Source organism: Sphaerodactylus townsendi, linkage group LG03 (assembly GCF_021028975.2).
Source record: "Sphaerodactylus townsendi isolate TG3544 linkage group LG03, MPM_Stown_v2.3, whole genome shotgun sequence".
Lineage (NCBI taxonomy): Eukaryota > Metazoa > Chordata > Lepidosauria > Squamata > Sphaerodactylidae > Sphaerodactylus > Sphaerodactylus townsendi.
In genome coordinates this window covers 123,035,848-123,251,323 of record NC_059427.1, presented here as the reverse complement: position 1 = coordinate 123,251,323, position 215,476 = coordinate 123,035,848, and the positions used below count along the sequence as shown (strand labels likewise).

The following is a 215,476-nucleotide window of genomic DNA, read 5'->3' as shown; positions in this document are numbered from 1 at the left end:
TATAGGTCCAGTTCATGTAGGGCAGTGGTGGCAAACCTATGGCACGAGTGCCAGAGGCAGCACTCAGAGCCCTCTCTGTGGGCACATGTGCATAAAGTGCATCATGTGAGGGGGAAAAGCACTATTAAACCCCACTGATTTTCATGGGAAGAACTAAAGCGCAATCCTTTGCCTGAGAGTAAGCTCAGTTGCTGGCAATGGGGCTTGCTTCTGAGTAAACCCTCCTAGGGTCGTGATCCACCCATTTGAAGAGTTGCACGGGCAGAGGGGGTTTCCCTGCCCGGCGCCACTGCCTCCCACAGCACGGGAGGCGGCGGCACCAAGCAGGCCACAGACACCATCCCCCCTCTGCCCCGCAGAGCAGGCGGCTGCCTGCTCCATCGCGCAGAGGGGGTTTCCCTGTCAGGTGCTTCCGCCTCCCAGAGCTGGAAGGAAAGGTGAGTGGAGTGGCCGAACCAGAGGTCTCCAGCTCGGTAGATCTTCGGGGCCGTGGAAAATGGCTCCAAATGGCTCTTTGGGTGGTAAAGGTTGCTATACCAGGGGTCTGCAACCTGCGGCTCTCCAGATGTTCATGGACTACAAATCCCATCAGCCCCTGCCAGCATTGCCAATTGGCCATGCTGGCAGGGGCTGATGGGAATTGTGGTCCATGAACATCTGGAGAGCCGCAGGTTACAGACCCCTACTCACAGTGCTAAAATTTCAAACATTATATCAGCTTTGTGGTCTGAACTTTGAGCTAAGAGGCTCCCTCGTCACACTGCCCTACACACTGTCCTAACATTTTAAAAAGTCATTATATGAAGTCATTTTCCATCTCTCCATGTAATACATATCACTTGAATGAAAGTTTTAACCATTATCTGATTATTTTAGCTACAACATCTCGGGGTTTTTTTGGGGGGGGGGGAGGGTGCTCTTGTTTGGTATAAATCAAATCTCTATCCGAATCAAATTGTGTTAGCATAACTAATTTTAAACTAAGAAAGAAACATTTTTTCCGTAACTAAAATTCCACAATGTCACTGGCTCATGTCAACAGAACTGTGGATGTGAACTTCTGATAATACAAATAGTTTAGCTGCATGGCATATTATGCAAATCAGTGAGCTATGCCATAAAATGTTCTTAAGACTTAGAAGGAACAAACCCTAGAGGATTACGCTTCTTTTGGTTTGTCCTGAAATTACTGGAAATCAAAGGCTGCTTCCTTCCCAACTGTTTGGAGCCAGGGTCCTCTTTCATGGGAACATAATAACTGCTATAATATGGAAACCCAGCTTGAGCATGGAGTTGAAGCTGCAGCTGCATCTGACCCACTATTCTAATAGAATAAATTTGCTAGCCAAACCACAACAAAAACTACTACTGTGCTGGGATATCAGTTGGCTGCCGTGAGCCTCATGCTGCCATTAACTTTTAGCTCATGGTTTTCAAGCTAATTAATTTCAGCCAACTCCCGAAGTCTGTGGCACTCTCAACCCACAGAATTGCTTGTGCCATTTACATTGGGAATGGATAGCAGCCGGACAGTGGCATGTTCCTCCTTTTTCTTGTGGGAACTGCAGAAGTCAAATGCATCTCCATTTTATTCTAACAAAACAAAAGAGAGGGAGAGGTACAGACAAAGGGCTGCCATCATTTTTGATGACCCAACAGCATAAGAATCTGAATGGTTGACCCAAGGAATGTTATTGTTAGGCAGCCGTGTATAGAAGTACCAAGCAGAACCAAGGCGACCGCATCATCATCATAACATTGCAGGCTAGACATGGTTCTTGGAACCATTGACCTAGAAGCCATTCCAACACCATGGCAAAGTTCCTAAGGTTGTGGTGGATACTGGTCTGAATCAAACTACAGAAATGGAAGGGAATTGTTATTTTCACCCCGAAAGCCCATGTTTATAAGAAGGCAAAGCCTTAGAAGGGCTGAATGTTATTTAAAAAAAAGCATTCCAAGCAGGCCTGTGTAAACACTTTGCTGAGTGAACCAAAGCCAAGCCATGCCTGAGCAAAGGTCAGAGCAGGAAACAGGGTAATTCTTCTGTCACCGATACAGCCAAGAGCCACACGTTTGGCAGAGCCATGTGTCCACAAGCCAGGCATTTCCTTCCACTCCAGGACAGAGATTAAAGCAGATTATAAGCAGCATGTTGTAACGAAAGCATACACACACGCACATATACGAAGTGTGTGGCATGGGCAGTTCATGATCCTGCATAGCTCAGCTATCCAGATGACACCAAGTATGAGGACAACAGAGAATGGAGTCACAAGAAATCAAGAAGAGCTTTGTCCTGTTTTGTATTGGACAGAGCTTGTGTTTTATTAAAGGTTTTCCTCAAAGTGCTCAAAACTGACTAATGGGGACATGGGTTCAGATTAGGTATAGCTCCTATTTGCCCTGCTGTCTCAAGCAGCTGCACGACATAACTTAAGTGGAGCCCTGGATTTCTTGAAATAACACAACAATAACAACTAATGTATTGTCGAAGGTTTTCACGGCCAGATTCAACTGGCTCTGGTGGGTTTTCTGGGCTGTGTGGCCGTGGTCTGGTGGATCTTGTTCCTAACGTTCGCCTGCATCTGTGGCTGGCACCTGCAGAGGTGTATCACAGAGGGAAGTCTCTGTGTAACAGACTTCCCTCTCTTAGGAACATTAGGAACAAGATCCACCAGTCCACGACCACACAGCCTGGAAAACCCACGAGAACCAATAACAACTAAGTTATTGAGCTCACATGAAGTCTGCTGGGTGACTTTGGGCTAGTCACAGTTCTCTTAGAACTCTCTGAGCCCCACCTACCTCACAAGATCTCAGTTGTAAACTGCTTTGAGAAGCCATATGTTTGAGAAAAGTGGGGTATAAAGCCAAATTGCTGCTGCTGCTGCTGCTGCTGTTGCTACTACTACTACTACTTTTCACTGCTGCCCTGGATAATTTGGCCAGCTGTGAGGAGGTTGTGGCGAAATGGATGAAGCAGAGCCAGATGAAATTAAGTCTGGTGAGGACAGAGGTCTTGTGGCTGGGCCAGGGAGATTCAGATGTGGGATGCCAGCTCCTGGCTCTTGACAGAGTGCAATTGACACCTACGCTGTCAGTCAAGAGCCTGGGAGTGATCTTGGACACCTCCTTTCCTGTGCTGGCCCAGGTGGCCAGATTTGCATTTTTACATCTACGCTAGTCAAGCAACTGTTGATGTACCTGGTTTACTCATAGTGATTCATGCAATCATCACCTCCGGATTGGATTACTGTAACTCACTGTATGCAGGGCCACCCTTGAGACTGATCGGGATACTCCAACTGGTACAAAATGCAGCTACACAGATCTTATGTGGACCCTGTGGAGAATCTGTGTTTGACCATAATGGATTATGTATGGTTTCGCTGAAACAATGTTGGAAGCTGCTCTGAGCCTGCTGTGTCAAGGAGAGTGGGATAAAAATCTAAGTAATAAATGAATCATATGTTGCTTTGTTGATACCAATGAAATACTACTACACACAAGTTGCTTCTGCACTTAAGCTTTTCCAACTGCTCTGTGATTTTGTACACTGTGCCAAGAGATGAAGCTGTCTTGGTTTTGAAAATCTACGCTGTTTTGAGTGACTGGATATCATGGCATATGCTATGGTTTTCCCAGTTTCTTGAAAAAATCAGGTTATGAAAATTGATCTCAAGGCATGAATCTGCCCTAACCAAGCAAAACAGATTATGGAGCAGTGGGCAGAGCACACATGGCTGTGTTGCTGCCACCATCCCACTTGAATACCTATTTTTCTTCAATCAGCTATCAGCAAAGAAATAGGAACAGGCGGAATTAGTTTGTCAGCACAAGCCAAACACAATCAGCACAAAAATACTAAGAGCAATTGGCTGTAAACTCTCCGTTTCAGAGAGAAGTAAGATGTTATCCTCAATTCCTTGCTTGATTTCAGTACTTGATGTATGCAACTCTGGCTCTCTCTAGTCACCAGTTAACAAAGTCTGAATAGTGAAAACTGTTTGAAATATTCACGTTCCTTATCTGAATAGCTGGAAGAGCAGAATCTAACTATTAAGTCTTCTTCCTCAAGCCATGAGCTTGTTTTTCTTAAGAACATTCACTCGCAGTAGCAGTTGTCAGCCAATCTTTCCACCATGATTGGAGTAGAGACAGAAGTGTGAAATGGTTTTATTATACATAGCAGGGACTCATGCAGCTGCCAGGTTGTACGGGAGCCATCCAGTGGTATAAGGGAACAAAATGGTACCCGGGACAAAATGGCGCCCGGGCCCTGCCCCCATGGGCCTCAATGCCCCTCACCCATCCCCTCTCACTTACCTTAGTTCAGCTGGCTGCTCTTTGCAGCCGGCTGAACTCCAGGCTGCTCCAGGCTTCTACAGGGCCTGGCAGGGGAGGGGGGCGACTCCCCACCCCCAACCCATGGCAACTACGCCACTGCAGCCATCCATTTACACAACCATATGGCAGGATTCCTAGGGTAGTCAGTTCTTGCAGTGCTATAGGAGATAAATTAGGTGAGTGGGCTAAGAAATGGCAAATGCAGTTCAATGTAGCAAAATGCAAAGTGATGCACATAGGGGCAAAAAATCCAAACTTCACATACAAGCTACAAGGGTCAGTGCTATCAGTCACAGACCAGGAAAGGGATTTGGGCGCCTTAGTTGATAGTTCCATGGGAATGTCAACTCAACTCAATGCATGGCAGCTGTAAAAAAGGCAAACTCTATGCTGGGGATCATTAGGAAAGGAATTGAGAATAAAACTGCAAAGATTGTCATGCCTTTATATAAAGCAGTGGTGCGACCGCACTTGGAGTACTGTGTGTCCAGTTCTGGTCGCCGCATCTCAAAAAGGATATTGAGGAGATAGGAAAAGTGCAGAGAAGGGCAACGAGGATGATTGAGGGACTGGAGCACCTTCCCTATGAGGAAAGGGCTGCAGCGTTTGCAGGGACTCCTAGTTTGGAGGAGGAGACGGCATTGAGGGGGATAATAAGGATTGGAAGTCTATAAAATTATGCATGGGAGTAGAGGTAAAAATGTTGACAGAGAGAAATTTTTCTCTCTTTCTCTCACAATACTAGAACCAGGGGCACTCATTGAAAATGCTGGGGGGAAGAATTAGAACTAATAAAAGAAAACACTTCTTCACGCAACGCATTAGTGATTGGTGTTTGGAATATGCTGCCACAGGAGGTGGTGATGGCCACTCAACCTGGATAGCTTTAAAAGGGGCTTCTGGACAGGATTTATGGAGGAGAAGTCGATTTCATGGCTACCAATCTTGATCCCTCTTTGATCTGAGATTGCAAATGCCTTAACAGACCAGGTGCTCGGGAGCAACAGCCGCAGAAGGCCATTGCTTTCACCTCCTGCATGTGAGCTCCCAAAGGCACCTGGTGGGCCACTGCGAGTAGCAGAGAGCTGGACTAGATGGACTCTGGTCTGATCCAGCTGGCTTGTTCTTATGTTCTTATGTAGATCTAGGTAAGAAAAGGCCTATTTTTCCTATCAATCTTTTCTTGTTGTTCCTGCAGAAATAGATCCTAATATCTATCCTGATACAAAACGCCGACTGTGCTCAAGGGATGGGTTAGGCCACCAAGCCTCCAAAATTGGTAACTCAAAATAAGAAGCAACATTTCTACTTAAACCTACCACTGTTCTCCTCAACCTGCCCTGCATTTGGTGGTACATTTAAGATCTCCTCTGTGGTCTTATTGGAACTATAAGGATCAAGAAGAAATAGTATAACATTATTGTGAGGCTGAAGAATATGTCAGTTTCATCCATCACTTCCTAAGGAACAATTGCACTGCTGTCCTCTGGCTAACTCTTCAGCATTCTGTTCCAAAAGAGCAAAGAATTGTGGGAGAAGATTCTGACCCAGACTTCCACATTTATGTCAGAGATATTGATGAATGTATGCTGACAGTGCCTAATGAGATGACCCTAAATGTCAATAAATGAAATTTATGCAAACATAAAATAGCCCCTTGTCTAACCTTGAGTGTCGGGAGGGGGGCGGGGGGGTTGGTAGATTTTTTTGTAAAAAAACTTCTTCAAGCATATGTTATCTCTGTCAGCTTCTTTTTTTAATTGTTATGATTATTATTTGGAACATTTTGAAATAATTACCATGCATTGAACTGTATTGCTTTTAAAGCCAATTTATAGCAGTTATGATCATCATGTGTTTTGGGGGAGCATGAATATCCATGTTGCAACTTATCCTACTGTTCCTTTGGAGAAGTCAGAGCATCTATGGCCTGGGTATGGGGGCCCTTTACGGCCTGGGGCCCCCATACCTGCGAGATTGTCTTACCCCATATGTCCTAAGTCAACCTCTCCGTTCAGCAGAGGCGAATTTACTGGTGGTCCCTTGTCACTCTATGATGCGGCTAGCCTCCACCCGGGCCAGGGCTTTTATGGCCCTGGCCCCTGCCTGGTGGAATGCTCTTCCTCCAGCTGTCAGGGCCCTGCGGGACCTTGGGGAGTTCTGCAGGGCCTGTAAAACTGAGCTGTTCCACCGGGCTTTTGGGGAGGTTGGCCGCTGTGTCCGCCCTTCTCTGTTGCCCTATGTGTCATCTGCTTATCTGAACATCTGCCAGTCCCCTCCCGGGGTTTAGTACCGGACATCATCCATTTAATTAATTATGAAAAGGTTATTGCTGCTACTGTTTTTATTGTTCTAATTGGGATTACTCGATTGTTTTCTAGTTGTAATGTATTGTGTTTGGTTGGCTTGTAAACTGCCATGAGCCCTTCAGGGGTAGGGCGGTCTACTAAATCAAATAAATAAATTAAAAATTAAAAAATCTAGCTAGGGGGCTCCAAGGCACTCTCGTTCAGCCAATGTCCAGCCTAAGGCCTGCTTAGCTTTAACCATATAAGATTATTATGGATCCTCAGCTGACCAAGTATTCCTTTTTACAGATGCTCCCTTTAAAGCTGGGACACTGGACTCCGCCAAACAATCCTGAAGCCCAAGTATATCAGATGATTTAATTTATTGGGCTGTATGAAAAGTCCATGATTTATAAATAGGTCCTAAATGATGCAAAACAGCAGAAGGTTCTTGCCTTTTCCAGCTATCCCACATGGCACATCTGGGCCACTCTAGCGTAGAGTTGGTTTGGAAATGTGATAAGAAGAAGAGGAGGAGGAGGAGAAGTGTGGATTTATTCCCCGCTTTTCTCTCTGTAAGGAGTCTCAAAACAGTTTACAAATATCTTCCCTTCCTCTCCTCACAACAGACACCTTGTGAGGTGTTGGGGCTGAGAGAGTTCTGAGAGAACTGTGACTGGCCCAAGGTCAACAGGCTTCCTATGTAAGAGCATTGTAAACAAACCCAGTTCACCAGATTTGACTCTGCCACTCATATGTAGGGGTAGGGAATGAAACCCAGTTCCTTACCAGTTCAGAGTCCACAGCCCCTAACCACTAAACCACGCTGGTTCTCCGTTCAGGAGAGAAAGGAGAGCTCTCAGGAATGTGACTGGTGATGAGGAAGGGAATTCAAGTGCATGAAGACTTATGTAACCATGCTCCCCCGCCCCATCACGCACAGGCAGCTACTGACAGATTGGCTAAAGCTATTAAGGGACCAAAAGGATTGGGTTTTAATTCCATAATTATTTGCTCTGGGAGAGATTCTTGTAATCACTGTGACTGAATCTGAGGGTATTGGGGGAGGGAGTGAAAAAAAAGAAGCTTTAAGTAACTTCCTTTTGTGCTAAAAAGCTGCTTGATGTCAGTCAGTGAGGGATCTTGTGTGCGCACTGCCCAAACTTGGACAGCCAGTTGGCCTAGGGGCCTTCTCCCTCTCTTCAGTCATTAGCTTCTTCTCCCATGCCAGGTAAGGCTAAGGCAGGGTTTCCTCTACTTGAATAAGGGATTCCCTCTAAGCAGAGCAACTCTGTCAGATGCATCTTGATGAGAACAGGGAGGCTTTCCTTCCCTGTACAGTACATCACAGGCTTTCATATATATACACTGCAATGAGCATCACCATGGAAACAGGGTTTTGCGAACAAACAGTCTGCAGTGTTGCTGTTTTGTTTTGATTTTTAAAACAACATGCATGCCAAGGGAGGGACAGAAACCCCTCCCTTCTTCCCTCCAGATCCCTCCAGGGCACTGGAAGTAATTAACAAAAATGGAAGATGCCCATCCCACTAGGCCAAATCCGAGGTGTTTCCAGAAACAGCTAACCCAGACAGCAGCCAAACAGATCTGTGGAAAGCTAACTGAATTGAGTCAAGAGGAGATAATACACACAGTTCCCTCCCAGGAGGTCACTGATGGGGATTTTTTGGCCAGTGGCTGAAAAGATGTTACAAATGGGTAAAAAATGGGGTTACATAAGACAGCCTACATGGTGTGGTGATTACTATATCAGACTAAGGTTTACCACAAATTTTCCCAGTGGTAAAATCTTGTGTCTTGGGCTGTTTCCTCACTTTAAAAAAAAAGCAGAGGCAAAACGGTTTTGTAAGCTTTGGGTGTTTTTGAGCGCGCAGTCACACTCCCCACTGCAGGTAGTCACGCAAGGTTTCCCAAAAGGCGCTGTTCCGAACAGGAACAGAAATGACGCGCATTGAGGGGTCGCGAGGGCAGCAGAATCAGGGCGGCTGCGTTGTCGCCGCTCCAGTAGTGGGGAGTGCCGCTGGAACCCGCGTTACTTGGAGCGAGTAGGGCACAACAAAAGGTGAGTGGGGAAACGGCCTTGGAAACATTTGTTGTGAAATCATTCCACACACCTCTTTTCTCCTGTTGTTTTGGTGCCCCCCCCGCCTCTTCTATTGCATTTTTTCCACATGCTACTGCGTATTATTCCTGATGGGTGTGGGAAGTCATATGTAACACAGGTATTACATATACCTTGGGATGGGGAGATGAAACATTCCGGTTTGAGTATGACTTCCGCATGGCTTCCGGCCCTAAATCATGCCTGCCCTGCGAGATTTCCCTTATCCAGGGGTTTTCGAAAACCGCTAAATTGACGGTTCTTTTGAAAACCCCCACGTGGCTCCTGCTCCCATGCAAATACGGTGGGAGACAGACTAGTTTATTTTTTCTGCCTCGCTGTCTGCTCTCCCTGCCCCACAGCTGCAGCCAATCAGAACGTTGGAAAAACAGGAATGTCCTTGCATGCGCGGAGACATTGGCGTGGAAAATGGAAAAACCCAGGAGTTTGTGCATAATTACCTGGAGTTCTTCCTCCCAGTCTTAACGTGATAAGAGGCAGCTGTGTGAAGGGAGAAACCAAGATAGAAAAAACCCAGTTTGTATGATCTCGGTTTCCCCCCGGGATATTATGTCCATCCGGAAAACGACACAGAAGAACAACCCTCCCCCTTTTTTCTTTGCATAGGCGCTCTAGCATTATTGCTCAGTTACATTTTGAAGCAGCAGTTCAAAAATGCCTCAGCCTCCATTTCTGCTATTGAAAACTACCAGCCCAAAATGGAAGTCAGAAAAAACCTCCAGGAGCAGGCACCATTACCTGAAGGAACAGAAACTTGTACACCCCATCCCTCCCACACACAAAGAATCACATTTTTTTGGCCAAATTTGATCTGCAGTAATGCACGATCATTACTTCACAGTCGACAATTACATGCAAAAATATCTCCTAGTACTCCTCTCAATGGCCCCAGCATCTCAGCATTCTATCATTGAGGTAATCGCCCCCAGCTTCAAAATCACTCTGTGCTGCAACATTACATTGCAAGTTCTATGTGAAATTGACAAAACTGATCCAATCAATTCTGTTTCTTTGTATCACCACTTCAACATTTCATTGCCAGTTCAATTTGACAAACTGAAAAATAAAACAAATCCTTTTGAAAACACAGAAGGACAGGGAGGAGAAAATGACTGAAAGGGAGGTTGGGCAACTGTATGATATGTTGATAAGGGCCAGGTGTTATGATGGGGTGGAGAAATAAAGACCATTTCAACATGATCATATGCTCAAGGATATATGACTTGGAAACAGATAAAAAAAACTTTGTGGTTAAAGTGCTTAAAAAACAATGGAGGAAAAATGAAGGCAAAACATTTCTGGAACCAGAGGGGGAAAAACTTGTGGAATTAAACATTAAAAAGTAGCAATTGGCAACAAGATATGTTGTAAACAGCTTGGGCAGAAAAGGCCTAAGACTAGGGACATCTGAATTCAAATCCTCACTTAGCCCTGATCTTTCATCCATCACTCACTCACAGCCTGAACGACCTGACAAGGTTTTTGTGGGGATAAACTGAGAGTGTACACATGAATTATGATTCCCCTTCAGAAAATGGTGGATTTAAGACTTAGAACATTGTCCAGTTGCAGAAAAGTGACATTTTAGCACATTAGTACCCGATGAAGGGGGTGAAAGCTTGTACCCAAAATTTTTGTTGGTTTTAAAGGTGTGACTGAACTAGAGATTCCAGCCTCCAGACTGAATCTCTCAGAATTACAGTTCATCTCCAGACTAAAGAAATCAAATCAGAGAAAATGGATGCTTTGGATAGTGGACTCTATGGCATTGTACCCCACCGGGGTCCTTGTCCCACCTGGGCTCCATCACCAAATCTCCAGGAGTTTCCCAACTTGAATCTGGCATCAATATCACTCCCAAGCCCTGCTGGTGGCCAGAGGAGTCCCAACAATCCTAGACTGGATGCAAATCTAGCTAGTCCAATTAGACAATCTTTTTTCAACATAGAGAGTGTTTTGGAATTACCGAGTTGTGAGATTGCAATATAACAAGGTTGTCCGAAGGTGTTTCAAGGGCATGATTATTCCTACAGACTCTATGCATTAGAGAAGCTGCAGATCATATCCAACTTACTGAAAAAGTGATAATGATTAATTCCATTAGAACATAAGAACTGCATCAGTGGGGCAGACTGACGGTCCATTTGGCCTAGAACTCTTTCTCCAAGAGTGTATACGGCTGTAAGGCTCTCAGCACACACGGCATCATAATGAGCGCCAGCATCTGCTATTTGCCTCCAATATGGGGAAGGGGCAAACTGCCCATGTGTTGCTTTGTTAGGAAGATGCCATGTGCTTAGACACAGAAGGTTCCTAGTTCAATTCCTGGCCTGACCAGTGGATCAGATCATGTGGTTGGTGACATAATAGACCTCCACCTGCGAGTCAAAGTAGTCAGTGCTGACCTTGACAGATCAATCATCTTGACTCAGATGAAGCCGCTTCAGATGGTAATCAACAAATCTGAACACAGAGGTTCCACTTCCACCTATCGTTGCCAGCTAACCATAAAGAAGCACCTCTCCATGAATTGGCTTAGTTCTTTTACAAGCCATCCGAATAGACAGCTGCCAAAACACCCTGTTCCAATGCATTCCCTAACTTAATTCTGTGTTGCACAGAGAAACACTTCTTTGCTTCCTGAACTGAGAACTAATCATTGTCATTGGATAAATTCTAGTGTTTTGAGAGGGAATGGTTTGCTTCTGTTCCTCCCCTCCCCTCTCTATTCATACCATTCATAGATTTGCAACACTTGGCCACTGTAAATGTCACTGAGCACTGGGAAAAACTAATCCATACTTATACTCACCAAGGGAGTACTGAAGTAATAAAGCGATCCCGCCTGGAAACCTTGCGTCTTAGCTGGGTTGTGTCTCTGGACGGTGACAAGATGACTGCATTTCTTTTATCCCGACTATATATATATTTTAATGCACATACGCAAACATTACCTTTGAACGTCTGCCTCAAGTTACTGTGTCCAAATCTGCTTCCAATTTGCATTCCGGCTGCGAGATTTTGATCTAAATACTTTGATGAAATGAAGCCAATGCGTTGGAGTGCTTTAGTCAGCTTCTCATTGCTGCCATTGTTTTCATACCCAGCCCCAGTCACGCAAGCTCTCTCACTAGGGACAGACCGTAACCTCGTGCATTATCCCAACCACGAGGGAGCAGACAAGGCAGGCAACCGTAAAGTGAGTCTTTCAAGATCTCTGTGAAATGACAAATTGGTACAGCTCACATGCTATTCAAAATTAGGGTTGCCAAGAAGCCTAGAGAAAAATGCCCTGTCCTTTAATAAAGAAGAAGAAGAGTTTGGATTTATACCCACCCACCCTTTCTCTCCTGTAGGAGACTCAAAGGGGCTTACAGTCTCTTTTCCCTTCCCCTCCCCCCACAACAAACACCCTGTGAGGTGGGTGAGGCTGAGAGAGCTATGTACAGCTGTGACTAGCCCAAGGTCACCCAGTTGGTGTGTGTTGCAGTGCACAGGATAATCTAGTTCCCCAGATAAGCCTCCACAGCTCAAGTGGCAGAGCGGGAAATCAAACCCGGTTCTCCAGATTAGATTGCACCTGCTCTTAACCACGACGCCACTGCTTAAGGCTTAATAGGGTGCTGTTTCCCGGTTGATTTTATTTATTTTCATGCCCTGAAAAGCTTCAGATGCCTATTCCCACCCAGTAAGTCTTATTCTAAAGAGAGAAGGCCAGTTAGCAGCCCTTCCACAAATAGTCATCAGTTCCTAGCAACATATACATGAATGCTACACCGACATTCTGATGAGAGAGACGCTGTCCTACAAGTTCTCACAAATATATTTTATGTCTTGCTTATTTTACAGACAATCTGCCTTGCCATTAAATAATGTGTGTCTGTACACCTTATGGAGCTGTAATACTTAGAAACAAAAAACAGCTACTTGTCTGCCCCGTTCTTGCTTTTATGATTTAACACAAAATCTGGACTCTCAATGTTATGCATAGTTGCCTCTCTATAAAATTTCCTGTAGTGCCCTCTGCTGGTTGAAAAGCTAACTGTGTCTCCTGCATGGAACACTGGTCGTTCATCTACATCTATTTTATAAATTAATTAATTACATTTATTTATACTCTGCCTTTCTTGCTGAGACTCAAAGTGGATATATGGTGTGAAACAATCTAATCAAATAGCACGAGAGATCTAAAAAGCAATGCAATCATATACAGCATACACAGTGGCCTAGACTATGACCCCCAGCTACAAGCATGTCTGGACTCTGAAGTCTTGCCCTTGATGCTTGCATTGTTCTGCTACAAAGCAAGTATCCCCTGCTGTTGTAACCATGGGCGAGGAGGGAAATCCCAGCTCTCAGTTACACAAGGTCAACAGAGCAATTCTGGCAGACCTGAGAATGCAGTGCATGAGCTTTGTGAGATTGTGGACAGACAGAACCAGCCCCGTTCAAATCTAGCGCTGTGTATGAATGCCAGTTTTCATGAGCATCTCAGCCCATGCCGGCTGCTGAGTGGCAGCAGTGGGGGTGGGGGTAGTAGTATTTGTGGATTCCCGGTTGCTTCCAATATTTACCAAGCTGGCTGTATACACCTTAAGCAGGGTTGTCAACTCCAGGTTGGGAAATTCATGGGGAATTTCAGGGTGGACCTTTTGTACTGAAGGGTTTGGAAAGGGAGGAACCTCAGCAGAGTATAATGCCCTAGGATCCACCTCCCAACGCAGCCATTTTCTTCCAGGGAACTGATCTTTGTCATCTGGAAATCAGCAGTAATTCTAGGAGATCTTCAGAGCCTACCTGATTTGGTATGCCATTGTGCCAATCCATATTTGCAAGGATTTACACTAACATTAACTCAGTGAGTCATATACATAAGCTGCTTAGTATGTATCAGGCCTCAACTCAGACCCCTCTCTTTCCTAGAAGTCACCATGTCTAGAACGGTTGGTGAGTCTTGAGTAGTACCTTATTCTACTACAATTTTGCTATTCGGGCTCATTTCCTTCTAGCACACCCTGCTGGGTGGAAGAAGCTATTTACTCAGACAAACCAGGAAAGTAGAGAACACGTATATCAGTTCTGAACATATCTAAAAGTTTTCCCAGTATACACTAAAACAGTCCCACAGAAAGTGGGAAGCAGGTGGCTTCTTTCTTTTTGCTTCCAGCCATGCACAAAATTCATTACCCACTGAAGAGTGCAAGGATGTAGAATAAAAGTAGTATTTTTAATGAATTCTGGAATACCACAACACAGCATGGAAGGGGCACTGGACAACATATGGCCTATGGTTATGCTGACATATATGTAATTTTTGTTAACATAACTTGGTGGGAATATCTTATCTTGCCACTCAGAGTTGATTCCCATGATCCAAAAAAATGGTGGCATTTTCCCCCACATGACTCACTGGTGGACACTGAAATGTTTGAAGGGGAGATGCAAATCTGTCAGCATGCCAGTATGGATAAAAATATCCTCTCTCTTTAACAGAAACTTAATCTGTGGAAAGGGACAATTGAAGCTTTTATGGCATAGTGACAAATCCCATCACAAAATACATAATAATTTCCCATTAATCCACTGTTAAAGTGGCAGGACCTTTTTCTTTAGGCTTGCTGGCAACCTTACATACAGTAAATGTGCATATGGGAACCTCTGCCAATTGCAGTTTCAGGAATACAGTGTGGAAGTTTAAAATATCCAAAATAATAGAAGCTGCACCTGTCTCTTTAAGAAACAAATGCCCTCAGTGTACAATATTTACAGCTTTCATGCCTTGGTTTCCATCGGTAAAAGGAAGCTAGAGGGACCTTTTCCATCACTGTTCTGGCTTCTGAGGGAGGACCTATTTGAGGGCAGGGCAGGCAGTAACTACAAGGCAATTTGCTATCATGTCACTTGCATGACTCACTCAGGCCTGGATGCTTGTACTGTTCAACAGCAGCCACTCCTCAAAATCATTGTGGTAGTGGTTAGAGTTTCATATTAGGATGTGGGACACTCAGGTTTGAATCCTTACTCAGTTGTGGAAACTCACAGGATGGGCTTGGGACAGTCATTCTCTCAGCCTTATCTATCCTACAGGATTGTTGTGAGAATAAAATGGAGGACATAAGAATTATGTAAGCTGGTCTGTGTCCCCACTGAGGAGGAAGGTGGGGTATAAATGAAATAAACACTAAATATAGCTGAAGATGGGTGGGTAGGACGGAGAAAAGGAAGCGGGGAAAGATGAGGATATGGGGCTGCCAGGAGAAAGCTTGGAGAGAGAGCTGTTGTTTTTACTTGTTTGCAGGGTGGCATCTTCAAGAACCTACTGGAAGAGATGGTCATTCAGATATGTGGGCTTATTAGGGACGTTCGTTTTGGTAGAAGCACAAAACCAAAATTCCTTAATTTTTTGCTCTAGTATTAACCAATGAATGAAGTAGTATCCATTTGTTTATCTGGAGTCTTGCAGTCTGGTTTACAGAGTTCATCTCATAAGGAGAGGGAAGATATCAAATATGGAAGATATCTGATATCAGATATGGAAGTGACAGTGAAACTTCCTTGATATCAAAGTGTAACAGGACAGATCTCTCAACAGACTGGAATATAACAGATAGGTTTTTCTTTCCCCAGTGTTTTCAGCAATCAAGTTGCTAGCTCTTGGCTTGAGCAGCGATTTCTACAGAAGCCTCCCCTATTAACTCTTTGCCTGACCTAATTCTCTTCTCCTTCAGACTGAGTGTTTTTCAGCTTCATTTGGGTGCTTTTCTGTGTCTAATATGTTTTTTTCCAAAGTCCCCCTTTCTTATGACAAGAAGCTTCTTAGTTGTAAAGTAATCAATATTCTGGAAGTTCCATATCAGGATCTCCCAAACATGTTATGGTCTCTTACCAGGTATGCAGAGTCCTGATTCTAATTGAGACCACAGCAGAAGGGAGCGGGGCATGATTTTTCCTCTCAGTGCTGGGGAAATAGCATGGGGAGAAGGCTTAAAACCCTCCACCATGACATAGTGGTCCCCTTGTGGTGGCTAAGAGGCTTTCAGAAACCCCTGGAAGCCCTTGACATAGAGTTTAGTACGCCATGCCATTAGGCCCCTAGAAAACTATTTGTGTGAAGGTGTGACTGTCTGTTTTGAGAGTGATTGCAGTGCACACAAATAGTGAAACGAACCAGCACTTATTGAAGTGGCTTTCCAATGAGCAGTCACAAGTTATTTTTATCAAGTACTGGCATTTACTGTGACTTGTGTGCACAATGAGCAAAAGATGCGCAGCAGTGCCTGCCAGTGGGGCAGGAGCCAAACCAAAGGCAGGGATGTCTTCCTGTAGCTCCCAAATGTCTCCTCTGCACTATTCCCTGTCTTCCTTAAGGTGCCAGAAACTTCCCTCTGTGTGTTGCATTGTTATTCCAGCTCTCCTTAGAGTGCCAAATGACAGCCACTGCCCTCTCTAAAGTGCTGCCTTTCTTCCTTTGGATGCCACATGGTTTCCTGACTCCTTCATCAAGCCATTTGCCTTCTAGGAATCCCGAAGTTCTGCCAGTGCCACACAAGAACTTAAATGGTCTACTCTATGTGCTTAAAATTGTCTGAGAGCATTCTTGCATAAAAAGCACAGTCCCTTGACATTTCATCCAAATGTAATGCAAAACAAAGAGATTCCAGACTAACTATAATACCCATTGAAAGGGGAAACCCGTGAAAATGAATACAAATAACAAACAAATCAAAAGCAAATTTTGTTTGGAAACAAAAAATGGGGGGGGGGGATCCCTGTTGTTTATTGTGTTTGGTGGTGGAAAGAGCTGCAGCCAACTTATGGCGACCCCAAAGGGTTTTCAAGGCAAGGGTCATTCAGAGGGGGGTTGCCATTTGCATCTCAACTCTGGACCTTCTTGGGGGTTTCCCATCCAGCTCCTGACCAAATCCAACCTTGAGCTTAGCTTTTGAGATGCAGAGGTGTAGCTAGGAGAAATGGAGCCCCGTGCAAAATCAGAGTTTTGCTGCCCCTCCCCCCTCATGTTCGTTTGTGTTTTTTGTATTTTTAGTGTTTTTTCAGTTTTCGGCCTGCAGGGGGCATAGTTTTTAGGCTAGCAGCATCACAATTTCAGGGTATCTTTAGGAGACTCTACTGATGATACCTCCCATGTTTGGTGAAGTTTTGTTAAGGAGGTCCAAAGTTATGGACCCTCAAAAGGGTAGCCCCATCTACTATTAGCTCCCATTGGAAACAATGGGAGTTGGGGCACCTCCTTTGGGGATCCATAACTTGAACCAAACTTCACCAAACCTGGCTGGTATCAGCAGGAGTGTTGCCGGACGATATACTGAAATTTTGGTGCTGCTATCCTAAAAACTGCGCCCCCTGCCAGCTGACAAAGTAAAAACACTAAAAATATCAAAAATAAAATTTTCCTGCCCCCCTCCCCAGGTGCGTGCCTGGTGTGACGCACACACCCCTGCTCCATGGGAGCTACGTCACTGTTGATATGTGACAAGGTCAGGCTACCCTGGGCTATCCAGGTCAGTCTGTTTAGAGATTGCATGCTTATAGATGCACATCTCTTCTTTAGATGTTATGATATGACATCATGTGGCAGATATGCTGCAAACACATATTGTTCACACTGTATATATAAGTAGAATCAAATGACAATCAAGGCACCTATTTCCTCACCATTTTAGAACGGAAACCTGCTGTTTGGGAATCATCTTCACTTCTGTCCATCCAGGTTTGGGTTGTCATCTGAAATGAAAATATAAGAAAAGTGTGAAAATGTATGAAAATGAGGTTCTATGTGTTCCAGAACATTAAGTGTATTTTCTTAGAATATACCATCCTTGTAAAATAGTAACACTGCTTTTTTTTTGGCAGTTATGGGACATTTTCCCTGCATTTCCATCAATACCAAATAAAGAACCACTCCTTGAAATAAGGAACAGTGGCGAGCCTAAAGAGACAAAAGGGATCTTGGGCCCTTTCCCCACTTACCTTAAGCCCCACGCTACTCTCCTAAAGTAGCGCTGGGTCCAGCTGCACTCCCCACTTCAGGGGCGGCGAGAATGCAGCCGCCCCAACGCTGCCTCTCTCGTGCCCCCTCAGCGTGCGTAATTCCTGGCGCCTTTTCAAATGGCACCTTTTGATGACCCCCGCGCAGAGCGCGGGGTCGTGGGGAAGCCGGGGCATGCGCGCCAGGAATTGCGCAAGCTGGGAATTGCGCGCAGCAACCCACGGACAAAGGTAAGTGGGGAAAGGGCCTTGGATCTTCCTTTAGCCAAAACCTGATTATAAGTTTAAACATTATCTACATTCACAACTCTTTGAAAGCCAACTTCCCGGCCACCAACCAGGCCTTTTGGGCCTATCCATTGTATTCAGCCTTGAGGGATCCATCTCCAAGTGGCCTATTAATGAAAGCCCCTAATTCGGCCCTTTATTCGTGGCAGTAACAGACAGGTTCATTAAACTCTGAAAATGGGAGCTTCAAGTGACATGACAGAAAAAGATAAGGAACAGAAATCCAGAGAGAGAAAGGGAGAGGGAATTAAAGATTATTTTTCCTGGGCTCAGCCAGGAATCTGTAGTCCTCACAGAAGGAGACGTTTTATTGCCATCCTTGGAGACTTTCACCTTCAAACTCCCTCCAGTGCTCTTGTGCCTGCTGTCAGCTGAAGTAGGAGATTCAGCTGACAGTGAGAAAAGGGGGGAGTGGTATTTGGGGAAGGGAGAGGATAGGACAGCAGCCGTTTCAACCGCACTCCCAACTCCTTGGGGCATGAGGCAACTCAGCAGCAGCAACACCTTCAGACTTCGCTCGCTTTGACAAGGTGTTTCTTCCTCTGAAGCAGAATAACATAGTCTGGGAACTGAGCCAGGATCCCTGACAGCTAGGTAAGCAGGAATGCAGGTTCGCTGTGTTCTCTGTGTAGTAATCATGAGGTGCAGAGGTTTCCTGCAAATGCAGGATCAGGTTGTGCTTGTTGCTGAGGGGCAGGCAGCAGTGGGGGACAGGATCTGAGCTGATGCAGAAGACACTGTCAAGCAGGTCACAGTGACCAGAAGAGCGAGTGCTTTGAGATGAATATTAGTCATGTATAACTAATTTGAGTCTCTGGAACCAGCAGAGAAGAGGAGCAGTGGAGGACAGCAGTGGGCCAGAAAGGGCTGAGGAGCTTGACAGAGGGCTTTTCTCAAAGCCACATCTTTTAAACAGTGCATTTTAAACAGGGGGTTTCTCTTTTTTTCTCCTTGTCCTAGGGCTGCTGATTGGTGGAAGCTGAAGGGCAGTGGGGTTTCAACATTTGCTAGAATCTTTTTCTGTAGTTAGTGCTGAAGGGGTGGGGCTTCTCTACATGAATTTTAAATCTTTGTCTAGTTAGTCTCCTGGAATCCCAGCAGAGAAGAGGAGCAGTGGAGGACAGCAGTGGGCCAGAAAGGGCTGTCAAGGAGCTTTTGACAGAGGGCTTTCTCTCTCAAAAGCCAAGCATCTTTTAAAAAAAACAGTGCATTTTAAAACAGGGGGTTTCTCTTTTTTTCTCCTTGTCCTAGGGCTGCTGATTGGTGGAAGCTGCTGAAGGGTGGGGCTTCTCACATTTGTAAATCTTTTCAGTTAGTGCTGAAGGTGGGCTTCTCACATTTTTAAATCTTTTCTAGTTAGTCTCTTGGAACCAGCAGAGAAGAGGGAGCAGTGGAGGACCAAAGCAGTGGGGCCGTGAAAGGGCTGAGGAGCCAGTGACAGAGTGGGCTTCTTGTGTTACATCTTTTAAACAGTGCATTTTAAACCCAGGGGGTTTCTTTTTTTTTCTCCTCCTTTGTCCTATATTGCTGATTGGTGGGAAGCTGCTGAAGGGTGGGGCTTTCCCCTCTACATTTGTAAATCTTTTCAGTTAGTGCTGAAGGGGTGGGGCTTCTCACATTTTTAAATCTTTTGTAGTTAGTCTCTGGAACCAGCAGAGAAGAGGAGCAGTGGAGGACAGCAGTGGGCCAGAAAGGGCTGAGGTAGCTTTCAAATGACAGAGGGCTTTTCTCAAAGCCACATCTTTTAAATAAAGTGACATTTTAAACAGGGGGTTTCTCTTTTTTCTCCTTTGTCCTAGGGCTGCTGATTGGTGGAAGCTGCTGAAGGGTGGATTTGCTTCTCACATTTGTAAATCTTCTTTCAGTCTAGTGCTGAAGGGGTGGGGCTTCTCACATTTTTTAAATCTTTTCAGTTACAGGTCTCTGGAACCAGCAGAGAAGATGGAGCAGTGGGAGGACAGCAGTGGGCCAGAAAGGGCTGAGGAGCTTGACAGAGGGCTTCTTTCTCAAAAGCCACATCTTTAAACAGTGCATTTTAAACAGGGGGGGGTTTCTCTTTTTTTCTCCTTGTCCTAGGGCTGCTGATTGGGTGGAAGCTGCTGAAGGGTGGGGCTTCTCACATTTTGTAAATCTTTTTCAGTTAGGGTGCTGAAGGGGCTTCTCACATTTTTAAATCTTTTTCAGTTAGTCTCTGGGAAACCAGCAGAGTGTAAGAGGAGCAGTGGAGGACAGCAGTGGGCCAGGAAAGGGCTGAGGAGCTTGACAGAGGGCTTTCTTCTCAAAGCCACATCTTTTAAAACAGTGCATTTTAAACAGGGGTTTCTCTTTTTTTCTCCTTGTCCTCACAGGGCTGCTGGGATTGGTGGAAGCTGCTGCAAGGGTGGGCTTCTCACATTTGTAAATCTTTTCAGTTAGTGCTGAAGGGGTGGGGCTTCTCACATTTTATTAAATCTTTTTTCAGTTAGTCTCTGGAACCAGTAGAGAAGAGGAGCAGTGGAGGACAGCAGTGGGCCAGGATCAAAGGCCGCTGAGGGAGCTTTGACACCCAGGGCTTTTTTTTCAAAGCCACATCTTTTAAAACATCAGTGCATTTTAAACAGGGGGGGTTTCTTTTTTTTCTCCTTTAAGTCCTAGGGCTGCTTTGGGATTGGTGGAAGCTGCTGAAACAGGGTGGGGCTTCTCACATTTGTAAAATCTTTTTCAGTTAGTGCTGAAGGGTGGGGCTTCTCACATTTTTTAAATCTTTCAGTTAGGTCTCTCGGAACCAGCAGAGAAGAGGAGCGGTGGAGGACAGCAGTGGGCCAGAAAGGGCTGAGGAGCTTCTGACAGAGGGCTTCTTTCTCAAAGTTCCACATCTCTTTTTTTTAAACAACAGTGCATTTTAAACAGGGGTTTCTCTTTTTTTTCTCCCTTTGTCCTAGGGCTGCTGGATTGGTAGGAAGCTGCTGAAGGGTGGGGCTTCTCTACATTTGTGTAAATCTTTTCAAAGTTAGTGCTGAAGGGGTGGGGCTTCTCACATTTTGTAGAATCTTTCTCTGTAGTTAGTCTCTGGTGAACCAGCAGGAGAAGGAAGGAGCAGTGGAGGACAGCAGTGGGCCAGGAAAGGGCTGGAGGAGCTTTGACAGAGTGGCTTTTCTCAAAGCCACATCTTTTAAAACAGTGTATTTATAAACAGGGGTTTCTTCTTTTTTTCTCCTTTGTCCTAGGGCTGCCTGGATTGGTGGAAGCTGCTGAAGGTGGGGCTTCTCACATTTGTAAATCTTTTCAGTTAGTGCTGAAGGGGTGGGCTTCTCACATTTTTAAATCTTTGTGTTAGTCTCTGGGAACCAGCAGAGAAGAAGGAGCAGTGGAGGACAAAGCAGTGGGCCAGAAAGGGCTGAGGAAGCTTGACAGAGGGCTTTTCTCAAAGCCACATCTTTTAAACAGTGCATTTTAAACAGGGGGTTTCTTTTTTTTTTTCTCCCTTTGTCCTAGGGCTGCTGATTGGTGGAAGCTGCTGGGAAGGGTGGGGCTTCTCACATTTGTAAATCTTTTCAGTTAGTGCTGAAGGGGTGGGGCTTCTCACATTTTTAAATCTTTTGTAGTTAGTCTCTGGGAACCAGCAGAGAAGAGGAGCAGTGGAGGACAGCAGTGGGCCAGGAAAGGGCTGAGGGAGCTTGACAGAGGGCTTTCTCAAAGCCACACATCTTTTAAACAGTGCATTTTAAACATTGTGGGGTTTCTCTTTTTTTCTCCCTTGGTCCTAGGGCTGCTGGATTGGTGGAAGCTGCTGAAGGGTGGGCTTCACATTTGTAAATCTTTTTCAGTTAGTGCTGAAGGGGTGGGGCTTCTCACATTTTTTAAATCTTTTTCAGTTAGTCTCTGGATCCAGCAGAGAAGAGGAGCAGCGGCGGACAGGAGTGGGCAAGAAAGGGCTGAGGAGCTTCTGACAGGAGGGCTTTTCTCAAAGCCACATCTTTAAACAGTGCATTTTAAACAGGGGGTTTCTCTTTTTTTCTCCCTCCTTGTCCTAGGGCTGCTGATTGGTGGAAGCTGCTGAAGGGTGGGGCTTCTCACATTTGTAAATCTTTTCAGTTAGGTGCTGAAGGGGTGGGGCTTCTCACATTTTTTAAATCTTTTCATAGTTAGTCTCTGGAACCAGCAGAGAAGAGGCAGAGCAGTGGAGGACAGCAGTGGGCCAGAAAGGGCTGGAGGAGCTTGGATTACAGAGGGTTGTTCTCCAAGCCACATCTTTTAAACAGTGTATTTTAAACAGGGGGTTTCTTTTTTTCTCCTTGTCCTAGGGCTGCTTGGATTGGGTGGAAGCTGCTGAAGGGTGGGGCTTCTCACATTTGTAAATCTTTTTTTCTAGTTAGGTGCTGAAGGGGTGGGGCTTCTCAACATTTTTTTTAAATCTTTTCAGTGCTAGTCTCTGGAACCAGCAGAGAAGGAAGGAGCAGTGGAGGGACAGCAGTGGGCCAGTAAAGGGCTGAGGAGCTTGGACAGAGTGGCTTCTTCTCAAAGCCACATCTTTAAACAGTGCATTTTAAACAGGGGTCTTTTTTTCTCCCTTGTCCTAGGGCTGCTGATTGGTGGAAGGCTGCTGAAGGGTGGGGGCTTCTCACATTTGTAAATCTTCTTCTCAGTTAGTGCTGAAGGGGTGGGGCTTCTCACATTTTTTAAATCTTTTTTCAGTTAGTCTCTGGAACCAGCAGGAAGGAAGGAAGGAGCAGTGGAGGGACAGCAGTGGGCCAGAAAGGGCTGAGAGGAGGCTTTGGACAGAGTGGCTTTTCTCAAAGCCACATCTTTAAAACAAGTGCATTTTAAACAGGGGTTTCTCTTTTTTTCTCCTTGTAACCCAGGGCTGCTGATTGGTGGAAGCTGCTGAAGGGTGGGGCTTCTCACATTTGTAAATCTTTTCAGTTAGTGCTGAAGGGGTGGGCTTCTCACATTTTTAAATCTTTTTCAAAGTTAGGTCTCTGGAACCAGCAGAGAAGAGGGAGCAGGGAGGACAGCAGTGGCCAGAAAGGGCTGAGGAGTTTGACAGAGTGGCTTTTCCTCAAAAGCCACATCTTTAAACAGTTTTGCATTTTAAACAGGGGGTTTCTCTTTTTTCCCCTTGTCCGAGGGCTGCTGATTGGTGGGAAGCTGCTGAAGGGTGGGCTTCTACATTTGTAGTAAATCTTTTCAGTTAGTGCTGAAGGGTGGGCTTCTCACATTTTAAATCTTTTCAGTTAGTCTCTCTTGGATTAGTTAGGCTACTAATCGGCGCTACAAGAGGTGTTTTACTAAATAAAAACATATTTTAAGGGATAGTAGAAGGTATAGAAAACCTTTTTATGATAGGAGGTACTAATTAAAAATTAGTATTTGAATATTCAAACAAAATTAGATATGAAGACAGGAAGAAGCAGGGAGGATGGGGGCTTTCCAGTGTTTTGCACTGAGTGTCGTGATGTATGACTATCTGCCACTAGGGCAGAAGTCGTGGGTGTGCCCTCGTTGCAATGAGTTCCTGGCACCTGCTGAACATGTAAGGCTCTTGAAGCCAAGGTGGCAGACCTGGAGAAGCTGAGAGAGGCAGAGAGGGCAACAAATCGAGGCTGGGACCTAGCAAGCTCTGTCCCATCTCCCAAGGTGACATCTCTTCAGATTTCATGGAGAATGAGAGTCTGGGTGACGGAGGGTGCTAGTCTGAGGTGGTGGAAGTTGCTCCCTCAGATGGTACCCCTTCCTTAGCTGGTGGTCAGGTATCCTCCTCGCGACTGAGGATACCCCTCGAGGTGGGGCCTCCTTGCAGTGGGTGATTCGATCACAGGGATATAGAGAGTTGGGTCGCAGTGACAGGCATGATGATCAGCATGGTGACTTGGCTCTGCCTGCGCGGCTGGGTTGCGGGATGTCACGGGCTTCGGTTCCAGATAGGCGGTGCCAGGACAGTGCTGGGGTGGAGTCAGCAGTTGTGGTCCACATTGGTACCAATGACATTGGGAAACGTAATGGGAGGCAATTCTGGAAGCGAAGGAATTTAGGCTGCTAGGAAAAAGGTTAAAATCCAGGGACTTCTGCTGCGGCATTCTAAATGCTACCTGTTCCACGCGTTAGGAGAGCTTGGTGGGGTGCTGAGATACAGGGTCTCAATGGGATGAGAAGGTGGTGTAAGGCAGAGGGTTTCAGCTTTGTCAGGAACTGGGGAACTTTTTGGGATAAGGCAGGCCTGTACCAAAGGATTCGGTCATCATCTTAACCAAAGAGGAACCAGGCTGCTACGCCTCAACGTTAAAAAGGTGGCAGAACAGTTTTTAAACTGATCCTTGGGGGAAATGACAGGGAGCTGAGGTGACTTCGGTTCGGAATACAGGAGTCCATGGGGATGCAGACACAGAGAGAGTTTTTTCGTAATCACATACAAGCTGCAGGAGCATAGCAATGAGATAAGTGATAGTGTCTACAAAAGGCTAGGAGGGCAAAACACATAAATCCCAGGTTGCTGACAGAGACAGAGACAAGTGTCTCTAGGCGCTAATAGTAGAAGCATCTGACCTAAAATGGGGGGAGCTGGAGCACAGAGCGCCTTTGAAGGAGGACATTGATATAGTGGGCATCAGCAGAGACATGGTGGAATGAGGAGAACCAGTGGGATGTTATATATCCCAGGTTACAGGCCTCGTTGCAGGAAGCGATAGGACAGGGCGTATTGGGGGTGGGGTGGCTCCTTCATACATCAAAGAGAGCATAGTGTCACATAAAATAGGATACGCAGGGGGAGCTGATTCCTCTGGCTACAGAAGCTACCGTGGATATCAATACCAGGGGTGAAGCAAAGTTTAACATTAGGAATATATTATCGTCCCCCTGACCAAAGCGCACAAGAGGATTCTGAGATGGAAAAAGAAATTAGAGAGGCCAACAAAAGCAAAAATGTCATGGTAATGGGCGATTTTAACTATCCCCACATAAACTGGAAAAATGCATGTTCAGGTCATAGTAAGGAGAGAACATTCCTGGATATGCTAAATGACTGTGGCTTAGAGCAGATGGTTGTAGAACCAACCAGGGGAGATGTGATCCTAGATCTAATTCTATGTGGGACCCAGGACCTGGTGCGGGAAGTCAGTGTTGTTGAGCCGATAGGGAACAGCGACCACAATGCTGTCAGATTCAGTATCTCTGCATGCGAACAAGTGACAACTACTAATGTAGTTACATTTGCCTTCAGAAAGGGAGATTTCTCAAAGATGAAGGAAGATAGGGAAGGAAGGGAAAGGGAAAATCAAGAGAGTCAAAAATGTCCAAGTGGGGGGGTGGGGGGGGGGGGGGGTGGGGGGGGGGGGGGGTGGGGGGGGGGGGGGGTGGGGGGGGGGGGGGGTGGGGGGGGGGGGGGGTGGGGGGGGGGGGGGGTGGGGGGGGGGGGGGGTGGGGGGGGGGGGGGGTGGGGGGGGGGGGGGGTGGGGGGGGGGGGGGGTGGGGGGGGGGGGGGGTGGGGGGGGGGGGGGGTGGGGGGGGGGGGGGGTGGGGGGGGGGGGGGGTGGGGGGGGGGGGGGGTGGGGGGGGGGGGGGGTGGGGGGGGGGGGGGGTGGGGGGGGGGGGGGGTGGGGGGGGGGGGGGGTGGGGGGGGGGGGGGGTGGGGGGGGGGGGGGGTGGGGGGGGGGGGGGGTGGGGGGGGGGGGGGGTGGGGGGGGGGGGGGGTGGGGGGGGGGGGGGGTGGGGGGGGGGGGGGGTGGGGGGGGGGGGGGGTGGGGGGGGGGGGGGGTGGGGGGGGGGGGGGGTGGGGGGGGGGGGGGGTGGGGGGGGGGGGGGGTGGGGGGGGGGGGGGGTGGGGGGGGGGGGGGGTGGGGGGGGGGGGGGGTGGGGGGGGGGGGGGGTGGGGGGGGGGGGGGGTGGGGGGGGGGGGGGGTGGGGGGGGGGGGGGGTGGGGGGGGGGGGGGGTGGGGGGGGGGGGGGGTGGGGGGGGGGGGGGGTGGGGGGGGGGGGGGGTGGGGGGGGGGGGGGGTGGGGGGGGGGGGGGGTGGGGGGGGGGGGGGGTGGGGGGGGGGGGGGGTGGGGGGGGGGGGGGGTGGGGGGGGGGGGGGGTGGGGGGGGGGGGGGGTGGGGGGGGGGGGGGGTGGGGGGGGGGGGGGGTGGGGGGGGGGGGGGGTGGGGGGGGGGGGGGGTGGGGGGGGGGGGGGGTGGGGGGGGGGGGGGGTGGGGGGGGGGGGGGGTGGGGGGGGGGGGGGGTGGGGGGGGGGGGGGGTGGGGGGGGGGGGGGGTGGGGGGGGGGGGGGGTGGGGGGGGGGGGGGGTGGGGGGGGGGGGGGGTGGGGGGGGGGGGGGGTGGGGGGGGGGGGGGGTGGGGGGGGGGGGGGGTGGGGGGGGGGGGGGGTGGGGGGGGGGGGGGGTGGGGGGGGGGGGGGGTGGGGGGGGGGGGGGGTGGGGGGGGGGGGGGGTGGGGGGGGGGGGGGGTGGGGGGGGGGGGGGGTGGGGGGGGGGGGGGGTGGGGGGGGGGGGGGGTGGGGGGGGGGGGGGGTGGGGGGGGGGGGGGGTGGGGGGGGGGGGGGGTGGGGGGGGGGGGGGGTGGGGGGGGGGGGGGGTGGGGGGGGGGGGGGGTGGGGGGGGGGGGGGGTGGGGGGGGGGGGGGGTGGGGGGGGGGGGGGGTGGGGGGGGGGGGGGGTGGGGGGGGGGGGGGGTGGGGGGGGGGGGGGGTGGGGGGGGGGGGGGGTGGGGGGGGGGGGGGGTGGGGGGGGGGGGGGGTGGGGGGGGGGGGGGGTGGGGGGGGGGGGGGGTGGGGGGGGGGGGGGGTGGGGGGGGGGGGGGGTGGGGGGGGGGGGGGGTGGGGGGGGGGGGGGGTGGGGGGGGGGGGGGGTGGGGGGGGGGGGGGGTGGGGGGGGGGGGGGGTGGGGGGGGGGGGGGGTGGGGGGGGGGGGGGGTGGGGGGGGGGGGGGGTGGGGGGGGGGGGGGGTGGGGGGGGGGGGGGGTGGGGGGGGGGGGGGGTGGGGGGGGGGGGGGGTGGGGGGGGGGGGGGGTGGGGGGGGGGGGGGGTGGGGGGGGGGGGGGGTGGGGGGGGGGGGGGGTGGGGGGGGGGGGGGGTGGGGGGGGGGGGGGGTGGGGGGGGGGGGGGGTGGGGGGGGGGGGGGGTGGGGGGGGGGGGGGGTGGGGGGGGGGGGGGGTGGGGGGGGGGGGGGGTGGGGGGGGGGGGGGGTGGGGGGGGGGGGGGGTGGGGGGGGGGGGGGGTGGGGGGGGGGGGGGGTGGGGGGGGGGGGGGGTGGGGGGGGGGGGGGGTGGGGGGGGGGGGGGGTGGGGGGGGGGGGGGGTGGGGGGGGGGGGGGGTGGGGGGGGGGGGGGGTGGGGGGGGGGGGGGGTGGGGGGGGGGGGGGGTGGGGGGGGGGGGGGGTGGGGGGGGGGGGGGGTGGGGGGGGGGGGGGGTGGGGGGGGGGGGGGGTGGGGGGGGGGGGGGGTGGGGGGGGGGGGGGGTGGGGGGGGGGGGGGGTGGGGGGGGGGGGGGGTGGGGGGGGGGGGGGGTGGGGGGGGGGGGGGGTGGGGGGGGGGGGGGGTGGGGGGGGGGGGGGGTGGGGGGGGGGGGGGGTGGGGGGGGGGGGGGGTGGGGGGGGGGGGGGGTGGGGGGGGGGGGGGGTGGGGGGGGGGGGGGGTGGGGGGGGGGGGGGGTGGGGGGGGGGGGGGGTGGGGGGGGGGGGGGGTGGGGGGGGGGGGGGGTGGGGGGGGGGGGGGGTGGGGGGGGGGGGGGGTGGGGGGGGGGGGGGGTGGGGGGGGGGGGGGGTGGGGGGGGGGGGGGGTGGGGGGGGGGGGGGGTGGGGGGGGGGGGGGGTGGGGGGGGGGGGGGGTGGGGGGGGGGGGGGGTGGGGGGGGGGGGGGGTGGGGGGGGGGGGGGGTGGGGGGGGGGGGGGGTGGGGGGGGGGGGGGGTGGGGGGGGGGGGGGGTGGGGGGGGGGGGGGGTGGGGGGGGGGGGGGGTGGGGGGGGGGGGGGGTGGGGGGGGGGGGGGGTGGGGGGGGGGGGGGGTGGGGGGGGGGGGGGGTGGGGGGGGGGGGGGGTGGGGGGGGGGGGGGGTGGGGGGGGGGGGGGGTGGGGGGGGGGGGGGGTGGGGGGGGGGGGGGGTGGGGGGGGGGGGGGGTGGGGGGGGGGGGGGGTGGGGGGGGGGGGGGGTGGGGGGGGGGGGGGGTGGGGGGGGGGGGGGGTGGGGGGGGGGGGGGGTGGGGGGGGGGGGGGGTGGGGGGGGGGGGGGGTGGGGGGGGGGGGGGGTGGGGGGGGGGGGGGGTGGGGGGGGGGGGGGGTGGGGGGGGGGGGGGGTGGGGGGGGGGGGGGGTGGGGGGGGGGGGGGGTGGGGGGGGGGGGGGGTGGGGGGGGGGGGGGGTGGGGGGGGGGGGGGGTGGGGGGGGGGGGGGGTGGGGGGGGGGGGGGGTGGGGGGGGGGGGGGGTGGGGGGGGGGGGGGGTGGGGGGGGGGGGGGGTGGGGGGGGGGGGGGGTGGGGGGGGGGGGGGGTGGGGGGGGGGGGGGGTGGGGGGGGGGGGGGGTGGGGGGGGGGGGGGGTGGGGGGGGGGGGGGGTGGGGGGGGGGGGGGGTGGGGGGGGGGGGGGGTGGGGGGGGGGGGGGGTGGGGGGGGGGGGGGGTGGGGGGGGGGGGGGGTGGGGGGGGGGGGGGGTGGGGGGGGGGGGGGGTGGGGGGGGGGGGGGGTGGGGGGGGGGGGGGGTGGGGGGGGGGGGGGGTGGGGGGGGGGGGGGGTGGGGGGGGGGGGGGGTGGGGGGGGGGGGGGGTGGGGGGGGGGGGGGGTGGGGGGGGGGGGGGGTGGGGGGGGGGGGGGGTGGGGGGGGGGGGGGGTGGGGGGGGGGGGGGGTGGGGGGGGGGGGGGGTGGGGGGGGGGGGGGGTGGGGGGGGGGGGGGGTGGGGGGGGGGGGGGGTGGGGGGGGGGGGGGGTGGGGGGGGGGGGGGGTGGGGGGGGGGGGGGGTGGGGGGGGGGGGGGGTGGGGGGGGGGGGGGGTGGGGGGGGGGGGGGGTGGGGGGGGGGGGGGGTGGGGGGGGGGGGGGGTGGGGGGGGGGGGGGGTGGGGGGGGGGGGGGGTGGGGGGGGGGGGGGGTGGGGGGGGGGGGGGGTGGGGGGGGGGGGGGGTGGGGGGGGGGGGGGGTGGGGGGGGGGGGGGGTGGGGGGGGGGGGGGGTGGGGGGGGGGGGGGGTGGGGGGGGGGGGGGGTGGGGGGGGGGGGGGGTGGGGGGGGGGGGGGGTGGGGGGGGGGGGGGGTGGGGGGGGGGGGGGGTGGGGGGGGGGGGGGGTGGGGGGGGGGGGGGGTGGGGGGGGGGGGGGGTGGGGGGGGGGGGGGGTGGGGGGGGGGGGGGGTGGGGGGGGGGGGGGGTGGGGGGGGGGGGGGGTGGGGGGGGGGGGGGGTGGGGGGGGGGGGGGGTGGGGGGGGGGGGGGGTGGGGGGGGGGGGGGGTGGGGGGGGGGGGGGGTGGGGGGGGGGGGGGGTGGGGGGGGGGGGGGGTGGGGGGGGGGGGGGGTGGGGGGGGGGGGGGGTGGGGGGGGGGGGGGGTGGGGGGGGGGGGGGGTGGGGGGGGGGGGGGGTGGGGGGGGGGGGGGGTGGGGGGGGGGGGGGGTGGGGGGGGGGGGGGGTGGGGGGGGGGGGGGGTGGGGGGGGGGGGGGGTGGGGGGGGGGGGGGGTGGGGGGGGGGGGGGGTGGGGGGGGGGGGGGGTGGGGGGGGGGGGGGGTGGGGGGGGGGGGGGGTGGGGGGGGGGGGGGGTGGGGGGGGGGGGGGGTGGGGGGGGGGGGGGGTGGGGGGGGGGGGGGGTGGGGGGGGGGGGGGGTGGGGGGGGGGGGGGGTGGGGGGGGGGGGGGGTGGGGGGGGGGGGGGGTGGGGGGGGGGGGGGGTGGGGGGGGGGGGGGGTGGGGGGGGGGGGGGGTGGGGGGGGGGGGGGGTGGGGGGGGGGGGGGGGGGGGGGGGGGGGGGGTGGGGGGGGGGGGGGTTTGGGGGAGGGGGGGGTGGGGGGGGGGGGCGGGTGGGGGGGGGGGGGGGGGGGGGGGGGGGGGGGAGGGGGGGGGGGGGGGGGGGGGGGGGGGGGGGCGGGGGGGGGGGGGGTTGGGGGGGGGGGGGGGGGGGGGGGGGGGGGGTGTTGGGGGGGGTGGGGGAGGGGGGGGGGGGGGGAGGGGGGGGGGGGGGGGGGGGGGGGGGGGGGGGGGGGGGGGGGGGGGGGGGGGGGGGGGGGGGGGGGGGGGGGGGGGGGGGGGGGGGGGGGGGGGAAGGGAGGGAGGGAGGGAGGGAGGGAGGAAGGAGGGAGGGAGGGAGGGAGGGAGGGAGGAAGGGAGGAAGGGAGGGAGGGAGGAGGGAGGGAGGAAGGGAGGGAGGAAGGAAGGAAGGAAGGAAGGAAGGAAGGAAGGAAGGAAGGAAGGAAGGAAGGAAGGAAGGAAGGAAGGAAGGAAGGAAGGAAGGAAGGAAGGAAGGAAGGAAGGAAGGGATTAGCCCTTTCCTCCTGTGTCATTTCCTCAGATAAATCCTCATCCCACCCTTACACACATTCTGCAATCAACACAAGTAAGGAACAGAAACCGATGCAGGCACTGACCTCCTCTTCCTCAGTCAGTTGTAGTTTAAATGTAGGAGATCCTAAATGCAGCTAGCAATGTTGAATTCAACTCTGACAGTACATATGATATCCAGGCAAAAATAGCCATTACGAAGCTCCCCCCCCCCCCCCCCGGAAGCCCCCTGGTTTGCTCAACTATGCCCTTACAATCGGGACTCCATCTTGTTTTTCCTTCTAAACCATTGCTCATTTGCCATTTCACTAGCTGACAATGACCTGATTATTCAGCCTGTTGGGTTCATTATTCATTTCTCAAAGAGAGTGATCATTCCTAAAGTCCTTGTCCATCACAGCCTAAACTATCCTGTCTTTGATACTTGGCACATCAACAACCCACCAGCAATGCAGGCAATGACAAGGTCAGAGAATCACTTCAGAATGTGTCACTTTATTTGTTTTACTCACCAGTGAGCTAGCAAATCTTGTCAAGAGCTGTTTGTAGAGGCATAATGGTAGCTATCATATCTTGTTAGGGTTGATAATCTTCACCTTTCCTTTCCTTTTCTATTCTCCCCAGTTCATTTATCATAATTCTTCTCACGTGCATTGTTTCAAATGCCTCCCTTGTCCCTCAACATTCCGCATTATTCCAGAGAACCGGATTCACTCTCAGCAGATGATATTCTTCTTCACAATGTTGTCTGCAACTTAGAGAATTTTGCAGAATGTGCTACTTGTTATGACAGACAACTGACTTAGTATAGGTAAAATGAAAAAAAATGGTCCAGTTCCCACTGCCCACAAAGGGAAATCTGTTAACTGCATGGCAAAGATCATACTAAGAGGTCCACTTTAAAGAAGTGCAAAGCAGGATGGGATACCTAAGTGCTGAATAGGAAATTTTTTACAAGTATATGATTCAGGAGTGAGAGAAGCTGCATGTGCATAAATTCTCTTTTTCACATAAAACAGAAAGAATACAGAAGCAGTGTAACTATAAACCAAAGGCAAGGGTTATGCTGTTACATATGGCCCTTTGGTCAGTCCTTAGTGGACTACATAATGAACATAGTCTCTGCTATATTCTTCGTTATTGATAGGGAACCAGTAGAGTTATAAAGAATAACGCCTCATGCTGAAAAACCTTATTTCTGCCCAGCTTCCCAAGTACCAGTGATTTGTACAGAAATAGCCCCATTCCTCTTCAGTGCTTGTTGTGAAAAGAATAACCAGTTTCTGTGTCCAAAGAGACTCCATTTTGTTTTTTGGAAAAACTTATTTTAAAAAATCTTGTTTTCTATCTGTTGTTTTTCACATAGTTTAGTTCCATGTGTTTGTAGATAGAGATAGGCTGTATCATCACCAAGGTCAGGCTCCTCATTAGGGGTTGGAGTCATCTCCAATTACTTTCAGCTGGATTCAACCCGTCAGCAAGAGCCCTAATTGAAATTTTCAAAGGGTGGGGTGATTTGTTCATCTTCCAAAGAGTTCTCACTAGATTGATACCTGATTGGTTAATTGGTAATTATTTGGGGTGACCAGCCATAGATTTGCCATAAATTAACTCCATTAGAGTTAGTAGCCATGTTTCCTTTGTCTTTGACCTTTTTTTTTTTGCTTCTACTGTCCTTGAAGAACTGCATCTGTGGCTGGCATCTTCAGAGGTATATCACAGAGGGAAGTATGTTACACACTGTGTCCGCAATGTAAGGAACAAGATCCACCAGACCACAGCCACACAGCCTGAAAACCCCACTAGAACCAATTGAATCCGGCCGTGAAAGCCTTCGACAATACATTTTGCTTTGTGTTGTTGAGTACTGGTTCAGAACCTAGGGTTTGAAACTGCTACCACCCAAAAGGCCTGGACAGGTATTTGACACTTCGTTATGGGAGAATCGAGAGAAAAACAAAAAGCATATTGCAGTCATTCTATAGACTGATGTGTCCTGAAGTGCTATTCAACAAAGAAAGAGAGAAGCACAGAACTGGGCACAAGAGGGTGAAGAACATAAAGAGAAAATGCAGAGAAAGGATGCTACTATTGTGATTCACCTTGAGAAAAGAGTCAGTTCTAAGCCTCCTGCCCAGGAAAGAACGTAATACACCACTATGTATTGTGTGATAGCAATCCTTTGTGCTTCAACCTTGGACTTGTTTAAAGCATCAAATAAGAAACAAACTAGCATGTAAGGTAAAAAAAAGTCATCCGTTTCAATCTTATTTGGAAGTAAGTTGCACGAAGTACAATGGAAATTGCTTCCTATATTTGCTTAGGATTGCAGATAGGATTTCAGTTCTGGATGGTCTGCTTTAAAAAAAAACCCGAGCATCCTTGTGGTACTTTAAATTGACAAAGCAAGAGGGCATATGAAGAACTCTTAACCACTAAGGCATAACAAGCATGACAGGTCTCTGTTAACTGATCCTAAATTTTCATCCTCTATTAAAATTGATTCATGTCAGTGTTAAAGAGGGGGTGGGGGTGGGGTAAAGCGTTGTTAGTCATATATGTTTGTACTGATTTTCACCGAATCACCCATTAAGACACGGGAGAGCCTCCCTCCCCAGAAAGGTGCTGTACTCAGTACCAGTAAGTATTTTTATTTTATTTTATTTACATTATTTATAATCCACCTTTCTCACAGACTCAAGATGCCAGAGCGGCATCTAAACATAGTAAGCAAACATAGTGAGCCGGAAATAACTGATGAATTAGGATTTTAGAAGTCTGGAACCACCAGAAAGAACTGAAGCATAACACAAGTATCTGAATGACACATGAAGCAGTACAGAAATTACATAAATAGGATCGTACTCACAATAAGCCCAACAGAGGGACCACAGTCCTTAATCAATTATCCAGGCAAGTTTTGTGCAGTGCAACCCGAAACCGATGAAAACCGAGGCAAACTTTTCCATAGGAATGAATGTAAATCCAATTAATCCATCTAGGCACTCCAAAAAACATACCCAAAACACATTTTTTGGTGAATAAACATAGTGTTTAATGCTGAAAACAGTAACAAACAATAACACTAGAACCAGCTTCAGAGCCAGTGGACCAATGTCACACCAGAAAGCTGTACAAAGAGGTCTGTTTCTGACGCCTCTTTAAGATTTGTCTGAAATGGGGCAAGACATTGTCATTAAAAAAGCTGCAGACACGGCCTGCAACAGCTTTGTCCGGGTGATTTTTCTCCACAAACCCCTGCACCCTACTGCAAATTGATGAAAACCGAGACAAATTTTTCACTGAAAAAATCAATGAAAACCAAAACCAATGAAAACAGAAGGCAATGAAAACCGAGGTTCCACTGTATGGCCCATCTGGCTCAAACTGGCTAACAATACAAATTATTATCTTGCTGAATGCTGTCATGAGTGTTTTGACAGAATAGATCGAGGGCCTCACAGATCCAGCATTCTTTACAAGACCCCTGCTATTCATTCATTCTTCACATTTATATTGCATCATTCCTCCAAAGAGCTCAAGGTAAGCAACTTGGATAGAATATCCCATTTTTCCTCACAACAATCCTGTGAGGTAGGCTGGACTGAAAGAAAATGACTGGCCCAGGTTCTCCAAGTCCAACGCTCTACTACTAGTGCACGTGATGCTGGCTTGCTGCGCCTGTTCCCCCTAACCACCACGCAAGCCAGTCTTTGGTAATCTTACCATATGAGGCCATTCATTCAGACAACAATGAATTAAGCTGATATATAACAATAACAGAAATCCAGACTCCCACCTCCTGACGTGTCAACAGTGTCACTCTCATTATTCACTTTTACTGTGGATTCCCATCGTTCCTGATCTCTTCCCTCAAGAACTCTAATCAGAACATATTTTTTTAAAAGTAAGTGGCTGCGGTGCTCCAAAAGGAAGCATTTTTCATCTTTAAATATTTATACTTTATGTAAGAGGCTGTCAGGAGGCTCTGACTACAGCTCAGTTAGTAAAAGAATCTTCCCCTCATTTCCAGAGAACCTGTCCTAAGAGGGGGAAGAAAACAGGTCACAACCCGTACATCAGACAGGCTGACCCATCCAGAATGTGGACAGATTTCCTGGGCTGAATTTGCCCCATAGCTTACCATATTTACTTCCTAGATAATTTACAAACAAATAAATGTACAGCCATTAGGGCGACTACAGACAGGGAATGAGGGTGGAAGGAGGGAGATGGGGATGCTTTACTGGGGTCCAAGGGTCTAGGGAGGCTGGCTCTCACTTTAAGCCCATTACCATAGTGGTGTCCTATTTATTAGACACAGAATTGTATGTCTTACAAAAGCAGAGAAATTATGCTTGTGTAAATGGATCATGAAAGTCACACATGATACTTTGCATTTTGGATAATGTCTGAATATCATCATAGAGTTTAATGCTGCAGTTTTAAGCAGTATTACAAAAGAATGATTTATTTCTGCATAATGATGCATGGAATCACATTGCACATATTTGAATAATATAGTATTATCTGTATGAATACCATATACAGATTATTGTATCATAATTTACTTTAAACTTCATAAACATAAGTCACGTGTGAAAAATTAGGAAAAAGTGAAGTTGAAATGAAGGTGGAGTGTCTTGGTTGAAGACATATTACAGTCTCATGTTTGTTTCTCCAGGGCAATAACTTAGAAGAAAAGAATTGACATATGGGGGCTGATATAAAGCACTTAGGGCTGGGAAACACCTTCAAACGAGAGAAACAAAGACTTATGAGACAGGCAGCACTCAGATCACTTTATAGTTCTATAGTTTTCTGTTTTTTCAAAGAATTAGCATAATTCACAAGAAGCAAATTCCAGACCCTAACACGTGCTATGGTGCTGCATGAACTGGAATTTAAATGCAGTGCTGTGATGCCAGTTATGGTACATGCCTGTCTTCTTGAAATATTTATGATTATCACTCACCCATCCATCTATGCAACCTGTTGTGAAGTCATTCCTGTCCAAACAAGGTTTCCATCTTGTCAGGTTCAGTAACAGATTAGGTTACAGCCTTGATAAAGACTGTTACAGGTACCTAGAGGGTGTGAAAACTGCTGTCACAGTGGATTAGCATACAGTCCTCACCTCTTCCTTGACAGTTCTCATGGTTAGGAATTCTGTATGTGTGTGTGTGTGCATTTGTCAGAGAGAGAGAGAGATGTGTAAATGGAGGACATTTTAAAATATAGAAATCCTAACCAAAGAGAAAAGCCCAAGAATGATGAGGCTGTCAGAATGAGGACAGGCAGCAACTGGGCACCCCTCCCTGCCATTGTGCTGGGACCTAATTCCAGATGAGGACCAGCTCCTTTCAGCTTTTATTGTGTTTTTTTCTTTTTTTAAAAAAAGTGCTTTCATAGATAACCTGCATTTAAAAGCAGTATATTAATACAATCGAATAATAAAATGTGAGTTTTGGAGGAGCAAATGTTATGGTAGGAAGCAGGATTCACAGCGAATTATGTCGTGGGTTGATTTGCCCTGGCTCTCAACTTGATTCAAATATAGTGCCGGCTGAGGTGAAATCAGAGCAGCCAATCAGATGAGAGCAGCTGGCTGTTTTGTGAGACTTTGTGGAGACTGAAGGACAAGACCTACATTTTTGTGTACTATATTGATACTACTTAAGTGTCAGGGAACACTGAGAAACAACCCCCACATTTTTGTATACTATACTTATGCTATTTAAGTGTCACAGTGGAGACTGAAGAATAAGTGCCACTCAATTGTACACTGTGTTGAAACTTTGAATATTTGCCTTGTATATTATAGACAAGTGTATAGTATTTTTAAGTTTTTATAAGATATCCAGTCTTATGACCGCTCGCCTTTTTTGGTGCAAACTATCTGGAGGTTGGCAACCCCACTTTCAGCCCCAACTACAAAATTCAAAATTGATATTTTTAAACATGTATTAAACATGTATTTTGGTGATTAATTTCCAGGTTTCAGATCAATTTTTTCACACACAATTTTTTCACCTCACCCTGCAAAAGTTCTTTCCCCTCACCCAATATTTTGTTCCCCCAGAACCTCTTAGTAAGCTCACATTAAAAATGAGCATCCAAAGATGAGTTAGACCACTGATGAATGAATCTTTACCTCAGTCTTGTCAGCTTTGACAGCAAACATCTCTCCAGGTCCTCAAGCAGAGAGGAGTCCAGCCCCTCCTGTTTGAGATCCTTTAGATGGAGATTTAGGAACTGAACCTGGACCTTCTTCATGCAAAACAATGAACCTCAGGCCTTCTCCTGCTGGAGTTTGGAAAATAATTTATTTGCTCTTCTTCCATACACGTTATCCCATATCCACTGCAGCTTCTGATTCTGCAAAGGCCAGTCAGGACTTTCACTTTGAGCATCTGTCACTAGAGGTTAATTGCTTAGATAAAACAATTACTGCATAACTGAAGTAGGTTAAACAAACCCTCAGACCTGAACATTCTATTCACAAAACTGTTGTGCAGTGAATCAATCTGGCCATGTTCATGTCAGAGAAAGGCACAGAGAGGCTTGGCTTGGTACTCCGGGTAACAAAAACCCATGGAAGCATATTTAAAAATAAACAGCTCAGGCAGCAAGTTAGATGCTGATGAGAAAATAATTAAAATGCTCCCTCTTCCCCTGACCTTCTCTCACTTCTTCTTGCTCATACACAAACATATTCCTCAATTTTACAAGAGAAGTGGAGATGACAGCAGGTATGAAGTCCAAGGTCCAGCATACTTAAAAACCCCATTGTCCAATGATACATGTTGAATCTGAGAAACTTACAGGTGATTTATCTGACCAGATTTAAGGCAGCCCTGAGCTGGACCATGAATGACAACAGGGACACAAGTGGAATGTTTTCCCCATAGTATGAGAATTCTAACCCCCAAATCAAGAGTCTTAAGTCTCTTGAACAAGAAGTACAAACTGACAATCTAGCAACAACAATAGGTAAGTAGATATCTGGACTTCCTGTGGGAATTTTGCTGACTATGTTGGTGCTGTTAACAGACAAAGAACGAAACAAGTAGTCATGCTTCTGGGAATGGCAACAAATGCAAGTTTTAAAAATGTGAGCAGAGTGAAAGCATACTTTTCCTATGCCTTCAAAGTGAGAAATGTGAAGACAGTTATTGCCGTGCTTGATGTGGGGTTTCATACTATAATGCTACACCCATTTGCAGCAAACAGATCCTTTTCATTTTTATTTCTCTTCCACAGAAATGTGTAATTTTGAATGAGAATCTGAGACTACTTTTCACGAACAAGCTGCAGGGAGAAATACCTTTTGTAGGGAGTATTACTTTGTAATACATCTCATACCTCTCATTGTCGCCTCTCCCTGTATTTAGCTGAATTCTGGAAAAAACCCCTCCCAGGCTGCCATTGGCTCATGGGCTGTCAGTCAGCCCTACTGTGCCCTTTGCGGGTATTCCTTTATAGGACAGGCATATCTCTGTTTAACAATGTGTTTTTATTTATAAAAATTACCTGGGAGATTTAAGGCAAAAATTAGACTGGTATACATTATTCTAACTTCTCATGCAGGCCTAGCTTCTCCTGAGAGCCAGAGTGGTATAGTGATTAAAAACAGGTGGATTCTAATCTGAAGAACTGGATTTTATTCGCCATTCCTCCACCTGACTGAGGCTTATCTGGTGAACCAGATGTGTTTCTGTCAGAGGCGGAACGAGGGGGAACTGCGCCCGAGGCATGCCTGCATCCTCCGCCCCTGCCATGCACCCACCCACCCACCCACCCGCACCCCACAACGCCCCACCACACAATGCCCCCTCCACACCCCTGCACAGGTGAACATCCGGGGCATTACGCCCCACGCTGTTGGCACTGGTTTCCGCACTTCGACATTCCTGCTGGGTGACCTTGGGCTAGTCATAGTTCTTTGGAACTCTCTCAGCCCCACCTACCTCACAAGGTGTCTGTTGTGGGGAGAGGAAGGGAAAGGAGCTTGTAAACCTTCTTGAGTTTCCTTACAGGAGAGAAAGGTGGGGTATATATCCAAACTCCTCCTCCTCCTCTTCTGTGTCCTTTTGATGAAAAAACTAGATATTCTGTGTCCTTTTGATGAAAAAACTAGACAGGAAGTAGATATTGCCTGGAAGCTGCATGTATTGTGCTAAATCATGGTGCTATAAGGCTACCATAAAACTATCACGTATGCTAGAAATAAGCAGTAACACACAGTAGGAAAATGTTCAAACCTGGAGTTCCTGTACTTACTGTCTGAAGTAGTATAGCCCTTTAAGGCAGTGGTCCCCAACCTTTTTTCACTCGTATACTCCTTGGCAACCTATTTCCCTAACATTGTACCACCGTACTAGCAAACCTGTTATGTAAGGTTTTTTTTCACATACCCCCAAATGCTCTGGGACATATTCTAGGTTGGGAACCACTGCCCTAAAAGATTTACCATTTTTCATTCTACTGATTGGATACATTCTGTCCCCAAATTTGTTTGTAACTTTTCCATGGGAAAAAAGCTAGATACTTATTATGAATCTAGGGATCCAGATTTATTCTGGGGACTCTCCAGAATTGCAGCTCATCTCCAAACCACAGAGATGAGTTCCCCTGAAGAAAATGGATGTTCTGGAGAGTGGACTCCATGGCATTGTGCCCCGCTGACATCCTGTTCCTCCCCAAGCTCCACCCCCACATCTCTAGGAGCTAAATCCATCAACCCTCTATGAACCCCTCAGCAGAACTCCTCCAACACAATAAGAAATCCTTCCTCGCACTCATTTTCACAATTCTGTTTAGTTTCTCACTTTTTTTCTGTATCTATTACCCCTTGAGAAGGTTGAAAACTGCATCCCTCCCTTCCTTCTCTGAAACAATTTTGCTGTGCTCTGTTCAATACAGACCACGTCTTTTTTTAAAAGCCCGACATATAAATATGGATATATGTTTTGTCTGATGTTACTGTAAAGTGTGAAGGAGAAACATGCCCAGGCAAGATTCCCAGATCATTAAAACAATCATCAGTGTAATTTCAGCCTGGGGAACGAAGTTTGTCAATTCGCTGGTGCTATCCAGCAGCAGGGCAGAGAGCTGTCTTTGCAGGGGAACAATAATACTGCTTGGACGTGCAGCAAGCACAGGACCTGTTAGTTTCATTTATTTCTCAACAATGGAGCTGAAGGTTTTTAATGTAATAGAATAGATGGGAGGCAGGAGCAAAGAGATGGAAATATTTAAAGGGCACGGGGGATAGATTTAAACGCCTGCAGCTTCAGAATGATTAGATTCAATATCATGGCTGGACCGAGAAAACAATGTTCTGAATCAGCTCGGGTTTCCACTTGAGCTCAACGTTTGATTTAACAGTGCACAGCACATGCAAACTGTGAGGATGAAGCACAAACTGTTTGAAAGCTGGGATCCCACCTAAGAAGTAAAGACTACTTTGCTACCATGGGAGGGAGGGGTGAAACCAGTGGTGGGATCCAAAAATGTTAGTAACAGGTTCCCTCGCCAGCCCCCCCTCAGCAAAGGGGGCAGAGGCATCCCTAGGCAAACCTGAGCCCTGGGCAAAACCAGAGTTGGATGCCCCCCTCATGGGCAGCCACCCCACCATGACCCCAAAAAAATTTTTTGCACCAGGTTATTTCAAAATCATCATCACATTATAGAAAATGCCCCAACTCACAAATCTGAACACAGCAATGGTGAAACACACATGTTCTTTGATAGAGACTGGTGAGATAAAAGGTACGACAGGCTGAGAATCAATGAATTGCAGTACCTGAAAGGGATAAACCCAGTTCAGAGAGTAACATTATTAGTCACAATTGCTATATAGAACCTTCACGTTCAAAGGCAGTATGCCTCTCGGGGAGGCAAGGGCGTGGAGATGGAAAAGCGGACCCAATTAGTAACCCCCTCTCGTCACACACAAATAATTAGTAACCCACTCTCGGGAACTGTTGAGAACCTGCTGGATCCCACCTCTGGGTGAAACCTGTGTACAGACTGCAGGATATGAAACTACTGCTGTTCGATGTGTACAACCTGAAGCTCTCCTCCTACATACAGTGTCCCAAACCCCACATCCCCCACACGACAACTACCAGGATCAAGTAGCTGCAAACACAGTGGGTTCCTTTGTCATTAATCAGCTGAAGAGGCAGACCGGCACCTCTGCATTTGAACATCTTCCACATGGGATTACAGAATGCAGAAGGATATATGCTGGGCCAGCCTTTCCTTTCTTCTCCCTGCACAGCCAGTAATTTTGCCACAACAAGTGGCCAACCCAATAGCAGAGACATGGGTTGACCTAGGCAGTAGCAGAACAGGCGTGGGAAGTTACAACAAGTACAGGCCATACCTGTTGCTTTCCCCAAGGTGCTGTTGTCTACCAACTTGGCACCCCAAAAAACTGAACCAACCATGCCTACTGATACATGGGATGTCCACCAATTACACCGTTGAAAAGGCCAGTGGTAAGTGCTGGCATACCACTTTCAGCCTTGGCACAGCATTGTCCCAGAAAGTGGCAGCAGAAAACAGCTCAAGTGCCATTGTAAAAACTGCATTCTCAATCCATCATGATCTCCATGACTAATTCTCTATTGTAATGCCCATTTTTTAATATTCCTCTATAAATATTCATAAACTGTCAGCTATGAAAAAGGATCCTGGCTCTGGTTGCGATCCCCTTTCAGGAAACGAAGGAAAGAGGGATGGAGATAAGAAGAGAAAAATTCTGCTAACTGCGAAGGGAATTAAAGATGTTCTCTAATCAAATCAGTGCCATTTTTCCCCATTATATGAGTGGGGGAGAAGGTCATGATGATCTGAATCATATAAGTGAAGCACACAATTCACCCTCTGACCCTAAGCTCGACGTTGTACACACAGGCCCTTGGAATAGAAAACGTCGTTCTCCACTACTAGCCAAGGTTCACATTATTCAGAATGAGGTGGAAGAATACTAGACAATGATGCTTCAGAGAATAGGTGAAGGCTTTCTCACAAATATTTCATTTCATTTATAGGTTTTGTACTCCACCCTTCCCCTCACAGACTCAGGCCGGCTCCCAACATTTAAATAAAGATACATGCAGGAAACTTGGCGAGATTGGTGCAGATGAGATCGGCACAACTTTATTAGCCTTCCACATCAAATGGAAGACTTCCTTCTTCTAGAAATCCCCTTGGTGAACTGCGAGAGGACTGTAATGTGTTATGCTCCCTGAGGTTGTTTATGGATTGACTTGATGGTTTTTATGTCCCTTTTTACAATATAGTTTAAGTACATTTAATTTTGATTTGTTATGTTATAAATTAAATGTGTTATCCACCTTACTGGTACAGAACATCATAGCTTGATTTCTATCAGGAGCTAGGCAGAGTATGCACATTATTGCCTCAGTCACGCTATTGGTTACCAATTAGATTCTGGGTTCAATTAAAATTACCCTCAAAGCCCTTCATGGTGTTAGATTTCGTTTAGAGTCATGGATATGCCCAGTAGTGTGTGTGACTGCAGTTTATAGAAAGTTCTCCAGAGACATAAATGTAAAAGGTAAAACTTACATTTATTCAATCATCTTCAGTTCACAACTTTGTTCCAAGAAAAGGTAAATAGAAAGAACCCTAGTCTAAAGAGATTACTTTCCCTACAACAAGTGGGCACAACTAACGCGCCATCACGTGTGTGGAAGTGAGTGGATGCTGCAGTGGGAAAGGCCCCACTGAGCAGGCTGCCATTGACCATGCGCTCGGGTCAAAGGCTAGAGCAGAAGTGAAGCTAGCATGGGGAAGAAAGGAAGTTAGTGGGCGGTCTCCTGGCCCAGACAAGGAGGGCAAACAAGAGAGGCAACATCACAGTTAGAATGATATACAGCACCCCCCAGTGTCCAGGCATGCAGAAGTCGCTTATTCCAACACATGGTGTAGGACCAACACGTCTACAGGATCTCATATTTCAACATATAGTGCTGCAACCGCTTCACACATCTGAGCAAAGCCTTCTGAAGTTTACAGCGTGCAAATGGGTAAAATCAACAATTGCACATCTCCAGTTGCAGCAGCTAGGACCGATGGTTGCAAGGCAGTGGGGGCTCCCAGCACAGGGTGCTTTAGCATGGGGTCTGGGGCTACTGCCCCAGATAGCTAAGATTAGTACTACCCAAGTATGTTATGGCTTCCAGTGGGAATGGGCTGCAGAGGTCAGGAAGTCTCCCATTCGCTATTGATTTGCAGAATATATAAAACACAAAAGAGGGTATTTTCATGAGGTTTATGAAGTGAAAAGTGTATGAAGATTGGCCTGTATTACTAATTATATATTTTATGGTGTTTTGTTGTAACAGTCGCCATTTTTTAATGAAGCCTTATTGTACAGCTTGTTTCACATATTATACTATTTTTGTTGCCTAATTTTGTAAATGTGTCTTGAACTATAAATGAAGCAAGTAAATAAGTAAATATTGAGTTATTTATGTTATTTATTGTCCACTTTTCTCAATTGAACTCAAGGAGGATCACAGAGAGTCAATTCAATTGATCGATGGGACATTCAGTGAACAATACAGTAGGATTAGGTTTATAGAACCAAACAGAAGTCTAAAAATAGAACTCAATCAAAGCTATAAGTATTAAAATGGCACATGAGATGATGCAGAATTCCACAGCAGGATCCTAATTTCAACAAGCTATACACAGTAGTATTGACCACAGTCCCTAACAATTTTTCTAAGTAACTTTGTGAATCATTTAGTAAAGTGCAAGTCTGTTGCCTGCATAGAAAAGCCCTCTTGAATCATTCAGTTTTACATCGTTTGTGGAAATCCAGGAGAGTGGGAGCTTTCCTGACTTCAGGCAGGCCTTTCCATAAGGTGGAGGCCACCATGGAGAAGGCACATGAATGGGCAGTAGTTTATTTTCTCATTTCCAGGTTGCCATCACTCTGATGAGTGATGCTGTCGTGGCAGAACATAGGAGGAGAGGCAGTCTCACAGTTATGAGGGTCCAAGGCCATGAAGGACTTTGTCTATGACAGCTAGTACTTTAAACTGAACCTGGTAACCGTTGGGTAGCCAGTGAAGTGCCTGTAGGATGGGAGTAGAATGTGTGACCCGTGTAGTTCTTGATGATAGCTGAGCCGCTGCATTCTGCAAGCTGGAGATCCTGAACTGACATTGAGGGGAGACCAACATACAGTGCATTGCAATAGTCTAGTCTTGATGTTACTGTGACATGGATTCAAGTGGCCAGATCAGCTGTATCAGGATAAGGAGCCAAAATTTGAGCTAGGCTGTGTTGGAAGAAAGACTTCTTAGCAACTTCACTAAATTCTTTCTCCAGTACTGAAGTTAAATAAATAAATGAGATGTATACGGGTGGCAAGTTGGCTTTTAAGTTTCCTCGTGCATCAGAGAGACAGCTTTGTTGAACCCCTGTCTCTGACATACACATAACAGTTTACTATATGCAGGGTACATTTTATACAGGACAACATTAAAAATATGACATCTTCCTGCTTGCAGTCTGAAGTGGTCCAGAATCCAACTTTCTCTGTAACATGCAGACCAGCTTGAACACATTCAACACATGCTGGTTCATTTTTTACTGCAATCTTTAAGTATTAAATGCAGATTATATATTTCTGCTTTTTGCTGTAAGAATTTTTCACTGCTTACACAGAGGCATGCGAACAGGAGAGCAGGAGAGTGGGTTACTTTATCCTGCTTGCAACCCGCTCTCCCGGTGATGCGGAAAGGGCCTTGCAGTTTTCCAGAACATTTATCTAATAATATATGTACAGCTTCAGTATACATTTGTGCTGAAGACAAGTATAATCACCTCTTTTTCATCTCCACCAAATGCTAGAGGGCATGTTGCATGCATGTTCTGAGGGCACTCCAATGAAACTGTACATACTCCTGATGGATAATTGTGCTAGATAACAATGGAAGTGACCAAGACCTAAGGCATTTTCACCCATGAAACTTGTATTGACTTTTCCTCAAGAAAATCCATAAAGAGAATGTAAAACCTACTTTGGCAAAAATGTGCATTTACTTTCACCCCTCCCACATTCTGCTCTCTTTAAAAATATTTTCAGAGATGTAAGAAATAACAAAAAAGAAACCTCTTATAATAATGGTCTGCCCTTGCATACACCAACTACTTCTGGATCAAACAAGACTTTATTGCAGAACAATCTATATGCTATAAATCAGTTGTGCTAGTTTCTTGAGCAAAGTAAGGTGGGAAGATTTAAAACTCAGCAAAAGTGAACGGGAGAGAGTGCTGAAATCTTCCCTGTCCATTTCTTGTCACCCCCAAAACACTTTCCTTCAACCGTCTTCCTGACCCTGGAGATAACCCCATTAGGAAAAAAAGCCAACAAAGGAGAGAAAGTGTTCAGCACACACACATCCCTTTGTTCATGCTGCACTTTAAATGGTTCCCCATCCCCTGTTTTCTGGGAAATCATCAAGTTCCGGGTCTTCTTATCACCACAGCATTTTGCTTGGCTATTAGACATTTGGCAACAAGAGTGAAAGGAATGCATTATATTTGTCTGAGAAATGTTTGTCTATTTATACTTCCTCGGTACAAAACGGATAGCAAGATTAGGCAATCTATTCAATTGAAGGTCCATTTAGCTATTACGGTCACCATCATCTATATGCATGGCTGTTAAATGAAACCTCTGTGCTGAGAGACCATTTACTTTTGCATACTGGAGGCAGAACACAATATCTTGTAGTGACCCATCTTTTCTAGCTAAAACCCTTCGAATACATTCTAAACTGCAATGATCCTGCAGAATGACAATCCTCTTCGATAAGCCCTAGGGGAAGGCTCATACAATATAACGATAACATGGCACATATTTAAATTGCATTATTCAATTATAGACTTGATACATAATTTTTCATAATTTTCAGATTTCGAGTAACTCACCACTGCTGAAGTACATTAAATTGCAAGCAAACATATTTCAGCACAGGCAGCCCAGCCTGCCAGTAGAGGCTTCCCTGAAACTTAAAGAGATCAGAGGTTGGGGTGGGGGGCTGTTTTATTTCATCATCATTACTTGTCTGGTGTGATTTGTATTAAGCTTCCCCTTTGTTGCCACAGCTGAGAATTAACAGGGAAGACCTGGGGATGGGGAGGCCTCTGTGTCAGTCATGTCTTATGAGATCAGCTGTCAGAAAGGAGGAAAAGGGGCTGGGAATCCCAGCTTGGTCATCAGATGCCAATGATCAGCTGCTAGGTGGAAGTTTTTGAAGGTGAAAGATCCCTTCATCACACATGAGTTGACTTGTATGTGGTAAAGGAAGCTTTGACTCTCGAAAGTTCACATCCTGAAATTTTGAACTTTCAACTGTTCTACTGCAGACCAACACAGCTCTCCTTTGAGGTGGCTTTTTGCTTGCATCTAGGAGGAGCAATGTTTTGTAGGTTCTCTGTCGTGCATGCGTGCTTTAATTTTAATACAATATTTCATATTTATCTTTAATCTTATCAATCAGTCGATAAATCAGTCTATCAATAGATCTATCACTAGATCGATCTATCAACATAAAAAGGTATAAAAAGGCAAAAAGTCTTGAATTTGGCATCTTTGCCGGAACACGGAATATCTTTCATGGTGGGAAGTGAGGGGGAAGTAATGATGGTGTGCAAACTGCAAAACCGCAAAAGGACAACCTGAACTGCCATTTGCTAAGCTCCCCAGATTCATGATCATCTGTCTTCTGATGTTCTGTAAGCTCAAGTGTCGAGACCAACAGGCTTTTCCCGGTGAGGTCTGGAATCATTGATTGCTTGTGCATAAAACTACAAGGCTGGAGATGTCCCAGGTTGTTGATCAAATGCAGGGGAAAATCGGGTGTTTGAACTGTTGACTAGTCTTATTATCTTCACTTTTTTAGTATTAGTATTGATTTTTCTATTGATATGGTTATTTAATTTTAAAAAAAATCTAAAGAGATGCAGGAGTTGGAAGACGATGGGCAATAGACGTGATACAGCAGGACAAGAAGTGGAAAATCAGCAACAGGGAGAAGAGTGAAGGGAAAGCATGCAAAGCAGCACGAGGGAATGGGGGGGGTAAGACAAGTTGGACTGGCTGCAAATGGAGTAAGAGGCAAATCTGTCCCACTCTGGCAAACCTGTCCTGCACATGAAGCAAACTTTAAATTGTGCTATAAGGGGATTTGCTTGCCATGGAGAGAGTGGAAAGTGAAAGTGGAGCTAGAGGAAATATGTCCATACAAGAAATCTTTCTTGTATGTGGCGAACATTCACCTCCACCATGCAGTGAACACTTTGTGCATAACCAGCGTCAAAGTGGCTTTCAAACTCCTTCCCTTCATCTCAGTTCTCAGAGGACTGTGACTAGCCCAAGGTCACCGAGAAGGCTTCATGTGTAGGGAGTGGGGGAACAAATCCAGTTCACCAGATAAGAGGCTGCCACTCATGTGAAGGAGTAGGGAATCAAACTTGGAAAGGAAGGAGTTTGTAAGCCACTTTGAGACTCGTATGGTTGAGAGAAAGGCAGAGTATAAAACCAAACTCTTCTCTTCTTTGTAAGGCCGTTTCCGCACGGCCTCCCTGTCGCCTCCACACCGGCGAGAATTCCGCCAGCATGGAGGCGAAGGCCGTTCGCATGCACGCATGCGGACGGCCTCAGCAGAGGCCGGCAAACGGCAGGAGGTGCTTAAAGACTATCATAGCAGCCTCTTGACGCTACCACGCGTGCCCTCCCACCTTGTCCAGGGGGTCGCCTGAGGCGACGTGGGCGGGCTTCAACGGCCAGCAGGCTTATTACCGGGGACAAGGTGAGTGACCTGGGAGGGGAGGGTGGTTGTCGGCGCTGCTGCGCTGCAGCAGCACGCTTGTGTAACGTGGCGCCTGGGGCGGCGCTTTACCGGCCTCCCTCCCAGGTCGTCGCTTGGCCCATGAGCGCCTAAGCCACTTTGAGACTCCTTATGGTTAAGAAAGGTGGGGTATAAATCCAAAGTCTTCTTCTTGACTTTACTACATTAAATTGACTTTACTATATAATTCAGATTCTACATGCTGGTATCAGCCTACTAAAGTCAGGGAGTGATCCTCTCAGCCTTTTTTTGACTCTCTGTAAAACAGCACCATGTTTTCTAGAGCAAATCCTCCGTTACTTAAGTTTATCCCCTGAGATATTGCTTTTACAATATTCAGCCTCAAGTCTAAGGTGAAAGCAGAACACAGCAAACTTATATGTTTTAAAACTGCCCCACCGCTTCCTTAAATCTTATGAAATAATTTTAAGCAGCAATAGGAAGAAATAACTGAGGGATAGCAGTTGAACCATTAACCAATAAAATATGACATCAGTAATCCATGTGAAGAATGCTCAGGAAATGAATTTATTTATTCAGATAGCTATAGCCTACTTTAATTCCCAGCTGGGATCCAAAGTGACTTATAACATCTTTCTCTCCCCAATCAATTTTATCCTCCCAACAACCCTAGGAAGAAAACTGGGCTCAGCATATGCCCAAGGTCAGTGAGCTGCAAGGGCAGAGTGGGAACTGAAACCTGGGTTTCATGCTAGAGTATTGGACTAAGATCTGAGTATGGTTGCAGGCCTCCAGGGGGTGGCTGGAGATCTGCAATTATAACTGATCTTCAGGTGTACTCTACAACATTATACCGCATTGAAGTCTGTACCCCCCCAAACCCTGCCCTCCTCAGGCTCCACCCACCCACCCCCAAAAAATCAGAGCTCTCAACCCAGATTCGTGCGATCTGGGATTTGTGTCAAGCCCCAGGTCAGGGTTTTGGGCGAGAGAGTATAAATGGTCCCTCTTTCCTACTTTGAGTTCCTGTTGGGAAGAAAGACAATTTATAAATGAAGTAAATAGACAAATATTTCAAAAGACCTCTGAGAAGTAGGTTAGAAAGACTCATAGCGACTTGGTTAAGATTATATAGTGTGCCCAGATTAAGGGTGAGTGATAGATTTTTAAAAATATAGCCTCAAAGGTATGTTTGATCACACTACTATCAAGTGATTCTCATTAATCACTTTACAATTCCAGTATAGCATATGCTGTGGGTAAACCAGGTCAAAGGCTGGTAATTACTGGATAGCGTGTTATTATGACATAGAAAAGAAAGTGGATGCATGGTGTTTTGTTTACACATTAGAATGTAAAAATTAGATTTCTTGGGCTGTGCTAATTCATTAAAAAAATTAAACAGAAGCAATAGAAAAAAATTCTCAATCTATTAGGACCAGAAATCACAGCTAGATTTTCTCAGGATTTGATCATAGATCCACAATTTAAATGATCTCAGAATATCATCTTAGGTTTGGTAATCCAAAAAAGTACGATGTGTCAGAAAATCTCAGCCTTGTTTGTGTATACAAATCATGGTGTGTCACTAAGTAACACTAGAGGTGACTGGTAAACCCAAACCAGGAAAAAAACAACCTCAAAATACCTTGACAATATTTGGGGGGGGTGGGTTTCACCTGAAAAAGGTGGTAATAAAAGGGGAGCCAAAAAATTGCACCCTGGGAAAATACTATTTTTTAAAATTATTTTTAGGCCAATCAGCCCACTACCCTTTAAAAAACAGAAAACTCCTCTTCTCACCACCCCACCCCACCCCACCCTCATTCATTTATTTGCAACGTGGCTGAGTCCAGTGTTGAACTACATATGCCACCTCCAAAGTCCACATGGACTTTAAAGTCAGAACCCGCAGTTCCATTCTGGACCTGGTCAAGTCAAGTTCACGGTTTAATGATGGGTTCAGCCTGGCTGGGTTCAGCTTTAAACTGCAGGCTCTGTCTCCAAAGCTGGACCCAACCAGGGTGAGTCTACAATTGAACACCGAGCTTGGCATAGCCTGGCTGGGCCCAGCATTCAACTCTGAGCCTGCCTTTGGACTCCATGTGGGTCTCAGAGGCCCCAGGCAGTGTGGATTCAGCTCTGTGCCACCTGCTGCCTTCCAGACCTATGTGAAGTCTGGAAAAGGGCATATTTTGGGTGTCTGGGTTTAAAACCCCAAAACCCAAACATTTTCAGAAAAACCTGAAAAAGATGACATGTAATTATTTTGGGGAAGTTTTGGAAATGCCTGGGTCTAATAAAACCCAACCTGAAAAAGACTGATTTTTCCCCACCTCTAAGTAGCACTGAGCCATCTCACCTCTGTGTCAGACTTTCACTATCGAAGAAGAAGAAGAAGAAGAAGAAGAAGAAGAAGAAGAAGAGGAGGAGGAGGAGGAGGAGGAGGAGGAGGAGGAGGAGTTTGGATTTATACCCCACCTTTCTCTGCTGTAAGGAGACTCAAGGTGGCTTACAAGCTCCTTTCCCTTCAGAGTCACCTGAATTCCAGGTCAGAAATGTCAAATCCCAATAACAGTCCTTCCTCCAATGCAGGAACAGTGAGGGAAGGGGACCCAGCTCCCCTGCCAACATGGCCAATTGGCCATGCTGGCAGGGGCTGATGGGAATTGTAGTCCATAACATCTGGAGTGCCAAAGGTTCGCCACCACGGTATGTGAAGACAGCAGACTGGGAGGTTAAAGCTGGGGAGAAGAGAAGGAGGCAGGGTGGGTAGAGGGGAGCTTGGAAGGAGACAATCCCTCCCTTGCCTTCAGCTGATTCCTCCAACCTCCCTCCCTCACTTGGAGAAGCTGCCACTGTGAGTGGGCCTACCAACAGCATTCATTGATTAGTTGGTGCCCACCTAAGCCTCCCCATGATGCCAGCCCAGATCTAGGAGATCCAGGTTCAAATCCCCATATTAAAGACTGCTGGATGTTCTTGGGCCAGTGACTCTCTGTCAGTCTAGCCCAGGGGTAGGGAACCTGCGGCTCTCCAGATGTTCAGGAACTACAATTCCCATCAGCCTCTGTCAGCATGGCCAATTGGCCATGCTGGTAGGGGCTGATGGGAATTGTAGTTCCTGAACATCTGGAGAGCCGCAGGTTCCCTACCCCTGGTCTAGCCCACTTCACAGGATTGTCATGGCAATAAAATAGAGAGGAGAATTGTGTAAGCCAGTTGGGGTCTACATCGCTAAGGCAGGATATCAATAAAATGAAATGTTAAAATAGCCATTATACCACACTGTCTAATAAAACATTCCATTAATTAAAGACCTGTGTACAGGGTCATGGCGACAAAGTTGGGGACCCCACACTGTAACAGCAATGTTGCTATAACAGTTTGGAAACAGAATGTCAAGAATGCCCTGTGCAGATGTGCCTTAAAAGAATTCTTGGGTTGTAAGCATTTTCCCATCAGCTTATCTGTATTCCGAGGCATGGCATACCCAGCGGAAGCACTGTCACCAACCGCTGTTCTTCAGCCCAGCCATCAGCCAGAAATGAAAGCTAACTTATGACTAAATCTCTGCCCTTTCTTATTCACAGAAGAAACACTGAATGGCAAATGAGCAGGTAATCCAACTCGAGACTTCATAAATACTTGTAACATGAATCATGTGCTCGTCTTAGCTGATGCACGAGCATTCCGGAAACACAGGCATAGTTGATCATGTCAAAAAGAGTTTCCCTGAGCAACACTGGGGGGAAAAAGCTTTTTTGGTGTCCACACTTCATTCATTCACAGCTTCTCATTCCCAAACGACAATCAAGCTCTATTGTTATCACTCATCGTCTGCAATAATTCTTCAAGAGCACATCTAGTCAACTGGAGCCAATGAAATGAACTGTTTTTGAGTATTTGGCCATAACCCTCTACATTTCCACTGGCAATTGTTCACCAGCATCTATGTGTCTACTTTGGCCAGTCCTCCACAATTCTTGGCTGGCTGTTTGGTGACATTTTACATCCCTAAAGTGGTTGTCATCACTGTAAAGAATTATTTTTCAGAGGAACAATTCTCTGCATACCAGCATTTTTGGGGTGAAGCACACTATCTCTCAACAGTGCATGGCCTGTTCCTCACAAGCTCCTGAAAACATTTCCAAAACATTTTCAAAACATTTTCAAAAATGTATTGTCGAAGGCTTTCACGGCCGGAATCACTTGGGTGCTGTGTGGTTTCCGGGCTGTGTGGCCGTGTTCTAGCAGCATTCTCTCCTGACGTTTCGCCTGCATCTGTGGCTGGCATCTTCAGAGGATCTTCAGAAGATTTTCAAAAATCCCCGTTTGTCTACACTTACCCTCTCGAAAACGCTACCTGGCCACCATTTTGTGGTCATTCTGTTTTGGGGGTTTTTTTTACTTCTTAGATTCGTGGCTATGAAGTTTCAAAGCCTCACGCTGCGATTCTGTAGGGGTCATGTTTACATAGCTACATAGACACAACACCCTGATTTTTTTTTAAAAAAACTGAATTACAACGCAACACAGCCAGTGTGAGTTCAAAAAATGGCACTGACAAGGAAGTCCAGGGACTGCTGAGATGCACAGGAAACATTTTAAAGAAATCACATAGCAAGTGAAAATGTTTTCAAAATGTTTTCCGAAAAAATCACTAGGGAACAGCATGCAAATAAGCTGTTTTGAGGCAGGAAATAAAACGTTTTTGGTTAAAAACCATGTGGGACATCATGGAGGAAACATTTTATTTCTTGCCTCAAAATGTTTTATTTGGTTTGTGCGGAAAGAGCTCATATTTGATCATACAAGGAGGTGGGCAGTTGCTTACCGACTGCACTCTGGGGTAAATCAGAGTGCCCTAAAAGGTGACAGACAGGTAAGGAAGGCAGAACAACTTGCTGTCCTAGAAATGAGTTCCTTGGCTGATACTTCTCACCCAGACACCAAAGAGGGTGCAGAGCATGCCTTCACTTTCTGCATTTAGGGAGACTGTTTTATTCCAGAGGGCACTGTGTGGAGAGGAAAATGTTTTTATAGATTTGGTTATATTTTTTATCTGTGCACTGTTTTTATCTTGTTAATGAACTGTCATGTTGTTTGGTGACCATGTAATTTGTTGTGTTGTTAGCTGCCTTCCGTCTGAGATGGGCAGAATATTAAAATATTTAAAACAAATAAATGTCTTGCCTTCTTTTTCCGTGAAGGCCCTACAACCACAGCTACATAACTCCAATACAGCAGTTGGTTCACAGTACTTCTGTCAATCCTAGGACCTTAATAGTTTTCCCTACTTCTATCATCAGTAACATCATCACATGGTCAGAAGAATTTGAGAAATTATATGCTGTGTTCCCACAGCTCCAAGTCTAAACTCTTTAATGCAAGATATCCTAAATCGGCCCCATTAGTTTCACAATGTTACTCCCTTCTCCATAGATCTGCTAGAGCCTGCCAGGCATTTCTGCTCTTACACAGACAACTAAACATTTCTTATCCTTCTGCTTAACAATGAATGAACATTGGCCTTTGCCACACATTCATTGCCCAAAATATCTTTTAAAAGCCATTGATTTTGTTCTGATGTATTTCACTCCAACCTATCGATCTGATTAGTCTCTGTAATTCAAACTAAATTAGCTGTCATTTAATGGAGGCAATTTGTTACAAGTCAGCTTCTGGGTGGCCTACAATTATCAGTATGCCTTACTGACAGTAGGTCTTCAGGGTCAATGAGGGAAGGGAAAATATTGGACATGGACCTCTGTTTTTGGAAAAGTCTTCTTTTCATCTCGGCTGCATTCACAGGCACGTTGTTAGAGACAAAAACAGTTCAAAATTTCTTAAGGCTGTTGTGGGTTTTCCCAGCAGGGCAAAGTCTGGTAGTTTATGCTCCTAACATTTTGCCCACATTTATGACTCCAGCTGATTCTGCTCATGAAAGCCTTCAACAATGCTTTGTGCATTCCCTCAGGCTGGTTCTCCTTCCATTTCTTATGGAGAATGGTGAAAGACTGAAGATTTCTCAGGTAGGTACAAACAACAGTTTAGTGCCATAGTGGCAAACCTATGGCACTCCAGATGTTCATGGACTACAATTGGCTATGCTGGCAGGGGCTGATGGGAACTGTAGTCCATGAACATCTGGAGTGACATAGGTTCACCACCACTGGTTTAGTGGATGAATTGGATGAAATTATTCAGGTGGATTCTGGTTTTAGAACCCTGTTACGCAGGCAAAAACAAACAAACCATGGTTTGTTTTTTGGTCCAATTGCGATGTCTCAACAAATAGCAGTTTATTTCAAACAGTGAAATCTTTTATCTCTATACGTGAAGGGAGGTGGGAGAGGAGAAGGAGTATACAAGTCCAAGGGCATTCTGGTTAGTTCTCCTTATGGCTGTTGGTCGTGATGTATTAATGGAGCTACACACAGCCACAGCTTTGCTCAAAGGTTTTAGTGTTGAAATCTCTTTCTGTGATTCCTTGTCCGTTGAATAACAATGCTATTACCTCCTACTTAAACAGATTTTGTCCTTGCAAGGATGTGCATGTTGAGTCCGTTTCTCATGTTTCACTTCATTGTCCATTTTATGAAGAAATTCAGGTCAAATTTTTACTTCTACTTTTAAGGAGAAGGAACAAGTCATCCGATAAGTGAAATGTACTGTTTTTATTGAATAGTCAGAATCCAGTCCAAAATAATAAGGTTGCAAAATTTTTACAATATGCTATAAGGCTACAGGAGTGCCTATGTTGAAGATCCAATTATATGACCACACCACTAATGAAGAGGTGCTCTGAACGAGTGGCATGTGCAAACTCCATACTATCATTGCATACAGAAGACTTTGACAGACTGGCCCAGTCCTTTGCATGGAGAACAGTCGGATCCCAAAGACAACAATGAGGTGGGTACTTCCTGATGCCAAATGACAGAGAGGATGCCCCCAAAACACCTGGAGGAGGAGGAGGAGGAGGAGGAGAGTTGGATTTATATACCCCCTTTCTCTCCAGTAAGGAGACTCAAAGGGGCTGACAATCTCCTTTCCCTTCCCCCCCCTTTCCCACAACAACACCCTGTGAGGTAGGTGGGGCTAAGAGAACTCAGAAGGTCACCCAGCTGGCATGTGTTGGAGTGCACAGGCTAATCTGAATTCCCCAGATAAGCCTCCACTGCTCAAGCGGCAGAGTGGGGGATCAAACCCGGTACCTCCAGATTAGAGTGTACCTGCTCTTAACCACTATGCCACATTCGAGCAAGAACATTCGAGCAAGACCTGAAGGCACTGAACATTCGAGCAAGACCCAAACTGCTGGAGCGCACTTGTTGCCCGATATGCTACTTAGCATGGGAGGAACTAACTAACTAACTAACTAACTAACTAACTAACTAACTAACTAACTAACTAACTAACTAACTAACTAACTAATAAGACTACAGGAGCTTAACCAACTTCAAAATTTTGCATTGCCATTGATCTTCAAATTTTGTATTCTTTTATTAGCTGTTATGTATACTCGTTGCTTATGCCAGTAAAGGACTGTTTCACGGTATATGAATAACAATGCTGAGCTGGTTGTTCAAGACTGTATGTGCATTATGGCACTTGATGATTCAAGTTTGGATGTGTGGATCAACCTTCATGAAGGCATGATGTTTGAGATGACACATGGTGATACAAAAAGTTCTGTCCATATTGTTAGATGTGAGATAGTAGATGGCCCCTGTACACATGACAATGTACAAGTCCAAAGTGAGTACAAGGGGGGGGGTTAACATGCTGTATCCACACATAGTTGAGACTCCTAGTATGGTCACAACATGCAGACAAAACCCTAGATGTCTACATGTTAAATAGAAATAGGCTTGGTCCCTATGATAAGGAATTTGGCAGGAAGGAACACTGTTGATAATAGGGATGGAGTCTATAGGCGTAAATGCACATACATCCAGTGAGCATAGGAGGGTACAGGGCGAACACAGCCAGTCACAGGTAAGGGGCAGAGCCAGCATGCTCACTTCCTCTCACCATCTGTGCAAGTACAGCAGTATATTGTGTATACAGCATTGTGCATACACACACAAGTCATCACTGATGTTGGGAATTCAGGGAAATGGTATAAAGGGAACTGGAACCCTCCTCCCAGAGCCTGGCTCTCTCTCCGATTCAGATTCCTTCCTACAGCTGCTTCAAACTTTTTTTTTTTTAAAAAGGAAGCAAGTTAACCTGATTCTAGATCTGCCACATCACTTCTCTCTGTAGCTCTGTAATCCTATCTAGCATGGGGTGACACTAAGGCCCTTTCCACACGGGCAGAATACAGCGCCCCCAGGGATGGCAAAAACACCGTCCCTAAGGAAGCGTTCGCACAGGAGGCACCCCGGAGCAGCATGAAGTTGCCTCTTTATACCTCGCTTTTCCTGTCACCTCCACTGACCTGCCTGTCCAGCATCGCTCTGGGGGGCTGCAGAGACCCACCCACGCTGCCCTCCAACCCGGTGGAGGTGCATTTCTGTTGCCATGCAGAAATGGCCTTAGAGAGCTGGACTAGAAAGCCTAGGTTCAAATGCCCACTCTGCCATGGAAACACGTTTGATAAGAATTGGTGGTTTCCACCCGGCTTGGGACCTCTGGTGTGAGCTCCACATTCATTCTGACAAATTGCTGTCGTTCAAAATAATCCAGAGAATAAAAATGCCAGCCGCACACCCAAGAAAGAACCCAATCATCTCTGACTTCCCCTGTCAAAAAGTGTTCTTAATCAGGTTTTACCCTATCCTCATTTCGGCCTTGCGAAAAACACCCAGATATTACCAAACTGCTTCTGCTACAAAATCACCCTGAACTTACATTGATCTCGCTCATTCCTGAGCCGCACCATCTCTCACATATTGCAGATGCTTTGAAACAGTCACATGTGAGCCGCTCATTTCAAAGTGTTGCGCCCTCAGAAAGTCCTGCACAAAGAACTTGAAAAACCACAGCACATCAAACAGCCCTCTTCAAGGAAAGCTGGCCCAGATTCCCTTGCTGAAGTGCGCCCATACTGTTACGTCAGTTTAATGCACTTTTAATGCCACCACATTTGTCTGCTTCTGGGTGTCTCCCCCCTCCCACCCCCCAGCCCTTTAATGCATGGGTGCTGCAGAAAGACACAACATTGATGAGCAGTATCTACAGAAGCAGTCAGCACTGTGAGCCAATGTCAAAGGGGTTAAGCCCCCTCCTTCTGAAAGCACAAAAGCCATCCAAAGCAGCAGGGCTTTGGACTAGATATTCTGTAAAGCATTCCCCTCCTCCTTTCCCATTCTTGGCAGCCTCGACGCATGCAGTAGCCTTTCAGGTTCTTAAATGAAAAAGAAGGAGCCTTTTCTGTTTTGATTAACAAGAGAGTCTTCCTAGGAGACTTTAGTGCCTGCTTCTTCCCGGCGACAGGCTTGGTTAATTTAGTCCCATCATAATAGCCACTAAGATAAAGAAGTCTCCTCCGGCAGCTCAGCTTCCTTCACCCCCCTCAGCACACACCTGAGCACCAGACAATACCAGCAGCCAAAGCAAAGGTGGTTTATTGAATTCTTCAGGTTGTGACACCTTGGAATATTGGGCTGTCGGAGGCATTTGTGTAAAACCCCATTCTCTGCCGCCGCTGTCACAAGTAGGGAAAGAATTGGCCTTCAGAGTAATAAGGGACACACCTGCTAGTCCTTCTATTTGCAGCTTCCTTTTTATCCCCGGTTCTGGGGAAAATGGATTGTGCGGCTCATTGTTATGGGCAAAAATACAAAACAGCAGTGTTCACTGTCTTGGTCTCATACTCCCACGCACGATTTGACTGACGTACCTCCCTCTGGGGCTGTGGGGGCAGAGGCAGGCGTATACGATGCTTTGGATCCCACAGGCCTGTCCTCATGGAACACATCATTTGTGTTACAACACTTTTAAGCATCGAGTGTCTAAATATCTGAAATCCAAGTTTACAGCACAACTATACACACACCAGCTGCAACTATACTGCACACATCGCCTTCAAAGTCTGGGGATGTACTTCCCGATTTTCGACAAGCCGGAAACAATTGAGAATGTGTGCTGTGGGGAATTCTGTCAGGCAGAAAGGTACAGCTGAGAGTGGAACGGTTAAAATGACAATTGCAGCCGTAAACGTTCCCAAGGCTGAAAGCTTGTGAAAAACATCCATCATCCCTCAGTCAGCTGTCTGAAATACAGATGTTGGGGGCTCCACAAATGATGATGATTCAAAGACAAATCCCCCATATTTCACAACTGTCTGAGGTGAGGGGTCAGAGAAGAAGAAGAGGAGGAGGAGGAGGAGGAGGAAGAGTTTGGATTTATACTTCTTTTCTCTCCTTTTCTCTCCCTCTCCTCAAAAAGGCTCACAATCTCCTTTCCCTCCCCCACCCCCCCAACAAACACCCTGTGCGGGGGGTAGGGCTGAGAGAGTTCCAAAGAGCTGTGACAAACCCAAGGTCACCCAGCTGGCATGTGTTGGAGAGAACCCCAGCCAAGGGCCCAAACATGGAGCAACTCCAGATATTCATCCCATTCAGCTACTCCCTTGAATTAGAAAACCACCACTATGGAAAAGTCTTGATTACAGGCAGAGAGCAGAATGAACCCCTTCAGAATCCCAAAGGGTCTCTCAGTACATTCCCCAACCCAAGGAACTGGGCAACTTTAATCCCTGCTCTGTGCAGTGCTTATTTCTCACACCCTTTTATTTGGTGCTGCTTTAAAGTGGAAGGAGGGAGAAGGGGGAGAGACCTGGTATGAATTTACAATAATCTTAAGAGGAACTGAAAATTTCTGTTTTCTTATATTTCCTCGGTAGACAGAGAATCATGAGCTGCAAACAGGAGGAGCTGTCTGTTTTTTATATATGTATATATGCATATATATTAACAATATGTTAAAATATACTATATATACATATGCACACAGATACATACATACACACACACACACACACACACACACACACATATATATATATATATGAATAATATATTTTAACATACTGTTACTATTTAACAAACTGTAATTTATTGTAATAGTTACAATAAGAGTCGACCTGTTGAGGACCAGAGTGTAGATCCATAAAACTGATCTTAACTTCAGAAAACCAGCTTGATTTAGGAATCAATTGTGCTCCTTAGAAAGTTCAAATTTGCTTTAGATTTTAATGCTTCTGAAGTAAGAAAATGTAGGGCAAAGACGCAACTCATACAGTTCTAAGGAGATATGTATGTAGATGCAACTACACATGTGTATCAAATGCAATTTCTGGGACTGAAAGAATGACACTAAGTGAACTATGGTGCACTTAGCCCATTCTCCCCCTTTGTTCGAAAGAGATTCAAGTGTCGCCATCAGCCTGAACATGAAACATTTCCCCTTTTTCATACCTAGGCCTGATTTTAAAAAACATATAACCTTCATGCAGACTTCTTCTGTTCAGTGGCGTAGCGCCAAGGGGACAGGGGAGCATGAGCTATTGGGGGAGGGGGATGTTCTTGCTAAATTTATGTAATACTAGAAGGTTTGTGGTTGGGTGCAAAAGAGGTGGTTTGGCTGCCATTGGGTGGGGGGAAGGTGATTGGTTGCAGCTGTAGTTGGCATCTTGTGCTCTGCCTGGGGTTATGGGCAGGACCATGCCTGGCTGAGGAGTGCATGTCTTATCTAGATACCTATGAGCTAAGCTGTGGTTTTTGATGGTGTAATACTCCACTCTACTCTGGAAAGTGCGGTTCTTGGGTTGGGTCAGTTTAAGGAGCTGAGGCCGTTTCCGCAGCCGACCCGACGACGCTGGGACAGTCCGCACGGACGGTCCTGGGAACAGCCGGGCAGCCGGCGCCATTTACTCGGTGATGCCATCCTCGGGTTTGAGATGGCGCGTCGCCGAGGTTTCGGGACATCGCTTCTGGTCCTGCGCGCCTGCTCCAGTGGCGCAGGGCAGGGGGGCGTGTCCCCAGGCCTCGGCGACGCGCTGGAGGCCCAGGGACAAGGTAAGTGCCTGGTGGGGGAGGCGCCGTGAAGCTGCTGCCGTTCGCTCGGCAGCGCCTTCACGGCGGCGTTTCCCCAAAAAGAGCGCTGGGAAGTGCTCTGGGGAAACGCCGCTTCAGGCCGGGCGGAGTGGCGGCGCGGCTTGCCATGCAGCTGCTCTTCGAATGGCAGCCTGGAGACGGCGTTTTTACCGTCTCCAGGCCGCCATTTAATGCCCGTGCGGAAACGGCCTGAGTAACTTCTGCCATGCCCCATATTTTCCCCTTTCCCTGCCTGCACAGTGCTTTGTGCTGGTGTTGCTCTGTGACATGCCCATGCTGGCATCTGGCTAAGGCTCAGCACCTCTGGGTCACTTCACCAATGCATCTTGGAGATAACATTGGCAGAATGGCTTATTGGCTCCCTATATGCTTTCAGATAAGTAGTGGCTAAGCCAGTGTGCTGTTGTGTTAAGAGTGGAGGGACTCTAATCTGGAGAATCAAGTTCGATTCCCCACTTCTCCACATAAGCAGTGGACTCTAGTGAACTGGATTTGTTCCCCCACTTCTACAGATAAAGTCTGCTGGGTGACATGATTAAGTCCTTCTGGGTGTAGTTCGCTCCCTGCTTTTAGCTTCTGCTTTTTCTTTCTGCTCACCTGAAGCCAGGTCTTCTCTTCCTTCCTCCATTCTATGACACAGTTGTTGTATTAGCAGCTTTTCAGATGCCATTTTGTTTCTCTTGAGTCATGGCCAAGACCAACAGTCCCATAATAAATTCATGAGACCTCTGTGGCACTTCCCAGTCAGAAGGTGCAAGTTTTAAAGTTATTAAAAGCATCAGCTTTCCATCCGAACAACAATTAGTATCAAATTTACTCTTGCAAAGGGAAGGACATACATATGAGTACAAGGGCTGTTGAATTCTGCATGTTGCAGGGTTCCTAGTTTTTTCCTGCCACCAGCATCAGGTTAGTGACGGAACAATGAGCTCAGCAGGAGACTTCTTGCCAACAAACTCCTAGAAAGTTCATCTCCCCAGAAAAGAGCATTTTAAGCCACTCAAGCCTTTGTGTTTACCAGCAGAAAGAATTTTCTACTGGTTGGAGGCATGTGCTATTTTCCTAGTCTACTGAGAGAGAGTGACAGAGAGCAAGAGAGGATGTGTGTGGATGCCCTTGGGTAGTTGCCTGTGGTAAGCTTCAAGAGCAGAGGAATGTACTTAAGCAAAGCAGGCCAAGTATAAACAGTTGATCATGAAAGTCTGTCTTTGTTCCAAGTTTTCTACTACAAAATCCCATACAGAGATTTAGCTTGTTACCAGATTTTCATTTTAATTTGTTGGCTCTCTGACTACTGGATCCAGTGACCAGATCCAACAGGAACCTCCTTACCTTACTACACCCATATTTCATTATCTTCAACAGCATCCATTGTTGACAGCCTAGCAATTCACCCTTGCTATATGGTATGCCTTGTTCCATTTGTGAGGTTGCTGGCTGACAAGAGTCTGACATGTTTCCCAACATCAAAGGGCCTACTGAGTTCCGGCCCTCTTGGGGTGATGGGTTAGCAGTAACTTGCTTTGTTAGGTGTTTGAACCATTAACCAAATCTGTGATGACACACTTTGAACATCTCAGTATCAATTCCCTAGCTGTGCCTTGAAAAGAACAATTTTTCATCTTACCAGCAGCGTGCATACTGAAGTCTGGAGAGATATTCCTATCCTCCTAAAAGATCCTTAGATCTTGTCCTCATAAGTTGCAGAAACAAGTTTCAGCAAAGCAAAATTTTGTAATCTCTTCTTGCTGCAAAGCTCTTGAAAGTGAAACAACCTCCCTTCAGAAGGGAAGTTCCTTGAATCAGGAATAGCAACAAAAGGAAGATCAGCCTAGGCCCATTCAACTGTCAGAGATGGAGAGTTGCCATATCCAGGTTTCTCCACAGCTGACCTTTACTTGCTTAAAGATGGCCTACCCAAAACTACTTCTCCCCAACAATGGACTACCGAACAGAGGTACAAGCTCAGGAACTGAAACCGCAAGAAACCTAGATGCCAATTTTGTCCTCATAGGAGCCTGATAATAGGATTTAATAAGTTCAGTGATATCATCTCGATCTCATCCTCCATATATGCAGAGGTGGGATCCAGCAGGTTCTCACAGGTTCCCAAGAGTAGGTTACTAATTATTTGTGTGTGCCGAGAGGGGGTTACTAATTGGTGATTTTGCCACGTGATTTTTGCCTTAGTTACGCCCCTCCTCTCAGCAGTAGTGCGCAGAACTTGAAGCAGTCTAGCAGGAGGTGCACCGGGCGCAGGTGGCAGCCTACCATGCCTGCATTCAAGCTGCTTCCTGCCTATAGGACCTCCGCAGTGGCTGGCGCCCTTGCCGCCACAGCAGGAATGCTCCCCACTCCCGGAATGCCCGCCATCGCCTCACACACATGTCTTCCAGCCCCATTGGCGCTACACCACAGTTTGAATCCCACCACCATGGGAACCTGTTACTAAAATTTTTGGATCCCACCACTGCATATATGCATCATGTGTCCACAATGCTATTCTATTTTCTTTAATGGACAAACAAGTCTGTCTCTTAGGAAATAATACATAGACTCAAAACTGGCATCAACAGTGCAGTCCTAAATGGAGATGCACCTTTCTAAGTCCACAGTTCTCAACTGAGTTATAACTGACTTGTAACAGTGTAAAAATCATAATGTTCAACAACCAATGAGTGAACGTTTTTATCTTCCGTGGCACTCTTCTCCGACATGAGAACTTCAAAGAATCCAATGTAAATTGCTGAATTAGGGCTGATTAATGAGTTCAGGACTATTTACTTTAGAATTTCCATATGCCTGCTGGGATCAATGGTCCCATCCTGCTGCCACTTAGCTGGGTAATGTGAGGAAATGTGTGGGTGGAATGGGGGCATGGCAGCATCCTGCCACACTGAGGTCACTTCTGACTGACATCAGTGTGTCATCAGCAATGCTCCAGTAATTAGTCAAAACTCTATGACTAAACCATAGAATTTTAACTGAAACCGGTTCACTGATGGTGGCATCATTACATCACTTGTGAGGCCACACTTAGTTTCCTGCTGGTTACCAACCTCATGCTGGCAAAATTAATTTACTCCCCAGATTTTAACAAAGACCTGGAATTACTCATTCACTAAGGGGAAGGTTTATAGTTCAAAATGAACCTAGACCCCAAAAACCTTAGGAGGCTGTGTATATCCCCTCAGTAGAAAAAGAAGGCTTGTCACAAATACCCTTCAGGAATTAAGATAACTATGAATATTTATGCAGCCTATCAACTTTCCTAGGGTTGCCAGGTGGGGGTGGGGGGGTCAGGATGCTAGCTGTTGGTCACATCCCTTCTGGCAACAAATAAAATAGAATCAACACAGGTAACTCTTTCAGAATTGCCAGAAACTCTATGCTTTGACAAATCCTAGAGCATCTCAAGACATCACTTCCAATTTTCATGGATCAGACATCAGCACATTGTGTGATGCTGGTACAAGCCCTATCTCACACACACACAAACACTTTTTCCTTCTGCCAGTGCTTCAGGAGCCGGAAGACAATGAATAAGATTATCACCGGGTCTCCCGCTATGTGACCTGGCAACCCTGTGAAGTGACTTCACTTGGTAACCAGGAACTTGCCTAGTTGGGGTTTTCATGAACAACAATCATCCCTGGAATTGTTCAACCCCCCTGAGAAAATCAGTGCACTTAAAGCTGTGATGGAAGGACATGAGAGGCAGTGTCAGGGTAGTGCGCACTCAGAGAGAGAGAAGCAAGAACCACCCCTCCCCCCAATGCTGCTGATTGTCTGGGGAAGCAGCAAAAACTGACATGACATAGCACAGAGCAGAAAATGAAAATTAAGAGATCTCTTGCACAATACAAAAGATCCAAACAACAGTCTGATAATGTTAATCCCAGGATCCCTCACAATCTTGGTTTGGGACACGCTGACTCAGATTGCAACTGGATCTTTAAAATTCTAAGGCAAAGGAGCAGCTCATCTGTTCTCCCCCCTGCTTCCTCTCTAGTCCTCCTGCCTTTTTTACTTTGCTGCACAAAACAGGATTTCGGTTCTGTCCTCCAGCCGATGAGAGAGGGGTCTGGTCCTCTTGTGATTTGTAACACAGCTGCCCCAGGGATTCTCAACCTGCAACTGCTTCAGCTGGGAAGAAGCTTTAAATTGTCACTTAATCTCTAGGGCTGCTAGCTGCTGCCTTTGCCTTGTCAGGGAAGGGTATTTCCCAGGGGCTGCTGCAACCCTAGAAAAGCAGCTGAGACAACCAGGTGAAGAGTGGGTTAGTTTCTCTTCTTTATTACATTTTTCTTGTAGATGGCTTTAAAGGAGGATTAAGCAGATTCACGGAGGACAAATTCATCATGGGTACTAACAATGTTGACTATGGCCCCTTCCACACATGCAAAATAATGCACTTTCAATCCACTTTCACAGGTGTTTGCAAGTGGATTTTGCTATTCTGCACAGTAAAATCCAGCTGCAAAGTGAATTGAAAGTGGATTGAGAGTGTGTTATCCTGCATGTGTGGAAGGGACCTATAAGAAACCTCCATGTCCAGAGGAAATAAACCTCTGAACACACCAGTCCTAGGAGGGAGTATTGAGGAAGGACATGTCCTCTGCACTGGTATTCTTCTTGTAGGAAACTTTTTAAGCATAGTGGAACATTCAGAAATGCCATGTCATCTCAAGTAGCATTATTCACTTTACTACCTCAGCATTCTATCCCTTTAAAATGCTATGTGAACGTATTGGACCATTTAGGATAGTAGGGGAAGTGACTGGTGGGCAGGAGCTACAGCAACTTCCCTTCCTTTCGCTGCCTTGCTTAAAAAAACTCAAAGACCTAGCAATCTTAATATAGTCTAGATTTGTCTCAATCAAGAGTCAATTCAAGATGCCAAAAAGGAAGCACCTTCTTTGTAAATGGCACAGAATAATAGTAGAGCATTCCATTTGCAGTCTGAGGAGGGGAGAATGAGCGCGAGGGTGTGGAAATACAACACAGACAGCCACCTAGTGTGGAATAAAATTTGGCCACAGCCTGTTTATTGGTATGCTGATTGAAGGAAGCAGAGGTGCAGCATAGGGGCTGGATCTGGCAATGGGCAGCATGTGTGCTGTCCCCCAGTTATAACCTTCCCCAACCCAGTGCAGGGGGGAAAAACCAACACCTGGAGCAGCAAGATAATGGGAGCCATCTAAGTGCTGGCCTCTGGATGAACTCCCCTTGCTGCCAGGGAGCATGAGCCACCCACAGCGCCCACCTGGGCACGTGGTACACATGCTCACTTCCACCCCCCAGGCCTCTTATGAAGCCCCCACCAAAAGGGGAGGCCCAGCACGCAGGCTCTTCCTCCCCTGAACGGATCAGTCCCCATGTGCAACCCTCTAGGCTGTGATGGATGGATGTAAATAACAAAGCCCAACAAACAACAGGGCAACACTACAAGGTCGAAAAATGAGGGAGGGTGGTTAGGAGAAGCCATCGTAGCCCAAGTGGAAGAGAGTCTCGGGAAGGCCTGGCTTGCCCTTATAAGGCCATAGCCCCCTCCACCTACATCATGTGCTTGCGCCAACAGTAGAATGGCCCCGCCCGCCTCCTGAGTAAGACGCCGGCTCCTAGCCCACCCCTTTCCCTGCCCGCTCCCAGGCAGAAACGGCGGCCAAGGTAGTTCTCAGTCACGCTGTCTTCTTGTCCACTCTTTCACCCCCCCCCCCCCCGCTGTAGGGCAAAATTATGGTAGTAAAGTGGACAAGTGAAAAAATTGCAGAAATTTGTAAAGAAATGATATTTGAAGAGGAGTGACTGCACATTGCCCGTCATTGCCTGAGACCATTTCAAAGCATAGGGGCAATCTCCAGGTGAGGACCAGGCAATTCCTTGCCGATCAAAAATCAGGTTCACAAGCCACTCTCGAACTGATTAGCTTGTAAGTTACTTTTGTATGACAGTTTTCAACTCTGACTGTGTGTGGCACTTGGGTTCCTGTAGGGGTCACAAGTACTGCTGGGTTTGTTAACCCCTGCACCTAAGCTGGGCATCTTGTGTGAAATAGGTGTGAGGAAGAGCAGCCTGCCAATTTGCCAGCTTCGGATTTGCATTTTCCAGCTTTGTCAGTATTTTAGCTCTGCCTGGCTGATAATGATTGCCGCTCCCTCATGTGGCGCATTAGAGAGCAACCCCCCTGTGTCTGTTACTTTCTGCACAGCTGGGCAATTTGATGCAGAGCATGTAAGAAAGGGAAAGCATCCTTGCTTGTCTGTTAATGGTTCCCTTGTTCCCCCAGACCTGAGAAAGTTGTCTGCAGATATATTATCGTACACAGCATCTTCAGACTTGAAAAGGTGCCCTGCACCAAGAGGGACCACCTCAGACAAAAATGAAAGGCAAGATATAAATGTCTGAATAAATAAACTGCTCCTTCTAATGAAACTGGATACCTGTATTGTAGCTGCACACCACAGACAATTCCAGATAAGCCACTCCTTATTGTGAACCTATAAAAGCATTGAAATGTGCTTGATTATGTATTGTATGCGCATGTACACGCATTTCCCAGAAATGCAAAAAATGTACAGAATGTAGTACTAGGCACAGAAATCTACCACCTGAGAATCTTAGGCCGTTTCCGCATGGTCAAAACATCCTAGGTTGAGCAAGAAAAATATTCCTGTACAGCTGAGAATTCCCGGTGCTAAAGCGGGTCTGCCCCGTTGTTGCTCCGTGATATTTCCCTTAGCCTGGGATTTTCAAAAATCGCCAGTTTGTAAGATCTTTTAAAAAAATTCAGGGTGACCTTGTTATTGCCTGGTACTGTGCAAACATCAATCGTGAGCAGAATCAGTTTATTTTTCCCGCCCAGCTGCCTGATCTCCCCATCTGATGTTCATTCAAGCTGCCACCCAAAATCAACAGGCAAATAGAAGGTGGGACACCAGGCATGGTCAGATCTGCTTGCTGCTGCCACTCAAAAACAACAGCCAATCAGAATGTGGGACACCGGGCATGCTCAGAGCTGGTTGCAATTTAAATACAGAAGTCCCAGGCTCGTGCTGAACAAACTGGAGCATTTCCTCCCGGGACTTCACTGGATCCCTTAAAAAAAAACCATGGTGGTACACAAGTATGATTTTGCCATGCGGAAACAGCCTTGGAGGGCTGTTTCCCCAAAGTTAGTTTCTAGCTGCAAAAATATGCTTGGGAGGAGAATCTTTTGCCAAGTAAGCTTTTGCCACGTCTTTCCTTTTCCTTTCCTGTTGCAAATATGTAAATTTGGGCATGGTCAGAAATAGAAGCCAGAGGACTCCTCCCAGCCCTTTGGCTGTCAGCCCATGCCTTTGGCTGAGCCAATCATTGAAACTACAGCCGACCCAAAAGATATTTGATATGTTGCTTTTGAGTTGATTTATACTGTGAGGGGTTTTTTTTATTTATGTAAGACGCTTTGTGTTCTTTCAGGGATAAAAGCAGGGTACAAGTATTTGAATAAATAAATTACAGGCGGATCCTCCTTTTTGATGAGGAGGATGAGGATGATATATCATGCATCCCAAGGGCTGGAAGGTACAAGGTATCTAGCTGATTCTGCATTACCTTGGTGGGTATTTGTGTACTAGTTCATATGACTAGCTTTTGATTATTATACTTCCTTGTAATAATCCTGTAAGTGAGCATGATCCCATCACTGTTCATGAACAAAGCCACTTCCCCCCACCCCCAGGGAATGCACAATTTCATGCACATTGAAATGTATAATTCAAAGTTCTTGAAAACCCCTCTAAGTTGAAAGCCCTAATTATACTCTAGAGACTGCACTAGGCATAATATTTGCAATGAGCAGAATTATTGAAGGGACTTAACCTCATCTTGTGGCTGAGTGAATTATTTAACCTTGCCACTCATCCTCCCAAAGAAACCTAGGAGGATAGATTTAAACTGGATGCACAGGGGAAGGAGAGCAGCTGAGCAGCATCCTGACTGTCCCTGGCTTCTAATTTCAGAATTCTCTTCCCTCCGACCATCCCACGGCCGCCACTTGTGAATGTGCCCTGGGGAACTCGCCTGGTTAAACTATGAAATAAGCTCAGCAGTGCAGCAACATGCCTCCCTTCCTCCTCCTGCAAAAGAGCCACATCACGTCCCCCAAGGCAGGCAGTGAACCATCCAGTGAACTGTAGCAGATTGCTACAGTCATTTCTGCTTCTGTTGGCTGAGATTTCCGTTTGGTGAATGAACAAGGGACAAGAAGATGGCAGAGGCCTGAAGTATCTGCTCTAAGAGGTCCTTTGTGCAATGACCACCCTGAAACATTTCTTGCAGATGCTAGGGTTGCCTTCTCTGGGTTGGGAAATACCTGGAGATTTTGGAGGTGGGGAGGGGTAAGAATTCACTAGGGTCTAGTGCCACAGAGTCCACTTTCCAAGGAGGCCATTTTTCTCCAAGTGACCTAATCTTTGTCACCTGGAGATCAGTTGTAATAGCAGGAGATCTCCAGCCACCACCTGGAGGTTGGCACCCCTAGCTTTGTCAGCTGCTGGCACTCAGGGCCTAGTTGCAGCATACTTTGGACAGAATTCGTTGCTGCTGAATTGGAACCCAGATTTCCAGCCAGAGATGGAGGCTTCAGCTTGCCTCATTGGTCTGACTTTGAAGACAAAAGGTACACTGGGAGAGAGGACAACTGTGTAAAAAAAGACCCACTGTATGTCACTGGCAGTAATGTCCTAAGCAACACTACCCCAAAGTCCATTTTATTCAATGGTTCTTAGGCCTGTAGCCATTACATACCAAACCTACCCTTTCAAATTAAATTACCGTATATACTCGTGTATAAGTCGATCCACATATAAGTCGAGGCACCTAATTTTACCACAAAAAACTGGGAAACCTTATTGACTCGCGTATAAGTCGAGGGTGGGAAATGCAGCAGCTACTGGTAAATTTCAAAAATAAAAATAGATAACAATAAAATTACATTAATTGAGGCATCAGTAGGTTAAATGTTTTTGAATATTTATTTCAAAGAATAACAGTAAACTAGCTCTGTAAGTGGAAAAGAGTGTCAACAAGAACAATATGGTATCAACAATAACTTTAAAAGTACAAAAACCTAAGCTTTTTGTAAAGAAGGGTTTTAAACAATGGATCTTACAATAAAAACTGGAATGAACATGCCTGTTCACTGTGACTCAAAACTACCCTGCTTTTTTAAAGAATAGTTCATTATTTTTAGTGTACATTTTTTAAAATTGCACATGGCAGGTGTCATTTTAGAAGGAACATTCACACAACCTGTCAGGGGAGGAATGTTTATGTTAGCAGTACCAAAATTTCAGAGTATCTTTAGGAGACCTTCCTGATGATTCCATCCAGGTTTAGTGAAGTTTGGTTCAAGGGGTCCAAAGTTATGGACCCTCAAAATGTAGCCCCATCTACTCTTAGCTCCCATTGGAAACAATGGGGGATGGGGCACCCACTTTGGGGGCCCATACTTTTGGACCCCCTGAACCAAACTTTACCAAACCTGGCTGGTATGATTAGGAGTGTCACCTGATGATACCCTGAAATTTTGGTGCTGCTAGCTTACAAACTGCGCCCCCTGGCGGCTGACAAAGTAAAAACCCTAAAATATTTTTTAAAATACACCTGACTCGTGTATAAGTTGAGGGGGGCTTTTTCAGCACAAAAAATGTGCTGAAAAACTCGACTTATACACGAGTATATACGGTATATAAAACTGTAAGGAAGTGCAAGCTATTAAGTGGTTGTAAGGTGTGGCCCTCCAGGAAAGGTGAGTGGAGGGGCCAAACTGGAGACAGCTCCGTACAGAGCCGCCTCTCCAGCTCGGTAGATCTTTGGGGCCATGGAAAACGGGTCCAAATGGCTCTTTGGGTGGTAAAGGTTGCTGACCCCTGGCCTAGAAACACTTTGCAGGGGGAGAATCCCTGTGTAAGCAAAAAAAAGTGGGAAAAACCCACCGCAAAGCAAATAGCCATGGGGTAAGTAGCGCATGCATAAATGGTCAGGGAGTGTACTTATAACAGAATTAGTTGATGTAGTTGCATTGCTATGCTCATTAATGTAGGACACAATACAAGATGAATATCAATGCGTTGGAAAGAATTTAGAGGAGGGCAGTGAAAAATATCATAAAAGGAACTGATAACAGTTAGCCAGTATGGGTGGAAGAATTAAAAAGAAATGGATTAGCTGGGTTTTTTAAGAAATAACTTTTCCTTCTGAAATATTTTAGAGGTTTAATATCTCCTCTGAGAAAGGAACAAAAGGCTATGCACATGCAGCCGTGGGCTGCCTTTTCACTGCTGTGTACAGCTGAATATTCAAGGATACCCAACAAATGATTAGTTTTCTGAACAGGCTCTGTTAATCACTTGTTTGTTAAGAGGTGAGTAGACTGGAAAAGTAGCCAAGGAAGGGTAAACAGATCCAAGAAACAGTCAGAGAGGTAGGTGCTCAGCAGAGTCCACATCTAAGCTTGCTACGCAATGCCAGATAGCTGAGCAAGGCAAGCTAAGAAAATGATGCAAACTGCCACAATTGCTCATAAGTGCCCTCTCTCATGTCCAAGAGTCGAGGCAGCCTCTTGGTTTACTGAGAAGCTACAGGTAATTAAAAGTCAGGGGAGACAGCTAGAGCAACAGTGGGGAAAAGAATCATGATAAATCTGACATGGCATGGCCTGGAGCTCATTTTAAAGCCTACTCCATGGCAGCAACTGAGGTGAACAAACAGTATTTCTCTACCATCATTGTGTTCCACAGTGTAGACTTGCAAAACTTTTCCAGGTTGTCACAGACTTATTGGATTCTATGGGAGGAAGTGGACTGCTGTGAAGACTGCTGTGATCATTTCACTCAATATTGCAGATTAAATCTCTCACATACTGACATCTTGGACTCTACAGTAGCACTGGTGGGATCATATGGCCCCTGGGTTCAACTTGTACAGTCGTGTGGGATACTCAGCTTGCTCGTTCTGAGGATGTGGACAGGATTCTTGGAAGTTTGAGGCCTACCACTTGACCTTGCACCTCCTGGCTTCTTCAATCTGTTGGTAAAGGCTAAAGAACTGGGTCCGGGAGACAGTAAATGCCACTCTGAGAGTAAGAATGAGCACCTCTGCTCCATTCAACCTACACTGGGCCCAGCAGAGTTGAATAACTATTGGCTAGAGTTGCCAACCTCCAGGTGGTAGCTGAAGATCTCCTGATCTCCAAGCGAGAGCGATCAGATCACCTGGAGAAAATGGCTGCTTTGGAAGTTGGACTCCATGGCATTATACCTCATTGACATCCTTCCCTTCTTCAAACCAGCCCTCCCCAGACTCCACCCCCAGATCTCCAGGTGTTCTCCAACACAGAGCTGGCAACCTTACTATTGCCTATTCTCAAATTATCATTCTTGAGCAAGGGAATAGTTTGAGTGGTGGCTGTGTAACTTTGGGGAGCCCGGAATGAAGTGGATGGTTTGGATTTATTTCAGTCTGGTTTCAAGCCTGGTTATGGGACTGATCCAGCCTTGATCACTTTGGTGGATGACTTGCAGTAGGAAATGGACAAGAGGGGAGGGTGGTATGAGTCTATTAATCCTCACAGATATTTCAGTGGCTTTCAATGCCATCTATCCTGGTATCCTTCTGGTCTGTCTTTTGGAGTTGGAACTGGGAGGCACCATTTTGTAGCAGTTTTGATCCTACCGCAAAGGTAGTTTCAGTGTGAAGTACTGGGGGACTTCCATCTTGCCACCCATGCTTTCTAACATCTACATGAAGCCATTGGGAAAGGCCATCCACAGATTTGGGCAGAGTTGCCACCAATATGCAGATGACACCTCTATCTTGTACTTCCAGCAGATCCCAGGGAGGTGGTAGAAAACATGAACAGGTATAAGGGGAAGGGGTGTTTTATAGTCCATTTTTCTCTACCTTAAGGAGTCTCAAAGCGACTTTGAATCCCATTCCCTTCCTCTCACTAAAACATGCACCTTGAGTAGGCAGTTTTGGAATAAATGAGGGCTAACTGAAACTTAATCCCAAGAAAACAGCTGTTACTGGTGGGAGAAGGTCTAACCCAGGAACTGGGGTGTCACGTGTTCTGGAGAAGGGTGCATTCCTCCTAGAGTTGCAGATTCATAGTTTGGGGGTGCTTCTGAACCTGGGTCTCTATGCTACTAAATGATTCAGTCTTTTAAAAAATGTCACTGATTACTGTTGTGTAATATTTTGAGTAACATGCAATGAATCAACCAGTAATAATAAAATATATAAAGAAAAGGCAATCTTTGTACATTACCTGACACTCCTGGCTTGGCCTGTTTTCTGGATGTACGTGTCAGATTTATTCACAAAAATTATCTTTTGCCACTTTCTTTAAAGCTTGCCCATAACGGCTACTCCGGTTTTGAATCTGAGCCATGTTACGTAGTTGCTAGCTAGCAAGCCTTTATTGGCATAAAGATGTTACGTAGTTGCAATTAGACACAGAAAACACATGCTGTTGTTTTGCTTGTCACGGCTTGCTACAAATTCCCATGGAAAGTGGAATTGCCACAAGCACCTGCTTTTGAGGAGCACTTAATCATTGAAATGTAGTCAGATGACTATTTCTTGAGAAGGACAGGAATGCAGCCAAAGTCATTTTATTTACCAATCCAATGAGATAGTCAGGGGTATTAGTTTTGCAGCATGTATCCAGTTCCAGTCATTAGCCTCAGAGAAACAAGTGCTCAGTTGCACAGGAGTCTGGTCACTCACAAAAATGTTCAGAAAGTTGTCAGATTGACAGGTTGGACAGTTAATGGTTGGGGGCTGGGGGGAAATCACACCTTCCACTTTGAATTACAGAAATATCAGGCTGGAATAAATATTAAGGTAATGGACTTCTATATGCAATGGACCAAGCCACCACTCTCCACATCCGTCAACCCACTATAAAAGCCCATATACAAGAAAGAAAACAGCTATTTTTGCACCCATCAGAAACCATTATGCAGATCATGGGCTGTTATTGTTCTCTCTTCCCTTCAGATTCAGATCCTGACTGAGAAAAATTATCAAAATTTAAAAAGCACCCTGACCCCACACAGTAAGCAGAGGTTATCTAATTCTCCTAAGACTTTCCTAAGCTTCCTATTAAAACAAGAAGGAAGCGCAACCAGGGTGAAAGAACAATAATTACTCTGGATTGAGGTTAAAATCTGTTCTTTGGCAGCAGAATTCCTCAAGGGTCTCTTAAAATGCTAAAAAAAACAACAACAGTAAAATGCAGGGGTTGGTATTTTAAAGTTCAGGAGACATGGGGCGAATTAGACAACCCTTTTAAAAACTAGCAAATGGTCTTTCAGTGGAGCAGAATCTATTTTTACAACGGGGGGAAAACTCACAGAGTCCTGGTCTTCTAACTATGACAAAGTAAAGTAAAAGATTAAACTATTTCTTTGATCTAGTATTGCTTGAGCTTACACACTCAACTTATGCTGTGAAATTGCAAATGGGTATACTTTCGGGGCTCCAGCAACAAATCTGAAACAGAGACCTCTGATCTATAGCTTCCATTGCTGGAAACTGACAGAGCCTCCTCTGTGGACAGGAACAGCCCAAAAGGCAGAAGATACAGTTGGTGTTAAGCAAGTTCCAAGATCAACATGATCCTTGATTCCAACTAGCCTACTTCCCATAATCGCTGTGTTTTAAAAGACAGCTTTGAAACAGCAAATGCTGGGTTCAGATGGGTAATAACGTTCATTTTTCTCATGAGATAAAACCGAGTCATTAGGAGGTTTGAGGCAAACAGTATCTCCCAATTTCCTTTCAAAGGAGTGAACTCGTGCACAGATGAAGCTGCCTTATACGGAGCCATATCATCCCCATGAAGGTCAGTACTGTCTAGTCTAAACTGACTGGCAGTAACTCCCCATGAGTCTCAAACAGAGGGGGTTTTTTTCACATCACCTGTGATCTGGTCCTTTTAGAAGTACCAGGGATCATACCTGAAGTACGGCCATAAGGGAAAATGATAGGAAGAAGTAAGGAAAATGGCACCTATTTTCCAGCTTCTTTGATATTCAGCTACCCCTGCTTGGAGGCTCCCCCAAAGTGTTTCTCTGGCCACTACAGGAAATAACAAGATGGATCCAACCATCCTCCAAGGAGCCATCCTTTGGGTTAAAGGGTTCATCTTTCAACAGAGAAATCATTTAAATTGCAGGAAGATTTTTCAGGTAGAAGGGAAGATCCAAACCTTGTTTACTGGAGTGGTAGATTAGAGATAGGATCCACTCCAATAAGATGCAGGATCACAGAAACCTTTGGTCTCACCTAGCAAAACTTTCCTTATGTTCTTAATAGTATGCAGGCTCCCGCCAAGGTTGGTCAGTCTCCTAGTAGGGCTGGGAGATCTCCCAAAATTACAACTGCTCTCCAGACTACAGGGATCAGTTGTCCTGGTGGAAAATGCAGCTTTGGAGGGTGGATTTTATGGTTTTATACCTAGCTGAGATCCCACTACTCCCCTACCTCCAGAATCTCCAGGAATTTCCCAACTAGGGCCGGCAATCCTACCCACACCTATCATAGCCAAAACCCGCTGCAAAAAGTACAAAAGAATTTGACCATTCTGTCTTCACTGTCGGGCAGTTTGATATGATTTTCTTCATTCTAGTTTCCTTGACAAAGAATGAAGGGATAGCAATCTCTTTCTTTATTGTGGAGCACTTCAAAATAGTACAGAACTGAGGAGAGGAACAGAAATAATGCATTCATCTGAGATGTCCCAATTAACCACATCATCATAAGAAGCCTAATTTATGTAAAACTCCACATCCTGAAATAGTAAGTAAATAGTAACTCTATTTAGGATGACTCTACGGGTCTTGATCAGGTTGCTAACTTCAGCTTGGGAAATACCTAGACCAGGGGTCTGCAACCTGCGGCTCTCCAGATGTACACGGACTGCAAATCCCATCAGCCCCTGCCAGCATGGCCTATTGGACATCTGGAGAGACGAAGGTTGCAGACCCCTGGTCTAGACATTTCAAAGTGGTACCTGGGGAGGGGAAGGAGCTCATTGGGGAAATGACACCATAAATGCCACCTTTGAAGCTGCAGCCAGGGAAACTGATCACTGTAGTATAGAGGCCAGTTGTAGTTCTGGGAGAACTCCAAGCCCTTCCAGGCTTTTGGAAACCCTAGGTCTTGTGGCTTTCTCCCCATAATCAGTTTGTTGTACATTAAGTTTGCACTTTTTCATCTTCCAGGGTGTCCTGATGATCATCCCACCCCACTAACCCATGTCATCGTCACTCCAAGATCCTTTGGCTCTTAGCTGTCAGAGGTATGAGAAGAGAATCCAGTCTGATATTAAAAGCTGGGTCTCACAATGAAGACAGGAATCCCTCCCTCTATCCCAGATACTCTCAACAGGGCCCAAATGCCTGAAAATGTTAATCTAGGCTTCTTTTTCTAACTGTCCTGAGTTCTTCAAACCAATAGTTATGGACAATTATGGTAATCCAGGTTTGTGGGACAATAGTCAAAACTCTCAGGATTCCTTTGATAATGTGCTGTTCTTTGATAAATCAATAATGATCCCATGGACGACTATCAAGCCACCTCCTGAACTTTGTCAAATAGACCCTAACTAGCCTGCCACTCAGGTGTTTCAATCATCCCATCCCTGTCTCTTGTTGCAGCACCTGGTGCCCATCCTCTTCCTACCATATCTGGGCTCTGGGTAGCACTTTTTGTAGCCAGGTCAGGGCTGATCATGTTACCCCGGCATCTTGGTTGGCCTCTTGCTTCTTGGCTTGATAGACCTAGCCCCATGTCTCCTTCCCCTGCCTGGTTAGTTTCAGCTCATGACACTGCTACCTCAAGATTTCAGCCCAGGAATGCCCTCTCCCTGGTCTCAGATTTACTCCATGGGAAGTTGTGGCATAAATCGTTTTCCCAATAAGATTTTTCCAAGAGGCACTCTGTGTGCGTGCGTGCGTGCGTGCGTGCGTGCGTGTGTGTCCATTCCCTGTACCACCAAAGCCCTTTTGGTGGCATTCTAGCACTGCCTTTGCCGCACTGCCTCCAGTTGCTGCAGATCCCCCCACCCCCAGGATTGAACTGCTAAAATATTATAACTGAACGTGAATACTATAACTGAAATCAAATGTTTTAATTAGATTACCAGATTTAAATTACTGCTGTGGTTTTGCAGACTTGTGTTACTGTCTTGTTCCCCCTCATTTTGTTAGGGTTATAAGGTTACTTGCTGATCAACTGCTGGTTTCTCTCCTACTGTTTCTCTCTTACTGTCAGAGATTTATTGTGCCAGCCTCGGATCCATGTGTACCATATACCGGTACTGAAATGATCTCTTTTTGCTTCAGAACTTGTATTCTGGTTCTATATGTGTAGACACTTTGCACATGACAGGGCTCACACGGGAACAAATTTGGGTCCCAATTATTTCTCATTTTGTAAACACAGCCAGCATGCGTTCATTCAGAATTGCACATTGGTTACAGGCGATTCTATTTCCCCAGCATTCAAATCTTAATGTGGCATACAGGTCCCTTAGATTGGACATTTCTTACAGTTACTGTATAGAATACAGCTACAGCTACCTGAGTGGGTATGATGTAATTAATTGCACCCAAAATGATTTAATCATTAGCAAGTAACATTAGCCCTTTTTCCATTTTTTCTGAGTTTAAAAAAATATTTTCTGTAAAATTGAGGGAAAAAGCTGTGCTTCTAATTTATGGATTTTTAAATGTGTATGTGTGTATGTTCATTGTTCACAGATTTTGCACTCTTCTGTCATTTGGTAACAACAATAAATGATATCATACCTCTTTGGGAATCACCAAGAATTCTATGACAATACATGCAATCAGCCGGATTGTCATTTTTTTAATCTCTTGCTTTTGACTCCTAGAAAGCAAGAGCTGGGATCTGGGTATGCCTCACTGTTAGTGGGTTCTAGAAACCCAGCACATATCTAGCCCTACAGCATATTGTTTTATTGAAAGTGGACTTTTGTTGTTGTAATGTTCCCTGAAGGCCAACTTGCATAAATACAATACATAAAACAAAGGCATAAATGAAACTGAGACACACTTTGTGTAAGTATGTGGACAGGTTTTTGATCCTCAAGTAGTTTGGTCCCAAAATGCATCTGGAGCCCTGGGGCAATGGTTGTAGGGTAATCACTCAAACAGGAGAAGTAATGGGCAGAAGGAGTGTTAAGTATCTACCTCCTACTTGTTGACTCCCCACTGCACGTTGCATCTTGCAAACATCGTGACGGAAGTTATGACCCAAAATATTCTCAAATTTGAAGAAATTGCTTAAACACACATTATTTCACCTAGTCCTGATTGAATCACACTGGTCTTGGTTTTTTTTAATTTAAATGAAATTTTTTGAGGGAAAAAGAATCTTTGTATACATTATTTGCCTTGTAGTATATATGTTGTAAACATTTTGGTGCATGCCATTAAAGGTTACTTACTTACTTTACTTACATCCTGCTATTGTGGATTGGCAGCACAGAATCAGGGGCTGGCATTTGAAAACTCAAGTTGGGCTAGTAAAGTGTCATTCCAGACACAGTTTGTTGCCTGTACTATGGCAAATGCACTTAGTAATGCATCATGAAGACTGCCTATTAGCAGCACCAGGAGAATGCTAAGTAACTGCAGTGGTAGCCAAAAAACAAGCCACAACTTTCGCCTTCTGTACTGTAGTATAACTGCTTTGTCCTGTGCGTAGGATGGCGGTGATTGCAGAAATTTTAAGTAAAAAACTATTCCACTGTTCTATATCATAAAAGCTACAATTGATCCTTTTGCTCATGTTTAGAAGTTCAATCGTTTAGTGGGTCAGTAGTCTAGCCCTAAATATTAGACTTCCCAAGATTTTCAGGGGAAAGTGGAAGGAGAATAAAGAAGAGGGAGGATCAGCAGGGTCTACAAGAAGAGAGTTGATTTTTTTTAAAAAATTCCCCCAGTGTTTCCTGTTTACCAGGAACCAGCTACAGAACCTGTGCAAGATGATATTTAGGCAGCGGGTGGCTAAGTAAGCTCTGAATTTGTCCATATACTCATCTACTCACCCACTACACAAATGGCATAAGAATATTTGATTTGCCTTGCTGAATCAGACCATCATCCATTAAGTCCAACACTCTCTGTTCTAGTAGCAGCCGACAAGATGATCCTCAGAGGGTCATAAGCAGAACACCATGGACAGCATTCCTCTTGTTTGCTTCAAATGTCTAGTGTAGTGGTATACTTTCTCTATTAGGTGTCATAGCTAATAGTTCATCTTGCCATTTTAACGTATCACAAGGTGCACCCTACATTTCCACGTACTGTACCATTGTGAATTTCTATTGTGACATGCAGCAGGAAGACACGTTATGAGGTACTTGAGAAATCCACAGTGGAAAGGAAGTTAAATGCAGGTCACCAGCCATCACAGCTAATGTTATCCCACTTCTGATCTTTCTTCTGGTCAGTTCTTCATTATACCAAGTTAAATTCCTCTCTGGTACCAATAAAAGTCTCTCCATTGCAGTTTAAACCATGGCTGATAAACCAGGGGGGACTGCTGTGGTGACTCTACAAATTATTATCACTGTGAGACAGATTTTCCCACCTTTTCCTTTTCTGGGTCCCTCAGGACTGAGTAGCCTTTTCGGTAGAGTGTGATGGTTTCAGGCTATAGTTCTAATTTTGTCCCACCCTAAGGTGTAGAATGGCTTTTCTTTTCAAATTAATTCCCTTAAAAATGGCACTGGAGAACTGAGACAGGGTGAAACAAATTAAAAGGAAAGTGTATTAAACCAAGATGGAATTATGAAGAAAATCCACAGATGGAAATTAGGCAGGATTTTTCTTATGAAGGTGCAGTTTTTTCTTCAGTTACTCTTAGATGTTACTGACTTGTGGATTTAAAAAAAAGACTCTGGGTTCTAACAGGCTGGTACTCTTTCTGTTAGTACACAAGTTCCCCCACTGTTAGACACCCACAGAAATCTTCCTCATGAGGTAATTTAAGCAGATTACTAATACACCAGACAAGGAATTCTCCTTTGAGTATAACTCTCTTCTTAACTCACTTAGGAATTATTCTTCTATCTTCCAGAAAATATATGCCCCTCACGCATTATTTATGGTCACTGTAGAAAGTATCTCTCTACTATCCCACTTCTGCCTTGACCAATAAATAATCTTTTAGTTCTTGTGTTTATGTGTTTCTGTCTCAGCATATGCTGCCACACACCATATTTCAGGTCAGAGTCGCTCTCTGACTGAAATCTCCTCAGGGTAGATTTTCACACACAGCTAAGGGACTTGATATTGACATGCAGGAATCCAAATGTGTTTCCCTCTCAGAGAGATAGCACTTCCCTCAGTTAGTCATTGGCTGCTTCACCAATCAGAGCACAGGTCAGCTTGCCCAATCAAAGTGCTGTCCAATTCCTGGGAAGTTTTTTCCCTTGCACTGCATTTGTGACTCCACTTTGCTTTGGGCTGCACTTCTAAACCTTATTTACCTGTGCAATCTGTCACACCCACACTGCTCAATTTGAATGAAGGCATTGTTTCAGTGGGGTCTTGGCTCCATTCAGAGGCATACCAGCCTAGGGACATGGGAATACCCATGTCCTGGGCTCATGCCTTCCAGTCACGTGGGGGGGGCCTCCAGCAGACCCCACGTAACTGAAAGGTTGGTGTCGGTGCCCCACCCCAGCCTCCACAGATGAGGGGGACCTTTTATCTGTGCCACCTGCCCCCCGCCCCCCCACTCCCCTCCACCAAGCTTCCTGGAGCCCAGCTGCTGCTCTCCCCAGAACCTGGGGAGAGAGCACTTGCTGGCCTCCAGGACATGCTTTTATAAGCATGGAGACCGGGGTGGAGCTTGGGGTGTGGCCATGCCCCCAAGGGTGGAGTTTGGGCAGGGCCACACACCTGAAGCCCCCCTTGCCCCCCAGGCTCCCCAGAGCCCGGCAAGTGCTCTCTCCCCAGGCTCTGGGGAGAGCAGCAGCCGGTCTCTTGGGAGCCCGGTGGGGGAGGCAGCCTGGGGCATGGCCCTGCCCCTGAGCCATGTCCCTAAGCCACGCCCTGAGCCACACCTCCGGGGAGCACCCAGACCGCTAGTTGTCTCCGGGCACCATTTTCCCTCGGTAGACCTCTGGCTCCATGGCTAAGCATCTGCTTTGCATTCAGAGGATTCATCGGTTCCATCCACGCCATCGTTGGTTAAACGGATCAGGCAGTAGGTGATGTACAAGACTTCTGCCTGAGAGCTGCTGACAGTCAGGGCAAACAATGCTGGCCTTGGTAGAACAATGATCTGACTCAGTAAAAGCAGCTTCATGTGTGTTCACAAAAGTCCATTAAAAGTGCTAATTAAGGTATCAGCAGTGTACCAATGAACAGAGATGAGACATAAAAACATGCATATCCACAAGTTGCAAAATGCCAATGTACTAGCTGGCTGCAAAATAGCAGCAGCAGCAACAACAACAACAACAACAACAACCAACATTCTTTACAACATTCATGTATAATTTTACTTGATTTACCTATTAATGCAGGATCTGGCCACAAATAGCAAAATGTTGTGCAGCGTAGCAAAAGCTTTAGAACACAGCATAAACATACAACTCTATGGGGTGGCCTCATTTGGAATACTGTGTGCAATTCTGCTCACCATTATCTCGAAAAGGATGGTGCAGAGCTAGAAAAGAAGTAGAGAAAAGGGCAACCAAGACAATAAATGGTTTGAAGCATCTTTTCTATGAGGAAAGGCTGAATAGTTTTGGACTTTTCAGTTTAGGCAAGAGATAACTAAGAGATGACATGATTGAGGTTTATAAAATTATGCACGGGGGGGAAAGAGTGGACAAAATTATGCACGGGGTGGAAAGAGTGGACAAAAACAAACTTTTTCTCCCTGTCCCAAAATGCTAGAATTGAAACTGATGGACAGTAGATCCAGGATATATAAAAGCAAATACTTCTTTACTGAACAAGTGATTAAAATGTACCAGAAGATGTTGTGATGACCATGGGCATGAATGGCCTTAAAAGGAGATTAGACAGATTCATGGAGGAAAAATCCTTTAGTGGCTACTAGCTAAGGTGACTAAGGGGAACCTGCACATTCAAAGGCAGTAAACCTCTGAATACCAGTGCCAAAAGGCAACATCAAAGGAAGGCCTCTGCCTGTGTGGCCTGTTGTTAGTCTGCCAGAGTAACTGGCTGGCCTCTGTGTGAAACAGGATGCTGGATTTGATGGACCACTAGCCTGATCCAGCTTGGCTCTTCTTATGTTCAGCTCCAAAAGAAATGCAACAAGGAGTTTTGTGTACGGATGGGGAAGGACTAGGCAGTATGGCTGAAAAACAAATGCAGCTAGCACTCTTGCTTTGGAACTGTCATCACTACATAAGCACAGAGTGCAACAAAAGAGTCAGCAGAGAAATATACTTTGCTACAGTTCAACTTCCTGCCTTGCCAGGCAACCCTTGCCAGCTCTCACAGAAGGCTCCTGAGACCCACTCAGTTCTATTTTCTGTTGCATGGCAATGACAGCCACTCGGGGAGGGAGAAGGCAAAAGAAAGAGCTCATTAGGTGACGGGCTTCCTTCCGCAGATACAGTGTTTCACTTCTGCTTCATGGCTTCAGGCCTGTGCTTCCCTCATCCCACGCTCCTGAAGGCAAAGACTGAACATTCTCAGATGCTGTGTGGAAGGAGTGTTTCATAGACCGCACATGGAGAGACCAAGGCACAGGTACACCAGCTGCTGCGTTCTCTTGAACAAAGAGTGTTGTTGCTTTGCAACAACACGAAGCTATGGTGAACAAGGTATGTTTTAGTGCCAACAATGAGGAATTTGGGAGTAAACAAATCCTGACAGCTCAGGCAAACACAAGGAGAAGGCAAAAAAGAAATTCCCTGGGTTGCCATCCCTCCATCTCATCTGTGAGGTAATGCCTTCCTGGTCCCTAGAATGAGCGATTGCATCGTATATCCTGGCCCCGCACCGGCATTTATTCCCTCGTGCGCAGGCTTGAAATGGCGGAACTTCACCCTTCTGATTCTCACTGCGCTCTTTTCCAAAACCCTGCTTCATCTTCTGTGACAATCTATCTTACCCCAAGCCAGACAATTCTGACGTTTTATAGGAACTTTACCCCTTCCAAAACCGTCCATCTTAAACCACCATTCTATTCGGACAGCTACAAAAAATACACTCGGCCCTTTCCGCACGGGGATAAAAACAGCAGCCCAGGGATGGAAAAACATGGGTCCCTGGGGTGCTGTGCCATCCTGTGTGGCCCCGAGTGGTGCAAAGGCACCGCTTTCCACCTTCCTTCCCAAGGGAGGTTTTTGGAAAGCGCCGCCATTGCGTTGGCGCGGTGCGAACAGCACTGCGCCGAAAAGCGTCCCTCCACTCACCTCATCCTCCAGCGTCAGCCTGGAGGGCTGCTGAGACCCACCCATGCTTCCCTCCGACCCCTGGAGGTCGGAGGGCAGCGTGGGCGGGTCCCTGCAGCCCTCCAGACTGACGCTGGAGGACGAGTTGAGGGGGGGACGCGCTTCTGCGCCGGCCTCTGTGGGGGCCATTCACATGCTCCCGTGCGAATGGTGGCATTTGATTGTCATATAAATACAAGCTCAACAACAGTCTCAGCTATTTGCATTAGTTGTGACTCCAACCACTGATAGTACCCTAGATTAGAATGAACTTGATAGCAAGAAGCTAAAGAGTTCAACTTCTGCGTCAAACCTTTAGTGATCTAGAATTAGTTAGAGCTGATTTTAAGAGCTGCAGTCTCTGTTGTTTTCAGATGCCATAATTACTCACTGAGAAAGTGAAGTAAATTATCTGCATAATATTCTATTGGGTCAGGCACTTTGCTAGTAGTAATCATTGGTAATAATATTGTGCTGCTTTGCTGTTGAAACTTTGCCAGTAATCTCACATATATCAGATTCTTCATGCACACTGTTACAGGGAGCAGATGCCAAGCGGTTACCAGAACAGCAGTAACGGTCTTCAGGCAGTCCATTAATTGTGCTAAAGAGGTCAACATCACAGTGTCTGAACATTTCCACTCTGCCACATATGGGTTTTCCATGGTATTTCAACTGATGTCCCCACTAGTCTGTTCCCTTGCTTATTGTGTTTTTTCCTCCTGCTTTGTTAGCTGTCCTTTGCGGTTTGCATATTGCAAACAGATTTCAAAGCCCCGCTCTCCTATTGATATAACATCAATGCAAGCCGAGATAAAAAGCCAAGATTCCCAGAACCAGATGCTGATCAGACAGTGGGAATATTAATTGGAGTATTAGAAGTAAAGTTTCATTGATGCAAACACCCCAAAAGACAAGACAATATCATGGCAAACAAAAGCCACCTTTTAAATATGACTAGTTCAAACACCATATTTGATTACTCTTACCCCCCGCAACTGCCTATGCATGAGCCACCTGTCAAGCCTTTATTCACCTGTATCTGAAGTAGAACAGTTTGGATTTGTATCCCACCTTTCTCTACTGTAAGAAGGCCCAAGGTGGCTTACAAGCTCCTTTCCCTTCTTCTCCCCACAACAGACACCTTGTGAGGTAGGTGGGGCTGAGAGAGTTCCATGACTAGCCCAAGGTCACCCAGCAGGAATGTAGGAGTGCGGAAACACATCTGGTACACCAGATAAGCCTTCACCACTCAGGTGGAGGAGTGGGGAATCAAACCCTTTCTCCAGATTAGAATCCACCTGCTCTTAGTGGCTGCACCATGCTGGCTCTCGAGCATAAAAATTATTTTGGAGTCAGTGGGACAAACACATTTTGATGATCATTGTAATTTAGGGTTGCATCCTGGTAAGGAACATAAGAGAATGGAAGTTTATAGAGGACTCTTCTGGTTGAGAAGCGGAGGAGCTGGACCCAACATAGTGATTTCAATGGAGAGCAAGTAGCCGAGACCCACCCGAGGAGGCCAGGCCAAATGGAGCCAAAGTTGCAAGGTTCTTGGAGCCAATGTACCAATGCCCAAAGCTTGGGCAATAAGAAGGAAGAGTTGGAGATTCTAATACAGAATCTGATTGACATGGCCAGAGAGGTTGTTGTTTGGGCAAACACCAAAATAAAAAATCTGGAATGATTTTTGTAATATGATTAATATTGTAGATATCAAGCTCAGTGTAAAGGATTCAATGGTGTTGATGAGTAAGCAAATGCGCTTCATTCAGACATGGCTCAGACCGGTTCCTTGCCACACCCCCTCCTACTTTGACAATGGAGAAGAGCCCAAAAGTGTCACATTTGCTGGCAGCTTGCAGGCCTCTTGCACTGTGTGCCAGGCACTTGGACAGTGCAGCCACATCTCCCAAAAGGAGGAACTAGAAGCCCCGTTAAACATAGAACCCAATCAGCAGGTGAGTCACCGAGCGGAAACTTTTCACATGGCTGCCTCTTGTCATGTCCGTGCAGTGTGGCTGTCAACAAAACTTTAATTTAATTGTGCAGACAAGCAAGGGGTGGAAAACAACAGTTTCAGCAAATCAACGTAATTTGCAAGGAAATTGGTGAGTTACTGGCAGGAAATGTAATGAGGACAGAAGGAGCTTTTTAATAGCTTATAACTTGCTTCTCGGGTCAGGGCTCTCTGGGGCCATCATCGCAGTCATTCATGCCACTAATTCCAAGACCTGACAGGGATGTTTGACAACAGGACAGTTTGACACCTAGTTTGCCACAGAGGGCATACAGGCTAGGCTGCTAGCAGAATCAGCAGCTGCCAAACTAAGCCTAGGCGATGTCCTTTTTACTTGCCGTTCCCCCATCCTTTGCACTCAAGCAACATGAGCTTCCCCATAATATGAATGACAGGTTGCACTTCTTTGGCACAGCACTCTACGGGTGCACTCGCAGCAGCGCCCTGGACAGGCGCGGCTTCTGCAGCAGTGACACGCCTCATCTCACTGCAGAACCCAGAAGAGGGCCCTTGGGAAGCCACGCTCTCCAGCACTAGGATCGACTCTCAGCTTCCCATGACAGCATGACTGTGGAAACTGCTGCCGTAGGATCCAACTCCAAGGTTAATGTTGCTGTTGCCAACACTGATGTCTTTACTTCTGTTTGGGAGAGGAGGGGGGGAAGCAACCAAGCGTGTTATACAATTGAGTTACAGCAACGTGTTATATCCCCCTGGGCTAAAGCAGATTAATTCCTTTCTTTGGTGATTTTGTAGCTAGGCCATCCATTTCCTACGCTGGATGGATTTTCTCCTTAGTTCCACTTCCCCCTCTGCAAATCCTGCCCTATTCAGCTTTTGCTCTGTTAAGTAGAGACTTTGCTTCATTGCAAGGAGAGGGAGGGAGGACGACCTAGGAACTGTCTGTCTTCACCTACCTTTCTTTCCTTTCCAATCTGCAAAGGCAATTAAAATTTAACTGGAAGCCTCTGCACTGCAGTTGGAGGGGAGGGGAGGGGGGGTCGAGAAAGAAGGAGTCCATCCGGTCACTGAGGCATGTGCTCCATAATTCAGTTGCTGAGCCCTGAGGTGAAAATGTTTTCCATTTTGAGATGCGGCTAAAGACTATGTGAGTAAAGTGCCATCAAGTCGCAGCCAGCTTATGGCATCCCCTTATGGGGATTCAAGGCAAGAGACTGACAGGGGTGGTTTGCCTTCCTCTGCATAGCAGACTAGCACTTTGCAAATCTTCAGAGGACTGTGGAGGCACACTGTACATGTGCAATTCTGGGCGTGATGGGCCAGCCGCTTGCCCTGAAAGCTCTAACGTTCTGTCAGCTTTCACCCAAGGGTCATTACAAAAAAAGCCAGCAGAGCACAGGGGACTGGTGGGCATGAAAGGCTTTCTGGAACTGTCAAGGCCCATTTCCACCTCTGTTGTTATGCAAGGGAGGCATAGCAGGCTGAGGGAAGTGACAAGAGCCATTTAATGACTGGATAGTGCTGGGACTCCCCAGAAGAATTTTTGCCAGGAACCGGCTCAATGCACATTTACACAGAACATCCCCATGTGGCGCCAGAGGTTTTGGATGGGTGTGCTATCACCAAGCTATTTCCCTCAGGAAATTAGGTTTGGGGTTTCTGAACTCTCAGATTTTCTCCCTTAAATTTCAAACTGAGCTCATTTTTTAATTGTTGGGGGACATGTTATTCACATATCCCCGGGTTCTTGGTCCATCGGGTAAGAAATTCCTGCCCTTAGTGAAGGAATGCTCTGAGCTTGTTGCATGAATAGGGTTTGCCCTGTATCCATTTCCAGGGTAACAGAGATTTGCCCTGAAAAGCCAGTTGAGGTAATCTTTTCATCTGCCTAATCTGGAAGCATCATGAACACAAGCTACGAGGATAATGTCGAAAAATGGGTTAAGTTTGAAAATGAAATAAACGAAGGAGTTGGTGTCCATGGTATCTGTAATAAAGAGTTGAAGAAAGGAAATCAAACAGCAATAGGACCAAGAAAGGTCTTGCTAGATATATGGGGAAAATGGAGAGGTAAATGGATGCCTGGCACCCTGGATGAGGCACCAGGGTGGCTGGAAAAGAAGGGAAAAAAGTAATAAAAATATTGAAAAGAAAAGGAATTCAAAATGTGGCAAATTTGATTAGGGAAGGAGGAGAAATTATGACAGTACAAAATTTTATAGAGATAGGAGGTAATGAAAACTGGTTGGTTTTGAGAGGCATTTGGGAAAGGATAAAGGTTTCACGGATAAAAGGAAAATGTATAATGTCAAAATGTCTGGAACTATATGAAAAATGTAAAGGGAAAATTCTAGGGCATATATACAAATATATGGTAGATGATAAGGAATTCCTGATAAGAACATTGAATCAAAAATGGGAGAAGGAAGGATTTCTAGACATTGGTAATACTGAAAAATTAATAGAGTTGGAAAAATATAAAGATCGAGAAATATATGGAGTTAGGAAGAAAAGTGATATTAAAATGGTACAGAACACCAAAACAACTAGCATATATGATAAAAGGACTTAGTTCTAAATGCTGGCACTGTGGAGACCAAGAGGCATATTATAGCCATATGTGGATAGAATGTGCAGAAGTGAAATTTTTTTGGACAATTGTATTGTTATATATCAAGAAACTGGTGAAGATTAATATTGATTTAAATAATGACTCAATGTTCATGGGTGTAAAGGAGGACAGAAGGGTGGATAAAAATATAGTTATATGTATAAAATAATGATTAAAGCAGATCATGCAACAATAGCCTTGGGCTGGAAAGAAAAGAAAAAATGGACATTTCAGAAATGGCTAGAATATATCTGGGAACAAGTGACACTTGATATTTTCGATATATTAACCAAAAATAAGACATGGCGAGATAAACAGAATGAAATTTTGAAGATATGGATAATATATGTGGACTGGGTGAAAGAAGCTCGAGTCAATGAAGAAATATGGGAGAAGAGGCTACAGAGAATGAACATATGGGAATGAACTTATGGGAACTTACAGAGAATGAAATATGGGAGAAGAGTCTACAGAGAATGAACAGAGAATGTGACAAAACTATGAGGAAGATGAAACAGGGCGAGGGAGAAAAGGGGGGAAATGTATTGTTTGAAAATGTATGAAGAAGGAATTATTATAAACTGTAAAATTCAAATGATACAATAAATTTTTTTAAAAAATGAAAACAAGCTATAACTGTGCTCACCGCCACATCCCCACAACAGTGTGCAAAATCATAATTTTGGATTGTAATGAATTGCTCATATAATTTAGTTTAACACCTGTGTGCTTGGAGACCTGGCTGAAAATAAGCAACATCCGAATCATACTTAGGCATGCTCTGCTGACGACCAGATCCAGCAGTGGAAGGGTGCACATGTCCATGAACAGGGATGAGTGCCACTGTGAGGTTAGTCATGAATGGAAATAAGAAAAATTAAAATTCTATAGCTGAAGAAAGAGGTGAAGAGTCAGGTAGAGTCACTAGAATTTACCTTCGCTTACGTAAATAAAAGTACTGAACCATGCCTATGCATGAGGACTCTTAAAGGGAAAGGTACAAGCACCGGGTCATTATTCACCTGTGGGGTGATGTCACATCACAACGTTTACTAGGCAGACTATGTTTAAGTGGTGGTTTGCCACTGCCTTCCCTAGCAGTCTACACTTTACCCTTCCAGCAAGCTGAATACTCATTTTACCAACTTCAGAAAGATGGAAGGCTGAGTCAACCTTGGGCCAGCTATTTTCTGACTTCTGTCAGAGCTGTTTGAAACTAAAGTGGCTTGTTTGCTTAATATTCCAGGATACTTTTGTCTCTCCAAGGTTGAGAATGGTGAGGAATAAGTTAGGCTTTTATGGTTTTTGTGAAAAGAACGCGATTTCAATAGCATTAAAAATATTATATTTGACACAACCTTCCTTCACAAGGTAACTATGATGTTATATTAAACAGTGGGATAAGTACAGAAGAACGTTTACCTTGTTGAGAAATAATTAACTCCCTTCTGCTAACTTTGAGGGTAGGTACATGAAGAGACCGCTAGAAGAATGTGCATGTCCGTGTGGAGATGGGCAGGTGAAATCTCTGGAACATGTTCTTTTGGACTGTGAAATATATAAACTTCTTAGAGAAGTCTTGATTGTTCCTGTAATTGAAGGCATTCCAGGGAGAAACAGAAGGGTTTCACTTTATTTTATAACAGACAAAAATCAGGAGGTAGCTTTTAAGGTGGCAAAATTTGTCTGGCTTGTCTCGAAGGTAAGGAAATCATGGAATAGCCAGCACTACGATGTGTTGTAGTTGTAATATTTTATTATTGTAATTACATTTTAAAACCACTGTATAGGACTATTTTAATGTGGGTGATAATACATTTTACGTTTTAATATAGCTATGAAATTATGTGATGCTCTTGGACGGTATTAAAGTACTGATAGATTGACTTCTGTTGGGATCAAACTCAGGTCGTGAGTAGAGTTTTGACTGCAGTACTGCAGCTGATCGCACTGCCCCATATGGCTCCTCGACAGCCCTTTAAGACTTGGGCCAGTTGCGGGGGGTAAGAGTAATCAAATATGGTGTTTGAACTAGTCATATTTAAAAGTACAGGTCTACAGCATTTTTTTGACCATTTTTGAAACCTAAAAATTATGGATGAATCAGGATGTGCACCTTTTTTTTCTTTCTTTCATGTTTCTTACATGTGGATGAGGGCAGCGTGCAGGTTGGACTTCCCAAACATTTCATATTCTAAGACAGAAATGTAAGGATCTATGGCCTTTCTGTGCAAATGGATTTAAAAAGAGGCCTGCCTCCATTCTAGTCTGCAAACTCTTGAGAACTGGCTCTGAGAATAAGCTGCAGAGTCTTACAAGGACGTAAGCACCACCAGCCCTTTTATTTCTTTATCAAAGAATTTTTCACCTCGGCTCAACTCAATTAAAACTGACAGCTTGTTTACAGTGGCAGTGCAAGGAAGTACTGAGTACAAAAGGACAAAGGGGAGAGAAAGGGAGAGAATTCAACAGCCCATAAAACTCGAGGAAACTCTACCACCAGTTTTGCACCTGTTGTTGCATTCCTGGGGAGGGAAGGTGGCATGATCTAGCCCTATCTTGTTAGATCATGGCAGCTATGCCGGGTTGGTATTTGAATGGGCGACCACCAATGAAGTATTTGCAGAGGAAGGCAATGGCAAACCACCTCAGCTTCTCACTGGCCTTAAAAGCCCCATGCTAGGGTCACCATCAGTTGGCTGCGACTTGATGGTGCTTACATAGGTGTTGCATTCCTAACTCTACCCATATTGCCATCAAGCTATCAGGGACTTGCAGATTCTCTCACAGCTTTAAAAATTGTTCTTATTGAACATGTGCATATCAGATGATAATTCACAGACATGCACTGGCATGAGGAGGCTAGGGCCCTAGGCACCACTTCCTGGGAGGATGCATTGCAGTACCCTCACCCTCCCCCCGGCAACTGGCCCAAGTCCCATTTGGTGCCAGAGCACAGTTAAAAGCCGGCTACTCTCAAACTCCACTTGGAGTTCAAGGATGGCCCTGCCCCAATCTCCATGTGGACTTCAGAATGACCATTTGCTACTGGCCTCTGCTGGCCTGGGGTCAGCTTTAAACTTCAGGTTTCAAGCCTGACTGAGGCCAGGCTCAGACCAAGCACACAGCTCGTCCTCCTCGACTTTTATATTGTTGGCTCTAGCCCCAAGCTCTACCTCCAGTCAGCTGGAGCTTGGGGACAGAGCCAACAGTATAAATATAGAGGAGGACTAGCTATGTGCTCGGTCTGAGCCTGGCCTTAGTCAGGCTTTGATCCAGCTCTAAGTGCCAGGCTTCCAGAGTGGATCCAGGCTTGGCTTATGCCAGGCTTAAACACTCCGGTCTCGATGTGGAGAGCAGGCATGGTTGGCCTCACACCCAACCTCCATGTGGAGATGGAGGTGGCACTCAGATCATGATGTGCTCTCCATTGGGGTGTGGCATAGCTGTGGGGGGAGGGGGGCTGCAGACATGGGCTTCAAAGGAGGCTTTCACGGGGCCACCTCAAGCTGAGCTATGTACTTCTCAGCTCAGTGGCTTCAACAGGCTCAGAATACCTGTACCTTTACTTAGGATGGCACTATCAGCCATTGCTGTTGATTATTGGGGTGGGGTGGGTGGAATTACTGATGTTTTCCATCAATGTATTTGACACTCCAATGGATAGATGGCAGCCACATCTACTGAGTAAGGCTTTGGGTTAGAGCTCAATGGTAGAGCATCTGCTGTGCAAATCAGGTCAACCGCCCTGGCATCTCTAATTAAACAAATTAGGTAGCAGGTAATGTGCAAGAGCACTGCCAGGGAGACAGTAGTGACCTTGATAGACCAATGGTCTCACTCAGTATAAGGAAGAGTTCATGGGACCTTAATCCTGCTTGCCTTTCACCACTGGTCAGTATCTCATGTGTGCCAACATTTAGTTCTTTTACATGCTGTCATTTAACAGCTTTTTCTTTCCTTGCCCTTCCTTCCTGAGGAGGTTGCTCTTTGCCTTCTTTGCAAGTACCAGGGCTTCTACAGTGACTGCAATGCCTACCTGATTTTAACCAACCTGTGAGGGCTTCTAAATCATGAAAAAGACTGGATAGACCTCATCCTTCAAAGAGCCACTGCCAATGAAGATATAAGTTCGGGGAGGGAGCAAAATCAACAATAATTGCCATGCAGCTTCATTTTACTATCCAGAGTCTATCTATCAAGTAAAATTTGTTTGATGCCTATTTCAACTAATTGGCTTAAGCACAGGGGTATTCTTTTTTTTCTAATTCTGACAGCACGGGAAAAAAATACTTCACTCACATCTTCGATTTTCATCCCTTGAAGTTGTAACAATATTTAGAACCATCGTGCAATTAAAAAACTCATTGTTCTTTAATGATACATGCTTTAGTCAATTGATTGATGAAGTAATCAATTAAAACTCCATTCATTTGCATATCGGGAAACAATATTGTTTATGAAAAGGAGCAAACTTCATTTTTTATATAACATACGCACGTGCTGCAGTTTTTAGATGACACTTGCCTCTAAAAAGAGCCATTACCCTTAATCTTATACACCATTTATTTATGTTATTTATACTCTGCTGTTCTCACTGAGAGTCTGTGTGGATTCTACAGTGTAAGTTAATGCAATGAATAGGATGAGACATCTAATAAGCAACGTAATAGTAACAGAATTGCAGAAATCTAAAATAAGGCAGGCATCGGAACAAAGCATAAATATTAAACATGAAATGTTTTAAAAAGTAGTAAGTAGTATTACGTAAGTGGAAATGCAGTGCACTGAGAACACGATAATGCATTCAGAAATACATAACACATGCCATACACAGTAGTGAAGTCACTGACCTGTTCTCTTTCTTGAACATCTCCTGAACTATTCTGCTGTAATTTATCTATTTTACCTTTATAAAAACTGTTCCATATAATCTGTGGGATGTCAGAAGCAGGGGAGCCTTCTGGATGTCCTTAGGCAGGGTATGGCAGAAAGTGGGAGCTACTATGGACAACTGACACGAAAGGACGGTTGTTGATCTTGCCCACTTGCAAGGTGGTACCTGCAGAGGGCCCTGCTCATATGAGAGAAGATGTCATGATGGAGCTCAGGAGGAGAGATTGTACTGCAGATATGCAAGTCCAAGGCCATGAAGGATATGACTGAAGTCTATAAAATTATGCATGGAGTAGAAAATGTTGACAGAGAGAAATTTTTCTCTCTTTCTCACAATACTAGAACCAGGGGGCATCCATTGAAAATGCTGGGGGGAAGAATTAGGACTAATAAAAGGAAACATTTCTTCACGCAACATGTGATTGGTGTTTGGAATATGCTGCCACAGGAGGTGGTGATGGTCACTAACCTGGATAGCTTTAAAAGGGGCTTGGACAGATTTATGGAGGAGAAGTTGATCTATGGCTACCAATCTTGATCCTCCTTGATCTCAGATTGCAAATGCCTTAGCAGAACAGGTGCTCGGGAGCAGCAGCAGCAGAAGGCCATTGCTTTCGCCTCCTGCATGTGAGCTCCCAAAGGCACCTGGTGGGCCACTGCAAGTAACAGAGTGCTGGACTAGATGGACTCTGGTCTGATCCAGCAGGCTCTTTCTTATGTTTTATGTTCTTTATATGTGATAGTCAGTACCTTGACCTGAGCCCAGTCACTGATGGGAAGCCAATGGAGTAACTGCAGAATGGAGGCAATGTGCATGCTTCAGCTTGCTAATGATAATAACCAAGCTGCAGCATTCTGCACCAACTGAAGACTTGACTTCAAGGGGAGACTTGTGGAGAAGTGGTCTTTACTTCAGGAGTGCATCTCAATATCTCAAGGTCTGGGGCCTGCAAAAGGTCCCACACTTGCTTTCAAAATCCCACCCCCCTTAGCAGGCAAGAAAGAGGAAGTCCGTTTCTTCCCAAGTGTTTCTTCCCAGGCAGTCAAAACTTTATAAACGCAAATGCCTCTCACAGAAGAAGAACAATGAAACAGCCAGCTCAGACCTTAGCTGGAATCTTACACTCCTTGTGAGGGAGGGGATTGAGATGGGAGGGGAATGAGATCCATCACTATTTATGATATTTATAGACCCATTTTCTACTTGAGTCTCAAGGTGGATTACCTGGTGTAAAACAATGCAATCAAATCGCATGCGAGATCACTAATGCAACGCAGCAGGACTGGGGGTCACAAAAATTCAAAAAGTGCAAAAAAGTATCAAAAATACTATGTCAAGTCATGCAGAAAATGAAATCACAAAATGAAAACAATGCTGTAAGATCATGATGGAATAGCATACACTGTGGCATAGACTGCAGTCGTATTCTCTATTAGCATTATAAAAATGTTGTCAAACAACTATTTTACATAAGTTTGCAGAATGAAAGAAGTGTGGGAGCCTTTGTTCCAGTTATTGACGCCTGAAACTGCAAATACAACTTTCTTTTTCCCATAAATTTTCTGCAAAGGAAACAGAAAGCTCTCTTACTCAAAACAGTTTTCAAACCAAAAACGCCTATCATGCCATCTGAAGCTTACTGGTCAGAGTTCTTATCTTGTTTTGGGGTAAACAAGCTGAGGTTGTAATTTTCTGTACCTAAATCTAGAGAACAAATTGATTTAGTTTTCTAAAAACTCTTGGTATCTGCTGCAGTTCTATCCTTGAAACTTAACTACTGTTTGCTTATAGTTAGGAACCTGTCTATTTTCTTACAAGTTTATTAAACTGATGCCAAGTGAGAATCCCAGTATTCAAAAACCACAACCCTCCCCTGTGAATACAATTCCTTTGCTAAACATTCATTAGCAAAAGACTTGTGCTCACTTATCTCAAGGCCTAAATGCCTTATTAATTGTCTCATGTCCTGTCAAAATAATTTCCCCAGCAATAAGAATTCTTCATGACTAGTGTGGAACACTGTTCTCTCTGTGTCTTTTTCTTTTCTTTCTTCAGATTTTTACCCCTTCATTTCTTAATCTACCTCTCTAGATTAAGTGGCGTAGGAGGTTAAGAGCTCGTGTATCTAATCTGGAGGAACCGGGTTTGATTCTCCGCTCTGCTGCCTGAGCTGTGGTGGCTTATCTGGGGAATTCAGATTAGCCTGTACACTCCCACACACGCCAGCTGGGTGACCTTGGGCTAGTCACAGCTTCTCGGAGCTCTCTCAGCCCCACCTACCTCACAGGGTGTTTGTTGTGAGGGGGGAAGGGCAAGGAGATTGTAAGCCCCTTTGAGTCTCCTACAGGAGAGAGAGGGGGGATATAAATCCAAACTTTTCTTCTTCTTTACTTCAACATATTTTTACTTCACATTTGCAGGCTTTTAAAATCAGGACTCTTCAGCCTTGCTAACTATCCTTCCTGTTTTCACCAATTGCACATAGAATTCACACTTGGAAAGACTTATGATCCTCTTTTTGCCTCACTCTTTTAAGTTTTCCCCTTGACATAGAGATTGAAAGGCTTGTGTCAGATTTCATAGCACCCTAGTGCTGACTGGAGGGGCATGACAAAATTATTGATGGGGCAACACCCCCCCCCCTTTTGCCCCATTGTGGCTATGGGCCTGTGGCAGAGACTTGGAATAAGTGGATTGTAATCTGAAGACCTCAAGAAGGCAAGATTCAACCCCGTTGGCGGAGGAAATACATTTCCTTGGCATAGAGGGAGGAGGTCCATCTTAGCTGATTATATCTGGAGAAAGGAGCTCTCTCACCTGGGCTCCATTCTGATGACCACCATTGCCACATGGAGCTAACGAAAGGCTGGCAGCCCAGACAAAGACCCCCAAGGTGATGGGAAGCTTTTAGAGTGCCGTAACTTTTAAGTTTGAAGAGTCTGCCTTTAAATAAGACCAGCAAAAAATCAACAATAACCTACCACACAAATGACTACAAGAAAAATATATTAAATCAATACATAGGCCAGGAAGAACAGAGAAAAACCAGTCATTGGATAGCAGGAGATGAAGCCACTAGATAGAGCCTTTAAACAGCAATGCAGAAGGGAAGCTAGAAGCCGTGGCCTCTTGGTGAGAATTTCCAAAATTGACCAGCTGGTGGCAGTGTACCAAAGAAGAAGAGTGAGAAAACCCCTCTGAGAGTTGGGCAGACTTTGGAGAATGGCATGTCATTGGGCAGAGGCTCAGGATGGCCGCAAAAATGCCTGGAAGGCCTTAAAAAAATGGAATGTAGCTCATTCCATTGTTCAGGGTTATTCCGCAACAACGTACAATACAGTAGTTCAGTTACTATGGAATGCACCCAGGTGGCCAGCTGAGTCAAGGTAGGGAGCCACCTTCTAGGGCAAACTAAGTTAAAAGAAAGCATTTTTTTGCAGCTGCATTAACGTGCTTCTCCAGCAGCAATGCTGGGTCCAGCATAATCCCTAGGCTCTTACCTGCCTCAGAAAGAGCCAGCTGAACCTCATCAAAAGTGGGAAACACAATGTTCTTCAAGACCTCAGGCTTCCCAACCATTACCTCTGTCTTCTCAGTGTACAGCTTTAATGTATTAATTCTCAGTCATTTAACCATGGCAGGCAGGACCTATATCACATTGCCATGAGATTTAGATACAGAAATGATGAGGTGGGTGTCATCACTCAGCATATTGATGGCATTCAGTTCCAAAACTATTAATGGTTTCTTCTAAGGGGATACTGAATAGCACGGGGGACAAGACTCCAGAAGATAAATCCCACACTGATGATAACTAATCTCCAATAGCAACGTGTTGAGTCCTGTTCATAAGGAATTATTTAAGCTAGTTGAAAACACATTTCCTGATATCTACTTCTGCCTCCAAACGTTTCAACCAGATAGCATGCTCTACTGTATCAAAGGCAGCAGATAAATCCAGTAGGAGCAGCAAAGGGGCAAGGCCTTTACATTCAGATGGGAGATGATCAGCTAAAGCCACCAGTGCCATCTCTGTCCCATAGCTTGGCCTGAAATCAAACTAAAAAAGGGTCCAGAGTGTAAGAGCTATCAAAGAGGGCCTGGAGTTGGTCCTCTGCCACTGTCTTACAGCCCCATCCAAGAGTTGGGCGCCCTGCCACGACTGTGCCCAGCCGCCATCCCCAAAGAGGCTTCCTGGTGATGTGGAATTAATTGGAACTCCTTTATTATCAGTCAAATGTTTTAAATTGATTCATTACCTAAACGGTGTAGCCCTAATAATATTATAATATTCATATAGCATTGTGAGGGGGCAAAGCAGTCACCTACATTTTTAAAACATTATTTACCATAACCCAATACATTATGCAAATACTATAATACATACAAGTAGGGTATTGAAAAGGGTGGGGATTGCTAAAGGTTCCCAATGAAATTTTATCTGCCATAATCTATTCAATCTGCTATAATATGCAGACCCCCAAAAGCTTTTTACAATAAAATACATATGAATAACTCCTTTTAAAAACAATCCCTCAACAATATATTTTTTTTTAAAGCTTTTATCTGAGGTGAAATTTGAATCTGGGATTTTTCTTGTCAGGAATCACAGTTTCATTCTAAGCTGAATGATACAGAATGGAACTGTCAGGGACCTGTGGTTTTTTTTAACTGTTCAGCCCTTTTCAAGACCAGGCCTATAGCTGTCTTCAACATATAAGCCTTTTGCTATTAAAGATCTGCAGTGGTAGTAACAGTTGTTTTAATTTGGCTACAGTTACCCTTCTCCATCTTCTCTCAGTAGCTCTGGCTTCACTGAGTTCTCTCACACAAATAAAGGAATTGGGTCGCTGCTCAAAATGCTAAGTCTCATGTGAAGTGCTTTTCGAGTGCATTAAGGGAAAGCAAAGAATACAAGATGGGAAATGAGGTTCTCTAGCTAATCCCTTTCCTTAAAAAAGGTGCCAAAAGATCCTTTTTGATAAACCACCTTGTCATTTCAAATACCTTACAGTCTGAAATTCTGAAATACCGCAGTATGTTAGGTCCCAAAGGATAAAATTGGGATGGGGAGGAGGGGGAAGCGAAGACTTCTCCCCTTCTTCCTTAGTAGCCAGAAAAACATTCACAAAGATGAGGTGCAAAATTCCTTTCTGACTTCAAAGACATTTATCCTGGCTGCCTCTCCTTGATTCCTGGAATAGCCCCTTGGAAAGCTCTGGACCCAACCAGCTGGCAACCCGCTCTGCAAAATGCTCACTTCTTCCTTCAACACACGCTTCCAGATTGCAGCAGACACTTGTTCAAGCTGGGAATGGTGTGTTTGGCATAGGCAGCACTGCCTGCTTCAAAGTAGAGTCCAAGAATATCCGAGAGATAACAAAGAAACAGAAAGGTTTGCAGACGATAAGGGAGATCTTTATTTTCTGTCAATGGACCATTCCTGTTGTTCGGGGTGTTTTCTGTTGCCCAGATTGAGAGGAAGCTGTATGAAATGAATCCACTTCCTAATCTTTCTGAAGTAAAAATAGCTTGAATGTTAATGCAGCAAGATTGTCAACTCTCCCCTTGTCAGGCGAGGGAGCTGCCCTTTCCGTGGACTGTCCTGCTGAGATACATCACTTTGCTAAGTGGTCTCACTGCCCCCAAGATATGAGTTAGATCCCAGTGCTGAAATTCTAAAACTGATTTAGAATATCATCAACTTTTGAGGCTTAGATCTACATCTGCATTTTATTTCCCTTTCACTTTTTCATGGTGTAGAAACATGATTGTCCAGAAAGCCCTCGTCAGTTCTCAGTTGCATTGTCATGTTATTATTAGAGACTGTACAATCCTGTTGATAAACCAAAGAAAACTAGCTACTGTATATACTCGTGTATAAGTCGACCCGAATATAAGTCGAGGCACCTAATTTTACCACAAAAAACTGGGAAAACTTATTGACAAGTATAAGTCTAGGGTGGGAAATGCAGCAGCCACTAGTAAAATTTGAAAATAAAAGTAGATACGGTCGGGCGCTATTTGGGGGTCTCTGCCACTGACCCTCTATCTCACCAATCCCAAGGTCTCTGCCACCGGCCTCTCCACCCCACAGCTTGTCCAGCTCACCCAGGTCAACTGGCTGTCACCCGCCGAGAGCCAGGAGCCGGCCACCACCGAGAAGAAGGCAGAGGCAGAGAAAACAGCTGAAAGGGGGAAGGCAGAGAAGGCAGGAGAGAGCGAAGACGGGACAGGGGGAACACCACACAAGAATTACCGGTAAGTGGGACCGTCACTCGCTTATACGTCGAGGGGGGCTTTTTCAGCACAAAAAATGTGCTGAAAAAGTAGACTTATACGCGAGTATATAAGGTATGTGTTCATTGTGCCCACATGCACACAAACCTGCCTTATATTGAATCTGACTCAGTCAATCAGGGTCAGTATTGTCTCAAGAAGAGGCCTTTCACATCACTTGCTACTTGATCTGTTTAACTGGAGATGCCAGGGACTGAACCTGGGACCTTCTGCATACAAAACAGATCCTCTAACTAGTCCCTGCTGTGCACCCCCCCAAGGGCAACAGCACTCTGAGATTACTGTGTTAGCTAGGCCATAATGTTTCATAGCATCTGGACTTCTCAAGTGCTGCATTATTCCCATTTTATCACAGCATCTGTCCAATCCACACACTAACATAAAACAAGGTTATTGCATCAGCAGCTCAGCAAGATACTATGACTGTCAAACTGCCAGGACTGTCTTTCTGGTTCCACATCCAATTAGCCTCCCCAAAATATGTAACCGTGTTCCTCCTCCTCCTCCTCCTCCTGCATAGGACTGTACTATTAGAAATTGAATTTGGTAAAATGTATTCCCCTGACCTAGATAGCCTAGGCTAGCCTGATCATCAGATTTCAGAAGGTGAATAGGGTTGATCCTGTTTGCACTTGAATGAGAGTCCACCAGGGCTGCTATGCAGAGGAAGGCAATGGCAAACCACCTCTGAACTTCTCATGCCTTGAAAACCCTACAGGATTGTCGTCAGTCAGTATGATGGACAGGAAACTGCCCTGTCCCTGAAAGGAAAAATGGCCACTCAGTTGAGCCTATAGGAGTGCTGCCCCAGCATCCAATCACCTTTCAAAGGAGGGTGGGTGGAACATTTACATGAGGAGTTCATATCTGCCTCAGAGAGAGTGCAGTTTCGAAGTTTTAGGGGTCTACCTCAGTAAAATGAAAGACAGTTAGAAGGGTAGCCCTTCCTGATGGCATGGCAGAGTGGTTTAACTCTATGTCTGGGAGAGAATAGAGTATCTTGTTGTTAGGCCTGTCTCTGGTAATGAATAGATCTTGGACCATCTGGTCTGATTCTTGGGAAAGGGCAGGCTGGTACAAGTAGTATTCTGTGTTTGTGAGAGGATCTAACCTAGAGGCTAGGGATTTTCCACGTACTCATTTCCCTTGCTTGTAAATTTCTTTTTCTTCAGGATTTTTCCCTGTTCTGCACATGTTTTGATTCCTATAGTGATTGAATCAATATTACACAGGGTTATGTCCATTAAAAGAACCTGCAGTTTAAATCTGCAGGGCGATATGCCAGACATAAATCTGTGTGATATCGAATTGACCACTAGAGAGAGCAAAACATAGAGAGAACAGGGAGGGGAAACCTTGAAGAAACAGGAACTGACAAGCATGGAAAATGAAAACATAGAAAAACCTCTAGTTAGTAAAAGCCGATTTGTACCTGAAAGCATTAAAGAAAGTCAAACCATGCTCTAAAGCCATAAGTAGCTTAAATTTATGTGCCTCTTAGCTAGGTTTCTCTTTTGACTACCTGGATATCTGTGCTGCTGGTCTGGTCTTTGGAACCAGCCTGCAAGTAAATAAAGAAATACATCTTTTTGGTTATTTATGTACACCTCTTTCCTCAGGGCTCCCATCACAAAACTTACCTCATAGCAACAAACTCAAAGCCTGATAACTGAAGGGAAGGTTCACAGTTTAAAACAAACCTAGTCCTCCAAAATTATGGGAGGGTATGTGGGTCTCCCCAGTTGGAAGAGAAGGCATGACACTGTTGGTTGTGACTTGATGACACTTTCTACCACCATATGTATATTAGAACTGAAGCACTTCAGAGTTCCTTGATGAATTGGCTATATTACATTGATAAGCACCAATAGAATCACTAAGAGCCTTTGGTAGTGAGAGTGCCCCTCATTGCTTCCAGCTGAACAAGTAAAGTTTCTCATCCTGTAGAGGAAAATTCTGCAATACCTTTCAAGCAGTCGGCAGTATTAGAAATCATTTCCCCGAAACCCTGTCTATGTAGCCTTTTTACCTAGAAAGTAGGTCCGTTAAGTAAATGGTTCCTCGTGCAATCATAGGCCGTTTCCACATGGCAGCGGAAATGGCTGGGTTGGCGCTTCTCGCGCCGACCCGAAGACGCTGGGACCGTCCGCACGGATGGTCCCGGGAAGAGGCGGGCAGCTGGCGCCGCGGAGCGCCGGCGCCCGCACGACCCGGCTTGTCCCTGGGCCTCCGGCGCGTCGCGGAGGTTGGGGATACGCCCTCTTGGCGCCTGCTCGCCTGCATGGGCAGGGGCGTCTGGAAGCATCCTTGGCAACGCCGGAGGCAAGAGGTTAGAGTGAGTGCCGAGTGAAGTCGGCAGAGAAACCGCCGTTCGGCTTCGGCAGAGCTTCCTCTTGGCGTTTCCCCAAAGAGCACTAGGAAGCGTCTGGGGAAGCGCCGGCTCGCTTTGGTAGCGGCCTTGGTGGCTGGCTGCGCTGCAGCTGCGCCCCTCATGCGAATGGCGGCCTGGAGACGGTGTTTTTACCGTCTCCAGGCCGTCATTTTCTGCCTGTGCGGAAACGGCCATATATAATTGCAAAGCAGGGCACATAAACAAACTGTGACCATCACACTCCCAGCCATTTTGCCTACAAGCATTTTTATCACTGGTTGTTTGAGTTTTCCAGGCTCTGTGGCCATGGTCTGGCAGTTTTTGCTCCTGACATTTTGCCTGCATTTGTGATTGGCATCTTCAGAGGCACGTCACGGTAAGATATGCTATGGAGAGAAGCCAGTCTTACAACGGCATGCCTATGAAGAGGCCAGCCATAGATGCAGGCAAAATGTTAGGAGCAAAAACTACCAGACCAGAGCTGTTGGAAGCGGTGGCTAAATTTTTAAATGGTGTTATTTTAACTCGTCAGAAATTGTAAAGTTGTAAAGGCTGTTATTATCTTGCTAAGCTAATCTTAAACAATCTATATGCCATTAAAGGTATTCGAAATCGAAATCGAACTACCAGACCACAACCACGCAGCCTGGAAAACCCATAACAGCCAGTTGATTCCAGCTGTGAACAATACATTTTTATCGCTCCCTGCTTTTGCATGTACAGGCACATCTCTTGGTTCTACCTTTGAGCTCATAGAGATTTACCCAATATAAAAGCCCTGCTGTATACCACAAGATCCTAGCAAATAAGGGAGGGAGATTGCTCCTTGAGAATTTAAAAATGATAGGTACTTCTACAATCCAGAGAAAATCTGAAACACAAAACCATAGATTTCAAATAATTCAGGAAAGGATATGGAAACAGAAATGGGGAATAGAAGTAAAAACAAATAACAGAATTAGGCTTCAATGTTTTGTTTTGTTTTTGCTCGTTCTGACCTGTGTGACCCAGGCTAGCCTGATCTCCTTAGGTCTTGGAAACTAAACATGGTCAGCTCTAGTTAATACTCAGATGGAAAACCATCGAGAAAATCAAAGCTTGCTATTGTTAGGTCTTGGAACCTTAAGCCAATAAATGGACTCTGAAGTGCTGATCAGTAGCATTTATTGAAGAGGTATCGAGGCACCGTACTTGGCAAAGCCCACCTCCCATTTTCCCAAGAGGTTGTGAAAAACAGGCTTTGGAGCTGAGGCTCCCCAAGGTCGGCAGCAGATAGCAAGAGAAAGCCTTCCCTTGCAAGATAGCGGATGTAATACAGTTCTCATGGGACAGAGGTACCAGGGGAAGCCTAGTTGTCTACAAAGTGTGTGAAGCCACAAAATAAAGTTCGAAAGAATGCACAGATGGCAGTGGATACATATAGCAGGCTAGCTACATATATCTTTCTTGCAACATTAATTTGTTATTTCAAGGCTAAATAAGCAAATAAATTCTTCACGACTCAGTTACATATCCCTTTTCATGGGAACAGTATGTCTGCAAAACCCTCATTTGCTTTCCTGGTCTTTTGTGATTGGTGTCTGCTAGCAGGCCTATAGGGCAAAAACAATGGGCATCAGATTGCGACCCAGAGAATGGGCATTTCCTTCTGAATGCCCTGGTCCAGGCAGAGGCAATGTCTCTTTGCCCCACAGTCCTTTCATTTGCTTCACAGCCTTTCAGTCTATGTGGGGTGGGGGGAAGGATGTGGATTCCTGCCAGTAGGATTACATGAACCCTCCCCTCAAGACTCTCCCTCATTTCACCAAGATCCAGCCCAAAGACTGTAGAAAATCACATGACTTTCTGAGCTCCATGAAACCCTGTGTTGAGCAGAGTCCTCTGGAGTTTTGTTCCCCATTTCCCCTATTGAATGTCCTGCCTCCCCCCTACTACAAGCAAAAGAAAAGAGCCGTTTTGAGCCAGCAGGGTTGGAAAAGAAGGGACCAAGAGCAACGGGAGCTCCGGATTGCAACTGGCATCCCAAGCCAGTCTCATTTTTCCACGAGAATATGTTGGGTGGGTTGTTTTTTTAAATGGGTAACACAGCATAACACAATCATGATGTAATATTAAAAATTTTACAGCAATATCTTTTTTCTTTATGGACTTGGCCATGCAAAACCTTCCTGGTTGTAGTAATGCACTGCTGACCCAGCAGCACCGTGGGTAGAGAGCGTTGGACGACATGTACGGACCTCCACGACCTTCTGAGGTGCACCGCACCCCCCACTCCTCATCCCCTATGAGTCCGCGGGTCATGAACTGTCTGGCTCAGTCACGAGGCTGTAGGGACAATGGTCTTGCCCCCAAGGGTGAGGATTGGAGGCTCCAGGCAGCTTCGCTCCTCTCCGCACATAGCCAGGTGAGATCATGCATCACATGATGATCTCCAGGTCTCCCTGCCCCCGCTCATCTCCCTACCCACCTCCTCTTTACGCCCACAATGAAACCCTAATAAAAGGTGCCAGAGACCAGCACGGGGCAGAGTTGTCCAGGATCGCAGAAATCAGCGGCTTCCTGTTGCTGGCAGCTCTCAGCCAGATTTGAAACTCTCCTCCGGCGTCTCGCCCTATTCCTTAGCGGCGACCCTGCGGGGGGTTGACTACAAGCTGGTGCCTAAAACCGGGGGCGTCGCCAGGGCTCCCACCCTGCTCGCCGTCGCCTGGGAAGGGGCAGCGATACGAAGTCCGCTGGATCGGCGATCCAGGGACCACCGTTTGATGTCGCCTCGTCCCTCTGGATCAGTAGCGATCCAGAGACCGCGATCCTAGGACACTCTCCGTCCGGCGGAACACCGGTGAGTATGGGAGCTTGCAAAGAGCAGGGCTTATGACAAGCATCGTTGGCGAACTGGAAAGCGTTAGCGAGAAAATGCGGCAGGGTCCCCGTGAAAGAGAAGGAGCTGCGCCAAATTGGTTGAGGAGATTGAAGCTCAGTGTCCATGGTACCCAGAGGGGGGACGTTGAATCATAGCTGACTGGGAAAACATCGAGCGCACTCTTCAGCGACAGGGAGCCTCAGCGCCCGATGTCACTCGCTACTGGCGTCGGAGACAATGTTATGTGGCCCATCAGCCTGCAGACCTATGGCTCCCTTGCTGGCAGGCGCCTCGCTGCGACCTTGCACCTTCAATTCTCAACCCGAATTTTCTCTATCCGCGGTGGGCGCCTGTCCTCCTTCTGCCCCCCCTTGTCTCCTTAGCCCATTTCAAACTCTCCAGCGGCTCAGCCTCCCCACTGCTCGCCTTCTCATTTTCCGAAGCCACTGCACTCCTCAATCAAGCCATCGGTAATGGCCCCGGGTTTCTTAAAAAACTCTCGCCGAAACGTATTAGCCCGCGATCTGCAGAAGAAAGAAGCACAATGGGAGAGAGAGCGATGCCGATATTCTCGCGATTGTGCCCGTCCATTTCTACAGGCTCACCGAGGGGAGGATGGCATTGTTGGCCCGGGTTGGCAGTACCGCGCAAACACCTCTTTAAGCCATAATATCCTTCACTGAGCTCCGCCAAAGCAATGCGGGCGTGAAAATCACCAGCTCCCCTATGTGAGAGGCATGTTGGAAGCGGTAGTCGCCAGGAACCACCTAATACGGTTCGGAGGACTGGAAAAGCCGCCTCTTCGCATGCTTTTAAAACCCCCAAGCAAGAGTATGTGATCTGGGAAAGCGAGTACCGCCAGCAGCAGTGCATAAGCAGAGGAGCGGCCTTACGCGAAGCCTTACACCACATGCTGGCTGCGGCTCTATGAAGCTGCTTTCGCTAGCCCCAATGCACAAATTAAGTCGCCTCTGCGGTGGCCACCCCTTCTGATGCCGGCCGCTTTCTGAATGCGCTCTACAAGGCGTTTTTGAAGATCCCCAATACCCGGACAGCCAACCCAAAGTTTTTTCTAGCACCCGGCAGAAGCCTCAAGAGCCCTATGCTGAGTTTGTGAACAGGCTCCAGGAGGCCCTCAAGAGGCAGGTTGACAACGAGGGAGGCCCAGGGGCGGCGAACTCATTTAAGCCGCTGCCCAGCGAGAGCGCCTCCGCCCGAGTGCCGCCAAAAGCGTCACTGAGCCCAGGGAAGGAACCCCGAGGAGCTGGCCCGACATGCTCAAAGCTTGCCAGGACCGCCGGGTCTTTAGCCCATCAAGCCAGCCTTTCTAGTCAGCTGCCCTCTCCGCTGCCATGAGACAGCCCCGAGGCGAAGTGTCTCCAATTCGCTATGCCAAGCCAGGACATTTTCGGAGGAATTGTAGGCTGCCCGGGCGGGAGCCTACAGCTCCTGGCGGGGAGGAGGGTCTCTCCCCAGAGGGCGGAGCCCACAGGAAAGGTCTAGGGCGAGGCTCCCAATGCCGCTGGGAGGCCAGCCCGAGACATCTCCCCAGCCCGAGACAAGATCAGCGACCTCAAACCCTTCCCCCGGAGCTCCCCATGAGATCTTAGCTGCCCCAGCTCGGTATAGTGATCCCATCCCCACGGGAGCACTTTCATGGGGCTGAGATGCGCAGCTTGCTCCCCCCTCGTCTACTTCCTGCTCTGCTAACCCCTTTCTACTTCCAAAGTCCACCCATGCACTCCGTAGTGCTCCTTAGAATGGCACGTGCAGATTTCAAAAAAAAAAAAATCTCTGCAGAGTCCACAGTCACTGAATTGCAACAGAAAGAAATGCTGACGGAAGAGGACTGCCGTTTTGAACCCTCCTGCAGAATGCCCCATAGCCACAATCTACAGGACAATGAGGCATGGAAAGGGGAAGATGCTCACACAATGGCCTTAAAGCCAAAGTCCTTCGTGAAGAAGAAGCCCCCTTGGCCCTCTCCAGCTGTAAGGTTCAAACCAGATCTCATAGCCTCTCTGCTTCTGTGCAAAACCCTAGCTCAAAGCTCCCAGTGGCAGCAAAATGAAGCCAGTACCTCAGAGAGAGCAAGATCTCAAATCAGAGTCTGTAATCCCTCCTTGTTACTTTATATGTGCTCTGGTGATGCCTATGTATGTTCTGTATGTCTTGCCCCTTTCAAGAGAGAGACCCCCTAAAGTTTTCCCCTCACTTAAGAGGGATTTTTTCCATTAGCTTCTAAGCTATGCTCTTGTAAGCTTCAATTAAAGTCTCTCTCCTTTTGACTATGTGTGCCAATGCCTTGAAAGGCTTCACCCATTACAGCATCAACCTTCCAAACAGGACGCAGCTCGTGCATGCTCCCTAGGAGGCCGATGGGACCTGCTTCAGGCAGCCTCCATCTTAGTTTAAACCCTCAAAACTCTTTCTTCAAACCTTTCCTTGGAGAACCTTTTCCTTCGGCCCATCTGGAGCCCTACACTGCCACATTGGAGTGGCGCAAGTTTACATATGAAGCCGAAATCATTTTCATGCTCCCACACTTCTCTGCTGAGCTTCCCCTGGCTAGGTCACAGTGCCAAGGAGGTCTCTCAGCCACACCCCCCATCTTACACAGCCTCCGCCAGAAGGTAGGGGAAGCGAGCTCAAACCGGCCAAAAGTCCCCTTACAGGGAGGAAGGTAGAGCTGGCTTCCAAACCCTTTCCCCCCCCCCTGCCTTCCCCTTTCTGCACACCCTCCTCTTTCTTTCTAATGGGCTGACCTTTACTCCCACCTCTAGATCTAGGATCTGGATAAAAGTTTTACCAGAAGCCCTGCCTCAATTTGCTCCTGTGATCGCAAAACCTCAAGCCCAGGAACTGTTTTCTTTGCATCTTCTCTACATCTTTCCTATAGATGTGCTATTTTTCACGATATGACTATAATTGTGAATTGTTTAAAGTTGCTTTGCAAAAACCCACACCTTAGACGGTGATTGGGATTGTTTTGCAAACAAAACATCCGGACCTGGATATGACCTCTCCCTTTCTCCTAAGCCTTGAGGGCAATTCCCTCGCCTTTGTATCTCTTAAAGCCTTGAATGTTGCAAGTGATGGTTGTCGAATGGGGCCAACTCAGCCCTAACTGAAAGCTTGGCCAAAACAAAGCGAGAAAGAAAGGGAGTAGTCCTCCCCCCATTAGGCCCAATCAAGGTCTCCATCCAGCAGACCATATCCAAAGTACTCTTCTCTATTCTCTATCAAAAAATTGCCCGCCTTCACCTCCAGGGGTCTTCCTCGGGCTTTCCATTGTCATCTATAAGAATCCAACTCCAGCCAGCACATAAAAACCCCTGGGGGAAAAGCTGCCGCTTGTTTTCTCTCTTCTATACAGGAGTCCAGCTTCGGCCATGCCAGGCCAGCCCCATCCCGAGATGGAGCTGGGGCGCTTCCCTGGGAGGATCCGACCCCGCCCAGCCTCTGTTGGAGAGAGCCCGATCACCCCCCCAGCCTGGGCCAAGATGGGAGGGACCTCTCTGGAACCAGTACTTATTCTTTTTCCACGCGAGATCGCAACCCTCGGGCTGCCTCCCCCCCCCCCCCCCCAGGGGAATGTCGGCAGCCTGGGCCAGCTTATGGCTCAAAGGTTGACGCTTTGTGTGTCGCTGCTCCTCATCTACAGCATGCATTCTCTCTCTCCCTCTCTGCACCCCTCCGGCTGGAAACTTGGAATTGCAGCCAGGAACATTCCTGATAGATTAACCCTCTTGGAACTCTCCGCTGTTTTCAGTCAGCTTGAATAATTGTTGGAACACTTTCTCACACAACCTTGCTCGTGAGAGTCACTGGACCTGCAATGCTAAAGACTATCAGTAATCTCCCTACCTCACGCTTCTTGAGAAACCCATATGGACTCTTAACGCCATCGCTCTGCTGTAGCTTTGGTAGTCAAACAGCAAGAGCCATGCATTGGACAATTAATGCAACCACGGGGTTTGCCTTCGCTTCCTTACATCTATAGCCTATGTACTGTTTAGCTATGTTTATTGTTTTCATTTATATGATGTAAGCTCTGCATCTACACAAACATGCATGTCTTCTGTATATATTGTTGTCGACAGCAATGCGTCTGATGCCTTGCTCCCTTTATGCCCATTGGGAGCCGACCTCCAAGGGAATTTTGTTGTTGAGTACTATGACCGACTGATTATTGGAAGCTACCAAACGCCTTAATTTTTAGAAGTTATCGTGATTTTGGCTGTTGTTGCATTCCTCTGGCCTATCTGCCACCGGGGACTCTCTTTACTGCCGTCTCACCATTGTTTTGCATCAGGCTTCACCTCAGGGAGCCTCCAGGCACCGTGCGGCTCCGCCCCTCCTCTCGACCCCCCCTTTGCCGAGGCCGGCATGACGAGCGGCTCTGGTAGCCAAGGCCGAGGAGTATGTTTCCCTTGCGACTCCCCTTGTGGGAGTCCCGGACTTGTTTCCCATGTAACACTAAGACTATCGGCCGTTCTGGCCTGTGTCCTTCTTGAGATCTACTTCAATCTTCTACTTCCACCGCTCAGCCTGATGCCCTGGCCTCCGAAAGCAGCAGGAACTTCATCAAAATGACCTTAGATAATGCGTGGCCGCTATTGGATTACTTGCTGTTGCTGTTGCATCACCAAGGTTGTGAGAATATACATAATATGTGTTGCTTTAACCTCTCTGGACAATTCCCAATTGATTCATATGAAAGTCGTGAGCTGCAAGAAGTTGTATCTAATCTGAAATATGATGTTTTGCTCCCATTGGTGGTCAGCCCTCTGGAGCTGGCTGTCGTGGGAGGATGGTTGAGTGCTATTGTACAGCTCTGCATTGGTTTAATCTGTATGCCCTCATTATCGGATCTTGTTTACGTTCAGTGTGTGTCTAATATTTGCCTGTAACGTGTGTAAGAAGCTCCCTCGAATTTCCCCTGCCCGCCCAACCAAGTTCTAATGCTACACAAGCAGCTCGGTCAGCTTGACCAGACGCAAGTGAGGAGGAGACGAAGCCAGCCCCTTTAAATCACCCCCCTAGCATTTCGGTCCCCTTCTAAAATGTAAAAAAAGGAGGGAGATGTAGGTAATGCACTGCTGACCCAGCAGCACCGCGGTGCAGAAACGTTGGGGACGCCTTGGGACTCCACGTGCCTTCTGAGGTCGCACTCGCACTCCCCCACCCTCATCCCCCCTATGAGTCACGGGTCATGAACTGTCTGGCTCAGTCACCGGGCGCAGGGAACAATGGTCTTGCCCCAGGTGAGGATTAGAAGCTCGAGACGCTTTGACGCTCCCTCTCCGCGATCGTAGCCAGGGTGAGAGATCATGCATCACATGATGATCTCCAGGCTCTCCCCGGTGTCTCCCCGCTCATCTCCCTACCCACCTCCTTTGCACGCCTGGCACAATGAAACCCACAATAAAAGGTGCCAGGGACCAGCGGGGGCAGAGTTTGCCAGATCAATGGGGTCCGTAAATCCCGCTGGCCTCGTTGCTGACGCCTCCGCCAGATGAGAAACCTCCTCCGCCTCTGCAGCTATTCCTTAGCGGCATTTAATACCCTCGCGCGGGTTGATTCACACTGGTAAAATGGTTCTGCTCAAACCGCAGGAGCTCCACGCAGGGTTGTCTCTTTCAGTTGATTACAATTGCTTATTTCATCATAAATGTTGCACATTCCTAATCTGCTCTTGAGGAAATGTGATATCTCACAATTAAAGTTCATAATCGTTATTAAAACAGGGGGAGGGAAAGCGTCGTGACTTTCAGTACCTTGTGTGGCGACCAATCATGACCACTGAATAAAACTGCCTCCACCACAAAGAAAATTTAGGATTGAGAATAAAATTGGGGAGAAGAAGTAGAGCAGTGATGGCAAACCTATGGCACAGGTGCCAGAGGTGGCACTCGGAGCCCTCTCTGTGGGCACGCGCACACAGAGTTTGTCATGTGGGGGGCGGAAAATCACCCACCACACACACACATCTAGGCTGGCCTGGGCCACTGAGCACGACTTATCACGGCTCACCGGTGAGCAGGGAGGACTCGGCTGGCAGGCCTGGTGCCTGTGCTCGAGGGGGGGGGCAGAGGAGGCAGAGATGCTAGAGAGGCACAGAGCGGTGTGTCCAGGACTTGCTGGAGCCTAGAGCAGGCTGGCCCCTTTTCAAGCGAGTGGGGCGGAGGAAGAGGAAGCCAACCGTTTTTTTTTCTAAACTAAAAGCTCAGCATTCAGGTTAAATTGCCAGGTTGGCACTTTGCGATAAATAAGTGGGGTTTGGGTTGCAATTTGGGCACTCAGTCTCGAAAAGATTCGCCACCACTGAAGTAGAGCTTTTAAAATAAATGGTAAAAGACATATCTTTAATGACTCACAAATAACTGGACTGAGCATCGGAGGGAAAACAAGACAGCTTCTAATCAAACGAGATCCAGCCTGGTCCACCTCCTGTCATGTTCTTTGAAACAAACAACAAACACCAAAACAAGAGGTGCCAAATCAAAACTTCACCAAGCAAGGCGTACTTGGGGGCTAAGACGACTGAAATGAACCCATGGAGCTGCCTCATACCGAATCAGACCAGTGCAGCGCAGGCCTAATGATATCTTTCTGGTGACTGTGTATACTTCAGTAGGATTCCTAGATCTGTTTAGGAATGTTTAGAGCAGCAGTGGCGTAGGAGGTTAAGAGCTCGTGTATCTAATCTGGAGGAACCGGGTTTGATTCTCCGCTCTGCCGCCTGAGCTGTGGTGGCTTATCTGGGGAATTCAGATTACCCTGTTCACTCCCACACATGCCAGCTGAGTGACCTTGGGCTAGTCACAGCTTCTCGGAGCTCTCTCAGCCCCACCTACCTCACAGGGTGTTTGTTGTGAGGGGGGAAGGACAAGGAGATTGTAAGCCCCTTTGAGTCTCCTACATGAGAGATAGGGGGGATATAAATCCAAACTCTTCTTCTTCTGTTTAGGATTGCTCTTTTGATCTATCAAGAGAGCAATGTTTTATGCTTCAGAGCAGTGTTTCCCAACCTTTTCAACATCACAGTGCCCTTGACCTCACTCTTCATATCTCACTGTACCTCTGCCACCCCCCCTTCCCCTCCCAGTGCCCCTGCTTGCCACCCCCACCACCTTCTCCTCCCAGGGTGAAGAGAAGCACTGTGGGGAGGGAAGTGGCTGCTGACCTTTCGGCAGGTCCTGCCCCCTGGGCCAGCTCCATGTCTTTGCTGACACCGGCAAGAGATGTCACAAAAGTGAGGGGGGCTGGTAGCATTGCCACGGTACCCACGGGACATGCTCATGGCACCCCAGGGTACCACGGAACCCTGGTTGGGAATCACTGCTTCGGAGTCATATGAAAATCATTCACATCAGCTACTACCTAGTCCTTTTACCTGGGGGTGCCAGGGATTGAACCAGGAACCTTCTGAATGAAAAGTAGATGCTCTGCCATTGAGCCACAGCCCCTCCTTCATGAATGGCAGCAACGAAGTCCTCTGGGGCTGAGATGCTTTAATAAGGAACGTGTGGACATTCTTTGTGGTTGTGATATTCTAGATAAAAAGAAAATCTATTGAAATGCATTCTTGCATTTCCAGAATGGATAACCACAGGAGTACTCACGGCTGAGCTAAGCTGACTCTGCAAAAGGGCCACCAACCCATCACATTCAGAGGCGTATCTAGGGAAAATGTAGAACAGTGCAAAATCCGCCCCCCTCCCCCTTATGGGCGGCCGCCCTCCCCCACCACGACCAAGCAACTTTTTTTTTGCACCAGGTCATCTCTTCCAGGGGAAAGGAGGAGGGGCGTGGGGTGTGATTTTCCGTCCCCATGTGACTAAATGACCGCATCTGGGGGACACTGGACCCCATATGTCCCCCTAGGTGGTATGACCCTGATTATGTTACTGACCACACCCACTCTCTGTGCAACCACACACAAAGTTCAATTCATGGATTATCTACATTAAATTTTCATATTGAATCCGGTGACTACTGTTTGGGCCTCTATTGTCTGCCCTGACTGACTGGGGGAGTCACTAAAGTCCTCTCAGGACTCTTCCCATTCTTGATTTCCAATGTCTGGTGGCAGGCGAGCAGAGCTTGGACCTGTTACTTCAGACTATGCAGTCTGCCACAAAGCAAAGGGCCTTCTCCTAACTATGCACTCGATTATGCATTCAGCGGAGAGGATGCCTTGGGAGTTTCTATTAGCATCCCGGCTTAATGATGTCGTCTTGTGACCTTCTTGATCTCCATTAGCCCGATTGGTGACAAAGACTGCATAACTAGTCCATAATCAGGTAGCTGTTTAATAAGTCTGCAAGAGCAAGACTAATCACTCATTTCTAACCATGCTTAGAATTACATGGCGGAAGCAGATCTGGAAGCACAGTAGTTGGTTCCATGTGACAGAAAGCACATTGTCATAGTTCTCTGGCTTTCAGGCTAACCATGTACTCCTGAGCAGTGTTAACCCTCCCAAAAGAATGCTCACTGATGCCAAGAGACTAGCAGAGAAATCCTGAACAAGTCCATTGAAGTCAGTGGGCTTAGACGACTGTAAATCTGTTTAGGATTATTGCACTGATGGGCATAACATTGTTTAGGATTGCATGGTAAGCCTGCAACCCTATGTTTAACATCCGCATTTCTCCCATTCAATTACACATCTGAATAGTTCTCTTTCTACTTTGGTTAATAACCATTTACAGAAGACTGTTATGAAGAGCCTATGGAAGACAGTAGACCTGTAACCCTCTGACTTTCTGTTTGCGCATGTAAAAACTTTAATAAGTAATTTGAATCTATCACACTAGGAGATCCCTTGAACAACTATTGCAAACAGTGCAGTTGCCACAGGAGCAAGAGAATGCCAAGTTTCTTTCTTCAAGAGCCATTCCATGCTTGGAGCATCCCAGTGCTAGCCCCAGCCTCACCAATGAAGCAGACTACACCCCGTACCCGTGGTGGCACTTCATTAAGCCGCAGGCAGCAACGAGCCAGATCCCCTGGGTGTGGCTTGATCCTCTTGTCACACAGCAAAACTAACGAGGGAGCAAGCACCGTGCAGGGAACGAGACTGTTCCTTTCAGGTCTGGAAGTGCCATTATCTAATTTACAGCTGGGAACAGCAGAAGGGTCAGGAGACCCCATAACTAAATCTATCCATCACTGTCGGTGTGCAGCCAGCGCTTCTGCCACACAGAATCGCACCTTCCTCATTCTCCGGGACCTTTCTGTCCTGTGCGTAAGCTTCTCAGGTACTGCTTGGCAAAAAGCCCAGTACCTGCGGATACTGGCTGAGTTGAACGCGCTGGCAGGATTACAAGCTGGCAGTGCTCCACTTGGATAGCCACATCAGATCCCACACCAAATCCAAACCGTGGCTGTAAATCTCACCCCCAATTTCTAATGTACTGAGTGGCAGGAACAGGTCAGCTATCATTCACTACTCTGGGTAAAACTGAAATGTTGTGCTTAAGTCATCTCCCTGGGATCTACTTTCATCTGAGGACTTTTGTTTGGCAGTGATTCTGCAGCAGCTACCAACAAACATCTATAAACCAAACAGTCCTGAATGCATGCAGTGCTTCATTCCAGAAGGAGTCTAACCATTCTGGCCTTGCTTAAAACAAGACATCATTTTGCACCGTGTATCCTACGCTCTACTGAACAAAATGTGAACCCTTCCTTCAGCTAAGGACCCTTCCTCTAACTTGACTTGTGTCTGAGAGGAAGCAATCCTACACAGGTCCACTTGGCAGTAAGTCTAATTTCTTCAATGAGACTTAACTGCTGAAAAATGCCCTCAGGAGTGCAGTCCCATCCTACTTACGATGGAGAAATGTTCCTTAGGCTGGAGAGGACCCTTTTCTGGTTAAAGGCAGGATAAATGCCCCTAAGTCTGACAATGACTTAGAAAACATCAGCGCCAAGTCTGATGCCAAAATTGAATGCAGATTTGAAATTTGCCCTGTTTAGCTCCTTTACATTAGGTATCTAGGCCCTGTTGTGTTTACTTTCTTGGACAGTTATTTCCCCCCAGATACAGAGAAATGAGCTGATGAGCCTAGATACCTAATGTAATGATGTTCAAAGAGAGAATGCTCCAACCAGAGGCAAGCAGCCCAGACAAGTTCCTTGTTCACAAAGATAGTTAAGATGGGCCACTTCTGCAACGCTTGAAAGTATCCAGAAATAGCCTCCCTTCCACTACCAAATATGACATTCAGGGGTCCCCATTTTCCTCCTGGCTCTTTGCACTTGGCACAGGCAGAGAGAGAGAGACGGACTCCTGGCAACTCCTGCATACTTGACATAGGAAAATTAAAGAAAGCAGGAGTGCTCTGCTGAAGGGCAGATCCCGCTCGACAGTGGAAAGTGTGAGTGTTGAATAATTCAGCTTGTGCTGCTCTGACTCGGCGACGGGGAGCAGAGAGAGAAAACAGCAAATGCTGCCCTGCTCAAGAGCAAAGCATCTTGGCTTCACAAGCCAGCCTGTTCTGCCTCTATTTCGGGGTTTCTGGTTGAAACGGCTCCTGCGAGCAGTGGGGAGCCAAGAAGCTTGCGTGGGCTTCAGAAGCACTTAAGAGAATTACTCGTCCAAATGTGTAACTTGGCTTTTCATTTCAGTGAATTATCATGTTCCTCTGAAAACGCCACCACCGCTCCTGAGGCTGTACGGTGGGACTCCCTGACATTGGGAGGCATCCTCCCAGTCCTACGATGGATTCCACGTTGAACCATCAGAGTTTAATGTTTGCACAGAGGCAAGGAAATGCAAAAGTGGAAGGGCTCCATTTACAGTTAATGATGATACTTTGCAGTGCTATCAAAAAAAAAGAAGAAGAGAGAGAGTTATACCTTTTAAGGCCCCTTACAGACGTGGCTTGTTCTTATGTTCTTATGATGCATGTCCTTAAATTCAGATTGGGGACGTCACCATTTTAAAAAGTGAGTTCCCAGCCAGAACCTCCTTCAGGCTCTGATTCTGGAACACCATGGCACAGGAGGAGGAGAGAATACCTCCCTATAATGGCATGGGGGTGTTAGTTGCCCTCACACATACATACCCAACTTCCAGCCACAAGCATTTTGGGAAGAGAGGGGAAACTCCACATACAGGGGGGCAGGAGCGGGGCGGGGATGTTGACTGCCCTTTACCTTCAATGGTTTACAACAGAACTGTTACCATTTCTTCTTGGTTTCCCTGCTTATTCCAACTGTTGTTACTACTCAGCAGCTATGATCTGGTGGTAGCAACCCCCACACTCCGAGGAGGACTGTTGTCTTTCAGCTCATGACTACAGGTTAGAGTTATCTAAAATGGTATTCAAATTAAGAAAACCTGGACCAATGTATTTTGTAATGGTTAAACAGCTATAACACATACTTACAATGCATTAGGGAGATTTTTGGCACATTCTAGATGTTGTGGGATAAAGAAAGTATGGGCAGTGGGGAAAAAGCATGCCATGCCTGGGGATCCATGGGGAAAGCGAGGGAGGCCAGCTGCACTGCCTGATTGGGAATAGTTTCTACAGCCTGTTTCACAGCAGCATGAACTACCTAGATGTATTCTACTTGGAAAGGACACTGTAGCCTACTGAAAATCTGTGATTTGGAGGGTTGCTAGGGCAAATTTCCTTTCAGCCACAAACTCATAATAAGCTCTCCAAGCTTCACTTCCCTATCTACAAGGAGGGGACAATAGTACTAGTCCACATTACAGAGCTGTTCAAATATTTTAATAGTGCTTTGAACACACTGAAAACACTATTTAATAATTTAATAAATATCCCCTCTGAACTTTTGGTTTTCTCATACGTTGGTTGAACTCAAAACTTCATGCTAGCTTTACAGTATACACTCTGACCATTTATGCATGCACTACTTACACCGCAACTGTTTGCTTCACAGTGGGATTTTCCTGTGGGATTTTTTGTTTACATAGGGATTACCCTCCTGTGAAATGTCCCTAGCCGAGCCAATCTGCCTTTTTGCCCGCCCACAGCTTCCTTGTTTCTGTGCAACCTTCATTTGGGAGATTGCCTGTCCTTTTTTGCTGCCATCTTTGGTTTAGTGTTAGTGTGCTAGAACATGTCAATGTCACTGGATAAACTCTCGGGGGGGGTGGGGGAGCCCTTCTGATTCTAAACTGTTGCCCTGGAGAGCAAAGAGGTCAAAACCTTCCTCTCATATTGCTCTCCCAGCACTGGTATTCAAAAGTTTATTACCTCTGGATGTAGAGATTCCTTTTAGTCACCATGGCTAGCAAACATTAATGGGTCTCTTCAAAATAAATTTGTTTTTGGGAACACAAGAAATTGTCACATGAAAGAAACCAGCCAGACACTTCTGGAAAGCTCATATGCAGAGAGCAGTGGAGACCTCAATCTTTGTTTTTTGTTCCTTGCACCTGGTAGTGAAAGGGATACATCCCTTGAACGCAGATGTTGTTTTTAGCTGTTACAATCAAATGCCATAGACCTATAAAACATGTCATCCTCGCATGTAAAGACCAAGTCTCCACCAGTCACTTGATACATTTAAAAAGTCCAACAGATCTATTAAAGGCCTGGCCTAATACATCTTCAATCAGTAGGACCAAAAAGACTGGGACACACACTCCAGGCCTAGATTACAGGCAGCCCATAATCCCCACTGCAGAAAATGCTTCTGCTCACTTCCACGGTCTGGCCCAATGCAAGGAATTATTGATGGACTGTGGCTGTTTCCGCACAGCCCAATAACAGCGCCCCAGGGATGGTGAAAACTGTCTTGAGATTTTAATACTGTTGCGTTATTTACGTTTTTATTTTTGTGGGCTTTATTTTACTTTTTTATTTATGGTTGGTCACCTTGGGCATTTATTTTGACAAAAAGGCAGCCTATAAATAAATTCCTCTCAGCAATAGAACCAGGACAAAGACCAGGACAGGAAATAATAGAAGGCCTGAATCAATTTTCTAGGCAAGCCTAAAGCAAACTCTAAAGGATCTTAGGCCCAACTGGAGAGAAATGCAGCTTGTGTTGGAGGGGGGGGGGGGGGGGGGCCTAAAAACCCCTGACTTCTGTAAAATGATACAATGACGCTCTGCTGCCAGAAGCAGAGCAACAGTGCTAACATGCCGGTGATTATTCATGTGGACAGACCCAACTTGAGCAAGCCATTCTCTTTCTGAATAAGACCTCAATGAAATTTCACAAAATTTCACTAACCCACTTTAGGTCTGACTTTAACTGCCAGTAACCAGACCCCTTAAAGTAATAACTTGTCCCAGGTGCAAATAAGCTTGAGAACTGCAGGGCATACACCTTCCCAGAGAAAGAAGGGAAGAACAAGAAATGGCGGAACTGCAATGAAGTAGGGGGAGAAAATCTAGCAAGATACAACAGCTTTATTATTACGTCCAAGTGAGCTAGTGCCGTCTCCTCAAATTTTTGGATCTTTCTTCTCATGCCCATTGAAACTCGAGGCCAATGGATGGGAGGGAACGGGGATGTCAGCTCAGGGCAACAGCACGCGTCGCAGTTCCTGGCTAGAAGTGACGGGCAATGAGCAAGTGAAGTTTTCACAGAGATAGCAAGTGGCTTTTCCACCTTTCTTCTCCAGAGAAGAGAGGAAGGGAAGGTGATGGTACAGAAATCCTGTGCTGTCCCCATCTGCAAGAATCAGTACCTGAAACAAAAACAAAAAAACAACAAATGGAAAAACAGGTTACAGACAAGGAAGAGGTAAGTTCCAAACTGCTCCCTTTTCAAAACTCTACGGATCAGACTGTGATGTCCAGGTAAGTACTGCAGACACAAGGCCAAGCTGGCTGCTGATTTTTGTTTCCCACTTTCCCCTGCTGCCTGTGCCATGACTTGCTTCCTTGGACCATCTGAGATAACTTTCTGAAGCATTTTCCAACTTCTCACTGGTCACTTCTGAAATAGCACATCTTAGTCCCCATGATCTCCACCTGTGGCACACTGTAAGCGCATCCATTACCCTGTTAAGAATGTTTGGGAATGAAGGGCCGTGCCACTCTGCGGGCATTTCAACGGGACAATTTTCAGATCCTTTCCACTCTTAAGTCCTGAAAACACGTGAAAAGAGACTCTTTGAACAATCAGCAGCTCTTCCCTCCTCTGCTGTCAGCGCTGGGAAACTCATAATGTAAACAGCACAACAGTCTCCGTCAGCATGCTGGGCTAGCATTGGGGCAGCGCATCTCGTTTCTCCCACAGAAAAATCCACTGTGTCACTTGTCCCCTGCGTAAGGTCCTCAGGGCTGTTAAGCCCAGATCCAAGGTGACACCCTTGATATATGCAAGGGAACCTGAGGGGAGAGACTGCTGTTCAGGAGGACAAACTGGAAATCGGCCTCTGGAATAACCAGCAGACCTGGTAGTGTAAACAAGCCCACAGTGCCCCCTAGTTCAGCATCTGTGGAGGGGAAGTTTTGAGTGTGAGGAGAGGAGCAGACCGTGACTCAGTCAAGCAAAAAGCTCTTTGCGTCAAATCTCTGCCTCTCATGATTTGGGACTGAACGCCGTGGAGCAATTTTGGGGACGGGAGTCCATTCCCCCCCTCCCACCTACTCCATCCTCTTACCTCCTTCTCCCCTTCAGCCCCATCTGTGCCACAACTAAGCTGTGATCAACAGAATCATGCTGTTGCCACCCCCGCTTGCCCAGCAGGCTTCAAGCACGCTGCTCTAATTGAACTCAAGCTGCATTAATCACTTTTACAGCATTCCAGCTTCCTACAGGCTGGACTCAAGGGCCGAAGCTCAGGCGAGCCCCAAGTTCTAGCCAGCACTGATGGCAGATTGCCACAAGATCAGGCCACGAGTGGGGTGCCGAGCTGGGGTCAGGGGTTAAAGAGCCTTCCTCAGACAGCGGGGCAAGTTTGACCTAGGATGTGTTTCTCTCTCCTACTGCAGACATGGAGGCTCCCAAGGAGAGAGCAGCTTCACTACACAGCGGGAATGGAGGTGGTACAAAACAAGGGACACAGGAGCCAAACCAGACTCTAAGGCTGCCAAGAACTCAGTCCTCCAAGGGAATTCTCCAGAGGGAAACAAAACAACTGTAATGTGTGTGTGTGTTTTTGTCCTCCACCTCTATGGAATGTCTGGGCACAAAACTTTTTCCACGAGATTTTTCTCATTCACTCAAAATGCCCTTGTTACTTCTCATACTGCTTCGCCTGCAGAAGAAACAGTAGCAAAATATCAGTGGCTATTCACGCAGACAGTCAAGGGCCAGGCAGACGCTTGCGTGTGAAGACATTATACAGCTGGACACAGTAAATGACCAACAGGGACTTAAACACTGTATTAATGTTCTGGACTGTTCACACATTTCTTTAAGGCATCCAGATTGACAGATGTCAGAGAGAGGATATCAGGCTAACTAGCTTAGCAAAGATAAGAAGAACGCAAGGCAGACCAATACAGCATCTAGTCCAGACGCTCCCCCCCACACACACACAGTCTTACAAAATTGATATCCGGCCCTCACAAGGGTCACCAAGGCAGCTAACATATTAAAACATACATGATTTTAAAATTAACCCCCTAAAACCACGCACATCGTTAAAACAATTTAAAACAGAGCAAAAAGAGACACAAAGACATACCAACAGAAATTAATGGTATTGGTCAGGAAGATCACTGAGGAAAGGCCAAACAAAACCAAGAAGTGTGCAGCTGCTAGCACATGAGGACAACAGAACTGGACAGGTGAATCTTTCTGGGGAAAGTGTTACAGAGTTTTGGTGCCATGACCAAGAAGGCCCTCTCCCAGCTTGCTGCTTACTTAAGGTGACACCCTTCAGAAGATGGGGGCACTGGAAACAGGACCTCCAAAGATAACTGCAGGGGTTGGGCAGGTTCATCTTGTTTCCAGAAGACGTCAGTCAGGAAATGTCTCTCGGAAACCCACAAGCAGGCAGAAGGCAAGGGACTACCCTCCACTGCATGCCGCCAGCACCTGCATGCCGCCTTTGAACCTGAAGATTCAATTTAGCTATTAAAGCTAAAAGAATGATTCCCCAGCAGCAAAGGTTTTTATTTAAAAATGTGTTGTCTCACTCTCAGGATCTGCCCTGTGCCAATTCTCCCAGTCCCTCCAAAATGCACTCAGTATTTCATGGAGAGACTAAGGATAACCAAGAGCAACAGCCTGTTTCCACCGGTAGATGGCAAATGCCTTTCCACGCTGTCTGTGGCGCAGCATCCCGTTCCCAGGATCTACGGCCACGTGACTGTGTCACTATTTTACAAAGATGGTTTTAAATAAGCTCCGATGTGACTCTAACATGGAGGTCTTCACAGTGGCCAATGGGTGAGCCACAAACCTAGATGGGAATGGTGGAAGCTTTCAGGGCATGTGTGCACCAGGACTGCCCGTGCCTCACCACTACTGTCTAAATAAGAGCAAAACTCTTATCATTGTACTGCTCCCCGGTGAGCAACGGAGAAGAGCATGCCCTCGGAGTCTGTGTCCTACCCTGCTTTTAGAGTGGAACTGGTCAGCACCCCTGCTGAACACTCACTTCCATCTGCCATCCACGTGCTTCGGTAAACAGCTCCCCATCTGTTCCCTTCCCTCTGAAGCATCCTGCCCCCACACACATTCTCAGTCTGCTCAACCCTTGCCTGTTTCTCTACTGGCACCGTTAACTTTGAACGTTCCCTCCCTTCCCCTTCATCCTGTCCCTTCAGTTCTGCATGCACTGGAACTGAGTGACGCCTGGCTGCATCTCTAAACATCCTTCCCCTTGCGCGAGCCTATCCGTGGCAGGACAGCCTCCTTTTTGATATGTTGACAGACTCACCCCACCTGGGGAAACATCTGACCCCCTCCGCTCCACTCCACTCCACTCCCCCCCCCGCCCCACTCCATACACAGTCCCTATCAGGGCCTTGGAGGTGTTTTCCAGGGCAGATCCAAAGGTGCTGTGATTTCTTATGCAGAGGCACTGGGTCACCCCCATTAGCAATGCTCTAATCGTGGCTGAGAAATGAATGGCTGCAGCCCTAATTAATTTTTACAATGCAGAGATTATTATTAGCTCCCCTGAGTTCTGGGCATTAAGGGAAAGCGCGCAGGGAGGAAGTCTGTCAAAAGCAAGGATCATCTACCTTCATCCAGGGTGTAAAAGAGGAAAGGCAAAACTAAAATCAGAGCGGATAGAAAATACAAGTGCTCCTGTCAGCACAGAACAAAGGGCAGCTCTCTGGCTGGTTTACAGGAGAAGGGGGAAAGGGGACCAGAACCGGTGGCACCGTCCTTATCACTCACCGCCTACAAAAACAAGACCACCAGCTCTGTAAAGGTGCCTGTGTAAGAGTGCGAGATAAATGTCTCGTTCATTGCCATGCAATGCGTTATAGAAAAAGCGGGCACCCATAAGGCCCATCATGCAGTGAAACAGCATTCTTTCCTTCTCTATACTAATAGCCTGGGAAAAAGTTGACGGGTCTAGAACTGGGATGCCTGCATATCAACCGTTGGTTCCCTTTCCTACTGAGGCTGATCAGGGGAGCGTTTTCCAGAGGCAGCATTCCTATCACAAGCCACAATCTTCCTTCCTGGAAGTCAGGTGATACCAGAGGACTAGTCTGATTCTACTGGCTAATACGGACCTTCCAGAGCTTCTGCCTTCCTTCCCTCTGGACACCCCCAACACCTTCAATTTTGCGCTTGCGAATTCCTTCATGCCTGCCATGCCTGCTCACCAGAGCCACCTGACCATGCAAATCCCCTTCTCATTCAACCACAAGTGCCATATAGCACACAAATCTGTTCATGAGTATCAACACTGTCTGCACATCATCTTTTGATCCCCACAAATCAATCACTGCTCACCTAAACAAGCAGCTTTGCTCTGTCCCAGTAAACAGCAGCTGCATAAATCAGTTTCGCTCAATATTTAACAGCTCAATGAAGCTGTTCAGGAAAGCAAAAATCAGTTGATGTAACTCCAACACTCGTCAATGACGCACCCAGAAAATGTGCCGCAAACACCATCCCCCGTTGTTGATTTCTACTACTTCCCTCAAAAAAAAATCCTTCCCCACCCTCGTCCATACACTGACACTGCCATCCTAAGCAGAATTACTCCCTTCTAAACCCACTGATTTCAATGGGTCGATTCTGGTCAGGATAGTTGTATTGTATTGTATTATTCTATTTGTATACCGCCCTCTCCCGAAGGGCTTAGGGTGGTGAACAACAACAGTATAATACCAAACATCAGTAATCATAACATCAAGCAAAAATCAATAAACATAGCATCAATAAACATAGGACCCCACCCCCTGCAGGTGTTTCCAATGGGGTGGGTGGGGAAGGTCTCTCACTCCTTCCCATGGGCAGCAAGGAGCAGCTCATCAGGTGGACTTCTGCTTTATTCTGGTCAGGATATAGTTCTACTGGTTTTCTCCTTTTCCCCTAGGTTGTGCTGTTACTAACATCATCAACATTTTTGTTAGAGCCAGTTCCCCGTTCCTCCTCGATCCCGGCCTTCAGGGTCCTTCTCAAGGCACAAGCGACTTAACTCACTCCAACACCAAAGTCAACACGAGGAGCCTACAATAGCCAGAAAGACTTTCAGTAGGACTCTCAGCATCCTTTAAAGCAGAGGTGGCCAACCTATGGTGCTCCAGAAGTTCATGGACTACAATTCCCATCAGCCCCTGCCAACAATTGGCCATGCTGGCAGTGGCTGACAGGAATTGTAGTCCATGAACATCTGGAGCACCATAGGTTGGCCACCCCTGCTTTAAAGAGACTCCTGATAATGCATGTACACACAGCTGCCAATCTCCAAGTGGGGCCTGGTTGCCTCTCAGAGCTTCAGCTGGACTCCAGATTACAGAGATCACTTCCCTTGGAGAAAATGGCTGTTTTGGAGGGTGGGATCTAAGGCACTATATGCAGATGACATCCTCCCCCTCTCCAAATCCAGCCTCCCCAGGCTCCATCCCCAACCTCCAGGAATTTCCTAAAGGGCAGTTAGCAATACTTGTACGTGGCCTCATTAGGACAGATAACCAGCCCCTTGTCTATACGTCCATTTTTCTTCCTTGCCTCGCTTTCTGCCAGACTCTCTCGCTGGCTTTATCTAGAATTCCAGGAGTGATTAATTACCAATTCATGTCCAATCCGAACTTCATTAATTCATTTTTTGCAGCCTCCCTAAGGTCCTCTTGGTCAGGCTGAATAAAGGCAAGTCTTTAACACTCAGCGGACAAAGGAGATCATGAAATCCTTCATAATCACCCTGTGGCTATTAGCAGGGCAGGGAGTAATACACCAGAAAGCAAACTCTCCTTTTTACCAGAGCCGGAAGAAAGAGCAACACGAGAGAGAACCCTTTAAGTTTGTGGCAGAGTGCGAAGAGAGAGGGAAGAGGAAACCCACTACTTCACTGCCACAAATCATGCTCTCCCAGCAGCATTGGACAAATGTGAAGCAGCAGCTGTATTCTGGAGACATGAAACTGAGCGGGGGACCAGTCCAAGATGGCCGTCTGGCAAATGAGCGGTTAACAAAAATACCGGGGGAGGGGGGGGGGGATTATCTGCAACATGAAGTCAGTTCTGCAGAGACCAGACTGGTGCAATGGTTAAGAACAATGGACTCTAAACTGGAGAACAGGAATTCATTCCCCACTCCTCCACAAGAACAGTGGACTCTTATTTGTGAACTGGATTTGTTTCCCTACTCCTCCACATGAAGCCTGCTGGGTGGCCTTGGGCTAGTTAGAGTTCTTTCAGAACACTTTCAGCCCCACCTACCTCACAAGATGTGTATTGTGGGAAGAAGAACGGAAGGAGTTTGTAAGCAACTTTGAGTCTCCTTGCAGGAGAGAAAGGTGGGGTATAAATGCAGTATAAATCCAAACTCTTCTTCAAACATAGGGCTGGGATTGTGATGTGTGAAAATAACCTGGAAACCTTTTCTGAGGCAAGCCTTTAGAAATAGTTTCCTCTGTCCCTGATGGAATCTGTGGCCTGGTTTTATTGTTCCTTCAGCCATTACCTAGTGCTGGCTTTTCTGACACGGGACACCAAGTTACGTGCACAGACTAGAAAATGGCGTTCCTGGTCTTTGTAGTTTATGTGGTCATCTTCCACCTCTGAGGAGATCTGCGGGAAAGCAACCAAACAGAACTTTGTGTATCTTGCTCATGTTTGCAACCTTCACAAGGGTTCCTGCCTCAATAGACCTTATTATACTATTTTTCAGGCCATGACAACAGATGCTGGGGCAGAGATTTACCGTGCAGCTTTGTTGAAAGGCAGTCGCTTCTTATCTAAACCTACCAGCTTGGCACCCTCCTCAAGACCATCGGCAGTCATCTTTAGTGTGAGTGCAGGACTTTACTGGTGGTAGTATGAAACATACCTCACATGGAAACCTTCCTTTAACCATCTTTACCCCTTAGACTCTTTAAAAACAAAACTCTAGCCATCCACTGATTCTAAGGACTACTAGGTTAATATCTACACCAGTCTGCTGGCCCTGGATGACCAAGAGAAGCCTGGAGGCTATCAGGTTTGCATCACACAGACCCTACTTATGGCACAGATCTAGGAAGTGACATAACTCTAAGAAGAGCTTTAGGAACAGAAGTGTGTAAATTACTTATAGTAGTCCAAATCTCGAATGCTGACTACATCCCATATATAATCCTGTTTTATGCAGGTGAATTTTATTGATGTCAGGGGTGTCAAACTCACGGCCCTCCAAACGTTCATGACTACAACTACAATTCCCATCAGTTCCTCTCAACATGAGCATTGGCTATACTGGCAAGGGCTGATGGGAATTGTAGTTCATGAACAACTGGAGGGCTGCGAGTTTGACACCTGTGCGGTATGTGATTTAGTAGGTTCTCAAGGATCCTGGAAACAATATGAATCTGCTAACTGAAACTTTTGCTTTGTTTTTCCTTTCCTGAAGGAATGGCATGGAAGGAACCAATCCTTTATGCAGAGATTCTGGGGTTCAGTTTGGGGGGAGGGGGTTGCTGCAAAGCTGCTGCTCCTATAAATGTCCAGCAGGTGGTGACACTATGTCACAGATGCATTCAGCCAAAGGAAGAGTTGATCCCAGTGGCGCAGTTATGGGTTTCCAAAAGCTCCTGGGATTCACAGAATACCCTGAAAAGGAACTGATGTTCTGTTAGCTCCCTTTCCTTTCTTATTTCATGGAAGGCAAACTGACAAGGAGCTGCTGCCATCTGCCCAGCATCCCCGCCCTTCCCCCCTTCAGAACGCCTAACCACTGCTGTGACGCTTCAGCAAACAACCCTCTCTTTTAAAAAACAAACAAACCCAAAACATTCGCTGCTTTTCCTTCCAAAGCTCTTTGCTGCAGTTAGAAGAAATTGAATTAAACTGCGAGAATGGAATTTAATTTCCATGCTGTTTGATTTGATCATGCTCTCGTCTTCGTGCTTTCTCTGCTGCTGCATCATCTATCTGGGGTCCCTCCTGGAACGTGGAGAAGCTGCAAAGAACAAAAGCTGATACAGCTGTTGGAAAGAGAGTAATTTATTAACGCTGGCTCCCTGCTGCCAATGAGGGCTGCAAAGTGGGTCACTGCCTTTAATCCTTCCACAAGAAGGCAACGGGGAAGAGATGGAGCCAGAGCTGACAAGGGGGAGGCCGGAGTGCGAGCAGCAGCAGCAGCAGCAGCTCCAGCCTACAGAGCAGGGCACCGCAGGAACAAGACAGGGAAGGTGTCAGATGATTTAGCTCCTTGAAGCAAGCTGAGGAGATTTGCCACAAGGAGGGAGCAGCTGCTCCAGCCTCCACTTTCCTTACAGCCAAGCTCCTGAGGAGTGGTTTACATTACTCCCAGAAGGCCAGCTCAATTCACTCTCCTTCACTTTCCGGTCTTTCTCTTCCTGTACAGAACTCAAGGCGAGGAGACTTGGGGACTCTCCCATGACACTCTCAACAATCTCCTGAGGTAAATTAGGCTGAAGCAGCAAGGGAAATAATATAGGACTGGCCCAATATTCATAGGACCAGCTTGAATCTTTCATTAGGAATCAATTTGACCTGTCTGCAGGCTCTCAGGAGCTGGGGGCCAGATGTTGAGAAATGAAGCCCAATTCCAAGATCTGTGCCTTGAGGCAACCATCAAATTCCCATCCACACACTCTGAAAAGATATATGAAAAGCCTTTGGAACAGAGCACGGGCCTGTATAAGAATACCAGGACACTTAGATTTTGAGCCAAAGAGCCAGTTTAAATTCTACACCTGCTATGGGGAGGCCTCTGCACATTGCTTCAGTTGGGGGTACGATTACCCCGACAGCATCAATATATGTGGCTCTTAGTGACAAGCTTTTCAAGATGTGTTCATTTTTCCACAACAATCCATTTATGGGCAGGCCAGAAATCCTTCGGAATAGAATGCAACGCTCCTCGTCTTTTGGCTGCATGTTGCCCTCCTCAGAGATAACACCTCAGTCCAGATAATCACAACTTTCTCTCTCTCCCTCTCCTCCCCGCCCCCAGGATACATTTTGTCACATTTCCAAAGAAGCATGATATCAATCACAGGGAGGTTGGAGGAAGCCTAACAAATGTGACAGCTGCCAAGAGAGCCGGCTGTCACCCTGTTAGCTGGAGCGGTTGTGTCTGGGTGCTGCACTCAGATGGCCCCTGACTCTCCAGCCACATCGCTGCCCTGTGGGCAGAGATGTCAGAGGACCAAAGCTGTTCCCCAGCTCCACTCATTGTGGGACATGCAGCACTCTGCTGCCATCAAAAGTTGGAGACATTGATAGCAGCACCACGAGTCACCACAAACAGGACAAAAGAGAGAAAAGAACAGACCTGAGTCAAATTTTCAGCCTTCTCTCCTCAGAGAGCAATTAGAACTCATTGATCAGTAAACTCTAGGGCAGGGGTGGGCAATTATTTTTTTCCATGGGGCCGCATAAGAAACAGAAAATATTGTGGAGGGCCAGCCCAAAAGGCAGGGGGGCGAGGCGCTTTTGAAAGCCCCGCAGAAGCCGGCAGCCAAGGCAACTGGCTTCTGCGGGGCTTTCAAAGGCGCCTCGCTCCCCAGCACGGCAGGGGGGCCAGTCAGGGTCATCCGGCGGGCCGGATGTGGCCCGCGGGCCGTATAATGCCTAGGTCTGCTCTAGGGACTGGTTAAATACTCAAGGGGGCAGGAAAGGTCACCAGAGCACAGCAAGAAAGAGCCCCTCGCACCGAAGGTGTATGCCTACCAAAGACACGACAGTGACCCCCAAGAAGAATTGTACATGCAGGATTCCACGGTCTGAAGAATTTAGTAGCACTTACAGTTTGTTTAACTATTCCTCCTTAGCAGCAACCAAGTATGAGAGAACATCTTCAAAACAGTGGCAGTCTTTTAAAAAAAATAATAAAATGGCAGGCCAGGCTAAGTAAAACATCACAGGCAGAAAACGTACACTCAGATCAATCAAGCCAACAGATAATAACCACAAGAGGATGGGGGAGAAGAAGACAATCTGCCCCGAGCAGGTCTCTGGAGAGGCGGCATACCATTTTTTTCAAATGAAACAAGAAATAAATCAGTCACCCAGATGCAATTCTGCATGGTCAGGGTTCAATATCCACAGGGGGAAGACAAGAAGAGCACGTCCAAGGGCTTCAGTTCCCATCACTACTTTCCAGGTGGCTGCCAATCCGCAGACTGACCCCTGCTTGCCTGGGCCATTAGAGGCTGGTTCTCCTCCTGCAGGTGGGCAAAAAGCTCCAAGCATGGCCAAGCTCCCTAACCTCACAACCCACCCACTAACAGCCTCAAACTGGCACCCAGCCAGCTTTGCCAGAGCTGGCTCTACATCAAAAGCTATCATTCTTCATCGCTGTTGCATTCCAACCGTCTCCAACTGAACGCAGTGTGAAGGGCTGCCCTGTAGCTCTGCTGGGAAATGAAAACAGAAGCTTGTGCATTTTGTCCTTGGAGGTGACACGAACGGCCTAGAACCACACAACATGCAAAGGTTTCAGAAACATGAATTTCCAGTTCAAATACAGAGGCTCAAGTAGTGGGTGCCCTGACCTGGATGGTCCAGGCTAGCCTGATCTCATCATATACTGTAAGCTACACAGAGGGGTTGACCCTGGTTGGACTAGAGTCTTCCAGGGTCACTATGCAGAGTCTGGCAGTGACAAACCACCACTGTTCTGGGAGCAGCAGTGGCGTAGGAGGTTAAGAGCTCGTGTATCTAATCTGGAGGAACCGGGTTTGATTCTCCGCTCTGCCGCCTGAGCTGTGGAGGCTTATCTGGGGAATTCAGATTAGCCTGCACGCTCCCACACACGCCAGCTGGGTGACCTTGGGCTAGTCACAGCTTCTCGGAGCTCTCTCAGCCCCACCTATCTCACAGGGTGTTTGTTGTGAGGGGGGAAGGGAAAGGAGATTGTAAGCCCCTTTGAGTCTCATTACAGGAGAGGAAGGCGGGATATAAATCCAAACTCTTCTCCAAACTCTCTTCTTCTGACCTATCCATAAAATCAAGCAAAATCTTCCCTAGATCTAGCTTCCCTAGATGCCCAGCTTTCATTCAAACAAAATAAAGTTATAAATCCTGCAGGCAGAGTGAAGGACAGTTCCCTTTGAAGGCTAACAAATGAGAGTGCTACCTTGCTCCTCCCCACCCCCACCCCCCACCTGTCAAGAGCTCTCGCCTTCCTGCTTCCTTTGGCCTCCTACCACTTGCTACTGGGAAGTTAAAGAGAATGCTGAGAAATTCCAAATACCGCATTCAAAACAGATGAAATGACATGCAGATTTCATTCTGAATTGCTGGAATGAAGCTTTCTACAAGAAGAATCTGAATCTTGTTTTGTTTTGTGAGGCTGCATTTTATTTTCAGGTTTTGGCACAGAGAGATCACATGCTGGTAAAACTGAAGCATGGAGAGACAAACGGACGCTAAAACTGATATCAGATGGAGGAGCCTATAAGATCTACCTAGCCCTACGCTTGTAAACCACAGCTCACACCCATTCTATCTCTGGGGGAGTTAAATACACGCTGCAATCCACATTCTCCCTGCTGTCATCCAATCCGTTCACACTGCTAAGAAAAACAGGACAGTTCCACACAGAGTCTGTGTCAATTTTTGAATCCAGATGCATGTGCAGCCAAAGGATGACAGCTGAGCTAGGTGTCTGCTACTGTCACAAGTGGTTGCCCCCGGAGAGGGTGTGCCAGGGCCCAGTGCTGAAACATATGGGGTCCCAAATTGCAACTGCTGGAACATTATGTCTCCCAGGAAGAGGGCAAGGAAAAATCAACTGCTGTTTCCAAGGCTATAAAAGCAGAGCCTCGCCAAATAAGATTTTGCAGCTTTCACCCTGAGCACAAGGGAGTCAGGAAGAAGCAAACTGCAAGGCATGCCGTCTCAAAAAAAACAAATGGAAGTGAGGAAGAGCATGCGGAGTTCAAAAAGTAGAAACTACAGCAGGGCCCGTCTGCTTCAAGGCAGGCTCCTTGGTTCGGAGCATACAGATCAACAAGGGTAAGAGAATGATTCCCACTGGCCACTTGCTAGCAAAGGCAGGTCAGTTTTGACTTTTCTGTAGACTCCTCTTCTAGTTTAAAGCCCTGTGGGATTGCACAGATTCTCTGAGTACGAAATCTTTCACCAGGTTACTTGTCTTTTACGCATTTGTCAGTTTTCAGGGCATCTCTGCAGAATTCTGCCAGGAACCGTAAGCAATCAAGCAGGCTAGAATTTGGCAGCACCCGGTTGGTAGAGACTGGGTGTCTCTAATCCAACATTCCCCACCATTTCGTAGCCTGCTGGAAATCAAAAAGAAAACTAAACTCCATAACTAACAAATTCTATCATTAGTACGACATCAAAGTCAGTCTGAGCACCTGCCTAATTTTTTACTCTGATATCTTGGTCACACTCCATGGCTTTCCTTGTTGAAGAATATCAAATACTGGTGCAGATTTTACTGGGTGAAGGCAGCTGCTCTAAACCACAGGTGTCAAACTCAGGCCTCCCGGGTGTTCATGGACTACGATTCCCATCAGCCCCTGCCAGCAGGGCCAATTGGCCATGCTAGCAGGGGCTGCTGGGAATCATAGTCCATGAACATCTGGAGGGCCTGAGTTTGAACAATCTCTGTTGGCAAACAAGATCAGGCAAGAACAGCCCTCACAGTGATGAAGAGACTCCCACTCTGAGGAGAGATTTCAAACCTCACACATGAATTTGCAAGGGCCCAGACGACAGCCTAATTGAGGAGCCATCTTCAGCACAACGGCTTAGCTGCTCACTCTTCTTGGGCCCAACTAACTGAACTTCCTTGGGACAGGCCATCAACAACTTCCTCAGCCACTGAACCCTAAATGTGATTGTCCTGCTGCGCTTTTTTTAAACCAGCCTAACAGAGTGCTATGCCTGCAATCTTGATCCCTGGGATCTCTTCCTGGTCTTCAGCCTGCCCCTTGCTCTTGTTTTACCTGCCGTGTCTCTTTACCACTACCCCCCCTCCCACACCAAAAACAGTCCTTTGGGAAATAACCCTTGAGTAAAACTCAGCATCTTGACTACCACCTGTTTCCTGTAATGAATCCTCTTGGATTGCCTGGCACTGACTCTACACCACCTGCCCCTCAGCATAAATCACTCGCTGGTGCCTTCTGGCTCGTCAAATCTGAATTAGGTAGGATGAGTCCTGCTGTTTGATGGGCCTTGCCCTTCTGGGCTAGTCCTTCAGTTTACCCTGACTTTGTGAGGACCACCTCTCCCTCATTCCCCAGTTCCCTGTATCTTGGGAAGGAAACATCAAGGCTGAAGAAAAAGAAAGCAACCGTTCACAGATGGCTCACCCTGTTTGGAGTGTAGGTAGAGTAAACACAGTGCAGCAGCTCTTTAGTGTCTTCTTTAGATGGATCACCACAAACAACAACCTGTCCAGAGAAGAAAACAGAATAAAGATGTGCTTTGAATCTTTCTTACAAAGCAAAACATGCTTAGAAAAATCCTTAGCTGAAAGACATCGGCAAAATGCAATCATCTTGGGATTTCAAGGAGTGCAGCAAAAATGATCACATTCATTCCACATCCTTTCCAAGTCCTCGGAAAAGGATTCTCAAAATAGAGGCTTAAGGGCCTGCAACATTTCTGGGAAGAACTTTTCAGCTGATGGAATTAGACGCACGAGGAATCTCACGCACTCTTTGTTAGGAAAAGCCAGACCTAAAGACAAGGACACAGGTTCTTGTCCTCCTTTCTCCTTCATATTATACTCTCTGTAGGCTGAAAAGAAGTACATTACCTTAATGCAAATTACCCTTCTCCTACCACGTATTACCGTTGATCTACAAAATTAGGTCAGGACCAGATTTTTAAGTCGGGACTAATCTCAGCCTGGGTGTGCAGTCCAGCTCAAGATCTTGTATGGCTCAGACAGCACAAGGATGGTGTAGCTGGGGGGGGGTTCTGTCACTGACTAGCGACCAGGCTGTCCGCAATCAAAAGGAGGAAATCACAACCAGGAAAAAAAGGCATAACCACACACTAAGGAAAACCAACAAACAAAAGAAGTAACAGTAATCAATAAAGCTGAAACCACTGCCAAGTACACACCTTACATACTTCACTCGCAACAGATTAGGCACAATGTCTATTCCGAAGAATCAAGGGAAGGTCTGGTAGCCAAATGTAGAGATTTTTTTTTCCTGTCCTGCCATGTTCTTTTTCTTTCTTTCACATGGCTGCCAAACTGTGGGTTGCCACTTGGCAGAAAGGCAGTAAGGGGAGTATCAAGGGCAGTGAACAGGCTCCCTAATTAGATCTTGGAGCAGAAAGCTGAGGATGAAGGGCTCTTGGCAATCCCATCTGCTGCTAGGCAGGCAGGAACTCCCTTGCCTCTCCATCGGCTGTGCCTGGAACAGGGTACAGAACCTTGGCAGCTGATGCCAGGAAAAGCAGAATTCTCACAGGCTGCAAGAAGGCAGCAGAGGAACCTCAGCTCTGAAATCTGCTGAGGAAGTGACAGGTGGATGCAGTGTCAGTTTACAGATGGCCCTTAGCAAAATCTCAGGCCCTTAAGAAGTGGACTCCAGTGCCCCAGGATCAAGTCAAGACGAGCATTAAAGAAAACTTTGTATCAGGACGCTTATCCACGACTGCTTGTAGCAAGGCCATCCATGTCCAAAGCACTGATAAGAAAGCAAAATGCTGCAAGAAATTAATCAAAGAGAGAATTGTGGGAACCTAAAACTTCAAAGGGGCCTGCAGGCCATCCATGTCAGGCTCTTAGGGAGACTTAGGGAGCTGGGTAAGTGCAGTTTGGTGAGGAGAAGGTTAAGAGGTGACATGACAGCCATGTTTAGATATTTGAAGTGATGTCGTGTTGGAGAGGGAGCAAGCTTGTATTCTGCTGCTCCAGAGACTAGGACCAGGAGTAATGGGTTCAAGGTGAAGGAAAAGAGATTCCACCTAAACATCAGGAAAAACTTCCTGACAGTAAGCTGTTCGACAGTGGAATGCACTACCTTGGAGTGTGGTGGAGTTTCCTTCTTTGGAGGTTTTTTATGAGAAGTTGGATGGCCATCTGTCAGGAATGCTTTGATTGTGTGTTCCTGCATTGCATGGGGTTGGACTTGATGGCCCTTGGGGTCTCTTCTAACTCTATGATTCTTGCCACGAAAGGCCACACGCATTCCTGGCAGATTATAGACACTAAAAGCTGCCTTATACTGACCAAGCCCTTTAACCTTTTAATCATCTATTCTTTCCAGCAACAGGGTCACAAGTAAAGGAGGTTACTACCTGATCCTTCCAACTGGAGATGCAGAAGACTGAATCTACTTTAGGGCAATACATATGCCTATGAAAGCTCAATCCCCAGGATTTAAAAGGCAATCTGAAAGACCTCCACCAGACACTACTGCAAATCATAGTAGTCAATAATGATCTGATTAAGGAGAAAGCAGCTTCCTGTGTTTCCGTGACCAATCTGTATGCAAAGCAGATGTTCTACCACTGAGCCACAGCCCCTTCTCTCGAACTGAAGGAATAGCAAAGGCTGATAGAAACAAACAGAGAAGTGGAGGGACCCACCCAAGTGTACCATGCTGGAGATGCTCATAAGATGGCAGAAAGACTTCAGAAAGTAATCCTTGGTTGAGTCCAACACACTGTCAATTAGACAGGACACAGGCCCAAGGAACACAACGGAAGCTTCCATCTCTCCACTCCTTGTTGTGATGGGCTAGCTGTCAATGTTTCAAATAAAGGCTAGGAAGGGAGCTGTTCTACTAGTGTTAATCGTCTAGGGATGATGACTTCCAGCGAGGGGTGTTATGACTTTCCCACCCACAGTACCTGTTTGAGAGTCAGATGGCAGGCTGCAGTGGCTCGGGCCATCTCCGGGAGGACAACAGGGATTTTCAGGAGTCTCTCTGAGAAGGCAGCCAAGATCTGCCCAGCTTTTTTAGCCCACTCCTTGTAGCCCGTGTAGCTGGCTGCCCGGAGTAGATTGGTGACAGCAACAGAATTGGGGCTGGGCTCCGCGCCATCTTGGTCTAAAGGAGAAGATACGACGACAGTCAACCAGCTATTTAAGAAGCGCTTCTTTATCTCAGCCAATTCCCATTAACTCAAGCGTTAAGCATGTCCTGTTTGCAGCCAAAGGCTTTCTAGTAAAAGAGTTTGAAATCTTCCAACCGGGTTGCACCTAGAAGGTGTTTCTTAAAACCCCAGAACATCTAGATGACATTTTATCTGGCCTAATTTCAAAATTAAAAACAAACAAACAGTTGCTTGTAGAGCTTGGATTTCAGGTGGTGGATTCTCCCAGACTCCTCTAGTTCTCAGTCATGGGCCCCCTCATGCAGCCTGCCTCCGTGGCATCAGAGCAGCTCAGTCAACATCCAGAGGCACTCTGCTCTTGGCATACATGCAAGGCCACTTACAGTCAAATGGCACTGACAGCATGGAGCCTGTGAACACGACAATGGCCTCAGCAGAAGTGAGGCCATCTGGCAAATCTACAAGTTAAGGCTGAACAATTAGGCACACCTGCACCCTAAGACGGATACACTCAGCCCAAAGAGAGGCTTGTCTAATTCATTTCTCAATGCTTTGCTCACAGCCAAAGCTCAAAATTCAAATGTTTGTCTCTTTCAAGACTGGAAACGGGAGCATGGGTAGGGGCTGTGGATTCAGCAAATATCTCCCTGAGGAGAGGCACCATGCAGAAGTCTCGGGAGATGGCCATGTAGCGATACCAAGCACAAAAATTGATTTTTTTCCCCCACTTTAGTACAGGCACTGGGAATACGGTGACGGGGCCTGTTGGCATTTTCACACTAGTACCAATCTTGCCCCCACAATACAGACACATCTTGTCAAAGCCAAGCATGAGCTTGTGGCAGACGACCAAGGTCCTTTTGGGGAAAGGGACGCTCATGATCAGTCAATGACAATCTCAAAAATTGAAAGGATGCATGAAATCCTCCCTCTCTTCCCACTTTGTATGGATCCACATAACAAGTATTTCCAACTAGACTTTGACCATTCCATTCAGCTTATGATGGATCCTTCAAGCAAAGGCTTCTCTCATGAATGGCTCAACACATGCTCAAATCCCAGGCTGACCAATGATGGGCTGTTGTAAAAGACCAAAAGAGAGAACCTCAGCAGGTCTACTCAGCAGTAAACTATTTTATTTCATTTGGCTTACTCCCAAGGAAGTATTCTTAAGACTGCAGCTCAAGGCCAGTCCTTGTCCTGGTCAAACAGGTCAAAACACCGGCAAAGTGACTGCAGATCTTCCATGTAACTGAGGCTCCTTCCGCACATGCAGAATAATGAGTTTTCAAACCACTTTCACAACTGTTTGCAAGTGGATTTTGCTATTCCGGACAGCTTCAAAGAGCACTGAAAGAAGTTTGAAAGTGCATTATTCTGCATGTGCGGAATGAGCCTGAGACAGCTACCTTCCACTGAGTGAATCCACCCACAAATGCCTTTGTTCAACATTATTTTCCTCTGTGAAATCAGGAGGGGAAACCCTCTTCTTGTCATTTTCCCCTTGTAGATATCCTAAATATGTAATTGCAGAAAAACTAAAGAGGATGAGATGGAATCATAGAATTGCTCCTTTCAAATGTATCTGGCAACAGCTGTCAGCTGAAAGGAACGAGTGTACACTGGGACCCAGTTCTAGAGATTTGCACACGAGAGAACGGTGTGGCAGCGGCAGCGGCAGCTTGCACGTTCCTCCCTCCCTCCCTCTCTGATTTTTGTTCTTTGCAATTTCCAAACTAGCCCAACATCTGCCTTTATGCTCCGCACTCTAATGCTGTTAATCTCTGCACAGATTGTTGTGGACACTGACATTCTGAAATAAAGGTAAAGGCAAATTCAGAACATTAGATGCTCTTGCCTTGGCAGGCATCCAACAAGCGACAGACTTCGTGGAGCAGAACTTCTGCCTCCCGCTGCAGCCTGCTCAACCACCCCAAATTCTGTTCCTGCTTGTCAGTGGATCCTCAGGAACAGCACAGTGGGGTCAGAAGTCTGCAAGGGTTGGCTCAAGTGATCCATCAGTCGAAGGGACTGCCAGCTGCAGGGCCTCCTGGCATTCCCTTTTTCCCAGCTGCCATTTTCAGCCTTATTCCTGGGGCCACACAACGAAGGTTCTTGCTCAAGAAAGCTATTTCTCTACTGCAGAACTAGACATGTGAATCCCTGTTTACATGGCCTGCATATACAGAAAACCATTTCTTGTTGGTTTTCCACTCCACAGTCAATGTTTGGAAAAAGAATTTTTGTCTTTGCCCAGATCAGTCACACCACTGCAGCACAATAGAAGATTTTGCTAAAGGTTTCTTCAACCGGGATAGGGTGCTCCATTGTCTGATCGCTGATAGACACTTACCATCCTTTATGCGGAGGAGCAAGGAAGGATCTGCAGCCTCAGTGGAGAAATAAGCAAAGCCCTTTGGGTCCCAGAAAAGCTCATCTTGCTTGTGCTGAAGCTGCGCAGCCCACTCCAGCCACTTTGGGTCCAGCAGGGCTTCATAAAGATCAAAGAGGCCTTGGATGACAAAGACATAATCCTCCAGAAAACCATGGATGGGGACAGAACTGCAGAGAACCAATAGGAGACACAACATGAGAACAACATGAGAAACGCCATCCAGAAAGAAGGCTATAGTCAACAGCTTTGGATGCCAATCAATACGATCTGCACAGGGGCGTACTTAGGCGAACTTGAGCCCTGGGCAAAACCTGAGTTTGATGCCCCCCCCATGGGTGGCCACCCTCCCCCACCATGACCAAACAATGATTTTTTCCACCAGGTCGTTTCAAAGTCACCATCACATTATAGAACATCCCCCAACTCACAAATCTGAACATAGCAATGGGCCATGCCACACAGCTGAAATAATATTTGGAAAACATTTTCAAAATGCTTTCAAAATGTTTTATTACTGCTATGAAAACATTTTATGGTGTTGTATCCAGTCCCCCAAATTGGGGGAAACAGCATCACTTTCAATGTTATTTAAACTGGGGGGGCCCAGATTCTCCCTTTAAGGTGGATTTAAAAGGAGAATCTGGGCTCCCTAGTTTAAACAAGTGATGCTGGAATCCACCCCCAAACAGCATCATTTTAAATGGTGTTTAAACTGGGGACCTCAGATTCTCCCTTTAAATCCATGCCGAAGGGGGTAGATTTAATAACAACAACAACAACAACAACAACAACAACCTTTATTAGGCACTGAGAGAATAAAAGAAAGAAAGAAAACAAGCATTGGTGGGAAGGGAGTGAATTTAAAAAGAGAATCTGGGGAAATTTAGGGGGTGCCTGTTGTCAGGGGTGCAATTATTAAGATAGCAGCACCAAAATTTCAGAGTATCTTCATGAGACCCTACTGATGATACCACTCAGATTTGGTGAAGTCTGGTTCAGGGGGTCCAAAGTTATGGACCCTCAAAGGTGTAGCCCCCATCTCCTATTAGCTCCTATTGGAAACAATGGGGGATGGGGGCACTCCCTTTGGGAGTCCATAACTTTGGACTCCCTAAACCAAACCTCACCAAACCTGGGTGATATCATCAGGAGAGTCTCCCAAAAAAACCCTGAAATTTTGGTGCTGCTAGCCTAAAATCTGCGCCCCCTGCAGGCCAAAAACGGAAAAACACTGAAAATACAAAATCCCTCACAAACCTGCAATTTTGTCACCCACCACAAGGTGGCGCCCAGGGCAGCTGCCCACTTTGCCCAATGGGAGGTACGCCTCTGGATCTGCATCACAGATAAGATCCACCCCTGGCATAGGACTGAAGAGGAAGAAGGGGGAAGAACACTGGCAAAATGATTACTTGTTCTTTGGCTCCTGTCGCATGAGGATGGGGAGAGAATGGGATATTGGAGTGCACAGAATGGGAGATATTGCCCGTCCATATCAGAAACAATTACTGAAGGTGCCGGAGTCTGGTGTTAAATTAACACTAGCAGCAGTATTTTATTGCTGTTTCCCCTGGGTTGCCTGGAAGAGACAATATGGGCACTTCTGGAAAAAACAACGCAAGGACTTCTGCCTTCCCAGGTGGAACAATGGCTGGAGAACAAATCCATTTCAAAGGATGCAAGAAGCAGCAGTGGCGTAGTGGTTAAGAGCAGGTGCATTCTAATCTGGAGGAACCAGGTTTGATTCCCTGCTCTGCTGCTTGAGCTGTGGAGGCTTATCTGGGGAATTCAGATTAGCCTGTGCACTCCCACACATGCCAGCTGGGTGCTCTTGGGCTAGTCACATCTTTTCAGAGCCCTCTCTCAGCCCCACCCACCTCACAGGGTATTTATTGTGAGGGGGGAAGGGCAAGGAGATTGTAAACCCCTTTGAGTCTCCTGTAGGAGAGAAAGGGGGGATATAAATCCAAACTCTTCTTCTACTTCTTCTTAATTTATTCCCTGACTCAAGGCAAACAAATGACTGATAGGCGACATATTCCTCCTGGCAGGGAGGCAAAAAGGAAAAAACAGCCGCACTCCATTCCCTGCTGAAGTCACCATGCACGCATGATGGACGTGAAATCTTGCTTTTGTGGAGCTAAACCAGGAAAAGGCCACTGCTGCTTGGAAAACCAAATGTAAACCAAGTTTTAAAATTAAGCCCCCATTCCCATTCTCCTTTGTGTCCTCTCCTCAACCTTTCACCCACCCTCTTCATGGGGTAGCCCTTAACCACGGGAGGTGAACAGAGCTCCTGTCTGCATTCAGTAGCCAAGCAAACTCCCCTTTTTCCCCCAGTCAGTTGGCACACACCCAATTTATGTTCAGCTTGAGAGAAGAGCTGCCTTGGGAAGGAATGAGAGGCAAGCCACAGGGAGAGTTGTCCATCTGGATGTTTCCACCAGCCAGACATCACTTGATCAGCAAAATCGGCCACTGCAAGCCAAGCGTCTGCTGTGGTGCCCTGAAGAGAAACTGCAGTCGTGGGCAACATGAGAGAGAGCTTGTGTTCCCGCTGCGCCTGCCCACTTTTCTATTCCGGTGTGTCCCACTCGTGTGGCAGCACAGCTTGCAGTACACAGACACACACTGGCTGTTTCAGGAGATAACTTCCTTCCACTTTGATGCTCATTCTCTGCTCGATGGAATTTGTTCGCCTCCACCCTAGGGCTGCTTCCATTATGTACAAAGTAGCACTCTTGGGTGACTCGGCTGTGAGCCAGGAAGGCTCTGTTCAAGCACTCGGCTATGAAGCTCACGGATGACCTTGAGGAAGCCTCGGTAATTCAGCCTTAGCCTGCCACAATGTAATATGGCCCCAGCCCACTCTTCAAGGCTGTTGTGAAGGAGCATGGAGGTAATATAACTGAAACACTTTGGGAAACACACTATGCTTATTATTATGAGGCATGGATCATTGCTACCATTACTCAAATTCCACAGTGGTTCAAAAGAGGTGGGCTTCTCCGCAGCCCAAAGGCTGGTAGCTCACTCATCTCTCATGAGGTCACACCCTTCACTATTAATTCAGGACGCAATCTAAGGCTAAGAACATCATTATTTTGGAATGGGGGAGAGAGAGAGTGTGCGTGTGTGTGTGTGTGAGAGAGAGAGTTTTGCCACAGCGTTCCAAAGAACGAGTAAGGTTGAACTAGCCAGGATTGATTAGCCATGAAAGTTAAGCAAATATTGCCTAGCTTTATTTGGGGGGGAAATCTTATTGTTCAAATTGCAGAATTTAGAATTATAAAGTAGGAAGTGGGTGAGAGATGAGAGCAGAGACTGAGAGACTGGTGGAACGGGACACAGTAGGATAAAAGAATAAGCTGGAAGAGAACACTGTAGCCCAGAAGACTCATCCAAAGTCTCTGCTGGCTTCTAAATCCTTACTAGACTCTGCTTGGGGGGAGCAACATGGGTCCAGTCCTGGTGCTTTCCAATTTTCAGTTGCCTTCTCTGATAAACAGATCAGCTAGAAAAATGGCATCACAAAGAGGCAAGTGCCGTGCCACCTATCACAACTCACCTCTGGTGCACTGAGTTATCCTTGCCCAGGTAGCAGCTCCTAAGAAGTTTTCCAGAGTCAGCATTAAACATGTGCTTCTGCAAGAAACTAGCCGCAGAAGCAGCCCGGTCAACATACTCCTTCTTGCCCAAGATGGCTCCACTTTGAGCAAAACCAGAAATCATTAACCCTGGGAGGGAGAAAAGGGCACACGGTCAGATGCCAAGAATAGCACCGGCCAGTGCTCAGTTTGACACCCTCAAGTACGCTGTGAGAAACTCATTTCTCCTGACATTTCAGCACAGTCAGAAAACAGGTCAGATGCCATTCACAGCTTCCAACAGGGTCGGAATGATGCCCAGCCAATTCGCACTAAAATGGCTGCTTGGAGAGGTGGATCGCAATGTGGACTGAATGAAAGATGAATATAGACCACCGCTTACCAAATGATAATTTACCACAAAGAAGGATTGGCTGGGGAAACTCTTGGGAGATTTGGGGGTGGGTGAGGGGAGGGAGCTCAGAGTGTGTTGGACTCCACATAGTCTACCCTCCAAAACTGTCTTTTCCCCCCAGGAGAAGTGATCTCTGTAATCTGGTGATCAGATATAATTCTGGGAGAGCTCTAGGCCTCACCTGGAGGGTGGCAATCCTACCACAATATGCAGGAAATCTTTTGGTAAGAAGGTTATCTAGGCCACAGTACTCTGTGGTCAGAGGAATTCTGCCACAGTTCCACCCAGAGATTGGGGTAAACCGAAGGAGACTTCTAAAATTTTCCTCTTCACTTGGCAGAACAATGCAGACCAAATGGGTACAGGTGTGGAAATTGCCCCTAGGCAATCATCAGCATTTAGCCATAGCAAAATAGACTTTACAGTTTCAATCATTACTTCACCCGGTACTTTTAAAAAGACGAGTGTGCTCTTGTGAGCCAAGCTCATTGCTGAAAGAAGACCTTGTGAATTCTGGAATGATTTGCTGAACACAGGCATTCTCTCAGGGGACAGGCACTTGTCAACAGTTTCTCCCATTATATTTCTGTGTATCTTCATTTTACAAGGGACAGTAGTGCCCCCATGTGTTTAAATAATCTGAAAAAACACAGTAACATAAACGTTTATCAGATAAGGAAGACTTTCCCAAGGCCTCTGTGAGGAAAATGATAATGATTCTGCTGCCCCCTGATGGTGGATAGGAGAACATTTGCAGAAAATAGCTATCTTGTGGGTCTTGGAAAGGTCAAGTGTAGCGTTGGGGAAGACAGCAACCATCAGACTATTTTGGTCATACCCAAGGTTGTTTCCTCCAGAATTAGAGATGACTCCCCACAGCTTCATAACCTTTACAACAGCTACCTCAGGGCAGAAACAGAAAACCGGAATTTGATAAGATAGTACAGCCTGATTGCCTGCCAGTTATCACTTCCCCTATTATGGAGGAAACCTACTAGAATACCATCTTCCCACAGAGTTACACGTTACACTATCAGCGGCACTGACACACAAGCGCATCAACTGTCAGTGAACTCAGCACAGAAAGACCCAAAAAGAATGCTTACCATTCCAGGATGCAAGCATCTTGGTGTCGAGATGGGGTCGCGGCCTCTGCCTGCGTGCCATGTAGAGTTTCTCCCTGCTCTTGGTGAGCAATGCCTTCAGCTCCTCTAACCCCAGTCCAAACCTAGCCGCTGTAAGCTCCAAGGAATACTGGATCATGAGGACATTTTTCCCTTTTAGTTCATTATGAGGGTCCTAAAATAAAACCCCAACATCAGAGAGTAAGATCGGAACAGACATGTGCTAACACCCTCCTCCCTCTCTAAGGACCCACTGCAGGAATTCCACCAAATCTAGGCTGAGATCCACAACTGGGGCTCACCCAAACCTCAAGTGGGGTGCATGGCCAAAGGGGTGCTTCTAAGATCTCCACAACACTGTTGTGAGGTTATCACCAGAGAATTCTCCTATCACAGACCCCTTTTTCCCTCTGAAAACCCAGTCTCATGTGAAATCTACCCCAGTCTTATCCAACTCTTTTCACTTAGGGCTGTTAGTCAGTTCTGAAGTCCAGTCTCAACTAGTTTTCCTCAGCAGATGTTTCCTTCCACTTACTAGGGACCTATGCTGGCTCAGCAGGAAAGTCTCGGCTCTGTCCAAAAAAACCCTCTCTTTCCAAAAACCTTTTCTTTTAGCACAACAAAGGAACACACAATGACTCTCACAGTATCCCAGAATCTTCCCTGAAAGGACGGCTTCTGTTTGAGGGACACCGTGTGGTCCTACCACTCAAAATTGCTACTGAGGAAAATCTGATTCTTCCTCTGGTAACTGAGCGTTCTGGGAGTATAACTAGATTTGGATTCTTTTTTGCCATGCAGCTTTCCCAATATCTGTAATAATCTTAACCTTAGAATTCAAAGTGCCTCCCGTGTATTACTTTCTCATCATCACAGCAGCCCTGTAAGGTAGGTCGGTATTACAGATGGCTACGTGGCAGTGGTGAGATATGAATCAAGAATCTCCAGCCACAGGGCTGGCTTTCTTAGCCGTTGTGTGACACCTGTTCTCCCTTTTCATTCTGACAGCTCCTTCTTCTCACTCTGACAGCTCATTCCTTCTCTGAGTTTACATTCAAAGGAAGGAAGGATGTTGAAACAATGAAAACTACTGTCTCTGACACAAGTCTCTTTCCTATGGGCAGAATACCATTAGACTTTGCAGTATATCATTTTTGCCAGGCTGACGTAAATGATCCTGTCTTTCAAAACATTCCTCTGCGTTCCAGGACAAGGAGGAGGATGTCTTACAGATAATCGTCCGCATATTTACCTTCAAACTCTTTATGTCACTGTTAGAAGCAAAACAGGATGAAAGCAGCTTGGCAGAATTGGGAGGCAGACTAAGGACAAACTGACAGGAAACAAGTCAGCAGGCAAGGCAGAAATTGGGAAGAACTAGGACAGACAAGGCAAAGGATCCAGCTGCAGGTTCTATACGCAGCCAAGGAGCTTGAAGTGTCGACTGACCACCGGTTTGCCAGCAGCCACATCCTGCTTCCATGTATCGAAGCTGCCGGAGGACCAGAGCCAAAGAAAGCAGGGACGTTCCAGGGGCCTCAAGTGAGCTTGCATGCCAAGGCAAGGCAGAGAAAGGCAGGCCAAAGGAAGACCAATTTCTGACAGTTATGTCTCCTTATGGATTGCTGTGACTAGTGAATGATTGTTTATCAGAAAGGTAACTAGTGTTGCCTATGCAATGCATAGTAACACAATAGGATGGAGGAACAGCACCTGACAGCTAAAATCAGGGGGGAGGGGGATAATTGGAACTGGAGAAACCAAATATATTTTCCTGCTGAGAATGTCTGGTATCCCACACACAAAAATTAAAGTAGTTTGGTTTCAGACCATAAAGGAAAGGGAAGTGGTCTAAAAACAGTTGGCAAATGTGAGTTCTATGGTTTGCACGCTGGCTCACTTGGGGAACTATTTCAACAGCCAATCACTCTACAGCAGTGGTTCTCAACCTGGGGGTCGGGACCCCTTTGGGGGTCGAACGACCCTTTCACAGGGGTCACCTACGACTCTCTGCATCAGTATTCTCCATCTGTAAAATGGATAAATGTTAGGGTTGGGGGTCACCACAACATGAGGAACTGTATTAAAGGGTCGCGGCATTAGGAAGGTTGAGAACCACTGCTCTACAGTAAGTGAACACTGTTTTCTCAGCAGTAAGGCAACTAAGTTCTGGAGCCTGGAATAAGTCTATACAGAATGTCACCAGCACCTAATGGTTAGCACCTGTGACATCACTGACCATGTGGCCCACATTTAGGTTACACTTCTCCTCCCATTTCACCTTCATTGGATTCACATTGCCATCCTCCTTAACCCCAAAGTGATGCATAAAGACGTCTGCTGTAGTCTTTCTCTCTGGGATTCCTTCAACTGGGTCTGAGAGAAGCTGCCGGATCTCCTCAGCTGTCCAAACACAAAATGCCCCTTCTTGCTTCTCTTTTGACTGGATGGTGGGGTAGGAATCAGCATCTTCAGCACTGTAGAACCCCCCTGACTGAAAATAAAACAAGCAGCATTAGTGTGTACTTCAACCCAAGTGCCCTGATCCATTTCCCAGGTGCGTAAGTCACATTGACAAAGGAGCAAGAGTTTGACTGGGAAGTGAGCTGATCAGGAAACCTAAGTCACATATGTGGTCATGACCATGCCCTACAATATGGAATCTGATCTTGTCGTTCACAAGCCAAATTTCTGATTTAAGAAATACAGTTGGAAGTTTAAAACAGGGGTGTCAAATTCATTTGTTACAAGGCAGAGGCGTAGCTCTAAGGGGACGAGGCGCATGCGTGATGCACCGGGCACGTGCCCCTGTGGGGATGTGACGAGGGTGTTCCGGGGCAGGGTAGGGTGGGGCGGGGCAGGGGTGGAGGTCTGACTGGTGCACCTCTTGCTATGCCTCTTGCTATGCCTCTGTTACAAGGCCCCTCTTGCTATGCCTCTGTTACAAGGCCAGAAATGACAAAAATGTAATTGGTCAGGCCAGGCCCGGGGGGGTGGCTCCCTCGGCTGGCAAGCCCCCAGCAGGCTCGCCAGCTCAAATCAGCATGGGGGGAGGGGCAGTGGAGGCTCACCAGCCCAAATTGGCACTGGAGTGCAGGGGGAGGGATGGCTTGCAAGATCAGATCTAGGGTGACTGCCTGAACTGGAAAGCTCACAGCAGCCTCTCCAGCCCAGACTGAGAGTGGGGTGCCGAATAAGCCCTCTGAAGGGACCGAATCCGGTCCCTGGCCTGCTTGTTTGACACCCCAGGTTTAAAAATTCCTCACCTAGGCCTCAAAGTTGCCCAGGAAAACTTCAAAATGTTTGCTACTGTCTACTGAACACACAGTAAACCAAGAGGTGGGGGGAGTGGGGAGTCTGCTCTGTATAAGCTTAACATATCCCCTGACCTTCAACAGAACCTTAGAATTGGGTGTGGCCAAAAGGCATCTAACCCAACATTCTGCAAGACACTGCCATTTCACCCACCTCAGAACCATTTTAACCACATCAACTGACACTATCATGCCTTTGTGTACCCCAATGAACTGCAAAGGTTCCCTGAAGTCGCTGTCCAGAAAACAAGAGTTGTGCTATCTTCCTGAAAGGCCACCAAAGCAGGGCCTCCTAGACAGGATAGCAACCATTTTTAAAGTGGTTTTTTTGCAGCTTAAAAGTTTGGTTTTAGTTGAAAAGCAACTAATAAATGCATTAAATAATGTGTTAACTAAATCAGTCTTGCCTTGGACCAATCTCATCCGTCTCCTAGTTCACATATTTATCTTTTTCTTCCTAATTCTCTTTTGACCTTGCCAAAAAAATCTCCAAAGAACTCTAGAACATTCATTATTCCTGTCTTCTGAAATACTTTGAAGCGATGTCAAGTCGTTTTATGGTAGAACTGGCTACACAACTTGCATCTGACCCAGGTCAAAGGAGCCTCCCAAACAGGAATTGTGGCTCCCCTACCAGGGCCTTGACACCTTCCTGTTTTCCCAGGCCCAGGCAGGCAGCAAAAAACAGAGATGTTTCTTTGAGTAGAGAGTAGACCATAGTCACTCACAACTGGTGGACTGCATTCAGCCTGGTATGTCAAAAGTTGAATAGTGCCAGAGTTTAGAAACACCTGTGAATGTTTCAAGTGTTCCAAAATGAAAAAGCTGACAGACTGAGCCATTGCCATGGTGAAAGAGTCAGGACACCTTCGGAAAATGGAGCAAGGAGCTTTAACCACCCTCACAGCATGCTGACTTTGGTAAGGTGCAAAAATTTTCACCCTCAAGCAATATTCCCCTCTTGATTCTGTAGGACTGGGGTCTGGACCACAGAAAGATTATGCCACAACATACCTGACAGTCTTTAAGGTGCTAAAGGACTATGGGTTTTTTTTTCTGCCACTGGCACTTTCCACACAAACCGTTTAAAAACATTTTGAGGCAGGAAATAAAACATTTAATCCATGGAATTCCACATTGTTTTTACCCCAAAATGTTTTAGTACCAGCCTCAAAATGTTTTAAATAAATCCCCTTTCAAAACAATTCTCTGGCTGAAATGTTTTGAAAACACCTTCAGGTGCTGTGCGATCTATTTACAGTGTTTCCCATTCTTCTCTGCTTCCCTGAACTTCTTCATCGGCACCATTTTCTAAGTTCACAGTTTCCCTTTGCCTGTTTATTTGCAGTATTTCTCTGTTTGCTCTTTTATTTGAGGGGGGGGTCTTCAAAACATCAAGTATACACAGAGTACAGAATGCAGCACAAGGCTGTGAAACATTGAAGTATCACTTCAACACAGAACTCCACCAAAAAAAAAAAAAGAGGGGAAAAATCACGTAATGGCGACCTGGAATCATTTCGAGGGGATGAGTGCAGATATACATCTTTGTAAAAAGGTGGACTGAAAACGTTTCAGAAACAGTTTAGGGGATTTGTGTGGAAAGGGTCACTAAGATGGCTGGAATCTCTGTTAGGCCAGTGGTTTGGAGTCTGTGCCTCTACAGCTGAATGTGTCTCAGTACAGAACCAAATATGACTAGTTAAGGAAGAAAATCAATGTTTAAATTTAGGTACACTGGCAGGGTGGGGGAGTGGTAGGATAACCAGTGTCTGAAGGGAATGGTCTCTTTCCACCCTTTTAAGCTGTCACAAGGCCCCCTCTGCTACTTGGAGGTAATTCCCGAAAACCCTGGAAATACCTTTGATGGATTTTAGTCACGTATCCCGTGAAAAAAAATCTATTTTAAAAAATACCATTTAAAATGTCCTCAAGGCCAAACTGCACATGATATACAAAAACACATGATAGTGGCGGCTGGTAGGAAAGTGTGTCTGAAACCTCCTGGGGAAAAGGACACAACTTGAGATGGGGTGGCGATAGCAAAGCAGTGGGTATGGGGTTGCATAAGCACTTCTGGTACCTGTTGTTTCTCTGTTTCAAATTGCTGCCTCCTAGAGCTACTCGGCTTAGGAGAAGCAGCCGCTGGGGTTTTCTTATGTATGCCTGCAGCTGATGTACTTTTCATCCCCAAGACAGCGTTCCCTAGGGCAGGGGTCAAGCAACCTTTTCTAATTAGACATCAAAATTCAGAGCAACAGATCAGCAGACAGCCGGTATGAGAAAACCCATTTGCACAATTGAAACAATGCAGCCTAACATACTGATAATGGGCATGTTGATTAATAATCCATAACATTTCCACAGCCTGTGACTGACTGTTAGGACTGGTGAGTCCTTTGTTACGAAGTGGAATGCACAAGGTCTCACAATAAGTAATAACCATACCCAGGAGTACCCTTTGCAGTTGTGTTAGTGCTCCGGCATAAAGCTGTGCAGGGTTTGCACTTGGATTATGGACAGCTGTTCACTTCTATCACTTCCCCTTCTGTAACGCTATCCCTAAGAAGTTCTTCAGTCCCATAAAAATCTTGCCTGCCATTTCTCACCCATAAGACTGGAGAATTCAGCACAGTACAGGACTCAACCCGCTGTAGTTGCATCAGTTCCTCAGGGATGCTGAGACTCAAGACACACTTAGCATCTGATAGTAAATTCCCAATGGGGTGACTTACGCTGTCACTCAAGTCCCGGGAGACGTAAAGCAGAATGTCTGTGGCGACGTCTGCAAAGAATTCATCGCCAGAAATCTGTTTTAAGATACAAAATAAATTTTATTCCAATTTTAATGAAACGGCATACAAGGGGGAAGGAAAGTAGGCCAATAAGGTGTGTTTGGGGGATATTATTTAAAATGTGGGCAGGGTGGGGGGTTGTTAAGTCCACAGTGGGAAAAGAGAGAGCATAATTTCTACACCAAAATCTCCAATGCACACAGCTGCAACAAGCAACATAAATCGTTCTGACATACACCAGCAGACTACTTGAATGTAGGAGGATCACACGCAGGATCACACGCAGGCCCACTCAACCTCCAACGTACTGCTAAGCTTAATGAATAGGTGTCAAACTCGCGGCCCTCCAGATGTTGTGGACTACAGTTCCCATCATCCCCTGCCAGCATCATGCTGGCAGGGGATGATGGGAACTGTAGTCCATAACATCCGGAGGGCCGCGAGTTTGACACCTGTGAAAGATAGCACTGGGTTAGAAGGGACTATAGTCCTGAGCCTGGTTCTGCCATGACCTATTGAGTGAGGTCATTTCCTAATCACTTCCAGCCAATGGCCATGCATGCACGGCTTGGGGGTGGGGCTTACACAGAACAGGTGAAAAACAACACAAACAAACAGTAGAATGTGACCACTGCTCTCTTGGGCGTAGGAGGTTAAGAGCTCGTGTATCTAATCTGGAGGAACCGGGTTTGATTCCCAGCTCTGCCACCTGAGCTGTGGAGGCTTACCTGGGGAATTCAGATTAGCCTGTACACTCCCACACACGCCAGCTGGGTGACCTTGGGCTGGTCACAGCTTCTCGGAGCTCTCTCAGCCCCACCTACCTCACAGGGTGTTTGTTGTGAGGGGGGAAGGGCAAGGAGATTGTAAACCCCTTTGAGTCTCCTGCAGGAGAGAAAGGGGGGATATAAATCCAAACTTTTCTTCTTCTTCTTCTTCCCCTGCTGCTGAATAATTATACTGCTGAATAATTTCCCCCACTGCTGAATAATTATAATCACTGTACCATCTGCAGTCAGAGGAGGACACTAAGGGGAAGAAGAAAGGTAGGAGGGTTCACCCCCCCCCCCCCTTGGTGGCTGATATTAAGCCTCTGGGGGGAGGAGGACAAGGAGGGAGCTGGTGATGCGGGGCCAAGGGGGCAGGAAAGGCAGGAGGGGTTGGCCATCTTGGTGGGCACCGTTGACCCGCCAACAATTTTCTAGAGCCCGTTGTATTTGTTCATACACCATGCTTTACTGCTAGTCCCCACCCCAGCCTGAGCTTTCCTTTCTTTTTTTGCGGCAGGCACATCTCGGAAGCTCAATCTGATTTATCTGATCTGCACAATCTGTTCTCATGAAACTTAGTCACGCTGTTTGAGGAAGAGCTATGAGCACAGAACGTGGATAAATGACCAGAATTCTCACCCGTGGGCAAACTTCTCTTGAGGCCATTTAATAAGGTTAACAAGCTGTGACCACGATAGTGCCAACAGGAGGAGATGAAATTGAGGCAACCAGGATCATCACAGGATAAGGAGGAGGCCAACACAGGCAGAAGGTGGCTTTGGGTCTTGGCTTTCATCTCTAATACTGAGAGCCGAACCGCATCTGGGCAGCTAGGTAACGGGCAATTAAAATTCGCATGGAGGAGGAGAGTAGCTTACCTTCAAAGCTCTCGTCTCCCAATGTGGCCAGCAGAACCTCTTGCAGAGAATTCAGCATGCTAGTACTGGCTTTTAAAAAAAAATTAACTGGATTCCTATCCATACTCCAGTCCTTCTTTAAATATTTTAACTCCATGCTTTTGTCAAAGGTAAACAGGGGCAGAATTCATGCCCAGAAATCTATTCCACCTGCCCAGGCTCCAACTTGAATCAGCCTGAACCACTTACAAAATGGTTCTCCCAGAAAGAAAGGTCCTGATGCCGACAGGAGCCATAAGTTTTAAACTCATGCTAAGCTTTGTTCCCTTCATCATTTTAAAATGGTCTAATTAAAGCGAATATTCACCTTCTTCAGCACTGCCATCTTGATCTATGTGCTGCACCTCCACCATAATTTCTATTCCTACTCAGGACTTCCTCCCAGAATGATCTTAGACATCACGTGCAGCATTTAGAAGCTACAGTTACATTCAGTCCAATGTTCACTTCCTACACTGGCCAAACCAGGGTCTCCAAGAGAGGCCTCCTCCTGTAATCAGTTTTTACAGGCATGATACCTTTGAATATGGAAGGTCCCTTTAGCCACTATGGCCAATAGCCAGTAAAGATCTGTCCAATCTTTTTCTAAAGCAACCTAAAGTAGCTTCCTCTGTCAAAAAACAGATTGGTTCATGCAAGGATGTCTAAAAACAAGGAATTGCATCTAGCTCTTGGTCAAATCATAAAACCTGAACAAACATCCTACTGGATGAGGATGTGCTCTACAATGTCTACCTCAGCATACCAACATCCTGACCAAATGAGAAGGAAGGGGGAGCCATTTCTATAATATAGGCAGAGTGAACAAAGGAGCCAGCTTTTGCTCAGTGTGCACTCACACACATGAGGAAACCAGGGAAGGTGGAACCTCCTGAGACTTGTACTTACCTTCATGCATGTGAGTATTAGTAATTAGAAGTTATTGTTTTTACTGCACCCACTTACTTGAATTATGCTTGTACCTGGACCTTTTCATACTATACTGAAATAAAGCCTAAAGCTTTTACAGGAGTTTGCAAGAATCCTACCCAGACTTGGCCTATGTGTCTACCTCAAAGGGAGATTGATTCCAGGGTTCCAGGCATGGGACAGGGGAATTAAATCACACAGCCTGATTAGGTAAAACCAGCAAGGACCAGGCACCCTCACAAACATTCTAGCAGCAAACTTCATAAATGAACCACCTGAAAGGACAGAACACAGAGACGCAGCAGGGAAACCTAACCTGCTCTTACCAGAATCCCCTTGGAGTCTAAAAAAAACCCCTTTTGGATATGCCACTGACATAAAAACAAAGTTGAACAATATTATTTAACTCTGCACCAGATTCCCCTCAGATAATATTTTTTCCCATCTTTGTGAAATGTTCTCAGGCACACTTGCTGAACAACACAGGGAGGCAGCTGGATGTTCTCAGGGAATTGGGAAACTTTGTAGTACAACAGGAGGCAGACAGTACAAGCGGCCCACACCCAACACTTCCCAGGGCAAACAGCTATGCTGACGTCCCAATCAAGTGCATTCTGCCTCAAAGCACACGTGCCGCAGGGGGGGACGTAATACTCATTGCTCCACTGAACCATTTCTTGTTTCTCTCTCCTCTCTGAACAAACCTTGCACACTCGACAGCGCACAAAACGACAGGCCTACGTGTTGCTCTCAGCTTTCATTACGCTCCCAAGGTGCCACATTACTGCCAAGAATAATTTCTAGATGAAAGAAGAAACCCCCAGTGTGCACTTTGTTGCCACTGCCCTGTATGAACACAGTCAGCCTCACAGGAACGAGGAAGCCATTTCTTCTCCTTTACACTGGATTAATCCTGGAACTGGGTTCAAGAAGCTTACTTTCTGTTTACACTTCCATGCCTCAAAGCTCATTAACTCACAAATTGCCTCAATGATGAGAGGGGGGAAAAGTGAGAGCTTCCAAATAGTTCTCCCAGCTGGCTGCTGATTTGAGTCCTACCTCACATCCTGGACTCACCGAATCTCAATGGAGGATTCAGGTAATGGAGGATATAAACAACTCAGACTTGTTTTGTTCTTCCGGCCTGAAAAAGCTGTGATGGGGACGGTACTGATGAACCATAGGGATAGTGTTGTTCCCAACGTCACCCCATGTGTGCCTGACTGGGGTCATGGATAAACAACATGAATGCAGAAAACTTAGAAGGAGAGAGTGGTCATTATACTGTTCAGAGAACTGCAGTATTTCCCTTCCCTGTTATGTGGCATAATTGTGACTGAAGCAAGCCAATGCAGCTCTGTCCTTCAAAGAACAATATAGAATTCCTCTGTTGGGAAAATGCACCTAATCACTCCTTTCTCCCCAAGGTACGTCTGCATAATGTCTTGCTTTTGCTGGCATGCATCCAGCCATGTATTTCCTGTGACAGCAGCATTTCTAGTCATGAAAGTAGAAGTAATTCCCATTGATTCTTCCTTCCTGCTGCAAATCCCCCCTCTGTCCCCAAAAATGAGGGTCTGCTGACTTTCTAGGAATAAAATTTTGGAAGGCTCAGTGATCTGCAGCAGGACAAGGATGTATGGAAGTCCTGCTCTGCAAAGTCCACAAATGGTCAGATTCATGCTACCAGTTCTTTCTGGCCCTCTTCTAGAAAGCCCTGGGTATTGCTTAGGCGGATTCCGCATGGGCCAAAAACAGTGGTGTGAAAGTGGTGTAAAAGGGTTTACACCGTTTTCACACCACTGTTTTTGGCCCACGCAGAATCCGCCTTAGAGAATCTGTGAAGGAATACCTGAAATGCTTTGGCATAGACAGCTGCCAGCTGCCCCTGATCATACAGCATCTTCTCAAAGTGAGGGACGTGCCAGCGCTGGTCAGTGGAATAACGATGGAACCCCTGCGGAAGAGTAGATGGAAACAGCTTTGTTAACATTTTGCCTTCCCAAGACTGTGGTTAGATCTTGTTTTTGGCATAATGTTCTCTTGCATCTTAAAAGAAACCCTCTGAGGATCTAACTACATATTAATTTTTTTTTCTCCAGAGATATCCCTGAATCAGGTGGAGAGGCGTGTTCTGAAGTATTGTGATTTGAATCAGGACTATGGCACAAAGCAAGAGAAGAATAGAACCCCCCCCGCCCAATGCAACTGAACTTGAAACAACCATGAGGAGTGCTCAGTAGCAAAGTGCCAAGGGGGCGTGGGGGGCATTCCAGGGGCATTCCGAGGCAGGCGGGGGCATGGCAGAGGTGCAAGGTGTACGCTCTGCCCCTGAGAGTGCTATTTACCCTACTGTGGACATGTAACATCAGCACGTGTTTAGCCCCCAGCAGGCCTGATAAAATGGCACAGAGGGACAGCTAATGTGTAATTTGTTCCTCAGAACTCACAGACAAGCCCCACCTAACACAGTGATTTCAAAGTGGTCAGGGTCCCCTGGAGATGAGCAATCTAATGATGAAGTGAAGCCACTGGTGTGAATAAGATGCACTCAAGTCTGCAGTGGTGTGATGCTCAAGCACAAAAGAATTGCCATAATGCCCACCAGCAAAGCTGGGAACAGAATTACAGAAGAACAGCAACTGTGGGATCTTACATACCACACGGTGCTTTCTGCAGAGGCAAGACAGGAGACCATATATACTGATTTTTGTTGTTGCCATTCGCTTTAGAAGACCCTAAGAAAAGTCACAGTGCAATCCTAAACACAATTATAACCTTCTAAGCGAATGGACTTAGAACACTGTTAATTCTGTTAAGGATTATACAGACTTTCCCTCCCTCTGGGCAGGCAGAATGTACTCATTAGAGAATCTGGTCCCAGTCTATGTGAACATGGGTTAGCATGGGAGTATCTGGGGCTGGCAACCAAGCCATTTTCAGATTATTACTTTTAGAACAGGGTATCTGTAATAATCCTGACACACGATAGATGAGATTTTCTTATAGTGAACCAGCTAGACCAGGGGTAGGGAACCTGCGGCTCTCCAGATGTTCAGGAAGTACAATTCCCATCAGCCCCTACCAGCATAGCCAATTGGCCATGCTGACAGAGGCTGATGGGAATTGTACTTCCTGAACAACTGGAGAGCCGCAGGTTCCCTACCCCTGAGCTAGACCAATAAAAATACAGTAAACCAGCTAGTCCAATAAACAACCCGGACCACGACCACACAGCCCATAAAATCCACAACAACCAGTACACTAACATTCTCCTCCTCCTTACCTGGGCAATATGATCATGGATCCCTCCATATGCCATCATCTTGAGGGTGTGCAGTGCCATCTGCAGTGCCTGGGCCCCTTCTGAGGTTGACCGATGAAGGGCCCAGTAAGAAAACAGGAAATTCAAATTGACTGAAATGCAAGAAGGCAAAAAATCTGGATCAGCTGCTTACACCACGCTACTCTCTCCTTCTAGGTTTGCTGGACTATAAGATCTTCAACTAACCTGAAGTAGGAAATTTAGGAGACTCTGAAAATCCACCATATTCTTCGTCATAAGACTCTAGCAGTTGTTGGAAACATCTGGTTGTCACCTCTTGAGAGGAGGGGGGCACCTCCTCCCCTCGCACACCCACGTCAGTCCTGGCTAATAGCGCAGACATAATTTTCTGGCTGTTTTCCAAAAGGGAAGCTCTGTTCCGTTTCCACTGGGGAAGGTAGGGGAGAAACAATTTAAAGCTACTGTTTTTCTAGCAGTTACTCATGACCTCTGTTTCATCCAACTATCCCTCTCCTCAAAAAAACCTGTAATCCTTTTCTGCCCAGGTATTGAGGCAGACCATGTGTGAATCTCCACAAAGGTTTTGCCCTGCAGGGGGTCATTTACACACAAGAATGCAGAAAGGAGGTTGCAGAATGCATTCCCCGAGAAATACAAACAAAAGACCAGAAGTGTATGCATGTTTTGTCTGTTCAGCTTCTTCTCAGTGAAGCATGGATAACCAGAGTTCGAAAGAAGAATTCATCCAGATATATATGACTCCAATGTTTTCCACAGTGCAAATGACATATACAGGGAAGTGGCAGCTTAATTTGACACCTTCACTGCTTTAAATGAAGCATCTCTCCCTGCAGTTTAAATCAGCAGCATTTTGCACTTGATAAACATTGTGTGAGAAAATCAACCATTAGAAAGAGCAAAACACCTGCAGAACTGAATCCCACCCACCCAAAGACACAGGAAGTTAAGATGCGAGGAAACTGAGAATATGTAAAAGACTGTAGTTTCACATGGTATCTTAACAGAGCCAGTGAGCTGCTCTTGGGTATTACAGCTGCTGCTGAAGCCACAATCACACCGAAAGCATTTCCTTCAGTTTTCACACAGAAATTATAAAGTCAAAATCAGTCCCAATATAATTAACTGAAACACTAGACTTTGAGAAGTTTCCAGGATTGCACACCGAGATGTAAATGGGAAGAAGGGGCAGTGGTGACTCATTCAGCTCTCCTAAATTCTTTGTGCACCAAAACTAATCCATCATAGCCCTTCAAAGATCAGATTAGCAACACTAGCAATTTAATTTGATCTCTACTGTGTTATTCAAATGAGAATGCCAGCCTCTTGCACAAGCCTGAACTCCATACCTGTTCTAGGATGCGAAGCAAAACCGACCGAAAGCCGACCTGGTAAATTCCGTCCTCAGGAGGAAAGTAAGTCCCCCCTACAAATGGTTTGAGATCAGGTGTCAACCACACACTCATTGGCCAACCCCCTCCGCTGCTGGTTGCCTGAAGAAAAAGGTAATGGATGTGTTAGGTTCCCTTCTCCCCCACAACTGTGAAGAGAGGCCCCACAACTGGTTGTGCTACCTTTCCAAATTCCAGCTCCCCACCTGCACAAAGGTCATGTACACTTTATCAACATCTGGCCTCTCTTCCCGATCCACCTTGATGCACACAAAGTTCTCGTTCAGAATCTGACCGATTTCGACATTCTGGAAGGATTCTTGTTCCATGACGTGGCACCAGTGGCAGGTTGAATACCCAACTGAAAACAAATATTGTCTGTTAAAGAAGTTTTAATGATGAACGAAGCAACAGAGAACTGGAGTTATGATACCTATTCATTGGGGAGAGGGACAAGAGAGATGATAGAATTCTGCATCGACACATGCATAACTTAAAGGGCTTCAAACAAATGCAGGAGGAACAGGTTGAAAGAGATCATATACACAATGGGGAGAAGCTACAAACGACAAGGTGTCTAAGTAAAACTGTGGACTGGTTTCCTAACAGCCACGCAGGGAACAAAATAACAGCACAGTTCTAAAAATGAACTGAACAAATAGATGAAAAGTGACTGGAAATTCTCCATAAATTGTATTGTCGAAGTCTGACTTCCCTCTATGGGCCACTCCCCACTTACCTCGTCTGAGTGCAACCCCACAGCGACCCCTCGTAGAAAAGCCTCCGTGGCTTTTGACAACGGAGACATTTGTTCCCCACTCATTTTCCATTCAGGAAATAGCGTGGGGTTCCACATCAAGAGTCAAAGAGGCAATCGAGCGTTCTGATTGGCTGGCACACGTGTGCATCATTTACACATGGGAGTTGCAGCCAGCCAAAGGCGGGGCTCCATTTTGATTGGCTGACCCGAAAAGTTCGTTTGGATAAGCTGAACGCACTGTTTTAAGACGTCTGCACATGCTGACGTCACTACCTGTTGTACATTGCTTGGGCAGAAAAATGAAAGTAAATATCGGTTTCGGTTTACACCGCCAACAACCCTGTGCTCAGCAGCACTTTGCCAAGCTGCAAAACAGTGGAGCTCGAGCAAAAAAAGAGCAAAAAAGAGCAATGTTGGCACGTCTTGTTGTGCACACGTCTCAATTTCCAAGCACTTTCTGACGGGAATACCCTCCCTAAACAAAATGACGGTTCCTGTTTCCTGATTGGCCGGAAGCTGCGCGTCAGAGCGAATCAGCCACGTGTAAACAGCCGAGGTTCCCCACCCCCCTGCGGCACCTGCGGGGTTTTTGAAAATGTTGCTCTTTTCAGAGGAGCTAATTTGCCACGCAACAAGGAGGTGGGAGAGCGGCAAATTAAGGGCAGCTGCGCAGTGGGCGCTGGTGACGTGGGGAACGTCCATCCTCCTCGTGTCTTTTAAAGAGGTGACCCCGCGGCTTATGGTGAGTGGGGAGTGGCCCTATGATACACCTCTGAAGATGCTAGCCACAGATGCAGGCGAAACGTTAGGAACAAGATCCACCACACCACGGCCACGCAGCCTGGAAAACCCACCAGAACCATTCTCCATAAACTGTTTTTACAGTGAAGTACACCAGTCAGGTTATTTTAAAAAGTGTTGAAGCATTAATTCTTGGGCCTTTCCCCACTTACCGTTTGCTGCGCGCTACTGTCCCCAAATAGCGCGTGGTCCAGCGGTGCTCCCCACGAGTCCGGGCGGTGACAACGCAGCCACCCCGACTCTGCGCTCTCACGTCCCCTCGGCGCGCGTCATTTCTGACGCTGAAGAAACGGCACCTTCTGACTGCCCCGTGCAGACCGCAGAGCGCGGGGCAGTGGGGAACACAACCCCACGCCGGAAATCGCTCGTGATGGGAGCAGCGTGCCGCAAATCGTAAGTGGGGAAAGGCCCCTTTTTATAAACCCATAGAAACTTTTTAGAAGCAATTTCTTAAACTGTTTTTAAAGTATCTAAAGAATCTAAGTGTATCTTTATCTTCTTCCAAATCCCCACCTGCTTGAAATAGCAAATTAAGAGCTCTTTCCAGACAGGAGGTCTGCTATTGATGACAGGCTGCATATCCCTGTGCTAGATAATCTACTTGTGATCCTCTGACTGCTTATGAGTAAGTAATCTTTGCAGCATTGTTTGCTGATGCCAACTGAACACCCTAAAAAAAGTGCATAAGAACATTTCAAAAGGAAGAGGGAACGGATTGCCAGAAAGCAGCAAGGTAGAAACAGGCACATCCACTGGAGGAGGACCTAATTAGACCCATCCAAGCACAAGCTTATCTTTTCAGAAGCTTTAATGCAACCATTAACCATTAAACTGGTATGATTACTTGTGCTGCACGGTTTTGAAATCTCATGTGCGCAACGTTAAGTATCCATAATTATGCACATAAAAGTCACATAAAGCAAAAAGATTCTTTTATTACCTGATAGAAATATCAACTTATCCTCCATCTTTGCTTTGTCAAATGCCTCCTGACCCCATGGATACCTGAGTGGGGTAAAAGGGAGACAGATACTGGGATGTGCATCTACAGCTCACCAATGTAATATGCCTGAGTTAAATCAGATAGCATGGTTTAAACAGACACATTTCTCCAATCACTGACAGCACTAATTGAATATAATTATATCTGAGACTCTGTCAAACAGTCCAGTACCTGGAACAGATGCCCAGCAGTAGGACACAAGGCAGAAGACACATTGGGCAGGCATCACTGGCATAGCTTCAGCCTCATGGTACTGCTTAGTGCTCCCAGACATGAATAAGCTGCTTGAAGGTGCAAAAGTACACCTAGGCTAATTATGAACAAAGTGTCTGCCATGATCCAGAGGTAAATGTCTGCTGCGGCAAGATTTCATATACAAATTTATTTCCTTCAGCCTCGCTTTCATTTTCCATTCTCTCCGTGGCATGTGACACCATTTTTCTAGAATGATGTTAATTTGCTTTGCTGCCAGAGTGGGGCAGATTAGCCGCTAAGCACAGCTTTGCCCCAGACACCTTCCCTCCAACCACAGCCAGCCTACCTAGCTTCACCCTTCCCACTCCCTCACACTGCCATTCATGTCTTCCCCCTCAACCCCGCTTCCAAGTTGTCAGATCCTTCCTGCTTCCCACTTTCCTGCCAGCATCTTTCAATAGCCAGCAAGTGGAAGTCAAAGAAAGAAATTCAACTGCACAGGCTTAGCCAAAGTAACAATATAATCACAGAGAGTGTTTGGTCCTGCTATATACCCAATGTTCCTGTGCACTCAGTCTTGCCCCCCAATTTTCCAGGGATGGTGTGAATCCCCCCCATCTCGAATGACAGTAGTGTCAATGAGTGGATGTGGACAGGAGTGTACTGTCATAAAACAGCACCCAGGGCAAGCTCCGGGCGCTGCACCCACCCCACAGTTCACCCCTGTGACGGTTTTGCTTTTGCCAGGACCCCGTGGAGGGAGAGGGAAAGCCTCTGCTGGGCCCTCAAGGGCCTGCCTGGCCTTTTGGGGTGGGGAAGAGAGAGGGAAGGCCTCTGCCAGGGTGGAGCTGGTTGTTTGGGGTGGATGAGGAGGGAATGCCAGGCTCCCAAAGGCTCAGCTGGCTTTTTCAGTGGGGGGGGGGGAGAGGGAAAGCCTCTGTCGGCCTCCCCAAGGGCCCAGGAGCCCAATTAGCCTTTTGGGGTGAGGGGAGAGGGAAAACCTCTGCCGGGCCTCCAGGGGCCCACCTGGCCTTTTGGGGTGGGGGGTGGAGGGAAAGCAAGGACTTCTTGCTTTCATTTGAACAATAACAGGAAGCAGCCCAACTATATTCTACAGCACTTACAGTCCCTTCTGATGGCAGAGGGGAAGATAAAAGGGTTCCAGGGAGCAGAGCAGCCTTGCTGTGGCATGTTTGCCTTCCCCACAGGTCTGCTGCTGCAGAACCCAGAAGTGCAGACTACAGTGAGGCTGTGCTGGCATCTCACTCAGATACCAGTGTGGGAAGTGACAGACCAGGGCATTCTCGGGGCATAACTGTTGGCTCCCTACCAGGATTGAGGGCGAGTAGCACAGCGCACTGGTTCTTGGACGTAAGCCTGCCTTTCAGCAATGTACATCCATGAAGGCCTTTGGGGCTTTTCAGTGGTGGGGAGGACCAGGGCTCTTCCCTGCTTCCCATGCCACCAAAAAGCCCTTTTGGAGGAGTTGGGGTGGTGCTGCATTGGCACCACGGCCTGCTGCCTCCAGGTTTGGATGTGGTTACCCATTGGAGGGATGAATTACAAAAATACAGATATAGGCATTCTGGTTCTATAGTCAGAATAATATGAGAGTCAAGCTTTTAAGTAGAATCCTTTGAAATAAGATGTGGTTCCCTGGTGTCACAATAAACTTGTGTCTTCAGCTCATGACATGGAGTCAGTTGTGGTTAAATAAAAGACCCAAATCAGAGATATCTGCCTCATACACTTCCTTCTTTATATAGCAACACCACTGTACATATAGCACTATATATGTTTTTGTATATTTGACATTTGTTTTTGCATTCGTGGTATAATCCATTTGGAGTTCCCAGATATGGGAGAAAAGTAGGATATACGTGCTTAAACACATAAACAAATAGTTGCCTTGATGTTTTACAAGGCAAAAAGATATGTCCCTGCTCCCAGCAGCTGATAATAAAGGTGCAGACAAATGAGAGGAAGAATGGAAAGGGAGAGGCAATGTTTACAAGAATTTTGAGCATGTGGTTACACATTCTCAGATTTCATTTTCAGTTGGGGATGAAAAAGAGGCACTAAAGAACAGGCTCCATGGTAAAGCTCGGTTGTGTGGAGAGATTTGTGAGAGAGAGGCGGCCCCACATACAGAAGGAGTTGTAGCTGTAGGAGGCAGCTTAGAAGTGGGAGAGGAGGCTCTGAAGAGAACAGGGGACTTTTGACCAGTTGACAGTTGAAAAGGAAAATGTGTGTCCCCTTAAAAATGTCCACTATAGTCCAAAGCTATTTTCCCCAAGACCTTTTGTCCTGCCCACCCCTTCGCTTACTGAAAGAAACTGCTCTTACCAGTTCACAGGATTATGGGCATGTTGAAGAAGGTAAGGAGACTTCTCATGAATCAGACGGTTAGTGTACTGAGGCCTGCCGGAATGGCTGTCCTTACCTCCTGTGGCCATGGCTAAGGCTGTTCTCAGAAATACGGTTCTGCAACAAGAAACATGAGACAGACAGCTTTTAGTCTGGCTAATCTCCAAAGCCCTAGGGGCTAAATAAACTCCCTTGCCTGGTCTCTTCTGAGAGCTCCTGGTGAGATCAGCAATTAGACAGGTTCAGTCTGAATTATCAGGAAATGCTACTGGCTTGTTTCATGAAAGGTCTGAGAGGGAGAGCAGTGAACTAGCCGTGGAGGGTGTGCTGACAGGCCTACAGAACTCCAGTGGCATAGGCTGGTTTCAGGCTTCCTCAGGGCAGAACTCACCACGTTGGCCAATTAAAACATACCTTGTTATGTTTCAGCAAAGCCCAGCTGAAAGAACAGTTGCTCTCCCAAGCCAAGAGTCAGCTGCCCAACGGAGGCCCTTTCCTCACGGGGTGGGGGACGTGAGGTGCAGCTGGGATAACTGATCCCGGTGTAGCCCTGGGGCTGTTTGCATGCTCCTGTGGCTTGCAGATGCACCTGCACACAGAGGCACGTCCTTTTTTAAATATCACCTTCTTCCCTGTGCAGCCTTGCAGGGACGGGCCCCCACAGCCATGGCTGATGCCTAGGGGGCTGGAGGGCTGGTCACCCTCTCCCGCAGTGCTGTGCAGGAGAGAAGGTACGTTTTTTTAAAAAAAACTGCGTGTAAAAGCGGCGGCTGCCACCCAGGGCCCTTTGCACAGGTGCAGCAGCAACCTGGGATATTAAAAAAGAATCGCGCATGGCACCATTCTCCAATATCCCAGGTTCTGCCATTTAACCCAGGGCAGGGCCGATTTAGGGGTGGGAGCCGTGCAAAGTTCCCGCCCCAAACAGTTTTAATTCTGGCCCTGACCTGGGTTAAATGGCTCGTGCGGAAAGGACTGGAGGTAGTCTGTTGGGTTTATTTTCAATGAGTATGGATTGATTATAGCAGTTTTAGCATTCAGAGTTCTTTACCAAAGCAGGTAAGAAGCTCAGCAGGCTGGTACTTGGAAGTGAGACCACCATGGAAGATATTGTAGACGAGGAAGTCGATGGCAAAACATCTCTGCTGAATCACTTGCCTTGAAAGTCCTTTGCAGGGGCTGCTGTAAGAGTGTTGTGATGTGAGGGCACTTATGTACTTATGTGTAAGGTAGGCCACTTACTAATATTCTACATATGAATTAATGACATTTTCAAGGCCATTCAGAACATCATAGATGTGGCACGTACTCTCAAAAAGGTCTTGTGCTGAAAACTCATGCCATTCTGTTCTCACAGTCCCAGTCAGGCATGCAAGATAGTAAAGTGAGCTACAGCTCCTGCTGAGTGCAGAATATTCAAGAGCAGGGGCATACTGCCCAGGGAGACATATGGGGTCAAATGTCAGTTGGCTGTGGCCATTTAGTCACATGGGAGGGCGGAAAATTGCCCCCCACACCCCTCCTCCTCCTCCTCCACGGGTCAATACACTGACCTCAAGACCTGGTGCAAAAAAAGTTGTTTGGTTGTGGTGAGGGAGGGCAGCCACCCATACAGGAGGGGGGAGGCATAAAACTCAGATGTTGCACCGGGCTACATTTCCCCTAAATACTCCTCTGTTCAAGAGTATCCAGTACCCCAAATTAGATGCAAGAATGTGTGCCCTCAAAGATCCAACAGCTGAACAAGAACTTAAGAACCTAGATTTAAGAAATCCAGTGTTGGCATTCTGTCTATCCACACTACTTCACTGGCTGTGACCATGTTCCTGAGAATTACACAGTACACATCTCAGATAATACTTGCTACAAAATATTTATTGCTGCTTCCACAGGAAGAGTTTCTCTTGCATGGGCACCGGGAAGCCCCACACTATTTGTCAGCATCCAGGTGATGTTGTTCCAATGTAGGCATAACTCACGTGGCTTCCATCTTTCCCCTGTTCATCCAAATTAAAAATAAACCCACATTAATCCTACTCAAAGGGAGAACAGATGGGGGGGGGCGACAAGCAGACTGTCCAGCTGGTACTCAGCCTCCCCCTTTAGCCCTTTAAAGGGATTTTCCTTTCCCAGCATTACAACACAAGTGGCCAGGAAAGGAAGGGGAGAAAAAAAGATTTTTCCAGGCCCTGGGGATGGGACACCAAGTCACTGGTGCTTTTATGATTTCGCATTGATGCAACGGGAAAAAAGGGGAAGAAGTTGAGATGGGGGCAGCACCACCAGATAATTCAATGGATATGTGCAGATATAATTTCTAATCCTTCCTACCCCGTGTGTTACTGCTGCTGTGGCAGGGGCATGTTTTCACACACTCTTGTGGAAGGAGTCTATGCCAGATGCACAAACACAAAAATCTGCTTTTAACCAGTATTATCACCACCAGGAACAAAAACCTTGCTAGCTCTTGGCAACTGCCCTTTGGCATCCCTGGCCCAGGAAAGATACAGCTGGCTCTCTCCCTCCCTCCTTGTGTTTCAAAGGCTAATCAAGAGTTTTCTTTCAGAAAAAAACTATATGACTTGACTGCTCCTACAATCCACACAGCTCTATTACTCCAGTCTATTACTTCACCCTATTTGATTATAAGCTTCTTCTTCCTCCTCTTGCTGTCAAGTTACAGCTGACTTAGGGTGACCCTGTAGCGTTTTCAAGGCAAGAGAGGTGGTTTGCTATTGCCTGCCTCCACGTCATGACTCTGGTCTAATTTCTTGGCGATCTCCCATCCAAATACTACCCAGGGTCGACCCTGCTTAGCTTCTGAGATCTGATGAGATCAGGTTAGCCAGGGCTATCCAGGTCAGGGCATAAGCCAGTTCCAGAAAAGAAGCAAATGTAAATAATAAAAGAAAAGACACATCAATACTATTAATATTATCACAAAATTATCACATCAATACCGGAAGACACCACTGGAAATAATTTTGCTTTATGATGCAGCATCTAACTGAAGTGCAACCTTCTCTTAATTATGTATTTCTTCATTTACACTGCCATTCCCAAATCCCCCCTGTGTCTCCTAATTCTTCCTTTACTAGTCTCAGTCTTTCTACTAATGTTCATTTTCCAGCTGTTTGCAACACAAATCATTCCAACTGATGTAGGTGGGTTCCCACAATATGCTCCTCACACTCTTTGTGATCCCATAACTCTCACCACTTCATTTGAACATTCAGCATCCAAGTCCCAAGACTTTACAAGAGTTCGCATAATAAAAACGCATAACAGAAACAGGTGGTAACATATCAGTCCAGACCTTTCTTGTTTTCAGACAAATCCCTTTTTTCTGAGCCTCGCCTTTTGCTTAAGATAATTAATCCTCTTATTTCAGAACAGCCACAGAATCACTTGGCTAAATAGAAAACACCTATAGTGGTGCTTCTGTTTCAAATGTTGAGTTAGCGGCCTCTCTTACCTCCTTAGAGCACCTTTACTGTTCCTGCCATCCCAATGAAAATACGTCACAGCTGTGGATTTTCAAAATGGTGTTGACTCCACCCCCATTCCAGAAGGTGATTTGTAACTGGCCAATCAGAATGCACATTTCTAACAGACAGTTAGTAGAGTCAGCATTGTTGAGGTTAGCGCAATGAACTGGGAGAGCTGAACTGGAAGCCAACAAAGGTGTTTTGCTCTGGTTTTGTGTCTAAACTGGAGTGACAGGGGCATTGAGTATCCACATGACACTATATCTTTAGTCATCCATTTTCCATGTCCCATCCCCCTCGCACCCAGCGCCTTGGCTGCTTGAAATATACTCAAAGGCAGTCTGGGAAAACCTCCCCTTGATTCTTCTGAATTAATATAATGGGATAGATACGGGAATGCATTAAAAGTATTTGGGGACATGCTGCAGTAGACTGTCTTTCAAACACAGTATCTTAGGGCTGCTACAGATCAGACATTTTACATGTACTGTATGCAGTTATATGTAAAACTGGGCTTTATGCACTTGACCTATGTATGTTTTCAACTGAACGTATGCTACGAAGTCAGTATTTGTTCAATGGCTCCCTGTCCATATACATTAAAATAACAAACATCTCCCTTGACATAAGAATGTGAGCCAGGGGGCATACATTGAAAATGCTGGGGGGAAGAATTAGGACTAATAAAAGGAAACACTTCTTCACGCAACGTGTGATTGGTGTTTGGAATATGCTGCCACAGGAGGTGGTGATGGCCACTAACCTGGATAGCTTTAAAAGGGGCTTGGATAGATTTATGGAGGAGAAGTCGATGTATGGGTACCAATCTTGATCCTCTTTGATCTGAGATTGCAAATGCCTTAACAGACCAGGTGCACAGGAGCAACAGCCACAGAAGGCCATTGTTTTCACATCCTGCATGTGAACTCCCAAAGGCACCTGGTGGGCCACTGCGAGTAGCAGAGAGCTGGACTAGATGGACTCTGGTCTGATCCAGCTGGCTGTTCTTATGTTCAGGTTATCACATTTCTTATCTATCGTAACGATCTGAAAAGATACAAGGGTTGTTTTTTAAATCCCAAATAACGTGGATACCCATTACCTCTTCTTTATATGACGATTCCGAGGGAAAATGTTGCGACATTTGATTTCACAGATGAAATGTACTGGACTTATGATCGGGCCATGAGCATCCTCACCACCCTAAAGAGTCTCCTTCAAGTGGCTCTTTCATTGGAGGAATAGCCACTCAAATTAGAGGATTTTTTTCTCAGGCCAAGGGAAGGCTTCATACTATGCTTAGTGGAGTGGTAGGATACAGTATTGTTTCCCCCAAGGTCTGAGAAATTTGGCTGATCACTGACACTGATGCTCTGGTTTCAGTTCTCCAGAGCAAAATACCTTAGTGTTGTGGAATCCAGCATGGAAGCAGTTAAATAGAATCCACAAAGCATGGGAGTGGATACAACACTCATTGAAGATCACAAAGGCTGTTCCATATTTAGGATGGTGCAAATCCCAATGGAATCATAACAAATATATGGGGTGGGGCTGGAAACAAAACCCTGAACTAGAACGTCTTGTCTAGCAAGCCAGGAGATCACGAGAACTTTAAGCGGCACAGATCTGGGGTAAACCACCAAAAAAAAAGGGGGGGGGGACAGTAGTAATAATAGCCATGAAAAATAATTAGCAAAAGAAGCAATAGGGATGGAACAGCAGATTTCTACAGTTTTGAAAGAGCCTGTGCTGGGTAAACAGAAAACTGCACCAGTAAACAGAAAACTGCACCAGTAGCAGAGACAGGCAGGAAACCAGTCATGCAGCCAGAAAGAGAATCACAGGAGATTTTAAACTGTAATGGTGGGCAGATCACCAGTGCAAAGAGAAAACGCAGCCGTCCATCGAGAGCCCCAGAGAAGGGATCAGAACAAGAAAACCAGATCAGTCTTCACCACTCCGGTCCAGCCAGCCAGCCAGCCTCCCCACCCCCCTTGTTTTCGCTTCGCATTTCTGCTTCCTGGCAGGGGTTGTTTCTCTGCATGTAAACAGCGGCACGTGACCCATCTGGGCGCCCACCGTCACCAGGGCAAGGAGGGCGAGCCACGTTTTTGCTGCCCTGCGCGGCCGGGCATGATCCGGTACCTGCGAGCCCAGGAACCTCGGTTCGGCCCAAGCCGGTGGAGCAGCGGGCGGCACCTACTACGGCACAGCAGCCGGACGGGGGCGGAGATCATCGCCACCCGCGGGCAGTGCTGCCGGCGGCAAAGGGAGGCGCTGAGGTTGCCCCCGGGAGTGAATTTGGGTGCCAGAGAAAGGCCCACCGAAGCGCAGGAGGCGGCACCGGGCACGGTGGGGCGGGGAATCTTCCCCGGGCTGCGATTCAGGCGTCAGGGGGTGTGACTCCGGTGGGAGGGCGCGTTGCAAAGGGGAGGAGGGTCGCTGCAGGGACTCGATCTAATATGGAGCCTTTCGTGCAGTTCTGCAACACTTGTAAACCTGTACTACGTAGTTTTTTTTTTTCTTTCCTGGAATAAAAGGTCTTCCGTGGTAGTTGATTTGGGGGGTTTGCTCCGGCCCAAAGCAACTTCTTGCCGTCTCTTGCACGTTAGTGACAAGCGGGTGGAGACACTCATCCCAGAGAACAGGGTCACATTATAATGAGCAGACCCATTGATTAGGTACCGACCAGTATAATAGCCATTTGTTACATGTTTATGAGCACGTATACCTGAGGTTATAAAATTAACTTGGTTTCTTTGTTCTGTACCCAGTTGGACTATGTGCCAGCATATAGCACTATGCAGTATGTAACAGTATAATGTAGCGTTTATTGTTTTTCTCCATGTTACCCTATATCTCATTAGCTAGTAAAGTTTTTGTTAAGGAACTCACTAATATCTGGATCTTTATTGGCATCTGCTAAACACTACTCCTTCTGCTTCCCCACCCCAGATACGCCCTTGCAAAAATGATTGCCTTTTCAATTCCCCGTAGTGCTACAAAAGAGGAAAGCTGGGGTCAGTATGCCGAAAGCTTCCAGGGCCAAAGTTACATGTAACAAGTGGTACAGTCAGTGCTTCCAGCTCACTTTCCCCGCAGCCACGCAGCAGCTGCGGAGGGTGGCATTTGAAAGGTCTGCAAGGTTTGGGATATGGGGGAATTGGGGTATGTTCCCTTTCCTGAACATTTTTTTTAAAGCCAGACCTGTTTCAGGGCAGTTATGTGCATGAAATACTGCCCACGCAGCTCCAAAATGTGGTAAACAACTCCCCTGGGGCCATTTGAGCTTCGGAAAAAAGTGCAGGAGGAAGGCAGTAGGGATGGCCTGGCCATTTAATTTACAGTGAAACTTCTCAGAGGGCCACCAGTGGCCAGGAGCAAGCAGAGCCACGTTGTGACCAGCACCTCAGAGGTCAAATGGTCCATAGGTGTCAAACTCGCGTCCTCCAGATGTTATGGACTACAGATCCCAGTATTCTAGCTCTCTGTTCTTCTAGGTCAGGGGTAGGGAACCTGCGGCTCGAGAGCCACAGGTTCTCTTCTGCCCTTGCACAGAACTCTTCTGCCCTTGCACTGCGACTCCACGAGCCGAGCCACCGGCTTCATCCTTGCCTGCCCTGCAGGCAGCAGGAAGGGCGCACCAACTGCCTGCGGCTGGCTGGGCCGCACCGCGGGCTTCCCCTCTCGCTCGCCCCATTCAAGCGGGGCGGGTGCTTTCCCAGCGGCCGGCGAGGCCGAGCCGCTGGCCCCATCCTTGCCCGCCCTGCAGGCAGCAGGGCGGACGCATCCATGCGCTTCTCAGAATGAGTGGAGTAAAAGGTTAAAAAAACCCAATATATATAGTGTTATCTTTATTTTAAATGTCAAAAATTATTTGCGGCTCCAAGTGTTTTCTTTTCCCGTGGAAAACGGGTCCAAATGGCTCTTTGAGTGTTAAAGGTTCCCTACCCCTGTTCTAGGTTGTCTGAGCATCATTGGCCACACTAGGAACTGCTACTGTTCCTGTGCTGTCTTTTCAAAGCTATTATGGAGCATCTAGATATTTGTTTGCATAAAAGACTTCTCCTAATCACTCAAGAGAATAGAAGAGGCCAAGCCTGCAATCATAAGAACACTTTCCTGGGAGTAAGCTCCATTAAATAAAACTGGATTTACTTCTGCGTAGATCTACTAGGTTGCACTCTCAGGTTGTCAAAGATCGGCTGGGTCATCTGTATAGTGGTAAATGAGCAACAAACAAGCCAAAATTACTCCCAGCTACCTCGCTGTGCTTTTTTACTATAGTGGCAGACAGCACGTGTATTATTCTGCTCATTGCATAGCATTCAAAACATGTATTTGTTTTGCACTATAAATGCAACCACTATTCAGCAGTGTATTCATGCATATGTCCTGGATTTTGTTCTGGCATTGAACACATGTCTTCCCTCACCCCCAGGCCATTAATTGGAGTTGCCAGGGACCAGACTTAGAATCAAGTGTATGCAAAAGCATGTCTTGTTTTACTCAGCTATAACTCCTCATCTTTAAAACTGAAAAATGCTTTTTCCCTATCCTGTCCTGCAGGGAGAGCCAACTGGGACTCAAACCAGTTGCTGCGGAAGCAGAAGGCACTGCGTTGCCTTCCAGCTGGCTCCATCAAATTCGAGTTCCTGATTGGTTTCCATTTAAGTAAATACATTTAGGATTGAAGTTAGTCAGCTTAGTGGGCAAGAAAGTGTACCCACAGATCACAGCCATCGTTTCTTTGTACCGTAAACCATTATCTGTCTGTTTGAAAATGCGTGCACTGGAAAATGATTTTGCAGAATGAAATATTTATTGTGCAAGAGATGACGGAATGAAAAGCACTCTAGCTATCATCTGCTAGCCAGAATTGTCTCATTTGGCTGCTCTGTATGGTGGGGGATGCTTTGCACCAAACAGAGGCATTGTTACCACTGATAGAGAAAAATAATAAACCTTGGCAGACAACAGAATCATCCCTTCTCATTTTCAGAAAGCCTGTTAAACCAGGAGGTTCATTCCATTCCAGTCTTGCTCTGAAGCAACCTTAATAGTCAATTAACAGCTCACTATTCTGTACCTTTGATACCTTTTATACTCAGCCATCCTACTAGGCTCTTCAGCTGGCATTAAGAGCTCTTTCAAATTAACCTCCTCCTGTGCCTTGCTGACTTTTGATCATTGATTCTCCACTTGTGCAGCTGAGAAAAGGAGGGAAATATTCCCATGAAAGTAAACAAGATAATTTTAAGAGAGTACATTGTTAGTGAGGCACCTGCAGAGGGAAGGTTGCCTGTATAGACATGCTTGTTTTCTTGTATGTAGACATTTGCCATGGAAGGGAAGGGTAATGATATAAGCTTAGTCTTAATTAGGGCTTTTGAGTACTCTGCAAGAAAAGGAAAAGACCCCTGAGTTTAAGAAAAATGTGTTTAAGCAAATTGCAAAGAGAGGCCTGAGCTGGGATGCTGAGACAGGTAGAAGCAGGAAGCTGTTTAAGAAATCAAAGCCCCATTCCAACAGCTGTTTTTATTAAACTGTGTTGCTCAAATTACAGATTTATACCCAAGGCTTAGTTAGAAGTATAATTGCCTTACATTTGAGATTCCAGTTTTTAACAACTAGATTTCATGTCATTTCAAAGATGTTAATTGGACCTGTACTTTTCCTCACATTCATGTCCATGATATTCTAATTTTTGCAGGCAATACTTTAATGCTTGATAGCTAGGATATGAATGACTTCAGTGCAATCCACAGAGGGCGGGGGGGGGGGGTTGTGAAGCCAGCATGACCCCGATGTAGGCATCATTGCTGGTCCATGTGGCATAAGTGGCACTTATACTGCTGCAGGACAACCTGCTGGCCTTGGGGAGCTAAACAACTCTGCATCTTCTGGGTACCATCGCAGCTAGTGTGCCAGCACTCCTCCATTGCAGGAAAGAGCACTGGTGGCAATGGCATTGTTCCCAGGGACAAAACCAATTTTCTCAAGGCTTCTAGCCAAGAAATGTCCTCTTTTGCTGATGGTGACTTATGCCAGCAAAAATGCAGATGTAGGCCATTGGGGTGGATAGGGCCCTTGCAGAGGTAGGTTTCTGTTTATTTTACCTTTCCGCACTGCCAAGAACTTTCGTGGAGATGGCGGCTGGTTCTGTGGCCCTCTGCTGCCCAACTACCCCCATCGAGTGGACTGCCTGTGTATGGATGGTGGCTGGGAAGATTATCCTTAGCCTTAATTTCTCATCTATCCATCTCAGGCCATCCTCTGCAAAGTGAGAATATTATGTTGGCCTTTGGTATAACACTCTTGGAAGGGTCACTGAGATTATATGTGAAGCATTCTGAACACCCGAAATGTGGCATCAAATGCTAGAGATTATTATGTGGGATACGATCTGATTCCCCTTCTTTGGCTACTTTCACGTTCACACCACCCTGGACTGAAACAAATGGGAGGGATGGCTGGCTGGCTGGCTGGCTGAACTTAAGCCATATGGAGAGTTTTAGGTTATCTTTTAAACGGTTTTTTGCAAGTTTTTGAGGGAATTGTATTTATTGTGGCTTTGTTGGTTTGATTAGACCTGTTATCTTCAGAAGACCAGAATTTTGTTTTTGTTTGTGTATTATACAAGATGAAATAAACACTTTACGACAGAGTTGGTGGCAAAATAGCCAAGACAATGTTTGCATTGTTTTGGCCACAAAGCTTTACTGGAAAAACTTCCATTGGTACAAAACTCTCTGGAGCCTTCTGTGGGTCACGAACTGACAATGTGACTTAGCACAGGCATCCTCCAGCAAGTTGTTTACACACATGAAAGCTAGAACCCTCTTTAAAAAAAAAGAAAAGCAAAAACTCCAAATTCTGCATCATGTTCTGAAGCTTCCAGTTGGAAGCACATCATTCTAATTCATACCTCTAAATGCATTCAGATAATAAGAGGCAAGCCGTAGGGGCTAAAGAGTCCCCAGATAAGAGTTAATTTCCTAAAGTGGGTTTAAATTCTCATACACTTGGAACTGCACAGTGAGGGTATATGTGCTGGTGCCTGGACTAAAGGGGATCTAATTAGAAAGTCTGATTTAATACATCCAGTAGATGCATTTTTATGTTATTTAGTTTTTGACAAGCTTCTACTGGTTAAAAATTCATAGCAGACTGGCATTGGACAAACAATATTTTTAATATAGGCTTTCAGGAAGCTACATCAAAATAGTATCCAGGTCACAAAGACTCATAGCGACCTAGGTTAGCAGAAGTGTATTCAGTTTCACACCCTGACCCTTTTTGCTTTGGGTTGATTATTACACATCAATCGAATGTAACCTGCATCACTGTGACCTTTGATGCTTGGATGCAAAAGCAGATTCTCTTTTCAGCCTTCCTTCTTGGTCTGTTGTTACCTGCTGTAGCTTCAAGCCACTTTACTGACAGCTAGATAAAGAGGACTTCTCAAATCTAAAATGATACATGTCGTTGAATGTATCAGATGATATGATAACCATCTTCAAATACTTGAAGGTTGTCATATAGAGGATGGTGCAAAGTTGTTTTCTGTCGTCCCAGAAGGTCGGACCAGAACCAACAGGTTGAAATCTTTTTTTAAAAATGTTTGTGGCTAAATCTTAGGATGAACTGCTGAGCAGTTCAAATGTTTTCTCAAGTGGAACAGGCCTCCTTGGGAGATGGTGGGCTCTTCTTTGAAGGTTTTTAAGCAGAGTCCAGATAGCCATCTGACAGCAATACTGATTCTGTGAATTTAGGCAGATCTGAGAGACAGGGCTGGAACAATTATGTCAGTGCTTGGCTCTTGTAGCCCTTTCTTATGTGCCAAAGGCTGGGGTGGTGGTGGGGGGAAATGGTGCCCGGGGGGAAATGGTGCCCCCCCCAGTGGCGCTCCACCCCCCTGGCACCCTTCCACTTACCTTAGTACTTTATATGTCCTAGCAATTCATGAGTTTGCTAAGAGTTTGCTGCTACCTTAGAAAAAGCAGCCTGGTGGGAACTACACTTCCCAGGAGACCTTGCAAGCCCAAACTCCTGCAGCGAGCCCAAACTTCCGTGGGGCTCGCAAGGTCTCCTGGGAAGTGTAGTTCCCAGCAGGCTGCTTTTTCAGCCAGCTGGTATTTGCAGCCAGCTGAACTAACGTAAGTGGGGGCATGGGAGCGATTTTCTGCCTCCCATGTGACCACAATGCTGTGCGCCTGGGGCATGTCCCCACACTCTGTTGTAGCTCCGCCTATGACCCAAGGTAATGCTGATCGTCACTTTTGGATCAGGAAGGAATTTTCTCCAGGCCAAGAATCACTTTTCCTTCCATCTTCAGTGTATGGAGCAGGTGTCACTGGGGATGTGGCGGGGAGGGAGTAGCTATGAATTTCCTTCATTGTTCAGAAGGTTGGACTAGCTGACCCTGGAGGTCCCTTCCAACTCTTTGTTTGTTTCTTCTGTGTTTCTATTTGACACCTTGATGTGATGTACAAACTTTTATTGTAAATCTATACTGCATTGCTATGAATGTCAGAGGTTCAGAATTTCATGAGTCCGCATGTGCTGTCAATACCATGTCATGATAGAGCACGTTTGAAACAGTTTTCTAGTATCTGAAAACTTGTATTGGTTTTCCTCTTATTTTAATTGGAAGATTACTCCATGGGGGTACTAAAGGGAATTGGCTTCTTTAGACCTCTCTGATAACACTGGATGCTAGAGGAAAAGACTTGGACTACATAAATTTGTACATGGTTTTATAGTCGCACAGTAAGTATATCATTTAGCTATTTGTTTGCTAAGAATATGTTTTAAAGAGAGAAGAAGAGTTTGGATTTACACCCACCTTTCTCTCCTGTAAGGAGACTCAAGGTGGCTTACAAGCTTCTTTCCCTTCCTTTCCTCACAACAGACACCTTGTGAGGTACATGGGACTGAGAGAGTTCTGAAGAACCGAGACTAGCCCAAGGTCACCCAGCAGGAATGTAGGAATGCGGAAACACATCTGGTTCACCAGATAAGTCTTCCACTCAGGTGGAGGAGTGGGGAATCAAACCCGACTCTCCAGATTAGAATCCACCTGCTCCTAACCACTACACCACACTGGCTCATTTACTGGATCGAACACTTAATCCAGTTATTACAGCACTCTTACTCCCACAATGGCCAATCAAAGTTCATAAGCCAGGGACTGCAGTATATTATCTTTGAGCATGGAAGTTCCATTTATAATCTTTAATCTTTTTAAAGGAAGAAGCACACACTTACGCAAATTGGTATCCCAGCTTTCAGCTTCCAGACTCAAATGAACAAGCAAAAACATGTTTCTGTCTCTCATTGTTAGAGTTGCCAACTGGCTACAAAAAAAATTTTTTTACAGGATGGAGTTAAACATCACCTATTAATTGCTGCTAATCAAATTGCTGTTAAAAAGACAGCTGCTAGGGCAGCTTCAAAAGCCACCAGCCCTCTTTGTGATTGCCCAAGTTGGAGCATCTACGAAAGGCACAGAAAAAGAGTTACTGTATATACTCACATATAAGTCGAATTTTTCAGCACATTTTTTGTGCTGAAAAAGCCCCCTTCGACTTACACTTGAGTGAGTTGTATTTTAAAAAAATATTTTAGGGTTCTTACTTTGTCAGTCACCAGGGGGCACAGTTTTTAGGCTAGCGGCACCAAAATTTCAGGGTATCATCAGGCTGATGATACCAGCCAGGTTTGGTGAAGTTTGGTTCAGGGGATCCAAAGTTATGGCCCAACCAAGGGGGTGCCCCCATTGTTTCCAATGGGAGCTAATAGTAGATGGGGCTACATTTTGAGGGTCCATAACTTTGGACCCCTTGAACCAAACTTCACTAAACCTGGGTGGCATTATCAGGATAATCTCTTGCTGATACCAGCCAGGTTTGGTGATGTTTGGTTTAGGGGATCCAAAGTCATGGATCCCCAAAATGGGTGCTCCCATCCCCCATTGTTTCCAGTGGAAGCTAATAGTAGATGGGGCTACCCTTTTGAGGGTCCATAACTTTGGACCCCCTGAACCAAACTTCACCAAACCTGGGTGGTATCATCAGGAGGGTCTCCTAAAGATACTCTGAAATGTTGGTACTGCTAACATAAACATTCCTCCCCTGACAGGCATCCTCAAATTTTCCCCAGATTCTCCCTTTAAATCATCCCCCCCTTCTGAGTGGATTTAAAGGGAGAATCAGGGCTTACAGAGCTAGTTTACTGTTTTTCTTTGAAATAAATATTCAAAAACATTTAACCTACTGATGCCTCAATTAATGTAATTTTATTGGTATCTATTTTTATTTTTGAAATTTACCAGTAGCTGCTGCATTTCCCACCCTCGACTTATACGCAATAAGTTTTCCCAGTTTTTTTGTGGTAAAATTAGGTGCCTCAACCTATATGCAGGTCGACTTATACACAAGTATATTCGATAAGTCTAGTGTGTGAAGACTCAACAAGCATTGGCTGCAGGATCTGAATTTTTGTTGTTGCCAAATTTAGGATGGTTCTGCATTAGCTCTGAAATCCAGGAGAAAGTTCCCCTGATTTTGTTCTACTGCAGCAGATGTAGCAATGCAGTCAGTGGCTCAGGACCGGTTGTTAAATTATTTGAATCCCACCACTGCATAAGCCACTATAGTTCCAGTGGATAAGCATCCTAGTAATGCCATCTTAAGGAGAGCTACTCAGTAGGGATTACTCCCAGGAAACCGTTCTTACAATAGTATTGTGTATGTGTCTCATAAAGGAAGCAGAAAGTCAACAGGGCCGAGCTCTAAAGTTGAAAACTGGCATGGAGAAAAAATGTCTTGTATGGAATGTGTGGAAATGAAAAAAATGTCTTGTATGGAATGTGTGGAAATGATTAGTTGAAGCTTTTCATAGCATGGAGATAAATCACATCCCATTAAGCCTTGGTTAAAGGACTGTTTTCTTTAGGTCAGCTGGCAACTCTAAGCACCATCCAAAATGGTGAAGATATGTTCTGGGCCTGAGTGTAGTGCCTCAAACTTCTAGTGCTGGGAGTAAATAAAGGTAGTCCCCTGTGCAAACCCCAGGTCTTTACTGACCCACAGAATGACAACACATCACATTTACTACGCAAACTTTGTTTACAGCTTGGTTTGCCATTGCCTTCCCCAGTCATCTACACTTTATCTTCAACAAGCTGGGTACTCATTTTACCAGCCTTGGAAGGATGGAAAGGTGAGTCAACTTTGAGCCAGCTACCAGAAACCAACTTCTGTCAGGATTGAACTCAAGTCATGAGCAGAGTTTTGACTGCAGTACTGTAGCTTAGAACTCTGCGCCGTGGAGCACTGGCGAAGCTACCAGGTGCCGGGGGGGGGGGGTGCCGCACACTGGGCGCACGGTTTTGGGTCACGTGGGGGGGCGGAAAATTCCCCCCAGACCCATCCCCCTTCCCCCACGGTGCCCCCCACACATTACAAGCAGTCTCTAGTGGGAACTACATTTCTCAGGGTCTCCTGGGAAATGCAGTTCCCACCAGGGCCTTTGAAGCCTGGAAGGGAACAGGCCTGTTCTCCAGCCTGCATGGTTTCTAAAGTAAGTGGGGGGGGGGTGCCGCGGGGGTCAGGCGCCGTGCCGCGGGGGGGGGGGGAGCCAGAGTGTGCACCAGGCGCACTCTGGCCCAGCTATGCCTCTGCCGTGGTGTTCTTGAAACTACGTTTGACCTGAAATAGAGAATGGTGTTTTTTACAAACACTTTTGACCCTGTAAAAAACATCTACCCTCATGATATTTCAGGGGGCTGCACGCAGGAATATAGCTATGGTCCATTGCAAAGGAAAAGGAGATTTGATGCACACAAGGTCATGAAGGATGAAACCTCAAGCACATTTGAACACTTTATTGACAGTGTATTAGTTTTCCTACGTTCCATTATAGCCAGAAAGTCTGTTATTTGTACGATAACTGATGTGATAGTGCTTATGCATTGGCAATAAAGCCACAGTGATTGTATCACATACCAACTCTGAACTGGACCTGGTGGATCAGTGTTCCAGAGTCCTGCAGTTGCAACTTGTACTGGCATGCTGAAACTTGAAGTTAAGAGACAGCTGGTAACTGGGATATTAACTTCATGCTGTACATACTCTCCTTCTATTCCAGTGTATTGGTCTCCAACACATATTTTAATATCTTGAAAGAACCTGGGTGGGAGTAGCTGATTGAAAAACGAAAGCCAGTAAATGAAATATCTATCTGGGTCCTTCCAAGATGTTGAAGCATGTCTGAGAATTGCCCCAAGACCACTGAGCACAATAAAACAGTTCCTTGCAGATCAAGTTGCTTGAAGCCTTTATTCAATAAAGGCCTCCATTATTTGCCTCCTTAAATGGAGTCCACATTTTTCTCATGAGCTTCACAAAGCCTGGTTTGCTTATTCCAGTGGTTCTGCACTGTGTGATCAGTTCTTGCTGGGACATTGCTTAGTTCCTGGGATTACATCCCAAATTTTGGAGTTAAGGAGCAAAAGCAATCTAGGGAGAGGTGACTGGAAAAGAGACTTTGGTCAAGCACGTAGCTAAGAGGTCATCCGTGGAGCCAGCAAGGTGGAAACAAGATTCCACAAACAAGTAGTGCAATTTTAAAAAGTCATTTGACTCAAAGTAGGCAAAGAGACATTGGATTCCAAACAAAAGAACACCAAGTAGAAAGCTGTGTGACTCCAGGAACTGGGAACTTCTAAGTATGAAGTGTGATTGCTTCTTCAGAATCCTGAGCATCTCAGTCTTGGGTTTTTATAAAAGCAAGTTCATTATTCAATGGACATTTAGTCATTTCTTTCTATTAATTCTATTTAAAAAATTAGAATTTGGTGAAACTTTTAGTGATCAGGTGGTTGGAGATGAGTTGTTCTTGCTACCTGATTCTGTTTCCCATAATGATCATGTTATCACCCACCCCGTTACGAGTCATACAAATGTTTCCATAGATTTTCCAGTCTTTATAATCTTGCTTTGCACATAATTTTGAAACATAGCCTCTCTCTCCTCCTTACTGGTGCCCAACAGTACATTTCAAAACCTTGCCTATACTTTGCAACCAGCACAAAGAATGCACAAGAGGAATATTTATGCAAGCTTTTTTATGGCCATAAAATCTGGGTTTCCTAGTTGCAGACTTCCCCGTAGTGGTACTGTGTAACTGAAGCTGAGAAAAAAACTTTTTCTTAGTCAAGCAATCCAATGACGGTTTAATTGGCAAAAGAAACGTGATTTCTTCTCTTGTACGTAGCACCGCTATACTTGCTGAGCTGTCCTGATCTCCAGAAGTGAGACTTTACCTTTGTCATGCATGCCACAGAACTGCAAGCTTTGGGAAAAGTGTTTGTCTTTTCCATGCAACTTACAAAAAAACCTCTTTTCACTACAGGGGCAATTGTGAGTTAATTAATGCTTTATCTCAGTTTATGTGTGTACCAGGATATAAACAGCAGTGAAGAACAAAGGCCCTCAAAAATTAAAGCCCTTCTTAAGGGGGCTTTATGCCAATCAACGCAGTGCCAGCTGGTGACCAGAATGTCCCTAATACCACCAGAAGCAGCGTTCAACATGAAGGAGCAGCTGGTTCTTCAGTTAACTCTTCAACCAAAGAGGTTCATGCTAGTTTGTCTCTGTCCTGAGCAGGACCTAGGAGAAGAGCATCCAGGGAAAAATGTCCTCCATCCCAGTCTATGAGCCAGTGCCTTTGAAGCTTTGGCATGGGAGGATTTCCATCGCAGCTGGGGAGGACAAGCAAGTTGACACAATGCTGAGCATCTTCTTAAAGAAAAGGGTTCAAACTGCCTTGAGAAGGTAGTGGTGGGGGACCTGAGCCAGACAGTGGTAAAAGAGGTTGAGGCAAGTTGGTGGGTATTTCTGGGAAAGGCCTTGCTCCAGTCTGAGGGAAGGCACTCATGGAGGCGGGGAGTGTCATTGCTGGTGGGATGCTGCTGAGCGGAAGGGGGAGGGAAGCACTGTAGGTCATGGAGTTCACGGTCATTCCCATAGCTACACTGGGCACTGGGGAGTTGGTTCGCATCTGGTTGAGAGTTGGTTTGGGCTGGTCCATGTTGTTGAATGGATTGGTAGGAGAGGGAGTGCTGAGACCTGGGAAAAGGAAAAAGAGACACCATCACAATCTCCAATACAGATGTAGCATTCTAGGTCAGAGGTTTAGGCCCTCAGATTTCTGCACAAGAAGACAGCAAGTTTCACTGGAAAAAAAAAATAGTCGCAAGCAGAGTTATACCCTTTTGAGCATGGTAACTTTCAATTATATAACTTTGCTTGGAATTGCTCTGAAAGAAACCTGTATACTCTTTCAAGGTCTGAAGTACCTAGTCATTAGCGGAGTTATTTAGAATCACAAACACAGACTCCACAAGTGATCTTCTCTAAAGGTCAGATGAAAGAAAGCACTCCTTCCCACAATGAACAATTTTCAAGACTCAGTGGCACACCATGTAATGATGGTCACTAGCTCAGATGGCTTTAAAAAATGATTCCACAAATTCATAAAAGACAAGCCCATCACTGTCTAATAGCCATAATTATTAAATGGATCCTCAGTGCTCAGAAGTTCTGAACAGAAATTGATGTAAGTGGGGCATTAGGGGGAGGTTTTGGAATCAGTTTGTTTGTACATCTTCAGGGCATCTGGCTAGTCACTGTGAGAAACAGGGCTGGACCAGATGGACCTTTACTCTGATATAATAGTGCACTTTTTATTCAAATAGCAGATATTGCCTAGGCCCTCCAGTAAATCTCTGCTTGCAGAAGATATTTCTGTCAGTTTAATGGGACTTCCTTGCTGCCTCTATTCTGTTGCAATGCAAAATATAGGATAGGGAACCCACAGAAATAGAATGAGGCGTGAGTTGGAAGGAGAAACCAGCAGCAGGAAGGAGGAACCAGTAAAAATCTTCCTCTTCTTTCCATTAGCACAACTTTTCAACCCACCAACTCCTAGTACGTGACCAGGACTGATGCTGGGGATTAAAAGGACCAACAAAATGAGGAAGAGTGGAAATTCTGTGGTGGAGGAGACTGCACAGTGGATAGTTGTTGCTCTAGGCTGAGGGCTCAATGCACACAAGTGTAGGTATAAAATGATGGCCAGTAGGCTTCAGTAAGACAGCAGGCCTCAAGTAAGCCCATATGGAATCTCCCATGGATTTTCTCTTCCTATGACCTACCTGACAAGAATGGATTACGAGCTTTCAAGCTTTGAGGAGCTGAGATCAAAGAGTCTAAATTAACCAAGGAAGAAGCATTTGGGCCAAGAAAACTTTCTGGAGTTTTGCAATCCTTTTTGTCCTTGGAATCTGGAAGAGAGTCTCCTAAACCTGTAACATCAAAAATGTCTGTATTCTTGACTCCATTCTCCTTGGTGCTTGGAATAAGTTCCCCAAACAAGTCCATATCTATCAACAAAAGCAAAGGGAGAGAGAGAGATGGGTATTATATAATGGAAACAATCCATGTTTTCCTTCAGATTCTCATTTCCCCACTAAACTTTTAGTCAGAATTTCGAAACTTCAGCCTTTACTCTTATCATTCCACCATTTTCCCTTGTGGCTGCAAGTAATTTTTGCTTCTTCTTCCATGTGTGTGAGTGCATGTAAATGAGAGCGAGAGAGAATGATGTACCTCTGCACATATTTGGCATGTAGAAGATTCCTGGTTCAATCCCCAGCATTTCCACTGAAAGGAATTTTATTATTATGACTGGAACAGAGCTCTACCTGATGCCTTTGATAGCCGCTGTCACTAATAACAGACAACATTGCACTAAATATTCCACTCCTTGGATTCTGTATAAGGCATTTTTCACATAATTTTCCTTATGCTTGGAACTGTTTTTTTAAACTCACACTCATACATTCACAGTGTATTGTCACTCAATCTGTACTTCAAGGTGTTCTCATTTACAGACAGTTTGACTGCAAAAATTAAGTTGCTCCTAAAACAAGTTTCATGGATAACCTACTCTGAGCTAACTCTTGCAACGTGAATACGCACAGACTCGTATTTATTTAAAACAGGGCCAGTCCCCAGCACACATGAAGGGCTGATTGCAAATTCTGGACTCTAATGATAAAACTGATGATGAATATGTGAGCAACTAGCCATGACTAAGGTAGATATTTTAGGATGAATGCAATGAAATAAACACAGTCATAGGACTGTGGTAGGTACAGAATCACTCCCCCCACATACACACAAACACACAAACATTGCCAATATTATAGGAATATGCCTAAAAATGCCACAGGAAGGCAGAAATTAGTCTCCATGGCAGGGCCGGAGTGAGGGGGGAACTGCGCCCGGGGCATGCATGTGCCTGGCGCCCCTGCCACACCCATGCCCCGGAACGCCCCTGCCACGCCACGCCCCCACACCAGCGTGCACCCGGTGCATTTCACCCCACCCCCACAACGCTACACCACTGCTTCATGGCCACCTTCACACTTCTCATAACCATCTCCCTCTTTCCTGGTTCCTAGAATGTGTTAGAGGTTCGCTTACCTACGGGGCTGTTAGATTTCACAGATGATGGAGCCTGGTTGTTGTCATGCTCTGGATGATCCACTTGCTCTGGTAGTTTTGCAAACAAGTCAAAAGTATTGCTGCCTATGAACATGCAAAGATAGAAAGAAAACTCAGCATCTCTCTCATCTGACCCTTGGCATCTTCTTTCCCCACTACAACTTCTCTTGGATTCAGGAGTACAGGGGAAGTGGGGGTAATGATCAATCTGTGTACTTGTCTTTGTTTTAGAAAACCAAGATGAACAAATTTCCTCCAGACATTTTGGGAGCACTGGAGAGATAGTAGTAGAGATGTGCTCATTCTTTCTTTCCATCATCAGTGCATCACTTGGACTTGGGAGCCTAACAGTGCAATCCTAAACAGAGCTACATCCTTCTCAATCCAAAAAGGTGTAACTTTGCTTAGGATGGTACCATAAACCTAGCAGTGGCAAAGGTACATGCTTAAGTCCACTTGCAATTCTCTGTCTTACTATTTGTATCCTCAACAGCGAGAAGCCTCAAAGACAGAAAGGAGCCAGAGAGAGCTGAAGAATCAGTGTCACAAATGAAATGATCTCATTTCTGCCTCTTGAGCCAATAATTCAAGCAGAGATTACCCTTAACACAAGAGAACAAACCCAGGTACAAGTCATCCTAGGTAAGTAGGCAAGCAGTACATTTGTAAAGCTGACCAAAAGCATTAGAGGAAATGTTGGGTGATAGTCATAAAAATAAAACCATAGATCTACCACCTTATGAAGCCTTGAAAAGGGCAGACAAAAGCAAGATTCTCTTACTAGTTGTGGAAGGCTTATCAGTAGTGCCTCCCCAGGGATCAGCAGCAGAAGTAGGGCCTGCAGCAGCAGAAGCAGGCGGTGAGGACTTTCCCCAGGGATCTGAAGATGAGACACTTGAAGACAGGGACTTCATTCCCCATGGATCAGAGGATGAGGCAGAAGAGGAAACAGGCGGAAGATTCCAGGGCCCTGAAGAGGCTTGACTAGTAGATGTTATCACCTGACTGAGAGGATCCACAGAAGACACTGGAACCCAGGGGTCTGCAGTGGGACCCCAGGATGTTCCTGTTGCTTCCACAGTGGATTTGGTGTCTGAAAGAAGAGTCACAGATTTTACAGGAGAAAGTGCAAAGTAGATTAAAATGCAGTCAGGATGGCACAAGGTGGGGCGGGGGAGGGAGGCAGAAATATGAGAAGTCAGGAAGAGATGGATGAGGGCAGAGGGCAGGAATGAAGGCTGTAATAGAATGCTCCTTACTGTTAGGCTCCCAAGAACTGGACAGGGACAGAGCTGGAGGAGAAAAGGCAGGAGAAAAGGCCGTGTCATGGTTCCAAACCTCAACTGATCGAGGATAACCCCCACCTGGAATATCCCATGGGTCAGCTGACGTGTGGGTAGAGGTTACAGGTGCTGGTCCAAAAATATCTGCCAGCTCCAACACAGAAGACTGCAAAGATACAGAGACATAAATGTATTAGGGTCCACAGTGTGAATGGTTTACACATGCGTAGTATATTACAAGTTCAGGAGCCATCAGAAAGTGGAGATCACACAGACACATGTGGAGAGCATAATCTTATGATGGTCTTCCTTCCTTAAGAATTTCAACATGTAAAATTCTGCACTGGATTCCATGCTATATAGGACTCGAGTTGAGAACTGCCTGTGACACAGTATTGCTTTGCTGTTAAAACTAAGGAAGTGTCACTACGGCCAATGCCTCGAATGAAAGCTGCCAAGACACCACAGGTGACCCACTCTGAAATTAGCAGATTTTATTTGCAACAATTAAAAACAAACTGCCCCGTGTGCTTGGATCCTAAACACATACAAGAAAGGAGTTGGGGTCAACAGGAAGGAAGATAAATCTGCAAATATTTCTGCACCTTCACTGCCAGACAGCTGAGCATTGGTACTGTATACCTGGCCTTTCTTCATCTTATCTTCTTCTTCCTCTGCACCCAGGTTGCTTTCTTCCAGTGCCTTCTGTAACAGTGAATTTTCTCCTTTCCACGCCCTAACTTCCTGCAATCAAAATGGACAGTTCTGAGTCAAGTACAAGAAAATGAAAAAGAAAGGATTCTTCGCTGCTAGCAAAGCTCATCTTTTTTGCTTTACGCCTTTTCAACAGCATATTTAACAGCAGCTTCAATTACCTAATATATGTATAACCCATGTTAAATGTTCTATGAAGAACAGTTAGTCTTTAGAACTGTGAAAGTTAGGAAAGCGTCAGAAGCAAGAAGGAAACAGATGTAGCTTGCAGCGAGATGGGTCTAGAATTCTCTCATCTGAAAAACCATTCAATTCCATTCCTAAAGAGAAGTTGCGATCCTCTGCGCACTTACTTGGAAGTAAGTCCCATTAAATTCAAAGGGTTTTACTTTTAAGTAAATGTATCTAGAACTGCCTTCATATTATGAAATAGATAAACTAATCTATGTGTTTTGCATAAATTTATCTGATCCTCTAACTGAAATATCACTATTTTCCAGAATGTCATTAATTATGACATGGATTAGAGGAGAGAGAAAGGAAAACCCCAACCTACCCACTTTTGGTGAAATTCCTCACCTGATTCAGGATTTCTTCCACAATTATAAGAACTAAAAAAACCTGAATTTTATTTTGCATTAATATTTTTAGGATTCTAACAATGTTAGCAGATTCTGAGGTGGAAAAATAAACAGATGAACAGAAAGTCTGGATAGAGCTGCATTATCTCAGGAAGATGCAAAGTTAGGCAAAAAGTTGCCCCATCTAGAAAGGTGTGAAGTCAAGAAGAGGAAAGTTAAAGTGCCCTTTCACCACCTGGGTTTGAGATACCTTCTCGTGCTCCTGTTTGCTCAGGGTAAGCGCTATCTGTAACTGCAAATCTTCATCTGTACTGGACACTGGAGGAAGAGGCTGCTGACAATGAAGGAGAATTGGGTGAAGGTTTGCTCCAGGGTTCTGCATTTAATCTTTCATTCTGACTTCCAACCTTCCCTTCTCTTTGTGATCAAATAGCAACAGGCACTGAATCCAGTCTCACACCCATCTTCTGTTCTTGCCCATTAAGCAACACACACGTGACAATGTCACCAAGTCAGTTAAGCCATTCATCTTGTTTCTCTTGTTTTTGTGGCTATCCACCCACACGTAGTTTTTCTTCTTCATCTGAGATTGTACCCTTCTATTCTGAGGTGAGACACTGGCCGATTCCATACAAAGCAAATATAATGGGTGCGGGATGGTATATGATATAACCTATTTTGGGAGTGACTTCACACAGGTCCCACCCCCCCAAAAAAAGTCTGCCCCAATTTATTTCCCTCAACCCAGGATTTTCAAAAATCGCTAAACCAGCAAGCCTTTTGAAAAATCCTGGGTTGGAGCCACTGCCGTGCAAATGGCCAGGCAAGGGGTGTGTCATTTCCCTTCCATCCACACCTACATCCACAGTCAGGAAGAATTCGCCTGCCATTGCCCTGCCATTGAAGGGAGCCCCTTTTTCTTTTTTTTATTTTGCAGGTTGCACCTGTGCAGCTACACAGGTGCAGCCAGTTGTATCATGGGACGATTGGTATGGCTGTGGGGGTTCATTTCAGCATGCCTGCATACATATGTGTTGCAGGAAATTTAAAAAAGAGAGAGAAGCATCTCCGTGCGAAAGTGCAATAGCAGGCCAGATTGTTTCACTGGGCTCCAATTGTTGCCTGCGTGGCACACATGTGAACGGGAAAAAGGAAAACGGGTTCCTTTGCAATGACTGGAATCTGTCATACATTTGCTGGGCAGACTCTACCCAAGTACAGCTAGTGTTTTCTAGTGGGTAGACGGATTTGAGAAGCTGGAACATTCAACCCAGCTCAACCGTGCAGTCATGACAGGAAAAGGCGTTGGCTCAGTGGAAAATCATCACATTTGCATGCAGAAGGATCCAGGTTCAGTCCCCAGCAACTATAGTTAAAAGGGGTCAAATAAAAGGAAAGACCTCTACCTCAGACCCTGTACAATGACTTCTTGTCAGAGACAAATACTGACTTCAATACACCAGTGGTCTGACTGAATGTATGATACTTCATGGAAGTCTTTTACAGAAGTTGGTTTGGGGAGAATTTCCTGACTGTTCACATTCTTCCTCAGCCCTCCCCCCCCCCCAAATTCTATTATATAGTGCAGTGATGGCAAACCTTTTTGAGACCGAGTGCCCAAATTGCAACCCAAAACCCACATATTTATCGCAAAGTGCCAACACGGCAATTTAACCTGAATGCTGAGGTTTTAGTTTAGAAAAAATGGTTGGCTCTGAGGCGTGCGTTACTCAGGAGTAAGCTTGGTGGTAGTCAGTGGCTTGGCTTTGAAGCAACCTGCAACTCTTCCAACAGGTGAATCACGACCCTAGGAGGGTTTACTCAGAAGCAAGCCCCGTTGCCAGCAACCGAGCTTACTCCCAGGTAAAGGATCGCGCTTTAGTTCTTCGCATGAAAATCAATTGGGTTTAACAGTGCTTAAAAGGGTTATCTACACTGCTTCCCCAAAACTAGGTCTTAGGTTTAATGCTAATAATCGAGCCCAGTGGCCCAGGCCAGCCTAGATGTGTGTGGGGGGGGGGGCACTCTGTTTGCGTGTGCCCACAGAGAGGGCTCTGAGTGCCACCTCTGGCACCCGTGCCAGAGGTTCGCCACCACTGATATAGTGAGTACCTATAGTTATAAAATAGTCATATAGGCTTCAGTACTTAAAGCAAAAACTTAACCTTCGCTTAACAAGAGAGGGTGCCATTTTATCTACGTGATAATATTGCTGTCCTAATACAAGCCCTTACAATACATTGAAATTCTTTTGGCATTATAAACGTTCACACACAATATATGACATTTCCAAAAGCAAGTCTGTGAACTATGCTGAATGTCTTCCTTCTTTCCTTTCCTCCATGTAAATATAATTCTCTCTCTCTTTTGCTGTTTGGTATGTTTAGTTAGAAATTGAATAATATATCAAATATAGATAATTTGAAAAATGCTTTGTTTTAGCAAACGGCACATTGGTCAACAAACTTTTAACTGTCCTTCAATATACAGTTCAATGTTATTTAGAATGTAAACCAAACACAGAATCCCTTTTTGCACTTCCTACCTATCATTGCCCTCCCACCCCCTAGTATCCTAAATGTACAAACAAAATTCACTGGATGACTTTGGCCAAGGCACTTTCTCTCAGCTTTCACTGCCCATCTGAAAATAAGTACCTCTTTCATGAGGTCTTTGCAAGGACAACTGAGATAAGGATTGGATTGAAATACATTTTGTACACTACATGAACTGCTTTGTTTATAATAACATTCTCAACGCCTATCTCCCCTCTTTCAGTCAATATTGATTCTGAAATGGCAACCCTGTGTTCCTGTACAGGAAGGTTCCTAGAAGGGAGGTCTCAGGACCTTGCTGTTTGAATTTGGTTTTTACCTCAGTCTTTCACAACTTTGGTTCTTCAAGGGTATTGCCTAAAACACAGAACCAGCCTTCCTACCTAGTCAACACTTATCAGCTGGTCCCAATGACCAGACCAGCTCCCTGCACTCTTAGTATTGAGGAGCATTTGCTTCTCTTAATGAACTGCTATTCTCTGCTGCTTGAGAAAGGAACCTGGTCACTTTCCCCAGCAGTGTTACCTTTTTGGAAATTGACTTCCTACCTATCTTGAACTGCACTATCTGCCACTGGCCCTTGTGATCTTCATTTCCTGCTTTTGCAATTTGACCTTTGCCTGCCCTATGCTACTGGGCTATGGCCCTGTCAAGAGTAACAGCTCCTCTATGGCCCAATCTAATTAACATCTGACATATCCTTCCTCATCTTGAATTGCAACGTGTCTTTTGTTGGCTGCTGCAATGAGTTATAGGCTGCTTCAGCCTTACCCTTTCTAGCACATTGCCACAATATTTATCTTCACTTATATGCACTTTTTCCTTAGGAAATTGCAACAACTTTAAAAAGTCATTTATCAAATGCATTTACACTCCATATTGTGTACACCCATGGCGTAGTACCAACGAGGCGGGGGGGAACCGGGGGGCCGTGGCGGGGGCGAAGGGCGCACACGTGCCCCAGGCGCAGTTCCCCCTCGCTCTGGCCCTGGTACACCCAATACATTTAGATGCTGCTATGGAAAAATTGTTTCTCCTTCCCCCAAATAGGTACATAACGTGAGTAGGAATCATGGCTGCAATTTTTACTGATTGCTTATAAAGAAATTTGCAGATGTACTTGACAAGTCATAAAGAAGCAGACAAATATACTTAAAATTCAAAAAATTAAGTCACTGGGCTTACACAGACCTAGATAAGGTCTGCTGGTACTGTGTTGGATTGTGGCCAAAGTGCCAGATGAGTGTATTCACGATAGCAACGATGAGGATTGAAACTTCTGTTAAACCTAGCTGAAAACTTCCTATTTTTTTCTGGCTTAGTGTTTATCACAAAGAGTGGGAGGTAAGAAGATATGATGCAGCTTGTCCCTTTTCCTTTGCAAGAAACAGGAACAGACTGTGTAAGACAAATTCTGAATTACAGAGCACACTAGATGTGGCTGTTTTGTTAGCAACACAATGTAGATCTTCTTTGGAACAGGAGACTCTATTTAATCACTAGATTTAAGAATGTTTTAGGTTTAAAAAGGGCTTGGACTGATTTATGGAGGAGAAGTCGATCTATGGCTACCAATCTTGATCCTCCTTGATCTGAGATTGCAAATGCCTTAGCAGACCAGGTGCTCAGGAGCAGGAGCAGCAGAAAGCCATTGCTTTCACCTCCTGCACGTGAGCTCCCAAAGGCACCTGGTGGGCCACTGCGAGTAGCAGAGTTCTGGACTATATCGACTCTGGTCTAATCCAGCAGGCTAGTTCTTATGTTCTTAATAAAACTTAGATTAAATATAAATAGGAATAATGGAAGTCTTAAACTAGTTAAGCAACCTAGCATGTATCTACATGGTAAGTATTTAAAATGCAGTGACACAGAGCTAATTAAAGACACAAACTAACATTCATGAAGCATTGGTATACTCTTTTCCACTCAAAGATCGAAGAAGAATTGTAAATTCATCTGCCACTTTCTCCTGGACCTTATTGGTAGTAGAATGCTCCACAGGGGTCCTAGTGCCTGCATCGCCCTTACCACTTTGTAGGAGGTTGAGGATTAGGTCAGGGAGAGTCACACAAAGTTATGTTTTATTTTTCCCACATCCCCTCCCCCACTGTAGAGCTCTTACTTTCCTTTTTGTTATGTCAGCCATTTTGTGTTAACTTCAAGAGCCTCCATGCTGCTACCTCCACCATTTGCAAAATGTTTCCAGGAGTTTCCTCTGCTTGCAGGTCATTCAAAGGCCATTTCAAAGCAGATGAATAAAGTTTGTTTTTCCTGGCGAACCCACACGTGTGTCATTTTTTCCTCTTTTTTTGTTTTAAGTGAGAGATTTTCATAACTATGTTGATATCAACTAAGAATTACAGCCTCTCAGAGGGCTGGTCTACCTCCATTAAGAAGCAATGGGTAAACCTAGCCTCAAGGTCTACCCATTGCTTTCAATTGCAGATAAACCTGCCCAGGTAGACCAGCCTTCAGAGCAGCTGCAATTCTTAGATGGCGTCGTCATAGCTACAAAGATTTCTTATTTAAAACCAAAAGAAGAGAGACAAAAATGACACATGTGTGAAATCAACCAAGAAAACAATCTTTATTCATCAATTTTTTTACTTTAAAATGGTATTCAGATGAGCTGCAAGCCAAGGAAACTCCTGGGAACATTCTGCAATTGGCAGCGGCAGCACAGAGGCACCTAAAGCGGATACAAAATGGCCGGAGCAACAAAAAGGAAAATAAGAGCTCTGAGGTGGGGAGGGAGAAAAGGCATGTTTTGCTGATAGTCATTTGATACAACTATAAATGCTCTTTTATCAAACTACCATGGTTAAACATGCACAGAATGATGATTTTGATGAAGGGTGTGCTTGTTTGATTCTTTAATGCTCATAGACATTTAGGACTGTTTTCATCTGGGGAAACATGGTACTTTCACTTCTGCCGCACCATGACTGACTGCACTTAGATCTTTCGGTGGAAAAGGGTACAAATAGAGATAGTTAAAGCATCCTAGCTATATGACTGGTTGGAGGAAGGGAAAGAGGAAAAAGTGTAAGAAGCAGGAAGCAAACTTAACATTGCATTCTGGGGACAAAACAAGTAAATATGTAGTATCCATATCCCTATCTGACGGGCTTTCTCATATACTGCCCCCTGCAGGAGCTTCTTCTCTTGTCCTTGCTCTCCTACAAGGTGCTTGCCCTGTTTTGTTGTTGTCTCCCAGTGCTCTGATTAGTAGTCTAATGGAGTTGGCATGAGGAAAGAGGAAGAACACTGCCATGATGGCCAGGAGGGCCAGTGAATTTCTCAGAGGATCCAAAAGCATCATTGGGCCACTGAAGTCACCACCAGTGTTCACATTAAAGGGAGTGATCTGGTAACTGCATACCCACCTATAGCACCAAGTTTAAGACCTGCAGTTAACAATGCATTAGTATATCATACTTGGTGCCTACAGTACTAGTTTTTCATTTTTTGTTTGGACTTTTAGGTAGCTGGCTGGCTTCCCAAGCTAATGTAACCAGATAGCTTGCTTTAGTGGCTGCTGTGACCCTTCTGTCCTTCCTTGAAACCACAGTATATCAAGTGTTATTCCAAAACCCAGTTTCCTCCAACAGGGCTGAATTGCAAGAGAACTGATGGCAGCATCAGCACGTATGTGTGCTTTGCTATCCTAGCAAAAAAAAATTTCACCCTGCTTTTTTGGTAGAATGAACAACTAAGACAATTCCTGATAAGAATACCTCATTTTCAAGCGCTGTCATTTTACTGCCTTTAGGACTATTACTATACCTTTTTCAGGATAAAAATGACACCAGATTTGAGAATTCATCCGCCATTTCCTGAACTGTCTCTGTTCTAGAATGCTCTGTTTGGGACCCGGTGCCTATTCAATTCTGTCCCCAAGCAGAGCATTCTAGAACAAAGACAGTCTACTCTAGGAAATGGCAGATTAACTGTCAAATCTGGTGTCATCTTTGTCCTGAAAAAGGTATAGCAGGTAGCATTGATCGTGTACTTTAAAAACACACAATACATCAGGGTACTTATTGCCTTTAGCTCAGGTTTATCTTTAGACACTAGTTTAGACTTGGGCCCCTTCCGCACATGCAAAATAATGCACTTTCAATCCACCTTGCAGCTGAATTTTACTGCATGGAACAGCTAAATCCACTTGCAAACAATTGTGAAAGTGGATTGAAAGTGCATTATTCTGCATGTGCGGAAGGGGCCATTGAATCTGTAGATTTGGATAGGGTTGTGAATTCTCACATGCATCAAAGGACACAGCCAATCACTTCAACGGAACACAGATGAGCATCACAATGTAGATGGGGATGCATATTCAGATGCACATCTACATCTGGGTCAGCTATGAGTACAGACTGCTACTTTTGAACGCAACTCTCTCTTGCGGAATCAGGATATTTGCTGTATCACTCTTTGTCCCATGTCTTCACAAATAAATACTGTTCCCTTGAATCTTCACAATTGTCTCTATATTACTTACACTGATAGGCAGAGCTGAATAGCTATTTTGTCTGGAATCTCCATCCTTCAGTAAAGTGGTTGTTAAGGAAAACAATAGCCAAAGTGTTGCAGTTGAATGTATTCTGTGTTGTCCTCCTGTCTTTTAAAAGTTTGTAAAAATATATTTGGCTTGAACAAAAGCACAGGCCTAAGCTGTCCAAAGTATTCTGCCAAAGCATTATTGATATGCCTGGCAGATCAGATTGGTGATGTGATTGGTAATGATATGCCATTTATGGGTTGCAATATAATTGTAAAATATTCTCCAATGCAGTCTCGTCCCCGTTATTTTTAAGCAGCTGGGACTACAAAGGGGAAATAGGATGAGGAAATGCTTAATTAAAATGATGATTACTGTAAGAGACAGGGAAGCATTTCATTTTTGTTGTTGTTTACTTTGTTTGCGAGCTGGAATTAAAGCAAAATATTTTTAGCTGTGCTGGTATGCAACAATGAAATAGCGTGACTGACAGACCAGTTTTTAAAAATAAAGAGAAAATGGTGGGATTATAAAGAGGAAACGAGATCAAGAATTTTAATACCAGTGACAAAAAGGGGAACAAGAGCTTCTACATATGTCATTTTGAAGGAGTGGCTTGTAAATGCTTGATATAACTTTCAGTTAACTTAGTACAGTGAAACAGTGCATCTGACACATCACTTCAAGAAATCCGGCCGTGAAAGCCTTCGACAATACAACTAAAATGTTGTCTTTTCACATAAAAAAACAAAAAGCCACAGTTTTTGGTAGCTTTCTCCAAGGCTTTACATATTTGCAAAATACATGAGGGGATGCCTCCTATACTAATCCACTGATGTTTTTCTGGTGCCAAATCTGAGAGAGGCCAATAATGTACTACCCTATTTTACTTTTGATGTAGGGATTGGCATTGCAGGATTGCAATGGGAATTTACTGGAAATATTTTAACTATTATTGTAAGCCACCTTGGACTGCAAGGAAAGGCAGGATATAAATGTCTTAATAAATAAAATAAATGTCATATGAACCCACAGTAAAATTCCATTTCTGGTTATAACACAAACCAATGGCAGTACTAAAAGATCCTAGTGTGGAAAGCACTGAAAGCCATTTGCTCAAGGTTGCACCATTTGTCAATGGCAGAAGTGGGAATGGAACAGAATTCCAATCACCTATCCATTGGACTGATATCCAATAATGCTGTCACATCTTAAAACTAAGCAAACTTCAGGTTGGTAATTGTCTGGGTGGAAGCCCCATGGAAGGTTCTCTTAGCTGCCCAAAAGAACAATGACACACATAAATAAATAATTGGGGGAAAATTCTTACATGGTCTACTGCCCCCCCCCCCCCCCCCAACCCAGCCTCTAGTAACTAACTCAATTACAAATTTAGTTTGAGAGAAATCTGCTCCTTTAGACTTTAGCTTGCTGCTTCATGCCACTCAGATACCTTGCCTGTCCTGCCAGTTATCTTGCTGCTTGGAATAGATTGTATCAGAAGTAGAACCACCTCTGTTAAAAATCCTTGGAAGTGAATGCATTGTTTCATTGTTGTCCTAGTACAATCTGTTTCCAGGAACTCTGTGAGTCTTTTTGTAATGCTAAGCACAGTACATAACTGTGTCCCCCTTTCCTATGAATGTAGCTCTTTTTTGATCAGAGGGAATAGTTTTAGAACCTTTTTTTAATGCAGCTGATTCACTCAGGCAGATACTGGTCTCTTTTTAAAATCTGTAAGCACACAGAGGTAGGCAAAGACTGGAAAACTCAGAACACAACATGTTTGTGCCTCTGCAATGTGAAATAGCTGGATATGTATATGGAATAAATTGCTGACTATTTGGATTTAAAAATAAACAGACTGAAAAGGAAAATGAAGGGCAAGACAAGTTTAGAATGTGAGAGCGCCGAGAAACTGTATCACATCCTTTGCTACTGTTGAAGGATACCACAGTAAAACCAATATCTATTGTAAGGTGCCAGTTTTCCCATTAAAACTACCAAAGTAAAGCACAACTCATGAAAAAAAAATGAGAATATTCTGGTGTTAGTTGCAATGTTGGATGGTTTGGATGGTTTCTAAGCACACATGCGGAACTCTCCTGCCTCTTGCTAAAGCCTAAGCATCTTTAGGAAGCAATAAATATTCATCAAACTTGGTCTGGTGTTTGTTGGCTGTTGTAATGCTGTCACTGTTGATTAGTCAGGTTTTTTTTGGTACTATTATCTTTATTCATCCACAGGTTTTGAAAAGGGAGAAAATATACAATCAAATGTATGTATGAATAAATGAATGAATATATAATGGAATGAGATCACGCAAAAACTGGCTGGCCACTTTTACATGGCTTCTTGAAAAGGCTCTGTCAGGCTGGCTCCATGAATGATGGCGAACCATTTGCCTTCTAGAGGGTACCTCTATGCTAAATTGATCTGACTCCCCATGTCAGTAAAGAACCATTTACTCAACAGAGCCATGTGAAGATCATCCTTCTGCCAAGTTGCAGAATGCAGCTGCATTTCAACTGGGATTCTTAGAAAACTATAGCATTCTGCAACTTCTATGCCAGTGGTCATCTAATGGGGTGAGTGGCTGGGAAACAGGTACAGAAACCCCATCCCACACCCCTCGCTCACTGTATCTCAGTTCTTTTCTGTTGCCCCTAAAATCAATTATCAATGTCCAGTGCCAACACAAGGATTCAGCCATGACATATCCAGATTAGGTTTCCTGTTTTTCAGTTGTCCATTAGGTAGATTTACGTCTTAGTAGTTAAAGGCTGAAACAGCTTAAATAGGGGAGTGAGATTTGCTGTAAAAGAAAGTAGTAGAATGGTTCTGAGTTAAACTGAAGACTGAAAGGTGGGTTGGGGAGTTCATAGTTTAGCCTATTTCCTTTATGCTTCTTGCTTATAAAACATATGAATTATCCATTATTTTTAGATACCACTAAAATAATTAATAGGTAGATTTATTTGGAGATTATCCCTCAGTCATAAGCATCAGAAAACCACACAACTGAACTTATTTTACAAGATAATTTTAAAGATTATTTACAAAAATTTGATCTGGCATTCTGATGAGTAAAGATTAACTAGGTAACAGCTGGACAGTTACAATAGGGTGGATTTTTATATTTTGAGAGCTCTGCTCATATTGTGTACAAAAGCATAGAGACAGTCAGACCATGGGTTCAATGAAAAGCATTTGTTCAGCATCAAATAACTCCTGTTACACAGAAAACTTGTGATGAATCATTTGTCCATTTTTTGCATCTGAAAAGGCAAACTGTCTAAACAAATGTCACTAATTTAGGCCTTCAGTTTTATATGTGGAAAAACAAAAGAAAGGCTTTTGAGGATGCTGAACAACTCTGTGTGTGTGTGTGTATATATATATATACTGTTTTGAAAGAAAAATAATTCAACAATTGGTTCCAGTGGTGGGATTCAAAGAATTTAACAACTGGTTGTTTACAAGCACCATTTTAACAACCGGTTCTGCCGAAGTGGTGCAAACCAGCTGAATCCCACCACTGGTTGGTTACTTTGCACTAAACCTAAAATCCATAAGAGTTACATTTTTGTTTGTTATATCAGTTTGAACGCTGAATTTGCTGTGTAGGAAAATAAAGGGTTGGGAGAACTGCCATTAGGCACCCTAACTTGCTTTCCAACTCAAATAATTAAAGTAATTGACAGGATATGACTCTCCCCATGATTATAGTGTGGCTATAATCAACTCCTCATGTCCCACATATTTTGCTCCACTAACACACAATGGAAGGACGGTCTATAATTAGCTAGGTCAAACAGTTGATACCATGTTATTACCAACCTTTCTAGGCTTTCATCACTCCCTATATCACCTTTCCTGTATCTCCAGGGTTAGAAGTGGGGTAGGATCTGTCTGATTTGACAGGAAGAAAATAAGCATCGTTCCAGAAATGGTTTTCCTAGTTAAGAGGAACTCACTGTACTCTAAAACAAGGGTGACCTTAGCCAACAGGTAAAAGAGGTAACAGAGTCAGTTGCCTTGGGCCCCACATTAGGACTGGGTGAATAAAAGTCAATGTTTTTTTTTTAATTAAAAATTGAATTTTCTTGATTTAATTTGGATTTTTTAAAATTTTAAATTGATTTTTAATTTTAAATTGAAATTAAAAAAATTAAATTTTTTAATGAAATGCTTTTTTGAGGAAAATTCTATATAAAGATAGCTTTAAAAAAAAGATACATTATAGTCCAAAAATTATTCATAATGAAATAAGGATTAGGTTTTTTTTAATTATGTAGCATGAGGCTATACGTTCATGCAATGTTAAAAAAATTTTGGAAAATGAATTCCATTAATCCACTCAAAATGTCTTCCTAAGATTTTTCCAGTATCACAAATGCTTGGTCTTACATTTTTTTCAAACTGATTTTTATGCTTATAGCTTGAGGTTAATCATATTATTCCCTCCTTGGAGGAGAAAACCTATAATGGCAAGCAGGCCATAAAAGAGACCCAGTTTGGGAATATTTATGAAGTTCCTCAAGTGGGCAAAATGCAAACATTGCAACAAAGCAATACAACGCCTCGTGACTGAACAAAACAACATCATGAGAAGCGCTGTGATGAAGGAAGTTGTTTGAAGAGGCAGGATCTTCAGGTTGGTAAACATTCTGATGTCATCACATTTCTTAAAGACTGCATTGAGGAATTGTCATATATGAGCAGAAATATATTTGGTATTATTACTGCATTACTGTCAGTATTATTACTGCAGTACTGCATTACTGTCAGTTTGATACAGTAGTTATGAAGAAATAAAGAGCTGAAACAAGCAAATATTCCTTTTGGGGGCAGTACTACTGTTAAGTGGCAGTGAATTCAATTAGTAATACTAAATAAGGTGAAATGGTATCAATAATAAAGTAACAGCATTGACCTTTTTGTTTAGGGGCATAGATCATCCACCTAAAGCAGTGATGGCGAACCTTTTCGAGACCAAGTGCTCAAATTGCAGCCCAAAACCCACTTATTTATCGCAAAGTGCCAACATGGCAATTTAACCTGAATACTGAGGGTTTAGTTTAGAAAAAATGGTTTGCTCTGAGGTGCGCGTTGCTCAGGAGTAAGCTTGGTGAAGCAACCATGCAACACTTTGAATGGGTGAATCACAACCCTAGGAGGGTTTACTCAGAAGCAAGGCCAGCCTAGGTGTGTGTGGGGGGACAATTTTCTGCTCCCCCCACATGACGAACTCTGTGAGCGCATGCCCACAGAGAAGGCTCTGAGTGCCACCTCTGGCACACGTGCCATAGGTTCGCCACCACCGACCTAAAGGATTCTAGAAACTATCCACCTTCGAGATCATCATCCTGCTGGTCTACAGTTTCAGAGTTATCTGTCCAGGATAGTGTTTCAATCACATTGAATACATCACATATCTATAGTATATCATCTAAAGAAAGAAAAAAATCTATCCTGGAACCACCATAGATAAGTTTGTGATAAAACCAAATTAGAAAAAGAGGTAATTTATGAAAAAATTGCCCAGTTTTATATGTAACAAACTCTTCTTTCTGTCTGATTGAAAACCCACACTTCATTCATATGGTTCAGTCATTGAGACCAGGATATAGTCTAGCCAGCACAACAGATGTTGCAGGGAAACTTCTGGATAAAGTGTATGACAGAGAAACAGAGCAATGTGCAACAAGTCTAGAGGATAAAATTGTTAATCTAAGACTTGATGGGAGGAGTAATGTTCACAATGATCCTGTTGTATGTGCTTGTATAACAACAGAAGACGGGAATGTCCTTCTTGCAGAAACAACTGATACATCAAGAAATGCACATACAACAGAACACTTACAAGAAATAGCTGCAAAAACAATAATAAAATGTGAACAAAAATTCAAATGTCTAGTATGCAATTTAGTCACAGACAATGCTGAAAATGTGTCCAAGATGAGAAGAAATGTAGAAGAGCATGAAGAGAATACAAAGCTGTAACTTACATTTGCAGTACTCATTTGCTGTACCTCCTACCTAGACAAAGTCTCCAAGACAAAGACTTCAGTGTCCCAGAAATAAAGACAAATCTCACTGGAGCTGCTAAATACTTCCATAACGATAATTTTGTAGCAGCAGCTCTGAAAGGAATGGGTGGAACCAAGCTAACAATCCCACAAGATGTTAGATGAATTCTGTAGTGGACTGGCCTATTCTGGTGACAGTTTGTGAACAAAATCGAGAGAAAACACACGGCACGGTTATGGTCAAAATTCGCAACACTGGGCTTAAGAGAAATGTTGAAGATATGCTGGGAATCTTGAAACCCATTTTTGAAGCTTTAGATCTAGCTGTGACGCCAAAGCTAAAGGGGAACCATTCAAGAAATATATGTTTTGCCGACGGTGCCTTAAAGAAACTCACACCAGTGAACTGGTAGAGGTCACTTATTAAGCATTTAGATTTAGAGATGGTTGAAGTAATGATTTCACTTTTAACAGCAGAAGCTTCTTTTGCTGCCATAGAAAGAAATGTTCTCTTCCTTTGGACTCACTCATTCCACACTGAGAGATCATTTAGGAGCTGATAAAGTAGGAAAGTTTGCTTTTTTTTTCCAGATTATAAACAAATAAGAAGATGAAGATGAGTGTGGTATAGAAGACAGTAGTTTTTCATGTGTAGACCCAGCTGATAGTCTAAGTTTTTTAAAAGATATTTTGTTTAACCACATCAGTTAACAAACATGGATGTTTAAGCAAACATAAGAATACTATGTTATAATACTATTGTTTTGGTTAAATAAAACTATTTAAATTGTTATTAAGGTAATGATTATTTTTCTCAAAAAAGTACAGCAGAAAAGTTGCCCAAACATGAACGATTAACCTATTAAACTGGAGATAGTTCACCTTGCAAGAATGTCATGGTTATTTATCTACGTATATCTAATAGTAAAACCAAATCAGTAATTTTGATATAATTTTTGATAACTTTAAAACAAATATGAAAAGTTTTTTTAAAAAATAAAATAAAACCTCCATCCAGTTGTAAATGTTAAGGTTATACTAGCAAGGATGAGTCTTTATGTAAAAAAAAAACCACTATGATTTAAATCAAGTCTTACTGACTAGTATTTTAAATTGTGATTTAAATCGATTTGATTTAAAATCCACCCATTAGGAAAGGCCCCAACTATCAACAGTGTATCACCTAAAAAGAGAGAAAAAGCAGGCTCCTGCCACCACCTGGGGATAAAACTGGCAGACCATACTTGTGCTATCCTGAGCTCCTCGAAATTAATGAAAATAGAAGATATTACTTGTTTGAATTTGTAACTCCTGAGAACTGATCAAGGGGCACACAGTGATCTAGCAGCAGCTAGACTGAGAGGGCTTTTGCTGTTTTTGATAACTGTTTTGCCAGTATTTCACTGAAACCCAGAAGGCACAGATGGCATCTGATTTATCAGAGCATAAGGGCGCACTGTAGGTATAATTCAGTGAGGCTTGAGAAGTCCTGAGTGAGGAAAGAGGGAAACAGAATGACTCCATATGACAGAGAATGGCCTAGATAGGTGGAAGTCCTGCCACCTTCCATTGGCCATCCTAGACTGCTTATAGAATGCTCACAGTTCTGTACCATCTCAAGGATTTCCTCCTATTTTAACTGTACACAAATCTGCATTTGAAATTACAAAGTTGTACTTCACAGATCTGGATTTGGCAAACCTCCTTTAATTTCTACAGTAAAATTTGGAGGTAAATATTCACAGTACTTGTAGTCTGTGCGTATTAAAGGAATAGCTGGTTATAAGAGAAAATGTTTCTCGCGAAGAGTTCCTGAAGCCAACTTGCTTTCCCTGCAGCCACACAGCATGGGCCCGTTCCGCGTGGGTCAATAAAAGTGGAGTAAGTCGGTGTAGAGGAAATCGCTGCTGCCTCGGGGCATTCGCAAGGGCGGGTGTCCCGTGGATAGCATGTGAATCAGCTGGGCTGCAGGTCTTTGCACGGAGGCATGGTGTAACGGGGTCACTTATATTCAAGGCGAGGGAGAGATATTATCCCACCACTAGCCACCAATTGTAACAGGAACGTGTGGCCTACAATCAAGGTTCCCACTAAACCAGGGGTCTGCAACCTGCGGCTCTCCAGATGTTCATGAACTACAATTCCCATCAGCCCCTGCCACCATGGCCAATTGGCAGGGGCTGATGGTAATTGTAGTTCATGAACATCTGGAGAGCCACAGGTTGCAGACCCCTGCACTAAACTAACCAGTGGGGTTTCCTTTGGCACCCAAAATGTCCCAAACTAGTGTTCAGGGATCTTCTTTTTACTCTGCTGCCACCATTAAAGAGAAGGAACTAGGAATCCCAAAAACTGCTGCTGGCTACCAAATATATAAAGGATCCCACCTCACATTCACTCTTGGTCTGAGGGGAATGTCCTTCAGAGTCCCATATTCAAAAAATGGAGAAACTCAAAATTGGCTGGGATTCTAGCCTCTCAGACAGGCACTCTTCAACCTCTCACACACAAACGCAGGCTGGCACGAGGGTAACTTGAACACAACAAATGAAATTTATTCTGAAAACAAAAGAAAGGTTTCTTAAACTGGCTCAGAGAGGTACTAACGCTTGATGGTTTCAGAGAGGTTCTTTTCACTAAAAAATTACAGAGCTTCAGATGTTACTTAGGTTTCACACACAGACACAGACACATGCAGGTGTCTCTTCAGAAACAACTTGGCTTTTATACACTTGGCTTTTCCTCAGACAGACACTAGTCCTTTCTGATCCACAACCCACTGAATACACACACACACAGTCTATGCCCTGTGAGATTTTGGCATACAAAGCCTCCCTCTCTCACACTACTCCCAAACTGGCCTCACTGCCACTGGATTGGGCTTTCCCAAGACTGGTGTTACACAGGGGTAGGACAGACTCCTAGGTCTGGTCAGTGTCTACTGACAAGCCTCTGGCCAGCGCTTCACTCTGCACCAAGAAGCCAATGCCTTCCTTCCCCTCACAAGCTTCCTTCGCTTGAGGAGAGTCACTAGAATCCTGCCAGCTATCTGAGATGAACCAGAATTCCTTTACACCAGAGACAGAGTGGAGAGACTTCACTCCACAGACTCTGCTCTCTGAACACAAGCTGTTCTCTTCAGAACTCTCCACAAAGAACTGTCTCACAGGCTCTCTCTGTCTTAGTCCCTGGGCTTCTCAAGGAATTTCTCTCCCATAATGATCTATTGACAAAGCAAGTGCTTCCCAACATTTCAAGAAGCAATGTGGACAGACAGCTACGGTTTTGGCAGTGAAATATTTCTCCCTTGGTTTCTAGGTAATGTATAAAGTGTTTCACTCTAAGCAAGTGGACAAGGGCTATATATTATCAATCAAAAGCCACAGAGAATCATATTATATTAAAAAGAAGACCAAGAAATGGTGTGCTACCCATTTGAAGGCTTAATTTAAAACAGATGTAAACATCAGAGTGTTATCTTTTAGAGCAAGTCTACATTATAAATTCATCTGAGGGTGTACCCAGAGAAATATCGCAGTAGAAGTATAATATACTGTTATATATGTTAGTGGTCCAGACAACACAGGCCAACTTGAACGACTGGCCCTTTGCACCCAAAGTTAAAAAGAACAAAGTAAGCCAACTATGGAAAATATAATTCAGCTCTCAAGGGGTTAAAATGGGATTTCATTAATGGGTGAGTCCTTGGGGTACAACCGAGAGTATTACAGATTTTATATTAATCTAGAGGAATACCTGGTGGGATGCTTCCAGTTAAAGCTGAACCAAATAAGCAAGCCGTGGGACAAAAACCTACAAGTCCTTGAACCGCTATTTCAAGGCTGGAACGGCATTTCCTTTACAACCTCTCCAATGTCACCAATCTCCTTTGTGACAAGCAGTCACAAAGTTAATCTCAGGTTGTGTTTCTGTGTGTAAACAAACCCTTGAATGACTTGGAAAGGAAGAAGCAGATCTGCTGATAGGAAGTTCTGGTGTGGACAAAAAAGGCATGACTACTCTGTTGCATCTCTGGAAATCGCTGTCAAGCAAGCAAACCAACAAGTAGCTTCAGATGTCCAGGCGCCGTCAACCAAATGTGATGTCACTTTCAGATCTAGCAGTTGGCACGTCTGATACTGCACAATGGAAAGCTTGTGAGACAAACTGCACAGGAAACAGCAGGAGATGGAGCTTAAGGAGATTTTTCTTCAAATATTAAAAGAAGCACCAACTGTGGACATGTTTTTGCATCTGGTAAGTGGTGTCGAGATGGAGTACAACTCCAATTATTAATTCGAAATTACAGTCTGTCTTCCACAAAAAGCAAAACAAGATGTGAATGAGCCTGTACATTCTTTACTCATTCCCAGTATCCAGTCGTGACTTGCTCATGCACTCATCAAAATGCAACAGGGATGTCAACTAGCATCCATTCATGGATTCTTTTGGACATGTTCTGTCCCTATTCCTCACACTGTCTAGGGAAAACAAATTATTTCTTAGCTGCTGCAAAATCAAAAGAATTCTGGGTACGTATCAAAGCCTTAAAAGCTTAAATGATAGAATCCTACATATAAAACCAGGAGTAGAATCCATTTAGCACTGACCGCTGCAATGCTATTTATTTCTAAACCTACAAACATAGGTATAGTCATCTGGATCAGACTAGTGGTCCATGTAGTCTAGCACAGTAACTAAGTGGCTTCCCTGCAGGGTCAAACTATCAGCCCCCCTTTGCTGCTGACTCCCAGCACTGGGATTCAGAGGTTTGCTGCTTCTGTATATGGAAGCTAAATGAGTGTTACTCCCAGGTCTACCTGTCCGTTAGTATCTCCTCTGCCTCTCTCTCTCTCTCTCTCTCTCTCTCTCTCTCTCTCTCTCTCTCTCACACACACACACACACACACACACACACACACACAGCATTTAGTCTTTCAGAATCCTTCAAAAACAAAATCCTAAATGTGTGTCTCAAATGATATACAATTACCTTTCTTAAAGATGTGTCTGAGGGACATTTGTCAATAAGAAAGGAAAAACTGATGTGCACTGATGCTAGTTCTAGAAGAATCTTACTGATTTAAATTATGCTAGTTCACCATCACAAGGTCATACGTTCACTTGTTTATATATATACAGTACATTAAACTGTCCTGGCTGCAGCCACATCAGAGCTTTTCCTTGCACAGATAGTAAAGGGCTCCTGCAGGAAATTCGTGCAACCACATGATGTTGTGCCCAATATGGGCATGACTCATCTGGCTCCTGTTCTTTGCTTCATTGAGCCAGAGAAGGGCATTAGGAATTTCTCTCCCAGGCTGGCCCTAGACAAATCTGAAAGAGACTTTGACAGTTCTGTTGTGGAGCTTCTGTTAAACAATACAGATGTCATGCTCTTGGAAAAAGTAGCAAAATTTGTTTTGCAAGTGACAGAACTTTCTAAGTAATATATACTGCTATATACAGTCTTTCTGTCTGCGTTTTGAATGTACTCCTGATTTGTACTTCATAGTCTGGTAACTCTCTAGAGCCTATTTTAAATGCCTAATAAAGGTTGTTGTTGTTGTTGAGCCAGAGAAAATAAAACCTTCATTTTCTCCTGTTGAAAGGAGAAACTACGCTGTGGTGGTAGGAGGGGCATCCATTTGGATACTCCAGCCTCAAACATCACAGGAAGGGAGGAGCTGAGCCTCAAAATTGTGCTGAGCAGTTTACTACTGGATGACATGCACCTCTTTAAGGCATTTAAAGGCTTTCTACTCCCTGCTGAGCTATGCTGTAGCCTTACAAAGGAGGAAGGCTGTGGTGGGGAGTGCTGTGGGGTGCCACTGCAAGGGCAGCTGCATCTGTGCTTTGCCACTGGCATGACAAAGAACAGCTGGGAAGTGGGGATGGGGAAACAATAAGTGGAGCAAGAATGAGGCATGAGGATGCCACGTCTGCTTATTCCCATCCTAGCTGCTGCTGCAGTTGCAAAGGTGCCTTTTGCATTCACATGTAGATGCCACCCAAATCATGGTCTCCCAAGCTATTGAGGTTTATGTGGAGCAGCCAATAACAAACCAAGACCATGCCCCACAGTACTGCCATTGAAAGCATCCAGAAATCTCACTCAGACCTCCCTTAACTATGATGTCCCCAGGAAAGGAAGAATATCCCATTACCTTTTCTGCTTCCTCTCGACTCATGGCCAGAGCAAGCTGCAGTTGAAGCTCTTCTTCCCCTGTAGTCTGTGGTCTTGCCTGTTCCAGATCAGAACTGAACCGAGGAGATGAGGAAGAGGCTGAGGTAGAAAGGACAAAGTGATTTAAAAGGCAGTCAACCCACTTGTTTCAAATTGTCATCAGTCATGAAGATCCCTAAGCCAGACACTCTTTCACAGCTTAGTCTGTCTCATGGGACAGTTATAAGGAGAAAATGAAGACGGGGGAGCCAGGTATGCTTCTCCTGAGTTCCTTGGAGAAGACAGAGAAGCAACAGTTTTTGAATGTGACATTTTGATAGGACAGCCTCCCCGCATTTTCAATGGTTATTCCCATTCTTCCCAAGCCCACTTCTCTGTGTTAATTTGCCTCATGGTGCCTCACAATTTTAGATATAATACGGGAGGCTTAAAGGTAATTTCCTTGGACTGGGGAAACTCTTGAAACAGTGCAGTATTGCAGTTATATATAGATTTTTATTTAAATATTTATATCCCATTTTTTCCTTCACACAAGAGACTCAAGGAGTTTACATAACACATACTAACAGGCATATTAGCAATAACCAACACAATGTTTAAAACAACTTTAAGCCTCTGACAGTACAACTTTAAAATAGTACACACAAATAAAACATCACAAACCAGAACAACCCTTGCTTTCCAAACTGACTCTCTTCACATACAGTGCCCAAGGCCTTTCAGAGCAATGGTGTTGTACAAGGCCGCCTAAAAGATGCAAGGGAAGACCTCTAGAGCACAGGTGTCAAACTCACAGCCCTCCAGATGTTATGGACTACAGTTCCCATCTGGGAACTGTAGTCCATAACATCTGGAGGGCCGTGAGTTTGACACCTATGTTCTAGAGCAACATTGTTTTAAGAACAGAGGCTACTACCAAAAAGACCCATAACGAGCCAGAGCTGACCTTACAGCCCTGAGAGATGGAAGAGCTCGAAAAGCTCTTCTAGAAAATCAGAAAGGTGCAAACTGGAAGAGTCTATCTTTTAGGTATGTGGATCCCAAGTCATGAAGGCCTTAGTGGTAAAAATTAGCAATATAAATTGAGCCTAGCAACAAACAAGTAGCCTATAAAGCTGCTGAAAAAACTGTTGTTATATGTTCACATATCAATTTGTTTCAATAAAAAAGTAGACTGACACATTTTGTACCAACTGGAAGTTTCTTGGTTAAAATGTTGGACTACGGCTTGGAAGAATGGAGTTCAAATCCTCAGTCAAGTCAAAAAGCTGATTACATTCCTTTGAGCCCGTCCTTACTTTGAGCCCCTTCTTGCCTATTTTACAGAGTTGTTTTGAGAAAGGCCTACATATATCACCTTCAGATCCTTGGAGGAAGGGAAGGATAAACATCCTTGGAGGAAGGGAAGGATAAAAATGTGTAGGGTCTTTTAAAATAGAGAATGCTGAATATCCCATCAGACTGCAATACTCAGGATTTGGTGGAAGCAGGTAAAATTCATATTAAAATGATACATGTTTGTATTGTGGATATGCCAGTAAGAAACCAACGAACATTTTGAGTCTAAAAATTCAAGTCACAATCTCAACAGCTTGCAAAGATTCCAGGGACTGGAATCCTCTAAGATAAACAAGTGCTTGGTGTTTTGTGATCACATCAGCATTTGTTTGTTCTAATTCCATCTCATTCTTCTGAACCCATTGTTTCCTAATCAATTAATAATGATGCAAAGACACAGCATGAAAACAAATGAGAGAGAACTGTGAGAGACTGTGGGCCAAATTGCTCATTATGTTGTTAATTCCAAGGGTTTGCATCAGTCTTACAAAGTAGGCACTGGGCAAGTGCAATTTGGATAGGGGCTGTGGTGGTAGGGCTGAGAGGGATTAAAACCTTTTCTCCCTATCATTTCCTGGTGACTGCTCACACTTTTTAGAACTAGACCTACATATGCAGCAGCCAATTGGCAGGGTATGTAGGCAGAGCTTCAAAATAGGCAACTCCAACCACTACAAGTGAATCAGGAGAGATATGGAAAGTGAGGGAGAGAAAAGCACACCACATGCCACAGTGTGTCTTCAAAGGCCCACATCGACCCCGTCCTGTTTCACCCACCTGTTCCACCTGTTTGCCACCCAAATGTGCAGAAGTCCTACCCTTCCTTCCTCAATCGCTATTCTGAAGGGGAAAAAGCAACAAAAAATGGTATGTCCTGCAATAATGTTTGTTTGTGATGCGACTAAAAATGCCATTTGTAATTATTTTAATCACAAGGTTAAAAAGGGGGGGGGGGTTTGTGGGCTATTCTATTTTAGGATTAGCTACTTCACTTTCTCCACACAGGAAACCAAGAATATTTGCAAATGATATGTGACTTGCATCCAGACCTCTACTGGCAAAGCTACTGACGGGAAATGCAGTTGTATGCATGAAACCATTAGAGCCACCCCTGTTCTGTCACGCAATGTACTCACAGTTGAAGGAGGATGGAGAACCTCTTGACCTTCCATAGTCATCTCCATACTGTGATGCTCGCCGTCCATAGGAAAGCTGCTGGCTGTTGCTGCTGCTGATGCCCATGCCTTCAAGAGACATTCGCTCCTTGGTTTTCAGGGCATAGGTCCTCTCCTGCTTCAGCCTTTCCTCGTCCTTCAGCAGGCTCATCAGCTGCTTGACCTTCTCCCGAACATTTATGCCCTGGTCCTTGCCATCACGGTCTATGTATTGGAACTCCTTTAAAGTCTGAATGGTATACAAGTTCTCCCGGCACTGGTGAGCCACTTTCTCGGAGCCTGTCTTGATGAGGTAGTCCAGAAGAGTTAGTGCCTTGTAGACATGACGCCAGTTCTTGCCGCTGTCATTCAGTCGCCTCCAAATCATACCCATGACTTCTGCAAACGCCACTGTGTTGAAGGTCAAGTCTGCGATCTCAGACATTAAGGAGCTAGGGGGCCCCCAGGGGTCATTGGAAGTGGCCTCACGCACCTTGATTTCTGCTTCGGAATAATTGTGCACAATGTTTTTAACCTGCCGCCGCAAGGCAGAAGTAGTCATGGCTGAACCCTGGAGGAAGTTCTCAACTTACAGAAATAAGAAATGAAGCAAAGGAGGGCAAATGGATAGGAACGCAGAGGGAAAATCAAAGCTTCACCATAGTCAATTAAATGGCATTAGTTTCTCAGCGTGTACATTGATCTAGAAAACAAGTAAAGAGGAATACATTAGAGCTGTTGACCAATTGAAACATTGCAGTGCTTTGACTGTATACAGCTTCATCCAATTAGTTAGTGCATGCAAATCAGAATATTAATTTACTCGTGTTGATTTTTTTCCCCTTCCAAACTCCACTATGGTTTTTTGCATGAATCCAGCACCACCCTAAGGAAGACAGCTCCAGGCAAGTGATGAGTTAGTAACTGAGCCGTGAGCACATCTGGCTGCATCCATTAAGACTGCAGAGTTAGATGCTGTTTGTTTTTAAACTAACTTGTTCAGTTGCAAATTGCCACTGGCTCTATTAAGATGAGGAAGCACATGACCCTGTCTAGGAAAGGTCACAGTGCTGGATTATGCATGATGTGTACTACTTGGCAGTCATGTGTGTGTGTGCCGTTAAGTCACAGCTGACTCGGCAGCCCCATAGGGTTTCCAAGGCAAGAAATGTTGGGAGGTGGCTTGATTTTGCCTGCCTCTGCATGGGCTGAGAGAGTTCTAGAAGAACTGTGTTGGCCCAAGGTTACCCAGTAAGCTTCATGTGGAGGAGTGGGGAATCGAACCCAGGTCTCTGGATTAGAGTCCACCACTCTTAACTACTACACCAAGATGGCTCCATTTGACATTAATAGATGCAACTAATCCTTATCAGTCTGAGGAGCTACATGTTCAATGATTACCTTCAGTGGGAAAAACTAGTTTTAAACTACAATTAGAGCAATTGCTTTGAAAAAAGTAGAAATGGAGGGAGGGAGGGGGACTGCCTTTGCAGTATCCCTGATTAGAACTGGAAACTTTGGTGGAACATTGTTTACGAAACAGGGACAGACTTTCTACATCACATAGAAAATATTTTGAGATAATTGCCCTAATCCAGGAATCTGCATATTAGAGTAGTCATCCAAGAGCCCCTTGGGGATGGGGCGGTATAGAAATCCAAACAAACAAACAGACAGACAGACAGACAGACAGATAGAGTGCACAGCATAGCTGATAAGGACATGGGTATGTATTGCCATCCACACAGTGATATTCATCCAGGTTCCATTGATTGGATGTCTCTTTGGATGTGGACAGAGTTGTTTGGCGACATCTGAGGCATCCAGATGTGACCTACCACATGGATCAGAGCTAATGGATTCCAAATAACTAGCAGGGTTTTCTCGCTCAAAAGCTCACAGTGGGCTTATAATACATCAATAATAAATACTCCCCAGAAGAAGAATACACAAAATCCTGTGAAACACAGCAAAATTAAAACTATTTTTAAAACATCCATATTGGCACCATATTTTATTTATGAAGTGCCTAAAATTAACTGGCATTGTAGAATATATTTTCTAAACAAACTATTTTCTCCCCAGGAGGAGTTCACCCCCTAGAATTGTCTGGTGCAACAGGAAAAGGGAGAATGTAGGCAGCGAAGGGGTTTGCATAAAACCCTTTACTGACAAGCACACATTCTTTGCAGACCTCCTTAGATGAGATTTTTTCAGATTTCACAAAGGAATCAGATTCTACAATCTTATTTCTGACTTCTCTTTCTTTCTCTGCATTGTTGATATAGACAGAACAATAAACAAGGAAGGGGGAAAGATTAGTGACCATTATCAAAAGACAGTGGGTTGAGCTGAGGCCTAAAGTACATGGAAGATTTCTGTTCCCTGTGAACCACAGTTGGGCTGACTTTAGCTCAGACAGAGAGATAAGGAAGATAGAAATTATTCATAGGTGCTGGGTACATCATCTACCCTGAGAGTTTCAAGGCTGCTTAAGTGGGCCTACACATTCCTTCTTGCTTAAGATTTTGTTAATTGAGTCCAACACAGCCGCAGAGCGCTAGAGACTTATTGGTAATCCTACCTGACCAGTGCTTAGGTTGCATTTTTGAGCCTACATTTGATTAGCTATCCAGAATCATGCCAACACAAGCCATGAGGCATAAAGAAAAGATCGTTCATCCTAGGTTTTCCTTTGGCTTGGAGCCATTTATATATGCACTACTTACCCTGATGCTGTTTGCTTCGCAGTGGAGGTTTCCCTCTTCTTTTGTTTGCACAGGGAATCTCCCAGAGGCGTAGCTGGGCCAAACTGCGCCCGGTGCGCATTCGACATTTTCCGTCCCCCCATGCCCCCTGATGCCCCCTCAGCTCCCCCCCCACCCCCTTTCCCCTTTCCACACTTACCTTAGTTCCTTTCCTTTTTCAGAACTTTTTCAGGCTGCAAAAGGCCTGTTCTCAGTAAAAACTGCCTGAGGAACTATACTTCCCAGGAGACTTTGTGAGCCCCAAGGTCTCCTGGGAACTGTAGTTCCTCAGGCTGTTTTTACTGAGAACAGGCCTTTTGCAGCCTGAAAAAGTTTTGAAAAAGGAAAGGAACTAAGGTAAATGTGGGAAGGGGGGTGAGGGGGCATGGGGGGTTGGGGGCGCCGTGGGGGTGCCACGGGGGATGGGGAGGGGCCTGGGGGCGATTTTTATGCCCCCAGGCGTACGCCCGGTGCACGGTACATCCCCTGCCCCCCTGTAGCTCCGTGACTGGAATCTCCTCCTGTCAAATGTCCCTACCAGAGCCAAGTCACCATTTTACTAGCCCCCCACTTCCTTGTCGTTTATGTACAACCTCCATTTGAGGAGGCTGCCTGACATTTTTTTTCTGCTCTTCTTGATCTAGCATTAGTTTGCTAGACCATGTCAATTTATTGTCAATTTCATCTTTACCTCTGCATGAAAAAATGTCCTGATCCTTCTGAAATGGTGGCCTGAAGAGTGGAATGAACTGCTGAAGTGTGGGTGAGGGAAGGCAGAGAGGAGAAAATAAACCCAGAGAAAATCTAAATGCATACTGAGCTCCTTCGCTTTCCCTGCAAACAGAGAGGAAAAGTCTTACTTTCAGAAACCACAAGGATTTTCTGATCTAAAGTGGGGTGACTGCCAAAGAGGAGGAAATGTGTGGGTAACCCAGAATCAAACCAGAAGGGAATGTACACTCAATGCGAAGGAAACTACAAGTGCATAAATGGCCTTGAACACAACTAGCTTTGGGACACTCTAGACCTGGGGTGGACCAGCACAGCCAAAAACATGTTCATTTGTACTTTGTAACTCTCTTAAACTAATCTAGTTAAGGTAACCTCAGGATTAGAAAACCATTGTTTATCATTGTCTAAATTAGCCATCTAGCTTTGATATTGTATTCTCACTGCACTTTTATTGTATATTTCTGCACATTCTTTTAATAAAGCCCTTGAATTATATTTGGTGTGTTCTTGAATTCTGGAATTTCAAGCTGAACCCAGTACTTTGGCCCAGATTTGCTACAGCTATCAAAGTAACTTGTTTCTGGAACTCACCTTGTAAGTACACAATCTTGCAGGGTTGGTTTCTTGTCCTAGACCAGGGGTAGGGAACCTTTAACACTCAAAGAGCCATTTGGACCCGTTTTCCACGGGAAAAGAAAACACTTGGAGCCGCAAATAATTTTTGACATTTAAAATAAAGATAACACTATATATATTGGGGTTTTTTTACCTTTTACTCCGCTCATTCTGAGAAGCGCATGGATGCCCCCGCCCTGCTGCCTGCAGGGTGGGCAAGGATAAAGCCAACGGCTCGGCTCTTGGAGCCACAGTGCAAGGGCAGAAGAGCCGCATGCGGCTCTCGAGCCGCAGGTTCCCTACCCCTGTCCTAGACCTTGGAATGCTAGGGGATGGGAAGTTAAAGGAGCTGGTGGCTGTGACACCCTGGAATGTGTGGATTCACACTTTAGACTGTTTGTTTGTTTGTGTTGCCTGATCAGTCACACCCCTAAAATCAGCCCCATGCCCATGAATACAGACAGAAGGCCCATGCTGTGATCCCACACTCAGTTAAGATCCGTGCTCTTAATTTCCATTATAACCAACACTTAAATTCTATTTAAGTCAATAGGAAATCCATTAAAGCATTAACATTGTCACAGCAACAACAACAACAACAACTGCCCATGACTCAGCAACACTAAGACACATGGGTCTGGTATTTCCCTCAGTGGATAGACTACATGAATAGTGCCAGTTCACTAAGCTATAGTAGACACACACACACCAACTAATAGATGTTCTGTGCACAGTAGGTAGAGTTGTCACATTGGCAATCCAGAGACTCCATGTCCCTTAAAACCACTGATGCAGCCAAGATGTGAAGGACTTGAAGCTGTAAAGAGGAAAGCACTGGGGTTTCTTAGTGACAAGACCGGTAATGTTGGAAAGGCTTCCCTGAAAGACAGTCTGCTCACAGCTTACCCAACTTTCCCTGAAATATGATGCTCTTTTTGCCAGGTTGGGTGAACTCTAAAGTGCACTCACATCAGTCCAACAGGGCTGGCCAGCAGCCTGCATGTATTGACAGTGCATGCTAGAGTATGCCCCAGGCCTCTGCAGTGCATACTGTTACCTAAGCAGATACAGAAAAGGATCCCTGAATGTGGAAAGTTTTTAAAAAATCTGCTGTGGTAGATCATAGAATCACAAGGTAAGAAATAATCAAAATTCAGATAGCTCAAGCAAAGTGCAGCACAGGAAAAACAAACATTCCCAGTCTGACCCGAGGGAGACTTTGTTCCTGACTCCAAATATGTAATGAGCTATACCGTAAGCAAGCAAGTAAGCAGGAAAGCAGACCTGGCCAGTTGATTCATGGATCCATTATTTCCTCCCATAAAAATGTTTAGTGTGAATCGTCCCCAAGCCTGAAACAATACTACAGAATCACAGAGCAATCCTGAGCATGTATACTCAGAAGTAAATCTCACTGAGTTTAATAGAATTTACTCACTAGTAAGTGCATTTAGATTTACAGCACTATCTAAACCAGTGGTTCTCAACCTTCCTAATGCTGCGACCCTTCTTAATGCTGCGACCCTCCCTAATGCTGCAACCCTCATGTTGTGGTGACCCCCAACCCTAATATTTATCCATTTTACAGCTGTAGAACACTGATGCAGAGAGTCTTAGGTGACCACTGTGAAAGGGTTGTTCGACCCCCAAAGGCAGTGTTGGTGAACCTTTTTGAGACCAAGTGCCCAAATTGCAACCCAAACCCCACTTATTTATCACAAAGTGCCAACCTGGCAATTTAACCTGAATGCTGAGATTTTAGTTTAGAAAAAAACCAGTTGGCTCCCTCTTCCTCCGCCCCACCCACTCAAGCAGGGGCCAGCCTGCTCAAGTCTCCAGCAAGTCCCGTGTGCACCGCTCTGTGCCTCTCTAGCATCTCTGTCTCCTCTGCACCCCTCCCCACCCCGGGCAGCAGCCACCCAGAGCACAGGCACCAGGCCCGCCAGCCAAGTCCTTCCTGCTAACTGCGGTGTGCGCACATTGTGCTCAGTGGCCCAGGCCAGCCTAGTGTGTGTGTGTGGGGGGTGATTTTCCGCCCCCCACATGATGAACTCTGTGTGCGAGTGCACACAGAGAGGGCTCTGAGTGCCACCTCTGGCACCTGTGCCATAGGCTCGCCATCACTGCCCAAAGGGGTCCCGACCCCCAGGTTGAGAACCACTGATCTAAACTTCAGCTACTGACATACTGATTATGGTCCTTAACTCAGTCAAAAATTCTGTATCTTGGTTATTTTTAATTCTGCCATCAAGATGTAAATATGGGGAAATGTCCCAGATAAGCTGGATTTGACAAAATTTATCTTTAGCCCTTTTTGTGAATTGGTCTTTCCGTTCTACATTTGAAGGAATGAGGATGTACTGAATGAGCTCAACTTTGTTTGCTTCCTGAAGTTAAAACATCTAGAGATGATTACAAGAGTCTCCTAAAACTTAAGTTGCTTCATGTTCTGGAGTACCAGCCTTCTTAAATGATTCAGAATTAAACCTCGGCTCATAAACTTCATTTCCCCATGTCCGGAAATAAGTGGCCATAAAACATGCACTTGGGAAGCATAAGTGACTCCCAAAACCACCAAAATGAGTCACATACCCTGATTCTCTCTGGAGCAGCTCCGCCCTTTACAATAGGTATGACTCGGTTATAGATGTCCTCGATGTTTAGCTGCCCTTCTCCACCCAACAGGGAACATCACTGTCAGTGACTCAGGGACAACAAATCTGGGAACTGCTTGTATACAGCTTCTTTTCAAGCCATTTCCCTATATTGATTTCTGCATGCAATCCAACCCACTTACTGTTTTTAGATCTTAGTGCAGCTAAGCACCAGGAAAGAAATGACTGCAGCCTAGCACAGCAATGCACACAGAAGGGTGAAAAGAACACATAATTTCATGGTTGCTTAAAAATCAGGTTACAAATAAGAACAACAAAACCACCTGAACTAAGCTGACTTATAACTGCAATCTTGCTGACCACTACACCGGCCTTGAGATGAGGCTACTGTAGCCAATGGGGAGCAGTGGCTAAAAGGTCAGTCAAATCCCCCTGTGCCATGAGAGTTGCTAGGTGACCTTGGGCCACTCACTCTCTCTCAGCCTAACCTACCTCACATGGTTGGTGCGAGGATAAAACGAAGAGGGGACATTTATATATGTCAGTCTGAGCTCCTTGAAGCAAGAGTGGGATTTTAAAAAAAATCTTACTAAACAAATACATTCTAATTTGCTTGTATGAATAAATAATTTCTAATTTGCTTGCATGAATAAATAAATAAATTTATAACTTGCTTGCATGAGGCCTACCACTCATGCAACAGCAACATACCACATCAGGAGGTTATGACTGAGCTACTCATGATCACTCAGCATGTTTCTGAAGTGCAATGTGACAAACCCCTAGACTGGACTGTAGTGTGCTGCCTGGGTCAAGAAACATCTAACAACCTTATTTATTGGCAGCAACTGCAATGCTATGGCAAATCCATAACACTACAGATATGAGAACACTGGTGCATTGGGAGTGGATGCCATGGAAATATCAGGGATAGGGAGTGGATCAAAATTTGCAGTAGGAAGAAGGGTGTGCGTGGGGGGAGGGGGTGTTATAGAAAGCGACAGGGCGCAAGTTAAGTAGCAAGGAGAGGAGTAAGGATCTGAATGGAATCCAAAGGACTGAAATTGGTGTGGCTGGCCCAAGGGGGGTGTCATGGGAAACAAATAAAGGAAAAGAAATAAATTACTAAGGTATGAGCTACAGTGGCTAGCTGTGAGGGAAAAGCCAAAGATCTGCAGAGGCCTGGAGCCTTTGATAGTAACTGGGAAGTATGCTGATGCAGTGTGTGGCCCACAGGGACAAACGTGGAAGACACTGAAGAAAATCAGAAGGCAAGTGGGGGTGGGATTAAATAATTTCTAATTTGCTTGCATGAATAAATAAATTTATAATTTGCTTGCATGAAGCTACCACTCATGCAACAGCACCATGCCACATCAGGAGGTTATGACTGGGTGGACAGAGCACCATTTTGCCTAAGGAAGCAACGTTTGTGCCAGTTCCAGAGATCAGCATTCTCCTTTTACAAGGTTATAGATAAGATTCTACCTCCTGAAAATGCCTCCTCCTCCTCCAGCAAATACTGTCCTGTTGCTGAAAAGTCCTTTTTAATGTAAGTCTTGGGTCAGGACATTCTTTTGTAGCAAACACCTGGCTCCTTCCTCTGGAGGCACTGAGTTAATTAAGTGTGAGAAATCCACAGGTTTCCCAGACAGTTTAATTCAAATCTATAACGAAAGGTAATCTCTTGAGTGCTGGGAGGGAAGGCACAGTACACTACTGTTCACCTGGTATAGCCTCACAAACCTGTTTTGAGTGACACAGGTGGAATACGTGCAGTAAAGTTCACAAAGTAATAATGGGCCTAACCGCACATTACATTGCCCCCTGGGTCTTTCTGGGGTTTACAAAAGCAGCCATGAGTTGTGACTTTGTGTTTGGAACTCAGATCAGGGTCATGATGTCAAAGGAGAAATGGGCTTTCGCCTCCCTCCCCTGCACTGTTTTCCCAACCAAAACAGTCCTGGGGAGCTGCTAGGCTCCACATCTACTGGTAAGGTACACCTAGGTTTACCACCCCGGGCAAAAAGCAAACCCCTGGGCTGTTCCAGATTGGGGGAAATAGTGCGTATATATGCATCTCCCTGCATACCATGGTTCCAAACTGAGTGGGGCCCCTGCATGTCCTTGCAGAATACTTTGTCCTTAGCATAGTTCTGACATTTGCAGATGTGACAATAATGGTCCTATAGCAGAGGACACAATGACTTCGAGACTGTGTGAGCCCTGGCATTTCTCGTTTTAACCCTGGTAAAAGGAGGTGGAAAAAGAGTGTTTGTGCCTGAAACGCAGCCAATGGTGTTAAAGGAGCAAGTTTTATCAAACACAATATCCCCAGGAACACAAAGAGAGGGAAACAGAAACCATGTGGTAGATAAGAAAGCAGTACCAGGCAGCTACGAATGAGGTTACTGCAGTGACCTTGAATGGAAAAGCTGTGAGCCAGAGATGACTTATTAAGAACAAGTAGGCACTCAGGGTAACCCCACGTCCTCTCTGTCAAGTGTCACATTCCAGAAGACAAGCGGCAATGGAATGTCTCCTCCCTTGTAATGCCAACTTCCTGGTGTTCCCCATCCAACAAGCTAGACAGAGCAGAACACTTTTGGTCAGTTCCCACAGATCTCCATAAGACTAGAGAACTTACAGCTGGATTGGGCTTCACCTTTTATGGGGTGCCACATATTTCAGTGACCCAAATGGGGAATGGTGACCCTTAATGCAAAACTACATGATCTGGAAGAGAATATACCAGTGGGAGGAAGACAGGAATAGGAGGAGAGGAAGGAGGGAAACATAAGATACAATCCAGAGGGGTAGCCACGTTAACCTGCTCTGACCAAAACAACGAAGAGTCTGGTGGCACCTTAAAGACAGGCAAATATATTTTGGCACGGACTTTTACAAGCCACCATTCACATCATTATATAAATGAGAATATTTATTTATTTTATTCAGTTTACAGGCCACTCTTCCCCTTCTGAGCTCAGGGCGGCTTCCAACATTTAGCAGCAACAATACCCATAAAACAGTCTCACCCAAGACTCGGCACCATTAATCGCCAGTGGGGTTAATAGCAGTTTGATTATACCCCATAAAATTGTCATTTTCATCAGGCATTAAGAGAAGGAAAAAGGAAAAGAAGAGACAAGTGGGAAGAAATGAGATGGACACGGCTGCTGCTTCAACCATAAGCCTGGTGGAACAGCTCCATCTTCCAGGTCTTATCAGATTGAGTAAGAAGGGAATGCCAGTGGGCCCAGGGGAAGAAAATGCTAGATGATGGGCAGCAACAAGCAAGGCCTGAATGAAAGCACTGGAAGGGGCAGAATGCTACTGCCTGCAAAGGTACCCCCCTACAGCAGCCTCTTCAACCCCCCCAACCCCCCTCCCCCAAGCAACAAGAGTTGGCAGCACTTGTACCCGGCCTTGAACACCTGAGGAGTTCTTGTTCTGGTGCCAGAGATGCTCTTAGTTCAAGTGACCCTCGTTTATTCTCCTTTATTCCTGGTCAGCATCATAACAGCAGCCCTCAGAGAAAGCCAAGAAGTAAATTACTAAGGTATGATCAAAGAACAAATCCCCTTTTTAAAAACTGGATTCGGACCACTTCCCAAGTTTAGTCATCTGGTAAAGATGGAGCGATATGTGGAGCATATAGAAAGGGGACGGTGGGAAAAAGAAGAAAGAGGACGGGGGGGGGGGGCTAAAAAACGGGAGTCTGAAAAAGAAGAAGAGGACGGGGGGGGGGGCACGAAAGGGAGTCTGACTCCTCCTGGGCACCCGCACCCAGCTTGGAGTCGAGGGCTCGAGCCTTTCCCGCGCGCCACAGCCTCGCGTGGCCTGGCCCCCTCGGACCACGTGCTCCGCGGTCCCCCCCCCATCCCCCCGCTTCCGCCGGCTGGCGCAGAAGCGCTCACGGCCCCCCTCCCCAGCTTTCCCGCGCGCGCCGGGGCGGCAGGCAGCCCAGCTGGGCTCAGCAGGCGTTACATAACCTGGCTGGGCTGCCTGCCGGTCCCCGAGCGAGAAGGAGCTGGGCGGCACGGAGGCCTGAGATTGCCCAGGGGAGCCGCAAGAGGGGGCGGGGGGCTGCGACGGAGCGGCTTTGGCCGGGCACTGGAGGGGAGAGGAGCGGGAAGGGGCCAGTCATCATCATCTCTCGCACGCCCTTCGGTGCCCTCCTTTGGAAGCCAGGCCAGCCACGCAGTTGCCCCCCTCTCCGCGGGCGGGCGGGGGGGAGCTCGACATCCCTGCAGCTCCGGAAAGTTCAGGCGGCGGCGCACTGCGGGAGCCCGGGGTGGGGGTGGTTGCTCCTGCGCCGCTTTGCCAAACTAGCGATGCCAATCCGAATGGGCTTCGCTGCAGTCAAGGGAGCTCCGGCCTCCAGAACTTTCCTTCCGCCGCCCAACCCGGACGAGTGGCTTACCTTCAGCACCAGGTGCCGCTCCGCCGCCGCCTGCTTCCTTCCCCGAGAGTTTGCAGAAAGCGGGGTCGCAGGCACACCAGCAGGCTCTTCTCTGCGGAGGGACGGGAGTGTGGGCTTCACCTGCTGCCTTCTGGGCAGTGCCAGGAGCAGCTGCTGCGGGCGGCTGCGAGGACCATCCTTTAGCCTCCCCGGCAGATCTCGGGAGCCAGGCGCTGGGTCAGCCTCGCACGTCCGAAATCCATGCCCGGCTAAGAAGAACCCTGGCGGCCGCCTTGCTCGCTCGCTCCCCACCACCGTGCAAGTTCGCGCCCGAAAGGAAGCTGCTTCCACCGGGGGTGCACCGTGTGGCGTGCTCGTATGCACGAAATAGTGTGCCTGCCGCGGCCGAGCGAGTCTGTTAAAAAAGATCGTTGCCTTCTGCAACCCGGCAGGAAAGTTGCTAAGCTTGCTGGGCAGGTCTGGTTCAGTTTTAACAGGACGCCGGGCGGGGGGGAGGCGAGAGAGCGGCAGCGCTCATTAACCCCTTCAGGCCTGCAGCCCGGACTAACATCCTCGGTACCTACCCTGGCCTTTAGACCCAGAGATTATGAAAGCAGGCAAGTGACTCACTGACTTACTTCACCTCCTTCAGGCATCAAGCGTACTGAAGCTGGAACAAGCCGAGTGAGATGCTGGAGGAAGACACGGTAGTGCCGTGGAGGATGCTCAGTGACTGGCCCTCTGTTAGACCAAAGCCACTGGGTTCTCAAGCCAAGGCTGCAAGGAGGTTTGTTCCCTCCCCCCTCCCCAGGCAGTACCCTTAGCAATATTTTGACAGCCATGATGACATGTGGTGGGAGCCCTCCCCTTCCCAACAGCCCCTAGCAACTGAGCAATCAGATGACATTACAGAATAATTCATGTCCCTGGCTGTTGTTGTCCTTGTCACCGCAGCCACACCATCCCCTGCCTCTCCGCCTTTTTTGTATTTTAATGAGCAACAGATTTTTTTTCACATACTTGATACTGGAAGGCCCTGATGGTCTCCTGACTAAAAATACACCCTCTCCTTCTGTGATGGAGGGGAATCAGGAATGGGTGCCCACTAACCACCCACTCACCTACTGTGAAAATGCAGGAGTGAGAGCAGCCCTGTGCAGACTCTTCAAAGAGTCACAATCGTAAGTGGGCTGCTGCATAGATACCGTCAAGATGGCCCTACTATGAGGTAAGGCAGCCATCTCAGGCAATGGAGTTTGGGCACCATCTTGACGCCTGGTGGCATAAAATACTGAGAGTGTTATTTGCTTATTGGAATGGTAGCCCACCACACCCTGGC

The 215,476-nt window shown here is 46.1% G+C and overlaps 2 protein-coding genes and 1 long non-coding RNA gene across 8 annotated transcripts; 1 reads left to right on the top strand and 2 right to left on the bottom strand.

Annotated features, from left to right (window-relative positions):
* Positions 1-116,366: 116,366 nt before the first annotated feature.
* Positions 116,367-164,467, bottom strand: SPATA20 (spermatogenesis associated 20). 2 transcript variants are annotated; one of them, XM_048487666.1, is made up of 16 exons: positions 164,244-164,467; positions 158,590-158,727; positions 155,986-156,050; positions 153,691-153,845; positions 153,443-153,586; positions 152,301-152,502; positions 152,076-152,206; positions 150,642-150,746; positions 146,134-146,208; positions 142,366-142,578; positions 140,067-140,259; positions 138,527-138,695; positions 134,917-135,125; positions 132,357-132,556; positions 129,854-129,934; positions 116,367-116,665 (listed from the first exon to the last, which is right to left on the bottom strand). In XM_048487666.1, exons 1-16 carry the CDS (start codon positions 164,333-164,335, stop codon positions 116,495-116,497), a joined length of 2,343 nt encoding a protein of 780 aa, XP_048343623.1. In that variant the 5' UTR covers positions 164,336-164,467; the 3' UTR covers positions 116,367-116,494. The 2 variants fall into 2 exon arrangements, with proteins under 2 accessions (XP_048343623.1, XP_048343624.1); XM_048487667.1 differs by lacking the exon at positions 164,244-164,467 and adding an exon at positions 162,086-162,195.
* A 12-nt stretch (positions 164,468-164,479) lies between these two features.
* LOC125428071 lies at positions 164,480-182,028 on the top strand. Its single transcript, XR_007243764.1, has 3 exons — positions 164,480-164,599; positions 179,169-179,317; positions 180,643-182,028. It is a non-coding gene; the product is annotated as an uncharacterized LOC125428071 (long non-coding RNA).
* EPN3 (epsin 3) lies at positions 173,974-214,901 on the bottom strand. Of its 5 annotated transcripts, none has more exons than XM_048487668.1 (10): positions 214,159-214,901; positions 203,006-203,726; positions 200,512-200,630; positions 181,504-181,587; positions 180,601-180,702; positions 179,935-180,124; positions 179,457-179,768; positions 178,655-178,759; positions 177,322-177,549; positions 173,974-176,233 (listed from the first exon to the last, which is right to left on the bottom strand). In XM_048487668.1, the coding sequence occupies exons 2-10, from the start codon at positions 203,583-203,585 to the stop codon at positions 175,908-175,910; spliced, it is 2,046 nt and encodes a 681-aa protein (XP_048343625.1). In that variant the 5' UTR covers positions 203,586-203,726; positions 214,159-214,901; the 3' UTR covers positions 173,974-175,907. The 5 variants fall into 5 exon arrangements, with proteins under 5 accessions (XP_048343625.1, XP_048343628.1, XP_048343626.1 ...); XM_048487671.1 differs by having other exon boundaries at positions 180,040-180,124; XM_048487669.1 differs by having other exon boundaries at positions 181,504-181,584.
* Between the last annotated feature and the right edge of the window lie 575 nt (positions 214,902-215,476).

Coding starts and splice junctions, on each gene's coding strand:
- SPATA20 (XM_048487666.1), bottom strand. CDS start 164,335: ATGATCTCCGCCCCCGTCCGGCTGCTGTGCCGTAGTAGGTGCCGCCCG. Junction 153,587..153,690: donor TGTACATGACCTTTGTGCAG/GTGGGGAGCTGG, acceptor CTTTTTCTTCAG/GCAACCAGCAGCGGAGGGGG. Junction 152,503..153,442: donor TGCTTCGCATCCTAGAACAG/GTATGGAGTTCA, acceptor TACCTTCCCCAG/TGGAAACGGAACAGAGCTTC.
- EPN3 (XM_048487668.1), bottom strand. CDS start 203,585: ATGACTACTTCTGCCTTGCGGCGGCAGGTTAAAAACATTGTGCACAAT. Junction 179,769..179,934: donor CAGTTCTTGGGAGCCTAACA/GTAAGGAGCATT, acceptor CTCTTCTTTCAG/ACACCAAATCCACTGTGGAA. Junction 176,234..177,321: donor TCGTAATCCATTCTTGTCAG/GTAGGTCATAGG, acceptor TCCTTTTCCCAG/GTCTCAGCACTCCCTCTCCT.